At 39.9% G+C, this 238792-nt stretch overlaps 22 protein-coding genes across 32 annotated transcripts; 13 read left to right on the top strand and 9 right to left on the bottom strand.

The window, feature by feature from the left end:
• The first annotated feature begins 234 nt into the window (after positions 1–234).
• On the top strand, positions 235–3191 carry LOC119735062 (monocarboxylate transporter 3-like). Its single transcript, XM_038208753.1, has 4 exons — positions 235–343; positions 685–828; positions 995–1864; positions 2720–3191. The coding sequence occupies exons 1-4, from the start codon at positions 235–237 to the stop codon at positions 2836–2838; spliced, it is 1242 nt and encodes a 413-aa protein (XP_038064681.1). The 3' UTR covers positions 2839–3191.
• A 679-nt stretch (positions 3192–3870) lies between these two features.
• Positions 3871–14694, bottom strand: LOC119735004 (solute carrier family 43 member 3-like). 3 transcript variants are annotated; one of them, XM_038208680.1, is made up of 10 exons: positions 14647–14694; positions 11283–11533; positions 10628–10748; positions 9765–9857; positions 7044–7350; positions 6629–6895; positions 6125–6250; positions 5655–5850; positions 5095–5218; positions 3871–4457 (listed from the first exon to the last, which is right to left on the bottom strand). In XM_038208680.1, the coding sequence occupies exons 2-10, from the start codon at positions 11312–11314 to the stop codon at positions 4302–4304; spliced, it is 1422 nt and encodes a 473-aa protein (XP_038064608.1). In that variant the 5' UTR covers positions 11315–11533; positions 14647–14694; the 3' UTR covers positions 3871–4301. The 3 variants fall into 3 exon arrangements, with proteins under 3 accessions (XP_038064608.1, XP_038064606.1, XP_038064607.1); XM_038208678.1 differs by lacking the exon at positions 14647–14694 and having other exon boundaries at positions 11283–11710; XM_038208679.1 differs by lacking the exons at positions 5095–5218; positions 14647–14694 and having other exon boundaries at positions 4300–4457; positions 11283–11711.
• A 956-nt stretch (positions 14695–15650) lies between these two features.
• LOC119735001 (IQ domain-containing protein E-like) lies at positions 15651–28461 on the top strand. Of its 2 annotated transcripts, XM_038208672.1 has the most exons (21): positions 15651–15885; positions 19095–19193; positions 19645–19792; positions 20062–20187; positions 20542–20685; positions 20859–20941; positions 21148–21261; positions 21444–21491; positions 21589–21659; positions 21865–21937; positions 22118–22167; positions 22632–22846; positions 23156–23211; positions 23351–23565; positions 24049–24295; positions 24440–24466; positions 24684–24886; positions 25153–25238; positions 25609–25734; positions 25907–25923; positions 27258–28461. In XM_038208672.1, the coding sequence occupies exons 2-21, from the start codon at positions 19164–19166 to the stop codon at positions 27387–27389; spliced, it is 2211 nt and encodes a 736-aa protein (XP_038064600.1). In that variant the 5' UTR covers positions 15651–15885; positions 19095–19163; the 3' UTR covers positions 27390–28461. The 2 variants fall into 2 exon arrangements, with proteins under 2 accessions (XP_038064600.1, XP_038064601.1); XM_038208673.1 differs by lacking the exons at positions 15651–15885; positions 27258–28461 and adding an exon at positions 26385–27031 and having other exon boundaries at positions 18849–19193.
• A 420-nt stretch (positions 28462–28881) lies between these two features.
• On the bottom strand, positions 28882–37026 carry LOC119735002 (leucine carboxyl methyltransferase 1-like). Of its 2 annotated transcripts, none has more exons than XM_038208674.1 (8): positions 36804–37026; positions 32093–32181; positions 31793–31914; positions 31274–31412; positions 31020–31122; positions 30701–30923; positions 30285–30474; positions 28882–30163 (listed from the first exon to the last, which is right to left on the bottom strand). In XM_038208674.1, the coding sequence occupies exons 1-8, from the start codon at positions 36854–36856 to the stop codon at positions 30135–30137; spliced, it is 948 nt and encodes a 315-aa protein (XP_038064602.1). In that variant the 5' UTR covers positions 36857–37026; the 3' UTR covers positions 28882–30134. The 2 variants fall into 2 exon arrangements, with proteins under 2 accessions (XP_038064602.1, XP_038064603.1); XM_038208675.1 differs by lacking the exon at positions 36804–37026 and adding an exon at positions 36608–36734.
• Positions 37027–37152: 126 nt separating this feature from the next.
• On the top strand, positions 37153–60403 carry LOC119735003 (ras-related protein Rab-40C-like). The gene is made up of 6 exons (XM_038208677.1): positions 37153–37385; positions 40054–40360; positions 48493–48553; positions 52169–52307; positions 53341–53563; positions 56541–60403. Exons 2-6 carry the CDS (start codon positions 40201–40203, stop codon positions 56774–56776), a joined length of 819 nt encoding a protein of 272 aa, XP_038064605.1. The 5' UTR covers positions 37153–37385; positions 40054–40200; the 3' UTR covers positions 56777–60403.
• A 299-nt stretch (positions 60404–60702) lies between these two features.
• LOC119734922 lies at positions 60703–69268 on the top strand. The gene is made up of 10 exons (XM_038208558.1): positions 60703–61010; positions 62138–62229; positions 62725–62834; positions 63674–63796; positions 64209–64644; positions 64972–65131; positions 65722–65915; positions 66787–66978; positions 67520–67598; positions 68033–69268. Exons 1-10 carry the CDS (start codon positions 60929–60931, stop codon positions 68182–68184), a joined length of 1620 nt encoding a protein of 539 aa, XP_038064486.1. The 5' UTR covers positions 60703–60928; the 3' UTR covers positions 68185–69268.
• A 579-nt stretch (positions 69269–69847) lies between these two features.
• Positions 69848–76323, top strand: LOC119734776 (40S ribosomal protein S9-like). The gene is made up of 4 exons (XM_038208326.1): positions 69848–69934; positions 73449–73678; positions 74039–74225; positions 75694–76323. Exons 2-4 carry the CDS (start codon positions 73468–73470, stop codon positions 75869–75871), a joined length of 576 nt encoding a protein of 191 aa, XP_038064254.1. The 5' UTR covers positions 69848–69934; positions 73449–73467; the 3' UTR covers positions 75872–76323.
• Positions 76324–77293: 970 nt separating this feature from the next.
• Positions 77294–83352, top strand: LOC119734775 (glycerophosphodiester phosphodiesterase 1-like). The gene is made up of 6 exons (XM_038208324.1): positions 77294–77659; positions 78250–78425; positions 79291–79396; positions 79816–79908; positions 80762–80970; positions 82020–83352. The coding sequence occupies exons 1-6, from the start codon at positions 77369–77371 to the stop codon at positions 82150–82152; spliced, it is 1008 nt and encodes a 335-aa protein (XP_038064252.1). The 5' UTR covers positions 77294–77368; the 3' UTR covers positions 82153–83352.
• An 11-nt stretch (positions 83353–83363) lies between these two features.
• Positions 83364–88783, bottom strand: LOC119734773 (alpha-N-acetylgalactosaminide alpha-2,6-sialyltransferase 2-like). Its single transcript, XM_038208321.1, has 7 exons — positions 87980–88783; positions 87175–87337; positions 86418–86577; positions 85775–85883; positions 85218–85324; positions 84808–84917; positions 83364–84675 (listed from the first exon to the last, which is right to left on the bottom strand). Exons 1-7 carry the CDS (start codon positions 88346–88348, stop codon positions 84461–84463), a joined length of 1233 nt encoding a protein of 410 aa, XP_038064249.1. The 5' UTR covers positions 88349–88783; the 3' UTR covers positions 83364–84460.
• LOC119734774 (NF-kappa-B inhibitor-like protein 1) lies at positions 86521–97064 on the top strand. Of its 2 annotated transcripts, none has more exons than XM_038208323.1 (5): positions 86521–86539; positions 93883–94176; positions 94931–95064; positions 95190–95328; positions 95701–97064. In XM_038208323.1, the coding sequence occupies exons 2-5, from the start codon at positions 93885–93887 to the stop codon at positions 96273–96275; spliced, it is 1140 nt and encodes a 379-aa protein (XP_038064251.1). In that variant the 5' UTR covers positions 86521–86539; positions 93883–93884; the 3' UTR covers positions 96276–97064. The 2 variants fall into 2 exon arrangements, with proteins under 2 accessions (XP_038064251.1, XP_038064250.1); XM_038208322.1 differs by lacking the exon at positions 86521–86539 and adding an exon at positions 92708–92847.
• A 3185-nt stretch (positions 97065–100249) lies between these two features.
• Positions 100250–112881, bottom strand: LOC119734679 (ATP-citrate synthase-like). The gene is made up of 20 exons (XM_038208208.1): positions 112598–112881; positions 110334–110459; positions 109661–109825; positions 109307–109398; positions 108708–108787; positions 108312–108442; positions 108059–108177; positions 107182–107392; positions 106593–106719; positions 106345–106469; positions 105824–105889; positions 105542–105648; positions 105217–105272; positions 104741–104856; positions 103945–104049; positions 103535–103758; positions 103008–103089; positions 102411–102521; positions 101970–102100; positions 100250–101687 (listed from the first exon to the last, which is right to left on the bottom strand). Exons 1-20 carry the CDS (start codon positions 112778–112780, stop codon positions 101582–101584), a joined length of 2463 nt encoding a protein of 820 aa, XP_038064136.1. The 5' UTR covers positions 112781–112881; the 3' UTR covers positions 100250–101581.
• A 5517-nt stretch (positions 112882–118398) lies between these two features.
• LOC119734677 (flavin-containing monooxygenase 5-like) lies at positions 118399–122591 on the top strand. 2 transcript variants are annotated; one of them, XM_038208205.1, is made up of 7 exons: positions 118399–118574; positions 118916–119083; positions 119197–119679; positions 120005–120060; positions 120263–120659; positions 121029–121273; positions 121577–122591. In XM_038208205.1, exons 2-7 carry the CDS (start codon positions 118963–118965, stop codon positions 121889–121891), a joined length of 1617 nt encoding a protein of 538 aa, XP_038064133.1. In that variant the 5' UTR covers positions 118399–118574; positions 118916–118962; the 3' UTR covers positions 121892–122591. The 2 variants fall into 2 exon arrangements, with proteins under 2 accessions (XP_038064133.1, XP_038064134.1); XM_038208206.1 differs by lacking the exon at positions 118399–118574 and having other exon boundaries at positions 118809–119083.
• LOC119734678 lies at positions 122491–126890 on the bottom strand. The gene is made up of 3 exons (XM_038208207.1): positions 126705–126890; positions 125212–125907; positions 122491–124581 (listed from the first exon to the last, which is right to left on the bottom strand). Exons 2-3 carry the CDS (start codon positions 125856–125858, stop codon positions 124452–124454), a joined length of 777 nt encoding a protein of 258 aa, XP_038064135.1. The 5' UTR covers positions 125859–125907; positions 126705–126890; the 3' UTR covers positions 122491–124451.
• A 631-nt stretch (positions 126891–127521) lies between these two features.
• On the top strand, positions 127522–130410 carry LOC119734676. Its single transcript, XM_038208204.1, has 2 exons — positions 127522–128451; positions 128679–130410. The coding sequence occupies exons 1-2, from the start codon at positions 127772–127774 to the stop codon at positions 128767–128769; spliced, it is 771 nt and encodes a 256-aa protein (XP_038064132.1). The 5' UTR covers positions 127522–127771; the 3' UTR covers positions 128770–130410.
• Positions 130411–152050: 21640 nt separating this feature from the next.
• LOC119734692 lies at positions 152051–157886 on the top strand. 2 transcript variants are annotated; one of them, XR_005272094.1, is made up of 6 exons: positions 152051–152492; positions 154352–154510; positions 155281–155384; positions 155709–155759; positions 156015–156227; positions 156704–157886. XR_005272094.1 is itself a non-coding variant. In XM_038208222.1 (6 exons), the coding sequence occupies exons 3-6, from the start codon at positions 155328–155330 to the stop codon at positions 156892–156894; spliced, it is 468 nt and encodes a 155-aa protein (XP_038064150.1). In that variant the 5' UTR covers positions 152051–152492; positions 154352–154510; positions 155281–155327; the 3' UTR covers positions 156895–157886. The 2 variants fall into 2 exon arrangements, 1 of the variants encoding a protein (XP_038064150.1); XM_038208222.1 differs by having other exon boundaries at positions 155281–155340.
• Positions 157887–163015: 5129 nt separating this feature from the next.
• Positions 163016–164393, top strand: LOC119735061. The gene is made up of 3 exons (XM_038208752.1): positions 163016–163025; positions 163143–163476; positions 164077–164393. The coding sequence occupies exons 1-3, from the start codon at positions 163016–163018 to the stop codon at positions 164360–164362; spliced, it is 630 nt and encodes a 209-aa protein (XP_038064680.1). The 3' UTR covers positions 164363–164393.
• Positions 164394–165507: 1114 nt separating this feature from the next.
• On the bottom strand, positions 165508–172547 carry LOC119734881 (U4/U6 small nuclear ribonucleoprotein Prp31-like). Of its 3 annotated transcripts, none has more exons than XM_038208496.1 (12): positions 172491–172547; positions 171850–172058; positions 171205–171262; positions 170908–170991; positions 170294–170391; positions 169434–169592; positions 169151–169268; positions 168789–168946; positions 168473–168690; positions 167732–167933; positions 167129–167227; positions 165508–166593 (listed from the first exon to the last, which is right to left on the bottom strand). In XM_038208496.1, exons 2-12 carry the CDS (start codon positions 172024–172026, stop codon positions 166483–166485), a joined length of 1482 nt encoding a protein of 493 aa, XP_038064424.1. In that variant the 5' UTR covers positions 172027–172058; positions 172491–172547; the 3' UTR covers positions 165508–166482. The 3 variants fall into 3 exon arrangements, with proteins under 3 accessions (XP_038064424.1, XP_038064427.1, XP_038064426.1); XM_038208499.1 differs by having other exon boundaries at positions 171850–172053; XM_038208498.1 differs by having other exon boundaries at positions 171850–172048.
• A 343-nt stretch (positions 172548–172890) lies between these two features.
• Positions 172891–181784, bottom strand: LOC119734863 (eukaryotic translation initiation factor 3 subunit L-like). Its single transcript, XM_038208463.1, has 18 exons — positions 181624–181784; positions 180642–180687; positions 180226–180379; positions 179965–180044; positions 179690–179751; positions 178978–179047; positions 178757–178830; positions 178510–178590; positions 178212–178302; positions 177893–178047; positions 177264–177434; positions 176738–176871; positions 176122–176295; positions 175777–175834; positions 175468–175506; positions 175203–175295; positions 174453–174533; positions 172891–174051 (listed from the first exon to the last, which is right to left on the bottom strand). The coding sequence occupies exons 1-18, from the start codon at positions 181663–181665 to the stop codon at positions 174013–174015; spliced, it is 1644 nt and encodes a 547-aa protein (XP_038064391.1). The 5' UTR covers positions 181666–181784; the 3' UTR covers positions 172891–174012.
• Positions 181785–182264: 480 nt separating this feature from the next.
• On the top strand, positions 182265–185414 carry LOC119734864 (28 kDa heat- and acid-stable phosphoprotein-like). The gene is made up of 6 exons (XM_038208464.1): positions 182265–182425; positions 183081–183166; positions 183572–183667; positions 184152–184279; positions 184722–184873; positions 185164–185414. The coding sequence occupies exons 1-6, from the start codon at positions 182413–182415 to the stop codon at positions 185199–185201; spliced, it is 513 nt and encodes a 170-aa protein (XP_038064392.1). The 5' UTR covers positions 182265–182412; the 3' UTR covers positions 185202–185414.
• Positions 185415–185967: 553 nt separating this feature from the next.
• Positions 185968–190510, bottom strand: LOC119734902 (electron transfer flavoprotein subunit alpha, mitochondrial-like). Its single transcript, XM_038208532.1, has 9 exons — positions 190338–190510; positions 189929–190078; positions 189527–189691; positions 189077–189176; positions 188827–188937; positions 188483–188587; positions 188224–188375; positions 187945–188091; positions 185968–187281 (listed from the first exon to the last, which is right to left on the bottom strand). The coding sequence occupies exons 1-9, from the start codon at positions 190383–190385 to the stop codon at positions 187243–187245; spliced, it is 1017 nt and encodes a 338-aa protein (XP_038064460.1). The 5' UTR covers positions 190386–190510; the 3' UTR covers positions 185968–187242.
• A 1264-nt stretch (positions 190511–191774) lies between these two features.
• On the top strand, positions 191775–231471 carry LOC119734859 (dynein beta chain, ciliary-like). 2 transcript variants are annotated; one of them, XM_038208458.1, is made up of 68 exons: positions 191775–192122; positions 192637–192830; positions 193176–193365; positions 193509–193608; positions 193726–193937; positions 194164–194397; positions 194525–194692; positions 195070–195186; positions 195401–195669; positions 196272–196286; positions 197515–197583; positions 197710–197836; positions 198021–198521; positions 198756–198938; positions 199210–199356; positions 199471–199725; positions 200033–200202; positions 200487–200709; positions 200932–201048; positions 201210–201296; positions 201506–201669; positions 201868–202105; positions 202243–202488; positions 202781–203005; positions 203143–203234; positions 203606–203732; positions 203965–204117; positions 204305–204538; positions 204882–205013; positions 205153–205313; positions 205432–205588; positions 205901–206005; positions 206174–206331; positions 206536–206674; positions 206774–207139; positions 207285–207417; positions 207639–207766; positions 208012–208160; positions 208483–208616; positions 208766–208914; positions 209091–209264; positions 209382–209586; positions 209813–210081; positions 210436–210675; positions 210867–211028; positions 211574–211767; positions 211934–212096; positions 212340–212606; positions 212749–212910; positions 213638–213871; positions 213979–214239; positions 214584–214727; positions 215804–216085; positions 217064–217259; positions 217420–217532; positions 217706–218064; positions 218725–218929; positions 219223–219528; positions 219862–220032; positions 220514–220636; positions 220755–220948; positions 221175–221451; positions 221862–221999; positions 222119–222400; positions 223092–223211; positions 223423–223665; positions 224831–225013; positions 227841–231471. In XM_038208458.1, the coding sequence occupies exons 1-68, from the start codon at positions 191775–191777 to the stop codon at positions 228456–228458; spliced, it is 13401 nt and encodes a 4466-aa protein (XP_038064386.1). In that variant the 3' UTR covers positions 228459–231471. The 2 variants fall into 2 exon arrangements, with proteins under 2 accessions (XP_038064386.1, XP_038064387.1); XM_038208459.1 differs by lacking the exon at positions 196272–196286 and having other exon boundaries at positions 227841–228458.
• A 2466-nt stretch (positions 231472–233937) lies between these two features.
• LOC119735025 (monocarboxylate transporter 12-like) lies at positions 233938–236883 on the bottom strand. The gene is made up of 2 exons (XM_038208711.1): positions 236228–236883; positions 233938–234420 (listed from the first exon to the last, which is right to left on the bottom strand). The coding sequence occupies exons 1-2, from the start codon at positions 236874–236876 to the stop codon at positions 234311–234313; spliced, it is 759 nt and encodes a 252-aa protein (XP_038064639.1). The 5' UTR covers positions 236877–236883; the 3' UTR covers positions 233938–234310.
• Between the last annotated feature and the right edge of the window lie 1909 nt (positions 236884–238792).

Raw genomic sequence — 238792 nt, 5'->3', positions numbered from 1 at the left:
AAGTGCATGGTCGGCTGCGGTCTTTATTGGCTCATCTTACATTGGAAATTTTGTTGTACAGTGTCTGTTGACGCTGATCAAGTTTCAAAGTTGGTTGATCGTTATGTGTGGATTGGTGTAATAGTGTAAATACAAATGGCGAAGTGTTGGTTTGACCACTGGGAAAAGAACCGGTACGTCGGTTTACTGGCAATCCTATGTGCCTGGACAAGTGGTTTTGTTTGGAACGCTGCAATGAAGGGTCTAGCTGTGCTGTTACCAACCCTACAGGGCCAGGCGGATACGTATACCTGGGTTATCGGCTGGATGATTGTCATCATGGAAGTTACTGCTGATCTTACAGGTATAATATGTCTCAGTGTTTTTTTTTATATTGTACAAATACGGTTTTCCTTCCCTTTTTTATTTCGTTTATCATTTACTATGTTGATTTTTTTCAACGTGCATTGTGGTTTTCTTTTTACGTTTGTGCGTATGTGAACAACAGGCAGAAATTGATGTGGCAGGTTTTGATGAAGGAAATAAAGTAGAAGTAGAATAAAAATCTGCTTGGCATAGATTTCTGGCAGTTTTCTAAAAGGAACATTTCACTAAAAATTCCAGCAAAAATGATCGTCAAAATCTTAATCTAGTCCATAAATACTCACCGTAAATACATTTTTTTTTTAATGTTGTAATTTACAGGTCCAATTGCATCTCCTCTTGAAAGACGCTTTGGCATCCGGGCATGTATCATGGTGAGTGGGGTCATGATCACAGTGGCTTTCATCGTCAGTGCCGCGTCGTCTTCAGTTCTGGTTATGGCTGTTGTGCTGGCAGCGTTGGCAGGTTAGTGTCTTAGCTCTGGACCCTCTTGGAAACCCTGACCGCCTCACTGAGAACTAATTTTGAATTATGAAAAACCTTATTGATTTGAGCAAGGTTATAGTAGGCTTTAGTTGCAAACAACCCTAGGCCTATGTGTAGTGTTTCCGTATCTTTTTGTTTCTTTCAGGACCTGGAATCGGACTGTCGCATGTTTTATCAAGAGAGCTAATTGGCCGTTGTTTCCAATCAGGGGGTACCTCTACAGCTTTCTCTATCTCCCAGACCGGGACCCCTGCTGCTTACATTGCAATTCCATGGCTGTCACAGTTGTTCTTGGATACCTACGGCTATCGAGGCACATTGCTACTCCTGGGTGCCATCTTCTTTCATTTGACAGCATGCGGTGCCCTGTTACGTTTCCCCTCTGACAACGATGCGACAGTCACAAAGGAGGGTAGAGACTATATTTCCTTAGTGAGTGGTGCTGAGGAAGGAACTCAAAGCAGTACGGACTCGAACGCGTCTAGACGAAGCAGTGACCAAGAAAATCGAGCTAAGACATCAGCTTTACGATCCTTTTGGCAAAATTTGCACACCGAGCTCTTCTACGATGTGACATACTGGCTTTTGGCGATCATTTACATCATAATTCAGTTTGTATATACTGCCTGGTTGGTATATTATGTTCCTCACACTCAGGCCAAGGGGTTTTCGCTGAGTGATGTCACTATCTTTACCGCCATCTCCGGGCTGACGAGGATACTCACAGGTCTCAGTCTCGGACCTCTGTTGGATAAGATCAAGATTATTGGCAATAAAGGCTTCATGGGAATCACTTTGATATTACTAGCTCTGTATTACCTCATCGACCCGTGGCTGACGTCCTTCTGGTCGACAGCTGTCAATCAAGGCGTGTATGGATTTGCCATTGGTTTGGCATGGCTGCTGGCAGATGTCTTGTTATGTGAAGCCATCGCTGTGGATCGGTTGGGTAGCGCCTTTGGTTGGATCTCAATGAAGTCTGGCATTCTGCGTTTTTCGCTGCTGTATCTGCCAGGTGAGTTCCGTTGTGATCTTTTCCGTTATTTGAAAGTTTAACTCTTTGTAACTTACTTTAAAATTGTTTTGGTCCCTGATCAAATTTGATAACATAATTTACATAGTCATCATTTACACAGTCATCATCGTGGGGTGCTGTGGTCCAGTGGTTTAACGGTGTTTGACTCGTGTGCCGTGGTACATTGGCTTCGAATCCTGACCGTGGGAACATGGTGCTTGTGCTCTTGAGCAAGGCACTTTAATATTATTGCTTCGTCCTTCGGATGGGACGTGGGTCCCGTGTGTTGTGTAATGCACGTTAAAGAACACAGTAACACTTATTGCTAAGAGAAGGGGTTTGCCCCGGTGTTTCTGGCAGTGGCTGTAATATGCGCCGCAGCACCTTGTAAACTTATAAGGTGCTACATAATGGGTCTCATATTTCTCATAAACTTCGTTTTACCTGTCTTTAATAATAGACATAATTCCAGCGCCTTGAGGACCTAATTGTTGGTAGATACGTGCGCTATATAAGACTCCGTTATTATTATTATTATTATCATTTGTATAGGGCCTACACTCTTAAAAATCGGTCGAATCAGATCCGACTTTTCACTAAAACAACACTTTTTGGGGTCAAAGTAATAGTTTTGCCAAGATTTTCTGGTCAGAATGACCCGAAAATATCTTTACTTTAGTGGGTAGTATTTCTGAAAACTTGGCCCCTCAGTCTTTTCGTTGGTAAAACGATATAGAGCTGGCACTTTCGTCTCTCGAAAAAAAAAAATGTCACCATGGGGAAAGCTGCCCCTGGCGCCCCCATACGTCATATTAGTATTCAAATTGATTTGTTTCAATTTTTTCCATGATGCAGGTTTGATCTACGACCTAACAAGGAGCTACACCTTGACTTTCATGCTATTGGGAGGCGCTCACCTCATTGGTTTCGCTGTTTTGCTTCTTCTTGTTTGGTTGCAACGAAGAAAACAATAAACCAAGTCGTGTCGAGAAATGTTCTGATGAGGGCAGAAACATACCAGGCATGCAGCTTGAACTGTCTGTTTATAATTTTGCAAAGCGCACATTGCTGGCCAGCGAATCGCATTTTAAATTTAGTTCAAGAGAGTTGGAAGACTCATTTAAACTCAGTTAAGTACGTTTAAAACTCTCCTGTATTCATTTTACACGTCGAAAGCACATTGCACTATTTAGGGGAGTCAGGTTGGCGTAGCGGTACTTTCCTTGCCTTCCATCGATGTGATACAAGCTATGCTTTTAAGGTTTTGCCACCTCTAGTGGCCTTTAGGCCTATACATGTATTTTGTTTCAATACTAATATCATTTTTTTCATTTCTGTCATGAAGAGCAAATAATTGTGATTTGATTTGCTTTGACCCGGGTTCGAATCCCGCCTGGGCCAATATGTGGATTGTGTTTTCAGTCCCTACTTGATTCCGTGGGTTTTCCCCAGCATATTCTTCTGGGATTTTTCTCCCACCTCTAAAACTGTAACTTCTTCTCGTTGTCTTCTCTCCACAGGTTTCTTCAGGCTTGCGAGCTATAATGCCCAGGGCGCTTTTGAAGAATCCTTGGTTTCATTACCATAAATTAATAATAATAATACCAATAAATTTGTAATGTAGCACAGTAGTGTATACGGGATTCGAGATTGTATAAGTTAGTAAAATGTCCACAATTTTGTGTAGTTTGTTTTATTATCACAGCATTGATAATGAATAATCTAACAAGACAATGAATTATGAGCAAGACCCACAAGAAGTTGGTCTAAAACCGTGCCCTGGGAAACTTTTACATGTATAAAGAACTTGGTGATTGCGACAAATCCTTCTTTATTCTTAATAGCTTGTTTCTTTGATCATCTTTTGGTATTACATGTATCTATGAACAAAGACATTGTATGAAAAGAATAACGTTTATAAGGAAGATTAAAGGTTAAAGAAATAGGCCTAAATTATTATCTTATATATTTACAAAAACAAAGTTTTCTTGTGTTAAAACAATATGTAAACGAATACCAAGGTGCATATATTCCTTTTTATTTTCTCTGAAAGCTCTACATTATACACTGTTAAACACTCGTACTGAATTTCTATTAACAGTATATTTCTTCCGTCAATCGGCATTATATTCTATGGTTTGTTTCTCTGTAGCCTTTGTACTATTTCTTTCTTTTAATAGTGTATATTATTGTGTTTGTTGACTAGTTTGTTCAACTTTACAGTAATGATAATTTTAGTTATAGTTTGTCACTCGAAGTAGAATGAAATGGGTGTGTCCTGCATTGCCCGGGACCTGAGAACTTGGTGTTCAACCCCAAAAAGTTAAATTGTGTTAAAGAATATGCAATACATAATGTTCACAAAATGATACAAATATTGTATATGCAATTAGAGGCAGCAGTAAAGCCTTGGCCAAATACAGTGACAAAAACTGTTCTAAAGCGGGTTGTCTGCTAACGTCCTTTGGCCCGTTCTGTGATTGGTTGTTTGATCCCCACATTGCCAAGCTTTTTCCTTTTTTCTTGCATGAAGGAAGACGTAGATGGAAAGAGAGTAGGTCAGAAGACTAGCAGACAGCAAACCAATCTTGACCTGAAAATCACCAAAACAAAAGCAATAAAACAATAAGAATCACAAACAACCTGTCCTTTCAAAAGGCGGCAAACTTGTTTTAAATTAAAGTACGACGCTTCGTAGCGTGCGTTTAGGCATACTAATAGCCGGTTGAATGCAATGCTTTCACGCTGTATTATTGCTACGTTGGGGGATCGTTTACACTGTGGCTAAATTCCTAGTCGATAGCGCAATGCAACATCTTATATAGATTGTATTCATCAGCCATTGGGACGTGTATTTTGATATATTAATTAATAAACACTACCGGGCGCTGTGCGTATCCATGTGGAACAAAAGCACACATCTCCCAGATGGCCGCAGTACAACTATACCTTAACTACCGCTTCCGACATCCATCAGAAAAGGGCATATTGAAATGCGTTTGCTTTTGACGTAATGTGATTAAATTTAAAAAAAATTAAGAATTACAAAAGTCAATTGTTTGAGTTTTATATTTCAGGTCTTTCCAGTCAGTGAGCAGTTTGTGGCAGTTTTTATTTCCGCCACCTTGCCATGAACGGAACCCAGCGAAACAGACCTCCCCCCACCAATCCAATCGTTTTACTGTGTGAACTTGACTGTTTCACTTGGGAAATGGGAACTAACTTATTACCCAGAAGTCATTGTCGTTCAAGAGTCTCTGTGTGATGATGAAGAGCGGATACTGCAGAAGGCTGAAAACTGCCGACAGCAAGATCAGCAGACCGTAGAGTGTGCCAAAATACTCCATGGGAAAACTAGACACAATCAGAAAGTAATTAACGAGAAAAAAAAAGTGATTGCACAATGAACTCGGTAGGGAAAACCCCCTCTACGACCAAACCAAAAATAGAGTTGAAGGACACTGGAATGCCATTGTCGCCGTGTACTCACGCGCGCTCTTCTGCGAAGACGCTACGGGTTATGTCCACATTCAGGTAAAAATCGGTCGTGCGTACTTTGTTTCAAAAGCGCGCCAACCATGTACAAGTGCGCAAACGTAAACGCGCCGTGTCCTTTACTGCTTTCATGAGGAGGCAGCACAGCGCCACCTACTGTCCCTGAATGGAGTCGAAAGCTTACTACAGACTGTTTAATGACCATCGTAAAAATACTGTAGAACTGATTGAACGATGGGCTAACAATAAACAAGCTAACACAAACTGCGTCGATAGTTTAAAACAAAAATCTTACAACAGTGAAGTTCCTGAGGCTGTCAGGCTGTACACAAACGATCTGCTCATTACAGAAAGCACGAAGGTGGCATACTGGGCCTCCAGTATGGGTAATATACCACACACGCCGAAGATAAGACAAATGGTGGTACAGGTGGCGTAGGCCAGGGCGGCGTCCTTCTGATCGCTGTATGGGCCACGCCCTTCGAGTCTCTCTATGGAGAACAAAAAGTCACGTGTAACATTTGAGCGCCAATTGGAATGCTGACAAAGAAAAGGCAAGGCTACCGGGCCTAAGTCACAGGCAGAGCGAAAGAATGTCTGCTTCCAAAGATAACTTGGTTTGGCGTCAGGGTACCAAACCGGTTTCAGGCTCAAGCCCAAAGCCGAGACCGGATCGACGCCAAGGTTTGATAAACGCTATTTGGATGCCAACGTTCACTTTTCGGAAAACTTGACACGTGACCCCTCTGGACCAATGAAGCTTACCTTCTTCCTTGTCTTTATTTAAGCAGCGGTGTCTGCGTTTATTCCTGCTGACAATCAGCCCACTAAATGGAGCACACAGGATTCCTCCTAGCTGAATGAAGGCAAGTGCGTTGGTGTAGGAACTCACTGAAACCCAGGAGGGAAAAACATTCAATATGTTTAGTAAAACTAAAAATAACCAATCATCATCCAAAATTAGTATTAGTTTGGTTCGTTTGGAATAATGTTCACCATTTTCTCCGACTTTATGTATTACGTTTTGGTGTCATGACACAATACGGATGGGACTAGACACCATCTTACACTAGGACTGGAGGCGCTTTTCATGATGGCCATTCTGTATTTTGTCGGCCAACAAAAATATGACGCACTTGGTGGTTGTTGCACCCCGGTCCGTACCGTCACCTCCTCTAGCGACGCTTGTGCGCACCGCGGCGACCACACCGGATGAACTCGAAGATGATTTATGTGTTTGTAGGCCATGCGAATTGGGACTTGACTTACCGAGCTGTTCGTCATTGTCAGCAAGTTTGGTCAGCACCGGGTTCAGCGTACTGACAAAAAACAATACGTCCAGTTGCAGAATGGAAAACCACAAGTAGAAAAGGCCGAAGAGGGGCGACATGACGCACGCCCTCAACGATGGGAAATCCTTCGACAGTGGGTTGCTAGGCGACGCGAGAGTAGAGTCGCCATCTTGGTCAGCGGACTCACCGCTGACTCCATTCGGTAATCCATTGCCACACGCACCATTGTAGTATTCTGAGACTTCTTTAAATGAAACGGAAATTGATTACATTATTAGTCAATGAGCAAACTGCGAAAATGAGCTACATTGTTCAAAACCTGAAAAGCCTTTTTGTCCCATTATCTTTTTTGGTACAAAATACATATATAAATAAAACTGTTTTATACCAACCATTATTCTCAACTTTCTTGGCTTCTCTGGGGTCAGGTTCTTCAAGTGCTTCATCGTCCTCACTTTTAGGGTGATATTTTCCCTCTGTGTCCTTGATGGCGTTGCTGTACGCGTGCAGCGTCTCATCCTCATGAATATTCAACGTTTTTCCCGACCGCTGATTGGTGTAGTAATCCGGTGGGAGTGGCCATGGAATGTGCCCCTTCTTCGGCAGCAAGACGAATGTGTTCAGAGTGAAGACAAACGTGCTGCCCGCCAGAATGAAGAAAGAGGTTTGAACTTGGAAGCCGAAATTTTCGTAGAGGACCTGCGGAATTCAGGATAGGAGAAGGGAAATGAAATTAAAGATTGTTACTTCGGTAACCACCATACGTACCGAGGTGGTTCAACGCGCATTTCCGCCGGTTGTAACTTTCTATGACACGGTCGAAAATGTGTCGTACAACCTACGCGCAAAATATTGTGGGGTACCCAGCCTGTTTTCAAACTTCTCGTTGAGACAAAGTCCTAATTGAGAACATAGACTATAGTCTCGGTCAAAGGAAGACACAAGTTCAAGCATTTCCCTTGCCTGATGCACGGCGGTTCATATCCGCCGAAAGAGGGCGCTTTGGTAGCGCCCTTTACTGGCGGCTTTGAATTTTACAGGGTGCATTGGGGAAATAAAAATCCCGTCTTGAACTAAGACTATAATTTGATTTATTATAAGCCCACGTATGACACTGCGCTTTTGTAGTTGCTGAGGCTGTTTAGAATCGTGTTGCATGCATGATGAGTTCCATGATCCAACGGCCGAATTCAGACACAATATGAAATTTATCAAGTTGTCAAGTTGACGACCCGTCCTCGCCCTTGTACAGTGTGTATGGAATCACTCCAAATTCATACTCGCGCTCTGTTGCCAAAATATCAATGTGTGTTATCATGACTGACAGGTTTGTAAAGGTGTTAAGCAAACACACCCAACGGGTGCGATCAAGTGAAGCGTGAGTGTAGGTACGTGCAGAACACTAGTTATGCTGGCTGGTAAACAAGGACGCAAAAGGTGTCGCCAGCACGTCAAGTACATCATTTTAATACAGTAACAACCAATGTCTTTATTCTAGAACCACTTATATTTTGTACATGGAATCGCAATTCATATTTGCCTAGGGTCACTCCCACAACAGAACGTTTATGTGTCATGTTTGTAGAAGGGGCTGGCAATGAACTTTGGATGCCTTTTAGTTTTACTGTCTCAGCTAAGCTTCAGCTCGTACCTGACGCCGCATCTAAAGGCGCATTTGTGGAGCAAACGCAAAGGATTGGGGGTAATTGCGCAAAGACCAATACACGTGCATATGGTGCGCATGCGTATGTTGAACTAGAGCCCAGTTTTGATTAAAATATATCTAATAAGGGTCCAAAAGAAAACAGAGGTCATATAACGTGGGAGAAGGCAGTGAGTAACAAGCAAAGTGCTGCCTTTGGGCAGTCCGGGAGTGCGGATTGAGAGTTGACTAATGCCTTACTCAAATCTTGCCCAACTTTTTAGGTTAACAGTGTTAAATTCCGGAGAATGTGGGTCCATTCCGCCGCCAGTGCAGTTTATCCATAATAAGGCTTACGTTTGATACTGCACGTAAATTCTTTTTGGTTTTTACGACGAGCGATCAAGTTACAACTTGCAATTTCACTAACAATTGGTAATTGTATTACACCCAAGGAGATGCCCTTGTTGCCAAGAGAATGTACAATAAAGTTCGTTCGTTTTTGAAGAAAAAGCTTATTTGGTGTGCTGGACAATCGGGGTTTTTTTTTACACTGGAGGCTATCGTTTTGATTTTCTGAGGTCATGTGTATGTGTCATCTGACTGTGTGTTATTGACCTATTCAATTTTACCATTCAGACAATCTTTAAAACAGCACTTCAGAAACTGATAAAGTTCCATTATATAGGCCTACACTTCAAAAACAGGTTGATGGCAAACAAATAGTAAAAAGGCAAAGGTCCATTTACTGACACTGGAAATATGGTCATTGGTAAAACAGACGGAAATCGATAGAATTCGTTCAGTGAAATCAAGTTTTGGTGTGGTGGTTAAAACCATAGCTTTTTTTCAATCACGGAACTAACGATCGGTACAGAATTTGAAGAAGATTCCCACAGCTAAACCAAAGGTTTCCTGCCGCGTAACTTTCTACTTTAACACTTCGAATTAATACACTTGTTTTTCTGTCTTCCTACACGAGAGTATGATATTGTTCACCGCTTTTCTGTTCACCCCTGAATTTCTTCAGAAAGATTGCCCCGTCATGCGGTGATATATTATGGGATACTCGATGTGTATCAGACTCCCGGAGGAAATCAAACAAGTGCACAGACATAAACGTGTGCAAACATCGTTATGCCCATTCTTTTGTCATTGAGCCGCGCAAAAAGCGGGTTGATAATTTATCAAGTGGCATTGAGCTTACTGTTTGCTGAGTCGTTTGCCAAATCGTATTTCAAGTTCTGCAACTGATACCGATTGTAATAATTTATCATGTCTTATCGTAAATTGTTTTAACAAAAATAAGTTTCCGCTTTAATGTTTTGTATAATTTTGCTGTTGTTTAACTTTCTTGTGAGCATCATTAGTCAAATAAATCAGGGGAGTTTGACAAATGTTATTGTTGAAAATGGGGTTAACTACAAAGTACAATAATGACAAGTCATAAGAAAGAAATACATCAGGTTACCTTCACAACCAGAAACACCCAGGCGGATGAGTCGAAACAGCCGCAGAATATGGTCATTACTATCCATTTATTTCGTCCAAATAGATTTGAAATCTGCGGAACAAAAATATATAATATCACACATAAGTTTGTATATTTCACATTGACATTTATGGATGGAAGCTGACATGTGAATAAACCAATAATATCAAACTGTTGGACTGAGGTGCAACAATGCTTAGTAAAAAAAAATATGGAACTCTTCAAAACTCTAAGTTGTATTCATAATGTCCATGTTACAATCGATTTTAAATGACAACACAAGGTAAGAGTTTATCAAAGCTACCTTGACATGCCTAATAACTCAGTGTCAAAGATCTGGTCAGGGTTTCGACAACAACAAAGCACTTAAACACACAATAATAAGAGTTGTTCGGCTTATTAAAGTTGCATGTTATCTTTTAATATGTGGTTTGACTTTGTTTTTGGAGTGAGGAACTCAGTCACTGGGGGATCATGTTGGCGTATATAGCGTTTCTTTCCTCGCCTTTCACCGCCGTCACCCGGGTTCGAATCCCGGCCTGGGTTTTCAGTCCATGCCTGATTCTATGCATGGATTTGCCCTAGAATATCATTTTGGGAAATTGGGGTTTTCCTCCCACCATCAAAACCGCAATATCCTTCCACGTCTTGTACCAAGTCCCATCCCGTTCTGGCGCTGGCGCTGTTAGATGTTGTCGAAATAAAATAAGAAATACAAGTTGGCACAGTGGCACTTAGCTCGCATTTAACCTTTATGACCCGCGTTATAATCCAATCCATGGACTTCCAGTGAGGCGAGCCCGAGGTTGCAGGTTCAAATCCCGCCCTAAAAGAAAACTCACCTGTAGGTTTACCACGAGAAGTTGGACACCACCGGCTGATACACATACGGCTGCAGGGAAGACTAGTAAAGGATTACTGGAGCTCAGCGCGAACATCAGGCTCCCAGCCAACATCAGAACGCTAAATAAAATACCAAACAACACATGTAATTTGGAAGATTTGTTGTTGAAGAAAACTTAACCACTGGGATTTACCACCAATGTAATCAACTCTTTGATCGCTCAGAGCACGGATCCTCTATAGAGCCTTCAAATATCAAGACTGTACTGATTTTATGATCGGTACAGATGAAGCCTATAACGACAATTCAAATTATACATCTTTCGGCAATGTGTATATTGAATTGCATGGAGGATTCCTTCCTCCATGATTGAACCACTAGTTCAGTGCAAAGAACAAGATCATCAACATTCTCAAATAGAGTACATGTATACTCCCTTCATTCTCCCTGATATAGGCCTACATCTCAAAACATATTAGAAAAAAGTTAGGCCTTACTTTGTTTTGTCATTTGATAAACTGATAAAGGAAAATCTAAGACAAAACAGTAAAACGAGAAAACTGAATAGATCTTTGCCACTGATAATGTTCATGTACGACCTCTCGTGATATATAATGAAAGTAGAATGTAATTTTCCAACTTGTGCTACTCACCTTATTATTATTCTCATGAAAAGAGTTCCCATTTTGTCGAATAGCAGTCCGAGTGGCAGCGAGGCACCGGAAACGCAGAAGTTAGCTACCGTGAAAACGAGTTGAAGCTCGGCGTCCTGATCGGCACAGCCCGCTAGTCCCGGCACGGTGGTCGGTTGGCTCGCGTTGGCCGTGGAACCGCTTGACGGTACGGTACTGCGAGGGTCAGCTGTGGTTCCCTCGGTCCAGCATTTATCCGCGAAGTAGCCTTCCTGTTTCAGGACAAAAACCAGTGAGGCCCATCCGAAGATCCACCCACCAAAGCACAGACACTCTAGCGACCCAAGAACTAGGAGACTGACTTTATGCACCTTACGAGTTAACATCTTTGAAAACCAGTGGTCTGTCACATAACACGACTGCGATACAATTGCCAGTGTAGGTAAAACTGTGTCTTTTTATCGACAACCTGAATCAGTGTTTATTCGAGGACTTAGTGGCAACTCACTGGCCTTCGGACTTGCCACAAGTTAGACAGAAAAGAGCGGCTTCTGTACGGTTGTAAGGTTCAAGTTAAATATTAATGGACTTGATACACTGAACATAATTATCATTATTGCGCATGATGTGGAGCACGTCAGCGAGACAAACCTGACAACACCTTTCTGAAAATGGACTTACCCAAAACTAACGATTTTAACCAGACCACTGCACTTGAACCGTGACGGGGACGGATGCGAATTAACGTGCAAAACTTAATGTTTTTTGGTGTGTGTGCGCTAGTGCGTGCGAGAGGATTCGTATTATAGAGAACAGCATTTGGTATTAATTCTGCATCAGTGATAATGATAATAGAGCATAAAAGTATAAGGTCACGCAGCGAGCTTCTAAAACCCTCGCGCGGCCGGCCCGCCTATGGGCATTTTACACAGGTTGCCCTTTCTCTTGCTTTATTTTTTGACAGAACTTAAGGATTTCTAACAGTAATCACCCCTAGAAACATTCATGTTGTAATTTTACCTCGGTATTCATCACGAAAAATGATGAGAAGTTGGAGATGGATAAAAGCAAGAGAACGACGCTAAGATTTACCTACAGCACAGCCGATGGGTTCTAGATATCGTGCTGGCTTGAATACAGTCCTTATCAGCGGTCATTTCAGAATTTATTTTAATGCTAATGAGTCCTTCAAGTTTATTTCAAAAAAATCTATATCATAAAAGACAATCTTATAGTCTCCTTTTTAACTTTCAGTTTTCACCCGATAACCGCCCGAAAATTATTTTATAAACTTTCATATGCATACACCAAGTTCCAGTAGTACATAGTCCACATGTAATTTAGATTTTCGGAAGTGAGAGATCAGTAATTTTTGGCACGATATTTTTCTTTCACGTCGGCCGATTTTTCAGATTCCATAAATTGAGATGCTTTCACTTTTAATACAAAGGCCTTTTTTCCGAGGGTGATTTCTGTAAGAAATCAATGTACCAAAAATAATTGCAACTTTTCGAAATTTAGCGGGTCAATTTTACTGTTAAAGCTAGTTTCAGCGCGCCACCAGCAGGGATGAACTTTCAGGTGCTCTACGCGGTGGTTTGTTTGCCATGGTTCGCGTGCGTGCCTGAGTCTCTCCCTCCGACAGAAATTCGAGACCGCCTTGAACAAGGCTAGGCGCGCACTGAGCCATGAGTCATTTTAATGAAAAGTGTTCCCAACTATAGTGAAGTACATGTACTTGCATAGTCTTTTTTGTGTTCTACTGGGATTGAAGCAAAATATGCCCCACCCTCATACTTCCAGAAGCCCCACGTATGAATGGAGTATTCCAACGGTTGTATTCCACCATGCAAAGCCTCAAATCTTACTTATTCCAACGGTGTATGAAACTAATTATGACGTTGTAGGCCTATAGTTATCAAAGTTTGTGATGAATTGGTGCATTAGTGACACAACATGTGTATTATTATGTAAAAGCGGCGCCATCGAGATCGAGACGCAAGGCCAAAGGGGTCACCCTCTCCCGGAACACTAAACATGTTCCGCCATCCTAGCTGATTGATGGTGGTACAATAGATTATCCCCATGGCTCAAACATAAATCATTTTCACAAAAGGCGGTTTATGTATAATAGAATTTATTACACAGCAAGCCTGCAGCGTACGTGTCGTAGAAGCTTATAGTTTGCACTGTTAGAAAGGAACGGGAACCCAACATTAAATCAGTGATCATATTTCCGCTACCTACTGTATAGCGCATCCAGAATGCAGATTCATTGATCATTATCCATGCACAGTGGCGTCGCCAAGGGGGGGGGGGGGGGGGGGGGGGGGGGGGGGGCAGGGGGGGGCGGGGGGGGGCACGTGCCCCCCCTGGAAAACCTAGTGCCCCCCGAGTGCCCCCCCCCCTTAGACCCCTCCCCCAGGACGGCGATCCGTATCCACCTAAGTGCCCCCCCCCCCATCAAATGCTGGTGCCCCCCCCCGTGGCCCCCCCCCCAGACTGAAAAGTCTGGTGACGTCACTGTCCATGCATATAAATGATTGGTATAGGCGGGCCTAGATGTTTATATTTATGGTTTTTTTTACTCCGCGTAGGCCTACTAGCTCTAGCCTAGAGCTAGGTTGGAGGACTGGTGAACAGTATAGTGTTTAAATCCTTGTGTGTTCTCAATACATGGATAAATAAAGTTTCACATTTTTACCGATATTAATACATGTATAATAATAACAGTGGGTATTTAAAGCGCACATATCCACCATGACTGGTGTTCAAGGCGCTACATCATTATATCATCACCATAGTGCAGACTTTGCGCAATAAAGATGTAACCATGCATATTACTATGGATGTTTGAGCCGTGACTACGCCTAGTGGTGATCAAATTTGGTACTGATTTATTGGTGTTCACATATATAGCGCAAGCCTTAGTGAACACTTGTAGGGCATTGACAGGTCGAGTGTAACTGTAAAGGTTAGAGTCCGAAACCAGATTTCATATGAACCCAAATTTCATATAAGACATGAAAGTCAATGCAGCCTACGTCACTATTCAATACACAAGTAACCCTAAACATAATCAGTTTAGGCCGCTTATGCAAAAAAAAATAAATCCAAATTCACTTTGGCCTGAGTCCACTGGAACTGGAAGTTATTACTCGCAACTTTGTAAACTATAAACATTTACGACCTAGCAGTAAGGTCGTTTAACTTGTTAGAAATTCACCTTTAATTGGTGCATGCAACATTGAGAAAATTGTAACCATAAACAGTGTTATGGAAATTATGGCTAATCAACCTGCCTGTATCGTTAATGTGCGAGGCAACAAATAAGTCAGCGGCCACTGCATTAAAGAGGCCACGGAATCGAGAGAAGCTCACTTACCTTTGAAACGTCTCCTCACTCTGAGGGCATGTTTGATGTGCAACTGTTAGAGAAGAGTCGAAGACGTATGATCTTTGTCAGCTTAGACTTTTTAAAAGTTGTACGTTCGCGCCGCCGGTACTGTGCACAATATGCATACAGTCTGCGCACGCACGTATAGGGCCTACTTTTGCCGCGTATAGTCGTGTTCCCTAACGTGGCGCACTTCGAAGCTACCCGACTTTCCTCGTGTAGTGTTGCCAAACCTCTTTGTCGACAAACCTCAAATTCATGCAGTAAAATACTAGTACTTTTACCTTTGTATTGCTTGCTATTTAACCTCTGTGAACAATTTCGGTTTCATAAAATTTAATCCGAAATTCAAAAACGGTGGCGTCCGGAAATTGGGCACAAATTGGCGGAGTGTTCCCTAACGTGACGCACTTTAATAAATCTTGGAAAATTCCAAGTTAACATTTACGAATTTCTGTAAACTTGATAAATTCTGGTAAATAATTATTATCTCTACTTACATACCCAGCCAGATGTTTGTCAGAAAATTATTTTCTTCTTTTTCGGGGCATTTTCAAAGGGTTCACTTTGCACTTGAAAATTAAAATCACGCCAAATAAATTTTTCTTCTAACTTTGTTACGGGTAAATAAACTCGCGTTTTATGAACAGCAGTGTTTAGAACTCGATGAAATTCCCCTTTCTGTGAAATTTCAGTTAAAACGTTTGCTCTAGGTAGGCGTTACAGGCAAAAAATCAAAGTGCGCCACGTTGGGGGCCGCGCCATGTTAGGGTACATCAACAATATTCGTCTGTCCAAGATGGCGCCGGTAAATATGAAACAATTCCTGTTTCATTATTCAGAAAATTCATTAAAAAAAAAGCGAGCCCAAATATATAAAAGGTAGATAATTATATTTCGCAGGAAAAACCCAAACAATTTGATTAACAAAAAAATCACACCGTCTGAGGAAATTTACGACTGTGTCAAAGTGGTCAACAGAGGGCGCTACACAGCTGCAAATTCCAACAACCGACCTTGTTCGTTGTTCAGTAAACACTGCATAGAAACGCATTACTTTTCTCCCAGAAATTGCATGAAATACTATTTGAAAGAGTTTCTTTTCAGGGGAGAAGCATTTAGTTCGGGTGAACTACAAAGTACAATTCAGCAAGACGGAATCAGAACAACAGGGTTTGGCTGTGAATGTTTGTTAATTTTACCTCATAAAGTGCATGCAGACTGCAAGTACAGTCAATTGACCGGTTCCGCAATCGCAAATCGTCTGAAGCGTCTTGTGGCGAAAAAACGCACTTTCACAGGAAGCTACCTATCTAAAAAGTTGCGCAAATTACTCACCTACTTCATGATATGAATAGTTTTCTGTGATCGTTTGAAAGAGAAATTTGCCAGGACATTTTGTAGAGGTCGGTGCTTTGACCGGTTTCGCAAACGTTTTCCGGTTTCGCAAACGGCGCCCTCTGTGAGACTGAACTGAAAATATTCCTTGTTTACTGGCCAAATCTAGATCGTTTTTGCCCCGAAACCAGCCAAGAAAAGATGTGGATTATATTTCCCTGTACATGAGCCAAGGTCTGCACATTATAATGCGTCCAAATTTACAAAATGTAACTCCATGAAGTTGTCATGGTTTGTTTGATCTTTTTCTACGTTATCAGGTTATAGTTATTTGACTTGCTTCAATCTGTAACTTCTTCTCATTGTCTTCTCTCCACAGGTTTCTTCAGGCTTGCGAGCTACAGTGCCTAGGGCGCTTTTGAGGAATCCTTGGTTTCGTTACCAGAAATTATAGAATAATAATAATAATCTAATTAAATTACTTTCTTGCTATTTGTGCATTCTGTCAATCATCTTGCAATCACTAATATTTTTCTTTTTTGTTGTTGTCTTATTCTTATTTAGACACACTCTGACTTTGGATAGAACCAGACACAAACCTTGTACCGAATTGCTCCACTTGGTTGTTTTTTTTCTCACATAAACACAGACCAGCTATTTATGAATTTGAATTAATATTTTCTCCAGGATCGTTTTAATTTCTATGACACTTAAGGAAGTGACTGCATGGCTGGATGAATTGGAACTGAATCGTTGTCTGCAGGGGAGCACTGTTTATTAATATTATTTGTTTATTTAATTATTATTATTTATTTACTTTTGTTTATTCCCTCCCCCTTTTTTTCATTTTACTTTTTTTTTGGGGGGGGGGGGGGAGTGTTTCAATTTGTTCAGGGTAAAAACACAATATGCTTATTTTTGTGTGCACCAACATCCAGTAGGGGGAACCTGGGGGCCGGGAGGGGAGGGGGAACAGGCCTCAGCAGGCCAGATACATACAGGCCACATACATGTACATATTGTTTCACATTCAAATTAAATTTCACAAACAAATTAAAACAAATTGTTAAAAATGTCATAAATCCTATGGCTGTTTCATAGTAATGGCAATTTCTAATTATAATGTCGTTGGAAAGTTAAAGAGAGGGTTCAGTTACTCCTCATACGTTGTTGCACATATTAACTCTGTACGTGTATCATGCTTGGGCAACTGTATTAGCAAACCTCATCTACCGTTCGGTGATGCTCTTAAAAGAAAATGTCAACACATTCATCACGTACATCCCGATAACCCTTTCAATATATTGACATGTGATACCTGCATGTGTAAAATGTAAATGTAATACAAAACTAAAGCACTCAAGAAGCTACCCCTTTTAAATCCAAAATGATACCTGTCATATAAATAAATGGTGATGAATCACAGAAATAGACATGTTCTGTGGGTTTTTCATGCAAAGTAGCATAGTTTTTAAAACACCTCACTTCTCTTTCACATGTACTGGTTAATAAAAATGTATGTAACGCCTTTAAATTTATTGCCTTTATGACGCCTGCATGTCTGTTTAATTGTTATACACAAATAATTCAAGCACTCCAGAAGCTAGCACTATTCAAAAAAAGAACTTGTCACATAAATAAATTAATTCAAAGGAATGGTGATGAAGACACATGGCTACATGTACTTTCACTATAATATTCAACTTCTTCTTGACCTTCACAGGTAAAACTGAAAAAGATGTGCAGATGGCCTCTTATGGCCCATCAAGAGGCTGGCGTAATCTTCTTCTTTGTCTTTAGCATTGTCTGTATGAAACAGAAATTTTATATAAATCATTTAGTTTATGACCAAGTTGAGACAAAAATTGAGAAATGGTTTATAGTTTTTGACAAATTTTGTGCTCCAAGAAAAAAATCAAAATTTGTGTCTCTGTACTGACGAGAGACTGGTCTTCATTATGAAATATTAGTGAACCTATTTTTCTTTTTGTTTAAAAAGGGTAAAGAGTAAGGTTAGAACCCACCGAAAAAGGATAATTTTAAATTTACTAAATTACTGGAAATGTCCTTTGGGTTAGAAACACACCTGCGTTTTATTTTCCATATTATTATGCACTATTTTTAATTGTTCCCCACAAACCTCAACTCCTAGCCTGGGCTGACTCATGCACCCTGGATGTGGAGAGTTGTAACTCTAAAATGAATCCAAACCCCTGAGGCACATGGGGTGAATTTTGTTAGAGCAAAGGAAAAACTTTAGTGGGAATTTTGCTCACTAAGAAAGATTTTTGTATTTTAAATTTTGAAGTCCGAATTTTCTTTTATCCAAAACCTAGTGCTATCCGGAAGCTGGACAGAAACAAAATCATTTTGTTTTTAATTTTGCACTGAACACCCAGAAATGATCATCAAATTCGACATTTTTAAACAAGGATTAATAGAAATTCTCAAAAAAAGAAAAAAAAGATTCATGCCAAAATAAATAATGTGCGCCGCGCTAGGGGGCCGTCATCAACAATACTTGTCAATAGCAGCACTGGTTAATACAGTCACACCATGGCCAGTGTGTTGTATAGGCAGTATGAATGCGTTTGCGGAACCGGCCAAACGACCAGCAGTTACTCTGGTGGGTATAGAAAAAAAAATGCAAAGACTTCAAATCTTATATTTGTATGGTGGAATAATGAATAATTTCCGAACAAGTTGCATCTATCACCATGATTTAATTCCCCTGAACAATCGTGTAGCAGGCCGACAAACATGAAATCACGCTTCCGTGCGCGTTCCATTTCGGCAGTTCGTTAACGGCAAGTGACATTCGTAGGGGATTTATTTTTAAATGTAAGTGAGTATCCTAAAACTAACACCATTTTTGAAAAGTAGATTGAATAACCTTTCCATCAGTACCAAAGTTTAAGTCCTTGGCGTTTTCGTCTTCCTGAAAACGAGAGCTAGTTTTCCGAAATTGCGGAACTGGTCAAATTGCGGAACCGGTCAATTGACTGTAAGTGCAATTAGCACTGCAGTAGACTAGCTTACACAGTCCACTACATACACTGCACGTTTTACGCCAAGTTCCACAACACAACTGTTTTCAGCTTTTCAATTCAATGGAGGAGGTTGCCTAAACGGTATTGGGCGTTTGGAAGACAAGCTACCAGCGGAAAATGCCCACTATTCAAGACATAGATCCTGAGGTAGGTTTTTTCCCCACCAGAAAATGGATTATTAATTGATTAATAATTTAAGAAAAACATTAGTCAGCCCTATTTTATATGGAAAGAATGTTGCATCCTGACGCCAATTTTTTCATCATAGACCCCTATATCAACTCATTGAAGGCCAGTTGGTGCAAAAAAAGTTGCAAAGATATGAATTTGGGACTGAGAAACATTTCCAATTATGTTACAAAATACTTAGAAAATATTCTTGATGCTCCGATAGACTTTGTCAGTTTGTGCACAACTGCTGATATGGCGTCTGGATACTACATTCCTTTCAGCGCATGACTTGTCATGTCAGTCACATCAGTTGTAACTCATGGAACTGCATATTGTAATAAACTTAGCAACATAACCAACAAATTTTCCAACTACAGTTATAATCCTTTCTTCTGTTTCAAACAAATTTCAACATCTTCATTTCTAGGAATCATTTTATTCGGATGATAGTTTTTCTGATAACTCTGACGAGGAACTGCGAGTAGAATCAAGAGGGTCACGTGCAACCCCACTGTCGGTGCGCCCCAAAAGCGCCCCCAAGAGGACGCCGAGGAAAGCAGGGTCAACAAAACCACGTAAGTATTCTCATTGAACTCTGTGTAGGAATTTTACGTGGTTGTATGGACAATTCGTGAGAGCCAACAAAGGGTTTAAGGTAAATTATCTTGCCGGCATTGACTGCCCAACGAAGTAAGGTTTCCACAGATCTGATACCTGTTTCATCTAGTTGTTTCTGGCAGAATAAGCTTTAAAGATAAAATGCTCAATATTGAGGGAACATATTTACTAATCCTGCTCATTTTCCGACAATACTCTCTTTTGATTTATGATATTTTTGGTACAGCATCTCCTTACCAACAGAGGCCTTCATCAGCCAAACAAAGAGGCAAAAACGCAACATTATCTTCCAGTGGTCCTCAGAAATCATCCAGGGAATTGTGGTTGCAGAGTCTTCGTCTTGGCACCGGAAGTGAGTTAGATCTCGATGACCTTGCTCCAGAAGAAAAAAGAATCAATTCCAAAATTTGACTCAGAATTGTGTCCCCTTTTTTTTGGGCATAATCGGTCTTTGTGGTAGCTTATTGAAATTTTAAAAGTCAATATTCAGACAGCACTGGACAAATGTAAAGGTTGGCCAATTTCGATACTAGTTTAAAGATCCAGCAATTTTTCGAATTATTTTCGGACTGATTATCTAGATACAAGTACATTTGCACTGGTCCAACACCTCGAACAAAATTGGAAGATTCAGTGTTCTTGCTGCACAACTTGTAGACTAGATCCAAATCTGACTTGTTGCAAATATTCTTTCCTCTTTGTCCAGATTTAACAGGTAGCGGTCGGAGTAGCAACTACACTGGCAAAGCAGGGACAGCCAATGCAGGCCTGAACAGCTGTAGTGATTATCTCAAGGAAACAGTGTTAGGGATGACGTCCAGAAAGCATCAACGGGGTAACACAGTAGATGGTAAGTAGCAACTGTCAGGCTTTTTTTCGTGAACTTCAAAGTCAAAACTTTCGTTCCCAGTCAGTAGCCTATATTTGTGTCCATACCCATCAGTGTCAGTCATATGTCCTGGAAGAGTTCAATAATCACTGATATTCACTAAAGTATCTGTGCTTATTGTTTGTCCCTCCTAGAACCCCTGAACAGGAACTCCAAGGGTGTACCCAGCTACAAGCCCAAGGAGGATATGTATGATGACATCTTGGAACTCAAGAAGGTGAGAGGGGAAAGACATCACTGTTATTAGTAACTGTTTAAAAAAAACGAGTTGAGGACAAAAAATGTAAGTTGAGGACAAAAAATGCCATTGGGCAATTCTGGCAATTCTTTGGGAGTGAGGAATTTTTCAAAGATTTTTGGAAGCTTTCCTGAAGATTTTTAATCCTTATGACCATGATGTCATCTCATTATGTTTGTTGACAGCAAAACAACATCTTGAAGGCTGAGAGCGAGCGAATCAAAGCGCGGAACCGGCGACTGGAAGATGAGCACCTCAAGAAAGAGAGGACAATTGAGCAACTTCTTGACCCGACCAAGGTAGGATGAAATGTCAAAAGTCCTGTTATAAGACCATTTGCATCCCTCTAGAAAAAGATTCAAAATTGTATTGACCACAAAAAAAAATCCACGGAAATTATTTTCCTAAGTTGAGAGGAGAAACACTTTCACACATATATCTCTAATAGTTATTTTAAAGATTTTGTTTCCTTAATTTTCAGGGTGATGTACGAATGACATTAACGAGCAAGCAACCAGACACTGCAGCCGTAAGTAAAGATTGCCAAATGTCTCCGAAACTTATTCTTGCCAAATTTATTTCTCAGAGATTTTTTTCTTATCCAAACTGTTTCTGTTTCTCTACAGAAAATGAACAGTTTGAAGCAGAAGGTTGTCAAACTAGAGATGGTTCTAAAAGACAGGGAAACTGAACTGAGGTAAGGGTCAAAGGTCATGTCGATGCCAAAGGTCAAGTAGAATTGTAGAGGGCAAAGAACATGTTCAGAAATTTATAACATTTGAATATTAATAAATCCGCATCATTTTGTAAGCACATTTCAAAACTCAGTAACTGTTGAAACTCTGTTGCATTGTCGAAACTTTGAAGCCGATCCTTTCTTAATGTGGTCTTTGTTTCCATAGCAATTTGAAGAGTGACTTGAAAACAACAAAGATTGACGAGATGAGAGTTGGCATGGAGGCGTTCTACCAAGAGGTAATTAACAGTTTACCATAAGAATAGACCGGTTTACCACAAGACTTTAACTAGTTAACCATCAACAAGGAAACTTGAATAAAGAGATTCCTGCATCTGTTGCACAGAAATTGTTAAAACTGTCACATTCTTTAATTTTATGATGTCCTCAACTTCCTATATTATTTTCAATGTATGCAGGTTCAGAGGTTAAGGTATCTTCAGTCGCAAGGAATCCGAGAAAACGGCAGGTAATTAATTTTGATTATCAAATCATTTAATTATGACAGAAATTGACACTTGGTAAATTTTTATACAAAAGCAAAAATCAGCTGGGAACCAGTTACGAGGAATATGCATCACATGGCAACTAGGATGGTAACCGGAATTTGCTAAGCAAATAATTTATGTTCTTAATAGCAAATTTTCAAGCTTAGGCCGTGTCCTAATTACTTAGCTACGGCTTTGACACATTGACACATGTGTACTTTCAAGTCGTAGCCAAGTTAATCGGACACGGCCTTAGCACCCTGTAATTAACCCCTGGAATGAAACAGACCCAGGATATGGCTGTGTCCATGTTACTTGGCTACGACTTGCAATAACACATGTGCCTATGGAAACGGCTGCAGCCACATCCCATAAACACCGCTAGCCGTTTTGTATTTTGGCTGCAACATATTTTAAGAGAAAATCTTAATTTTTCTAATCCAAGGTCACCTTCGAGGCCAAACACAGCCGAGAAAGACCCCAACAGCACGGCTAAGCTGAAAGCCTTGAATGCAACCATCTTACGACTGACGGAGAGCAACCAGCGGCTGCAGAGCGAGAACAAACTACTCAAGCAGGACCTGGAGAGGGCGCTAGACGAGGCCATGTCGGACCTGGGCGACACGCCTCGGGCCAAGAAGCGAAGGGATAGGAAGAGAGGTGGGGCAAACCAGAAATACAAACAATCTGTCTCTACTTTGTTTCTGGAGGTTGGACGTTCAAATCCCGCTGCAGTCATTTTTTTTGTTTACCTCATATTGATTAACATAACCCTATCTCCCCTAGAATATGTGAAAAACCAAATTAGAACTGGAGATTCTGTGAGGGTTCGAAGTTAACCTTTTGATTAAAAGTGACCCTATGGACTATTGCATCCTGTTTGATATAGATCTTGTAACTTAATGACCTAAATTTGTGTATTCAAGTTACTTAAAGATGTTGTTTTCTAAAACTTTTTTTCAAATACAGACTATGAAGATATGAACAGGAAAGAGCTGCTCACTGCAGTATTGGACCTCGAAGATGTAAGTTGCAATTGTTTTTCTGTTGCTTGGTCAATTTGTTTCTTCTTGATTGAAAGACGTTTCTTAAGGTGTAAAAGCTCACAAATCCAACTTTATATTCTGTTGACATTTTTGTTCTTTTTTTTTGGCTACAATGCAGCAAGTCGCCAAACTGGAAGGCAAGACCACCTCTAACTCCTCGCGTCGCTCGGAAATGCCGGAGAAGATTGAGTTAAGCGGTACCTTGGCAGACCGGCTAGATCAGCTGGACAAACGAGAAACGGAGCTCTTGGGAGACAAGGTGAAGCTGGAGAAAGATTGCAACAGGCTGAAGGACGACAAGGCTAAACTCAGACAAAGGGTGGATGAGCTAGAGTGAGTTGTATCTTTATACAAAAGTCAAGAAGCATATCACAATTTTTAAATTTGCCATGAGATCAGTTTTATGCAGCAGGCCATAAAAAGCAATTCACGACCAGCACAATTTGGTCTCTAACATCACAGGTAGCCAGTAATGCTGCTGGTAAAGAGAGGAAATTGTAGTAAAATGTCTTGCCCAGGAACAAACATGTCTCTACCATCACAGGTACCCAGGTATACTGCTGGGTAGAGGAGAGACAAGATTGTTAAGGGTACAAGCATTACATGGATGAGAGTGGCACATCGCATAGGACAGGACCAATTGGCACCAGCTTTGGGAGGCCTTCGCCTTGCAGTGGGCAGATAACATCTGAGAATGATAATGATGATGATGAAATCAAGGAAATTGTAGTAACATGTCTTGCCCAAGAACACAAGCCCCTTCATCCTCGGTGAGATACTAACCCACACCTCTGCACATTTTTTTTCTCTTTCCAGAGACGAGATTCAAGTCCTTAAGAAGGAACTCTCTGAGTCTGCATCCAAAGACAAAGACCGACGACGTTCCTTGCAGCGACGTTCCAGTTCAGACTCCCTACACAGCTCTCGTTCCCAGAAACGCCAGCATCAGAAGCAGAGAGAAGAAGAGGAATGGATCAGGGAGCGAGACCGAAGGGTGGAAGAGTTCCGTAAGAACCGCTCGGCACGCAACATCCAGAAGAACTGGAAAGCCCATCAAAAGAGGGTTAGTATGGATTCCTTTTGGCTGAAGTTTCATTACTAGAAATCCATGTTGATAACAATCTTGTAAATAACTTGAGGGTAGCTGAGCCCAACATCATGGAGTTTTTCTTTGTAAATCTCACTGTACTTTTTATTTTTATTTCAGGCTGTGGATGAAGATGAAATGGATGATGTAAGTTGAAACTTTAATCGCAGAAAGGTCACTTTCAAACACTGTTTCTTTTTATTTAAATGCATTTCATATCAAAATAGCCGAATAAAAATGTATTCAGTATTCAATATTAAATGCATGAAAAAAAAATCAAATAAAATATTTAGCAGAATTTTACAGAGCCTTTCAATCAAAGATTGTGTGACTAACTTTTTTTGTGCTAATTTTCTCCCACCAGGCCGCCGTAATGATCCAATCAGCTGTGCGAGGCCACATGGGACGCAAGGAGCAGATGAGGCAGCAGGATACCAAGCGTCGCCGTAGCAACCGGAGCGTGTATAGCGACGACGAGGATGAGGATAGCGAGATGGATGATGCAGCGTTGACCATCCAATCAGCAGTCAGAGGTCACATGTCACGCAAGGACTACATGAAGAAAACGTCAGTAGAGTTTTTGTAATGTTAATTTTAAGAGGATAACACAAAGGGAGCCAATTTGCTTGATCACATTACTACAAAGCAAACACTACAGTCACAAATTTGCATTTGGCGGTACATCATTGGAAAAGTTGACATCCATTGGTAGATGCTGCCATTTCTGTTTTTATTATGACCTGGGTCATCTGTTACCAGTCTGGGTCACATATGAAAGTTAGGGTAGTTTTCTTTTCAATTCTGAAGAGATTTTTTATTTCTTTGGCTTCCAGGAGTGACGATTCAGCGTCGGAGAGAGAAGAGCGTCGATCATCCAGGTCACGCTCAGGGTCACGACACAGCAGATACAATGGCAATAGTAAGCTTACTAGATTACTAGATTACCAGATTGCTAATTAACTAGATTACTAGTTAACTAGATTACTAGTTTACTAGATTACTGGATTACTAGATTACTAAATAACTAAATAAATAGATTACTCAATTGCAAGTCAACCACATTGCTAAGGGACTTCATTGCTAGTCAACTAGATAGCTACTAGTTATCCGAATGCTAGATTACAATATAGCTAAATTACCAGATTACTAGATGGCTTGTTTACTTAGTTACTAGATTGCTAGATTGATGAATCCGTAAAATTACAAATTACTTGATTTTTAGGTCACAAAGTATGGACTTTAGCTCCTTCAATTTCTAAACAAGTTTCAATTTCATTTTTTCCTCTCAGTCTCTTCAAGGGCAGTGTCAGAGATTGAGGAAGACATCGTGGATTCAGACGACGACAGCATTGTGATTGGAGGAAGCACAGCCAATCTGAGGATGTCAGCCAATCAGAGCTCTCGAACTACATCAGGTAATTGTTACAATAAATGAGGGGTTATACTTAGCGAATTGTTTCTGAGGCCCAAATCTTTTCCTGTTACGTCCTTCACAAAGAGATCCTTGCTTTTTATATGGTCCTCTTCGTTATCAGTAATCTATGCTAAGTAATGTTTAATTTTATTTCTTTATTTTGTTCTCCACAGCTAGGAAAGATCGTGAGGTAAGATGGACCTGTCTTTTCTTAGAAACTCATAAAACTCATCATAAATCTCACTTATATTATCATGCCAGTGTTTATTTGTCACTCAATAGTTTGCTGTGAAAACTGGATATTTACTTCTCTTTATGGTTCAGGAAAATTAACATGCAGAAGCGCTGACCGTGTTCTTCAAATCTTTTCATTTTCCCAGTAATTTTCAGCTATTTTATCATATCTCATGAGCAGACGTTGAATAAATTTCACTGCTTAAAGCCATTGGTTTCTGGATGTGTTGTGCTCAAAACCTCACCCACCCGCCTTTGTAAAATATTGAATTCGCCACTGGTAATTAAAAGCTGTGGTGTACTAACAACACCTGTAAATCTTTCTTTCACCGCATTACCATAACTAACCATCACTCGTCCTCACTCCTTACACCTCACATCATGTGTGCGTCACCCTCGGTCATCACTGGTCACCAGCCTGCCTCTAGGGGGCGCCCTCCGACAGGCAAGTCGCGCCTCTCGCCACGCAAGGGCAGCGGGGACAGCGAAGAGGACACGAGTAGCAGGAAGGGGCGTTCAAACAAGGCTAAGAAAGGCATTTTCTTCTGAGTGGGCCATCGGGAAGTTTAAAACCTTCTAAACACTAGTTCTAGTTTTGCTCATTTAAGAAAATATCAGGAATTTCATGGGAAGTATCACAAATTGAAAAAAAGAGGAAAAATTGGACGTCTTAGGTGTTACTTTCCAGGGTTTGAGGGAGGGGAAAACAGTCCTCATAAAAAGAAATCAAACTTTGTTGGATGAATTCAGCTCAAATCTGGAAACGTTTGGTTGAAAAATTGTTTTGAAGTATCTGTAAATCTTGTTTTGCTGTGTACTGTAAATAGTCATGCCATGCCATCATGAACATACTCATCGCAGAATTTCCAAATTTCATTCTATCCTGTTATTTATTTTTTGAGAACCATGTGTGTGTGAAATAGTGGAGGGGGGATTTAATGAAGAACTCTTTATTGAAAAGTAAAAAACGTACAAGTTACGCCAACAGTACCTGCCAGTCTTTTTTAACAGGTGCCATCCAGTTCACCAAACCTAACGTAGCACCTAAGCTTTACACACAAATAAATTTTCTTGGTCATGCCACAGAATGACGTAGCATGTGCACTAAGTCCCTGGACAATCCATCACTTTGTCGTGGAGCAAGACTATTGTATTTGTCACTTCATGATGTACATTCCATGGAAAATTTAATAGTTGCAAAAATGACCGAGCGTGTGACAAGTGTCTAATTTAATCATAATGTTTTAATAATGTTTGTGTCCTAAATTGATGGTTTGTGACCCATTGCAGAGTCCCATAATGAGATTGGGAAGTCGTCATAGTAGCCGTGCAGGCAGCCGATCCAGCACACCACGGATTGCACCGAGCATTGCCAACGACGACGATGATGATAGTGATGATTTTGTAATGGGAGGCAAATAAAATCTTGAAAGATGATTTTTAAGGTTTGCTTGTGGATGGTGATATAGGATGTAAAATAAGATCTTTGTGGGATATGTCTAGAAGCCAACTCTGTAATACCAACTCTATTTTACATCACACATTGTCACAAAGTATTGTCTTTAGGGTCTTAATGACCTTATGATTGGGGGAATGTCTCATTTTAATGCAAGAGGTTTCTTAATGGGGCAGTTTGCAATACAGTGTCTCCGAGCGTTTGTCTTGAAGAGGCAATTTTTCAACTTAACTGTTGATTTGTTTTCATCTGCTATTCGTCAGTTAATCATTCACCCATTATTGTTTATGTTTATTACCACAAACACAGAAATTTAATATTCGCAGATAAAAAAATCCACCTTAAATAATCCCCGTCCCAAAAAGCTAAATATATATCTCAATAAAAAATTAATCATTTTTTAATACAATAAACACTTAACCCTCTAAGTATTTTTTTTATTAATTGTACAAAGATATTTGTTTTTGGTAAGGGTAAAAAATGGCAAATTCTTTGTTTATTTTTTCCAGAGTCTTTTGTTCAAAGATTTGTAGCGTGTGCGTGTAAATAAATCCTTCAGGGGTTAATTTGTTGACGTCTTAGAATGTTTATGCAGTGTGATGGTCAAGTAAAACACTTTTGACAACTTGTGAATATTACAAGGTATTTTTGTTTTTCGGGTAGTATTTGTATATTTCTGCAATAAACTGTGTGTTTTGGGTGATGTAGCTAGGATGATAAAACTAAGTACATGTATGTGGGATAGATAGCATCAAAAGTGTGATTTGCAAATGTGCCTTCAATCCGATTGTAAATAATTCTAAAAGTATTCCATCGAGGTGATTTTGACTTGTCATTAATATTGATGAACTTATTGAAAGGTAAAGCAATGCTTTATATGTGGATGTATTTTCACTGCCAGCCAATAGTTTTTTGTTCTAAGTATTATATATGAAGTGAATATTTCTTCATGCCTTTGGTATTCTCCACGCAGTCAAAGTAGAAAACAAAATGAGCACCAGTTTTGACCAAAATATCTTTCATTTGTTGAAGTGTACATTGTAGTAAGATTCAGTCAATCTAGGCTGTTGGCAAAATGTCTTGGATAGTAGAATAAATCAATCGTAGCTATCAATTGAAACTTGGTAAAATCCAGCTAAAACACCGTAGGCCGATTATTCAAAACCATTATGAATGTTGAGACAATTCTGTCTTTCTCAAAATGAAACAAATGTCCACTTCAGAATTCACATGTAGAACTGTCTAAGCCAGCAGCAGTTTGTTAGCGCAATTAACTTTTTCTTGTAGAAAATATGCAAGGCATACGGGTGAACTAATTTCTTTGTTTGGAATAAAAATGAATGTCTAAAAGTAAAACAGTTTGTAATTTTGTGTATTTTTGATAACTTTTAATTTTCATACCACACTTGGCAAAAATATGAAGAATCCCAACTACATCTGATTTGATAGACAGACGTCTCCAGTTTAAAACAGCATCAAACATATTTTTTTCTTTTATTAAAAGGTAAAACTTCAAGCTTAGAGCCTTCAAAGAAATCAAATAATAAATTAAAATTGCTCAACTGTATTTACAAAATCAACATCATTTTTAACAGGTTTGAAACTCTTGTGTATATTTTCTTTAACTGAAATTTGTACCATTTGGAGTTTGTGTTTTTCCAATCTGCAAACATAACCAATTATAATATGGAGAAATATAAACCCAACCTGTTGAAACTTTGGCTCCGTAGAGATGTTAAGAGCGAAGACGGAAACCTAAACACTGTCCTCACCAAACACAACTTTATGGCTTAAAGCCAGTTTATCACAGGATTACAAAATGTTTCTCTTCAAATGTTAGCTTTGGTTTGTGAATTATGAGCTCCTCAACTTTAATTATTTTTAACAACTGCAAAACTAAGAAATATCAAGAAAATGCAGGCATCTTGGCTTCAGAATTTTCACACACTTTCAAAATCTTTGGGCAGAATACCACACAAGCATGCATCAATATGCACACAAATCAAAAAGATCTTACACATTATCAGCAGATGCAGGCCACATAGCATTCCCACAGTAGCTATTATTTTAGTTTTGTGGAAATGTCTTGATTTCTTAAAACTCTAACCTACGAGGCAGGAAGGCAAGAAGTTAAACAAACTCTATCTGAATCACACTACATACACTAGTATGCCAATTTTTTTTACCAGTTCTCTTAAATGTATCTGTAGAGCAATTCCGTAAAATGATGTACATGTAGGGATTTGTTAAGATGGTGGTACTTTAGTGTGGATCTGTAATTACTTTCTACTCATTTGATGTCACATTATTAGTGATGTATCACATTCACTTTTCCAACAGCAGCTCATTAAAGTGTCTGACATGTACATCCAAATTTATGAAATTGCTCAGCAGCAGAAAAAAAAGAAACCAATACAAAAGGTTGAAGATGATTTTTTTCCTCAAAATTGGGTTGGTTCAAAGTAATCGAAAATTCCAGTGGAAGAAATAAAAAGAAATAATTGCTTGGATTGGTGATTCCTCAATGAGAAACTAAGTCATGACAAGATTTTCTAGACTGAACAAGATGGAGGGAAAAACCAACTTTTTCAAAATGAAAATTGAACGAGTTTGACTGAAATGGAGAATTATACATTTCTTTGATGCGGGCTGCCACTTGCTCACAGCAAAGCTGACGTCTTTGTAAGTTCCCAACAATGTTCATCAGAGTATCACCTATTGAAGCCGATGGACTCCAAACCTGGAAGTTACGAGATGGAAAGAATTAAAGATTTTTTAATTTTATTACATTTCTAAGATTAATTTCACTGCAAAGAAAATTTAACTAACCTGAGCACTAGCAACTTGATCACAGGTCTTACCGATTTTGTTAACATCTCGCCACGCCCACGCGATGCAGTAATGATCCATCAGCTGCTGTAACGGCTCCCTCTCATCCATAAACTCCAATCGCTCGATGCGATGAAGATCATCCGCGGGTAGACTGCGATAGACCGACATCATATCCATGGCTGCGGCGCCCTCCCAGCCGTTGCTCAGAAACCGCGCTTTCTGTAGTCAGACAAAAACAAAAAACGGTCACTGTTTATATAGCTGCGGATGTTTTTGAAATCACGGCTTCATGTCTGGCTTTGACTTCAGGAGATTTAGCCCTTGGCTTTACAGACTCTGGCTCAATATGGAAGCACAGCTTGAGAAGAAACCACAGAGTTTCAAAAACACCCTTTTAAGGCAGTGAGCAGTATTTGTATTTGTTGAGGGGATACCAAGTCCATACCTGTGTCTCTAAGCTCTGGCAAGCTTCCACGCCAGCCAAGGCGCAGGTCCTCTTCCGTAGATTCTCCACCATGACGTGACCGAAGCGATCGCCCATGTTGACTGGCTCGTAGTTAAGGAACAAGGCGGAGCTGAAGTTGGTTCCCGCCCACTTCACCAAGCTGTTGGACTTGTCCAGGGGCATGTAGACAAGCACACACTCACTCAGGAACAGAGTGGGTTTACTGGGTGGGCACAATCGGAAAAATAACACGGTTAACATTTAGGCCTAAAAGTTGGCACCCTGTATTTCCATTTTCAATACAACAATCACTACTTACTTTTTATCCAGTCCAACTTGGCCAAGTTTCTCCTCAACCTGTTTCAAGTCTCTCATGTCAGCCCACATGATGTGATAATGTGTTGAGTGCAGCTCTGCATCTTCTGTTAACAAAACATGCATATTCATAAATTAGAATCAAATTCTGTTAACTTATTACCTATTATTCTGTTAACCACAGTGTACAAGAGTTGGGTATGAAAATATTTTATAAAAGCACATTCTGTTCTACTTGATATATTTTCCACTGCTCACCAATCACCACTGGTTCCGACCCGTGACTGGCTTGAACCGGTTCCAACAGCTTGGATCTGGTTCTGATCATGTGACACTTGCGGCTGGTCACTGCCCGCATGTCCAGCTCCACAAAGACATCAGCCAACAATCCCTCATCCTACGTGCAAATAAATATAAAATCAGAATTTCATTTTAAGGGGACTACAAAAACAATCTTCATATTATACAGACATATGTGTTGTGCGATATCCAAAACTCTGAAGTGAATGGAATTATGGAAGTTGTTTTTCTTAACATCTTTGACATCTTTGACAGAGGGGGATTGTAACTTTTCAGTTTCAGAATTTTTTGGAAAAATTATTCTGAACTGGAATACTAATTCTGAATCTAAAGTCTTCTTTAATATTTGTAGCAATTTACATATTAATTTGAGAAACACAATTTCTGGCACCGTTTCTATCCATACTGCTGTGACACAAGGCAAAGTGAGACTAGCAGGGCAACAGTCACCTGAGATGGTCTACAACTACAAGTTACCTTGAGAAGCCAGAAGTTGGTGTCGAACCCGGCACCCAGGTTGACAATCTGACAGGCACAGTGCGTCAGCTTCAGAAACTGCCTCATGAGACTCCGAAGGCCCTCCGTTCTTGCATAGTAACCTGTTGGAGAGTTGGCTATTTACGTTTAAAAGCTTAAGTTCCCTGATTTTTTAGACTGGCCCCCATAGTAGTTCAAGTAGCAAGGCACTGGAACAATCAAAACTCTTCAACAGTCTAGTGAAAATCTGACTTGATGACTTAAAAAAAACAGGTAAAGTAATTGTAAATTTGTAGCTACCTCTGTTGATCTCTGGTGCTTTTCTCTCCCCAGCCTTGACAAGAAATTGGATGTACGGGTCCTTCCAGTACCCTTGTTGGACTGCAAAGCTAATTATGTTGAAAGAGTGACGGGTAGAATGTTGATTGTTGGACATAAAAAGAAAATCAAAATATAATCACAATAGTAAAAAAGGCAAGCTTTTATAATAATCCCCCACTGAAGAATGTTGGGAACTGAATCGGAAAGAATGTAGTATCCAGGGGCCACTTCAGCAGTTGTGTACAAAGTCTATGGAGAGTCAAGAAAAAAACAAAATTGAAATACTTCTCAGTCCCAGATTCATGTCTTTTCAACATTTTTTGCAATGACTGACCTTTATTAGGTGAGATGATATAATGAAGAAAAAAATGGCATCAGGTTGCAACATTCTTTGGTCGAAAGAACCATGGACTATGGAGGAAGGACCACAAAAGAACATTGCAACCTGATGGCTTAGTGATGCCACTTTTTTTTTTTTTATAATATTAATGTAGTACCAAGATTGAGAGAGGGCGCTTCAGAGAGGGAGGTCATGCACTTAACATCGGCGGCAAACTTGAGGGATAATCACTGCTTTTTACCCGAGATAGACACAAAAACGAACTTAAATATCAACATCCATCACAGGGAATGCTTACACCATCCTTTTATCTTCAAAATGCTGAAGTCTGCTTAATCAGTGGCTGGTTTTCCAGCACCAAAATACCACCCTGACGGTCGGCCTGTGACTGCCATATTGGTCAGCCATCTTGGATGATTGGTTTATGCGCATATGCATGGAGCTGATGCATGTATGTCATGCACAAACACATGATGGCCCTGCATCTGTTTTTATCAGTTGTCTCCTTGCTACTTCTATATCAACAAGTCATCCCAGAGCACAATCCAGCTATCTCCAACCCTGCAAGCAACATGACATTATTGATGGCAGGTGAAATCCATCCAAACCCGGGACCTCGTGTAAAATATTCCAGCATATACCCCTGTGGATTATGTGAGTACCCTGTCACATGGAACTGCAAAGGTGTTGCCTGTGACGACTGTAGTATCTGGTATCACCAGTCCTGCATTGATTTGTGCTCAGCTGACTTTGAATTATTAAATCATTCCAACATTCAATGGAAATGCCACAAATGTGATAGCACAAACTGTGATAGCTTTACATACCATAGTTATGAACTACACTACCCCAGCGATGACTTGAACATCGACTCGAACATCGAACTTGGCAATATACCATCATCAGAAAATTCCTTTAAACCACTGCAGACAAGTAGTCCAATAGCAAGTACCCAGACTGATGATGAAAGAACTAGGGAAAGTTACACATTGTCACAAGTATGTAGCCCAACCATGGCAACACAAATGCCCAGGGCCCACAGCTCAGTCTCATATCGGCCAGGCACACAAAATCTAAGAATAATGACAGTAAACTGCCGGAGTGTGCTGGCCAAAAGGTCAGAACTTGCCATCGCCATTGAATATATCAAACCGGACATTGTATGTGGAACCGAATCTTGGCTGACAGGAATAAAACCAGGCCGAAACCCTTCTGAGGGTTATGTGAAATCAAGTGAAATCTTCCCAGAAAAATACATTGCCTACAGGAACGATCGCTGTAGCCTAGGTGGAGGAGTCTTCGTACTTGCTCATCGAAACTTGGTCACAGTTGAGCTCCCGCAACTTGTGACAAATTGTGAACTCGAATGGGTCAAAGTAAAACTGGAAAATAATAAAGAACTGATCATTGGATCCTTTTACATGCCCCACCGAAATACTACCACATTGAATGAACTGGATAAGTCATTCAAACTTTTGACAAGCTGTGGTTTCCAAGATAAGCAAATTATCCTTGCAGGTGACTTCAATTGCCCCGACATAGATTGGGAGCACTGTATTGTTGACTCAAGGAGCAAAGACAATACAACACAACAAATGCTGCTTGACATAACTTCTCACCTCACTCAAGTCCACATGTCACCCACGCGTGAGGACAACTTACTGGACCTGGTACTTACATCAAACCCAAGCCTTGTAAAGTCCTCGGTTTCTGCACCAGGGATATCTGACCACGACATTGTGATCACCGACATAGCAACTAAACCGACTATTACTAAACAAGCACCAAAGAAATACTACCAATTCTCACAAGCCAATTGGGAGAGCTTAGCTGGAAACTTGGATGCACTCTCACAGGACATCATAAGTATGCAACAAAGCGGCTCCAACGTACACCAGATGTGGGAAAAATTCTGTTCAACGGTACTAAGCGAAATTGACAAACACATCCCCCACAAGATCAGGAAAGGTAACAACTGGTTACCCTGGCTAGACAAATCCATCGTGAAAATGATCAAAAGGAAAAGAAGACTGTACAAGCGTGCAAAGAAAAACAACAAATGGGAAGCATACCGTAGCCTCCAAAAACAATGTAGGAGGAAAATCCGAAGAGCCCACTGGAACTACATCAATAAAGTCATTCAGGAAAGCCTCGCAAACAACAACAGTAAGCCATTCTGGAGATACATCAAAAACAGACGCCAAGATAATGTCGGTGTTGCCCCACTAAAGCACAAGGGGACCTTGTACAGTAATAGCTCATCTAAGGCAAAAATACTCATCGAACAGTTCAAGTCAGTGTTTACACAGGACAAAAATCGTGATCTCCCAGAAGTAAACACAAAAGTAGATCAACCAATTCCACGTATCGTCGTCCACTCAGTCGGTGTAGCCAAACTGCTGAAGAAGATTAACATTGCAAAAGCACCTGGACCAGACAACCTACCAAACGCTGTGCTGAAAAATTGTGCTGACAACATCGCACCTGGTCTTGCAGCAATATACCAAACTTCTCTTGACTCCGGCATCCTACCTGGAGATTGGCTTAAGGCCAATGTATCCTGTGTTTTCAAGAAAGGAGACAAACACCTAGCCGAGAATTACCGTCCAATCTCCCTAACCTCAGTACTCTGTAAGCAACTGGAACATATCATTTACAAACACATCATTTCACACCTTGAATATCACCAAATCCTCACACAGTTAAACCATGGTTTCCGTCGTGGCTATTCCTGTGAAACACAACTTACAGTTACACTACATGACCTACAAAAATCTTTTGACGAGAAAAAGCAAGTTGATATTGCCATACTCGACTTCAGTAAAGCATTTGACACCATCCCACACAACAAACTCCTCCACAAGCTCCACAACTACGGCATCAGGGGCCCTCTACATCAGTGGTTAACCTGCTTTCTCACCCAACGCACAATGAGAGTGGTATTGGAAGGAGTAGCTTCTCGGGAAGTGCCGGTCGACTCTGGGGTCCCCCAAGGGACAGTGTTGGGTCCCTTGCTGTTCCTTTGCCACATCAATGACCTTCCAGCCTGTGTGACATCCAAAGTCCGTCTCTTCGCAGATGACTGCCTGCTGTACCGACAAATAGATGACCCCAGTGATCATGTCATCCTCCAACAAGACATCGAAAACCTGGAAACTTGGGCGGGAAAATGGGGAATGCGCTTCAATGCCAAAAAATGTAACATTCTCAGCATTAGGAATAAATCAACACGTTTCTACACATTAGACAACACTGTTCTTCATCAAGTACCTAGCAACCGGTATCTTGGTATACACATCTCTGAGGACCTCAAATGGAATACACACATATCCAGTATATCCAAGAAGGCTGGCTCCACTTTAGGTTTTCTTCGCAGAAACCTTAGGGGTTGCCCAGTCAACTGCAGAAGAACTGCCTACCTAGCTCTGGTACGACCAATCTTGGAATACGGAGCTACAGTGTGGGACCCTTACATAAAAGCCAATATTGACCGACTGGAACGCATCCAACATCGAGCTGTACGCTTCATCACCGGAGACTACAGATCACAGAAGCCCGGTTGCCTCACAAAAATGCTACAAAATCAACAACTACCATCTCTGCAAGACAGAAGGAAACAATTACGACTCACATTCATGTACAAAGTGGTTAAGGGGCTAGTGCCAGCCATACCATCTCAGCTCTACCTAACATCTAAAAAACCTGGGAGACAAATTCGACCAAGAACACTTTTCAACTCTGCAACAACACACTCCATTGAAATCTCCATAGCTGTCAACTCAAGGTGCTACAGAGTTCCTCGGAGCAACACAGATCAATTCAGGTACTCCTTCTTCAACAGAACTATAATTGACTGGAACCATCTAGAGGAATGCGTAGTCCAAGCCGACTCTGTTGACACCTTCAAATCCCTCATCAGCCGCGGACCTCTCTCTCAATAAGTTTCTGTACAGTGAACACCCTCTCTCTCTCCCGTTGCTCTTATGCCAGAATTGGTTTCTTGCAACATACACCTACAGATACAGATACAGACAGATACAGATACCAAGGAGAAGATTAGTGCATGTACTATAAACCACAACACAATTTGACAGGACTTTGCCACTTTCATGACTTTCGACTTCGATTTAGTTTGTACAAATTTTAATACACACTAAATCTTATTCAGGACGCCTTTTCTGTATTCTCTGACTGAGCATTGCATTCCCAAAACAGCTACACATTGTTGTACACGAGTAGTTGGGGCGCAAATTACGGGTAAACTGCATGACTGAACAGAGACTGACCAATGTAATAACGGTTAACCGTTATGCTTAGATCATACTTCATAGTCGTGAAGTTCCAAATTACCGTTTGCACATCGCAGCGTCGTCATTTGTAGCGTAAATGGCATCGTCTCCCATGTTGTTAAACAATCTAAATTGATTTCTTTAATGTCGAGTATTCGTTATTTGATAAACACTCCGAAAAAATGGAATTATTTTGCGCCGCAAACTGTCCACTAACTGTTGCACGAAATCCGTTCAATGGGGGCCGCCATGTTTTTTTTCTGCAGCACGTTAAGTTGAAATGGCGCCCTCATTTTTTTTATTTTTAATTAATTAAAAATCCATATACACAGTAAAAAACGCACGACGCCCTCAATAGTTCGAATTGTAGTGACTGGTTCCCGCCTGTGATTTGCAGGCGTTTCATAATTGTGCAGTAAACCAGTGCATATTGTGTGTCACAATTTCCCGTCCGGTCGAGTCGAAATTTACTTCGCAAAATAGTGTGCACGACGAACGCGACGACGACGATCTTTAGTCACTGTGGATTTCGACCTGAACATTATCAGATTTATCGATGTCCTTTTCAAGTATATTTGACTTCAAACTTAACTTAAGGCATGATAGACTAAGACCAGCAAGTGACGGATGGTAGTGCGAGAGGGTAAGTTACATTCATTCATTTTCGATGAGAACAAATTCAGTGATTGTAATGTGTATGATTGTTGAGCAGTCAGCTCAGAATTCTGGACCGCTTTGCTCAATGTAACTTTGCATTCAGCATTTTTTGTCCATTAATTGTGTAACTCGAAGTCAAACTCAAAACCATCACATAAAAATGAATTTGTGTGTGTGTGTATGGTTGAGTCATGCTGTTTTTGTTTACATTCATCAAGATTATTTTGATTTTTGGTGATTGTTAAATTTATGGAGAAGTTTAGTTTAGGACACCTCCCTTTTTGACTTGATTGACTGCAAATGATTGACTCAAATTTTCTAAAATAAATTTGCAGCTGTTGAGTGTTGTGCGCTTTCTTGCAAATTGCTCAATCTTTCTTGCAATTGCTCAATCTCATTCTTAAGAACGAGCACGCATTCTTAAGAATGAGCACGCAGTCTTAGGTAGACCCGTGAACGTGGCTTGTAAACTGCGCCATGCTAAGTTGTACATGTTCGAACCAAGCGAAATCGGCCTTCCGTGACAAAGACTTAACATTGCCTTACCGTGTGATAAGTATTCACATATCAAGCTCATTGATGGCAAATTTCGTTGAAATGACACATCCTGAACACGCGGACAGGCAAATTTAGATTTCTAGGTGAGTACTCAACATCCATACGAAATAATGTATGGCGGATCGATTTCGCTAGTTTCGAAAATACACAACAGCGAGGTGTTGTATACAACGATAGTTCACGGTTCTAAGTCTTAGGAATGGGCGCTCATTCTTAACATGCTTAAGATTGCGTGAGCGTTATTACGTGCGCAATTTATGAATTTTGTGCAATCTTAACAAACATTGCACGGCATATTTATGTTAAATTAAATGTATTGGGGTTAAAGGGGAAATAATTCATGTAACGAGAAAAGAAAATGATTTATACTTCTGTACTGGTTTAAATATGATAATTTGAATTAAATTAAAGCTGTTATTATAGCTTTTTTCTGCCCCCCACATGAAGTTTTGTAATAACGGAGGACTGGTAACTAGTCTTGGAAGTGCTTTGTTTAGTCTAGACAAGTTACAAGTCCCTGCATCCATACAAACCAGGGCAGTTTTTTGTTTTTTTTGCAGCATACATAATTTAACCAATCACATTACGCACCCTAACATGAATATGAATCTGTGTGGATGGAAGACACTTACTTAAGTTACTAGTTCTCGTAGTGATGCCCCTTCAATTAATTTTATCCCAACCAACAAATATTTGATGAAAATGGACATAGGTTCGAACTGACTGACCCATTCCAATAATCATGATCCATTGACAATGTGTGCCGCAGATGATAAAAACACGGCGGGCAGATCTTCAACACTGCGAACAACGCCATTGTTCCCCCCCTCCCCCCCTGCTTTTGTTATCCCAAAAATCTGAATTCTTATTTTTCCAGTACACTACATGTATGTCTCTTATTATTTCCCCCCCCCCAATACGTTTTTCCCCTAGTGACCTTGCATTGTAACAGACTATAGGCTAATTATTTAAGTATAGCCCAAGAATCGGTGAACGAGGATACAGCTAGACTCGCCAAGTGCAGCCAGTGCTCGGCATCGACAAGACCGTTCTCTCGTTGCGCATTCTTAAGAATGTGTGCCCAACCTTGAAGAATATTTTTTCTCAAAGATTGCACAAGGATTCAGTTGCGCAATCATAAGAATGTGCGTGCTCATTCTTATGATTGCGCAAATCACAAGAAAGCGCACAACACAGCTACAAATACAATACAGCCTTTTTTTTTATTGAGATCAACTCTAGGTTTTTATAATTTTGATTAGTAGGCCTACTTTGGAAGAAAATGAGACTTTCTTACCTGTTTTAGCACTTAGTTAGAGAAGTGCGAGGCACACAGCAGTCCTGGCACTTCAGGCAGTGTCAGTGTCAGTGACAGTGTCATCAATCATTTTAACCCATAACTTTCCTCATAAATAGAAAACCTACATGTACATGTTTGTACCCTCTTTCTACAAAATAAGCCTGCTGATATTCAATATGGTATTAGCGAACTAAAAAAAATGTAAAGTTACTTTTCCTGCTGGTAAACCAGGTGAGTCCCAAACAGTACTGGTCCCAAAACATTAAAATGTCTTTTTGTTCTCTTAAAATTTATATGGAACGGGGTCCTAAACTGCACAATTTCCATTTATTGATCATACCATACCACTACAGGTGCAAACACTGCGATAACAAAGAATCACTATTCTGTCACTGTTTTCGTTTCGCAGTCTGTCATGTTTCAGTTATCCAACACGCACTTGATGCATGGAGGTAGGAAACAAACATTGAAACGGCATGCACACAAAGTCGTAAACTTGCGTGGGAAAATAAATGGATAGATTTAATTTACACATGTACCGGTATGTATGTGACATCCCACGCACATCATGTAGGCCCTATGGATATGTGCAAAAAATAACAGATGACCAATTTCCTTGTTTTTATAAAATAGTTGGTTCTATTTTTTCTATCCTAGTATTTATTTTTCCCCTTTCCCCCGATGAACCATGCAAGTTGGTACACTGAACAACAAAAAGATGCCTGTCGTAGAAGTCTTTCCTATCTTTCATACTTTTGTAATGGTTTGCGTTTGTTTTAATATTCTTATTTCACAGGTGACGTCCTGAAACCAGGTATTCAGCTATTTCACCGGGGACACACGGTACCGTACATACAAAACACTCAGCACCGCTTTGCACCACACGTTTCAAGGCAGGCATTGATTGGCCAGTCAGGCCCCTCCATTCAGCAATGCCACTAACATGAACGGGTCTCCAACGCCGCGTCGGAACCGGACGGCGTACGACTACCTGCTGAAATTCCTCCTTGTCGGCGACAGCGATGTAGGAAAGGGGGAGATATTGGGTCGGCTTGATGACAGCGCCAACGACATCACGTTTGGGACTTACACCAGTGTGAATGGTAAGAACGTCTGGGTTTTCTCCCCAGCTAGTGCCAGTATGAATTCATGTATTGTGGGGGGAGAGAGGTGAGTTGGGGTAAAGTGGCTTGCTGAAGGACACAACCCATAGCCAACAACTGGCCAACAATTATTCTCTGCAAGCTGCAAGCGACCATTGTGTAACTTTACTGACATGAAAACACATGCATATAAATTTACACATGTGTGTATTATTTGATGTTCTGTATTCTGTGCATGTTGAACAAGCAGTGATTCAGCACTAAGTATTCACATCATGCAGCCCTTGCTATGTTGTCCTTGGATTTTTTTTTAAGCTTCTCAAATTAATAAGTTTGAACAAAATGCCAGTTTGAAAACAATTTCATGCATAGACCTGGGTAGCACATGATTACAGAACACGCACACAGTAGGGGAATACACCTTTCCAGTCAACAGTCCCTGTGTTGTGGCTTGTGTAGCCATTTGAAAAGGTCTTTTGTTCAACGAGAAGCAGGTGTTGATGTCAGAAATACAGAGGGAGTCCCCACGTGCTGTTGCAATGCAGGTCATAAGGTTCAAAGGATCCATAGGATGAATTTTTCTTAGGAACACATGTTGTTCAACTTTCTACAACTCTTAAATGTATGAAAACTATTTGATATTCCTTTTTGGTTAATTGAAAAGTGAATTTTTTTCAAACATTTAAGATTCGCCATTTTTTTCTGGGTGCTGTTGCTGTGATGTCATTTCAGGAAGACACTTTTCAGTTTAGGGGTTTTCTTTTCAAATTGTGAACACAAAAAAGTGTTCATTGAAAATATTTGTAAGAAAAGTTTACTCATTGACTTAGTGCCATGTGAAGACACAACAGCGAATTACAAAAGAAAAGACAATTTACAACAGCAAAATATCCAAAATTCTGGCAACTTTTGGTGCTGAAAAAGCTGTAACATTGAGGTTTCTGCCTTAATGACATCACGCATTTGCCCATGAATATGGAAACCATTGGCATAAAAACCAAAAAGGCACCAAAATACCCTTGAAAATGGCAAACAAGGAAATTGAAATATGGTTAAATGGGATACAAAGGTGCATTTTCAAGGATTGCATTAAAAAAAATACATTGCATGCCATTTAACTTGTCTTTTGTTGCATACCAAATACACTGTGCTGTTGTACAGTGTACATTTATTGTGATCTTACTTTGGTTACACAGTCATCATCACACATGACAAAGGCCTATAACCAAACTAAATGTGTGATTGTTGCAAAAATACAAAACAGGAAGTTAAGGGTCACACTTTTAAAAAGATTCAATTTGCTAAATCATGCTTACTTCATTGTAATCCATGTACATGTAGGCCTAGGCCAACAGGTTTTAGAAAATCGCATTGTGAACACGCAGTCCCATTTTTCCCACTTTGTCATTGTACTCTGTAGTGATTCGTAATTTCTATTCCCATATTTGAGCATTTGGACAACTATGGTTTAGCTCGCCTGTCATCAGTCTTGGTTTAGTTTTGATAAAGCATGCAATAAAAACATGAATCCTATGCATAGTTTCATAAAAAGAGGAAACCAAATGAAAGAAAAACACAGCCAAACAATGGTTATGAGTAATTGCACTTGTTAAAAAAAGAACAGCCCCTAAATGCATGTGAAAACCGTAGGTACATTTATTATGCACACATGGTATCGCAATAAAATATTTGCAAAATGTACAGTGCACATTTATACGATGGGCTTACATTTCAGGGACACTTAGAAATCATCTAGACGTGGGCTAGTGCTAATGCTAAGTCACAAACATTTGACCACTGTTTGACACACACACAAGTATACACGCAGTCTTCATTCAATTCCTATCATTTTGGTACAGGCTGATGTTATTTTGTGATAAATTACAAGGTACGTGAATGTGTTCACTTTTCTTTGAAACTTAAAAAAATTTCTGTTTACATGAAAAACATACATCACATATCCACTATGATTATATGAACTGGGTGTTTGTGACATGTGTGGTAATATTTGGATTGTTCCTGTGAAGTGGTGCAGTGTCCTTAATTGATGTACCATGAGTCGAAGTTGTTTTGCCAAAATCTGGTCAAAGTGCTGTTACATGTGCCACACACATGCCTGTCAAGACATGTTTTGGGTTTACTACAAGTACATGTACATGTACATGTAAGTACGATGTATCAACAACAAACTGCATGTACCATGAACATTTATTATACGTACATGCACATGTGCAAAATATCCTTGTAAAGTGCACAACTAAAGGTAGAGTTTAAATTGATTTGTTCATTAAATGAAGAAGACTCAAAATTGAATAGCATCAGATTTGTCCTTACAGCCTGCATGAAAAGAGATCAGGGCAATTTCATCACAACACAAAATGCAAAGGTCATGCGTTGTACAGCTAGGTCACAATTTATGGAAGGACAAAATTGACTATTAGAACGGTGAACTGTAAGGCTCAGTATATACAGTTCATAATTTATACAATGCATAGTCAACATACAAGATCCGTACATGTACACGTACGTGTACGTGGAGTTAAATTGTTTCACGAATATGCATTGTTTCCCCACAATTCTTTGTTTACTCCACAATTCCACACTGTAAACAAAGAATGACCTTTATTGTCAAACATGTTCTAATCTATTTTCGGGCAGGCTGTGAAAATAAATCTTGTTTTATTTGGTATTCGCCAACTTGAATTGCATTTAGAAAGATTCAATTTATGTGCATTTAGCTCATTTTTAGACTACAGTTTTTAAATGATTACAATAATTTTGGAAATGTAAAGATTTTGAATTTTACTTTTAGGCTGGCAGATAAATGTATTTGTGGATGCATAAAATTACAATAACACTGTAAATTGGTGTATTTTCCGATAGTGAATGACAATTTGTTGTCCCCATTCACTGCCTCTACATGTAGGAAGACAACATGACAATGTAGTTCAGTGAACTCCTAATGCCCTATTGTAACCGTTGCCGGTATAAACATGTTTTCCTGCCATCTGACCAACGGCGACTTGACTGCCCAACTAAGTGGCAATCGGCAAACAGTAGGAACAAAACGTAAAAGCCAAGCTCTTAAATGAAAGCTGGACGTTGCATTGACATGACCGGAAAAAAAAAAAAAATACACGTGCGATGCGTCTGCGAGACGCAGATCGCGGGATGAATCCCTACTTGGATTGAGGCAAGGGGACAGTTGGCGGCAGACAGGTTGGAACCGGTGTAATGGATACCGGTTAGATCGGACGTGTCCGTAAAGCCCCAAGGAGCCTGGAGTAGTGTCTTGAGATGAGACGGTTTGCTGTGGAGACGGGGATGTGAGGTCTGATGTCGAGTTGTAATGACTTAATGGCTTGGGTATGGCTCAGTTAACTTTTGTGACTGATGTTGACTATGCATGGACTCGTACAAATGTATTTACATCCTTTTACATGCATGGAAAATAATAATAAAACATGTAATAATACAATTACTTGTCCTAAAGTAGGACTAACCTTTAGCTTTGGAGTAGAGTGTATGAAAAATTGAGTCCTGAAAAAAAAATTGGGGAGCAAATCGTGTGGCAGGAATAACAGGATTGTGGGGTACAATAAAAATACAGGACTGTTGCAAACTGATTTTAGTGTTCTTTTTCATGTTAGTCCAAATGTTTCTAACCTTAAAAATTAAATAGCATGCTTTCAATTTTGCTCAGATGTACGTACAAATGTACTTGTACTAGTTGTAGTTGTACATTTACTCGCTCATTTGAATTTACAATGTATACTCTACCAGTACATACAACATGTATGTACGTGTACTCCCTTACAATAAATAACTGGGAAGTTTCCGTGTTGAAGAAAAATATTAAACATGTTGATGTTTTATAAAATTAATGACTTTCTGTTCTATAGTGCCAATAAAAGTACAATTTGTCCATGTGCCAAGTTACACCTGACCATGGTTATGTTCAGCAGTCGTAATTGACTACCACTTTACCCATGCATCGTTAATGAGATTTCCTGTATTGATTTTCTGCATGGCTCTAAATCTGACAGTTGGCTGCACTGCAGGTGGGCCACATGCTCCACAGCCCATTACAGACCATATTAAAAATCCATTTACATAATTAAATTTGCATTTATGTACATACTGACCCTTTATTGCTTGTGGGGCAGGTTTTTAAAAATCTGAAAATTTATATATATTGTGAATATATTAATACAGAAAACATGTGTATGAAAATTCAGTTAGCTTCTTTTCCGCTTTTAATGTGGGTGTTCACATGTAGGCAGCTAAATTTTGTTGATTTTTAAAACAAAATTGAAGGCATTTTATTTTTTATTTTCATGTAGTGCTCACACCTGTTCCCAGCCCAAATAGAAAAGGACGCCCTTCACCTGACCCCTTGGTCCTAAATTCTCACTTCCAATAACAAAATTGGGACCCAAAATGACCCTTACACCCGTTACTGTCTGCCAAACTCGCTGCCAGGGCCTATAACAAAGACGTCAGCAGATTTCACTCTGCAGCTCGGGGCAAGGAAAATTTACAAGCCTCACAGGTTCCTATCATAATAATTTAAATCCCTGTGACAGGCATGGCATGCCTCTGTATACAGAATCGCAATACTACACTGGTTCCCCGAATTGCTGGTTTTTATTCTAAACAAATAAATGTGGAAGGTTGTATTTCATACTCTGCAGGAGCCGGGGCTAATTTGTGGGGTGGGGGATGTCGGTGTGAATTGACACGATGATTGGAGTACAATTTGTTTATATTGAGGCGAGAAGGTTTTATTGCCGTGCCCAGTGAGTTCAGTTTTGCAAAGTGTATGGGTCGTAAAGGTTTTTGTGATAAATGTTTATAGTATTGGCTTAAAATTTGTATTGGAAATGATAATTGGTTTTCAGCAAAATATTTGATAATGTATGTATGTGAGGAACGAAACACCAACTTGGTCCACTCAGGGTGTTCAGTTGGCTCAGTCCTTTCCTTGCCTTCCACCTCTGAGACCCAGGTTCGAATCCCGCCCAAGCATGAGGATTTGGTTTTCAGTCCTTTATACCTGATTCTTTGGGTAGTCCCAAGAATACTTTTAATGGATTTTCCTCCCACCTCAAAGACTGAACTAGTATAGGCCTATAATTAATGTCCTTGTAACATGGTCATGTTTGTTTTTAATGTGGTGTGTACTGTCCAGAAATTCAGTAAATTAGATTTTGAAATCTAATTTGTGTTAATGGAAATTCACAGTGGTGTGCCTAATTGAGCTGTATACACGGCTGCCTGATTTGATTACTCTACCCAAATCCAAATTTATACAAACATAAAGCAAAATAAAGGAAAAGCTTTTGTTATTATTGCAAAGTCTTTGGTTGTGTAAATTCTCCAAAATATTATGAAATACTGATGTGATTGTGCTTAAATAAAAAGCCAGTCAAAATTCTGCTGTTTCCGTATGATCCACGATGTACAATGTACATGTACATGAACAATGTACGTGCACTAAAATATATTGTATTTAATTATAATTGGCACGTAAACTGGATGACATTTTATTTATTTCCTCCCGAATCTATGAATGTCAAATGCGCCAATATGACTCATAATGAGATGCACTTTCCATTGTTCCAGGCAGTGGCCATTGTATACCAAAATGCAGAGCTGCACGTGCACTTAAAATGGAACGACACGGCCTATTTTCCTCTCTGGAATATGTACGTCAATGCATGGTCCCACTAGAATATCAAACAGGTTGAACACAATGTCAATGAGATTTCTAGGTTTACAATTATACCAGTACATGTACACATACATTTAGTGTATACAGAAACAAAAATGAGTGGGTTTTTTTTTGGGGGGGGGGTAGAAATTTGAATGCTGACACATTTTTTTATTCAATATAACTGCCACAATTTTTAATTACATTTTTTCCTTTTTAAATATTTCGTTTAAATTCTGAAACCTGATTTTTTTTGCTTAAAAAAAAGTCTTTTAAATTCATTTGTAAAATTCAGTTATAAAATTCTGGCAAATTTTCTTGTGATCAACTCTGTACACACAAAAAATGCTCATTCATTGGCCCCAGAGTGAATTTAAAAATGATGACTGTTTTACATGTGGTTGCAAAAAGCCAGTACTGTTATCCTCACGAGTATATGAAATATTCCCATTCTAGGATTTTCCCTGAAAGTACACTACTTTAACTCAATTAAAAGACACAATTAGATTATATCAGGATGACCGACCCCCTACAGGAAACCCCCCTGAGGTATGATTACTCATAAACACAACGTCAACAGACCATAGGCCTTAGAAACACACTGATAATGGCTTCATACAGCTATATTATAATACAACGTGTGCCTAGGGCTGTGGTATTATGACCTAGAATGAATAATGACAGAAAAAATGTCAGAAACATTGGTACACTCATCCACTGTTCTGCCACAAAAGGGTGCTACAGGTTTATGTACAGTGTATGTAAGATTCCCAAAAAGTTGGCTTTCAGAAAATGGGCCAAACTTGATTTTAAAACCAGATGGCGCAATCATGGCTGTATTTTTTGTTACATGCATTACATTTACGTACATTCACAAAGTTGTGTATTTTGAAGTAGAGCAAGTCAAGTGAACAGTTTTTACTTGAAACCTGTTCTGCTAATTTTTTTTTTGAAATTTTGATTTTGACACTGTATTAGGGGCAGGTCAAGTTTATAATGTTTCTCTGAAAGTGAAACCTGTTAGGCTAAAACAGGTTTTGTTTTTAATTATGGGAAAATTTCATTTCTATGCGGCCCAGAATGGACGAAAGAAACTTCAGTAGTTGGACTGAAACATATTTTTTTTCTAAAGCTAAAATTACAAATTCCCTGGTTTCAGTGCTGCGTGCTGATTCATACATGTATGTGGAACTGATTTTAAGGTTAAGTACTCAAGTAATGGCCAATAATTTGAAATATGTAAAACAGAGCTAAATAAGCAGGTATGCAACTTTTCCTCGGATCCGTTGATTTCCTCGTTTTTAACCTTCATGAATGCCATTACAAATTGAAAATTACTGTACGAAGTCATGTATTGATAATAATTTCCTTGTTTTTTTTCTAAATTGCTAGTTGCATGCCTGAATATGACAGTTTGGTTTTCATCAAGTTTAGATGGGAGGTCCTTACTGTCTTTGCTGACATCTGTCTGTCATGTCTGTAAGGTTTTCCCGGAGCCAATTTCCTTGGCCGCTTGTTCTTGGAAACAGAGAATTGTGTCCAAGTGTAATTGGGTCACTGACCAGAAAACTGTTGACCTATAGGCCTATCATATTACCTGAGTGCTTGAGTTTCTAATATTTGAAATTTCGAATGTTTGGTCGTTATTGATTGCATATTCGAATATTTGAATTAAGTCATTTATAATGACAAACTTGTGTCAGTTTTTTTCATGTGCACAGTGTTTGTTTTTCCAAAAGTATCCATATATATTTACAAAATATATAAACATCATTTTCTGCTTTTAATGGGGGAAAAAAATGCTATGACACCTTTTCTTTTCAGAGTTCAACATTTTACATGACTCATAACTGAGCAATTCCAATTTTCCGGCTTAAATTTCTTTCTGACAACAATGTTTTGCAAAAACAAATTATGATTGATAGCCTGCATGATAATGACAAGGATATTAGATAAAAGGATAAACAGCTCGCTTGAAAATTGACTCGGCTGGTCGGTCAAGTATCGTAAAAAAAAAAAAATTAAAACCCTTTAAGATTCAGATTAGCGATAATTTGTTGGCGGCATCAATTTCATGCATGAGGGATGGAACAGGGCTGTTTCCCTTGTCAACTTCAATCAGCTCTGAAGGAGAAATATCAGAAGAATGATGGACTGAGTTGAGAGATTAGGGCAATGCCTTTCCTGAATTGATGCTCTTGTGGAGTAATGGAGATTAATCCGATATCAGGTTCCAAGTTTAAAGGTGTATTGCAATTTGTGCTTGTTTGTGGAGAAGTTTTCTTTGAGAGTTTCAGACCTACGTATAATTTCCAATTTCCATACATATCCCTGGTAGTAGAAAAGCAGAAGTAATTGTGGGCATACGGAATTCAAAACTACAATGAAAAAAATGTTGTTCTTTTTGTTCTCTTTGCAGGAGTTGATCACAAGATTACCACTATTCTGTTGGATGGAAAGAGAGTGAGATTAGAGCTGTGGTAAGTACAAAACTACCGGTAGTTAGGAAAAGACATCATAAATAAATTTATTCTCAAAAAAAGATTTTCAGGCCATTATGGCCCATCAGGCTGGCGTTTATCTCCGGTTTACTTGGCGTGAAACGATTGAGAATATTTCTATTCCCCCTGGATGGGATGCTAGTCCATTGCAGGTTATTCCCCAGCTGATGTCGTACCCTTTTATACTCCTGGGTGGAGAGAGGCAAGTGGAGTTAAGTGGCTTGCCCATGGACACAACATAATGACATGTTGCTGGATTCAAACCCCAGACCATAGAAGCTAGAGGTCCTATTTTTTCACTATCGTAACATTTTTTTCTCAATGGAATTTAGACCTTCCAGTAGAACACTGTACTATGACAAAGATCAAAATGACTTTGTACTTTTACGAATGTAAAGATATTAAACTGAGTTACAAAAATGTATATCATTTTATTTTAATTTTCACTGTAATATTGTGCATGTACATAATGTACATAGGGAAGAATACTGCATTAATATTATACATTAATATATCATAAAAAAAAAAATTGTTTGGAGAGTGAGTGCATGCCCACACGAAGGTCACCATGAAGCAAAGAAAGCAGTGATTATAACCTTGACCCAAGTGTGTGAGTTATAAATAGAAGTCAATGTACATGTACACCCATACAAGTGGGGACTACACATGAGTTGGCCCATGGTACTATTACTTGGGGACCAAAGATGCTGTGGGGACAGCAGAAAGTCCTTATAATTCGGTCCTAATTAACAATAAATAACTTGCCCATGTACATGTAGGCTTAACATGTGCAGTCTCCATGTCCATGTTACATTTGTACACATGTACACATGTGTAATTTGTCAGTTGTGAAAACATACATACATGTACTGTGCATTTAATTCATAATTTTAACATACATACATGTACATGTTTATATGTAAACTAAAATTATTTCACATAAAATATAGTGATGCATACATGTACAGGTTCGTGTACGTACATAAACAAACTTGAAAATGCACGTCAACAATTTATAGTTTATTATACAGTGTATGAACTTTCATTTTAATGATGACATTTTGTACAGTCTACAGAATGTTTTTGCAAAGTGCAAAATTGTACACTGTATTTCATTTGCCGTGCTTTAATTTTACAAGTAACATATTGCTGTTGGTGCTCAAACCGTTTGCGAAGAGAAAATTAATTACATTTCCAGTCATTTTTCATCTGGACAAATCGTTGCCACCTCTCAGGTAGAAGGATAAGCCATTGATTATGCCGCCTTGAGATTAATAAGTGCGTTTACCGCATTGATCCCCTTCTGTAGTCGGAAAGATAGAGGGCAGTATTGATTCTGCTTTAATGGGCATATAATCGTAGAATTATTCAGAGTTGGGTTTAAAATGAATTTTGATTTTGTACTTGAGGTTAACGATGACAAGATACGGTATAAAAATCTATTTTTTTTCTTTGAAAAAATTCTATTCTGAAAAAAATCGTTCTCGAAATGACTAATAAAACAACATGCCATGCAAAATGTTGGGGAAAAACATTGTTTGCACCACTACATAATTTCTTTAGTGTCCATGGCTATTGCATACTAGTTGAGGGAAGATTTAAGCATTCATTCAGTGGATTTAATGTTGGCAGAGTAAAAAAAAAAATGTTGAAAATATTTTTTCTTGAAGAAATCTCCTTTGGTTGAACTTGCCCTTTGAAAAGATCTGTAACACTTAAGAAATGTTGCCAAATGCTTGCCAAGTACAACATGGAGCATCGGGAAGACATTGGTAATGTAACGTCATTGGACAGCTGCAGAGGACACCGGCACCAGCTGATGGCGGGGAGCCGATGAAACCCTCGCACATTACTGGAGCGACCGATAACATACAGCCAGACGGGGCCCAAACATTCCAATTGAATTAGGGAGGAATTTCGGGCATATGAAGTATCCCGTGTCGGTCCCTTGAGGATGAATTATTTTCAGAAGGAGAGGCAATAAAAGAAATAGAGAAACGGCGGTGGAATGGAATTGGCCGGTTAACACTTAGTAGATTTTAATGGCTTGGAGGCCTCGTAGCGCCGTGGATCCCAATAAATCAGGACTTGATCGGATTGATTTATACAAATTGGAAGTTCATCAAATTTGTTTTCCAAGACAAGCCCGTTTATTTTTACCCCTGTACTGTAGGTCATGAACTAGTGTAACAAGAAATTGTAAATTTGCAGTAATTTTTTTTTAGGGTGCCTAACGATAGCGGAAAAAATTGATTTTTTATCATGACCCAGTATTTATTCAAAGTTCATAAAAATGTCTTGATATGCAGATGAAGTCTAATCTCTCTAAAGCCACGCCCCTGATGGGTTTTCATTGGCTAATGCCCCAGCCATGTTTTGCATATATGTATAATAAAATCATGAATCATTTTTGTTATCACCTTGCAAATTAGTAGCACCGGTACCTAATCTCGTTTGCACCATTCATTGAAAAAGAAATTATTCCTGCTTATAAATGGAAAAATATACTAAAGTTAGTGCACATATTTTTTTAGATCTTTAATTGTAATTTTGCAACGGGTTGGTGTAAAGTTAAGATATTACTTTTATACTTAAATACAACATTTGTGAGGCGTTCTGGCAAAATGAGACAGAACTGGGCAGAGGTCGAAATGAGGGTTTGTAGGCATTTTTAGGAAAGAGAATAAGATTCCCCTTACAATGTTTCTTGCATTTCAATCAGACTTTTCGTTGACAAGTTATGGCTGTGTCAAGTTCGCATTTTAGTGACATGTCAAAAAGTAAAATACTGAGAAAGAGAAAAAGGCCCTTAAAGTTCTGTTTGTAGTCTCAAAAATGAAAGATGTCATTTTTTTTTCCTTAAAGACACTTTTATTCCTCAGTTTTTATACTATTTCTTTGAACTATGCGTAGTAGACATATCAAAGATTACAAATATCAATAAACCCCCATTCGTTTTTTTTGGTGCTTTTTTCTCCACTACGGCACGTGCCCAGTTCCGTTTCATATTGCCAGAACGCCTCACATTTGTTCAAGTTCAATGGTAGTCCATCCCTGGTTACATGTACTCCCATAGCAGACATTGAGCCACAGAATTCTGTGTAAACACAGAATATTGTCTTCCATTTCACCAGAAAACAGTGAAGCATCCCCGTTGACATTACCTACATTTCCCAGCAACTCATGCTTTGCCCACGGCTACATTAACCTAGCTTGCATTGGGTTACAGACCTCAAGCACACTTGTACTTAACCGTGTTGGTGTGTGTTTCATATGGGATTTCAATAGGATGCTTTATCAAGTTACAGGAAGTCCTATCTGGTCACATACAGGGTACATCTGTGGATATACCAAATTATAGTATTTCAGGAAAAAACAACTACAAACTCTGGATGACAAGTGCATTCACATGTGTACATGTACTAGTACCTCATCGGGACCATTTACACTTAATGTAAAAATTTGTAAAACTCTGTGAAAAATGTTGTGTAGGGGATTCCCAAAGATATCTGATTCGGGGAAATCTTGTTTTTTATTTCATTGTGTTCAAGGTCTGTCATTTACAAGGCATTTTAATTTGTTGTTGTCTTCTAGGGATACGTCAGGCCAGGGAAGGTTTTGCACTATTCTCCGATCCTACTCCAGGGGAGCGCAGGGCATCCTGCTAGTCTATGACATCACAAGTCGATGGTCGTTTGACGGCATCGATAGATGGATCAAAGAAATTGACGAGGTACTATCATTTTCAGGGTTCTGTTACTGTGATCTCAAAAAGAGACTTTTCTTTGGAGAATCTGTTTAAACACTGATCATTGAATGCCCGGTCTGCAATAACGTAACATAGAAAAATATAAGAAGTTACAATAAATTTCAGTTTCAACAAAATATGGTCTTGAGAATTCATTATAAAGAAAATGGCCTGAGCCGCCTGATAACCTGTTATAGAAAATGGCCGTTACAATTCTTAAAAATGGCCTCTGAAATAAATCGTAGTTATTATAATTGGAGAAAGAAAGCCACCATTCAAATCCATTCAGAGTTTGCTATTCTATTAACTGACACTGTACTTTCTAGTCATTCATCCTGTGCAAACTTTTACTTCAAAGTGTGCAAGATCCTCCAAACAATTACTACAAGGTGAACAGTCGTAAATTGCCCATTAATATATATTGGATATAAGAAGGGCACTGGTCCTGTGAACACCCACCAGTCTACGAAAACCGATCGCAATCGGCAATCAATCTAAAGCCGTTTGATGATCTCGCGATAATGATGGAGCTAGAGTGATGGTGTCAGTGAGAGAGGAGGGAACCGCTTTTGAAGCGGGGAACTGACCAAGATAGGTGTGATAAGCTCCGCTAATGCATGTTGTGATTGATGCGATTAAACGCAGTGAGTGCAAGGCGATTAACGTCAGTGACCCCAGAAAATCGCCAGTGAGAGATGTGTTAAGGTTCAAGAATGGTAAACATCCATCAAAATATTATCTAAAAATGTTGGGGTTCTGATAAAGAAAAATGATATTTCTTCTTCCTTGAGTTAAATAATACTCATCAAATGTGCGCACTTTTTATCCATTTCTGAAGCATTACTCTCATACAAGTACGCACATTAAAACATTTGTCCCATTTTGACTAACGTTTTTAATACAATTTAGCGACACTAAAGGATGTCAACGATTCCAGGTAAAGCAGCAATTCTGTATTGTAAATTGCTCATATTACATGAAACTAAAGATTCTCTTCCTTTCTGTTCCTGTTCTTCAGCATGCGCCAGGCGTGCCTAAGATCCTTATAGGCAACCGGCTGCATCTAGCCTACAAGCGGCAAGTCAGCTCGGAAGAAGCCCAGATCTACGCCGTCAAGAACGACATGGTGTACTTCGAGGTCAGTCCCCTCTGTGACTTCAACGTGACCGAGTCGCTGACGGAGTTGTCGCGGGTGGTGCTGAAACGCAATGGCATGGATCGGCTCTGGAGGACAAACAAAGGTGAGCGGACAATCAAAGCAGACTACCCCAACTCTCTATTTGTAACCGGGTGAGGGGGTACCTGCGCACAGAGTGCATACCCTAAAAGAATCGCAGGGGGAACATTTTGGCCCCCTGCAAATGTTTTTCTCGATATCAACGTCATACATTATTTTCTGCTTGCCAAACCTTATAACCTTTCTATGCAAACATACATTCTGGGCTAAGTTGTCCTTTCAGTCAAAATCAATCAAGTGACTGTTTTCAACAGTTAAGATCTCCCAGCCTACATAAAGCAGGATTGACTGGCTGTGACTGTTTGTGTAACTTGATCAGCTATGCTGTGACTGTAGGTGATTGATAAGCCAGCTGTGCCTACCACTTGTCTGCTTTTGTCTGTTGACTGAATTTGACTAGTCACAGTGCTTGATTGAAATATGAACTTTCTGCTGGTGACTAGCCTGTGTATTAAAAAAGGCATGGCTGGGGAAGAGGATTTATATTTCGACTGTCTGTGACTGTTCAGACAGCAGGAGGGTCAATAAGTTTTTATGTCCAATATCGTGCACATGTTTTGGACACTAATTTAAAAGCTCCTTTTCAATAGCGTTTGTGATATGGCCATTTACAAATAAAGTTCATCCTATGAACTGGACAGTTGGATATCAACATAGTTCAGGGAGTGCACAGTTTCTAGTTACCATGCTCAGTAACTGCTAGTCATCCCATGGGTTGGGAGGACAGAGCATAGCTCACATGCTGACTTATTAATCAACGCTGGCCTAGGTTACCTCACAAGGGATTGCATGAAAGCAAACCCCTGTCCAAGCAGAAACACATCATTGATGTGACGAGAGGAACCCCCCCCCTCCCCCTTCTCCTCTGGTTGCATATCACAGGAAATGGCCTCATTCAGTAGCAAAGGTCACAGCCCCAGTTTCTGATAGTATTACCAATGGGTCTAATTTCTTAAAGGGACACCAGATTTCATGATTTAATTAATTACAGGAAATGCTCCCATTTCAGTGGAGGAGTTCAAAGCCTAACCACCGTGTGGTAGTATTACCATAACGGTCCTAAATTTGAGATTCTAATTTCTTGCCAGTTTTGTACCTCAATTTTTAGGTTACACGTATTGGTATATCACATTTGACTGCATTTAGGCCTAAGTACAGCGTTAGCTGGCAATGAAATTGGATCTAGCAAACTGTATGCGTGTTAATTTCAGCATGAGTGAAGCGGCCGTGGTTAGGGCACAGTCTTGAAGATGACATAGGATGGTGACGGTCGATGGTCTAATTCTGTCAGATTGGACCGCCTGGCTCCGCAGTTTTGGCCCGTTATTGGCCTAGGGGCATTCATTACAGCCAATGTGCATAGGGTCTCTGGATTGGTTTATAAGCATCCTGGGTCACTGACCCACTTTGTTCTGGCGTTGTCTCACCAACTATTGACATGCTTAGTCCAAGGATGGTTGTTCCATGCCTGGGTTTTTTAAAAGAGGGCCCACTATGGTTTCCTTTTGTGTCCTCCGGTGTCATCAGTGTCCACTTGGCTTCACTGAATTCTGAAATAAAACCACGATCACAATGTCCACATGAAGTTTGCTTTGTGCAGGGACATATTCAGGACGTTTAGAAAGAGGTATTCCAGAGTAAATCATTTTCAAAGATGTTAAAATGGGCTTTTTGGGGTTTAAATGAAAGAGGTTGCTTTCTAAAGTGCACTTTATATGTAAATGTATATAAAAAACTATGATTAAATTTATTTTACTCTTCACTTTTGTTAAACTTGTAAATTGTGGTTTTCACGACCCCTTGACCCCTTAGGGTAGTAATATTAACATGGTAATCCCTAGGGAGGGGGGGGGGGGGGGGGAGGGGCGTGTTCTTCCACCCTACCGCATTTGCTGCCCATAACTTCTAGGATGCATATGATATGCACTAGTAAAGTTATGATGCATACATGTACATGTATAGTATGTGCACAACATTATCAGATGTCCCCTGTGTATTTCGCATTTCATAACCTATATCACAATATTTATATACACTTATAGTACAGCTTGGAAAGATGATCAATCTGGAAAGCATTTCCAAGGTTGAAGACATTAGCACCCCAGTTCCCCTGGTATACTTCTGCTCTCAAATTAGGAATGTTGAATGCCTTCGTATGTAACTGTCATGCGTGACCTTTTAAAAAAATCATCTTTAAAATTCGGTCAAGGATGTGATGGGAGCATTATGTTATGGGGAGGGTGGGTGGGACAAACAATTGATACACCAGTGCAAGTCTTAGCAAGAAATAAGAAATTGTAAGAAATAAAGAAATATAGATATCTTTGCCTGAACAATTGGATTTCGGAATTTGAAAATGTGTAGAGGCGTCGTATTAAAAAGAATTCCTGTCTTACTTATCCATGACATCTTATTGACTTAAAACAGTTATAAAGACAATTGCATTGAATAACAAAACAATTGTTACATGTGATACAATCCATTGGTTTTTATACCTTGGAGTTAATAATATTTATGGAAATATACAAAGTACCATTAATCACATAACCTGCTCACGACACTGTTATGTATTTCGAGGTCATAGTCTGGCCTTAAGGAAAATGAGTCAGTTGCTTGCACTGCATTGAAACAAGCTTAAAAGTGCAGTTCTGTCATGAGGCCCTGTCATATATAAAATTTAACCATGACAACCGCTGCTAGGCAACACTCCTTGAAAGCTTAAGTTTTATGGACCAAATATCATAAAGTTTACAATGTTCCCCTCCCCAGTTCAGAGAAAGCATGGTCCTGATTAGGTAAAATTGAAGGTGTTTTTGAAACTGTGTCCATTATGTGGTATTACGTGGTATACATAATTTGCATACGTTTACACTGTGAGTCTGAAAGGTTACAGTGATGTGTTACATGACATTAAAAACAGTTAGGGTTTAAAGATTTTCAATATGAGACAATGATGATTTCAATTTGATCCTTTTCTGCAGTGTTGAGCTTGCAAGACTACTGTTGCCGTGTGATAGTCAACTGCACGTCCACTTACACAATCGACAAACTGCCTCTTCCGCCCCAAATGAGGTCGCGTCTCAAATCGTTCGCTGACGCCAACCACATGAACCGCTATCTGCTGCCCCCATTGGACTTGCGCTCCAAGAAGCGCAGAACTATTTTGAACGTTATGGACCCACCGTACTCGTCACGGAAAAGCTGCGTCATATCGTGATAGGATGCAATCTTGTTGTCTGCAGTATGGTCCCGTCACGTCAAGACTGTCTCCCTTGTTGTGTTTCATGCAAAACAGTTTTCAGTGGATGTACATGATGCAGATGTAGGTACATTTGTACCAAGCCAGGAGCTGAATCTCATTGGAGACCTCTTAGCCAATCAGCATTGCCCTTCATCATGATGGGTCTGCCAGGGGTCAACAGGTCAATTTCAACCATACAAAGCCATGGGAAGGAGGTTGATGAATAAGGGTCGCCATTACACATTCTGTTCAGCTAAAAAAGCTACTATGTGCATTACATGAACAAGAAATTCTGGTTGAGTGTCATACAATGCATTCAGCAGTGTTAAATGTAAAGATAATGGCTGGGATCTACTGTTATCAATTCTCCAAAATCTTCCAAACCTCTTCGTAGACTATATGATGCTTATCAATGCCTACACTGATCTAATTGTTGTGTCCGTGCAACAAGGTCGTATCTCCCAAAATGGCGTGTGACGTCATGTACATGAAACGCAAGTTTTCAATTTCAAAAGGTCGTATCTCGCTTAAAATAACCCGGATGTACACACAAAGTCAACTGACGTCGCGATACACGAGATAAGACCTTGTTACACAGAGCGTATTTGCGCTAGATACGACTTTGTTGCAGAATCGAGTTATGACCTTGTTGCACTGACGCGACGTAATATCTGTGCTTTGGGCGTAACCCCAACCTTCCAAAATCCTTCAAAATCCCCCTGGAATCTTTTGATAATTTGCAGGATTGAGGAAGTTGAACCCAACTACTCCTAATGTACATAGGCCCTGATACCCACTGAAAGTTTTGGAGTACAAAGATTTGCCATTGGGTTCTTGCATGTCAGAGAAGCCGTGCAAGGCCGAGTCTGAGTCACAAATCCTTTTGGTCGGTGGACCGGTGCTGACTCAGAACGAAACACATTCAAGAATCCACTGACTCGGCAACTTTGACTGGAGAAGAGGAAGCAGTTTCTTACTCCCTTGGGAGCAAGCAAGTTTGTCATCTTCTTAAAAGCCCTACGTGACTGATGACTTGTTACCTAAAGTTTTTGAGTTTGACTTTTTGTTGTTTAATTGGACCTTTTCTGTTGGCTGTAGTGTGAAACTCTACAGTTTAATTTTTGACTTCCTAGCCTGAAGATTTTTTTTTTTTTAATCTGAAAGGGAAACTCTTCCGTTTGATTATCTGTTAGTACGAGTCAGCAGAGTTGTACACGAGCCAATCACAAGAAGGGTCAAGAGAAAGGAGTATTTTGAGGTTTCATTCTGCCTTAAATTTCTATCATCGAGACGCTGAGAAACTACGAACTGAAATCTCTCACTGGGGATATTTTGAATGACTGGTTTCCTTTTTGTTTGATGATTAGACATACAACATACACTGATTTGATATCATTAGTTAATCGGCCTGGTTTTCTTGTATGCATCTGTGACGGCAATGTGTGCTAATTACGTTTCTTTGTATCGCACATTTTTTCATTTCCATCATTGCTGATATGTGAACTCCGTGTAGCAATTGAAGATTTTGCTACGTGACGTACTTATGAGGGCCTGTAAAGGACACACCGTAGGCGCAACTTATCAACTGATGTGCACAAACCCCATAGGTACTGCGTGTTACACAAATGCACCAAACATGGTTGCACAGGGACAGTAATTTTGTGCTCAATTGTCACTCAAAAATATAGAGGGCTCACTTCTGCACGGAGTCCATATGTCGAGCATGAGTGCATTTTGTGAGGGTAAAAGACATCTGACGTTGACAATAATATCCATGTTGCCTATTCTAATTTCACTGAAAACAATGTGGCAGACAACCAACAATTTTTATAACAAGGTGAGGCTAAAAGATGAATCAGAAAGGACATTTCATGAATTTATTTCATGATATCGCAAATGTTGTTTTTTTACGCAAAGTGTTGTAAACAAAATAATTCTGTTGTAAAGACATTTGCAATGCACTAGATGCAGTCTGCAATTTCATGGAGAAAATTTGCACCTTTTTAACAGAAAATTGCGATCTTATGAATTTTTTTTATAGAAAACAAATGTCAGCATGTTCCTTTCAGGCCACCATAAGAGGCCATTGTAAAATCCGTTCTTGTAGTTGTGCATTGATGGTAGTTTTTCAAAGCGTTTGTAAATAGACCTGTACAGATGCTGCCATTATACACAAATGGTGCGTGAACGTGTTCTGTATATAGATGAAATTGTGAATAGATTTTAAAATGTATTCAATTTGGATGAGAATTACAAATGGCAGCAATAGATTAAAGAAACGAGCAAAAAAAAAGTTATGCAAAACTTCCATGCAGGCTAAAAGATAAAATGCATGGAATTTACACAACTCGTACATATTTTGGTGCATATTTTCCTCTAAATTTCACTGTAACTTGGCTTCTTACCATTCTTCAATATTTTTGATATACTTGTTGAAAATTTCAATTAATATTCAGTTGGAAGTTCATCATAGCTACGTGGAAAGTTTTGGCAAAACAAAAAATACAAATTGCACATGTTGGTCTGTGAAGTGCTTTGGTTTAAATCAGAACCCTGGCTGAACAGGCTGAAAAATAGTGAAAAATTGTAAATGTTCACAATGTTGCCATTAACATGGAATAAATTTGCTTCCACATTATAGTCATTCTTAAGTCATTTCATGTAAAAATCTCATGATGGTATAAAAGTAAGTTTAACCCTTACTTAGATCCCCAAATAAAATGTTTTCCCTTTTTACTTCCCACCACTGAGTGTGTTGGTTTGTGCAGTTTGGCCAGGAAATATTATGGTTTTATTCCTAGTATCTCCAAATGTAGTTTTCCAACTTATTCCAGATTTCAAGAAAAGATTTGTAGACAACCCGCTTAAGGTCAGTTATTTGCAAGGTAATTTAGTTTGCCATATGTTTATTATTGAGTATATGTTCCATAAAATCAGTTGTCTATTTATACATGCACATCAACTCTGTTGTTATTAACTCATAGCTGGTATTAGTTTTGAAACTTTTCTAGAAAAAGTGGTTTGTAATTTTGTTTGAGAAATTATGTGGTCCACCTGATTTTAATTATTTAAAAGTCATTTTTGTTGAAATATCTGTTTTTATGCAAATTCTTGTGTTAAACTGCTTTCTGCATATATGCTTGAGAATGCCATGTGTTATTCATACAAAATTATGAAAAAGTTAAATAGAAAAGAAAGTGTTTTGAAATGGTTTTACAAATTTGTTAGATTTTTGTTCAGTTTTATAATTAAAAAAAAAAACCTAAAAAATCAGTTATCCAATCACACAGCGGGATGTGCTCCTGTGTTCAGCAAAGAGTGATTTTGATTGGTTGAAAGTTTTCCATGTGATTTTGCTGTACATTCAGCAATTTTTATTGGTTGACTTTATTTCTATGATTCTGTTCAATTGATTCAATTGGTTAAAGATTTAACCAGTTTTCTTGTTATTTTTATGTTTTGATGCTGTATGTGTTGCTGTCGTTATGGTGCTTGTGTTATAATGTAGGATAATTTTGACAGAATTTTGTGAATGATATGAATACTTTAAATTTATTGTGAATACAGCAGTTTGTTTGAATTAAAGCCTAATTACAAACAAGAGATAGTGTCGTAAAATGTTCATCGTGTTGTTGTTTGACTGTGGACTCATCATATCGATATTCCTTTTCAAAATACAATGAAATTAAAAGCAGAGGTAACGCCCCCTCCAGGCCCGCCTGCATTATTATAATGTTGAGGGCGCTCGACTGTTTTTTCGGCTGTCAAAATTTCAGTAGTCTGGTAATTTCTTCGATTAAAATCGTGCTCATGTTGAAAAAGGTACTAGACTACCTGCCGAAGGCTTGCATGTTTACAACTGCCTAGGTTTCTAAAAATTCGCACCATGAAGAACAGATAATGTACGGAGACAGTTGGCATCTATTCGTTGTATCGCGCAAAATATTAGGAACATAGAGGGTTCATGATATGGCAAATCATGAGTTTCGGCATGTGTAGAATGCGTAGAATGTCTAGACGAGATAGCGATGTCATCGGCACGAAAATAGCTCCAGAAAGAAGATTCGAGAGCGTGAAATAAGCGGACTTACTTGCTGAGCTCAATCACAAGGCAAGAACTAAGGAAAGATGGAACAAACCCATGCTGTGAAGTTGTACGTTTACGACTTGACGAAGGGCCTTGCCGCCCAAATGTCCATGCCACTTCTCGGTGAGTTCGGGAATTCTTGACCGCTGTATGTCTGTATGTTGACGGGGACTTCGAATTCTTTTCCCTCCATGCCCTCATTTGGGAATAGTGGCTAGCAATTTTCTAAGATGGCTTCTCAAATGATCTGATGTCGGATTGACTATGCTGTTCAAATATGGTTAAACGGTTGCCAAATAATGAGTAACAGTAGTCCTAATTGTTTTAGTAAATAAATTTGTTTTTTGTGCAGGGAAATTGTCATACACAGTTAGTCATTAGTCCGAGTAACTTGCATGACTTGGATCCAAGTTATCGCCTTTTGTTTATTACCTTTAAATAAACACACATAGACCCTATGATCCTTGTCAGGAGTTTTATTTCTTCAAGTGTTCAAAGTTTCTTCTGTTCAACTTAATCTTCTGTCCGCTCGGGCTTTACGCGCTATGTGGAGATATCGTTTTGTATACATCTCTCCTGTTGATAGTAACCAAGACTCTAGGATTGGTATAGTCAATTAACGCCTATGATAAAAATTCATTGTGTTACAAACCTCCTAATTTTGGCTACACGGAGCATCATAGTTCTAGGGGTAATTTTGGTTATAATACGGCAGTAGGCCTAGTAAAACTAAAACTATAGTACTTGTCTTTAGTAGGCTAACTAGTGAATGTTTACCTCATGCCCAAAACATTCTTGTCATGTTTGATACATTAGTGATCACAGCTTCATTAAAGTTGGGGTCTCTCTTTGATGATGCAGTCTTTTTTTCCATTGCAGTTATGATATTTCATTAGATTTGTCCAAACTGCAGCCGCTTGCACATACATGTGTATTATATTTATTTTGTTTTTTTCATAATTCATAGAGTATACCATCTCTCAAATGTTTACAGTGGAGCAATATAAAAATATCATCTGCATGCAGCTTTGTGAATCCATCCTTCATTGTTTGCATTTATTTTGGAATATTTTTACTTCAAAGAAAACAGTATTTTTTCAGGGAAAAACTTGGTCAGATAATCTGAAAAGAAGGCATCAGTAGTTAGTTAAAAAATTCACTTTACAAAACTATGTACATCTAAGAACTTATATTTACACTGTATTGTTTGAAAATGCTAATAACCGTTTTGACTTTTTTTTTCCCTGCAGGAAAGCATCTGGATGGGGTTTGGCATACAAGTGTCGTGGTCTTTGGAAGAGAGTACTTCTATGGTGGAGGTGGAATAGAAAGCTGCAAGCCAGTAAGAAAGTCGGATTCATATGTCAATACCCCAACCCTCTTATATCCTCCTAAATCCACTAGGAGATTTGGGACATCTTTGCAGGTTGAAGGAAGACAGAGCCCAGCCTCTTGTAACCCTCCTACTGTTTGATCAGTCACAGACAGTCAAAAATCTCTACCACTTCCCCTGTCATGCATTTGTGTACAGACTGGTAAAAAACAGTCAGATCACATTCGTGTTGACACTATTACTAGTCAAATTCCACCAAAAAGAGGTAACTGGATGGTAAAGCTGGCATATCAATCACCTCCAGTCAAAGCATGGTTATATTAAATTAAATAAGGAGATTCATAATGTTCAAAAAAGTATCTTGACTATAACACCCTGAACAAATGAAGTGCATTCACACAAGGTTAAACAGCTCCCTCTCTTGTTTGTGCACGGAGCCTATTGCAAGGCAATTGTTAACCTGCTAGATTTTTTCTCCCTTGTTTTTTTCGGCACTGTTTGTAGAGTGGCACCATACTTGGCCAGCCAAACCAGGTGCATGAGATGGGCACCACTCAGGTTGACTACACAATCTGGCTGGAGTACATGGGGGGACTGGGCTGCGATGAGTTCAGGTAAGGGCACCAGGGAATGATCGTTGGCTGTCAGATTAGAGATGTGTTACTTTCAGTCATGGGTACCAGTGAAAAACACTGAATCATTGACAAATTGTCTACTCTTGCCTATCCCAGGGCCGTACCCAATACCCACCGGCTGTTGGTATCAGCTCATCAGTTTCACAATATTGTGTGGAGAAAGTGCAAAACATCATACTTCTGTGACCTTCTGTGACCTATTATTGTATTAAAATAAAAAAATTAAAATGGCCTGATAGTTCAGCCTTAGCAAGGCCTTCTTCAGAGGTAAATGACAGAGGAACATTTGCCTATGTCATTTGCCTCGAAAGAAAGCCTTGCTAAGGTTGAAATATCATGCTCTTTTTTTTTTTATTTGTATATATTCCAAGTCACTCTAGTCAGTTAGCAGTTTGCAGCAGTTTAATTCATTTTCATCTATTATTGTAGGAAAGATTTCCATATACGAAGTTCACTCAACACCCTGTGTACAAACCCTATGAGATTGGACTGAAAAATTCTAAGTGTTTTCTAAGAAAATGCTTGTATTTTCTCACTGCTCAAATTGACTTTGATGACATGAAATTGCTATCTGGGGGCTTGTTAGTCAATACAGAGGAAAATTAGTGAACTTCGTATATGGAAATCTTTCCCTGAGGACTTCAGGAAATTTCATTACAAGCACCCTTGATATGGCAGTGGGTTCGAGCATTATACCTAGCGCCCCAACGAAACAGCACTGTCCTCCCCGATGCCTATATCATACAGGGGCTATTGTATGGATTCTGGCCAAAGGTTATCTATTCTTAACATTGTTTTCCTAATCTTTTTTCTTGCAGTGGTGAGCGCTACAATCTGTTTGAGCACAACTGCAACACGTTCAGCAATGAAGCCTGCCAGTTCCTGACAGGAAACAGCATCCCAACATTCATTCTGAATCTACCACACGAAGTCATGAATACGTAAGCTGATTGACAACAGACCATTAGAGTCAACTGCAAAATTGACTTAATCGGGAATCACAATTAATACTATTATTAAGGTGTACAACATTCGCGTGTAGGCTGTATCAGTTTAGTCAATTTATCTTTGGAAAAATAAGATTTGTGAAAAACAAGGTTCTTTCTGTATTTTTTTTTTAACTGTCCATACTTTTATTTTTTTCTCTTCAAATTTATCCCTTAAAAGCTAATTTCCTACTTCCAACCACTAGGTTAACTGTTAGTCCTTGAACCAGGTTGCTCCTAGTTTCACAAAGACTTCTCTGAAGGAGAGAGTTGTGAGGACAGATTCATTCCTGAAACTTTTGCAAATTGAATCTGTAATGTATGCCTCACAAGTAAAGTGACTTTGTTTGCTGTATTTCCATTTTAGCCCCATAGGCGCCATGATGAAAGGCTTGATAGAATCTCTGTCCTCCAACCCTACCGGGCGAGTAGGGGGTCCTACTCATCGACCCATCTACGACCCAGTCCCACTCCCAAACTACCCGGATCCACCCCCCGCAAAACCCTCGGAGGTAAAACCCGCTTCTGAAAGCACAGCCAAACCTGAACAAGCACAGAAGTCAGAACCTCATCCCTCGACCAGTGATGCGCAAGCCACCGCATCATCAGAAGCAGCTGCGACCAATAAGGGGGCAGACTCTGGGCATGCTCAGTCATCGGGTGCTACCGCGGATGTCGGGTCGCCGGTGAAGGACAGCTCAAGGGTCAACTTGTATTACGATTCAGACGACGAGTACATAGACTCGTTGCGCCAGTCTGCTCCACCGGAGCCCTTGCGGTTGAAGGTCTTCAGTGGAGTAGATGTGAGTAATCAGAAAAGATTCCTGTTGATTTTAAGCAATTATTTCAAATCCTGCTTTGTCAGCATTGGATCATTAAAAAAAACTTGATATTAAGTTATAGACATTGCCAGGCAGTGCCATTGGCCACTGTGATTCCATGCTCAAGTGCATACCTCTTTATGCAAAGATTCTACAAATTTGTTAACATTCTTTAAAAGTTAGTTGAGCTTACTCTGCATTATACATGTAGGAGACAACATCCCAATATCTACCATTGTTGCTAATTTGAGTCTAACGGAAAATGAATGATGCCCCTGAATTGTTTTTTAATGATTTTATTGTTAACAGGTTACAGCCTGTGTGGAAACCATCAAGAAAGAAATGCCGGAGGGGGTTCTGACGAGAGAGGAGATGGAGTTACTGATGGAACTGAAGGACTGCCTGAGGCTGGAGTTTCTTCTTGAAGAACCTCCCTCGCCAGTCAAATCAGAGACCTTCCTTGTCATTGGTAAGAGCAACGGTGATGTAGTCGAATCCATCACAAGTCCTTGCAAGTCCTCACAAGTCCCATCACAAGTCCCTCATGAGTCTGTCACAAGTCCCTCACAAGTCTCATCACAAGTCCTCACAAATTCCATCACAAGTCCATCACAAGTCCCTAACAAGTCCTCGCAAGTCCATCACAAGCCCCTCACAAGCCCCTCACAAGTCCTCACAAGTCCTCACAAGTCCATCACAAGTCCTTGCGAGTCCTCACACAAGTCCTCACAATTCCTCACAAGTCCATCACAAGTCCTCACAAGTCAAACGCAAGTCAATCACAAGTCAATACCAAGTCATCCAGTTCTCATGTCAAGTCACAAGCTATTCAAACGAACTTTTGACAAAGGCACTCCTTTGTTATTGTTCTTCCCCAGTGACTGGAATTGTAAAAGGACTTTTGATTAATACTTGGGACCAAACTTGTGATGGACTTGCGGTGGACTCAACTACAAGACTTCGCTACCTAGATTCGAGTCTGTCACGAAATTGAAATTGGAAGGATTATATTCGATGCTAATGCAAACTTTTCTCAATTTTGTTTTCTTTGATTTGCAGGGAAGCTGCTGAATCTTGCCATCGGAGGAATCCCGTCAGAGGTTCTTCATCCCCTGGTAGACCTGCTCTCCATGGCGTTCCTGAGCCAAGACGTCATACACACGCTGTGTAATAACGAAGATCAAACCGTCATGACGTTTGTCAGTAGCAGTGACTGCCATCCACTGCAAATCCAAATATCGGTCTTTAGAATGGTAGGTTTAATCTTTCACACACAATTTGAAAAATCTTACAATATAGGAATAAGTTTTGACATCGAGAATAATTCTGACTAACTTGTTGCATCCCATTGACTGACTCAACAGAGCCAAATTTAACTGTTCTACTTCCCAAAAAATGCTATGCTTATCCCTATTCTGTGCTTACAATACTAGCACATAAATGTTTTGCTCATCTTGTAAGCTTAGAATCCTCAATCCTTGGTTACCCGTGAAATATGCTAACCATTAGCAGACAATTTTGTAGTAAACAGAACCGTAAATTTTGGCCTATAATAGAAACCACGCAGTTCTCAATCAAAGAGTTCACTTCCAGCCAGACGCTATGCTATTTCCTTACGCTTTTCATGCTGCGCCCACTCAATTTCGACTTGTTGGAGACAATAAAGCTCCTAAAATATAAGAATTTTCAGTCGCACAATTTCAGACATTTTGCGCAAGTGTTCCAAATGGCTAGATCGCGGGTTTCGGAAATAAACTCTTAGACTTCAACACAGAGACAAGGGCCCACACTACATCAAACAAAACAACACGGTTGTCCTGCCCCCAGATCTGAAAAGAGGACAGTGATCCAACTTTTCAGACCCGAGTTCAAGAGGGGGTAAAATTTACAACTACTTAACTTTGAAATCGACGAAAGCTGCCCGTCATCTTCTTCACCAGCGACCGTCATCTTCTTCCTCATGGACCTGCACAGGACAGACGGACAAAAAGACAGAAAAAAAAGACTGCCAAAAATAGGCAGAACTATGTTAATACCAGTCACAAATGTACATCTTTGAAAATTCAACACATACATAAATAACAATTTTTTAATGATTTTTGTTTTACTTTTCTTCCTGCACAGCTGTGCAATATCTGCACTGCTTACAGCGGCAAGCACTGGTTGACTCAAGTCCGACATTGGACCCTTGAAGATGGCTCCCCGCAGTGCAACCGAGATATCGTGTCCCGATTGGTGGTGTCGGCCATACTGAGTGGCTCAGACGAATTATGCTGTGCTGCCTCGGCCCTTGTCTACAACCTGACCCGCTATACGGTACAGCCCATGTTGGAATGTCCCAGTTTAGAATGTCCCGGGTTGGAATGTACCAGGATAGAATGGCCCAAAATTCAACACCCCAGGTTGGAATGCTGGAGGTTAGAATGCCCCAGATTGGAATGCCCCAGGTTGGATGCCCAAGGTTGGAATGCCCACGTTGGAATCGGACCATCTTAGAATGTGCCATGGTGATTTGGACCATTTGAGAATGTGCACGTTTGAAATGAGACAGTTTTAAGTACGCCATTTCTATGTAGAAAATATTGGAAGGGATGGTCATAAAATCTGGAATGTGACAATTTAAGAATCTACACGACAACCATAGTTAAAATCCGTTACAACTGATCATGTGCATGACTCTGATAAAGTTTGATTTAACTAATCAGGCACAGTATACTTCACCTAGGTTAAATTTTGGAATGACTGATTAGGCTCAACACTTGGTTTAACTCTTGTTACAGAAATTAAAAAGATTTGGCCCTAACCCTGGTTAAACCTTGTAAAACTGATTAACATGATCAACTTTGACCATGTCTAGGTTTCTGATGATAATGCAGTTGAGTTCTCCAGTGCCTTGTTGCAGTCTCTCACATCAGAGGCCATCTCAGAAGAAACAGGTCAGTACAGTCATCTTTCTCCTTAAAAACTTTCAAATAAACCACAAAGAGAAACTAACTAGGTGCATTATAAGAAGTTTTTATGTTGAACAAAGAGATTGATTGGAGCGGGGTTTGAACCTGCGACCTCTGTATTGACGTTCCGTTGCTGTACCAACTGAGCTATTTTCTTTCTCTTTAACTCAACTTAACTCTCAATAACCTGAAAGTTAGGCTTCTAGTTTAACCCCTAACCCCAAGATTCTTCAAAAGCTACAAGGATCTTTTGAAGATATTGTAGGATTAAGGAAGGTAAAGCCCAGCCACTGTTGCTTTTCTCAGTGTCCCATGTCAGCGGTAGATTTTGAAGGATTCAGGTTGATTCCTGAATTTAGGTTTCAATTTGATGTGTACAATTTTTGTTTCATTTAAATTTTCTTTGTTCTTCCCTGCAGCCTATTACAGTCTGTTAGCCTTGTATGGTCTGATGAAATGCGGCGAGGTCATGTGTTTAGCAACAGTGATGGGTCTGGACACCGCACGATATGCCAAGATCTCGGACCGCCTTGGCAAGCTCTGTGCAGATATAGACAGCGTGATTGGTTAGTTGGTCAATTGTGACTTGGTAGTTAAGATGCTACAAGACATCAACAAACCTTGATATGAATAAGTGCAGCGTTTTGGAATCTTACCAATCTGCGTAGACAAATGGTATTGATACCTTGTACAGGTTTTTATTGTGAGAACAACAATTCATAAAAATGTGAAATGGGAATTCAAGAAATGTGACACAGGATTGAGACTTTTGATATAAGCCACGAAAGTTGTACGTGGAAACAAACACAAAGGATTTTCATAACATATTAAATAGTCTTTAGCCGCAATATTCATGCATGCCTTATGATTAAAAATGGTGTATTTATTACAATAACTTATGTTTAAGTAACTAGGTGAAAAAGTTTAATGACATTAATTTGCTTGTACAATATTACATTTCAAGGTGATTTGGAATCTAAAATTGTTTTGGTAAAAAGTACAGTGTTGTGTGAGCTTACTTGACATGTAACAAATCATTACAGTTTTTAATTTGTGTGGTTTTTAATGCAACTACTTTTAATATATGTCAATGCAAATTGCAGCTATTTGTATTTGTACATCATTTGTGATGAGTGGTAAATATGCTTTGGTTGCCACTTAAAATTTGTTTCAAGTTGACAATTCTGAAATCCCTGTTTCAATACTGGAAACTTAAGGAAGTCTATTAATGCAAAAGTGAAGTTGCCAACTCTATAATAGCAAATTTTCCTGACCAAGTATCCCGGTACATTTTGCACTTAGTGTTAGACCCCTTGACACCATCACACTTTTTTTGTGCAGTATAACTTTATATATTCAGAATATTTCTTAAAATAATATAACTAAAAAAATATTAAGGGATATAGGTCTATTTGTTTTTATTTAAATATTGAGTGATTATTATTTGGTGAATTTTATTTAAAAGTAACCAATATTTTTTATTTCCTGATATGACCACGACTTTTCAACATGATTGTAAGGCCTGTTAATTTTCAAAAAAGGTTTTAACATATCTGGTTGTGGAATAAAAATGTTATCAGAGAACCCTTCTCTTTCTCAGAAATAATCATATTTTAAAATAAATATGCGTACTATTTTGTGGTGCATTTTACAAACTGTGTATTGTGTCTGTGGTTTATTGTGTATTTTCCAAACATGTAAATAGTTTGAAGCCTTGTGAGAAGGTGGTTCTGCTCGCCCCTCCCAGTTCTCTCGATTATCCCCCCCCCCCCCCCCCCTTCAGCAAATAAAAAGGGACATTGAAAATGTGTTAATTTTTCCCCCGTATATTTACAATACTTTCGAAAAATCTATTATTCCGTAGATTTCCATAGTTTTCCTTTATTCTAGAAATATTTGAGCTTTCCAGCACTTTCCAATGTCACAGATATATTACTTGTCTCCCAAACTTTTTATCATAATCCAACACTTTATAGAGGGCGCTCTTCAAAAAACAATTCGTTCGTCAAAAAAAAGAGGGCGCTCGTCAAAAAAATATTCGTTCAATGAGTAGTAATGAGGTCGTGCAAAGTAGTGCATTATGAGTAATTTGCGCAAGATTTGAGATCAAAATATAGAACATTAAATAGACAAATACACGATTTACTAAAATGAATGTGTTTAAAATTGTCACTTGTCTTCGATGTTTGATTTTAGGGAGCATGTGATGACCGGATTACCATTGATTGGAAAATATTAATCCGAGGAATTTTAGTAGCAAATCGCAAGAGGGCGTTCTTTCTTTCCCAAGTGCGCCGCGTGTGCGAGTATTTCGTAAGCCGGTGAGTATGGAAACTGGGAAAATTCCGGATTTAATTTATAAAAATCTGAAATTGTTCCCCACTACTTCGATATATAAGGTAATGTTGTTCTACCTAGCCAGAAATCATTCAAAACATTGACTGGAAGGGTGTAAAAATAAATGATAAAGGCTGTGGAATGTGACTTGCCTACCGTCGCGTCAGCTCAGACAGACCGTGACTGAGACTGAGTTTTGTGTATAGGCACGGTAGAGGGCGCCATTTTGGCAAACTTCGCTTGACTGCATGCATACCAAGTTTACTTTTTTTGTTGTTCGCTTGTTTATGTTATGGTTGTCAAGCTTTTCATATTCCTGAATAAAAAAAGAAGAGTTTCTCGTCTGCTCTTTTTGAAAAAAATTAAGGAGGCAGGCATTTTCTTTTCTTTTTCTCCTTTTTTGCTGATAGTGATACTAGAAGGCATAGCCCCATAAATGTGGCCTATTTACTGGACTGCCTCCGTAAACATAGGCCACACATCCACATGTACAAAAATCGTGTCGACGGAGCCAAATTTTGATTTTCACATTTAGGCTTAGTTTGTAGGGTTTTTTTTGCTTTAGAAGCATACTCACCCTCTTTATAGGCTAATCAGAAAGTGCTGCCTTTTTCAGATGTATATTTTTCGTGAAATTTCCAGATTCATTTTTACACGTTTGCGTATCAAAATTTCAACATGAAATTTCACAAAAATTAGACATCTGAAAAAGGCAGCACTTTCTGATTAGCCTGTAAAGAGGGTGAGTATGCTTCTAAAGCAAAAAAACCCTACAAACTAAGCCTAAATGTGAAAATCAAAATTTGGCTCCGTCGACACGATTTTTGTACATGTGGATGTGTGGCCTATGTTTACGGAGGCAGTCCAGTAAATAGGCCACATTTATGGGGCTATAGTAGGCATAGCACTCTGGCCCAACATACAGTCTGCCGTACGCACGTAGTGACCGCGACATATGATGTAGTGCACTTTTCAAGATCGTCTCATTTTAGAGTCAATAAACCATCAAGATTATTTTTTCTTGTGTGAATAGTGTGTCATTTCTTTTATATTTGTACATTTTTAAAGTACATAATAAATAAAATGCAGCGACAATAATCGAAGTTATAAAATACACCATCATTACGCGCTACAGTCACGCAGGATCTTTTATTCCCTTCGCGCGCAGCTCAGAAACGAAGAGCAAAACCCCCTATTTTGAAATGGTCTTGGACAGGCCTTCCGCTCCTTGTTTGAGCATGAAACTTCCAAATATGGTAGACATGACCTTTGACATTATCATCACACTTCTTTCTTGGAGCTTACCCGTCAGTTTCGAAAGTTTGAAGCGTAGATTTAGTGCAAAGAAAACCCTCCCGTAAAAATTGAAGTTTCCACAATTTCGAGAAGAAAGAGGCACCGCACTATTGTGGAGAAGTTGCTCTATCACCTCATCCTTACAGATCATCAAATACTTGAGTGGAAGTCCTGTCCATTTGAGAAAAAATACAGCGAGTTTTTCCTTGCGTCAGTTTTGAAAATGACAAGAAGCGTGACCAAACGGTGTGTATACGGATGACGCTGTCGATGTCGCGGCGAGATTCTCGCATCTACTTGAGCGATTGCTGGCCAAGTTTCTGAACTAGTTTATGATTACAAATGCCCTGGTAAGAAAAAGAAGTGCTTGGTGACTTTCGTGGAGAAGATTGAATTCTATTTATTCTTAAAACGATACATTTTAGGTGACTGAAAAAGGCCAAACAAATCCTTGAAAAACACGGTCAAAGTTGAGCCGTGTGAAGGGAGGCATGAAGCATGAATGTAGCAGCCTTGGTTGAGCATTGCACGTGCGCGCACCGCGTTGTGTGTGGGCGCTCTTATCTACGACTGTTTCATGCGAGGGGCGTTCTGTTTGTGCGGTATGCGGTTGTGTTGGATTGATTCAGTTTCGTGAAATCTGCGCAGCAAACAGCACATGCATTTTGGCTAAACTGTGGCTGTTGTTATTTGCGCACTTACTCCTTGGACTAACTGAATGGATTTTATGACAGTAATTTTTTGTAATGTATTGTGAAATAAACAATTTACCCACGGTTGAGAAATCATGTAAACAAATATTTGTGTTATTTTTATTTCTTGAAACTGTGATTTATATAACAAAATGTAAAGAGGCAATACAAAAGATAAAACAAGCAAGGTTCTGTTTTGGATTAGGTTTGTAATTTTAATGAGCCGGACTGATTTTAATTACTACATACATATTTACATAACGAAGGCATTATTAAATATATTAAACAATTTGCTTAATGATGTAAATCACTTCTTTTCTCTAAATAATTGTTCCAATATTCAAACACATAGCTTGCATATATATATTTTTCATCAGAATAGGGTACTCGGAAATGAAGATACAACGTTTACGCATATTAATTAGCTGCACAAAGCTAATTTGCATAATTATGGAGGTATTTACTTCATATTGGGCTTGTAGACCCGTCATGATAGAGAAAGCCTACATACCAAATTTCATCACAATAGACCACTTAGAACTAAAGTTATAGTGTTTACGCATATTAATGAGGTGGACTTAGTCGTTTTTGCACCATTTCCAGTGTTTCCATTCTTGAAATTGGGAAAACGGGCACTTTTGACGGTCTGAGACTCAGCCATACAAAATTATATACATTCGGTTTTTGATGTACATGTAGTACATTTCCAGGTGGCCATTTTGCTAAATACTGTGTTTGAAATACTATTTGAAGTAATCTACATATTGAAAGAGCTGGTTAAAATTTTTAAAAACTCCTTTTTTGGGCTTTTATTCCATTTTTGGCAGGATTTCGCTAATTTTGGTGAACTTTAATTTACCATAACTCTGGAATGCATTGACCGATTTTCAAAAAACAAAAATAAGTATTCATCTTTCACATAGCTCTTTCAATTGGCACTGTCTGTTTACATATTGCACAATAAATAATTTTTTGTGTGCTATGCCTAATACTAGTGATGATACAAAATTGTGTCCAAGAAGCCAGGCACTACCAACGTTACATAGACTAACGTGACAAAGGCCTTGCTACAATTTTGTTGAAAACAAATAAAAAGATACTCGAATAATTCTAGGCCTATTTAATTGACAATATAGGCCCTATTTGAAATATATATTGCAAATGAATGAATTTGTAAATTAAAAAATACAAAAAAGAGGGGGTCGGTATAGGAAACAGATGGGGACGGGAAACGGGTTGATTTTTTTATTGGCCTAATAACAGTTACCAATTACTGAGCAGAAAAACCAAATTGCGTTTGTTTTCCATATCATTTCCAACCTTCAAATCCAGCTTGAAGTTCTTTCATTGGCAGATTTTTTATTTTGAGTGGAGTAAAAGAACAATTTTTCTCAAAACGATCCTGACAAAATGGAAGAAAAATGGCGAATGCAAGTGGTTCACTGCACAGTGTTTGATTTTGGCAGATGAAGGAAATTTCCTTAGCAAGAAAATATTTATTTGTTCACAGGTCCCTATAACACAACATCATGCCAAGAGTAGTGTGCAGCAAGACCAGCGTGACGCCCAGGCGTCCTTTTGAGAAGGAGCGTTTGGACCAGGAGTTGAAGCTCATCGGCGAGTACGGCCTGCGCAACAAGCGTGAGGTGTGGCGCGTCAAGTACACCCTGGCCAAAATCAGGAAGGCTGCCCGGGACCTGCTGACACGAGAAGACAAGGATGCCAAGAGGCTGTTCGAAGGTAGCCATTTCATCACAATTTCAATACCAGACAAATTGTCTATCCCTCACCCCTTCTAAATTTGTCTTCTCGTGGAAACAGTGACGATCCTGTTCAATGCAATTTAGAGACCAACTTAAACTTTTATCCCAACTCTCCAAAATCCTTCCAAATCCACCAGGAGCTTTTGGAGGATTTGGAAGCTTGAGTAAGGTGAAGCTCGTCCGCTGATACTGTACATACGGCTTGGATACGATAACAAAGAATTTGCAGTTGTTTCCAGCACGTTGGCGAATATTGGGTGAAAGTTCCAATCAAAATTTGGAAGTGTAAGAGTAAATTGTAAAGCAACTTTTTTATTTTCTTTGTTTCTGTATCCAGGTAATGCCCTTCTGCGTCGTCTGGTCCGTGTTGGAGTGCTGGACGAGACCAAGATGAAGCTTGATTACGTCTTGGGTCTGCGAGTGGAGGACTTCTTGGAGCGTCGTCTGCAGACACAGGTCTTCAAGTCTGGTTTGGCCAAGAGCATTCATCACGCCCGAGTCCTCATTCGCCAGCGTCACATCCGGTAGGTATTGGACAAAACTTGTCCCCATGAACTCAACTGAAATGTTTACCATAGTTCAGTTGGGTTCCTGCACAGTAAAGGATTTTGTAAAAAGAAGATTCCTTGCCCAAATCCTTTGGATGAGTGGGCTAGTGGAAGTGACAGAAACTATTACTTTGTGGGGGGGGTCACTGTACAATTTTATAGTGCTGATACTGGTGCATTTCTGTTAAAGGAATTGTTTGGTTTTGGCGCAGTTATGAACAGCAAGCAATCCAAGTTTTAACTACATGCTTCATCATAACTAGACAGTTTTTACCTTGCTTCATTTACCTTCCCCTGGCTTATAGACAGCTCCTGTGCTAGTTGTCGCTAGTTGTCTGAGCAAGACCACTGAAACATGGCGAAAACCTCTAGCCTCTCACAGCCAACATTCTCGGCAAGACCACTTGGGCATGGAAGGCCCTACGTCTTTGTCCGTCCACGCACTGGACGCTTGCTGCCAGTAATCTGCATTGTTTCTATGAGGCCACTTGGGCACAGAATGTCCTATGCCTCACCGCTGTGTATTTTCACTGAGATTACATTTCCCCAAGGCCAATGAAGTAGGATCAAGATCCTAGCTTTATGTCTTGGTCCAGTGAGAAAGACAATGTCATCAAGTCTTTAAGGCAGGTATGGAACTCCTACTTGCTTAGCGTCGAACTGCAATTTTGTTGTCATAGAACTTCATGATTGTCTTGCCAACTCTGTATGCCAGTCAACATTTCTTCTTTTTTTGGGGGGGGGGGGGAGGGGGGTTGTTGACATTTCTTCTTGCCTGTTTAAATGAAACATTCCATTTGAATAAACGTATCCATGCCTCTGCAATGATTTGATGGCTTTTTGCACTGATGTCTTCCTATGACCAAGTGTAGTGTACTTCACACTGAATTGATAGCCTCAATCCTTGCTCTTTGAGATCCTATACAAATTCACAAGGAGTTTTGAAAGATTGGTTAGGATTGAGGAAGGTATAGCCAATGTAGGATTTTATAGAATTTCAAGAAGGAGCCCATCAGAAGTACCTGTATCTTTAGTTCAGTAGCTGTCATTAATCCTAACCCTCCAGGGTATTTTGGTTAGAAACCCTTCTGAACACAGCAACATGCAACACTTGTCCAAATGACAAGCCTGCTCAGTGCAGCAAGATCCATTAGGTCAAAAGTCTCAAGGCCAAACTGTCTCTGAGAGTCTGTGGTCACCAAATGCAGCAGGATACAACTCTGGCATTGTTCAATGGGACTAGCCGTCATTGTTGCAGAATTGGCCGTTTATGCACTGGTGTTGATGGCTCAATGCAGCAAGGTCCCACAGACTTTTACACCTGATACACTGTGTTGGGTCTGGCAGGGCAGGCAGCTGCTTTTTAGAAGTTTGTGTTCAGTACAAGGTGGTCACTCAAGATTTTCTTTTCTCCTTCCCTTTTACCTGTCCCCTTCGCTTGCAGCGTCCGGAAGCAGGTGGTGAACATCCCCTCCTTCATCGTTCGTCTGGACTCCCAGAAGCACATTGACTTCTCCCTGAGGTCTCCGCTGGGCGGTGGACGCCCGGGCCGCGTCAAGCGCAGGAACATGCGCAGAGCCCAGGGCGGGGCTGGTGATGAAGCTGAAGAAGATGAGGATTAAACGGGATGCTGCAAAGGGAGGACTGGTGTCTAGAGAGAAACCACCCATGGAATAGACTCGTTAAACACCCTTCTTTTGAAGACTGCTCTATCTTTGGTCATTCCAAGATGGACATAGCGATAGCTTGGTTGATTCTGGTCCAAAGGATTCAGGTGTACCAAGAAGAACTAGTAATTAAATAACGTTGAGCAACTTGAGCTTTTCACCCATTGAGTAGTTAATCGTGATGTCCACAAATTACTGCACTTCATCACACAACATTGCTTGTGAATTTTGCCAATTCATTGCTTGATAAAAAAAAAAAGAATATCCGTTTCCTTGTGGACATGGAGGTTTGTGAAGTTTCCCTGAGACACCTTAAAAACATCTTGTTCTTCCTTTTAGCAAAAATGAAAAGCAGCAGAATAAAAAGCCCTTTATGTTGGGCTAAAATGAAAAATGACAGTAAAAGATGACTCGATGCTGTTTGTTCTTTTCTGTTTGTATCTGCCTTTATCCCCAGTTAACTTTGAAATTCTGGTTATTACTTGAACCTTGCATTGTATCCCCGTACTTGTGTAGTGATCACATTCTGTCATCAACATATGTCTCTGTTCGGACCATCCCTTGTGAAGGGGAAGGGGGGGGGGGAGACTTGTAAGGATGTCCAGTTTCTACCTTGATGTTAAAATCACACCATTCCATTAATCCTCTAAATTTTGTGAAATATTTAGAATTTTGCTGTTTTATATTTGTTTGGCTGTTCCCCTTGTTCACCGACTTTAAAAGGCATCGGTGTTTTAAGAAGAGGAGTGGTCTGTGATGAAATTGTGGAACTTCCTTTTTAATTTTAATCTCAACATCAATCACAGAGAACAAAAATCAACATTGAAAAAACTTTCAGTTAGCCTCGAGGATGGGGGGGTGTTAATCTTTGAGAATATTGAAATTGACTTGAGTTTTGTTTAGAGAAAAAAAATTATGTATTTTCACTCGGCTTGCTGTTTTTGTACAATAAGCCTATTTGATGTATGACAGACACAATAGGAGGGCGCTGTTTGATTTGGATAAAGTCTTTTGTATTTACCCAAACCAAATAAAAAAATGGGGTTGTCAACCTTGTGATGTCCAAAAGTTTTCTGGGTGAAGGTGGACACAAGAAACCCGTATTTTGGAGTGGGAACATTTTGGGTTAATCACAGAGGTAGAAAAATGGGTTAATACTAAAGAGTTTACCCAATTCTACAATTCTAAAGCGCCCCCTACTTTCATCAACTATAAAGCTAGGACTCTAGCTCTTGTCTATGCATCATCAACCATATCCTAGGAGGCAAATATATATATTTGTGTATGAATTCAATAATTTATTTCTGGGCGTTTTTATGCACTTCTCTATTTTCGTCTCGTGAGGGCGCTATAAACTTAGAATAGCGGCGCGGCAGCAGCACTCGACGTAAACACATTTGGTAAACCCCCCTCGATACAGCCGGCCGGCCGGCGACTAATTCCAGACAGAAAATGGCCTCGCACGTCTTTCTTACTATTTTCGTTCATGTCTTTGCGGCATTTTCCCTCGTCTTTTGCCCGTTGATTCTGTCATTAGGCTGGCTGTTGCCTGTGGAATGGTGTTTTTGGATTGCCGTCACTCTGTTGTCGGCATCGGTTTCCGCTCTGTGGATGTATCGTCTGCAGCAACCGAACGACAGTCAACTCGACGCCTTCTTTGGAGATAGCTGGCCCAACCGCGCCGTTTGCCATAGAGGCGCTGCAGGAGATGCACCCGAAAACACTCTGGTTGCCTTCAGAGAGGTAAGCCAGGCGTCTACATTGGCTAGGCAGAATTTGTTAGGAAAATATGATGCATCCTGACGCCACTTTTTTCATCTTATTTTATGATCTCAAGTCAAGTCAATGAAGCATAACTTACCATGGAGGAAGGAAACACGGTAACACAGCCTTAGGCATAGGGCGGCTAGTCATTGTTTTATTTCTCCATGGTCATTGCAATGTTGAACAGACATAATTCTGGGACTGACAAACATTTGAAATTTTGTTAGGAAATACTTTGAAAATGTCCTGGACTCTCCATAAACTTTGTACACAACTGCTGAAGTGGTGTCTGAATATTACTACATTCTTTTGCGTTCGGAGGTCTTTTCATGCTGATTAAGCCAAGTAAACAAATGAATCAGTTTCATGTCCCGGTCGAACATGTAACCAATCGAGCTACTGAAGCATTCAGGTTGGACAGGTAGTTATGAATGTGATAGGCCTATAGGTTCGAAATGGTGATTTTGCAATGCCGTAACGATAGTAGGGCCGAAACGATAGCAGTTGAAAATCACGCCACGGCTGCCGTAACGATAGCCACTCCTTGTTTTTATTCATTGTCATTCCAGGCTCGCAAGAACGGCGCAACGTTTGTGGAGTTTGACGTGGCTCTGACAAAGGACAAAGCACCAGTCATATTTCACGATGACACAGTGGACCGCACCACTGATGCAACAGGGGCACTCAAGGACCTGACACTGGATGAGGTGTTGAAGCTGAATGCTGCAGCCAAAGACCCTCTCAGGTTAGTCCCATTTGGATCCCAGACGTGATCACTGAAAACCAGAAAATTAAAAGACCCGTCATGCAGTGAAGGATAATATGGAAAACACCTGGTTTGCTCAGGCATTATTTCAACATGTGTTGCTGAAGTTGTAGGGATAGTTTTACCATACAACGTTCCAAACGTTAAAAACATCTGATGTTTTTTCACAATGATTAATTTTAAATAGGTATTGTTTCCATTTATTACTTTTGGCCCCACTTGCTAGTATCATAACATTACATCCACCACTTCGTTAAATGCCAGGTAGTCAAGCTATCCGCAGGATATAACAGCAGTACAGAGGATTGTCTACTTTCTAATAACGCATTCGTGTACCTTTTATTGTGCTCAGTCATGGATGGATGGTTGGTACTGCATCAGCAAAATTTAGCAAAATGTTGGTTGTTCTAGCAAGGTCTGAATTTAAAATAAAAACGTACTTCAGATAAAATATCATCAGGATTAATTTGTGTGAAAAAAAACCATCGGACTGGTTTGCATGGCATAGAAAGCATCAGTCATTCATACAGATGCTTTTATCTCTTGACTCGGTCCAGCGATTCCATTTGAAAATTCAAGCCCTACCCTATTATGAAATGAATGGTGCTCAATCAATCATGACTTCAGGAATGCAAGTAAGGTACATGTAGTAATACATCGTATTTGGAAAGCTGGCAAGCCAGTAAGCCACCTAATTGTTACTATACCATCAGTGTTCAAATTCAATATTATCACCTATTACCTAAAGGTTAACTTTTTTTGTTACAGCTGGTAGTGAATGTATTCATTGTCCAAATTGAAAAATGGAAATAATTCTAGTCCTGTTAAATACATTTTACCACAGGGATAAATTTCCGCATGCCAGTATCCCAACCCTTGAAGAGGCCACTGTAGAGTGTCTGGGCCTTGGAATGAACATCTTCTTTGATGTCAAGGATTGGTCCACAGAGGTAATACAATGCATCCACTCATGCGTCGGCTATTTCCACAGGATCATGTTCCTCAGCATTCAGGGAATTTTTTATTGAACAATTTCTAGGATTTTCCCTTCCACAGTGTGGATGTGCGTACTTTTTTTTTTTTTTATCAAACCATCAAAAAGCTATTTGAATATTGGTTGATGATTGAACATTCTGTATATTTGGGACAGCTGTATTTCATATTCATTCATACAGTAACTTCTCTTTTACGTTCTGTTAATTTCTTTCATCAAGTTTAAATCTAAGGAAAAGACATTTGTAGGTTTTGCATCATCTACGTGCAACATACATGAATTTGGCAACACATATTTTCATATTTAAGTCTGATTTGCTATAATGGTGCAACTATGTGTGGGAACTGATAAACTTTTTTCATTTTTGACGTGTAGATGGTGAATGCCCTAACTGCGCTGTTCCAGCGGCATACTGAACTGTATCAGAAAGGAATGGTCTGCTCATTCTTCCCCATGCTGTCATACAAGGTACAAGAATTTCTAAGAATTTTAAAAAAATGTTTATTGCCATTATAATATGCAACCTTTTGGTCTGATTCATATTGGTGAAAATGATGAAGATGGCCATCGTAATGTTATACAAATAAAATCTGGACTTCTCTTTTTTCGAGAGGCAAAGCCGAGTGAAATTGAAAAGTCCAGATTTTACCGAGCGATAATATTCCTCCCATTTCACAATTTGAAGCCACTCAATATTGTTTTATATAACTGACATATAGATCCTTGTCATTTAATTTACAGTTTGAATGAACTTCTATTTCAATACAAAATTGGTGGGAAATGTATTTTTCTCTTCTAAGCAACCCCTTCAGGAAATGTTTGAACCCAACTCTGCAGCTAGCTACTGGCTCTTGTGAACAATACGCGCTACACACAACACTCAACGCGCAAACCAGCATGCAATGTACACAAATACTGCGCCATGGAACAAGGATGATCCTAACTGTTGAATAGTAAATCCCATTCACCACGGGCAAATGGGATGTTTTGAGCCCCGGCGTGAATGGGAGCAATAATGAATGTCATGTGATGTGAGTTCCACCAATCAAATGACCAGGATCTGTATGTCAGTTATATAAACATGGATGTACTCAGTGTTTGACCAGTAAATGGCATTTTGTGATCACTTTAAGAGTCCTGGTTGGATTTGACATGTGTGCGTATGGTGCAAAGTACGCACAGCTAAATTTATCCTAAATGTGCACAAACTCAAAGCGGTTTTCGCAAGCATCAGGCGTCGTCAGTAATTCGTTCAAATGTCCCTCCCCAGTGTCCCCCCACTTGCTTTCTAACCATTGAGAGGGTACTTGTTGTTGGTTAGATTCGTCGGCAGGACCCAGCTATCTTGACGGCCCTCACTACCTGCACTACCACGGTACAGTATGGGTTTGGTTGTGACGTGACCGGCCCAATCTGGAAACGCTACCCATGCATCTTAGCTGATTACCTACTGGTCTGGTGCCAGTCTGCTTGGCTGTGGATTCTATGTGGGAACGCGGCCACACTGCTTGACAAGAAGATAGTAACAGAGTAAGTATATCCTTAATCTCAGCACTATACATGAACCTCAAAAAGGCCTGCTCTCTTTTTCCAAATTCCATGCAGTAATCTCCTTTTAACTTTATATTTCAATCTTCATATTGCGCTTTTCAAGGTGTTTTGATGCCTTTTAGGTTTTGATGCTAATGCAATTGTCCATATTTATCAGTACTCAGTGATGTCATTCAAGGCAGACACTTCAGTGCAGCTGCTGCTTTTGCATCAAAAGTTGCCAGAATTGGGGACTATTTTTGCAGTGGTACGTTTTCTGTTTTTTGGGCGACTGATTGAATGTTTTAGTGCATGACAGTAACTCAATGACTGAAATTTTCTCACAAACATTTTCATTGAGCAATTTTTGGGTTTACTATTTGAACAGCAAACTCTGTGTGCCTTAAATGACATCACAGCAACAGCCCCCTCAGTTGTCAGAAAAAGCATGGAACATTTGAGACCCGCTCTGCAAAAATGAGTCTGATGTCGCATAGCTTGAATTCCAGCTTTTACCACTTTTAAATGGAAACAGTGAAAATTTGCTCAAAATTTGGATTTTTTTGTTTTTGTTTTATTTTGGTTGTTTGATTGTTTTAGTTCAGATATCTTACACAGAAATTTAAATATTGTAAGAAAAAGACTAACAAATTTATGATTTTTGGTGCTTTTCTTGGTTAGTTACTGTGTATTTGTAATTTTTAAACCCTTTTTTCTTCATTGAGACATTTCTTGCTTTGCAAAAACTTGACAGAATTAAAAAAGGCACAACAGTGCTACCAAACGTCCTGGAGAGGTCTGTGATATACCAAATGAAAGCTTACTTCATTCCCATTTTATTAATGTAGTTAACTCAAAATTTCAGTTTTGCCACAACAGACTCATTTTTGTGGAGCGGGTCACATTTTTCTTTTTGTTGTTGTTGGTAAACTCGGCAAAGATTCTTCATTTTACAGTGAGCAGAGACATTAGATTGGGCCGGGATTTGTTCCAGTTTAGGATGACTGGTAAGTGCTAAACCTTCTCTCTTTTTTGGCATTTTTTTGTAGAGGTACTGTGGACTATTGGGCTCAGCGGGGCATTAAAACTGTGGTATGGACTGTGAATGATAACACAGAGAAGGAGTACTTCCACAAATGCCTCAAGTGTGGTATTATCACAGACAACGTGAAGTCGTCTTAACTTTTTCGTACCAAAGAGGAATGATTTTTAAGCAATTGCAGTTTGATTGAATTTGTCTTACTAATATGAGATTAAATTAATCCTTTTGAACATTTTGTGATTTGACGTTTCCCGAATCTTCCAAAATCCAACATCGGTGTTGGAAATCCATTGGAATATTCTTTGTAGTAAAACTAAACTTCAAAGGGTATCCAACCAAATGTGGGGTTAATACTGGTCTCTACCGCCCTGCTCCTTTTATGCTGTAAAGTTGCCAAAAACTATCTGATGGATTCTGAATAATCTAGGAAGATTGAGGTTTCATAAATGCACAAAAAGTTTATTACTAAATATTATTTATTTAATTCTTGCAACTGAAAATATGTTATCAAATATAATACACTTAAATATATTAATAGATTATTAAACATTTCACAAATTCTTCATAACATTTATCAAACGAATTTAATATGCTGCAGCAAAATTACTTGAATGCCATTTTTGGCTTAATATAATCGATCAATCCATTGTGTTTTTAGTTACATATAATGGATGATGACTGTAAAACAAAACAAAACTAAACAATTGAACTATCAAAAAAATGCAATAATAAACCCTCCATAAACCTGTGTCATCTTTAAGTTTACAGGTTTTGTGGAAAAAAAATCATCAATTTCTATTAAAAATACTGCCATTGATTGACACGAGAATTGAAAAATGAAAATTCCCGATTGTCCTTGGCCAAAAGAACCAAGCGATACAGAAAAAAAGTAAATGTGAACTGGACACTAAACGTACATTTAAATAATTGAATCAAAATAAATAAGCGCATATTTTCAAACGGGCGATTTCAGTGAGAAGTAAATAAATGTTTACTGAATCAAATTGTTTCATTAGAAAGATTCCTTAATGAACAGACAATCTTTGACTATGACGTTGACTCTTGGTTGACTTTTTAAAATATTTTAACCAATAATTCACAATATACTTGAACTGAATGGTAGCAAAACTAAACGCCACAACAAAAAACTGATGTGTTTTAAATAAATTCCAGTTGTTCGTGATGCAACAGGTAGTTAGTGATTTTTTTTTCAGGTAACATGCCAGGAATCTCAATAAAAAAATGTCTAATCCAAATTTCAATGCAAAGATTTTATTGAAATGTTTAAGAGATTATTAAAATGTATACTTTGTTGGGTATTGTAAAAAAAAAAATGAAATGCATTATTAATGGAATTTACATTTTGAATACATGTAGTTATTTGGACTTTCTGCTGCCTTATTTAGATTTTAGTAAATATGAAAAACAATGCAATTTTAAATACTAGATTTATTATGGGCATGTTTTACACTTTGGCATTATTGCTGTTAGTGTCACAAATACTTCAGCTACTTCCATGTTAGAAGTAGCTTTTAATGTACATGTATATTAATGTATGTATTTAATTAAAAGTGTTCCATTGAATGGACATCTACTTAACCTGTTGATGTTGTGTATAATTCTAGAGTAATATTGATACATTTTGATTGAGAGTTGATTCTTTAATCCTTGTTCAAGTTACCTTTGCATGCTGCTTTTATACAATCATAAAGTTTTGTTTTACTGAATAAAAATATGCACAAAATACACACAAGTTGTGATGGAATCTTTCTTTCTTAAGTAAGTAATCATCAAGTATCCCTTGTTGGACCAATCATGCCACTTGGGAAGGAGGACCATCACAACCTCGTTCCCAGGATGTCGAGCAGTTCGCTCCCACCACTACCTGCAATAAAGTAGGCCCTGGGGGCGAGGTTGGAACAGTCACGGCTGATAACCAATCCAAGTTCGGACGCTTCCAAAAGTGCAGAATGTTTTGAGGCTTCTTCCTCAGTGTCATCTCTTTTCTTCTCTAATTCAGCAAAGAAGCTAAACTACGTAAAGATGTGTGCCGCACTTTTTTGTCCAGGTTGTACCACGCCACATTTGTGTACAAAATTGCAAATGGTGGTCACGTGACACTGACTTGCACTGCGCAGAAGCGAACCGTTTACTTCAGCGCACTTGTCACTTGATATGGGCGGCTCCCAAAAGAAGTTGACCACACACTGGACACTGTACAGTCAAATCGATTTTTAAATATAAACAAGAAAGACACTTGGGTGGATTTACCTGTCAGCAACCGATACACATGACGTCACTACAAAGGTGTGCGCATGCGCCGTGTACTGGTGTCCATCACTCACTGGCTACCGTGATTAGTCCAAGCAGCCTACGTGTCGGCCTATACATATACATGTACTGTTTTTGCATGAAATAAGTCAAAGTCTTCCCAAGCGCTAACTTTCGTCACAAATCCCTTTTGAACAGTCTGATAACACCTTCGTCGTGCAGTTTCATCCACAGTTTGCGCTCGTTGTCGACGTTGTGCGAGGCGGTCGACTTTTGCGTATGCTTGATGAACTTGGAATCATAGTAGTGCATGGTGAAGCGGGGATCGTACCCGAAGCCATAAATAGTTACCTCGTCACAAATGTGCAGGGACATGATCACAACTATCGACCCTGTTGGAAACGAGGATGAAAATAATGTCAACTTTTATGCTACTTTTTGCAACAGTGTTCAGAGGCAACACCTGTGGAAAAAATAGGAAAACCTCCACCAAACTGATTGGAACCTTTTAACAATAGGCCTACCTGTTGTCGGTCGAGCTTTTCTCATCAAATACACTTGGGAAACGTAGTTGAAGAATGCAGGATGAATAATCTTTAATTTGGATGCCTCTAAGCCGGGTCTTTTCATCCCCCTACGAAGAAAAAAATATGAATCTTTCACAAAGTGTGCATCATGGTCCTATACCATTCATTATTTATTACTTAATGAAGAACAATGGGTCATTTCGGTAAACGAATGACTCTTAAAACAATCCAAATAATAATTTGTGGTAAAACATCTTTTCTACATCTCGATTATCTTCAGTGACTGATTTTGTTTTAGCTAATACCGGTGTCATAAGTGCGTATGTTTTTTTAAAGCTAATGTATACCAATCACCATTTGAAATCACGTGCGTTGAATCGAATCTCGCATGGTACCACGAGACTTACCTGGATGTCGCTGTGATATTATATCTTGGTGATTTGTCCCCTTGGATCAGTTTCTTGGCGTAAGCGACATCGTAGGCTTTAAACATGGCATAGAAGGCGATCATGCTCTGTCATAAGATAGCAATTCAACAACAGTAATGTGGGTTTTCTCTCGACTTGACAACATACTCCATCTTATCATTTACTGAGTCATATCGCTCAATAGATCTCCTTAAAGGCGACCGGCAGTTTCTGAGCGAAACGTTGACTGCAAAATTTGGGAGGGATTTGTGAAGGCTATACACTATGTTATCTACACAATACAATTTTGAATGCAATCAAAGCTAAATTTCCTTTCGACAAAATAAATCCATGACCGAAGACAACATTGGTATACTGCGTGCCATATGGTCCCTTATATTCAAAAGCTTATAAAGTTTGCTGCAAAAACAGATGGCACTGGCTCCTTATGTTTAGGCCAAGTGGCAATGGGAGAAATCTCTTGTGTCCGTCTATTGTGGTTAATTTGTCGTAAGACAGATTTTGCTCATGTCCCATCATTTCCCCCTTTTCCTCACCTTATCTTCAACATTTCCGATTCCTTGCGACTCGGGGAAAAAAGTGTAGAACGTTGTGCGTCTCCCAACGTCTGTAGCAAATCGTCCTCTCGACAACGCCCGATTGACCCTGCAAGTTGGTAATTGAAGGAGCATGAACTGATGTCAAATTTGGTGTAAGACATCGCATGGAAACTGACTTACAGTAATTTAGTCACAACCAATTAGGTAGCTCAACAGCAGTGTTTATCTAGTGGTAGCCAGGGGCTATCGTAGTTAGTAAATGAGCAGGCACCGAGACGTTAACTGGGGCGGATGCACATTGCGCCTGCTAAGCACCAGACTGAGCACATGCAGTTTTGAGCGCGAGTGCAGTGCGCGCGAACTTTGCGGAGTAGCCTAAGTCAGCAGTTGCAACGAGTTACAACAATTTCAGGTAAAGTTCCAATTTTCGTATAGTTTGTGCCTATTGGCTCAAAATTCTGACAGGGAAGATCCTCCATCCTGTTAACGATGTTGAGAGAGCAGGGAACACCAACCACGTTGGTACTATTCATCCATTGTCATGCCTGTAAAGCATTAAAGTAAAATACTAAGTCTTGCTTGAGTTCCATGAAGTGTTTGTGTCATTTGTGTGACAAATAATTCTTGTTTAATTATTCACCTGAAGACGTAGTCGTGACCGTCTATTTCCGCGCCTGCTCCGGAGCCATTCAGGATACCACCGCTACCGACCACAGCACAACGGATGCAGCCCGCCTTGCGATGTGCGCCGTGGATCGAAGGGTTAGTGAAATTCGGGTTCTTTAAAACTAGGTCGAATTCTGAGGGGAAAGAATAGTGTTAAAAATAAAATTGTACTTTTCATACTCGGCTGTTTCTTATGAAGACTCTGCAAATAGAAGACCTAATGCGAGTGAGTACATTCCCAACTTGATGGTCTCAAAATGCATTTTGATTTTAAATTAATGATTTTTGTTTTCAAATGAAATTGGGGTACAGTGTCCTCTATACTACATGGAGCTCACATTAATTATGCATCATTAAATGATCATTGTTCATCATTCCTAAACATTGCATTCAATCATTTATCATATAGACCTTGGGCCTATGTTGGGCAAAACCAATCCCATACAATTCGTTTGACTGCTAATATAACTCGCTGACTGCTGTCCACAATAACTGACTTGAGCATAAAGTTATGAGGAGATGTAAACTAAAGGTGCATATTGATAATGATGCTTGTCCATTCAACTGGCTATACTACCCCCTCAACGGTGACAGTATACCAATATTAAAGGACAATGTTCGGCAATGCGTTGACAGAGGTGTCCTTCATTGGCTTGCACCATTAAGCCAAATAGCGCCACCTATTGTTCCTGCACAGACCTCTACAATTATATTATAGTGCCTGTCCTCACCTGTGTGATTTTGACCTTTGAACCCATACGGAAGACCACGTGTTAAGTAGCTTTTGTAGTTGTTGATGTCGTTTTTGTCCAAAAAGAGCTTGACTTTCGGCTGGTATCTTCCCTGGAACCACTTGGAGTACTTGGTTAAAGATTTCAGTGTCCTGGTACATTTCTAGATGAGTGGGAAAAGGGTATATACAGTTTTGTGGTAGTGCCTTCCGATATGTTTGGGTTTCGATTTGATTTAATTTCATACATATCGTGGCCTAACGGCCATATTACATGTACATGTGTATGCTACATAATTATGTTTTGCACTGAACCTTATGCGTAGCGGCCATCTTAGAGGACATCTTCTGCTATTTTAATTCAGAAACAATGAATGTGCATAAGGTTCACTCATGCATATCCCAGCAAAAAAAAAGAAAGGCATTGCCCTCTAAGATGGCTGTTATACGCATAAGGTCTATAAGGAATATTATTTTACGACAATGTCTATAGTGCATGGGAACAATTGTATTTGGGGTGCAAAAGACGTTATCCGATTTCTTAATTTCTTAAAGTAACATTCATGAAATTTCCACGACCAATTCTCTGAAGTTGAATTCTCTTCAATCAAAAAATTGGTATTGACATTCAACATAAGCAGTGCATCTAATTCGAATTATGTGACCTGTACTAGCTCGCATCCATCACTTGCTTGTGAGAGAAGTTAACGTTGGCGCCTAAAGAGGTAAGTTGAAATGAGAGTCGATTGGTTCTGAGAAGGTGTTGACACGACGTAAAGAGCAGATAAGTTACAACAAATACTTACCAGTGGCTCTTCAGTTATTTTGTTGAGTTCCACCACTGTGTGATTTCCTTTGAGTTGCTGGGACTGATTCCCCCGACTACCCGCTGGAGACAGCGAGTTCGTGTGATTTCCAATGAGTAGCCGGGACGCATTCCCACGTCTCCCCGCTGGTGACTGCGAGTTCGCCTCGATCTCCATGGTATGTCTAAGATGTTCCTGGCGATGGGCTTGCCTGAAACCGTCTCCTTGGGCAGCCCAGGGGTAGGCCATGTGCTGCTCCTGCTTCGTGGAGGTGCTGACCAGTAAGATAACACCGTATAGGAGAACGCCTCCTGCAAGGGCGGCCTTGATGCGCCTAGAGCGGGCAATCTTGGACCTCATTGACGGCATCTCGTAATATGGAATATTCAACTGTTATCTTTGAAGATGCACACGTCACCCAATTTCCGTTATTGGAACATCCGTAGATTGTGCACTGTATTTATACAAGTGAGGCTGTGACGGAGTACACTTTTGCCAAAATGCAATTTTGTACGTAGTTTTGGTTGTCTGTTTAGGCCTATTCGCTTGTTTTGTAGGTCTATTCGTTGGTGCAATTGCCTCTTGTTTTAACGTTGTATTTTCTCCTTGCCTGGTGCGGACAAACACACATCTTATTCACCGTCATCCACAATGTCCATTTGGCTGAGACACTAACACGGTTCCGCAGGCATCGCCAATCTATATCCCATCCGCTATTATAGCCAACCTCTAGTGCTCGGCTCTCATTAAAACCGTCCTCCGTCGGAAGCATTGCACATGGGATTCAGCATCCTGCCATGCAAATGGCAGTTGTCGCTAGGCTACCAAAATGGCGTCCATCACAGCCACTACCACTTAGTAGCAATGAGCTGTTCATGAAAGAATAAAACAACCATATAATCTTGAAATGGAACAAGTCAGACAGGTCAAAAACTAAAAACCACCTCCACAATCGTACCGAATAAGAATATACCGTAATAAGAATATATTGATGCGGTCTTTTGTTTCCATGACAACGGTATCATGCGTTATAGGCCAATGTTGGAGCAATACATTGATACATTGATGGATTGTATTTTGTTATTAATTCATTAAAACAGATTGTCAAGGAATTGTTAAAAAAAAGAACATTAGTTGAGTATCTGCATAACACTGAGGCGTACTGGAAAACACGTTAAGTAATACTTCACATTAAATTTAGCGAGGCTATCTAAAAAAAAAATTAAAAATGGTCGTCTATGCTAAACAACCGAAACACAAATATCTAAGAAAGGAATACATTATCATTATCATGTAGCAACGGGGTATACCTATTGTGTTTGTCCACGCTTAAAACGTGCATATTTTGTGCAGTGTGCTAGTACTTGCACTGTGTGTGCGCGTCACAATACAATTTTCCTTGAATATTTCATAGTTGAAGGCCACACGCGAGTGCGTTTAAATATATCTCGAAGTGCTGCAACAGAAACCGTAAATTCGTCAATGCTAATAGGTCCAGCGATCGATCTTATTTCTATATTTTTGTAGTGACTCGGTGTATTGGTTATCAAGTTTTGAGGGACAGCCTTGGCTTTCGCAGATGAAGGCGGGGCATTTGCTAGAGGGAAATAGTTGGAAGGGAATTGCAAGTTTAATGAAAGAGGGGCTTTATTACTATTTAAAAGCTATCCAATTTCGTGCTTGGGAGTTTCCTGATCTTTTCGGAAAATATTCGGAAGCCTGAGGCCGAGAAAAAATGCGTTAACGGTAAAAAAAAAACTTACCCGGGTAGGTAGGTGGGAAAATAATGTTTTATTTTGTAACTGTTTTATGTTTGTCCGTGTTTTACACTTACTATGGTATTCTGTTTATTTGAGATGTTATTTTTTTTAATATATATATTAACCTAACAACACACATAACAATTGCACAGAGAAGATATTTTTAAATTCCAAAATTTACTTTCTTTGAAATGTTTGGCTAAATGTGACAATAACAAGTTTGAGGTGATGGGCGATTTGGCCGCAAAAAGTCCAGGTATATAGGTCGGGTTATCATAAACACAATTTTTGGTATGGTTTGATGAGAAACAACATTTAGAAATGAACGAATTTGTACCTTTTTATAATGTGCGTTAATAATAGACGTAATATCCGGGTCCGTTTGTTTGCTGTATTATGTCTGTATTGGGCGTTTTCTGAAGCCTAGAGGCATTTGGTTTTCCTAGTATGGAAAATTAGCATTGCTGCTTCAAACATTTCAGATCAATACGATCTGGCTGTTCTGGCAATAGAACAGAAATGGTTAGGCAAAACAATTATGGTGAAAGTCTTAGTGATATGATCAAGATGTATGCTTGAAGACGAAATTAAGTTGATAAGAGAAACGATTCAATGTTCACGTTCCTATAATCGACCAAAATAACATGTATAATATATAATTTGCAATTAAATACTACGAGCTTTATGCTTTAATTCATTATATAGAAATTTCCCCTTCCCGCAATTTGGTTACTGAAGGGGCTGTGGGTCCTAAATTCGAAATTGTCGCTAAGGAAATAACTTTCTGCCCTTGCTTAACCGGCCATCGAAATAGCAAGGTCAATCCTTTTTATTCTAGACACTGACTTGTTTTATATATGGACATGCACCGCCTCGTTCTATGTAGAAACTGCCTTGAATCGGGAATGCCCGCCATTGTTAATTCATTATTACCTTCACCAAGGAGGTTATGTTCTTTTTCATCGGATTTTGTTGGTTGGTTGGTTAGCTGATTGGTTTGTCTGTTAACAAGATAACTCAAAAACTTATGGACGGATTTGCAGGATTTTTTTTGGGGGGGGGAGACTGGTCCTTGGTAAGTATACACACCGATTAGATTTTGGAAGTGATCCGGATCTGGGTCTGGGTCCACGATTTTGTAAGGATTCTTCACCATTTATGCGTGTATTTTTTTATTTGGGGGGGGGGTGTACTGACAATATGGCGGACAATTGTTCAGCCTTGGTTGAGGTTTGTGCTCTCTGAGTGCTTTAGTTCAATAATTATAGTAAGCAAATGGCTTTTTGTTACTTTGATTACAAGATGTCCGCCCTTGCGCGAGCAATATTTCAATCGTGGCACTATTTCTTAGCAATCTTTCCATGTATTAGTGCTTACGGTCTTCATGCACATGGAACGCGTTAAGTTTCCATAAACAGAACAATTATGCTTGGCATAGCCTGAAAAATTGATAACCTTTTTGATAACCTTTTATTGCAAACTTTGTCGAGGCTTTGTGTGTATTCATTAACATGACTATTTGACATGTGTTACTTATTCTTATTCAATTTTCCATGTAAAGCCTTCCCATTATGTTCTTAAAATCGTTAAAATAAATATTTAAACCTGCTTGAAATAAGTGATACGTAACGGATAGGCGAATTATTTTAAGCCATGAATACAATTTGAAGCAGGTTTGTTTAAAGTCATCAGCAGAAAATTCCCGATGTGGTTATCATGTCGCTGCCGTTCCTGTTGAAAAAAATGACAATTTCACTCGATTTTGTTTACTTCAAAATTGATCCTTAAAATATCTACAAACTTACCTGTTTAAGTGGTAGGAAAGTGGATAAAATGATCACTAATTTCTCGAGAAAAACGACCGCCGTTGTGTTGAATGAATATCCAGGAAATTGAATATGGAGTTTCGGAACTACTCCTTCGCTCACAAGCGCGATTTAACCACAGGCTTGCTTGCTTATACGTGTACGTATACAGCGACCGTGCGAAGTTCAGCTACAGTTTGCACAATGCATTTTGCAGACACAAAGGAGTTTCGGTAGTGCAAACAAAATTCACCATTGACACGGTAGGTTGCCAAAATACGGCGCATGCAAATCTCGATTTCCCCTCTTTCCACTTCACCGGTACCAATTTGACCCCACTAAATTTTTTTATTGTTGGTGACAAAAATCACATGTGACGTCACTGGGCGGGACAAAGCTCCGTGTGATTCTATGGCATTGACCTTCCTGGGTGGTAACTTGCTCAAGTTTAAAAAACAGAAGAAGAAAAAAATATGGTTGATCCAATTAACAAAAAAGGACCGATCATAGTTATCATACAATAGTTACAGTTTGTTAGTGAGTTTTTATGCCCACGGTAAAACGTGATTTATCACACTATAAACCCGTTTGAGTTTTGCTAGGCAACATTGTTTTTGTAAAGCGCCCACTCAGCTGTTGGCTAATCTGAATTTTTATTTTAATTAAGGGCATAATCTGTACATATACATTCGAAACTCTGCATCTGTCAAGTATAAAGAGATAGAAATCAAATGTCCGCCGCTAAACCGAAAAGGTCGGACCCGTATATTAACTATTATAGGCTATATACACAAAATGAACTTTGAAAAAAAAAATTCTTTCAAAAGTACAACCGATAACGATATTTAATTATTGTTCATGTTACACAAATCAAAATTTCCAGGACCTTTGATTCACATCTTATTTAGTCTGATTTGAACTTTTGGACATAGGGAGCAGCTATCTATATTGTCGTTTTCTACTGACCTCCCCCCCCCCCCCCCCCCCGCTCGAAAAGGGGTACAACTTTACGGCATTACTGGTGATATAAATTAGACAAATGCCTGCAGTTCGACTTCCATATCGGGCCTTAAACTGATGGATCGACAAATATTGGCAGATATTTTGGGGTGGCCATAATGTGTTATTTTAAAATAACTTGGTGCGCCACCAAGTAAATAACTTAGTGCGCCACCAAGTGGTAGCTTCATTCAATATGGCCGCGCGTATGGGACGTTTTTCAACTAAGTTGTAACAGTGATCTTGATTCAGTTGTTTATGTTTTTCATCGGCAACTAGCAACCTTAGGTTTTCGCTCAATGCAGTAAGTATAGGGGGGAAATGCAGTGGAATAGTTTGGTAACGGAACCGAGATTGCTCAAAACAAAAATTAATTACAACTTCCGTGAGTTTTTACTGAATCGATCGAGTTCGACTCTCTATCGTTGTGCGCACGTATATGGCAGTCGAATCGGTTCCCTGACCTGATAGTATTCTACATCCTGATCTTTGGCTCTTGGAACCAGATTTAAAACCGAATGGTTCTCAAATTTTATTTCCCTTTAAAAATTCCTCTGAAGCCAATGGTTACTAATGCTACTGAAATCAGAAAGGGTTCCATAGCACCTGGATCACTTGACACCCTGTGCACAAAACCCAATGAGTGAGACTGGTCTGAAAAACATTTCCAATGTTTTCTCAATAAATTTATTCTTCATTATTTTCCCTGCTAAATATGACTTTTTAGGACATGTTATCGCTTTCTGATCGTGCTGATGGCTGAATTCACTGCAGGGAAAATGAGTGATTCCTATGTATGAAATTCTTTCCCTAATAATATAATATGTACTTCAATAAAAAGCAGTAGGATTTGATTTTAAAAAAATATATAGGGAAGCTACTAAAAGAACAAAATACAACAAACAAATTCTTGCAGGGCGCGCAGCAGATTCGATCCTGGCCGGGACCTTTGTCATTGGTACTTAGGCCTACTGGTTGTCCATTGTTAAACATGTTTGTTCAATTGAGCTATCAAAGCGCTCTGGTTGCATAGGCAGCTATAAATGTCATAGATTTGCAAAAGCCAATGGTGTTTTGCAATGCCGTAATGATAGCAGTTGCCAATCGCATTACGGCTGCCGTAACAAAAGCCACTACATTTTTAGTGATCCAATTCTTGTTCAATTCAAACGTGCACAAACATTTCCTTTGGAAAAGAGGCATCTTTTAAGGAGCAGATCAATTATTTTATTAAGATCAAGATCAAAGATCACAAAGATCTAAAAAATGTGTAAACAGATGTCCAATTCAGCAATTATCCAAAATTGATTATGTATTTTTATTGATATTTTCTAATTAGATATGGGTAGAAGCAAAGCAGAGAAGCTGTTTGACTACGTCAGCCAGAGGGACGTACTCAAGGTGAAATCCTTCCTGAAGAAACATCACCATGACTATCGACTGGATGTGAATGCCACGCTGCCAGGCAGAGTTCATCGACAGAGAACCCCGCTGCATGTGGCCTGCGCCTGTGGGGATGACGCCATGTTACGGGTGCTAATGAAGTACGGAGCCAGGGCGGATGTACCGGACAGTCATGGTGACACACCACTACACCTAGCTCTGCAGAGAGCACTGCATGGACACAAACATGGTAGGAATGTTTGCTTAATTTTAAGCAAGCTTGCCATATATTTTCTGATAAGCCTTCACACAACATTTAGTGTAAAGACTAAGAGGCATAGGCCATCAGCCTCGATCCAAAATTTTGGCCACCGGTATCAAATGAGGGGAATAATCGTCATAACAATTTTTGGCAAGGTATACACCTCCAGAGTTCGAAAATATGTGATAGCACTGCAGCGGTGGCAGCTTTTTGGGTGCTATCACCCTTTTTTTCAAAATGTCCATCAAAATGCTTGTTACCACTCTAGGGGCGGTATACCTTGCGCATGCGCACTATAGTCATTTATGCCCTGATTTGATGCTGGCCAAACCCCCAGGCTGATGGCCTAGCAAGTGCTTCTAAAAAGTTAATATATTGATGAAATATAACTGAGCAAATTCCATAGAAAATCAAAGTAAGGCATCCAAACCTTGGTCCAAAAAAAAGTTCTGTTTCTGGTTTCCCTGCCTATCCTACTATACTCACAGCCCCTACCCTCATTTTTATATGGGAAAAATGAGAAAAAAACACCAAAAACCATCATTTTCTACCTTTTACCCTTTACTACACGCAGACGCCACCATACGATCGTACACAAACAAAATTGGCACAAAAAAAAATTACCTACCTACCTACCCTATTTTCGCATGCCATGTAATCAGAAGCAGAACTTGTTGGGGGCCTTTGCATATATTTATTGGTTTGTTATTATATTTTACTATTTTGTTTTTTAAATGCACAGCTTTCAAGGACCTTGTTCTGCCCATCCTAGAAAAGAGCTGTCCGTCAATCATCCTGGACATTGCCAACAAGCGAGGGCGCACTCCAAGACAGCTGTTGAAGGAGTTCGAGCAGGTGGAGCAGGAGAGAGTTCAGGTGAGTGCTCAGGAGCAACTGTAGAGGGAGCCCTATGATATGTTCACAAAATCCAAGATAAAAAAAAGGACATTTTGTGTGCACACACTGGTGCCTCATTTTTCTTCTTGATTTCTTCAAAACAGCGATTGAGGAGAGAATATGAGGAGAAAGCAGCTGACGAGGCGAGACAGAGGGAGGAGGCAGAATGGCAGTCCAGATTGCAGGATGAATGGGCAGCAGACATGGCTGGGATGTCTGACCACGCCCTGTGGCATGACACAGGTAGGCTAAGCAATTTTACTGATGCTAGCTTTGGGAAACAGGGTAAAGCAATCATATTTCATTTTCCATAAGTGCAACTGAGTAAGCATTTAAAAAATAAAAATAAATAAGGAGTTGATGGAGTTTTTTTCAAATAAAGTTTGTATAAAGAGAATATAAGGAGCTTGTCATGAAGTCTAAATATCATCTTCTTTGGCTGGTAATCGAACCAAGGCCCTGCTGCCTAGTAGTGCAGATGCCTTAGGAACTGAGCATCAAACTTTCCTTGGTTGTTAAATAAAGTCTCACTGTAACATTTGATGTTTGGAATGCCTCGGATATGTTACAGATATTTGTATTTTCAAAATTGTCTTTTTGATGTAATTTGTTCAGGTTACACTGGGTTAAATCAGGAGTCATTCGATGACTGGGCGACCAGAATAGCAGCGGAGCAGAGACAGAAACAGCAGCAGCGATACCAGGGGCATCAGCCATCACGTAGCAGTCACAGCAGAGAGGATGCCCAAGACAGAGAACGGAGGCAAGAGGAGAAACGCAACTTCCAAAGGAAACTGGAAGAAGAGCACGCGAGGTATCAGAGGAGACACTCAGAACGACTCCGGCAGAAACTCCTGAGGCAGAAGGCTGAGCATCTACAGCGATGTGCCGAGGTGTTCAGTGCAGAGAGTCAGGAGTTGAGTCAGCTGGGATTGGAGGATGTGCCCTGGCCGGGTCACCATGGCAACCCGGACAAGATGATCCAGGTGCTGACATGTGACATTAACCGCGAGGATGCTGCAGAGCTGAGGAGGTTTGTACGCTCCCAGCAGCTGCTGTGGCATCCGGACAAATTCCTGCAGAAATGTGGCAGCAGGTTGGTGGAGAGAGACAGGGATAAGATCATGGAGAGGGTCACCCAGCTATCACAGGCACTCAACCAGTTAGGAGAGGAGGAGAAATCGGATTGATCCCACCTTGAATCAAACCGTGTGCAATTCAGACTGTAGTACCTTTCTACCAGTGCAATCAATGTGGTTTGGGCCATGGACCGAGACCTTGTCTTGATCCCAAGCTTCTGCTTTTGATACTTGCTCCAGGATTTCAGGTGCCTGTTTTTGGACATTAGGGGCTCCATTTCCCCTTGAACATCAATTGGAGCCCAATTTGTGGTGTTTCACTGCTTGAAACATCAACCCCTTTAAAGAGACTTTTTGTACACTCTCAGAGGAATGGATTGACTGGTTGCATTGTAAGACTTTCTTGGTGAACATGGCTTTTGTTAAATGTTTGCTGCACATAATAGGCCCAACTTTGAATGAAGGACTTGTCAGCCTTTTTGAGATACGGCGGACACAATTTGAGGGCGCTATTTGGAGCCTGTGAGTTTGGGTAAAGGTTAATGAGTGTACTCCCTCAGAATAGCGCCCTCATAATCTCAAGAAGGCTAACTGTAGTCAATTATATTGTACAAAAGACGCTGATGGAAAAAAAACTACATACTTCTCCAAGATACCTTCACTAAATCAAAGCCAGAATTTAAGTTTAAACATCCACCTCTTTGTTTCCAGGAGCACAATAATTCACTCCTTTGTGACATTTTTATCAAAAAATTTATCTATAACAGTTTTATGCAAAAGAAAATATGCAAGTTGATTCAAAAGTCATCTAATGCCGTCAGTGCTCCATTATGTTTGAATTACACTAACATTGTAGATAAATTATGAAAAGAATAAATGTCTGATAAAAATGCATTGTAATGGAACGTTCTTTGTGTCATTTTCACTTTGTTGGTTCGTCTCAAGTTTAATATGATATTTGTGAATGTAGCATATCCATTTCAAATTATTATGAGCATTAAAAATGAAATAAAAACAGTTTGGGAAGTGGTTGTAGCTCTGTACTTGATGAAGCCACATGGACAATTTTTTTTTCAGTTGTGCACAAATGTAGGCACTTTTTTACTACATAAATAATGGGTTTTTTTTTCAAAAGCAGCCACGAGCTGTCGTTTCTAAAAGACCACTCCTTTATTTTCAAGAAAACAACTCCATCGCCCCCAGCGGTACGCGCAGTAATATTTACCGCTAGGGGCGACAAGAAAGGTCGCCCCTAGCGGAAGTTCCTCTGGGGGCGACAATAACGGTCGCCCCCAGCCGTACAAGCATTAATATATACCGCTATGGGCGACAATATCGGTCGCCCCCAGCGGTATACCGCTAGGGGCGACAATAATGGTCGCCCCCAGCAGTACGCGCGTTAATATATACCGCTAGGGGCGACAAGAAAGGTCGCCCCTAGCGGAATTTCCTCTGGGAGCGACAATAACGGTCGCCCCCAGCCGTACAAGCGTTAATATAAACCGCTAGGGGCGACAATAATGGTCGCCCCCAGCGGTATATCGCTAGGGGCGACAATAATGGTCGCCCCCAGCGGTACGCGCGTTAATATATACCACTAGGGGCGACAAGAAAGGTCGCCCCTAGCGGAATTTCCTCTGGGGGCGACAATAATGGTCGCCCCCAGCGGTACGCGCGTTAATATATACCGCTAGGGGCGACAAGAAAGGTCGCCCCTAGCGGAATTTCCTCTGGGGGCGACAATAACGGTCGCCCCCAGCCGTACAAGCGTTAATATAAACCGCTAGGGGCGACAATAGTGGTCGCCCCCAGCGGGCCGCGGTACGCGCGTTAATATATACAGCGCCACCATCGATTTAAACGGGTAAAACGTTAGTTTGCTTCGAAATCTAAATATTCATTTATTCAAATTGGTGCTGAAAAGGCCAAGCCCTGGGACTGCAAAAGCTGAATGAAATGGCGTCTCCAGCTAATACCACACACCACGTGCTTCTTACGCCGGGTACTAGGCTTGTTTACAGGCGTTTTGCCTATCTCCTTGCGAAGCGCACGTGCATAGACTAAGCTAACAAAACAAGAACACCGGTTCGACGGATGCAAGAAAGTCTATTTTCTTTGTTAATTTTCTTTGTTGAATCTGGCGTTAACAATAAAATGATTCCATTGAGGCGAAAGGATTAAACGCCGCTATCTTTTTCCACGCTTGAGTGCATCTGAATGGGTGTTTTTCAAGCGGAAAATCACGAAATACAGCTCTTATACAGCATTTCAACCTACAAAATGATACTTTTTGCAGAGGAAATTGAATACTGAACAAAACTGTAGTTTCAGAATGTAAAAATTCGCCGTATTAAGGAAATCGATGTCGAATTTTTTGGTTGTGCCAAGCAAAAACTTTCCGATCTCCAACGTAGGTGGCGCTATATATATTTCATCGACAGTGCTGTCACTGAGCCAAACAAGTTATACACCCACAAATTAGTTGAGGAGGGACACTGTCTTTTTTATGGAGGGGGAGGGGGGGGGAGGGGAAGGGGTTAAACACCAGATATAATACAGACATCAATTCATAAATTATTTGTTTCTGAAGCAACCATGACCCCATATTGATCAAGAGTCTCACTAGTTATTCAGGATCTACAATATTCTGAATTGGTAATGAGGCCGCGTTTTTTCAAACACCTCTATGATGCACGTGTAGTATAATATGCCGAATACTGCAGTTTGCTTCATAAATAGGCTACATAATTGAATGCACTTAATTTCTATTTTATATATATCCCCCTCATACCCACCCCCCCCCCCCTCCGTCCAAACAAAATACAGTTTTGTAACCCCCCCCCCCCTCCCTCCCACTTATCAACTCCGCCATACCGTGATCACGGGTCGCCGGTCCCAAGCCAACCCACATGTTCCCTTACGCGCGCACAAAACTGATAAAATAACTATCAATAATAATAGTGTTACATTAATTCTCAAACAATATTTCTGTAATGCCAATAGGTCTGTCACGGTACTCTCAATACGTCTGTACCCTTCCCCCCTTCCCCCCAAAGAACCCGCCGACCCCGCCCCTTCCCGAGGTAAAAGTATGCTGTGGCAATTGCCAGTTTGATTTTCTCTGACACACGTGTGAATGAAAAATGTTTAGCGCCACCTACGTTGGAAAGTGGAAAGTTTTTGCTTGGCACAACCAAAAAATTCGACATCGATTTGCTTAATACGGCGAATTTTTGCATTTTGAAACTACAGTTTTGTTCAGAATGCAATTTCCTCTGCAAAAAGTATCGTTCTGTAGGTTAAAATGCTGTATAAGAGCTGTATTTCGTGATTTTCCGCTTGAAAAACACCCATTCAGATGCACTCAAGCGTGGAAAAAGATAGCGGCGTTTAATCCTTTCGCCTCAATGGAAACATTTTATTGTTAACGCCAAATTCAACAAAGGAAATTAACAAAAGAAATGGCCTTCCTTGCATCCGTTGAACGCGTGTGCTTAATACCAAAAACCAAGGATTGTACCAGATTGAGTTCATTTCTTTCCACATTTTCGCTTCAATTTGCGCTTTTTACTCTTTCCCAATCAAATTGTAGTCGCCAAAAATAAGCAATATTTCCTACAATCTCTAAATCAAATGCATAATTGTATCGTCAAACTTGAGTTTGCGTCTACGCCCACGTGGGTTCCACGTGTAAAGCCCACACGTTTCTTTCTTTACCTTAAAGCCAAATAAAAAGCACTTGAAAATGTCGGAATCACTTGTAGCTTTGCGGTAAGGCGCGGGGACACGTGATCCAGGGGCCGGGGTTCGATTCCCATTGATGCATTTAATAAGTGGTTTTTTTTATTATTACTTCTACAATACAGATAAAGGAACTGAAAATTCGAACCTCATTATTCATACAAGAAATTTTGTTCATAAGATATTATTGGAATTACCGAATAAAGGGGATCTCATATTCAATTTTGTCAACATAAGTGGAATATTCTAATCCATTATTTTGGTCAGGTTAAGACTGAGCAGGAAAGAATAAGTTATATTAGATTTTAACTCAACTCGATAAAGAATTGACCGTACACTCAGAATGCACTACACAAGTTTTCTGTTTTATTACAAATTAAAGGTCCAAGAAAGAATCTTTTAAATATTCTGGTTTTATCTTTGTTAAAACTATCAAAATTCGAACCTCACTGAAAATTCAAATCTCAAAACTATCAAAAGCTAAAAGTTAAGATCTTCAGTTCACTTTGTTCATTTTTGAGACTGAAATAGTACTGCATTAAGTCACCAAAAGGAACATAAAATAGTTTTCTTTCATGTGCACAATTTTCTGTTGATTTAGTACATCTACATGTACATGTACAATATCTTTAGTATAGAGGTTATATCAATAGTTTAAAGGCCTGAACACCAAAACTAATTTAAATTCTTTAAATGGTAACAATTTATTAAATATTTACATCTGTGAATGGTTTTTAGATTATGCATTAGGAAAATAGAGTTTATTTTCTATATCATAATTTCTTTACAAATATTATTAAATCATTTGAAATATATTGATGAATTGAAAGACAATGTGCAGTACGACATACAAAAAAGTAACAAAAACAGTGGCCCATACAATATTTCATTCACATTCTGTTACAAACCTAAGACTGAACCACTATCCCCAAGTAAATCTGAACCGAGTGATGCCAATCAGTAGTAATTTTTGTAATTACACTTTTAGAACTTGAATCTTAACTTGTGACCTGTTAATAAAACAGATGAACTAAGAATCAACTTTTTCTTGTCACTTCACCACAGGAATTCCACAATCCAAATTAACCTTAATAACCAATACTTTGGAATTTCAGTATAAGTACATAATGTGACAGATCAATGATATCACTTTCTGTCTCTTCGGTTTCAGTTTTTTTCAGCTGGAATATTTCATGTGATATCCAAAAATGCCCAATTTCAGTACTATCAACTACGACAATGTATGTAATACTTTGAAAAAAATATATATTTCAAGAAAAGGGATATTTCAAGTGAAAATTAAAATGGGTTAGAATAGCATAAAATTGCAGATGATCACTTAAGGACAGTTTTTTTCAGATGTTGGAAAAGAAAATGAAGGAGTGGGGGATATTTCAATTAACCGTTTAGCCCTTGTACCGCCCCAAACTGCCCTGCCTGTTACTCCTCAAACCGCCCCAAACCGCCCAGCACTCTATGGTTGTATGGATTCATGCAGTATATACAATGTAATACAATTGTTAAAGGGTTAAGTGCTAATGGGGTGAAATGGTCTAATAATACAATTAATGACTTTAGGACGTTTTTGTTTATGATTTTGGAAAAGTAAAGAAAAGGTAGGGGAGAAGGGAGGGGGCTGGAGGGGGGGTGGGGATGGGTATGGTCTTGAATCCTGCCTACTTCTTGCCTTTCCTTGGCTTCATATTGGCTGGTATGCTCGGCACCGGTGGTTCTGGCTTGGGTACCAGTTGACCCTTAGCTATCAGGCTAGCGTATACCTCTCTGCACACAAACAAAACAAGATTGAGAGTTGAATAGCTATGACATACAAAAGTCATCAGAAATATCTCACTTTATAAAGTCAAACAGTTAAAAAAAAAAGTATCTCTATTAAATATCTCTTAAATAATTGCCACACTGTAAGACTTTTAAGTTAGCTACCTGCATTTGTTGAGCAATTTTTGTATTTGCTTGGCGCATTCTATGCAACTTTTTGTGTGGATTGTAATGGATTTAGGGCAGTAAGGGTCGATGCTTAACAGGCACAACATATTACGTACTTACCGGAGTTTTTCACCAATTTCGTCAAATGTTTTCGGCACGACAGCCCCAGCTTCTGCAAGAGCTTGGTTTTTAGCAGCAGCTGTTTCCAAGGCAACATCGTTGCCTGCTCCTGAGTGGCCAAAATAACCCGGCTGGAAAAAAAAAATCAAATATAAAAATAGTTAAACAATTTTTGGAACATCTACCCCCCCCCCCACACAAAAAAAATCCTAAGTTTCGTTGCAAAATGTGCAATTCCATTTCATCCATGCTTGTATTCTCTGAAGATCTTTAAACAAATTTTATCACGAGAAAATATAAAGAAATTACTGGTTACAACTACAACTCAAAAACATCTGTATAAAACAGCAATTTTTGGATCACATTTTAGGCACCACATAGCTCTTTGTTAGATGAGCAAAGAGAAACATCCTGGGTTGAAACTGTATTATTGTGACTTACTTCTGATTTGAACATGTCGGCACACTCGCCAATGCAGAAGGCAACCATTGGTTTACTGAGTTTGCCGCTACATAGAGCTTCACATATGTCATACTCCTCACTTCCACCAAACTATTAGAACCAAACACAACAAATGACAAAGTAAGAAAATAATCAACACGGATGGGATGGTTGAGTTGGGAAAAAACTAGTTAGGAAAATATGGCAACTCTGTGAAAAGGATCTGTTAAGGCTTAAAAGTGGAGGACGTATCAAACAAATAGTATCCAGTTTTAAAAATCAATCACAAGACAATCTCAAGTCAAGTGGCATGCTATTCAGCTGTGACAAATGCATTCCTTTGTCTTTGTTTACACCTGTTATTTGTGATGTGACCTGTGACCTGACATGTGACAAGTCAGGTGACAAGTCAGGTGACCTGACTTGTGACCTGACTTGTCACCACAGACTTGTGACCGGACTTGTGACCTGACCTGTGATCTGAATTGTCACTGGACTTGTCACCTGATTTGTAACCTGACTTGTCACCTGACTTGTCACCTGACTTGTCAGTGATTGGATTACAACTCTGAAATGATAAAACATGAGAAAGCACACCTCTCCAAGCAGCAGCAAGATCTTGACGTCTGGGTTTGCCTGCATAGACATCAAATGATCCATGAACGAGGAACCAGTGCACCTACAAACAACAAGACAAAAAAATCTTAGACACTTTCTCCCCTGGCACAAGAATGTATACTAAAGTTGTTGTAAATTGGTGTTGAAATAATCTCCATCACTTTAATATGACACAATATACGCTTCCCCCACCATTCTGATCACACGACTTTACTTCAATGTGTGATAAAGTCTGTGCCATACTGTGTCATAATGTGGCAACAGTGTCATGGAGGTGATGACATTTTCCAAGCACAAACAATATCTGCTTAACCAACACAGGGTACTAACCAAAAAGTAATGTGATGCATATTGCTTTTAACTGCTTCTTGACCGATTGCCGACATAAATTTGTTAAGCAATGTATTCTTCCTAGCGGCTTCGGTGTCAATGTGGCCCAGGTCATTATATGGACTACATCACCAAACCAGTGTCACAGGGAAAACTGTTCACGGTTGCCAACTTACTTTCCGCCACCCAGCGACACGCCCTGATACAGCCCATCTGTGTTCCTAGCGATGTAGATGATCAGCTCCATACTCAGCCCACCAGACCGTGTCACCACGCCCACACTGCCAGGCCGATACAGCCGCAATGAGACCAGGTCATCTAACGAACCACCGATGGTACCAAACTTGTTGCAGCGGAAACTGCCGGGCTTGATGAAGTTAACTTGCATGAGGTGTACGGGCTGTAAGGGGAAAAAAGGTAGCAGGGACAAATTACTTGCTGGATAGACAATTTTGAGTTAGGTTTGGAAGAATCTAAGTGTTGTTTAGAAGAGTGATTTGTCTTTAAGAGGTATTTTGGATGGATTGATTTTCTCAAAAAAAGAAAGAAACATCTTCTTCTAATTCCCATTTCCTGACAGGCTTACCGTGCAGGGTCCAACGATCAAGACTCCGTTGTTGTGGGCCATCTGAACTAAAGTTCTTGTTTGTCGGTCTGGGATGTGGCCTGCTATCATCAGAATGCAACGAATCTGACAACAAATGGATAGTATAAAGTTAAAGATGATTTGTGAATTTGTGAACGATTAAACAAATTTGGGCCGAGAGTGAGGAGGGCAATTGACAGGGAGAAGGCAAAAGGAGGAAAGAGAAGTGGTGGTGGGGGAGCGGTTGAGGGGGGGGGGGGACAAGCACTCACAAATATATTACCCCTGACCATCAAGCTTATTTTTCTTTTCTGAAATTATCACAGCACCTAATTTCAAATGTGGAACCAATGACTGTGATAGTTTGTGATTACCTTCAAAAAATGAGAGAATCCCAAAATTCCAATGATATTATCAATCTCCACTGATTTATCTTTGAAAGAGTGATCAATCCTGGTAAACTATCCAGCTAATGGACACACGCATTGTCACTACTGACTGGAGAACTGTCTTCACACATACGTTAGGACAGGCAAAGCTTGTATTAATTGTTATAAGCCTTGATATTTCTACTTTCCCTACAGTCTGATGGGCCTTATTCTCAAGCACACGGGATTAACTCAATGCACAAGGGAATCACCAAGCTCAACATAAAGCAATCCAAGCTGAGACTGAACCTTCCCAATCTTACAAAACCCTCCAAAACCTGGTGGATTATGAAGGATATGGACGATTAGAATCAAGGCTAGAAACGTGGACCATATATGAATGAACTGAGTTGTATATAGGAACTTACATGTCTACACTTGACAGCCAGCATAGCACAGTGATACGCATCTCTGCCTGGGGCACCATTGACCACTACGGTAGCATCGGTGTGATTACTCATTGCTGTCTCTAAGCTGCTGTACACTGTCCATCAAAAATACATTGAAAAAACTTCAATTTTTGAGACGTTTTAAAGTTGAACAAAGAAATTGACTGGAGCGGGGTTTGAACCTACGACCTCCAGATTGCCGTTCCAGTGCTCTACCAACTGAGCTATCCAGCCCTATGTTGGCGGTTCTCTTTTTAGTAGTTTATTTAAAAATACAAGCCTCAAGGTTCAACTTGCTGCACGATGCTTTCTGCAGTGCTTTTAATTTTTATGAATGGTAAACTTTGGAAGGATAGTAACGAAATCAGAAAATCAGAAACTGAGAAAAAGTTGCAGTCTTGCCACTGAGATAACCCATCAAATTTGAAAACTAAAGAATTTAACATTTGATCTACCTTGAATGTTGACTTGACCTTCGGCCCACAAGAAACTTTCTTCCTTGTCTTCGCTCCTAGGAAAAACAAAATAATGTTAACAAATAATTTGAAAGTAATTGATGAAGTTAGTCAATCTTGAAAATATTTCTCGCTTGTGGTGGTGACTCTGTGGTGTGGGAATTTCAATGAATGAACTACACGACAGATTTGATCAAGGTGAAGCAGATTTTTGTTGGCACTATATTTGAATGGAAATGACATTTAAAATAACAATGATTCAAACACTGTCATTTCTGGAATGCAAAATCAAGGGCTATAAACAATAAATTTGTGATGTACTTACCCCCCTGGATTCACGATGGCAGCAACTGACGGTGTTTTCCGACCGCAGACGAAGTCAAAGTCCAGCATGGCCTGTACAGCCTGAGTCATTAGCCCAACGACTATTACCTGTATCAAAAAAAAAATGCAAAATCATCGATCGTCCTGAGATTGAAATCGTGGTCTGCCCAGCATGATTCTACGATTCAAACAGCCCCTGCTCCCCTCATACAGAGCAGCTTAAAACATAACGAACTTGATACCCCTCGTTAAGGTCAATCAATCAAACTATAGTTGTACATACCTTTGTGTCTCCATTGAAGATTTCATCAAGGTTGTTCTTGGCAATGACTTCATGGGATTCTGCTTGCTGTTGTGAAATAAATAAATGAAAATCATCAAGCACAACTGATATAACATGGTTGAATGTGCAAGATAACCACTAAATGATCAAATTTCTTATTCCACAATCTTAAAACTTGGGACAACTACTGCCCTGGGAATGACAAATGGATATGAAATTGAGATGCCTCAGAATTTGTAGTTATGCTTAGATCAACAGCTGCCACAATGCTGTAGATATAACAGGTGTCTCATGAGAGTGCAATAAACTAATTAAAAGGGCATCAAAAAAGTACTTTTTTTTCCAAGAGCTATATCAGACAAACTTGAAATTCCCTGATGAGGTTCAGCATTCAAAGGCATATAACATAAGATACAGACATCAACACAACAAACAGACAACTTGAAAGAGAGACAAACTGAGAGACAGAGAATTCAAATTGAGGACAGCTCAGATGAATCAAGAATGACATCCAAACTGACCTGGTTCATTGGTTGGCATATCTTATCTGTATCATCGACGCCAGTCTCGACATCACGCAGCCCGAGTGCACACTGTATGAGGTGTGTCATGGGTACCGCAATGGAGAAGATATGGACAGGCAGGCCTAGGAGTCAGGAAACAAGACAAGTGCAGTTCGTTATTAGTGAACAAACAAAATGAGAAAAATGACAGACTGTGTAGGCTGAGGTGGGACAGTAACTGAAGAAAGAACAGTGTACCGACTCACCAAGTTCAGTTAGAGCTGATGGTATCTGTCCCTTAGGCACTGTTGCTAACGTAGCCCGACGCATTAACAGGGAGATTTTGTGGGTTTTGAGTTTCTCTTTGCACTCCTGCAGAGCTCTCATTAGTCCCTAGAGAAAGCAGAAAGAGGGGGAAACATAAGAATGGACTGTAAACAGAAACAGAATTGAGGAAAGTAGACTCGACTACAAAGGACACATTTACACTGAGCTATATCTAACATTGCAATCTATAAGGTTTGTGTTGGAAAAATTAGGCTGATAATTTCTGCAACAATTTCTTTAGAAAATCACATAAGGCAGGCAAAAAAGCAAAGTCTGATCAATGTGTGAGGGACAAAGGTTAAAAATGTTACGACTATGAACTCTGCTGTGTAAGAACGGTCGAGTATGCTAGTTATGCAAAGCAAATGAAAATGGGAAAATGAGTAAAAAAAAAAAAAAAAGCTATTGCTAGCTACAGCTCTGTACATACAAAAGTTTATATCATGCTGACCACACCCCTTTTTTCTGGGGGGGGGGGGGGGGGGGGGAGAGAAGGGGACAATGGATTCAATTTAATAAATGCCTCACCTGCATGGGTCCAACCTTGAGTTTGATCATCATGATCATATCAGCGACGTTGCTGCTCAGGATGAACGTCTTGCCCTCAGGGTGTGGCACTTCCACCATCAAATCGATCAACGTCTTGGTGAATTCGTACATCTGGTCTGCGGATGGGCGGCCAGAAAACTGGGTGTAGCAGGCTACCTCGTCTCGCACACCTAGCTCTGCTGCTGTGTCACTGAGGAGGAACGGCCAAATGAAGGAAGTATCAGGATTAACACTAGTGAGTTTTGCAAGTTCCTTTACCCAAAGTCAAGACACTTTTTCAAGAAACCTTCCTCAACCCTAAAAAATCCTCCACTGTTCAGGAACCAAATGCAACATTCTTTGTACTTCAACTTTTAAGGGGTACCACGCCCCAGGTAAAGCAATAGAGGACGAGCTCTACCGTCCTCAATCCCACAAAATCCTCCAAAACCTCCTGATGGATTTCTAATGATCTAGTTGGGTTCGGTTTAATGGGAGACATTTGAGACTTTTTGCAATTGTATGCATGATGTTTAAGCTAATATCCGCACATTCAAAATGATGAAAACAATAGAAAAGGACCGTTGTGTTTGCTGCCACCATTCTCAAAAGTCTCCCGTTCTCATGACGTTGGGAAGTTACTTATGCTGGCTTGGCATAAATTTTCTGTGAAACATTTACTTCTCAAACTTTCCATTGTGAGGAAAAAACAAGGTGTAAATTATATTGGAAATCGCAAAAAAAATACTAAGGTTTACCGCTGAAGAAAAATTCTGTTTCAAAAGGTCAGTTTAATTAATTTGATTTGTGATACACTAAAATGGGAAATCCTAGGTCTGTGATAGGCAAACAGGTGGGTAGATTGTGGTTGATTTACCTCATGACCAGAGAGGTCCCACCACCGGCTATCAGACTCCAGATTCTACCAGCTTTGTTAAGAATTGTCAGATTCATAGAGCATGGTGTGCCGGCAGCAAGTTGGGCAATACGCAGCTCCTAAAATCACAACAAAAGAAAACAGCATATCAAATGTGCAGCTTGACAAATATAATAATCCAAAACTCAACACAAAGTATGGAAAACTATCTTCAATTTCTTGAAATAAAATCAGAAACGTAAAGAGTACACACCTCAGGATGCAGGTCTCGGCACAGCGACGGCGCAAATTGAATTCCGTCCCATAATTCCTTGCACAGGGGCGCGGCCTTGGAGTCCACTTTGGCTGCGACGTCCAGGATGTGGATTTCAGAATCTGTGACCACTGTGTGCAAAATAAGGTGCAAGACAACTACTGTCAATAGCTTGTAGTGCTTTCTCTGCTGGGGTTAGTCTAATAGTAGCAAGCCAAAAGTGGAATTTTTGTGGCACGGTTGGAAATTTTGAGAAAGAGCTTGAATTTTCCGTGTGAAGAATTTTCTGGATGGAACTGGAACCAAACTTTCTAAATTTCAGGAAAAAGGCCATTCAGAAGAAGACTACATTTCACAAAGGTTGACTTCTGGCTGATTGTGGACTACTGTACATACCCAATGGATTGAGCTCCAGATATGTAAAGTGTAAATCTCTGAAACACTTGATGAGAGACTGGATGAAACTGCACAACATCCTTAAATGCAGGAAAACACAAAATTGTTTTCAAGATTAGAACAAGCGGTGTATTACTACCTATTACCTCGAAATGAAATAAGATCTTGCAAAACATAAATGAATACCTACATGAATTGTGGGGGCTAAACATAACTACACTTGCATATAAGGGAGGATAATTCTTTGATTACTTGAAATGTTCGGACTGATAACATCTCGATCTCGCTAAGAGTATCTCTTGGCTGTGAAATTTTGGCATCAATAGTAATCTGCATTAAGTTTTTGTACTCTATAAGAAATAACCATACAAAAGCTCAGAAAGAGACACAGACCTAAGTTTATTCAAATTTGCATCCCTCTCCTAATGAGAGAAAGAAAATATGACAACAGTTTACAATATCAACTGAAAGACGATTCACATTGGCTGTTTTGCGGCTAGGACTATACTGTTGAGTCAAGGAATATCTGTAGCTGAAAAAAACCCAATTCTAAACAAGCCACACTGTCTTTGAGACAATAAGTTCCTTAGTTTACTCACTGTGTCTTTGTGTTTTGAACATTCTTCAGCAGTGTTTCTTGAATTGTCTGTTGCTGGGGCATTTCCTCCAATCCCACATACAAATGGTCAGCCTATCATTATAAGAGAACAACAAAAAACACACCATAGTTAGCTTTTCAAAACTTTGTTGGGGTTGAGATCAAGTACTGTATTCCACCCAGGCCAACATGTGGATAACGCTTTTACGTCCTTACTTGACTCCGTTGGTTGCCCTGGAATTTTGTTTCGGGATTTTCTCCCATTTCAAAAGTAGATCTTCTCCATCTAATCAATCGATGTGCAATTTTTGGAAAACCTAGCTTTATTACCTGAAGAAATTAAGTAATAAAATACCTCCTCATCCACATTTCCCACATCCACCCCTCCTTTGGAATGGAACAGCACAGCATCATGGGATTCTGTGTGACAGTAGATGCACAGGTAGGACTCTTCATTTTCTTGATGGGGGAGGTAAGGCTCAATCAGAAATTGCTTGAGGGTGCCCTCAACGCCATCCACCTATAAACAGAGGTCAGGAAAATGCAAGTAGAAAACCACGGAAAACAACAAATGCACGAGTCGGAAGTTAAAACTACACTGTCGCGAATAGAACAAATCCAGAATGCTGCAGGTGTTTTGTTTAAGTAAGCACATTTCAAGGTAATGTTTTGTATTATTTATGGCAAGGATCAACATTCTTAACGATGATTCAATTGTAAGTAAACCATTTGGACTCCAATTTTTTCATTTCTCAAAACATGTCCACACCTTTAATCAGAAAATGTAAGGGGAAAAGCTTTCTTTAAAACGGAATGAAGTTTCCTTGAATGGGACTCGAAACTTGACTAGTGAAATACTCAGGGTCTCAACTTTGCATCCAAGTAAATGTTGGAAAAGAAATAAAGAGTCAATAAAGTTGGTTTGATTTTGTCCCCCACCTTTTTCTTCATTTGAAGTGTTGGGCACTATCCCTAACTTCCACCTCTAGACTAGAGCGATCAATCTTACTACTTGAGGACTTTCTTACCTTCACCTTGGATCCCAATTTCTCCTGGATCCAGAGTTTTGCCGTGTCAAAGTCCACATTGAGCTGGATCAGGCCCAAGTGTTTTCTTCGCTTGATGGATTGATCAGGCTTGACTACCAAACCAGACTGCAATGAATCAAGACAGAAACTGTGATCACAATGGAGCCGTGCACAAGTTGCTCCTCACTCAGTCAAACTGTTGGAGGGACTTGAATGCGTTTCCACTGTAAGCCTGATCCTCATTTCACGGCTCTGCTTAATGTATAGTGAAATGTTTGTTACTGTAGCAGACAATTCTGTGCTTACGGTTGGCACTTGTCACAGGTTATCGAGGAATTTAGACTTGTGGGCGCATGAGTACGGTAACAGGGTTAGTGCAGATATTTTCTGCTGGTGCTGTTTTTAGCCACAGAATGGTTTTCGTAAGCACAGAATTCTGTTGCAAATGTAGGGGGAGCCGGGAGGTGCAAACTTTACCCTAGTTCAAAAATTTGGGACTCTCATTCTAAATTTCACAACTTCACCCAAGCTATTTTTTCTAGCCATGCTAGCTTTTGCTCTAGATGGCAAATTGATCATGATGATGATCAACTTCAGCACGGACTTTGTCTATGGATTAGAATGCTTTCTAAACTTCAATACCGTCATGACGGTAGAACTATGTCTGTGTTCACGTACAATAATTTTGTTTCAATTTTTTTGGCCCCAAGCCCTAGCTGGAGTTTACCCAGGGAAAGATTCCCATATCTGGCCATCACTTGTCAAAATTTTTAAGTGTTTTCTCAGTAAAAATTGAAAATTTGTCACTGCTAATTTTGACTTTTTAGGATTATCACTTTCTGATCTGCTGATGGCTGTGATAGGTCATTTAACATGTTTAACTAAGGGAAAAATTACTGATGGCCAGATATGGGAATCTTTCCTTAGGCCTACCGAGCCCTAAATTTTATCATTGGGTTGTCAATTAGGAATGACAACCCAATGATTAAAATTTAGGGCTGGGTAACTCCAGCTACCCAAGCCCGCCAGACCATGTCCGAATGTTAAAAAGGCGATAAGTTGGGCCAAGTTACTCGGATTACCCTAGCCCCACTAGTGTGGCCGTCGGTATGCTGCGCTTCAGCGCAGCATACCGACGGCCACACTAGTGGGGCTAGGATTACCCAAGCACCAAGCCCCGAATGTAGGCCTAGCCTACTCCCTTTTTTAAATTTTTTTTTTATAGACTTTTTACCAAACAATTTTACAACGAAGTAGCACATTTTTTTTCTTAATTGTGTCAGCTTACCAATACTGCCCAATCTAACGTGTCCAAGGCTACAGATATAGCAAAAACTTTTGTTTTATTTCCACAAAATTTTCGCGTATTCTTTCAGTTCACTTCAGTTTCACTTCAATGTCAAGTTGACTGGTTGGGGACAAGTGAGGGCGCTATACACAATCCATCTGCGCGCTCGCCCTCTTCGTATTTATAGACCGCTTGCAGACGCGTTCGATAATTGACGCGCTAAGGTGAGCGACGCCATGTTATGGGACAAAATGTGCGTGAATTGATATACGCCTGTCCCACAACACGGCGTCGTGCGCCTTCGCGCGTCGATTATCGAACGCGTCTGCAAGCGGTCTATACCGGAAGCGACGTCCACTTTCGATAAAAAAAAAAAAAACCTAGCGAGGAGATGGGCGTGTCCCGAATCCCCCCTTTTAGCTGTGTTACTTTGTTCACCAGACTTTTTACAGCACGATATGGTTTGAAGATGGACAGATTATTGGAGTTTGGAATGATATCGATTTCGCAATTATGTTACTTCCGAGGTCGAGGCTGATAATCAAAGTTGACAATTTTTACATGTATTTCTTTATGCTTGCATTTTCTTCCAACACGTTTCAATTCCAGCTCCTCTGGCTGACCCCGCCACTGAAACATAAAGTTGTCCAAAAAGTATTTCTCAGTTTTCATTCAGAAGTAATTTGCATCGTATTTTGATTTAAACAAAAAAGAATACTTCAAACTGTGGAAGATCGTGAATGTCCATTGAACCAAATGTAGAAGGACCTGACTACAATTACATTCATGCGTAAAGCACAAGAAATAAATGCTACAAGCTTGCCGTTTAAATATCATGACCTTTTTTTTCCCATGGACTAACTCTGTTTATATTCCTTAAAAAACTAATACCGGTACATTATTTTGCCGAGCAATATTTTGTCTGCTGTGTTAAGACGTTGATGACCTGGATAATATGGTACATGTATCTATATACCTGTGTCCGTAGCCATGTGTTCTGCTTACAAAGTTCGTCCCAGTCCGTCCTTCCGTCTACTGTCACACATTTAGCGCCGTCTGCTCGCTTCTGGACGCGGCGGCGTAACAGCCGCTTTCCGCTCACTTCACTGATGACTTTCTCGCTACAAACCGCCGACCGGGACTGGGTACCACTCTGCATTATGTACTCAAATTAATGCACTTTCTGGCAGTAAAGTAATTAAATCGCAGGGAATTGATCTCCTTTCACCTCTTGTGAGCTTCGAATTGTGGGAGATTTTGAAGTCGCTTAACCTGGATGTTCTTATTTATATATCTCATGACGTGCCAAAGTGATGTGATAAGCATCGTGTGGTGGCTATATTTAGATGATCCCCTGCCTGCCCTGGACCGTACCCCGTCGCGCTCCGTGCGTTTAGCTATAGGCACGGTATCCTGGTACCCAAGGACGGTTTTCAAAACCTAGTTCCGGGTTCATTTAGGGGCCGTTCACAATTATTATCAACATTTTCACAAGTGTACAAAGAGTACACTTTTTCAAGACCCGCCCCCCTCCCCCCTAAAAGTGTACGAAAAAAAGTTGATTTTTTTTTCCACACAAGTCTATACATAGACACTTGCATGTGATTTAAAGGGTTTTTGTAACTTTTGTAGATCAAGTTTTTGTACTATACATGTACATGTACATACAGTAGATTTTCATGTACAATGCCGCGCATGCTGTACACAATACGTTCATGGGATGCAATGCGGGGCCTGGCGCGGAGCGCGACCGGCTCGGCAAGTGCTCGATCGGTTGTCGGTTGTCGGTTGTCGGTTGTCGGTTGTCGGTTGTCGGTTGTCGGTTGTCGGTTGTCGGTTGTCGGTTGTCGGTTGTCGGTTGTCGGCTGTCGGCTGTCGGCTGTCGGCTGTCGGCTGTCGGCTGTCGGCTGTCGGCTGTCGGCTGTCGGCTGTCGGCTGTGGCGACGGGCGAGAAAACAGATCGACATTTAAAAAAAAAAAAGCGTTAGGCGGGCATTAACGGGCGAGAAAACATATCGACATTTAAAAAAAAAAAAAAGCGTACGTGGCGGCCATTAACCCCCTCCCCCCCCCCCCCCCCCCCCCAGCGTACGGTTTGTACGCTCGTGAAAATGTTGATAATTGTGAACGGCCCCTTAGGGAGGTCAGTTTCAAGTGTTTACAGGTCACATCCGGGTCTTTAGTTGGTTATTAATATTAGGCTACAGCCTCTAGAGCTTGGACTTGGACCCCAGCACCATGACGTTGCTTAGCAACACTCTAGCACTCAATGTGATAGCGCATACAGGGTGAGTAAATTCAAAGGAAGCCCAAATGGCAAGACCAATTATTTAATGAACTTCTGGGACATGTAGCACTTTCAAAATCTAGGATTACGAAAGCCCAATTATAATAAGCTTTCTCTTAGTACATAAATAATTCAATCGTAATTATATGTATACTTGTCAAGTTTACGAAATTGTGAACACAAACACCGTTTTCAAGTTCTGTCCACGGATCACCAAAAAGGTAAGTGTTCTTTCAGCAAAACGAAAACAATTCACATGTATGTGAATTGAATTGTTTTCGTTTTGCTGAGAGAACTCACACCTTTTTTATGATCCGTGCACAGAACTTTAAAAACGTAACCCTAAGGCAAAAAGAAAAAGTCTCCGGTTTCTGGTATGGAGCTTGCCCAAAAAGTGGTGCGGCGACGCGGCTTTTTTTTTTTTTACCTGTTTTTTTTTGCTTCAAATGTCGGCTGATGACTGCAAATGGTGCCCGACTAAACTTAGTGCAAATATTATGGGAGACCAGAGAGGCCACATAATTAGCTTATTCTCGATCATAACCACATCTTAAAACACGTTCAAATTGTGCAGCAGCAGGATTCCAGTTAAACCAGTGAGTTTGGCGGTTTTGAGACATCATCTTTCATTGAAAAAAAAAACCTTTTTCATTTTGCCGACACGCATGGCTACGGCGACGCGCGCGCATACCAGAAACCGGAGACTTTTTGGGGGGGCCTAACCCTCTGTTTTGGTCCGAAACAGTGGAGAATTATATCTCTTTAAAAATGAAGCTCCTATTTCTATATTCATTACGAAAAACTTGTTTATTAGAAGAGCTACTTCAGCTTGTGAGGTCCGTCTTGCCATTTCATGACAAAAGTATGCGACCTATCCGCTTTACTTTGAAGAGGTTTTTTTCGGCCATTGTCCGTCAAATAATACCTTTCTTGGTATATAGGCGATTTTTGTCTGAATACAAAACCTTGAAATGGTTGCGGGCTCAATGGGCCCTTTCGGCCTTCGGGGTTTCCTTTTCTCAATCCCGACCCTTATAATGTCCGCTAAAGTACACAGGATATTATTATCAGGACACTTATTGAAACAGTTAAACAAAGGAAGTCCTGTTTGGGGGCAAAGTTTGGGCACAACAATCTTATCTCATACAGTCTACAGAAAACCATGTTCTGATTTGAGTTTTGGTTTGTTATTACCGGGTATAGTGACACAATAAAATTTGCTGTCCGGTTTACTGTAAGACTTGGGCAAGTCTACAAATAGTTCCCATTGTGTCTGGTAATTGTTTCCTTGATTTCTTAGTAACGGAAGTAGTAGTGTGGCTATCAGGAATGTGACGGGTTAGGTTCCTGAAAATTGCATTGTGAACATCATTATATAATAATATTGCAAAACTACACGTTTTGTTTAGTTTTTTTGACAACACATTGGTATAAACTGAAGTCGAAAATTGCTGAACGTTATTATTATTTGGGGTGGGTTTTTCGGGGGTGGGGTGGGGGGGGGGGTTAGGTAATACAATTGATATTACCTTCCGAAATAGGGAACGCCGAGCCCAAATTTAAAGGGCCGCCGAGCATACGACGCCTTAGCTGCGATATCGCGATTTGTAGCAACGAGCAAAAATGATATTATATAAGAAGTGAAAGGATTCTGATAATATAGTTTTGGTTTTGGATGTCATATAAAGTGACCCAGGCATCCGTATAAATATCACAAGTTAAGTTTTGTGAGAAAATAAAAGTCTTTAGGGTATGCACCGGGGGTTCAGTGGATTCTTGGGGAACTGGAGTAGAAATCCATCGTATAGTTTGGCGTGAACTGGAAATAGAATTAAATTTACATCAAAATTAAGTGCATATTCTGCTCAACTGTTAATAACACTATAAGAACCTTCAGAGTTTCTGAAGTGACTCGAAAAGTTTCTGCTCATAGCGTGGATTGCGTGGTTCCGATTGCATGGTATGCCAGCTGGTTACGACATAGAGCAAGGAACAGATCAGAATATGTCGAGGGAAAGTGAAGAAATCTCTTCCGGGAGGAAAATCCACCGGCCAGCTGTGTCAAGTGTCACTGGCGGGGAAATCCCTCTCACCATGGAGCTATTAAATGCTCTCACGCACGTTCTGCCAGATGTCAAGGCCGTTTACACAGCAGACACTGGGTGTTAGCATGCTCCATGGTGTTAGACACTAAATTTATAGCCGGCGCATAGGCACTAAATAACATCAGCGAACGGAACAACATACATCGCAGCCATGATCGCAGGTATACGAAAAGATCTCATTAAAACTCTACATAATAGGTTCAAATCTCACTCCAATCTCTGCGTGTAACCCGATGTCGGTCGGAGGACAGGTGTCCTTTAAAGTTTATTAATTATGATGACGACCACAGATTTCGCAAAATAAATAATAATAATAATAGTACCCTCTCAAGTCAAGTTGGTTAAAACTTTAACCTACAATGCGTAAATTTTTCCAATTTGACCAAAATAATGTTGGGTATATTTTACCCAACGCTGGGTAATGTGTACCCAACATTGGTCAAATAATATACACATTGTTGGTATTTTTACCAACTTTTTTTGACCACAACCAAATTTCAATTCGTGTTTTGAGAGCGTAGTTAATGACGTACATGCAGCTGTAGCGTTGAGTGTGAATTATGTGCTGCATTACGGCAGACAACGCGATAACCCCCACCGAGTTGACCGGAATAATTGCTTCATAATGTCGTGTAGGGAAATCCCCTAAAATGTACGCTGTACTATGGTTAGTACCGTACCACCCCATAGTAGTGCATTGCTTACTCAGCACTTCGAGATAAGGTGGTTGGGTTCTGCCCGGACGGCCTTGTCTTGAACACACACAGTTAGCAATGATATTTGACAATAAAATGGATGAAATATGAATTTAGGATAGGATAACTTGATTGTGTGGACGTATGATCTTCGGTCGAATAATAAAGTAACCCGAAATTATACGCTAGTCAGTTTAAGCACGGATCCTAGACACCAGGATAAACGACTGTTCTGAGCTCTAGTACAAAATGCACTCAGTGGACTTACGCGTGATAACGGGCATTAATAACCGTTGGCGCGTAATCGCGAATTTTCCAGATGTGCCATTGTGTTGGGTTATCGCACGACATCTAAAACGGAAATATTCATAAAGCTGCAAGTAAAACTGCTTCTTAATCTTATTTAAGATATAATTGTTCCAAATTATTAAAAAAATAAATACTTCAGGATATAACAAATGGTATTGTACAGTTTTTGTCGTCATAGATGAAGTATTTACCCGGGAAATTAACATCAATTTTCGAGGAGAACACCGTTTACCCAAATTTCGTTTTTAATTAGGCTTTTATTAAAAAGTTTTAGAGAGATAGGATGCCGAACCGATGAAACAAAAGCGACATTTCATTGTTCATCTTAAAGCTAAAGATATTGTGCTCGGCGTTACCATGGTTATGTAGTTATCACTTATCAGAATTCAATAATAAAGACCAAAAACGTAGACTCATGAATATTCAAAAATATAATTCGCTGGCTTGACAGACTTCGAGGCCAGATCGGGCGAAGAGCCTTGCAAATCTGAAAGCCACCGCGCGCAGTGGTCTTTGTTGGAAAGTATTCATGATATTTGCCACCAGTACAGGCCGTTATCACGCGTCTAACCAGGAGTTGGGCGAGTCGTTAATCCTTGTGTGTAGGATCCGTGGTTGTGTTTTTTTTGTGCTGTTCTAGATGACTGAGCATGTTTTCATACAAAAAGGCTGAAACCCTCTTTTGTCAAGTTAGAAGGATGCAAATTCCTTTGTTTTCGCCCACAGAGTTCCTGATAACACTACACAGCGTACATTTTTAGGGGATTTCCCTGCACGGCATTATGAATAATAATTAAGTAACCCGAAATTATACGCTAGTCAGTTTAAGTGTCAGAGTTTTTCAGAAAAATTGTGGTTTTTGTATACATGTATTTTTATCTGTGCTGTTCTAGATGACTGAGCATGTTTTCTTACAAAAAGGTTGAAACCCTCTTTTGTCAAGTTAGACTGATGCTTTACGGTTGACCCGGATGCAGATTCCTTTGTTTTTGCCCAGAGTTCCCGATAACACTACCTGGATGTGACCTCTATTAATATGACGGCTGGACGAGTAAGACGTATCACCTTTCAATATCTAACAATATAGCGAGACGGATGTGGTGTGCCCATGCAGTTCCATTATTTGAAATAATACACGACTTGAAGCAACGAGTTTGTTTCGAATTTTTCAAGGATTCCATGTCATTATCTTCTCTCCCGCAACAAAATGGAGTGTAGCCCACAAGAATTCGGCGTGATAAGGATGTTGTTGTTACTATTATGCAGATATATTTTGAAAAGATTTCTGGCTTAAAGTTTTATTTAAATGAATTGTGATTGACATCCGCCCCGCCCTCAGTTTAAAAAAAACCACCTGCTTGTGATCGTATATAACAACTCTTAAAAATACTTTTAAACAGCGCCATTATGAGTCCTCCCTTTATCCAATCTGTCTTTAAATTAGTTTTAATTTTATTCCGACATAGTTTACAACACTTCCAGACCATAAAGACAAATTTCAGCATCATTTTGAACGTTTAAAGTGTATAGATCCTTTAAAGAACTGTCGGAAGTAAAGTAAAAAACATCGGCTAATTTTGTTTCTTTTGAATAGCTAATCACATTTTTACATTCTTGTAAAGAGAAAGCAGACGGTCGGAAAAAAGTTAATATCCTTTCTTATTTCGGTTATCCGTTTTCACTTATAGGACAAAGTTCGATCAAGTTAGGCAATGATCACTGATTCATCGAGAACATGCATTTAGTATAGTTTGTAAATATCTTTTATGATTTTTTTTTTGGGGGGGGGGGGGGTTATCCACGATTCGGAAAAAAGGCCAAAATACGTTTATCGATGCTGCTGATTCCTTTGACGTACCATGGACGTACAGATTGCTTATAATATTTATTTTCTGCAGGAAATAGTAGTAGTAGGCCTACATGGTGTTTCGTTACGTAACGGAGGATGGCGATACCAGTGAAGCGAGTAGCGGTGATCGGGGCGGGAGTGTCGGGGCTAATGTCCGTCAAGTCGTGCCTTGAGGCTGGGCTAGAACCCGTCTGCTTCGAGAAAAATGAACAACTCGGTGAGTTTACGGCCATGGATGTGTAAACCACTATTAATATTAAATTAATGTGTTACTTCAAGTATCAGCCAGTATTCTGTCTAAACTTCTACTTCATAACTTGTTTCTCCCAGGCGGGGTATGGCAGACCCAGGAGCTGGACAATTTGGACGGTATCTCTGGAGGCACCATCTATCAATGTCTGATGAGTAACTCTAGCAAAGAGATGATGGCTGTCAGTGACTTTCCATTTCCTAAGGAATACCCTCCCTATCTCACCCCACAACATCTCCTCACGTACTACCGCGATTATGCCGAACACTTCAATCTGGACCAGCACATCCGGTTAGGCATCGAGGTGATGAAGGTGGCACCGAGCGCGGACCACGAGGCTACGGGGAGATGGGAGGTGTGTTCCCGGCCAAGATGCCGTAGCGGCACGCTGGATGGACCCACCGCCTCGGAGATATTCGATGCGGTGATCGTCTCCACCGGCTTGTTCAACACGGCCTTCGTGCCTAGCTACCCCGGGCAGGGGGAGTTTCGTGGACAGATCCTGCACAGCAACCGATTCCGGAGCGGAGAACAGTTTGCCGGGAAAACCGTTCTTGTTGTTGGTAAAAAAAGAAGAAGTTTTTTTCTCTGTCTAATTACTAATCGTCAACACTTACCCGTTGTTGGTCTCTTTTTACTGCAGTTCACATCTTGTCATACCAAGTTACTTTGGCTACATATAAAAGTGAGAATTAGAAGACAAGTGTTGGTACCGGTAAAAGTTGGGTTCCTTCCCGTGAAACGGAAACCTATACCTCTGCAAATAAAATGGAGATGTCGCACGGATTTTTGGTTTTATTCTCTTCCGCGCAGAGTGCAGATTAAGCACTTTTCATTGATATTCAGTAAAACTATAATGCGTGTATTTAAATCTTTTTTAATCAATAGGCAGTTCGCATTCTGCTGGTGATGTAGCTGTGGATGCCAGCCGTCATGCAAATCAGGTAACCAGACACACGAAGATGGCATCAAGAACACCTCCGACACCCGTTGTATATTAAGGCGGGCGTTCCGGTTTTAAGAAATGATTATGTATATTAAGAAATGGCGTGAAACCATGCTCTTAAAGCATCTGGGCTGCAATACAGTACGGCAAGGTGTATAATCTATCTTTAACCCCCCCCCCACCTTTTCTCTGTTGTTCAGGTTTACCTGAGCATGCGAGATGGAGCCTGGGTGATCGGCCGGTTTGGCCCGGGCGGCATGCCCATCGACGCCTACTCCAACAGCCGCTGGAAGGCCAAGCTCCCGGAGGTCATCAGACGTCTGGCCGCTCGACCGATGTTCGAGGGCCGCTTCGATCTAGATAACCTAGGCTTGCGGTGTAAGAGGCGGCTGTTTGAAGGCTACATCATGGTGAACGATGAGATCCATTGCCGTATTATCTGCGGGGCCCTGCAGTGCAAGCCGGGCATCGAGAGGTTCACACGGGACGGTGTGGTGTTTGAGGACGGGACTCGGGTTGATGGGCTGGATGTGGTAGTCTTCGCTACAGGCTACAATCTCAACTTTCCGTTCTTTGAGGATAACTCCATCATTGCAGGTGAAAAGAGACTTAAAGCTCGAAAAAGAGTTTCACATCTTGAAACGTGCGACCTGCGACGCAAAAAGAGTATATACAAGAAGTGAATCAGTGTAAAAGCCAATTATTCGGATTCTTAGCAATGTTCAAAACTCTAATAAAATATAATATTGGAGATGATGTATTCCTCTCAGGCCAGATGTTTTCTTTGAAGAATTGTAGATTCTCTTACCAATTTTATAATAGATTTCAAAGCACAATGTCGCTGACAAAATGCAGAGATCAGCTCAGAATGCTGTGTCATTTGAATCGGCCAATCACAAATAGAGCAAGAGTTATTGCTGTGTAGGAAAGTTAGTGGGTCATTTTTTTTTCTTGCATGAAATACAGATAATTTTGCGGACTTGGAGTTGTACATGCACGTCTGGCCGGCACGCCGTACCCACCCAACGCTGGCTGCCGTGGGCTACGTGTCTACTCTGGGAGCCCAGACCCCGCTATTCGAGCTCCAATCACGCTGGGTTGCTCAGGTGTTTCTTGGGAACGCTCGGCTGCCTGGGATAGACGAGAGGATGGAGGACGTGAAAAGACGCAAGGAGGCGTACTTTAAGAAGTTCGGGAAGCATCGTATCTTTGTGAGTCATTACACGGTACTGATTGGGAAATCCGGCTTTTCGAGGCCTCCGTATGAATCAAAATGCAAGTAATGCAAGGGGTGCACTTTACGTACCGTCACGTTCCGTTTTTCTGGTTTCGATTTGTGGGCAGGCGTGGGGTCGGTGGGGAATTGTATGTATGTTGTCTTCTTTGTTTAGGCCTATGGCAAGTTTTTTTATTTTTTTTTATTTGGGAACAGATGAAAATTGAAAGAAATGGTCATCCCATGATAATAATGAGCCACTTGTTGAAATGAGTTTCTTTGAAAATTCTGTACCCAGTTCCCACCAATCCCATACTGCGAGGAATTGGCCGACAAGATTGGAGCACGGCCCAACTTCACCAGACTCCTCCTGACTGACCCCAAACTAGCTCTCCGTGCATTCTTGGGTCCGGCCTACCCACCCTTCTACCGGCTCAACGGGCCCCACCCATGGGCGGGGGCCAGAGACGCTATCATCAACGGCTGGGCAAATACCGTCAATCCCACCAGGACCAGGGTGGTGGAGAAGCCGTCGACTGGTGGCGCCCTCACCGTGGCCATGTTGATAGCTGTAACCGTACTTATTATTAGTTTAATCCTCGTGTTAAACTGATGCCATTCAAATTTCCCTTTAATTGATGGGAAAAAAAGGAAAAACACTCCTGTTGAAAAACGAACATGAGTCAGGTTTCCATCCTGAGACTGATGGTACAAGATAATCAATATTGCTCAGGGCATTGTTTGGCAAGTGGAGGATCGAACTGACCCAAGGCAGGCTAGGACGAACATACGCACCTTGTTCCCATACCCCCGGCCGCCCCAACCAAGAAGTGGGATTGTCACTTTTATGAGTTTTAAAGCGACACAATTTTTGCGAAAAACAGAAAGTGTTTTCTATTTTTGATTTATGTTAAGTTCAAATAGGCTAGGTAAGGATAAATTGAATCAAACAAGAACAGAGTAACCTATTAATTTGCCAGTCATCAAAAACAAAACGGATTTTCGAAATTGGATGTAGACTAAATACGAGAGTCACCATTTGGTTTAAGCCAAACAGTCGAACTGATTTTTCCCTATAAAAATAGGGCAGGGTGGGGTACAGTAATATGTCCAGACTGGATCGGGGACAAAAGCATTGGAGTTGCGACAACCAGCTGCTGTGTGGGTACACAATGGAAACAAAATCAATGCAACAAAACATCGATTCCACAATCCATAGTTTCGTTTTGTGTTAATAACAATGTACAGACAATAAAGCAGCAAAATATGACTTAATTGTTTATAAATAAATTTTAAAAAATATAGAAAGCATGGATGCATTTTCGAGAAAGTGAGCCTATAAAGAAATTCCTAAAAACAATTATCCCCACTAAGATAGACGAGAAAGAATACACAATGCTAAATACCAACATATAGAAACACAGCATCGAGATAGAAACAAACGGATCAAACATTAAAATACTGCATATTGTGAAGAATTTTGTGTAAACTAAAAAGATAATAGCTACAGGTCGCACTCAAGTGGAGAATTGTTCCTTTGAAACAGCGTTCAACTTGATCATGGAAGATTGGACAGATAAACTTTTAAGTATTATTTCACCCAGCGTTGACTACATCTCCGAAAATTGGACCAAACATCGAAAGTTACCAATGTAGCTCATATTTCAATATTGATCGAAGTAAAAAAAAATTTAAAAAAATTACAATGTAATATGATTGATGAATTAATTACAAATTGACAAGATGTATACATTTGAGTTCTATGGCAGCACCAGAAATATGTTCTTAGGGAAGTCACTTTGAAAATACAGTAAGATGTATGAACTATAATGACTGCTTTGCATGCTTTAATTTATGAACTTGCGAACATGCAAATGTATATACAATGTAAATATAATTTAGGAATTGCTAAAAAAAAAAAAACTTTCGAATATTTACTGACATGCTACGACCGTCTGAAACGAAAATTTGTTTTATTATTACCAAGCAATTACATCGGACTTAAAAAAAAAATAATCAAATTAATTTTACATGACACAATTTTCACTTGCACGAAAGACTGTATGACCTCTGAAACCAATTTCTCTCACGCAAACTTATGGACACCACCTCCTTGAGTAAAATTTTAAATATAAAAAAATATTTCAAGATTGAGAAGCCTAGGTAAAGACCTGTCGTGTCATGAACACCTTAACGAACTCTCCTCTTTTCTTAATAGGAATTCTAGGGAGTGTCTAACACCTTATTTTTACAGTTGTTTTGTGGTATTTTAGTTGAGGTATAAAAAAATATACAAACGTTGGATAAAAAATAAAACGAGAGAAATTGGACACAAAATATAAAAATGTTCTTTTGCAATATATATGCAGAAAACAAAAACAACTCCGCTATACACAAACACATTAGTAGCCGACTTGTGTTCGCTTAGTTGTCATTTGTCAGGAGCTGACACATTTCATTATGAATATATGGCAAAATGAATATTTTGGAGAATTATTGAAATTTTAAAAAACAATTAAAAAATCAAGATTTTAATAATTCATAATAATTTATAATATAATGTCCTTTTTATTTCCACAACGGCAACAATCCAGCCACTTTTCATCAGAATCAATGATGACAGACCCCTCCCCCCAAAAAGAATGTTTTACACAAACTTTGTCTTTGATACGGAAACTTTTAATTCATACAACCCCAAATTCCATCAAAATCCAATAGCTCCATTATGCACCGTTTGGATGGATTCAGGATTATACAAGCCAGCCACTGTAGCTTCACATGGGCTTGTCCCTATTTCATATGAGTACTTTGAATGTTGAACTGTTTTCTGCAATTTTGAGAAACTCAACAAAGTAGCCATCATAATTGGCCAAGGAGTTCAGCATCTAATATTTGTACATAAATTTAAAAAGGCATGTGTCTACATATGAGGTTATGTGACTTCATGCTCTTCTTTCTTGTTACAAGCCCAAATGGCTAATCTTAATTATGCGTAGATGCAGAACACTGTGTGCGTTATTACGTGAGTTGACCTCATGTCAGAGTTCATCATGGAGGAAAGCTGCCTTAATGACCTTGCCCATCTCTGACTCTATGTCTGAGAGGATGAGGAAGTGTTCAGACTGAGACAAGGTCACAACGTTAAACGACCTTGGACCAAATTTAAATGCTAGTTATACCATTGCTGGGCCACTATTGTCCTTTTCAGGTATGCTTTCTGAGTTGACGGCGTCCTCATAGGTCGGTGGAGGTGCAGTTGAATCAGTTGAGGGGTAGGGTTTGGGTGTCATAGCAGAAGGATCCCTTCAAAAGAAAAAAAACAAATCAGGTTGAGAAGAGACTTTACAAGAGGATTTGAACCTACGAGCTGCAACCTCCAAAAAATTGTAGGGTACTCAACCGACCGAGCTATAAAGCCCTACGTTGAAAATCTCCTAACTGTCACTTTGTTATTGATAAGGCACTAGTCATGCAGAAAATGAGATTTCTTTATTCTTTTGAGGTATCCTCCCCACACCTCGTCTATGTTCCTTGATATACATGTACATTACACACAAGATGAGGAATAACCGACTGCAAAATGTTTACAATTTCCGCATTGTCTCTTTTCCACATTTTTCTTAAAGAAATGCTTCCTAGGGAGTGTGAAAAAAAGTGATGTCATAAATTTTAGACCTTTTATCTTCTTCAGCCTGTAAATGCGTTGTTTTGTTTTAAAGTCATATTTGACACATTTGTATTATATAGTACTTTTTCAGCTGCTGTTTCGTCTTTTTGGCCATGCACAGCAAGAATACCATGTGACTTGCTGTCAGCCAATCAAAAACAGACCCTGTGGGGAGGTGTTATAAATTAACAAGCTTCCTTATCTTGGTTACCAACTAACTGGTAACAACTCCAGAAATAATTATTCAGTTTTAAAACACAACTTACTGTTGTGGATAGGGAATGGTCGCTGGATATTGTTGAGGTGGTGGATGGATGCCGGGCTGGAGCTGTGGTTGATAGGCCACTTGTCCCCCTGGTCCATACATGATTGTTGCCCCTGGACCTTGTGGTTGGATGATAGGTGGTGCCCCAGGTTGTACTGGCTGGACTATTTGTGGCTGTGCCCCAGGCTGGCCGTATACCAACGTGGTCACCCCTTGCTGATTCAGTGCGATTTGCTGCTGTTGTTGCATACGTCCCCTCCGACAAAACACAACGCAAGCCATCATCAAGGATAGGCCCAGAATGAAAAAGATGCAACCGACAATTCCCAAGCCCATGGCGAAGTTGAACCCAAACGACATCATCATAATTCCACTGAAGAGAAAGAAAAAGCCGAACGTTCCGAGGCAGGCTCCCAAACCAACTACACTACCCATTGGTGTCCCGACCCGGCCCCCGACCACGTGTGCACCCATTGGTGTGCCCACGGACGAGACGTGGGTATGGTGGTGAACATTGTGGTGGCGATGACGATTGTGGTGAGCGTGGTGATGGTGGTGAGCAGCATGATGGTGTCCATGGTGCCTAGGCATTGTGGGTCTTGTGTCGGCAGCCTTGTCCCTCGGTCTCTGGAAGAGGGCAGGGTACATCCAACGAAGGTGCTGCTTCAATAAGTCTCTCTGTCCAATTTGTTTTGTCCTAGGACAAAATATTTAATAGTGCGAACTATTAAATTGAATTACAACTTCCTTCCATGGCAGTAGTTTTGAATAAATTTTGGTGAGAACAATAATTTGAATGAATGACAAATAAGACTGACTCCATTTGGTAGTTGTTGTATACCAGGTTCATGTGTACCTCCTAGGCCGAGTAACTAGGACTCTACGAATTGCCTTAACACTTGGACATGGCCGGGCGCTATTGCCTGACCATATCCAAATGTTAAAAAAGGTGATTCGAAGAGTCCTAGTTACTCAGACTATGTACCTCCAGACTCTGTGTTCTACATCTAGACCTATCTAATGGAACGATTCCCATATCTGGCCATCACTAATTTGTCCCTTCAGTCACCTATCAGCCACCAGGAAGTAATATGTCCTAAAAAGTAAAATTTAGCAGGGAAAATATTGATGCATTTACTGAGAAAACACTTCAGACCTGTCTCATAGGGGTTGTGCATGCAGAGGTTGACAAGTCACACTCACAGTGCAGTGCTGGCTGGCCAGATATGGGAATCTTTCCTACCACAATAGTAATGACATTGAGTAAGTATACTTAAGTATACTTACAGTATGTCAATAGTTACAAACCTTAAAGTAAGATCAATATTTAACTTGTTGCTGTGTCAGTGTCAAAAACTGTCAATTTTGTTGACTCTCGTCACGAAATTAAATGTTCGGCCCCCCGGCCCCCATTTTTTATTTATCTTCAAATGGGTTCAATTCAAATCCCTGAAATGTCAAACAAAATGGGAAATTAATCACAATTTTGCTCACCAAGATCACAGGAAACGTTACTCAACTATCTAGGACACGTTATAGGCCTATTGTACCACGAAAAAGGAACTTGCACTAGTGTCAGTAGTGATGAATTGGGCAAAATCAAAAGGTGTGGTCGACATTCATGTAATTGTCACGTAAATCTACCGACAGCGAAATTTATGACATTGCTTTGCGGCAAACAACGCCCTCTCGTGGCAGATAAAAAAAAGATCAAAAATAACAAATTAATATTAAACTAGTAGTCTCCGCCCTCATAAACAACTGAACTGCACGAAAAAGTTTAATCATTAACGTCATTGTCAATAGTTATGGTTGATAAGGAGTATATATGTATTATGCGTCATGTCCATGAACGAGAAGGTACAGGCATAGTACGGTCAGGGCCGCATCACTTTTTCCATTAGACTCAGTCGTTTTAATACTGCTGGCCCTCGGATAGCCGAAGCGACCAACTTCTGCAGATTTTATGTTCGCCGGTGAAGTTAGAAATTTAAATTTGCTTGGTAAACGTGACGAGCACGAAGAGTACAGTACACATATGGTAAATAACATGTAAATTACATTGCTCTGGTATTATTCTAGTGTACAATGTAGGTCCAGTTTTGCATTACGATTTGTAGTGTTCCGATTTTTTAGCGACTAAGAACCATTCCCGCTACCCCATCTTAGTGCAGCAACACGGAGGCCACACAAGTGGAGCTGCCCTGGCATTTCTTATCACCCCCCCCCCAAAAAAATTGGCAAGTCTTCCACATCATGAATTGTGTTTTGTTAAGACGATTCCAACCATAAGTCGCGATCGTCTGAACTCTAAGACCATCCGTCCCAACTGGCCTACTAGCAAGGGACGATGCTATTTGGGCATAACCTTCTTACAAGAGGTAACTTGAACTTGATGGATTGAATTTGATCTATTTTGTGTCTTTGACATTATTTTTTTGTGCAGGTGAAGATTGAACAATTTGAACTTGAAGCAACTTGGATGTAACTGGGCCCTGCCCTCTCCTAAGTTCCAGACCCAGAAACCAAGAGACAAAAGTGTCGTCAAAAAACCTGGCACCATGAACCATGACCATGATTTTCACCATGATGTTGGTGCCCACCATCATGACATTCACCACGATATTCACCACCATGGCATAGGACACGATCACCACGGCATTCACCATGATTTTCACCACCATGGCATAGGAAACCATCACCACGACATTCATCACCACGATATTCACCACCATGGCATAGGAAACCATCACCACGTCGTTCACCACGACATTCATCACCACCCTCATGTTTCGTCAGGCGCCACCGTGGGTGTCCAAAGGGTGGGCAGGCCAGCTGGTGGTGCAATGGTCGTGGCGGTCTGCTTTGGAATGTTTGGCGTTTTCTTCCTGATCGGCGGAGTCATGATGGTGGCGTTCGGTTTCAACTTCTTCTCTGGTGTTGGGATTGTTGGAGCCATCATGCTGTCAGTGGGCGTGGCCATGTTGATTGCTTGTATTGTGTGTTGCTGTAAGGGCTGCCTGCAGCAACAGCAGCAGCAGCAGCAGCAAGCATTTGTGCTCCAGCCGGCCGGTGTCATGCAACCCCCTCCCCCTGGGGCACCACCCATCATTCAACCACAAGGTCCAGGGCCAAGTATCCTGTATGGACCAGGGGGACAAGTGGCCTATCAACCCCAGATCCAGCCCGGCATCCAACCACCACCTCAACAGTATCCAGCAGCAATGCCCTATCCTCAACAGTAAGTCAATCAACTGAGTATCCAGAGGTCCAAAGTATTCAAATCAATACAGAGTGTCACACTACATGTACAACAGAGATTACTGAGATTCAAATCAGGCAAATAATATCCTTGTTATCATGAAAGTCGATATTATTTTGTGGCAGCATTTTCTTTGTCAACTCCCTGGGGAATAACAACGTATATATATTCCTAAAGTTTGTGGTTTCTTTTTTTTTCTTTTGAAGGGTTCCTGATGTTCCATCTGCGCCTCCTCCATCCTATGAGGATATAGTCAAACCAGCAGGCGGACCTGAGGAACATGAGCAGATGGTATAACCTGGGAATATAAAAAAAAAACACGCCTCAATCTCTCTGATATTGAGTCAGAGATACTGACCAATGCACTCTTTACATAATGAACTCTGACAGCGACAAGGAAGGAACCATTTTTACATTACCTCCTGAAGTAAGGTATCCAGTCTACCTGAGTCGAAGTTCAGTGACGTATATGAAGGGCAGACATTTTATGCTTACTAAATTGTAAGGATTTCTTGTGTAGGATGTTGCAAAAACCCAAATCTATGCTGTAAACATAGCTATAGGCACATCAGGTTTTCTCGAATGTCTTTCCTCTAAAGCACAAGCTACATTTGCATTTATAGTAGCTAGGTACTGCAGTCATGATTTATGTGAAACTCTGCGAAACCGTGTGATGGATTTGTTAGAATGGTAAGAAAAAGTTGTAGAAAATCCACTCATTCTAGAGTAATGTTGACATCAAAATATTAAGGGAGATTTTCATTTGTTGTGAAGGCCTGAATTATGGTCAAAATTATGATACGTTTTATTGGTGACCTTTTAGCTAGCATTTGAAATTTGTCAAAGTTTTTGAAAGTTTAAAAACGGGGGTCACACTCCCAAAGCTACCAAGCATGTTTCTCTTGACTGTGACACGAGAAAATACAGTTCATAACAATTAAAGAATCACTATTAAATACACTGATAGAGTTCCCAACATGCACATCCTATAATCAGTTAAACACAAACCGACATGCAGTACGATGTCATGCCCAAATTAATATCACATCAAATGCGTACCTAATTAATATTTCTGAGGCAATGTTCTGTGATCATTATGATTTTCTGGTCTACTGCCTTAGCGTTACATTTTTTTTCGGGACCTGGTTGCTGTCTTTATACAAAATGGCTTTTAAAAAATTTAATTTATTCCTTTATTTTCCTAATATTAAACAGTACTGTTTGTGATATTCTGAAATATTTCAAAAATACTACAACATTAACAGATAAAGAAAATCTATTTGTGTATAATAGGCCTAAAAGTATTATTGTACAACGGTACTATAGGACAGTTAAGTTTGTATTTCAGTTTCAATCGAGATAATTTTAACAGTAAACTATTTGTGTAATTATAAAAATTAAAATCTTTAATACAGACCTTGTTGAATTCAGTCATATTAAATTTGTACAATATATATATGAAATAAGTATGTGAAGAAATATAGTCCTTCATCAGTACTTCAGTTACTATGCTGTAATTTTAATAAATATTGATAATATGCGATCAACATCAATAAATGATCAGCGGTTATATATAACTTGAATGCTTTGTATAGCGATGCATGCCACATCTTTTCGTTGTATTTGCATACCATATAATGACCCTTGTGAGGTGAGCCATTGTGTGTCCATTTGGAGGGATAGTTATCCACTATAATCCAACATGTATGTGCCCTATAATGTTGTTTTTCTACACATGACTTGGGCAAAGCAAAAACTATTAGAAAACCAAACTGTCATTCTTTGACTGCGCAGTTGTGTACAGCTACAGGTCTTTAGACTCTAGTGTCTGTGGCCAGTTGATGATTTTTGCAGTGTAAACGTAAGCGATATTTTCTGCTTATTTCAAGGTTCCATCAAATTAAATAAATGATTATTGGACTCACCTAAAAAATAGCTGTGAGGGAATCCTTTTGAATATCATCAAAATTATTTTGTGGAAAGGCGGCAGGTAGGGTTTTGAACCGAAGTTTCAGGGATAGCTAGCACGCATGACTAAGTACTGCTAGCTATAGACGTAAAATGGCGACGATAGTACCGAACGCTTTTGAAGCACGTCGCGGATAGGCTGATAATTTTGACATTTACAACAACTCTTATAAGATATTATACGAATATGCAAACTGTGTACTTTCAACATTACAATATCTGCACAAAGCCGACAGAAAGTAGCGAACACGGGAACAATGATTGTATTTTTGTCTTAGTTGTCATTTCTATAACCCCACTTTTTTACCCCCCCCCCCAAAAAATAGTATAGTTCTTTCAGCCGGGAGTTGCCGGGGAGGGGGAGGGGGAGGGGGAGGGGAGGAGTGGGATTTAGGGGGGGGGGGGCACGTTCTCACACCCCCAAGGACCCCCACCCACACACACACTACAAAACAAAGAGATCAGAAAAAGGGAATGAAGGCCCCCTATATAGCGTCAACTGAGTTCCAGCCCCCCTTCTAACGGGGCCGTATCATAAGTCCGACGCCTCATAGGTCCGACGCCTCATAAGTCCGAAATTTCGGACTTATGAGGCGTCGGACTTATGAGGCATAACATTTATTTATTCCGCCTCATAGGTCCGACGCCTCATAAGTCCGACGCCTTATAAGTCCGACAACAGAAAAACGAGGCGTTTAATTTATCGGACTTACGAGGCGTCGGAGCTATGAGACGTCGGACCTATGCGGCGTCGGACTTATGAGGCGTCGGACCTATGAGGCGTCGGACTTATGAGCGGACCCCCTTCTAACTTGGGCACATTTTGTTGTTGATCCGCCCTTGGTGTAGTACTATTATGCGCGAACAGATTTGCTGATTAATTAGGCAAGACCCCGCCTCTTGACTTCCTAGATTTTCACCAATCAACAGGCGCTTTCTATAGGTCTATCGGGTCTTCGGTCATTCACCCGTTGCACGTCATAGACATGGATTAAAAAAAAATGTCACCGCGCGCGGCGCTCGGTATCATGTTACGCGAATGCGCACCCGGCTGTTGTTGTATTACAAAAACGCTGCATTCGAATTGACCAATCACAGCGTTAGTCCTGATTTTGGGATGAAATGACGTCACGATTTAGTAAAGTCGACTCCGGTGGCTGGCGCGCGGCTTGCATAAATCTGCATGCTTTGACATATCAGACGTTAGACAGGAGATGGCTCCTTGGATAACGGGTGATACTCAGACTACCCTTGGTGCCCCCGCACATAAAATGCTGGTCCCCCCCCCCCAACTAAACAAATGTCTTTCCTCTGATCCTGACAACGGATCATGAATCATTAACGATGATTACTAACACTGTTGGTGCCCGGCAGAAAATTTTAAATTTATAATATTATATTATAATTTATGTTTAACATCATTGATTGCAAGTTATTTAAAATCGCACATGGTAGGGACGTAGACATGTTATTAATAGAACTAAACGCACGCAACTCACACGGAGGTACAGGTGCCTTCTTCAATTTCTTAGTTGTAGAGTTTTGGTGTGATTATTGGTGGCGCTGTTCATCGTGGAGGTAGGTTGGTGTCGTACCAACCTCGTCCCCAGTGCTTACTTTATTTCCAACGTTGTTTCCAATAGTAAACCCTGGAGAGGAAACTTTCTTCATGTATCCACCGCAATTGGCTAGTAATGGATTTTTATCGTGTACTTGGTGCTATTATTCACAACGTGCAGTGCGTGTTTTCGCGATCATTCGTCCACGCCTTCTCGAAAATACTTATTTCCTTTCCAATTTGCTCATATTAATATAAAATATGATACTGCATGTTGTCTCGATAAGATCGTAACTGTTTGATTTCAAAAATCGTGTTTTCGTAACTCACGCCGTGCTCGCGCTGCTACAAATTGACTCTGTTTTTACCCCAGACACCGCATACAAAAACAAACGCTAATGTGTAACGCATATCCAGGCACCAGACTGTTCCACATTTGCATACGTGTGCAAAAATCTTGCACGTGCAAATGATCCAATACCAGGGTGAGAGAGCAGGTAGTGATGGGCGCGTACTGCTCGACACCCTGGGTACGAGGTTGGGGTCGTACCATAGGTTCTTTATGTCTATGGGTCGTACGCATAGAGACGGCGTGACAGACGCGGAGGTCACCGCGCACGGCATTTGTCGTTCGGGAATTCGCGCGGGAAGTTGCCAGCGGTATCTCAAGTGCACAGGATTCAACGCTGGCTCCGTGAAACCCCATCATCTCCAGAGTTAACTCTTCAAGATAACTGTGGTAAGTCAGAATTTGCTCTCCGATAACATAATAGAGTATTCCTTAATGTGTCGAAGAAGTGACAACGAAAGCCATCAAAAGATTGGAATATCGGATGGCATTGCGTAATTATACTAAATGTGTCTGTCCTTTTAAGTTTTAATCAAGAACCTCTTAAACACGTTATAAGTTACAGCATGTTTTAATTCCTACATGGTTACAGCATGGTTGCAGTTAGTAGTACAATGCAATAGGGGAAACAATGCGAAGAAAACCAATTCCAATATGTTCTGACTATTCGTAAATAAGTAACTTCCATATATTTCCTAAATCTAAATCATTTCTAAAATATCATCATAGAAATTGTTATTAAAGCCGTACAACAATTACAGCCGGCCATATCGATAAAACCTAGACAAGCATGCTCGTATCGCGTAATATAAGAGTGCGTGACCACAGCCTTTGTTGCTGTGTATAAGTGTTTTGAATATTTCAATGACCGAATACCCCATACTGAAGCGCCTGCTGATTGGTCAAAATCTACAGGTCAGGAGGCGGTTGTCTTGCATAATTAATAAGCGAATTTGCTCACATATAATAGACCATGGCGAAATAGAGTAACCCATATTCGGATCCCTTCCAAAATCTAATCGATTAGTACTTTTACCGAGGACCAGCCCTAATTCTTTTTTCATTGAAATCCGTCCATAACTTTTTGAGTTATCTTGTTAACAAACAAAGCAACCAAGAAACCAAGCAACCAACCAACCAACTAACCAACCAACACCGATGAAAACATAACCTCCTTATAGCGGAGGTAACAAACAGTAGAAAAGCTTTAAATGCACAATTTTGATATAAGCTAACGCGTGGGCTCTCAAGTTTGCATAAGATGTACAGTTCGTATCATCACATATTCTCTCCATCATTGACAAAGGCCATAAAAGAAAGGCTCTTTGGATGTTGAAATAGGGAAATCCCTAACAAAATAGACTAAAATAGGTGCTACATCAGTGTGCGTATTCGAAACCTTGTTCAATTGTTGAATATAAACGATAACAGTGTTTCGAATAGGGCCATAATTACGGTGCCAATGTGTACATATCCGAACTTGAAGCAAGTCATATTTGGACTGAAGGCTATAGACATATTTTCCGCATAAAACACCGTGTCCATGAGGAAATAGCTCGCAAAATATTTAATCTCTGTAGTCACTCATTTGTTTTCATTCGGCAAGTTTGAGTGAACGTGTCACGATCGAGGAGTTTTTTTTTACTTGTACATGCATTTCAATACATGGTTACAGCATGGTTGCAGCTAGTAGTACAATGCAATAGGGGAAACAATGCGAAGAAAACCAATTCCAATATGTTCTGACTATTCGTAAATAAGTAACTTCCATATATTTCCTAAATCTAAATCATTTCTAAAATATCATCATAGAAATTGTTATTAAAGCCGTACAACAATTACAGCCGGCCATATCGATAAAACCTAGACAAGCATGCTCGTATCGCGTAATATAAGAGTGCGTGACCACAGCCTTTGTTGCTGTGTATAAGTGTTTTGAATATTTCAATGACCGAATACCCCATACTGAAGCGCCTGCTGATTGGTCAAAATCTACAGGTCAGGAGGCGGTTGTCTTGCATAATTAATAAGCGAATTTGCTCACATATAATAGACCATGGCGAAATAGAGTAACCCATATTCGGATCCCTTCCAAAATCTAATCGATTAGTACTTTTACCGAGGACCAGCCCTAATTCTTTTTTCATTGAAATCCGTCCATAACTTTTTGAGTTATCTTGTTAACAAACAAAGCAACCAAGAAACCAAGCAACCAACCAACCAACTAACCAACCAACACCGATGAAAACATAACCTCCTTATAGCGGAGGTAACAAACAGTAGAAAAGCTTTAAATGCACAATTTTGATATAAGCTAACGCGTGGGCTCTCAAGTTTGCATAAGATGTACAGTTCGTATCATCACATATTCTCTCCATCATTGACAAAGGCCATAAAAGAAAGGCTCTTTGGATGTTGAAATAGGGAAATCCCTAACAAAATAGACTAAAATAGGTGCTACATCAGTGTGCGTATTCGAAACCTTGTTCAATTGTTGAATATAAACGATAACAGTGTTTCGAATAGGGCCATAATTACGGTGCCAATGTGTACATATCCGAACTTGAAGCAAGTCATATTTGGACTGAAGGCTATAGACATATTTTCCGCATAAAACACCGTGTCCATGAGGAAATAGCTCGCAAAATATTTAATCTCTGTAGTCACTCATTTGTTTTCATTCGGCAAGTTTGAGTGAACGTGTCACGATCGAGGAGTTTTTTTTTACTTGTACATGCATTTCAATACATGGTTACAGCATGGTTGCAGCTAGTAGTACAATGCAATAGGGGAAACAATGCGAAGAAAACCAATTCCAATATGTTCTGACTATTCGTAAATAAGTAACTTCCATATATTTCCTAAATCTAAATCATTTCTAAAATATCATCATAGAAATTGTTATTAAAGCCGTCATTCTTTTCATTAGATTAAACAGGTTTACATGGGTAATCTTTACATGTACATATTGCCTCATGATGATTTTAAAATAATTAAATCATTCATTGTGCTCTTAAGCAGGAAATACTGAAAACTTTACATTCATTTCATGTAAATTATAACAGTTTTTCAATGATTTTAGGCTTGTTTATCGAAGCATGCTACCCATTTCATTTCCGTCATCATTGTGTCTAGTCAAGTGAAGTATCCATTCATCTGTATTTCATGAACTGTATTTTCTTTTTGATCAGTACTGTATAAATTACTGGCTATCCAGATTAATTGGTAAAGATTTGGAGCGAGAATGTGATCATTTCAAAAGAAACAGCCCATCTTGAAGCCATGTTTTTTTTTTCTCCAAAGGCATGTTGATCGACTCTCGATCTCTAGTACATGGGTGGCGGCGGTACTATAATACAATCAAAATTTTATCTGAGAAATACAGACAAAATATTCGGTGCCAGATTCATGTACGGAACAACGATTTTCCGCACACGGGATTTCCCCAGACACGGGATTTCCGGTCCGTGTACATACCGTCCAATCAGTTACCGTTTGAAAATTGTCAAAAGAAAAATGAAAAACGAACCCTTTACCGTTTACCCTATTACAATCTTGGTACAGAAACAGAAAAAGGAAATCGTTTACCAGTTTCCGTTTATCCGTCTAAAAACGAAAACAGAAAAACAAAAAAGTTTTACCTTTTACCATTTTGGAAAATGTAAACAGAAAAATGAAAAAGCAAACCCTTTTCCAATTTTTGGTTTTGAATTTTTGAACAGAAAAATGAAAAAAGCAAACCCTTTTCCAATTTTTGGTTTTTGATTTTTGAACAGAAAAATGAAAAAGCAAACCCTTAACCAATTTTTGGTTTTGAATTTTTAAAAAGAAAAATGAAAAAGCCAACCCTTTACCAATTTCCGTTTTGGAATTTTTGAAAAAATAAAACAAAAAGCAACTCCTTTACCAGTTTTTGTTTTGAAATTTGTGAACCAAAAAAAGGAAAAGCAAACTCTTTACCCGTTTTGTTTTTAAATTTTTGAATCAAAAAGAGGAAAGCAAACCCTTTACCCTTTTTTGCTTTTGAATATGTGGAAAGAAAAAAGAAAAAGGGAACCCTTTACCAGTCGATATTTTTAATTTTTTCAAAAGAAAAATGAAAAAGCCAACCCTTTACCAATTTCCGTTTTGGAATTTTTGAAAAAACAAAACAAAAAGCAACTCCTTTACCAGTTTTTGTTTTGAAATTTGTGAACCAAAAAAAGGAAAAGCAAACTCTTTACCCGTTTTGTTTTTAAATTTTTGAATCAAAAAGAGGAAAGCAAACCCTTTACCCTTTTTTGCTTTTGAATATGTGGAAAGAAAAAAGAAAAAGGGAACCCTTTACCAGTCGATATTTTTAATTTTTTCAAAAGAAAAAGGAAAAAGCAAATCCTTTACCCGTATTTGTTTTGAAATTTTTGAACCAAAAAAAGGGAAAGCAAACCCTTTGCCCGTTTTTGCTTTTGAATTTTTGAAACGAAAAAAGAAAAAGTAAACCCTTTACCAGTTACCGTTATTGATTTTTTTAAAAGAAAAAAGAACAAGCAAACCCTTTACCAGTTACCGTTTTTTAATAATTTTAATAAGAAAAAAAAGGAAAAGCAAACCCTCTACTGTACACCGTTTTGGAGTCTGTGTTCAGAAAAGGGGACAACGCATCGAGTTACAGCATTCCGTTTTTGATGCGTATAAAACAAAATCATCAATCCTTTTCCTTTGTATACAGTTAACATTATGTAAATAAACGCAGCACACTCATATCTGTTTCATTTTGTTTCACTGAAACACAAACAACTAAAAACTAAGACAACATTTTCTTTGCCAAAACAAAAACGGAAAAAGGGTAACAGGAAAAGGAAAAACGAAACCTGTTACCAGGCTAAGCCCAACGAAACCCGAGTGCGGCCGAGCTCGTCAGAAAGGGTCTCGCGGCTGTTTCCTGTGAAAAAAACCTGTCCACTGATGCGCGACCATGGATTATGACGGGCATGCACATGTTTACTGTACTTGCTGTAATTGCTATCTTTAGGCCCCCTACTTTGTCTTATTATAGTAACTTTTGTGCTGTTTTTGTGTGTGTGAAGAATTGTTTGGAATTGACAACTTTGTGCAGATTTGTATATTTTTTTATTTTTCATGAATTGCTATAGTAAAAAAAAAATCAAGACAGAGCTGTGGGTGGGGGTGACCTCTAATCCCCCCTCTGGATCCGCGCCTGGGAAGGGAGGGGGCCTTAAAGGTTCTCCTTTATACACATGTATAATATTATTATTTTAATCAATTCCAGAAAAGGTGAACCCCAAATTTATAGGCATCATGGAAAATAAAATCCCCCAGCGGCTTAGTAAGATTTTTTCAGTGGGGAGGGGGATTGGTAGGCTATGGTGGAGGGCAGGGAGAACAAGCATTTTATGAAGGGACACATAAGACACCTCCTTTTTTGTTGGGGGCGGACACCTGGTGGTGCTGGAAGTTTATGAGGGGCATGTATGTGTCCAACCAGGCCCCCGGGCTATATCACTGCTGTCCCCTTTCACTTGAAATGGTATATTTAACATGTCAAAAAAATATATTTTGACATTTTTAGGCCTAGGTACAACCAAACAAATTATTTTGTTATTATTAGGCCTAGGTTACCGCATTAGAAAATATGTAAGGGCGCTTTTCTTTTGCAGACCGTATAGTCTGAAAAGAAAATTGTCATTAAAATTTGGATTTTTGTTTTGTCCACATTGATACTGCTCAATTTATGTTCAAATATCACATTTTGAAATCATAATTGCCACATGCCTTGATTGAAATAATGACAAATGCAAAAGATTTTGACAAATGTGACTTGACAGCATTTTAATCATATCAGTTCTGCCCTTTTTGGGTATGTAAAAATAATCACACTTAAACTAAAGCGAATACATTTCACTCACGGAAATCGCTCCTCGAACGTAGGGGGGGGGGTGGGGGGGGGGGACAGGTTTTGTTTTCTTTTCTATTCGTGTTTTTTTCCAGCTCTCAGTTCTTCACAGAGAAAAAACAGATTTCCTGCAAGTAGCCTTAATAAAAGGATGTCAGTCTAAATGTTGTTTATTAGGTCGTAAATGCATGCACGCAACCTCGATTTCTTCTGGATGAGAGAGTCCTCATGAGTATGACATTACAAACAAAATGTGATTGCAAGGTTTTGGAAAATGCTGAATATTTGTTTCACATAGCAACCGACCACCATAAAATTACAATTGATATCCACGCACATCAAATCAGTATGTGAACAGAGAACACATTGAGACAGTTCACTGTACAAATTTATTATTTGGTCCAATAACTAATTGTCTTACGAGGAAAGACTAAAACATCTCAACCAACCAACCTTGTGGCTTATCGGCGCATACGAGGAGATATGACAGAGATGTATATAATTTATATTAGTGGCATAAAAAAAGAGGAAAGAGCACTTGTAAACTTTAGCATTATTTAAACATTACCCAACTAAAGCATTATTTCCACAGAACCCAAAAACCCTCTTGAAGCATGTCACCCTCAAAAACACAGCTTTATTGCTTGCAACTGTTATTCAAAGTTTAGAGTTTGCAAACAAGAAACAAGACACAATGTTTGAAAAAACAGCAATAAATTTGCCCCAAACCAACTCGGGTTGTAATTGTGTGCCACCATAAACCAAAGTTTACTTGTAAAAAGGCCGGATTGATCCCGACACCAGGGTGTGAGGTTTCATTTAGTTTACAGTGGTGCAAATAACAAAAGAGATAAGGAGTACCATGCAGATAATAAAACAGACAGAAATGTTTGATAAATAAAAAAACCTAGCAATTTTTAAGTTTATGGTCCCAAGTACACTTGAGCTTTTATGGAATGAAACGTGTTGTAAATCTTTTGCTTTGTGAATCAATCACACACAAGGTATAGGACAAAATTTCAATGTAGCAAAAACAGTTAACAATTAACAAATCAGGCCAGGGTGCTATAATGGAAATGAAAAAATAAACTTGAAAATGTCATTACAGGTATTTGCCTCATACACATACACTGCATAAAACTTTTGTAGGCCTACGTACGTATAGGCATACCGTACCACTGTGAAACAATGACACCCAAAGAATATGTGAACTTGGACAACCAATAGATATTCAGACGAAAAAAAGAATGGAATACCAGAAACTTACCATACACTTTCATGCCTTGTGGGTTAAAATGTGATATGTATATACAATACATACATTATTATGCAGACATAATCAGCTTTAAATCATAATTGAAATCAAACTAACATTGGAATTAAGATAATTAATAAACCACGTATAATTAATAAATTAATCAAAGGAAGAGCGTTATTTAGGCGTGCTAGTATCCATGTGCCGAATTAGTGTTGTGAACAAGATCACAGTTAGTTTTTCTATATTTTAACATAACAGAAAGCAGTGCTGACTCGGCATTTTTTTGAAATCGAATAAACTCCCCTATTCAGTTGAGCAAAAGTTTTTCGATGGATATTTTTCTGAAATGTTAGGTCTTATAATAATCAGACATCCTTGAATGCTATTCAGAATTTAAAATGTCAGATTTTTGTGGAAATTTACTACGACTATATGCCATATAACACACAACTTGACCTTTAACCTTGGCCTGACCTTGACCTAGCCCCCCAAAATTAGGCACCCCCTTCTAGAATGACTTCTTTGGACTTACACAGTCAGTGTTCTAAATTTGGCGCTTTAATCCGGCGTGTCACGATGTTTTCCTTATGCCACTGGACTAGTTTGCAGGGCGGGGTTACGAGCGAATACAAAAGTCGAGCGTACTTCGCGTGCGAACTAAGGTGCGCACATGCGGTGTTCCGTCCAAGGAGCATTCAGAAGTGTTTAAAGCACACCCTCTTTTGTTATAGCGCACGGAGCCCATTGAGATGTAACCGCACATTTAAGAAAACGACCAGTCAAGTATCATGATTTAAACCTCTGCAGGGCTGTGCCTACGTTTGTAGGCAGATTGAAATACCAAGACCTCTGCTATCCAGATGTCCATTGACCTGAATGAGAGCTGCCTTCTCGATCACCTTGGCTAGGAAACTAATATTGGACACCGGTCTGAAGTTTGTGAGATCAGTACTGTCAAAGGATGGTTTCTTTATAGCTCGCCTCAAAGCAGTAGGGAAAATACCACTTAAAAGTGATTTCTGAACGATATCTTTGATGCGCGGTGCCACAGCATCCAACATTCCTTTGAAGGAAATACATCCAGCTGATCATGACTTGCTGGTACAACTCATCACAATATTGTGTACTTCGTCACTCTCAGGTTCCCTGAATGAGCATAAAGCATTTAAACTTTGATTTTGATTTTGCACCTGGTTAGAGCTGGACAAAGTGTGTTGTTTATGCTGGGCCTCAAAACTATTTTAAACTTATTTAAAAAAAAAATTCACCCAGCCAAAATGCAAAATAATATCACAAAATCAACTATATCATTACACATGTATCGTCCTTGCCCTTACCTGAGAAAAAATAATGTTTTTAATGTTGCCCTTATGCTATTTTTGGAACATGCGTTAAAACATGTTTATAGAGCTTGCAAAAATGTAATTTTTACCCTATTTTGTCCCTCAATAAGTCCACTCCCCAGGGTGTCACAATATTTCCTTTTGGAATTGATTAGCCAACAATAGTTTTTCTACATCTGGTGAGAACTGTTTGGGGGATTGTATCGTCCTTAGGCAGTAATTTCAAAACAAAAACTGGTGAAGGGGTGGCTTTTTCTTTTCAAACATTCAAAAACAAAAATTGGTTAAGGGTTTGCTTTTTTTATTTTCTTGTTCAAAAATTCAAAACCAAAAATTGATAAAGGGTTTGCTTTTTCATTTTTCTGTTCAAAAATTCAAAACCCAAAAATTGGAAAAGGGTTCGCTTTTTTATTTTTCTGTTTTAAAAATCCAAAACCAAAAATTGGAAAAGGGTTCGCTTTTTCATTTTTCTGTTCAAAAATTCAAAACCAAAAATTGGAAAAGGGTTTGCTTTTTCATTTTTCTGTTCAAAAATTCAAAACCAAAATTTGGCAAAGGGTTTGCTTTTTCATTTTTCTGTTCAAAAATCCAAAACCAAAAGTTGGAAACGGGTTTGCTTTTTTATTTTTCTGTTTACAATTTCAAAAATGGTAAACGGTTAAACACTTTTGTTCATCTGTTTTCGTTTTTTAGACGCATAAACGGAAACTGGTAAACGATGTTCTTTTTCTGTTTCTGTACCAAGATTGTAATAGGGTAAACGGTAAAGAGTTCGTTTTTGATTTTTTTTCTCATGCATCTCTTGGCTTGCTGCGGTTTGGTGCGGCACACTATCTATATATATAAGAGAGAGTTTAACTCAGCCTCCGAGACGATGTTTGCTTATGAAAGGATCCGAGACCGCGGGCTCCCGCGGCGCCAAAATCGCTCCACGTCCGTGGAAAAATGCGGAGGGTGTCTTCCGCCGGGTCGGACACTTCAGGTCGTCCTGATTTTCCCGTACGGACCGGCGATCTGTTTCGTCGATTTTTCGTGACTGCGTTTTGCGCAGGAATTTGCCGTCGTGTGCGCTTTCACGTTGACTGCCTGGCCGCCCCCTGTGCTGGCTTTTCTGCGAGTTTAGACTGTACGAGGTCAGCGAGGTCAACGTAGGGGTTTCGTTAACGTGTTCTACTCGGCCGTTCTGCAAAAGTGTTCACCAAATGGTAGTATGGGGTGACCTTGGCAAAATATGTTTTCTCCATGGTACGTGGCAACCAAGTGTCCCTATTGTTTCCTGCGCTTTGCTTGCCGCCCCTGCGCCGAGTGCAACGAATACTCAGAAGGACTACACATTAGTATGCCTTGCGCGGTCTGACCAATCGAAAGTCTACACTGCGTAGTATTTCCGGGCTATGCAAAACTGTCGATGGCAACGCGTACTGCAGCCTGCTCCACACCCTGGAAACGAGGTTGGGTCTACGGTGCTCGCTATTTGAAGCGCAAGCATGTGACGTCGCGTGATTGAGTGCTGTTGCTTCCATAATGTGTTTACAGCTCCATATGCTTCCACCACCAAGGCTGAGCGTTGTGAGTTCGCTGCCCGCCACGTATAATTCAGTGTCGCATTATAATTTCGGGGGCCTGTTTGGGGTCAACGAAGGATCGATGCATTGTTTCAAATATCGCGATCTTAAACGAAGTCACAAAAAAATCGACGAAAAAGTGTCCGACCCGGCGGAAGACACCCACATTTTTCCACGGACGTGGAGCCATTTTGGTGTCGCGGGAGACCGCGGTCTCGGATCCTTTCAGGAGCAAACATTTCTCGGAGGCCGAGTAAAACTTGCTCTTATGTAGATGGTTGAACCAACTTGAATCACTTAAAGTTAAATCGACTTTTTCCTCGCAGACGGTCTCGCAAATTGTAAGAAGTTCAAGTTTACGTTTTTTGAAGAGTCCAATACTGAAACTTAATTATGACCTTCCTCCATGATTCAGACCGTTTGTAATTTTATGGTAACACTCAACATTTTCATTTCAAATGACACCTTCACGTTTTATTGCATTATGATTTATTGTCAAAACTGTACAATCAGCCTTCGCCTGTGTACTACGGTAACCTAGCTTTTCACTGGGTTTTCCAAATGCGACTGCCTCACAAAATGCCAATTTAACAGACCAACGGGAACATTTACAGACAGTTGCCATATGGTACATAATTATCATGTGCGTAAATCGACGGGGGACAGGGGGAACCCCCCCCCCCCATTTTAAAGCGGGGGACATTGTTTGGTCCCCCCCCCCCACACACACACACTTTTTCTTCCCGAATAAAAATGGTAGCCTACAACAATGATTCTATTGCTCAGAATACATGACATAGCTGATTCAATTACTCCAAACTCAAAACTTTAAAAGATGATCTTTTCCTGAAATTGGTTTTAGTGGTCAGAAATTGCCTCAGATCCCACCACAGAAATTGCTTTTCTATAACTGCATGTCTCCTTAACTATATCCCCATTTACATTTAACTCCCCACATTTTCATCCCCAACACTACGCCCTACCCGATCTATGATCGGGTAAATCAGCTTGTTTGATATAAGGACTACTGGTTTTTTTGTATTAACAGGGATCCCCGCAGAACACTTTTTTCCCCGAACATAGCAACTTAATATTAGGATGGAGAAAGGTTTAGTACCCGCACCTCCCGCTCCCGCCAGAGATGGCCCGGCAGTTGGCGGCGATTGGAGATTTTTCATCAGGGATCTTGCCATAAGAATAAGTAAGTTAATCCATTCGTGTCCGAATTTACTCTTACTCGGGTGTTTTGATTCTATCATTTCTTTCTCTCTATTATCCGTGCTACATGTATACAGAAAAAAAAAACATTTATTTTTCCTGCATCATTTTTGTTCATCTTTTCAGTAGATTTCCTTTGGGGGAACAGAGGTATCATAGTGCGAGGTATCGCACGATTGGCGCGTCGCGGTTACGGTAAGAGCACCCGAATCTCTGTTTTTGCAGTTGACTTCGAAATGTTGAAAGTGTTATATATGAATATGGCTTGATTGAAATGTGAAAGCATATTGTAATCCCCAGTGACTTTTTCCAAAGTGTGATTTAGGATGTTTATTTCATTGTGTGAACATGATTTTTTTTGTTGTTGTAAAATTTGTCAGAGCGACTCAGGGGAGTATTTCCAGTACCTTATGAGGATCAAGTGGACGGCCCGGTGCAACAAGAAGGTATCTTTACATTTGGAAATGACAGTTTCGACTGTAATTATTTCTGTGAAAGTTGATGGATAGTTTGCTGATTGTGTATTTGGATGTGGAAGAATACATCAGCATGCTAGATGTATTTAAGTTGCAGCTTGTGCTTAATGGTAAGCAGTTTTTAAGTAATTTGTTAAATGAGCCATGATAGAAAGACCGCGTAAAAGTAATTAAACCATGAAGGAAGTTAGACTACCAATAAAAAAATTCGTGTTGAACTTAAAAAAACCCCAAAAACAAAGAGAGGAAGTTTTGGAGTACCAGTACGCCAAAAGTAGAGCTGTGCGAGAACTATCAATAACATTTTTTTGGTGGCTTTTATATCAGAAAATCCCGTTCAGCCCAACCGTCGAGACGCCGGAGGCCCGGGTGCAGAAGGAGTTGTCAGAAGGGATGAGACGGGTAAGAATATACGAAGACAGACTAGGAAAGCATTTTGGCATGAAAAATTATACAATTAAAAAAAGATTACCGGTCAATGTCTTGAGCAGTATTTTGTGTGACTTTTCATTCCAGACGCCCCCGTACAGCCCCGCAATCGAGGGCCGAATGCCGCAAGGGGAGCCATGGGAAATGAGCCATCAGGTATATGTTTTACTTCCAAGAGCCATGTTCGGAGAAATAAAGCCCCCGATTATACTGAATGTTGGAATTTCTAATAATAGTTGTTGTTATCAATTGGGTCATGAGTGGTGCAAATACTATGTGGAGACATCTTCCCTGTGCCAGTGACCACCTAAGAACTGTCAAGTCTTTGTTTTTCGCTTGAAAAGAAGGTTAATAAATAAACTCATGTTTGTGAAGATGGGTATGAGAAAATCATATTATGGACCGCCGCCGGATTCATTGGAAACATTAATTTAATGAACCATATTAAGTCACACAGACCCATCGAGCTTTAACTCAACTTTAATGTGAACTAACTTAAATCTTTGCATAAAAAGGTACAGATCGGCCTGATACTGACACTTCCTACCAGGGTGGTCCGGCAGCAGGTGCAGGGAAAACAGTTCATTACAAGAAAATTACGAAAACTGGAAATAATTGCCCCACTGTGATGGGAGCTCGGAATTTGGCCGTGACCTATGGCCAAGGAAGTGAACAGGGACACGAAACCCATGGCCAGCCAAGTAAGTGAAACTGACCAAGAATCGGATCAATTGAAGCTTGCAAGGTACTGGTGCTCAGAACTGCCAAAATAAATTAGCGACTTTCAACATCCAAAACTTATAAACGCCCTAAACTATCCGAATTACATTCTTATATAGTGAGATAGAAAAATGTATAGGGTTGTGAGACATGATATCACTGACGATAATTGTTCTTTACCTTTTACCTTCCAAACAGGACCACTGGCGTCTTTTGCTGCTGAAGCCGACAGAACTGAAATAGATGAGATTAACTTTACGGGCGACAATTCCCCATTTATGTTCAATGCGTCTGACACTACAATTAATTACCGTAAATAAATAGTAACGCTGCTCGGAAAACAATTATTGACCATTTGGCATATCAGACTAGTTTTCCTATATACAAATTAACACGAAATTGTTCATTTCAAACTTTTCTACAGAAATGTTGACTAAAAACATTCAACATGCAGATGAATATCGAATATAAAACAATTATTGAAATACAAAATAAATGACAAAAACAACAGGGGCAAAATTTGGCAGAATCGATGCAATAAACAAACAGCCCGCAACCAAACTCCAAACAAACAAACAAACAAACAAACAAACAAACAAACAAACAAACAAACAAACAAACAAACAAACACCCCAACAAACACCCCAACAAACAAACAAACAAACAAACAAACAAACAAACAAACAAACACCCCAACAAACACCCCAACACCCCAACACCCCAACAAACAAACAAACAAACAAACAAACAAACAAACAAACAAACAAACAAACAAACAAACAAACAAACAAACAAACAAACAAACAAACAAACAAACAAACAAACAAACACCCCCAACACCCCAACAAAAACAAACACACGAAAAAAAACCTTCAGAAGTTCAGAATATCAGGTTCGGTGTAATTCTGAGAACACTCTGAGTGCATGTGTGGCAGGGCCAAATTTAACGTGTGGTTTTTACTGTATTTTTTGTAGTGTTTTAGGATAGGAGTAGACCCCCTGAATAAATCACCCCTTTTTTTTAAGTTTCTCCTTTCCCTTTCATAAAAGTGTGTCTGCCACCCTGTAAGTCCACAGACCCTTCACTTAGCAGACCAGCGGCATTGAAGAGAGTTGTGTTTTATTCGTGAGTTATTTCCTCTCTTTCCTCTTTTCTTGGGAGCGCCTGCCCTGTGTGGTTTTTGATCTGCTACAGTCATCTGGTGAGTTTTAATTAGCTGTTCCCAATTTCAATTGGGAACAGCTTTTTGTGAAATTGTTGTTCTTTTTTTACTTTTATATTGTATAATCATGTTTTGAGTTCTAGTGCAGTTTTAGGAAGGTTTTTACTTAGCTATGGTCTAAAGTGTGTTCTTTGTGTTTGGAAAGTTTTTGTGAAAGTAGAAGTTTGAAGCATTGAGATTTTACTGTTCCATGATGGGTCATGATTTGGATTCTTTTCAATTGATTTCTTTCTTACCGTTTTTGAGTAAGGACGAGTATTGTTTTTTATAGGAATTAAGTTTCTGTGATTAGTTTTACAGGTTGGAAGAATGTTTTTCATGAGTTTGCATTTATCAAGTTTTGTTTTATAAGTTTTGGTTCCTCTTTGAAAGATGACATGATTTGCTTGGAGAATAGATTTTTGTTGAGAAAGACTCATATTTTACCACTGGAACATGTAGATTGAATGACTTTTTTAGTGTATCTCTAATATTATTTACGCTAGGAGGTTTGACTTTCCCACAGATCTAAAAACCCAAGTGTATACTATAAATTCCTTTCTTAGAAGATCACAAAATGTTTATATTAGACCTGTCTTAGTCCCACTTCCTTCACTGCATTTTCCTTCATGTTAAACTCCACTTTTACCACCTGTTTGTAACCTTGAGGCTTTAGTGTGATTGTCTTAGACTGGGTAAAGTCTAATGGAAAGTTCTGTGAAACTGATAAGGAACATGGATTAGTACTCATTAGATATTCAGCCAGAAACTTGTGTTGCCATGCATTGTGTATGTTGGTCATTAGTGACCATGTGTAACATGCTGTAGTTAGATATAACCAATTTACATGATTTAACTTTCTTTTGATATATTTCTTAATTGTATTCTTACTTTTCTTGTCGTTTCTTTATTTTTAGGAGTCAGTGAGAGTGCATTAAAGGTCCATTATTTTGACCATGTTTTGACGCTCTGTGTTGGTTATAGCATGGAGGAACCATGTCTTTCAACGTATACAAGTTAATATTATCCCGAAGACACTGCGTTTACAATTACACGTGCTCTCTGTACGTACACATAGCCATGATGCAAGAGTTGTCAAAACGGAAATGTTAATTGTAATTGTGACATAATAATGATCAACCATGATAGAGCTTTAGTTAAATACTACTCTAGTTAAATGCCGCTAAAACAACACTAATATTAGAGATGTAGGCCTAGGCATAAACACTATATTTAAGAATATAGACCCAATCAAACGAAAGAAATTGTAGAAGCAAGCATTATTAATAGACGAAATTCAGTTTGATACTTTTTGGCATTAACTTACGCACACTCACAAATCCAATAATCGTTTCATTGGATCTGGTCATAGTTTAGTGAGAGTAAATACTTTAAATAAATTTGAAATTGCCAAAACTATTTTTCTGAAATATTACCAGTTTGCTGCAACATGCTGGATTTATTTTCTTAACTTTATGCATGCAGAAGAATGAGCAGAAAAATAGGAAATAACTGCTTGACATTTTTAAAAAGCAATCTGGTGAAATCAGAAATGCTGCATAAATTTTGGAGATAAATGTTTGTACTATCTTGATCTTTGCTTCTTAAGCTAGCTTTTAGATTTTCTTCGTAGTTCATAAAAAAAGTACTTGTGGGCCTAATTATCAATGTTGAAAAAAGTATTTTTCGATTAATATCGTTTTTTTCCAATCAAAACAATGTGACCTCTTCAAACGTTGAGCATTTTTTTCAAATTCTAATGTGTAGTGGTACGGTGTCTTTAGAGTACTGCATGAAAACGTTGTTAACATAATAGAACATTAAAATTTGCAATTTTTAAAACCATGTGTGTCTTAGATCGATCAGCTCTTATTTAAGAAAGGCAATCTCTTAATATCCCATCTATTCTGCGAAGCTTTTGTTGATATCTTTAAATGTGTTTGAATCTTATGCCTAAAATGACGCTTGTTGCAAAAATAAATGAAAAGGGCACAACAAAATAAAATAAAACACACCAAAAGGCGTTTCCAGGCTACATGTTCGAAACATGCGTCTAGGCTACATGTGTATAGGCAGACACGCACATAGTTGAAAAGCAAGTTCACATATTTTGTAAATTTCAAATTGTGATTTTGCACTTAATACCAAAAAATGAAGACCCTGCAATACTGGTATCGATTGCCGTGAAAAAAAAAATCAAATCTGTAGCACTCGCTTTTATATTTTTCAAAGATTAAATCTAGAAATCTTTCATTGCTTGTAATATGATACTTAATGACGTCAATGTGACGTCATTACCAGAAAGTTCAAGTGCTCAGTTGTTAACTTTGCTAAATCGTGATTATATCTCTCACGTTTTAATATCTCTTATGTTTTTCTTTATGCTAAATTTCATTGTTATACATGTAGGTGTCAATTTCAATTTTTTTATATATCGAATACAGGATTGCAATGAAAAATCAAACTCTAACTCTTCATTTTAAGAAGTGGAAATTTACATTCTAATTCCAATATTAATTGTGTAATTATAACATTTGCTTGCCACTTTACTTAACCCTTCTCCATGGCTTCTCTCTTTTAATAAGTGTTGTTTTTACTATAAGTATTTCTCCTAATTATTGCTTTTGCAAATCGATAAAATATAGAAGGAAAAAATTATAACTCAGCCCCAGTGGTTATTTCTCAAACACCGGTCTCAGATTGTTTGGATCCAGGCTGGGTCAATGTTGTGCACAAGGAACAAAGGAACATCCTTTGAAATCAGGCTAGAGAGCTTTTATTTGGTTGGTGCATTATATACAGTGCAATATCACAGTGCCGAAATCATAGAAGCTGTGGTTTGGAAAATTCTTTGATGTTATTTCAAGTGCAGTGATGTAATAAGAAGCGCGCATAAGTACAGGTATACATGCACATAGAAGCTTGTAAATCGTCTGCTTATTAAACTGTTAAAAATAACGGTGTCCTGCACTCACAGTTTACTGTTAAGAAAATCCCTAAAATCACAGCGAAGACTCTGTTAAACGTTGACATATTCAGTTATATCGTGATCTATTTACACATTGATTCCATGTCTTTCAATGTACATACTTTATAAAATCCCGACAGTTAATCTTCGCATAGCAATAAGCCATTGCAATAACAGAAATGTTAATCAATATTGGATGAGTCAGTGTCAAAACAGAAGTGTTCATCTTAATTGTGACGTAATTAAAAAAGCTTTATTAGTAGTTAAAGGCGACTAAAGTGCAAATAATATATGAGATGTAGCCTTAGGCATGGACACAATATTTAAAGGGGCACTACCGCACTAGGTCCTGAAATCCCCGAAAATGTCATGTTTTTTATTCTTTACTTATCCTATTGCAAACATCTGGTCGAAAGGAAACCAACCATTGTAAAGCGCATTGCGAGCTCCGGCGGTCCTGTTTTATTATTATTATTATTATTAACCTAATGTCTTACCGTTCCCGAGAAAAAAAACCCCGAACAAACCCGGTTGTTTACATCGGACACGACGGAATACGAATACGTTTTTCCTGTCGTTTTCAGACAATGCACGATATACACGTTGTGTCTATACAGTACCGTGCTCGCGAGCACCCAAACAGCTCGACTTTTTTGGGTCACAAAATTGGACCCCGAAAGTCGTTCTCGCACGCACTGCAGGAATAACACAAAACGCCCACTTTTTAAAGGATAGTTGTGTGGATGTTATATATCCCGCTCCTTTTAAATGTTCTTTCCGATTAACATCATTTCGTTCAAAGCGCGTTTTGTAGCCCAATTGGGCTGTTCCAGGACGCAATGTCCCTTAAAGCATTGATGGTGACCCAATCAAATGAAAGAAATTGTAGAAGCAACATTATTAAAAGACGAAATTCAGTTTGATACTCTTTGGCATTACGCACACTCACAAATCCAATAATCATTTCATTGGATCTGGTCAGTTTCACCCTTAAGTCCTAATATAATGATCGCTGTTTTTTAAAAAGGGCTTATAATGATCAATATTGAGAAAAAAAGTCTATTGTGATTCATATCGGTATAGCTTTTTCATGAACAAACGTGACCACTTCAATTTTTTTACACATTTTTATTTTGTGTCATTTCTAATGTGTAGTGATATGGTGTCTTTAGAGTACTGTATGAAAAAGCTGTTAACATTCAAAATCTGTTAAAAGTTTCCCTTTTTAAAATTGTGTTTGTCTTAGATCGATCAGCTCTTAATGACAACCTCACACTCACAAATCTTGGGGTGATCGATCATTTTCTCACGCAGGTCCTCATCTTTGGAACAAACTACCCCTCGCCATTCGCAACATCTCATCGCTTTCTGAATTTAAAGTTGCCCTAAAGACCTATTTGTTTCAGACCACTCAGAATATTCTTGTTTAGTTAAATTCAATTGTTTTGTTATTTCTGATTTGATATAATTTTTGTTTGCGCCATGAGCGTCATTTATGGCGGATAATGGCGCGGTATAAATTTCCGTTATTATTATTATTATTATTAGCCACTTAACAGCCCATCAATCCTATGAAACTTTTGAAATGTGTTTGAACCTCATGCATAAATGGTGCTTGCTGCAAAAAAAATGAAAAGGGCACAATCAAATACATGTAGGCCTATAACAAAACAAAAGGTGTTTCCATGCTAGATGCAAAGGAAAATAATGCACTCACAATAAGATCCTAATTGTGTAAAAAGTGCATGTATTTGACAGAAGCATGCACCTATCTGAACCGTAATTTACTCCTAAAAGTTAATTGAACTTGTCAGACTCCGACAGAATATAAACATGTCGGATCATTACTAAAAAGTAAAGTGCACTTCAATTATTTGTTATTGGACTCAAATAGCTGTGAGGGTATCCTTTTGATATCAGCAAAATTAGTTTGTTGAAACTTTGCCATTTACAACTCAAACTCTGATGGTTGAAAGTCGTCGTAAAGAAATAGGGCCTACAATATTTTGCGAAATTGGCAAACATCATTGACACGGCATTATGCATGGCACGGCGGCTGTTGCTCATGTACGGTATCGTTCAGCATTGTGCATAAAAACCAACTGCAGTGGTACGGTTTGACCCACTGATCTCCATGTAGTGTGTAAACACAAATGCAATGTTCCTGCGCGCTCGCGCGCAACTTTCCGCGTTGCATGATGGTTGTTTTTTTATTTCACCGTACCGACGCACGGTGTCACGGTCTCACTTCTCCGGCGTGCTAGCTTCTCCGGGTGGATTCGGCGGATAATTGAGCACGTTACAGTGCACGTTACATGAGCACGATACATGCTCATGTGTCCGCTGTGCTTACTTTTCCTCGGGCTGTGTTCTGAAGTCTACCAAGCCCATTAATAACACAGTGAGGGACATCCAAGAATGTGTTATGTAACACTTCCTGATGGGTCAATTAAGTCATTCCATGGTCTTGCAAGCATTCTGATTCGTGTTCCCAGCGTCATGCATGTGTGTGTGTGTTCATGGAGGAATAATTAAGAACGAACTCCTTGATCCGTGTTCTTGCTCGTTCGTGGTCAATATTGTCTTTATTATTGCAACCATGGCTTAAAATAAATGTGCATTTAAATCTTTTTTGTTATTGGGAGTTAATAGTGCGTGCCACGAAAATTCTGGATTGGACTGGTACCCTGTAACCATTAATACAAATAAGATCCTACGTGCACAAGTACAACCCCGAATAACTCGGCACACTAATACAGTGACGAAAATGTACACTACTGCGCAATTTTGTGCATGCGTGTTGAAGCGAAATTTCCCTTTAGGAGAAGCTAGCACGCCGGAGAAGTGAGACCGTGACAACGGTACCTGTCGATGATGTTGCCGCGCCGGATGCGATGACGGCGAACTCCGAAACACGTGACGTGCACGGCGGGTCTGCACATATGGGTCTTCTGCACCTATCATTCACTTCCGCGCTCTATGCCTAGGCCTGCATGGTTTGGACTGATAATTGACGCGGCCATTTTCATCTCTATTTTTGAGGGGCCGACGCGTGCTTGCGATTTTTTTCCCGGTGAGTATAGTACGGTACATTTCAGTGGAGCATAATTATCATCAGGTAAATTATAGCGCTGTTTTAAGCGTTAATTGGAATCTTGGTGTATTGAGCTATAAATAAAATCAACTTGGGTAATGTATTGATTAACGTTAGTATATATCTTTATGACGACGTTAATTCTTTGATATACATCTGTACTCACTGACAGTGATGCTTGACCTGTACAGGTACAAGTAGGCATGCTCACGTTCAATGTTTGGTGAATACCGAGAAAATGGTCAAATACAACTCATGGGGGGGGGGGGGCTGTGTTAAGAATTTGACTGGCTTAACGTGAAGGGTAGGAACTAGTACTACATGTGCACGACATCTACGTGCTCACCATGGGATTCCACAATCAACTCGTACAGACCAGAGTTGCTGACTCGAGTCATGTGACTTGGACTCGAGTCGGACTCGAGTCGCTATTTTTGTAACTTGTGACTTGACTTGTAAATACCAGCTTTGACTTGTGACTTGACTTGGACTTGCAAACAATGACTTGTGACTTGACCTGGGATTACAAACAATGACTTGTGACTTTACTTGGGATTGCAAAAAATGACTTGTTACCAACCCAAGTCAGACGCTACTCGAGCGACCCAATACACTTTAATTAAGCTATTATACTTTTAACTAGCTTTTTCATTCCAGAAAATAGACCTCAGTGACTGAATCCAGTAAAATGAATAGTTCCCACTAGTTTAAAAAGTGTTCAATAAGACTGTCACAACAAACTACAGTTTTCAATGACCAATTGTCTTTTGCTTAATGTATTGGTTGAACAAACTTTGAAAGGAACCTTTCATGAAAAGAAAGAAGGCCTTTGTCAATTGCATGTAAAATACCGGATAGCCTAACCCATTGGTAGGCGTTTAGTATATATGAAAATTGAACAATAAGGTGTTAGTATACTACATGTAATCGAGTGAGGAAGTCTTTTTTTCACGGTCATCTCAACATTTATTTCTACAATGTAAAGTAAATTGATTAAAGTATACAAAGGGCTAATATCCGACAGATATGTGATAAACGACAAGAATTAGTAATTGCAACACATTGAAAAAGGGGAATTAAGGAGGCATGTTCAAAATAACTCGTAAGTTCACGCCAGGTTAATTCTTTTAGCTTATTACAGCTGGACAAAATACTGTGCAACTTGACGTGTTCTCGGACAAAGATACTTGTGACTTGACTTGTTTTTAGACCAAATGACTTGTGACTTGACTTGTGACTGGACCTAATGACTTGTGACTTGACTTGTGACTGGACCTAATGACTTGTGACTTGACTTGGACTTGCAAATAATGACTTGTGACTTGACTTGGACTTGCAAATAATGACTTGCTGCCACCTTTGGTACAGACATGGGTAAATCAACTTGTCCCGCAGTCTGGCATTTTTCACTCTTTGAATAAACATTTAACATAAAGCACGGTAAACTTCTTACCAGATGAATTGATTTGCAGTTGCCTGGCAGAAACAGAATGGATACAACAATATAGGCGAAATATTGCCATCGTTATTTATTTTTCCACCGTCCTACTCCTATTGTAACCTGGCCCCAGAAAAATTAACATCTGCATACTTTTGGAACTGGAATTCTTACGATCCGAATTTGTATCCGTTGTTTGTAATCGTTGAACCTTCAGTCAAAGAGTATTTTAGGACCTTTTCGATTTTAAGCAGTATTCAGTGAATGTGCATACATTTGAATTGTAGTGCCTATATATTAGTTAAAATTACTCATTACGACAATTACTCGCCCTGATGTTCATAAAAGCAATTCAAAATAGCCAAGCATGTCCGTATCTTGTTATTTGTCTGTGGTTCAGGTGCACCTAATGAACGAAGGAAAGGCCTCATTCGACTCAGTGAATAATATAGTACAGCTCCAAATCCATTCACTACAGCTGCAAGCAAGCAATTGGATGCAGGGTTGATAGCTCTCTTCACACTAATTGGACTATTCCTGACCTTGGTGGTTGCTATATGTAAGTGATATTTTATATTTTGGATGATCAATAATGCTTGCATTAGATAATTACGATTGCTGATACGAGGGTCGATTTTGTGTCTTTGTTTTTAAAGAAATTTGGGGAATTAAATTTTATTCATCACTGAGGAATTCGCCACATAAATTCTCTGTGCAAACATTTGGCTTATTTTTAAGTCCTTGATCCATGTCATTTATCCACATTCACGTGACTACACACCATGATCATGATACGCCTACTTCCTCCGTGTGCTATACCAGAATTATTTTGTCACAACACGTCGTCAGTGAACCATACATCTAGCTAGTTAATTAATAAAACTTAAACATACATTCCAAAAACCCAGAACCAAAGCCAAAGGATGCCCCGACACGATCATGGCCGAAAAGTTTGAAATTGAAGCTGAAAATTAATAGCTAAATTGTAAGCTACATGAAGGCGTAGGCCTACACAAAAATAATTAATAATACTATGAGGATTCGATCCTCAAAACATTTCAAGCTCGGCCAACTAAAAGGGATCGAGTTTTACATGCATTCCTAGAGGATATTAAGTCGTATCATTTATCAGCCTCAGCTACCCTGTTTTTAGCTGTTTGTGACGTGTGATGGAGCATTCTGATCACAATTATATGATTATACGTTTATATTGGTTTTTTTTTGGGGGGGGGGGGCCGCGGGAAGGGGTAGGTATTGGTATTGCCGATGGGATAAGACTCCCTTTGCCAAACGTCATAGTTAAACTGTGCCCTTATATCCTGTTTTCAGTGGTGTTTCTGTTCGGCACCGCCGTGGTTGGTAAATGCCGGAAACTGATGCAACCTGAAGGTGAGGCACTGTCTTGGAATTGTGATCAATTCTATGGCAATAAGGTACTTTTTCCCTTCATTTTCCTAACTTTACCCCCTGTTACTTATCTTAACAAAATTAATATATAATATGAATTTGCACAAAATTCGTTCTTTGGGGATAAAAAGGAAACACCCATCACATCACCTATAAAATGTGTCCAAAACCTAAAAAAAATCATTTAAAATGAAATCCTTCCGTCCGATCGACTAGATCAACTGTTATTTCATGAGAGCAGGGAAAACCAGCACATACAAACCAACCAGATTTGGGGAGGGGATAGAACTTAACGCTTGATTTGATCATAAATAGTATGACTTTAAAGGGTTTCCACCTTTACTTTCCAGAGCAAACGCATACTGGGAATCACACCTCTTTGGAGATGGAGCAACCAAATGGTAATTGAAAATGTTTGTTTTACAACTGAATCAAAGCGCATAATTGACGACTATTTAGAGTTGAGGCTCTTTGAAACAATGTCTGTTTTTTTCGGGAATAGCCTTTCAGAAAACAATCTTATACGTTTTCCAGAAAGCTAAGGTTTCGTTTTTGTTACAGTCTCTATATTTACTTTGTATCTGCAGGTCAGAAGACAAGTCTTGAAATACTCTATGGACTGCGAATGACTTTCACATATTTATTTTTCTCATCAGCCGAGTCTCATGGCGCTCATAGCGATCAGCCGGACGCGAGTGCTGGAGGGGGGTCGTCTGCTAACGAGCCAGGCCGTGGCGCTGGGAGATCGGTACACATTGAAAAACTTAACATCACTGGGGAAGACTGCCCATTCATTGGCGAAATTAAAAGCAGCAAGATCAAGTTTAAGGGACAGCAAAGGAGTGCAAGACAAAATGAAACCGACTCAAGTATGTACAGTATTTCTTTAAACCTCATTATTCACGACAAAACATTGTACGTGTAGGGTCTGTAGTTGCTGTAAATCAATTCAAATTGTGAAAAAGCGTTTTTGCAATTTGTTTTTGATACAATACCAAATTTCTGCAACAGCTTAATCCAAAATTCAGATTCATATTTAAAAGTTAGTTAATTCAGATTCAGTGAAGACTAAACGACGCCACATTTTACCAGGATCAAACAAGAATGCATGGTCCTAAGAAAGTCTTCTCAATCGCCCTTTAAGAAAGGTTGTAGTTTGGCACAGTTTTGCACGTTTTAATTACTTTGAATTATACGCTGCCGATATAATGTTATTCTGATCAGAATTTTTCCCAGTTTTTCTTTCAACTTGAACAGTTAAAAAATTCTCCCGAAGTTATCAAAGCTAAAATATAAGCAATCTCCTAACCATTCGACAATGGATCATCCTTTGTATCATATACAGCAGTAGGAGGTCAGGAACCCGACACGATGGAACAGCCTAACCCACCTGGTGCGCCCGTTGGCGGCGGTAGACCTATGGGAAGCAGTGGGGGCTTCAGTGGTGGGACGGAATTCAGAATTGAGAATTTAAATGTTGGAGGGTCTGGCAATCCTGTTATTGGTGTGGTAGAACATTCTGACATTACATTTTAAAATAGCTTTTACTTAAACGGTCCCACAAAACACGACAGTCGCAGTCAAAAATCTGCAATGCCTCATTATTACATTATTAAAGTATAACATTATTTGGAATTTCAAGTTGGTTACACCAATCCATTCAGAAGCAATTATTGCAAAATCTCGAATGAGTTGCACTGAAAACTTTTTGTTTCATTTCTGAGTTTTGGTTCGTATGAAATTATGAAAAACAACAAGGCTTAACATTCCAATTATCGTTTGCCTTTCTCGATGCAATTGTCGTTTAATCAACTAGAAAAAAATAGAGCGCCGTTAATTGAATGCTTGATTTGGCATTGATGTATACTATGTCTAGTGCACCTTGACACTCACATAAGAAGGCAGGCCTAGCCTAAGCATATAGACACAGAATTTAGGATTTCTTGGGACCAATCAAACTAAACACATTGTAGTAACAAGTCCATAAACTAATGCGAAGATTCACTTCATTGGGCCCATATTAAATTTTTGTGAGTATTCATTTAATAAACTTGGAATAGCCAAATGTATTTTTTCTGAAATATTACCAATTTGATGACACTAGCTGTGTTTATTTTCTTACATTTATGCAGAAGAATGAGCAGAAAGATAACCGACATATTAAAAAAAAAACCAATCTAGTGAAATCAAAAATGCTGCATACAATTTGGGGATATGCATTTCACCACTAGGTCTATAATGATCCCTGCATGCTTCTTAAAAAAGCTAGCTTTTAGATTTTCTTCGCATTTCATAAAAAAAGTACCGCACTTATAATTATCAAAATTGAAAGAAGTCTATTTTGATATATATCGGTTTATTTTTTCAATCAAATGTGACCTCTTCAAATTTTTAACACTTGCTTTTTAAAATCAGATACTGGCTAATGTGCAAAGATCTGGTGTTTTTAGAGTACTGCACAAAAAGCTGTTTACGCATGGAATGAATGTACTAGAATTTGCAATAAAAAAATCGTTTGTCTTACAGTTTGTTAATTTTTGCAGGTTCAATCAATTCTTGCTTAAAGCCCCTGTTAGCTCAGCTGTCCTGTAAAACTTATTTTTTTTTTAATCTTTAGATGTATTTATCTCACCCTGCAATGGTGCTTGTTGCAAAATAAAAAAAGGGGCACAACAAAATAAAATAAAACACAACAAAGTTAAGTTGTGTCCAGGCTACATGTTAAGGAAAATAATGCACTTGCAAGGGCGGATCCAGAACAGATTTTTTTTTTTGGGGGGGGGGCTTAAAAACAAATTTGGTCCCCCCAAATAGTGGGGTAAAAAATTACGGTGTGGGGTTCGGGGCCTCTATGGTGCGATCTGAGGCAATTTCTGACAACTTTGACCATTTTTTTTTGGAGGTGGTGGTGTACGTATGCCTGCCTTTATAGCGACGTCACTTAAAAAATCCACCCTTGTGCACTTGCAATGAGATCTGAACTGCGTGCGTAAAAGTGCATATTTGACAAAAGCTTGTACTTGAACATTCTTTACTCCTAAACGTTGAACTTGTCGGACTCTGACAGAATATCAACAGGATCTCAGATCATTATAAAAAGACACTTCCATTATTTGTTATTTGGACTCAGCTGTGAGGGTATTTTGAATAGCAGAAAACGTTTTGTGGAAAGGTGGCAGGCACGGTTTGAACTGAGATTTCAGTGCTAAAGGTGCAAAGTCTACGGGGTGCTTGACGAAGTAATGCTGGACGTATGAAGATGACGACGATCGTACCGAATGGTTTGGAAGCATGTCGCTGATAGGCTGACGAAACGTTGCACATTTACACCCTAAACTCTGATTGGTTGAAAGTAGTATTAGGAATAGAATATAATAAGGCGAAGTAAAAAAAACCCGTTTTTCGTCCCCGCCCGCTTCCTTTTTGCAGGTCGCTTGGATTTTTTTATTATTTTTTATTTTTGAAAAATGCAGTAAAAAAACACCAAAAAGTCCACAAATTCATCGCAAAATAAGTACTTGCGAAATATGTGACCAATACAACACTAAATGACACTGTAAAAATGTTCGGTTCTCTTGTCCAACTTTTCTTTCATTTTAAAAGTGTCTTTGAACGGTGGAAACACCAACGGTTGCAGGAAATTTTAAAATGGCGGCCATCTTAAAAAAAAATAATAAAAATAAAAAATAAAAAGCCCCTCTTCCTCCTTTTTTTCTCAAAAACCCGGACGAGAAAGTTCTTTCGGCCTAATACAATGATTATAATTAAATAAACGAAACAGGCAAGTTGTGCACGTGCAAGATTTGCAAACAGCGGGCAAAAATTGGGGACCGATCGATCGAGGGAGAAATAATTTTATTTTTGTCTAAATTATGATTTCTTTTGCAATATACGATGACACACAGCGTTGCACATTTTTTTCGTTCACCATTATGCATTGCCAACTAAACTGCACTCGGCATGTATTAAACACAGCTAGCTGCGTGCTGGTTGTTTTTTTTTTCACCGTACGGTGTCGAAGTTCACGGATGCATTATATACATAGTGACAATGAATTGACATCCGAACTCCGACCGTGGATCGATCATGTCACTTCCACGCTAACTCACAGTGCAGTGAGTTAGAATTGACTGGATAGAATTGGCACTACATGTATTTTCATCTGGGCATGCAGTGCTAGTGACTTTGTTTTCCGGTGAGTAGGGTGCATTTAAGTAGAGCATACTAATATTAATCATTACATGTAAACACAGTGCTGTTTAAGGCGCTGTGTGGAGCTAAACAAAATCAGTGGTTTAATTAATCAACAGTAATATCGATATAGGGCCTAAAGATTAGTTTTCCGGTCTCTGATGCGAGACTATGCAATGCGAGACCAAAATACTCTGTTCTTGGTGGGTTTTTTTTGGGGGGGGGGGGTGCTGATGTACAATGTACCAAGTGTGTGGTCGGCTATAATGTGTAGAAACCAGGACATGGGATTCCCCGAAGGTTTCTAACCAATTATATTATAGGCCTATACTAGGCAGATTATATTGTGATCATCATGAAGGAATTTCTTAAATCCTCATTTATTTTGTATTTATACAACACCTGAATAAATCCCCGTCATCTGATTGGTGAATTGTAGATCACGTGACATATTATTATTCGGTATAATGCACGGTGCGACCATGCGTTATACCCATGCGTTATACCGTTTCACTTTGCGCTTGTTCCATGACGCGGTATTTTGTGTGCAAAATGCATGCTGGTGTGCGCGTTCAGCGTAGCGCGTATTGTTCCAAAGAGCCAGCGCTACAGCGTTGGGTTCAAACATTTTCGTGAAGGGGTAGTTCAACATCTTTAAAATCAAAATAAATTGTAGTTTATAATTTACCAATCAAATGACGAGAATTTATTCAGGTGTTGTATAAAACAAATAACGAATGTTTTACGTTCGTGCGATGGAAAGAATAATTTCATTCGGTGACAGATTGAATGTTCTATTCCACTCGGCTTCGCCTCGTAGAATAGAACATTCAATCTGTCACCTCATGAAATTATTCTTACCATCACACTCACAAACATTCGTTATTTGTATACTGTCAGTCATTTGCTTTTACTCGTTGAACCTTCAGTCAAAGAGTGTTCAGGACCTTTTTGATTTGTAAGCAGTGCATTCAATTTGCATGCATTTTAATTTTAGGCATTATTATAGCGTTGTTTGGGTTAAAATGACTTATTACTAGTCCTAGATTTTATAAAATCAATTCAAAACAGATCATAGTAACCGTATCTTTTTATTTTTCTGTGGTTCAGGAGCCCTACTGAACGAAGGGGAGGCCTTAGTTTGACTTGAATAATATTTATTATTATAACACCTCACCCACAGATTCTGTGTCTTGATTGGCCGGGAGCGAGTCACATGTTACTTTCTAATTTTGCTATCTTTCTGTGCACGGCCAAAAGTACTATGCGCATAGCAACCAAAGTACTATACCATTAGCAACCAAAGTACTATTTTCACGGCGCGGTATTTGTGTGCAAATGCATGCTGGTGTGCGCGTTGCGCGTTGCGCGTTGTGAGTAGCGCGTATTATTCCAAAGAGAGCGCGCCGCAGACTTGGGTTCAAACATTTCGTGAAGGGGTAGTTTTTAAGAGAGAAATACATTTTCCACCAATTTTGTATCGAAATTGAAGTTTATTTCAGCTGTGTTCAGATTTAAATAATTTAAAATATTAAAATCAAGCAGAATCTATGGGTGAAGTGTTATAAAACAAATATTAAATGCTTTATCTCGTGGTGAAGTAAAACTAGCCTCCCTCGGTGATGGATCACCTCGGGAGGCTAGTTTTACTACACCACTCGAAGCATTCAATATTTGTATATTAGGCCTATACTCACTACAGCAGCAAGCACTAAGGCATTGGTGCAAGATTGATACTAGCTGTCCTAACAATAGTTCTACTATATTCCTTAGGTCGATCTTTTAAGGGCCTAAAAGTAAAAGATTTTTAATTTTTTGTAGAATCAATAGCTTGTATTAAATAAATTTTATTGTTCTTTAGTCATGTTCCCTAACGTGGCGCACTTCGACATAATTCCTCCAACTTAATGTCCTCATGCAGTGTTGCCAAATTTCTTTGTTGACAAACTTCAAATTCATTCAGTGAAATACCGGTGCTTTTACCTTATTAATGCTTGCTATTTAACCTCTGTGAACAATTTCGGTGTCATGAAATTTAATCTGAAATTCAACAACAGTGGCGTCAGGAAATTGGGCACAACATTGGCCGAGTGTTCCCTAACGTGGCGCACTTGAATAAAACTCGGAAAATTTCACATTAACATTTAAGAATTTCTGTAAAGTTGACAAATTCTGATAAACCATCATTATCTTTACTTACATACCCAACTAGAAGTTTGCCAGAAAATTATTTTTTTTGTTTAAGGACATTTTCAAAGAGTTCATTGTGCACTTCGAAATAATCAAATAAAATCGTAAAATCACGAAGAGGTAACTTTTTCTTCTAAATTTGTAACGCGTAGTAAACTCGTGATTTATGAATGGGAGTGTTTAGAACTCGATGAAATATCACTTTTTGTGAAATGTCAGTCAAAACTTGCTTTTGCTCTAGCTAGGCGCCACAGCAAACAATCAAAGCGCGCCATGTTATGGCCCAGCCTCAATAACAATAAGAATTACGATTGTTGAGGCCCGAGGGTCGATTTTGAGTCCTTGTTTTTAAAGGAATTTGGGGAATTAAATTTAATATTTCAATAAGAAATTCACCTCATTAGATTTCTGTGCAACTACACACCATAAAGCAGTATTCTCCGGATATACATGCACTATGTATCGTATACGCGCTACTCGCAACACGTTCTCCAGCCCCCAAAACCACAGCGCCCCAGAGGGCGCCCCTATGTATACACGATATATATGGACGTGAACGACGCGAAGAATCCCACAAGCTTTTGACGTTTCCCGGATGGTTAATGCTCACAAAACTGCACCTCAAGTGTCAGAACACATAGCTGAATACTCTCAAACATATCAATTTAAAAACCGAGCACTTCAGGAGCTGAAATTAAGCAAAACGAGACTTACCGACAGGAGAGGCTTCAGCTGCTGGTCGGTGCGAAGTTGCAAGATGCCGTATTACCGATCAAGGCTAAAATATTCGTCAGCCTAATAAGTAATTTCTTTTCAAAAAATAATTGATATAAAATCTCTTTACACATTTGTCTTCAAAGCCAGTCTACAATGTTTTACACAAATTACAAAATGAGTTGACACACCAGACACAAAATAATTTAGGCCTCGTGAGCTTGTTTCTATTTTCCATCGGCGCATTAACACCATAAAAAATCAATAAAAGCATGGTGCAATAACATCGTGCATTTCTCATCCATTTTTTTTTCATAAGCGACTTGGGAGACCAGCTAGTGCATGAGAGTAAAATATACGAATGAAAGATAGAACGTTACGATAATAATACCCACTGTGGCACGCCATGATGTCAATTTTCCTTTCTTTTCCAGGTCAAACACAGGCTGCAGTTTACAGCTTTCTAGGGATGGAACAAAGCGGTATTTGTATATTTCATTTCAGAATAATTAAATCAATTTGAATTTGTCTGTCAAGATGAACATGTAGCCTTAAAACAAGTATGTACATAAGTGTGACGCTGTATGTTTTGTTGATTTCTCTTTTTTTCTGTTCGTCACAATTTTTTTTTTATCTCAGTTTGGAGGGGGAAAAAGCTAACTTCAAATTCTTATCATTTTGTTTATTAGCAAGCATTCAGCAGCCTTCAACCGATGAAACAGATGCGACCCCAGTCAGGGATCCGTCAGGCGCTCCTAGTGGGGACGTCGGTGCCGGAGGGCCAGCAACCCAGGCTGGCGCCGATGCAAGCAGCGGTGCTGGCCCAGGGGGAAGGTCGTCAGCTCCTCAGGCTACTGCAGCCCGCAGCGCTGGTGGACCAATGATTGGTGAAATGTTAATCACAGGGGAGCAGTGCCCATTCATCGGTCATGCAGAAGACACCGAGTTTGAGTTTCATTCGGTGAAAGCGACAGGAGGACAAGCGGGACCAATGCCAAATGAAAGTGACCCAAGTATGTTAAAGTGATAATTGTGCACGGCCTTGCAGTTTTTCCAAAATTAAATAAATACCTTGAAATATGTACCTGGATGCCCCATTTATCTTTACTTTCACTCATTGTATTGTTAGTTCGAAGATACATCAAGGTCTTTTTGATGAGGGTTTCATGTTAATACAAATTTCCATAGACCAGTGACCATTATGTAGGGCCTACTCATCCTGGATAAATACATAAAAAAACATTCAGTGACAGTGGATAACATTCTGTACAACTGCCGATAGAGAAAACTTATGGTATCAAAAAGGACAGATTAAACCTTTCAAATGGTGGAACTAATTTTAAGGGGCTCCCCCGAACCAACAAAGATTTAAAAAAAAAAAATCAAATAACAAGATTTGTTTAAAACTCATTAGTGTGCCTCCTCCAGAAAATGGGGCCTCCAAAAAAGCTCAAAGTGCTGTCCTGGAATTTACACCTGTCCACTCATTCTTAATTGCAGTTCGCGACCTTGAAATTAACTTCATTTTTTTTCACGGAAAGTCGAACACAGTACTTTTCTCTACTAAAGCTAAAATATTAAGTTCTCTTCCGACTATCCATCTTCGATCTAAAACAAATTCAGGGATTGTTATTGTCTGTTTTCTGAGTTTGGTTTACGTTTTTGGTATCTTTTATGTATAGCAGGTCGACAGGCAACAGAAAGCATGAGGCAGACCAACCCACCAGATGTGGTACATATACAAGGTAGCAGCAGTGTTTACAGTGGTGGGGCTGGTGTCGGCAGCGGGTCAGTGGATGGAAGTGGGCCCAGAATTGGCAAACTGACAATATCTGGATCAAATAATCCGGTCATTTTGGATGCTACAAGGACCAAGTTTACCTTTATAAGTACTTCACATAAAAAGTGAATGTGTCAACTGTAATCACTATAACAAATCACAAAAAATGATCAGTGTCAATTGTCAATCGGTCTTTACGGTATTACATTTGTACCATCTTGCCAAACAAAAAAATTGACATTAAAGAAAAAAAGCAATTGCAGGAATGATTGCAAAACTCCTCGATAATGAGTTGCCAGATGAAACAAATTTTCATCAACTCATATGGAATGATTTAGATGTACGTTATTGCCGTTAAAATATTTGTCCTCTTAAATCATTGTGTGACTTAGACGACCAAAAAAAAAGTAGCGTAGGCATAGATGCAGTACTAATTACGTGGCAACGTATGTCACCACATGAAACCTAACGAGTATGTGGAGCAAAGAAGTTAAAATCAAAATGCAACAGCTTATTTTTGGCACTTTCCTATATACAACCCCTAATTAACCAATAACACTAAAATTAAAACAAATGCACATCATCCACACTGGTCCAAAAAGTAATGTGATATTTATGATATTAATGTATATTAACTGAATTGAAAAGGATTATGCAAATGTAATTGTTTTGTCTGAAATATGCCATGAACTGATTTTTTTTTTATTATTTACGCTGAATTGGCAATACTTTTTTTCGGCCATGCTGCACAAAATGTATGATCTCTTCAAGTACTTTGTGAAAAATCACTATTGAATAATATCAATTTGATTGTAAGTGGTAGATATAATTTCCAATCAAATTGGATTTTCTTAAAACTATTTTTCTACTGTTTATGAACAAACTGTGTCTGCCTGTAAATGTGTTGCCATTTGAAAAATAAACGTTTTAAAATCTGTAATTGTAAAGCTCTTTCTAGTCCTACATCTGGTTTATTCTTGCAGGATCAACCCGTTGTCCAGCACACACTCTGTTCAGTATTCAAGTCAAGCTCTTGTAAACTTAACCGACTGGACCGAGGAAGCTTTTGTCAACTGAATTATTATGACTTTTCTTTCATGCATCTGCTGAATCTGCCAATTTTTTTTATATCCTACCAAAAATGGCAAAATGGCAAAAACGGTGAAGTACAGTGTGTGCCCCCCCCCCAAAAAAAAGCAGGGCACAGCGTAAGGGTTAACATATCTAGGAGCTGGATTCAAAGCAAAAATCACAATTGACATCAGAAGGATACATGACATGTTCCAGAGAGGTCTAGTCCTTAATATTCTTTATTTCACAAATGTGAGTCATCAGACTCAAACAAAACATAAAAGGAGCTTAAATGAAATAAACAAAATACACAAACTAAAAAAAAAAAAATCAAAATTGCCTCCAAAATTACATTTTAAGAATGTTATAAGTCCCAGTATAGATGTGTCTGGAATAAAGCATAATACATGTAAAAAAAAAACAGGGCCAACTGTTCTCCTAGTATTTACACTTTTCATAGGAAAACATCTCTTAATGGGTGGGCACTACAACATCCTCAAAAGTGTTGAATCCTCAAAAAAGTATTGAATTGTGTGCCGCAGAGATGCAAATGTTAACGTAGTGCTGTGCTTGTCAATGCCGGTGATGGGCACAATCAAATTTCTTATTCGTGGGTCTTTTAACTATTAACTGACGTAATCAGTGGCAACTGTTTAATGTAATAGATGAGAATGTTAGAATTTGAATCACTACAGCAGCTTTCTATCTCTCACGGCCTCGAAAGAAGACCTAAATTGAGGGCGCTATACATCTTATCAACAACTGTCTTGACAAGGCACTTAGGATACAAGGTAGCCTTGTATCCTTGTTTCTGAAGATCCTTTCTGTACGTCACTGTCGTCACGTCACCCAACAAGGGTGTATTAAAAAAAATTATGTTGTCATGATTCTGGAATTCAAAGACTACTTCCCAAATGTGTCCAAACAACCATACGCAAGTTGGGAGTCAAGTCCGATGTCATCATGATGTCAACAGAGCATGATGGCTGTCATCATTGGCTTCCATAAACGATCAATCTTACTGCAGGTCCTTTGCTCACTTTCCTGGTACTCCGTTATGGAACCAGCCAAGGTATATGCACATAAAATATCACCCACCGTGAAATACAAAGCTGCCAGTTGCTATGGCAATGACCTTCTGACCTTCAAGTGATGTCATCAGGTGGGTTCTTCTCGGATCACTTGGCACCAGAGAGCACTCTCTTGAAGCCGGAAGTCGTTGAGAAATATCCGGCATTTGCCTCCGAGGCTTTTTTCTCAGCTGCCTGGGGGTTGACAATCTCCAAACCCTGCCGAGGAAAAATAGTAGATAAGTCTTGTATACAAATCTTTATAGCATTGTTAGACGCCATTGTCATCCAAATTGGGCATGTTCTTGATCAGGCAGTGACAATTCTCTCCAAATCGGCAAACAGAAATAATTCTAAATTCGTAAACATTTCTTTAACTCTAAGGACTTTCAGTTGTGTTGAAAAAAAAATAGACCAGCTCTTTGAGAATTTATCACAAGTTGATGTGTTGATAATTTTTATACAGGAACAATTATTTCTCAACAAAACAACAATAAAACTTCATTTAAAATTAAAGGTTTTCATCTTTCAAAGTTACTTTGCTGTAATTCACCTACTAATAACTCTTGTTTACCTATTACAACCCACATATGTAAAAAGTAAGAAGTTGACAGCATAATGCATCAAACCTTCTCATGGTCCTTTTTTCTTATTTAATTAAGACAGTTTTGTTAAATGTTGCAAATTTTACAATATGGATCACACATCCGAATGAAACAAATGATGAATTAAACAGAATCCATTGAAATCCTACCTGGAGGGGTGTAAAGGCAACACTTGAAGCTGTGCCTGACGTCTCCCTCCCTCTTACTGTGGATCGACCGCCGTGGGTCTGCTGGCGCTGTAACTGACGCTGTGAGCAACAAGAAGACAAACAACAGACGAGAAAATACAATGTAATTAGCAAAACTATAGGTCACAGCCACAATGTCTTGCAAGGTGTACTGACTTGAATGGTCCTCAGCTGCTTCCTTGCTTAAAAAAACATATCAGTTTGCTTTGAAACTTAATGGAATTGGGCCCAAAGTTAAATTTCATTGCTCTGCTACCGTTACCGAAAATTCCCCGCTTACCGCAGCAGAAAATTCTGTGCCTGCGGTTCACTTATTTCATGGGTTGGCAAGGCATTTTGGCTTCTGGGCATGCATGCATCCCGTAACTAAGGATTTTGTGCTTACAGGAGTAATTCACTACGGCATGGTGATCGTAAGCGCGAAATTCTGTGCTTAGCAGAGTCATGAAATTGGGCTCAGGTTGCTTGCCAAAATCTCTGGCAATGTGTTTGGTAGGAATTGGCAGAAACGAGAAACTGGTTGTTTTTTTTGACTTGGCCTTACCTGGTCCCTAGTCTACCCACCTGTAAGCTCTTGGATAGCTTGACCTGTGTCTTGTTATCAACCTGCGGCCCTCGTATCCGGCCCGTCCCTCCCTTGCCCACCTGACCCAAAGAGAAGCCAAGATCGTCTTGGTAGGCATCATCCTCAATCTCCCCAAATGTCATCCGATTGGCTGCCTTGCGCATGCTGGTCATGCCCAACTTCTCTTTCATCTTGCGGACTCTGAGTGGTTGGATGAAGACACACAAGAGGGCTCATATTAGTCTGGTTGTCTAAAGTAGTACCATCGATGAGTTCATCACAATTTCATCACAAGTCTGGTCCGAAGTAAATGATCGGTCCTTTTATAAGTCCAGCCACAAGTAACAGGGGATAAACACTATTCAAAGGAGTGGTTTGTCGTAGATCGTTTGAAAACCTTGTGACTCGAAATGAGGCTGGAGAACGTACAAAGGACTTGTGAGGACTTTTGAGGACTTGTGAAGATTTGGGAGGATTTGTGAGGACTTGTGAGGACCTGTTAGGGACTTGTGAGGACTTGTGACAACATGTGATGGCTTGTGAGGACTTGTGAGGACTTGTGATAACATGTGAGGACTTGTGAGGTTTTATGAGGACTTGTGAGGTTTTATGCGGACCTGTAAGGACTTGTGAGAACTTGTGAGGATGTGTGAGGACCTTTTGAACATTTTGATGGTCTCAGCTACAACACTGCTCACAACCTTTAAGAGGATTTCTTGATGTGTTAGCTTAGTTTTTACCTTCGTCCACCTCGTTTCTTCCTGCTGACGTCGATGGGAGCCGGTAGAGCCTTCGCCTGTTTAGGAGGAGGTGGCTCTTGTAGCTTGGACAACCGACGTTCTATCTCCTCTCTAAAGTTCAAACCAATCGTAGCATTGGTGCTCTCATGGAAGCTGTCTACCCTGGCTGCAAGGGTGCATTTGCCTGACACGAGACGTGCCGCTTTCTTCCTTAAATCCTGGCGGTTGTAAGGAAAAACAAATTATAAGGGTAGCATATTTAATGACGCATTGGCATGGAACTCGGTTCTGGTATACGAGAGGTTAGCACACTTACTGGATTAGTTGCCTGGACAAGGTCACTGTAGTAGATGTAGCCTGTGTGAGGGTTTGTTGCCACACTGGAGAAACCTGAGAGTGTCTTCCGCTGTGCTCCTAGGAGCAGGATGTTACAAGATGGCATCTTAGAGAGGTTGGTTAAGCCTCCTGCTGCTCCTACAAGTAGGAATTGTAACAATCATTCAAAAGACTTGTCGTCAGTGGATACTGCATCAAGAGGCATAGCAATTAGAACGACAACTTGAATTTCAATTCATGACTAGTCGTGTTGTCACAAATTACCATTTGCTTTTGGCACCATTTATGAACTTGCATAAATTTACACTGTAAAACATTTAAGGATTTTTGACAATGTCTTACCCATGATCTTGGCAGCCGTTGATGAGCCGACTATGATGGATAGGTTGGGTGCAATGAATGACATACGGGACTCCACGTAAGCTTGGATTTGTGACTTGGCTTCGTTCAAATCAAAGGCCTGCAACAGATGAAGATTATGGAAATACTCAATGGCTACGACTGGCAGAAACACACGTCAATGAGAAGTGGCTGCAGCCGCTTCCAAAGCCGCATGAGTAATTTCAAGCCGTAGCCATGTCATTCAGATGCGGCTCATGTGTCAAGATTTAACGCTCTTACGTACCATGTCGCAAGCCTCATAGACGGTAGCCAGTTCTTCGTCTGTCAGCTCTGTCCCCTGGGTGGTGGAGGCTGACACACTCACCACCATTATCACCGCATTTGTCAGGATGTCTTGCAGCTGCTCATTGGTCTTTGTGTTGTCGAGAGTGTTGCCCAACTCCTGTAAACAACAAAATGACGAGGGCTATTTCTTTTGGATTCAAATTTTGTTTACCCTATCTTTCTCAGATCCTTCATACATCATAACATTTTAGGCAGATTTTGCAGGATTCAGTTAAGTACATCCCAGTAGCTATGACGTTAAAGAGGCCGACACTCAAAAAAATCAATTGACTGATCCACACAAGCTCAAGTGGTCAAGACATCTGCACTAGTAAGCAGGAGGTCATGGGTTCAAGTCCCACTCAAGCCAGTCTTCGCGTAGGTTCTGAGATAGCACTAAGAATATAATGCTAACAAACTAATCAGGGGTGTGAGTGACCACTGATCAAAATAGCTGAAAACAGCTGGAAAAGGTGTAAAAAAGCTGAACTTTGGAAATCTCCTGTACTTTTGTACACAGCAGTGAGGGAGAAAAGTGAGGGAGAAAAGCTGAAATCTAAAACAACAAAAAAGCTGAAATCAGCTCTATAGCTGAGAATTCACACCCCTGCTAATGTTGGTAACAGAATCCAATACTGAAAAATTACAAATCACGAACACAAAAGTAGAAGGTTCTGAAGGATTCGGTGAGGTTCTAACTTATTGGCAAAATAAATTAAGGGAGTTTGGGTCAAATGTACAAAATACTTTACAAGAAGTCCGTATTGAAATAATGTATTAGTGGAATCATAACTGGTGACACTGCGTAGCTGCACAAACCTTGACTGTTTGCAGGTACTCTTGGGGTGTGGGGACCAGTGATTCTAGCTCAGGGAAGCGTTTCTGGTAGTGATCTCGTACAAACTTGTGAATGATGTCTGTAAAGAAAACAAACACCAAATAGTGCAGAGAACAATCGGTCCAAACACTTTTTAATAAACTGCACAATTTAATTGGTTAATATCAGTTACACTGTTTATTGAAACATTTTGTGTATAACTCTTTAAGTGCGGTGGTAGAAATACACAAGTAATGTTCACCAGGACGTGAACGTGTTAATGCAAACATGTTCATGTCAACATAAAAAGACATCAAAAATAGAACCTACAGACTGCTTTACAGCAAAAACATCAATAATATTTTCTTACATTTTTTCAAAGGGGGACGATCCCCCTTTTGGATGTCAGACCAGTTGGGGAGGGGGGGGGGGGGTTTGACAATCCAAAGGGAGGGGGGGGGGGGGCTGTTACGGTCCAAAAGGGAGGGGGGAGGGAAGGACCTCTAGCAGCATGTGGCACCCTAGACATTACCTTGGGGCCATTTGCACACTCGAATGTTAAACAAAAATACACGGACCACTCCAAAATGGTCAGAACCAATAAAATGTATCTTACTGATTTCATTGTCAATCTCCACACTCAGGTTGTTGGCTTGGACGATAAGTTGATATTCTGGATCTGCCTCCACTGGGCCAACCACTGAAATAATAATCAGTAATCAAAAGAGAAAAGCAATTAATCAAACAAAAAAGCAAGAAACCATCAAAAGAGGAATCCAGCAACATTATGAAACAATTGAGGGAGCACGACAATTCAGGTTACTGCGATGCGTAGAAATCCAGACAACGGGATTTTCATCCTGATGTCTTCATTCTGGTTTGATGAAATTGATGAAATTGGCCCAAATATTACCTTCTTCCTTCCTTGGATTTTCTTGGAAATATTCGATCTGTGCCATCACATTTTTCAACTGTCAAGAAAAATAATATTTAAAAAGCTGGTTATATTTCTATTCAATTAATAAAAAGGTTGTCAACATGTCAAAAATATTGTTTCAAAGCCTTTGATCTTATGAAAATGTGAACTTAACTACAAGGCCGCTCTTCGTTTGAGCGAGACTAATTACAGAAGGGAAAAGCACCTTCTAAATTGTCAAAATAATGAAAACCACATCAACGACACAAGATTTCTAGCACCTCAACCTCACCAGAAGCTGTGAGTGCAACATGTGTATGTCTGGTGGTGAGACTGACATTTAAGAGGTGGCATTTAAAAGCGATGTTTTTTCCCCTGTAAATTGGAGGGTGATTTGTTCAATAATTAAATGCACTGTGCTGAAATTCAGGCACTTGAAAATAATCAGAAATGAATTAACTGCATTGGGATTTGAAACTCAAGACAAAATCCTTTTCATGTCATGTGCTGCTCAGCTGCTGATGTCAATAAAACAGCTATCAGTACCCATTTCATGATAAAACAATGCATATTGAAATAATGAAGTCCTAACTGGGGGGGGGGGGGGAGGAGAGATTGAGGGAAAGGAAATGTTATTGTTACCTCTTTACTATGTCTTAGTTTAGCGATGGACGTGATGGAATCTGCCTTTGTATCCACATCCATCCCAATCTCATCCACATCTTGGATGTCTTCATCTTCATCGTTGACAGCCTCGGCTTCAACTCCTTCCTCCGCAATCTCCTCCAAGTCTGCCAGAAGCTCATCAGCTAAAGACATGGCTACACCTCATGCAAACTGGCTTCAGTTCACTATAAAAAAAAAGGAAATAATTGGGACTTCATTGTCAGCTTCATATCATGCCCATGAGTAGTTGGAAAAACCATGTAGAGCACGCCGCTTTGGTGGCGTATGGGGAGTAGTGGAAGTTTAAAGTGTGCCAATTTTTTACCAATTCGAAATCTTCTGCAGTTTCACAATCACATTTTTAACACATATTTAATACTTAATAGGCCTACTTATGACAATAACGATAAAATAAGTTGAATAACAAAAATAACAAACAATACAATTACAAACATCAAAATGCCCCCCCCCCCAATAAAAAAAACAAGCAAATCTTAACATGCTTAATGTCCGGAAACTGGACTCGCTGCAAATCTGACTTTGAAAACAATTAATAAGTCTTACAAAACCCAATAAGTACTTGAAAACAAACCAAAATGTGAATTTGTGCACTTTACCTCTAAATTGATTGTTGTTAGCCGTGAAATGCAGAGCCTGTTGACAACGCGATGCCGAGTATTAAAAAATAAAAGCAACCAGCTGAACCAAATTGTGGAAATTTCGTTTCAGTGCACGAGTTTTGAAGGGCGCCCTCCTTTGATCAGTCGCCGAGCCCACCGCAACTTTATTAGAAAATTTCACTTTTTAATAATTAACACAAAAAAATGATTACATGTACTAACATTTAAGGGGATATTAGAAACTAGCGACTATGTATGGGGCAAACGCATGGAAAAATAGGTTGGGCGAATTAATGCAGCCCCAAAATGATCTTTTTTGGGGGTGTAATTTTACTCATATACAAAGCACCACAACATGAAAAATTGCACGAAGAATCACAAACAACAAAACGAATCATACATGTTATCACACTCAATACATTTTATTCATCCATGATGGCGCCTAAGCTAATAAGCACAAAACGACTGTCTGCTTTTTGTTGATGATGCAGAGAAAACAAGACTTAAACTGCATCAAATCTAACCCTGTATATATCAGCATGACTGTTGGTAAACGTGTGGGGAGGGAGCAAAGAATTAGATTCAATTCTTCATTCACAAATTAACTTTTCCTTGGTTAAAGGTAGGGAAGATCATTTGTCATTTGTTTTGTTTGCAACGACAAAAGTTCTCAAAATCTAAAGACGGGTGCCTAACCTGATAACTTTTAGCTCTGTGAATACTGTGTATTCTGAGAAAACAATTTCAGGATTTTGATTTCAATTCAAAAATTGCAGAGTTGTATTTTGAATTGCGCCAGAAATCTGTATCCGGAACAAAACACGTTCTCATTCAGCCAAAGACTGAACCAACAAACAATAGCAACCGTGTCAACGTGTCAATGCTTGCGCACACCCATTCAAGGATTTGCCCAATTACAAACCAACTACTAACGGAAATTTCCAAAAATGCGTCACTTGACTCATCTTTGGAAATGACCTTCTTTTATTGTTTTCTTCAAAAGGACATTAATTATGCCAGAAAATAATTTCATGGGGAGTTCAGTGCCATTACTGTCTTTAAACCAAGCAAGGTTTTTGATAATAATTTGGTCAGTTACTTTTTGGATAGCTGCAAACGATCTACTCCACCTTTAAACTGTATTGACATACCATAAAATAAAGTACACAAGTTGAGCCCTATTTTATGGATAAATTTGATGTGTAAAGTGTGAAAAAATGTGTAGCGAGATGTCAAAGCAAACTGCAAAAAATTTGCTCAAAATGTTAAAATTGTATGAATTTCTGTGAAGGCTTTTCCATGATACACATTTTGAATTTTGAATATTTAAAAACAAAACTTTCACAATTCTCTTTAAACCTCTGGACATCGAGAACAGAAAGCCATATTAGTAAAAGTTGACATAATTTTGTTGAAATGAAATATACTTCAGTGTTCGATTAGTTAAAAATGTTTGGAGGAGTGGGGAAACTATGACATTTAAACAATGTCAATTTGTTGATCAAGCTTTCATACGGCATTATAGGGGTCCAATGGGCTTCTTCATAGAGCGGTTAAACTGTGACAAAAAGAAGGGAAAAAAAACGTTACTAATGACCGTGTTTGAAACATAATGTGCATGCATCTATAGCAGTGCTAAGCACACAATATATTTCTGTTGAGATCAGAAGAAACAGCAGAAAACACAGTGAAGAGTGGGCTAACTTAAGAGACAGAAATTTCTTAGTTATATGCACTGAGAAATGTCCCAGTAAGTACAGGCACTGGTATGTCCACACTGCAAATGCACTTCATGTTATCATGTTCGTGCCAAACTAAGCACATAATATTCCTATTATCTGGCAAGGATTTCAAAGAACATAATATAAATGTACAAACATTCCATTTTTACCAACTGAAAAACACATCCACGATCGCTGAATTGTACCTTGAATACTCAGGATTCTATTCTCTACTCACCTCGTCAAATTTATGGATCTGGCGGATGAAGAAATCGCCATAGCGACGAGCCACCTTGGTGTCTGCAATGTGAATCATGTCCTGTGCAAAAACAAAACAAAAATGAAAAACTTAAAACTGTAAGGCCAAAAAAAACAATAAGTCGGTCTCTGGTCAGCGCGCGCGTCGATTTTAATCATGCGCGTCAATCTTTTTTTTTCCCAAAACGTTCCGCGGTAGCTCCAACAGCGCCCTCTATTGCCGCACCTCCTCAATTTTTTTTACCAAAGAGCACCAAGGAATGGGAAATTGCACCAAGGCAAATGATCGAGCGCACCAAGGCAAATTATGGAGGACACCAATGTACATGAGGACACAAAAAAAGCAAAATAGTACCCACCTTGTCTATACAATCCAAGCTTGAAGAAAAAAAAAAAAGAAGCCGCGTCCCCGCGTCAATTCCGGAACTTTGGTCTGACCAGAGACCGAATATTTTTTTTTGGGCCTGAAACTACTTTAGTTGATAGTGAATACATCTGTAACTTGTAACATTTGTAACATCTGTCTGCCTTAAACAATAACTATTAACCTTAACTCTCAAAGGAATTTTGCTAATAAACTACCCGACTCTCTGGAAGTTTTGAAGATATTTGACTTCCTAAGGTGGCCCTGACAGGACACGCACATTCACTGTTATTTTCAAATCGCAACAGCATATTTCGATTCTTGACAATGGATGTCTGTCAAGGGCCACCGTTCTTTTCAACTCACCTGATCGATGTAGAAGTCAACCTCGGATGCAGACTGAAACTCCCCAGCCAAACCACTGGTGCCCTTGGTCCACACCAGGTTCTTCATCTTATGCTGCAGGGAACCATTGAAAACATCCAGTAATTACTACCACAGACAATGTGCATGATACTTGTTTATGAATCCATACAGTGTGATCACATGATTCCAATTTCAAACTTGTGTGTGTTGTCATTTTAACCAGCCCATGGAGAACGGTTGTCAACAATTTTGCCCAAACACTTACCTTGAAGCACAGCAGGTGAGTTCTGAAGTCTTCCTCTGACTGTAAACAAAAATAAAGGTACGGAAAAATGTCACATTTTGCTTTTAAATGTGATTAAAGGAACAACAAATACTTTTTTTTCCTTGCAAAGTATAGTTGCAAGGAAGTGTTAACATTGCCAATGGCAGCATTTTGTACTGTGAATTGCTAATATTGGAGACTGAAATCTGAAATTCAAAAATACAATTCTGCGATATAATGTAGTGGACTCTGATATCATTAGGAGTGTCTGCAAATGGCAAAAAGGAAATTTTGAAGAAGAAAACTCACCATTTCCAGAAACACAGCCAGCTTGGAGATTGGCATAGTGGTGTAGAGCTTCAAGAAACTTCAAAAAGGAACACAGAAACAATTGCTATAAAAGCAAAGAATTGTATACATTATCTCTACTTCTCAAGAAAACTTTATAACTCCCTTGGCATTTAAGCCTGAAACTTTCCTGAATCCTCCAAAATCTGAGGAACCAATTAACTTTAAAGTGACATCAAGCCCCATGTAAAGTAAAAATGGCTGGTCTCTACCTTCCTCAATCCTACAAAATCCTCCAAAGACCACCTTACAGATTTTGAAGGATCTGAGAGTGATAGGAATCGATTGGAGAGTGTATCCCGTTACCTCCGGATGGTGGGTATAGCCAACTGCTGCTGGATCTCCTCACGAAAGACTTTCATCTGAAGTGAGAAAGGCTCGCGATGGAAGTTGCCCTGAAGGACCTCGTAGTTGGGAGGCACCGGAGACAAGAAACGAGGACAGGAGAAACTGAAGGCATCCTCAAAGGCTTGCATCTCACTAAAGGGGGGGGGGTTGAGAAAAAATAAAATTGTGAGTACACTTCTTGTGCACATTTTTTTTTGCAAGCAACTTCTACTGGGGCCTTTTTATTTCTGACAGGGTTGTAGACTTAATTGAGTCAGTCACAAGTGAAATTACAGGCCAAATCACAAGTCACATTGAAAGTCAATTCACAAGTCAAGTCACAAGTAATCACAAGCCAGGTGACAAGTAATAAAGGAAGAACAATAACAAAGGAATGGTTTTCCACAGTTCAATTTAACAGCTTGTGACTTGACTGGAGGCTGCATGACTTGTGATTGCTGATTTGTGATTGATTTGATAACAACTCCTACTTCTGATGTCATAAAGTAGGGTCCAGGGAGGGGGAGGTTCTTTGGGGTGGGGCTGGAGCTGGGGCCTAAGTGGAGGTGAGGTGATGGGGGTATTCTTGACTCACCCTCGCTGCATCTTGGCCAATTTATCTCCCATCTTCTCCTTCAGTTGCATATGGACGCTCTCATCAATGCGCATGGGATGAAGGGTCAGCGCGATCCCCAGCAACGTGTAGATCTGCTCGTTGATCTTCTTAATCTGTACAGATCATTACCAATGCAAGGTCAGTCATTCAAGTCATCACATCTCATGCATATTTATATTAGTCGTCCCATCTCATGCATATTTATAACATTAGAGTCATCACATCTCATAAAAAATTTTGACAGTGGAGTCATCACATCTCATGCAAGTTTATGACATTAGAGTCATCACATCTCATGCACATTTATGACATTAGAGTCATAACATCTCATGCATATTTATGAAATTAGAATCATCACATCTGTTGCATATTTATGACATTAGAGTCATCACATCTCATGTACATTTATTACATTAGGTCAATCACATTTGCATATTTACAAGTAGGATGAAATACCTAATTGACCTTTGACACACCCACCCACTTTTTGACCCCGCCCACTTACCAAATCCACTTGGTAGGAGCCCGGTGGCATCATGCGGCTGGTGCGCTGGATGTACAGCAAGATGTTAGTGAAGCTACGTATGGCGTCCTGATACCTCCGCATCATGAGGTAGGCAAAGCCCACATAGTAATAGGTGGTGACCTGACAGGCTGTCACCCTCGAGTAGAGAGTCTGGGGAGCAAGGAACCAGTCTATATTAAACCCTCCTTCACTGGTACACTGCTTTGCACTACAATATACCACAGAGTTAACTCTTATGGTTTGTCTATACGGCGTGTGTGACATTTTGCAACTTTTTTACATGTCGTAAATGTTACTCAATAACATGACTATAAACTGATGATTCCCAGGTTTTTTGGAAGGTTTGGGTATTTCAGACATATTCAACTCAATTAATACAGATTTTTTTTAAACTCCAATTAGCTTTGCTATATGACATCTCACTACTTTCTTTACTGTTTGTAGGTATTTTAAGTCTTTGTATGACAGCCATCTCTGAACAAACAGCTGTGAACACAACTCCCCGTTCATGCAGTACTTTGTATTTAGGTGTTTCAAATTGAGTTTATTGTTTTACTTTTAAAGAAATTTGCCCAGTGAAATTGCTGACTAGTTGAGGTTTGCCTTACTTGCTTGTTGAGTTCGATGTTTTCCAGGACTTTGATCGCTTGGTAGTAGTCACCCAGCAGAGAGTGAAGTCGTAGCAGGCCGATCAGACTGAAGTAGCCAAGCATCTTGTATAACGGATGACGACCAAAGTCTCCCGCGACACTGTCTGGATCGCCTATAATAAACAAACAAACAAACAACATGTAAACAGGTTTCCGATACGACCTCAGTAAGGTCATGTTTGACGGAGAAGTGTCTCTTAAGTTAACCCAGTACTTCTCCCCTCGACCCCTAAGTTTTGATGTTTCAAGTGAGCTGATTTCTCATGTTGCAACTAACCTGCGCTGGCGTAGACCTCTAGTTGCTTGTTGATGTTGGACTTGTCCACCAGGGAATGCAGAACGTTCAGCACGCTATGCACATTCCAGATCTAGGAAAGACGAGAAAATAATGACTTCTAACCCAAGACCATTGACCAACTACTTACTGTAAGCAGTCTACTTATTAAAGATTCTTCTCGCTATATAACAAACATTGCAAAAAATGACAACTCTGAAAAAATTCCAAGTTTGGTAGGACCGTTTTCTAGTTTTTAATGTTCTAAAGAATAAAACTGGTAATTGACATTTTTGTCTACCTTTGGGTTTTGCTTGAGGATGGTGATTTCATCGTCCGCCTTTCCCGACAGCTTGCTACGATACTTGCTGAATTCTTGGAACTGTAAAGAAAAACAGTCAATAAGTCAAACTTCCTATAACTGATTATAAAAAAGGAAGACAATGCGCACTACGAAGAGTAGGATTTGGGTGGATTATCAAAATACCATGGGTGTTTGGGTTAAGGTAACATGAAACTTGAAATATCAAGTAATAATTTTAATTTACCTGGTAAATAAACTCATCAATAACGTCCCACAACCACTGATCTGGCAACTCCAATCTCACAGGTCCATCCGCATCTAGAGAAATAATCAAACATCAAAGGTTAAGCTCCAGAAAATCTTTTTCAAGTTTTTAAGTAACCAATGCTCTCAAGTACTTTTTAAAATGGTTAAAAAAAAACCAATATTCTTTTGGAAAACACTAAGGCAGTGATTTCTACTCACTCAGGATAAAGTTGAAGAGGTTGCAATAGTTGTAGTAAGACTCAAAACGCTGCTCCTGCGATGGACCCGACTGTCAACACAAACAGATATCTATTAAGAATTTCTTTTAACTCAAACAAGAAGAAATAGTTATTCAATTTCCAAATCATTTTACTAAAGGTCTTGGGTAACTGTTGTGGAAGTTAACTTGAAACTTGCCCAACATACCTAAGGCCAAAAAAAAAAAGTCTCCGGTTTCTGGTATGCGCGCGCGTCGCCGTAGCCATGCGCGTCGGCAAAATAAAAAAGTTTTTTTTTCAATGAAAGATGATGTCTTAAAACCGCCAAACTCACTGGTTTGACTGGAATCCTGCTGTTGCACAATTTTAACGTGTTTTTAGATGGGGTTATGATCGAGAATAAGCTTTATGTGGCCTCTCTGGACTCCCATATATTTGCACTAAGTTTAGTCGGGCACTATTTGCAGTCATCAGCCGACATTTGAAGCAAAAAAGTAAGGTAAAAAAAAAAAAAGCCGCGTCGCCGCACCACTTTTTGGACAAGCTCCATACCAGAAACCGGAGACTTTTTTTTTTTGGCCTAAGCCGACAGTATGAACAATTCTGCTCAGGGGTCACACTTTAAAGAGGGGGGTTTCTTTAAGAATTTTAATACTGAGTAGGAGGGGTTATAAGCAGTGTTAGGGTTTTTCTCCAACAATAACTTTACTCACTGTGACTCTGGCATAGATGTGACGATAGTACAGCTCCTTGTACAAGATGTTGAACACAGGATCTGAAGAAAATTGATCAAAACCAGATAATTTTCAAAACATTATTGAAACAATTAACAACATCAATCAGCATCATTTTTGTCAACATGTAGAATGGGCCAAATAAACCCCTTTTTTCATAATTAACAGCTGTAAAGTCAACAAAGTCTGTATCTACAAATCAGCTAACTAAGGTTTTGGGGAAAACATGAAGTAAATCTGGAGGATCTTTATACCATGTCCGACCACCGTCTGAATGCTCTCTGCATCCGGCCAGGAAGAATTCTTGAAGAACCTCTCAGTCAGCTTGTTGAAACTGCGAACAGAGGTAAAACAAAGAGACAAAATAAAATGAAGTTGTTTTCTTTTTTTTTATAAAGAAAATTAATGTTAGAGAACTGGGGTAACTGACCAGAGATGCCTGCATGTTTTAGCAGGAGAGGGAGTGGGTTCGAATCCCATCATTTTCGATGGAATTTGTTTACTCTATGACTTACTCTCTCTCATAGCACTGGCTGATGTCGTAGAGTTGGTTCTCCTTGATGCTCCGCTGGAAGAACATCAGGAAATTCTTGATCTCGTCAGGCAGAATGTAGGAGCTGACCGTGTTGGGAAGTTGCCTCTCATAGGCCAAGTCACGCTGCGGATCACCTGAGGAGATAATCAAGAATGAAAGGATTGGAGATGAGAAAAGAACCTGGGATTTTCTACTTTGCAGGTATAAAAGGATAAAATAAACGTTAAGTCCCTTAGGATTTTTTGCTTAAAACTTTTTCAAATCTTCCAAAATTCAACACAGTGGGGTGAAAAAACAACTCCCTTAAATAATAGAACATTCTGTTTACATAAAACTAAAACCTTTTGCTTATAAATCAAATCTCACAGTTTTCTAGGCTTTTAACTCTATACTGACCTGTGTGCATTCCGTAGCCATGACTATCATCCTGGTAATAATCCCCCTAAATTTGAATGAAAACAAAGAAAAGACAAAGGGTTTATGTAATAAAATCAGTCAAACATGCAAAATATGGTTTTGGATTGAAGTTTTGTGTCAGTGGTCTCACTACAACTTCATTAATTAACGTTATAAATATAAACATGATCATAATTTGCATAAAGGTCATGAAGGTGCAATCAACTGAATGTCAGACAAGTCGACCGTTGAGACAACTCGACTCGGGACAAGTCGACCGTTGAGACAACTCGACCGTTGAGACAAGTCGACCGTTGAGACAACTCGAATCGGGACAACTCGACCGTTGAGACAGCTAACGTGCACGGCACGTGCACGGTACGGCCACGCGGTTGACCGGAGATGCGCGCACAGGCCCGGCAAAAACGAACGATGTGCACGGACAATCACGCTGCGCTATATCGGCTCTGCTCTGTTACGTGTCATAACTCCCAAACGGCGATCAGCCGCCGTCAAAATCCCCGGTGCTATCCCCAAAACTAGGCCCAAAAACATGCGAGGCGACTTGTATCAACGGTCGACTTGTCTTTTCATTTATCGCACATACGGTCGAGTTGTCTCAACGGTCGAGTTGTCTCAACGGGCGACTTGTCCCGAGTCGAGTTGTCTCAACGGTCGACTTGTCTGACCCCCAATCAACTGATCACGCAAAACATGCGCAAATCCATTCTTGCGCAATCGGATGGTTGCTCAAACCTGTTCTTGAACAATTCAAAACTTTTTAAAAACTTTAAATTTTGTATTTTGTTAGTAAAATATGCCTGTTGGCAGTGTTGCACAAATATTCATGAATTTCAAATTCTGCATTGACTTTATACACAACCAAAAAGTAAAAATGCCCTACTGCATGTTGTTTTTCTAACGATTTTATTCAAAATTATACACTAGTGCTTGGTATTTTGCCAGTAGAAATGGTACTCACATCATCATCTCCGTAGTCTACTTCATACCTTACTCTACTCATCGTTAATTTTGAGGCAATTATTTAGCCAAATATGTCAGAAAAATGACTGTCCAATCGACCACATGCACACTTTTCGCAGCACTGGCGGTGAAGTGAAATACCGCCCTCTAGTGGAATAACGCGCACGACGCTAATCCCAGTTTCGTGCCCCAACTGTTTTTTCCTTCCCAACTGCAGTTAGGCCTTCTTCCGTGGTTGGGTAAATAAGCAACCACGCACTTTAAAGATAACTTTGTGCTATTTTCGAATTTTACCCCGCAAAAGCAAAACACAAAAGTTATCTATTTTTTTAAAGACACATCGACCGAAGCTACAACTATCATATCATATTTAAGACTAACAATTTTGATTTTTTTGGGAGGGGGGTGTATTAAAACACAACTTAAAAAATGGTTATTGTCATGCCGAATCCTTCAAATAGTTTTTGCTCTGAGTTTATCTGATTTATACAAATTCAAGTTTTGCTCAGTTAAATTATAATGATGTAGTATTTTACAATACATGTGCATGCAGCATAGTTACGGTGGAGAGAAATTTTGCGCTTTAATTTGATATTCCCGATTGAAAAACTACCCGACTGCAGTTGGGACTATGGACACATTTGGGACTGAATTTGCAAATACAACGTGTAGTTCATGCGGAAAGTCCACACTCTGCGTTTGGTTGTTTGCCATTGTGCAATCAGACAGATTTTCACTGTTTTTACCATTGTGAGAAAGTGTTTGTGAGATCAAAGAGTTTCCAAAAATGCCTAGAGGAGGTAAGTATTCCTTAGATCGGCCTATTTGTGAGGGTAGAGTGTGAAATACTTGCAAAATTAGACAATTTGGAACGTCATTGAAACTTGGTCTACTCTTCATGCTCTTTGACTTGGAAAAGTTATTTGCTATTGCACATGCACGATGCACGATACGGGCCGGGGGTTTCCCAAGCTCATGAAACATGTGAAACTCGATCATAAAACAAAATCTCAAAGGCCGAGTTTGGGCAGTTTGTTCTTGACTCTGGTGTATTGTTCGTGCAAAACACTGACGGAAAAGTGTTGTGTGATCCTGTTCCGAGTGCAGTGTTTCTAGGTCGTGTTCACGTCCGCCGTTGGCCATTCGAGCGCGAGAACAATATACCTGTGTCAAGAACAGACCGCCCGAACTTGGCCAAAGTGTTTGATTTCCTGTGAAAAGTTCCTGATCGATACTAGCTATAGTACTCAGGCCCGAGTATGACCATGATGACCTAGTCAGCAATTAATATTAGGGGTGTGCATCGGAGCCAGGTATTCGACTACCGGGTACTCGGAGCCTGTCAGGTATCTGTACCGCGTACCGGGGTAGGTTGTGCATTATTCTACTTAATCTGTTGACAAATAGCTCTGTATAATCTAATTTACATGCATAATTAATTAATTGAATTCACAGGTCGTAAGGGAGGCCACAAGGGGCGGAGCCGGAAATTCAACAATCCGGAGGAGATTGATGACCAAATGAGGGCACATGAGTGGAGGGTAGGTTGTGTCAAGAAGATGGAACAAATCTACGATGATGGTCCAAAATTTGGCGTCTGAATAATTTTGGAAAGCTTAATGTCCAAACCAAGAGGAAAGACTCTAACGCACAACTTTTAAATACATAAAGCAAAACATGGACCTAAGTTGAGCCAGAAGCTGCAAAAATCATCTGAACCTGAAACTTAATTGAGACAAAAAAACTTTAATGTGAAGATTTTAAGGGGGTACACAGAATGAGATTCTAGGAAATCCTACTGAATTAAGGTAAAGACTATAACCATATTCCACATGTGAACCCGGGTCATAGAAGGTGAAGAAACAGAAGGTGAGCAAAGAACCAGTGTGCCGGTTTGATACTTATATATTCATCTTGTCTTTGTCTTTGGTTTTGATTTGATGCAGGAACCAGCTAAAGAAGGGAGTGGAGACGAGGGGACAGCAAAACAGCCGGCAAAGACGATATCTGACACAGACTCGGACTCAGACTCCGACGAAGATGTTAGTTCATAGCTGTACTCTCTGGAGGCAGTGTAGTCAAAATAGTCACCATTATTACCCTAACCTTCCCAAATTCTCCAAAATCCTCTTTGCAAAATGGAGGATTTTGCAGGATTGAGGCTTTATGGCAAATCTGTGTGGCTGATTTTGGAGGATGCACTGTGTCAAGGTCTTTGGCCAGACCTTGTGTTGTTTATGCTCAGCCATGCATAGATTTAGGCCTACATTATACTGGAAATCCTCTGCACTGCTCCAGGATGTCACTGGCTCTGCCTCAACACATTGACAGTGATTGCGGGAGGATTTTGCAGGATTGAGGCAGTAGTCACTCCTGAAAGGACCACATCAAGAAAAAAATGAGCATTTTGCAGGATTGAGGTATCCTAGCAAAACAGTTAAAAGGGAGTAGCGTGACTTGGGCTTGAATCAAACTCTAATCACATTTTTTATAATTTTTTGTTGTTGTTTGTTTTGTTTCTTGTAGCAAGGACACAAAGGCGTCAGTCACCTCATAGCTATTGAAAACCCAAACCGAGTGGCAAACAAAATGAAGAAAGCGTCACAAGTCGATGTCAATGAATCCGGAACAGCGGCCTTATCAAGAAGAGAAAGGTTAGAATGCTTCAACCAAAAGTATTCAAAAGAATTATCTGATTTACTGATCAGCGCAGACAAGGGGAGTACGGCCTAGTGGTTAGGGTTCGTGATTCATGATCACAGGGTCAGGGGTTCGAATCCAGCTGCTGGCAATATGTTCCAGCCTTGGGCAAGCCACTTCACCCCCACTTGCCCCTCTCCACCCAGGAGTATAAAATGGGTACCGGCATTAGCTGGGGAGTAACCTGCAATGGACTAGCATCCCATCCAGGGGAATAAAATATTTTCTCTGTCGTTTCATGCTACTGATACCGGAGATAAATAGCCAGCCTGATGGGCCACATTGGCTCGTGACAGACTTTACTAATACCTCTGCGAAGACAAATATACATGGCATTCTCCACACACTGGCTCTCCTAACAATAAATAAGCAGATTTTTCTCTGATAAATTGACAGAAAAGAGATAGAGAAAGAAGAGGCCACACAGCGATATTTGAAGCTTCACAGGGAAGGCAAGACGCCTGAAGCCCAGGCAGACCTGGCAAGGCTAGCAATCATCCGCAAAGAACGGGAGGAAGCGGCCAAAAAGAGAGAACAAGAGAAAAAAGGTTAGAAGAAATCACCAGACGATAAGTTTGGCTATTTTCATGACTTTTTTTCCCCTTAGGAAATTTAAGTTTTATGCCAACCCTAAAATTTGACTGCCCTGCTGAAATTTTAACTGGCCTACAGTTTTTAACATCACCCATTTTGCATGTAATTAACAACAAAGTAGTTTTCTCAAAGAAGTTGTTTATGCTCAGTGATCAGCGCTAATAAAACAATCAGAAACGGTGAACTAACTTTAAGCTTTAACTGTAGATTATTATTAGTTTTTTTTTGTTATTCATTTTTACAGCAAAAGAGGAAGCCAAAGCTGCTGCAAGGAAAAAATGACGAAATGGAAAAAATGTAGAAGAGAAATCATCGGTGAATTATGAAATATGTATGTAAAAATGGTTCGGGATCATACACACTATTCAAACTTTTAAGGTAATATACAATGTTTGCTTTTGCTGTAATTTTAAGAAATTGATAGATTTTGGGGGTTGTTATTTTGTAGCAAAGATTGTTACATTGACCTGTTCAAAGGTTTGTGTTCATAGATGCTGGAATAACCAAGAAAAAAAATTATCTTCTTGTAGTCTGGTTCCCTGACTCTACTTCAGACGAAGAAAACAATTTATAGATGTTGGGGAATTGTCAGGTCAGGCAACCAGACTAGCTGGCTTGTCCGTTTTTCCCAACGATTGTCGGCCGACCATCGTAAATTTATACAAAAATTCCACTTTTCTTGAAAATGACAGCACACCATATGCCATGATTTCACAGGATGCTTGAGACTATTATTCACTTACAGTCAAGTAAGGTATTTCATAATTATTTGATAGTTTTGTTTTTTGATGTTTGCAAATGTTGTATATTATCTTTAAACTTGTAGCACATTTACATGTTTCTAAATTAAGTCTGAACCACCTTCAAAAAAAGTGTTGCACAAAGATTGAATATTGCAAAAAGATATTTATTTGGCCCAATTAATAAAAAAAAGAATTGTGCTTCAATTGAATGAAACAGCAAACACTTCCAAAAAGTTTCATATTATAACTGAAACGAGAGGTATCAGAATTTAATCATGACATTTTGTTTTGAATTTTTTTTTTTTGGGGGGGGGGATCAGTGAAATTGAGTCATAAACATTTACTGAAACATTGTTTACTGTGTGAAAATTTCTTTTCAAACTATTTTTCTGCAATGCACGTACTTCCAAAGCGATATTTATTTAAATAATTTTGGCGTACATGGCGATTTCGTTCCATTTTTTTTAAGTACTGATTTTGTTGAACAATAGAAACAAGTTGAGTCTGGTATCCTTTACTGCAGTGTTCGATTTGTGTTACAATTTTTGATGCCGTCTTTAAAAATGAAACACGTTTATCTCTAAATCTGTCATTTCTGCCTTTATGTGACACGATTGTAAAATGATTTTGAAGAATTTTCCTACACATTTACAGCTTAAAAACATGGCGAACCCCTTGAAGTTGGTATATAATCTACAGAATACAATATTCAGATGTCATTTCAGATTTTTATTCATTTATTTCTCCTTCAATTTGTGAAAGCTCATGTAACCCTTTAGTCATTGTACTGCCCGAAACCCGTCTGGCTATCTGGTTTGTAAGGATGACGTCATTTCAACCCAAACCACGCCCATTGCACATGGGGAATTATGGGAACTGGAAGCAGTACAAAGTGTCGTGCTTTAAGCCAATGGGTGCTAGTAATCAGTGGTGCGTGTTGGCCTATGACGCAATCACTTGCAAACCGGATTGCGTGTTCTGATCCTATACTTGCATTTGTTTTACAAACTCTCTGACCTTTTTTGGTCAAAGTTCATTTTATGTGTAAACTTATATTGTAGCATTCATACAAAGACAATAAAAGAATGGAACATTCTACTGATCTGTAATTGTGGTTCTTCTTTATTGTGTACAGTATTTATCAAATCACTAAATCACTCGTTAGCAAATAGCCATTGTTCAAACTTGTTCAGTTATTTACAATTAGTATGAAGACTTGAACAGGAAGTTGGTTTCTCGAATTAATATTTTTCTAAATTGGAAATGGCTTGAACAAAAGTAAATGTTACTGACCAAAGAGTGACATTAAGATTAAGTCTTTACTAGAAAGATAAGTATCAAACAGTTCCAGTCCCATACAATTTTTTTTGTCGCACAAAAAAATGAGCTGAGAATGTCCTTTTTAACTATCCAGTCGTGCATTTTTTTTTAAATGATAAAAATACCTACAGTAAAATCCTGTTTCATCCCACTGCATGTTTTAAGGGATCACGATTTTGAGGCAAATTCTGAGACAATTGAGGACATAACCATGAATGATGAACAGTCCATGTGCCTCAGACTCTACCATTGAAAGGTGTTCACTTTTTCTCAATAATTTCTGTCATTTCTGGGACGGCCTGAAAAAAAAAGAGAAAGAACAAATATGGTTTAAAATTTGATTAAAAGATAAAATTTGATGTCAAATACAGAATATAGAACACTATAACAGCCATGTCCAATGAGTTTTGTGGTATCAATAACGTTAGGATAATAACAAGTCAATCACAAATCGATCACAAGTCAATCGCAAGTCCTTCACAAGTCAATCGCAAGTCATCACAAGTCTATCACAAGTCATCGTAAGTCAATCACAAGTCATCACAAGCCAATCGCAAGTCCTCACAAGTCAATCACAAGTCTATCACAAGTCATTGTAAGTCGATCACAAGTCATCACAAGTCAATCACAAGTCATTACAAGTCGATCACAAGTCATCGCAAGTCAATCGCAAATCAATCACAAGTCAATCACGAGTCATTACAAGTCAATCACAAGTCGATCACAAGTCAATCTCAAACCATCACAAGTCCACCACAAGTCAGTGCAAGTCAATCACAAGTCAATCACAAGTCAATCACAAGTCATCACAAGTCCTCCAGTCTCAAGTCAAGTCACAAGCTATTTGTTATTGCTTGCCCCCTTGTCGCTTATTACCCAACTTGTGATTTGATTTGTGATCTGACTTTTGATTGACTCGACCACAACTCTTGAGGCTTAGGGTAAGTTTTTCCTTCTGTTACCTTGAAGAGATCTGCAACCAGTCCGTAGTCAGCTACTTGGAATATAGGAGCCTCAGGATCCTTGTTGATAGCAACAATCACTTTGCTGTCCTTCATACCGGCTAGATGCTGTATAGCACCGGAGATTCCCACAGCTATGTACAGTTGCTGTAAGAAGAGTTAAAAAGAAATGTTACTAAAAAATTTTTTTTCCAAGTCTTTGCCAGTCAGCTGGATGCATTATCGTTTGGGTAGAAAAGGAAATCTTAGCAAAGGTTAGCAAAAAGTTAAGCAACTTACTGGAGCGACAATTTTGCCTGTCTGTCCGACCTGCATGTCATTAGGTACGAAGCCGGCATCAACTGCTGCTCTGGATGCACCAACGGCAGCGTGCATCTTGTCGGCTAACTTGTAGAGAAGCTCAAAGTTCTCGCCGTTTTTCATACCACGGCCTGGCAAATCAAAATGCATCCCAAAGAAAAAATTATACTTGCTTGATCAATATTGTTTTCAATCTAAAACTACTGGTGTCACCGTTACTCCCTTCTGATTTACATACCTCCTGAGATGACGTTATCGGCGCTGGTCAGTTCTGGTCGGTCACTCTTGCTGAGAGATTGGCTCTCCCACGTCGACAAATCATTGGTAGCGCCAGGCTCAGGGGCTAGAGCGAAAATTAAATCAAATTTTACCTTTTTTAATTCCAGAGCTTAAGATTGTGTCAACTCTTAACATAGTCCCTACACTGCGCCAAACTGCCCTGCCTGTTACTCTCTGTACCGCCCAAAACTGGCCCGTTCAGTATAGTTTCATGTATTTCTAAGGAATTTAATACAATGTAATACAGTGTAGTGCAGGTACTAAAGAATTGATTAAATAATAATAGTTTGTTATTTTTTTTACCTTGTTCTGAAGCAGCTGAGCCACTTCCAACTTCGACTGCCTCAAACGCCGTGCCTCTCACACTGAACACCTTGACTGCATCCAAGCTACGAATGGTTGATACTGCATTGCCTGCAGAAGGAACCAGAACAGTTTTTAGCCAGTCAGCTTGTGTTAACATGAAAGCTAATTTTGTCAGTAAAACAAGAAGACAAGTCAGCATTAAGTTGCCTGGGAGGCGTGGACATGTTGATGATGTGACGGATCTTACCTGCATAGATGGTTCTGACAAACGTGTCTGGTGATTCGATTCCGATGATGTCTGAGATCGGTGACACATCCAGCTTAGCCGCCAGCCTTGGAATCAAGTTCTGTGAAACAAAAACGCAAACTCTTTTATCAATTAAGGAAGTGTGAACAACAGAATTACATTCCAGATGGAATAATTTCATATGGTGTGGTATACATACTTTTTTCAAAATATCAACTTTTCAAACAAATTTCAACAAGTCAACACTTATGCTGCCAGCACCTTCAATTCTATCTGATGGTTTTGAAGGATTTCACAGGATTGGGGATAGTATGGCCCAGCTACATGGGCCTCGCTGACAACTACAGTACTAACAAAGAATACAACTTTGGTTTCTTGTGGATTGGGGGATTCATCTAGAATGTTTTTAGCAAAAATTTAGAGGAAGTTGTAGGTTTTTAGTCTGTTCACCTTGCCAAATGCTGTTGCCCCTGATGTGATGTGAGTGAAGTTGAATTGTTTCTGTGTGGCAACTAGCAGTGGTGTCAATGCTTCTGGCAGGAATCCTTTGTAAGCTTCGTTGTCAGCCACCATGATCTTGCTGACGCCTGGTACTTTGGATAACTCCTCAACAACCTGAAGGCAAAAAAGGGGGGAAAATTACCTCAACAATTGTTCAATGAGCTTATCTATATTTTTTGGGGGACCAGTTGAGACTTTCACTACTAAATATAATTGAGGGAAATTTTGAGTTTCTTCTGAACAGAATTGTGACTCCTGTATGGAATCAGAATCCATTAAAAAAGTTAACATTTCCAAACTTTTAATTTTGATTAAACCAGCTAATCCTCTGTTAGCTGTTGACATTCTTACCTTTCCACAGCCAGTTCCAGCCACCAGACACGACACATCTCCTCCAATCTTAGAGGCGGCAGTCAATGTATTTAAGGTGATGGGCGTGACAGATTCATTGTTGTGTTCAACGATCACCAGCGTGCTATTGTGACGACTCAGCACTGAAAACTGTGTATGAATAGAAAACGGAACAATTTGTAATTATAAACGATGTATTGAAAATCCTGATTTGTTTTGTACTGTGATACAAAACTTTACAAATATAATAATTTGAAACTGTTGAGTCTTACCATAGTTTACAGTTCAACCCCCCCCATCCCCGGCCAACTACGCCCCCCCCCGGCCATTCGCAGTACACTGACAATGACTGATCAGTCCGGTTCGGAAAATTATAATCGCGAATTTCTATCCCTTTAACAAAACTTACCGATTGGCAAATCCTGCGAGAAGAATTCCTTGCAATCAAACCAAACATTTTTGTTCAAATTTCGTGAAAAACTCGTCAGAATAATGATTTTAAGAATGGATTTACGCAACCAATTTCCACGGCCGGGCACAATGTTATGTCACGATATCATAGCGCCCTCTGTAGATCTTCACACACGCGCGTTCCAATTTTTCACACCATTAATAGCGCCCTCTAGTAGTACAGTAGAACCTGTCGATCTTCTAATTTTCAGAAAATGGAGTCAACTAAACCGAGGCTAATTAAAGTTTATCACAGTCCCCTGTAAATTTAAACGATTTGAAGGGGGGGGGGGGGAGGTCGGGTCCGTGGACCAGCTCAATTCAAATCCCACACATTATTTATATTTTTAATTTTTAGGCAATAAATTAAAACGTACGTTGCATCATGGAGGAAGGAACACCTTCCTCCATGGTTGCATATAATTCCCCCCGCAAACCATCAGCTAGCTACATTATACCTTTTAGTTTTAATATTACAATGTGGCAACACTACATGTATGTATATTTAACCCCCTTCCTCTTTTTGAAAAAAAGAAATACTCGAGCCCTCTTCCCCCTCCCCCGGTTCTGGATCAGCCCCTTGAGTCTTTGACTGCCCAAAGGGAAATAATCACTTCAATTGGAAATTTCGATCGATGGTTCTTAAATAACCTTGAGCAGTATACAACATATTGTTAATTTATTTGTTATTGCATGGAGGAAGAAATGGTTATTGTAAATTTTACAAGTATACACACTCAATCGCACAATGAAAACAGTTTACATAAATATAAGTTTTGTTTCGCAACTTTCTTCTGCAAGAATAGTTCTCTATTGCGAAAATATTGAAAATAATATTTTGGGGACTACTTCCCCACCCCGAACTCCTACCCCACCATAATTTTATCAAGTTGAGTGCATTTTGTAAGAGTTAGAGCCCCCCTCCAAAAAAACAAAAAAAACCAAAAAACACCACCCCCTGCTGCGTTGACACTTTTTGATTGATTGATTGAATTAGTCTGGTTTCCCGTTGGTTAAAATATCGTGCATTTGAGTCCGAGGCAAGACCATAAACTAATTGTAAACAGAGAGTTGACGTCCCTGGCAACGGCGCAAAGAACGATCAATTTACACACAGACGCCATATTGAATCAATAATTCTGTGTACGAAGTTTGCGGCGCTGACGAAACGGGACGGTGGTGAACTTCTAAAATCAAGGAAATCGTCGGTAAATTCCATGAAGTTCAATCTAAAATACAACCAAAGGGAAGCCGTTGCTACACTGATATATTTTCCGGCCAAATTTCTCGTTGACTTGTTATGAAAGGAATGAAAAACTGAGCTTTTTGTGTGACGACTCCGCCGATTTCTCGAGCAACTGAATCTTTACGCTTGACTGCCTGATCCACATTCAACATGGGGGAAGTCTCCGATGCAAGATTTGATTTTATATCAGAGTACATTCTGAAAAGCTACAAACTGAAGCCGGACAAATGGGCCAAATGCATAGGTGTCGAAGACAACAAGCTTCTCATTCAAGAATTCCTTGAAAAAGCCGACATTCCACAGGTTGTCTTCACGGTAAATTCTGCCGGTTTGATCACGCCGTCATCCGAATTTCCAGAGACCCTGAAAAACAGCAAAGCGATCTATTTCATCAAGAAGAACAAGGAGGCCCTCGGAAAGGACAACTTCAAACAGAACTTAGTGTATGGTGATCTGTCGTATTCACCATTGGAACAGCTTTCTGCCCTTGTCGACGAGGTGAATTTTAATGTTAAAATGGGAATGTTAATTTAGGCCTATTAATGAATATGAAATGTGAGGTCAAATAAAATATTTTTTCTAACAAACAGACTTAATTATTTATTGTAAGCAAATTATGTTTAGGAGATCACTTGAACTGTATCAAGGGTAAAATTAACTTCTTTCTCATAAATTAAATAATATAATTTCAAAACGTTTAAATCTGTTTAAAATTTTAAACAAGGACATTTTGATTTTAACAATAATTTTTTTTCTTTGAAAATAGGTTTTGAAAATTTGATTGTTTAGTCTAAAATCCCCGGAAAAAACGATTTTGATTGTCCAGTATTTTAATATTTGCAGGAATGTTGGGCCAGGTCAATATTATTCAAGAGGCTCAGTTTCCAAATTTTGTTTACCAAAAAAAAATACTTAAGAAAAAACTGTGTAGGCCTAAACAAAAAAAAGACAATGTATTTAGCATTGATATGTTGATAGAGAAACCGTATTGAGTTTAAATTTTCTTACGCAGGTGCTTGTGCCTCTGTTAGCCAACCCGAGGAACCATGAACAGTGGCCTTACGTTGTATCTCAAGATGTACTGCGACACGTCCACAACCTCAAGAGCAGTGTGTATGTAGTGGCTGGCCAGGTGAAGGGCAAAACACTCCTACCACTCCCTGTGGGCTCCGAGAAAGTGGAGACCGCTGCTGAAGCAGAAGAGAAGTGAGTTTACTTACCCGATTTTCTCGCTAAGTAGAATTCAACAGGGTACCAGTCATAAGCAATACGTATTGCAGGAAATTTTGGCTGGCGACATGTTTCTGCTCAGCAGATAATTTGTTTGCTGCTGGTTGCGATCTGCTAACCACAGAAGATCTGCATAGTGATGTGAGCACAGAATCCTTAGTTGGAGGATGCTAACATTTGCAGAAGCCTATATTCGGTGTAACGTATAGCAAGGCATTAACTTCATACCATTCCACTCCAAAACCATCCCTCTCCAATCTGAAAGGATCTTTTTGTTTTTTGGTTTTTGGTTTTAATTTGTTTAACTCTTGTCCGTTGCAGGGATGATTCCTATGATCGAAGCTTGGTGCATTCCATTGAGTCTGTCATCATTGATTGGACACATCAGATCCGAGATGTGCTCAAGAGAGACTCAGCCCAGCCCCTACTGGAAGGTCTCAACCCAGGGCCTTTTGTGGAGATCCAATTCTGGAAGGCCAAGTGTGAGAATCTAGAATGCATCTTCCAACAGGTGAGCTCTTAGATTCTGTGACTGGATTCATTCAACTACTGGTTGATTCATGATGAACCTCGATGATTGTAAAGTAAAGGTGTATTTGTCCTGAATTTACGTTTAGTAAATGGGATTAACCTCAGGTTTCTTTTCTTCGACAGTTGCGTGATCCCAAGGTTCGTAAGATGAAAGAACTCCTTGAGAGAACAGAGAGCAGCTACCTGCCATCCTTCAAGAACATTGAGAGGGATGTGGAAGCGGGTAAGTATGCAGCAGGAAAACATACCCGCAGTCGCAACAAAAATCTGACCATATCTATGACTTTTGGAGATCAATCGTCATTCACACTTTTGTCTTTTTCTCCTTTTTTAACCATAGCGTTGACCGAGGCCCAGGACATCACTATGTACCTGAAACCTCTTGGAAGTCACATTGAGGGTTTTGAGGAGGTGGACTTCCCTGAGCTACTACCCAAGCTAGGCCCTCTGATGCACGTGGTCTGCCTGATCTGGAGTAACTCCGAGTACTACAACACAGCACCCAGAATCATCGTTCTACTGCAGGAGATTTGCAATTCACTCATTGACAGTGTAAGAAACCCTAACGAGTCAGAGTACAAGACATGAAATTCACTGCACAATCAGGAAATTTTTTCAAGCCTTGGCGTCATCCCCGGCTTTTACATTTGAAAACCTTTTTTAACAATTCGATACACTGAGGGAAAAAGTTTCGGTGACAACAATTTCAGGTCTTCTTATTTCTGTCACTATTCTAATTATTCAAGCAAGCATACTTTACATGTTTGTTTCCACCCAGTGTCGCAATTTCCTGTCTCCTGATGAGATCTTCAAAATGGAATGCGAGGAATCCCTGGAGAAAGTGAAGGGCGCCCTCGCTGTGCTGCGAGGTTACAAGAACCTGTATGACGACCACCGCGCTAAGCTGAAGGACTACTTCAAGGAAGGCAGGGAACCCATCCTGTGGGAGTTTGCTCCCTCCATGGTCTTTGCTCGCATGGACAAGTTCTTGGAGAGGTTGGAGATACTGGAGGTAGGTTTCTGAAGAAGTGTCTCCCTAATTCATAATTAAATCCATGATTCATGGAATTGTGTTTTTGTGTACTAGGGCTCGGACTCTGAGTTTTGCTAATTCGATTCGTCACTTTTCTGACTGACAGAAACTGTTTGAGACCAACGTCGAGTTCAGCAAGCTGGAGAAAACCGAGATGGGAGGCATGAAGGGACGGATGCTGAGCGTACAGGTGGAGAAGATCCATGAGGAATTCCTGGAGTATGTCAAGGTGTTTGCTGAGCGGAGCTATGATGGCCTAGATCCACAGTGCCAGGTGAGTGATTACTTCCTCTTCAACTCTGTCTAGGAAGAGCGTCCGTTGAAGGTTTTCATGGAATTCGAGTGAATGCTATATCTTTACTCAGATTTGCCTGAACATTTTTTTGCGGGAAGTCTTCTTGAATCATCCAAAATCAACTCATTCTGTGCTGGATCAAGTGCAAATTCTCTAAATCCTGCATAATGCTTTAAAACATCCTGGTTGATTTTAAAGAATTGAGGACGGTAAGGGTTAATTAATTAATGAGCTAATTAAGAATCATTGCAACAGCTTGTCAGTTTTGTATGTTGAAGAATTAATATGTTGTGTACATTTGTTAAAGGTTTTTGTTGTATTTGACCATTATTTCCCAATTGTATCCATCATCGTAGGAGTTTATTGATGACTATGAAGTCTTTGAGAAGCAAGTGTATGATCTAGACCGACGTCTGGGAGCCATTCTATGCCAAGGCTTTGATGACTGCGCAGGACTAGAATCTGTCTTTAAGGTCTGTATTCAGATTCTTTCTTCTTTTTGATTGTTGGAGAGGGGAAAGTTAAACAACCCTTGGTTTGCAATTTGTCTTAGAAACTGTTCCATGAATCAGCCAAGACTCTATGATTCTAAGTCAATATTCCTAACCATTAGGCCACATTCACTCCAAATTCTTAGCACGGTCTAATATTTTTAGTCTGACGATCCTCATAATTGTCCATCCACAGATGCTAGACTGCTACGGGCCGATGCTAGACCGGCCAGTCATCAAGGACGACTTTGAGCCCAAGTATCCAATCCTCCTTGCCATGTTTGATGAGGACCTAGACAAGGCTAAGGAGGTCTATGACAAACAGATGACATGCATTGACAAGATGGACGGCCGGCCGCCTCTCAATAAGAACATGCCGGAGGTAGGCGGATCACTCAAGTGGTCCAAGGAGTTAGAACATCGCATCAGTAACCCAATGGCAAGCTTCAAGCACGTAGAACACCCGTAAGTACATGATTAGGAACAACTTTTTGTATTTCGACTTAAAGGATTATTTTCTAATGAAATAAAAGATCATTGAGAACTAAGCAATGTAAATGTTACAGAAAAGTTCTTCCTTGCCAACAACTAGCGCAAAGTCAGTTTATTTTATCATTTCAGGAAATAGATATTTCTTGACAAATTCAATGTTCACATTGTGGACTGGTGAAGTCAATGCATAGATAATGAATTTCCTATAATTAAAGGTATTGCTTAAACATGTTCCATTGGTCTCAAAGTGATATTACAGCCATTTTAATAAGTCGTATCCCAATTCTTAACGTACCTTTAAAATTAATTCATTTTCGCTTTTTTAAATGGAATTTGAAACGGACACAAACTAGAAACATGCCTTCTTACCTTTACCTGTGCTGCAAAAACAATTTTAATTTCTTTTACTTCACTGTCATTATGCACTGGAATGCTGCATGGCATGGCACAAGGAATGATGTGTGTGTATTGTTATTCCAATAATCTCATATTGTAGTCAGACATTTGCATGACAAACCCTCTGATCATTTATGTTTGCGTGGTTCCCTTTTCCTTCCTTTGCTGTGGAAATGCAGAACCGGAGTCAGGAGGTAATGGACCCGACCGCTGGCTGAGCTAGCCTTCAAAGTTTCTTTCATTTTGTTGTTGTTATTTTTGATTGGTTGCTGAAATTGGTTGCTGAAATTTGGTTTGCTTAGGAGACGAACAAATTAAAATCAACAGAAATCTATTCAGTATTTCTGATTTTTTGTCAATTTTGTTTACCACATTTTCATTCAGGATAGTTAAATAAAACAAATTTAGACACCAATTTCAGCAACACGCCAAATGTGACTGGTTTGGTTTGGGTTTGGTGTGCATTTGTTTATTCTTTGCAAGTTGGATGGATTGGTGCACCACTTTCTCATTTGTTTCACATTGTATTTCCAGGTGAAAGAAGCACAAGTGGTGTTAATGTTTTTTGTTTTTGTTTTGGTTTTTCCTTTGTTTGGTTAATTTCACTTTATCTTTTCACCATATCTCATTCATTGATCAATCCGATTTTCAGGTTTCAATTTTTCACCCTATTCCTCTATTTTGTTATTTTCTGCCTAATATCACCACTCTAAGAAAACACCTCAGAGGTGCACCACTCTATGAACCTTTAAGAACAATCTGAAGAGTGTATTTTGGTTTCCTAATTCGTGACTTTTCTCAATGTATAGATACGTTTTGACATATATTTGTCGTTTTTCTATAGCTTGATATTAACTAATCTTCCTGTTGTAACTTTGGTTGTGCATTTTTTTTTTGTAGGGGATGGGTTAGTTCCTTGAAAATAATTTGGTTATTCTCAGAACCATATAGTTTTTAGGCCAAGTCACTTCACATGGCTTGCCCGTAAACTTTCTCCAAGTTGTCGTAATGTGGTGTAACAATCATACAACATGCAATATGTTGTTCAAATATGTCAACATTCATATAGGCCTACAAAGCCCCCAAAAGATGAACAGTAGCTCCTTATAAAAAAAAGGGGGGGGGGAACAAATCATCCTTTTTTGTATTCATTTGGTGTGGCATTGTTGTATTTGCATGAAAAGTTTCATTGCATGATTTGTTACAGCCATGAAATACATTTTCACAGACGCAATCATTGTGATCAAGCTGAGAAATTAGTTGTTGGAGTTCAGTTTATCCAGATTGTTTCTTAGACATGCACAGACTAACATAGAAGATTGGTTGTAAATCTAATTGTGCAAGTTATGTTTTCCAGTTGGCTATAAATCAAACAAGAATTTTGTGCAAGTTGACACATTTTTTTTGTGGGATTATTTTCAGGATTATCCAGTCTGATGAGGCAACAACAATCTTCACAAAGTATGAAGAAATGATGGACCTCTTGGGCAAGTACGTGATACACTAATATTTTCCTTTTTAAAATTTACTTAGTTTGGTTATAAATTTAAATAGATTGTGGTTTTTTTTGATGGATTTTATTACAGCCTGCATTCCATGTCTGTGTTTTGTTTCTAGATACAATGACAATGCTTACAAGGAATGGACAGCAGGCGTGGATGAGATCTGTAAAGTCAACCTGAATCAAGCGCTCATCAATCGCAACAAGGACAACGACCTTATTGCCGTCAATTTTGATCCTAAGGTAATAAAACAGACTTCTCTTTTCATTACTTTCATGTGAAAACACAGTGATTGTGAAATTTGAAAACTGTTGCTTTTGGATAAACCTAAATTGGAATTTACTTGTTACAAAACAGACTCAACGAAATGTGGAATTATGGACCGTGAATATTGTCACAGATACATTTCTGATCTACTGTCTTTAGCTTGTTGCAGTGCTTCGGGAAGTCAAATATCTCCTCATAAGAGGGCATGAGAGTATTCCAGAAAGCGCAGCCGGAATCTACAGCAAGCATGAGACGCTGCGAAAGTTCAACGCCAACTTGGACCTGACGGTGGCCTGGTACAACAAAGTACGAGAGAACGTCTTGGAAGTAGAGTTCCCGTTAGTTGAGGGTCAGTTGGTGTCGATTGACCAGCAACTGAAGCGGGCCGAGGAGACCTTGAGCTGGGAAGGCGAGGGCGTCTGGGAGTATATCCAGGAGACGCGAGACCACGTACATGACTTGGAGAAGAGAGTCCAGCGGGCCAAGGACAATGTGGACCTGATTAAGAAGATCATGGAGGAATGGTCTAAGACGCCGCTGTTTGAGCGTAAGGAGTTGAAGGACTCGGCGCTGCTTGCCCTTGATGATCGGGAAGAGAGGATGAACAAGAGATACGGGGACATCACTGCTTCCGGCGAGAGAATACATACACTTGTGAAGGTAAATTTTTAGTCTCTGTCAAGTTGGTATTTTATGGTGGCTTTGCCTTAGGTGAGAAACCACCTCACTGAACACAGACAGTACAACTTTGGATTCAGTAAATATCATGAGATTTGTAAGACGTGTGCCTTCACGCTCCCCTTGTATTTACTTTGAGTTTTTATATTGCTGTAATTTGGGTTCGAAGTAATGTAATGTTTAAGCTAATGTGTGATTTTTCTTGTGAACTTGCAGGAAAATTGTGAGCTGTTCAAGGCCGACTCAACTACAGACATCTGGAAGGCATACATCGACTACGTTGACGATATGTTGGTGGATGGGTTCTTTGCATGCATCAACTGTAGCATGACCTACATGTTGGAAAACACAGACACCAAGTGCATATCACCTCTCTTTGAGGCCAAGCTTGAACTACAGGTAATGTTTATTATAAAAGAGTTTAAGACTTTGAAATTTGATAGCATTCGTGAGTAACAGCTTCTGGTTTTCTCAGTTTGTCAAAGCGTAGCTATACAAAATTGTTGACTGGGCTTTTGTGAAGTGATAGCAGATGCTACAGTGTCGCCTACTTGTACTTTCGCACGGAGCTGTATTTTGAATCCTTGACTGTGAAACACATTTAAGTTGATGAAACATATATTAAATAAGGGTTAAACCACCCCTTTTTACCCTTTCCCGTGTACTGCAGGCTCCAGACATGGTCTTTGTGCCGTCCTTAGACTACGGTATTGCCGCCGGCTTCTATGACCTGGTTGAGATGCTTATCAGTGATATCTACAAGATGGCGTCCCTCGTCAAGAGGCTTGCAGAGCACAACGGCTCAGAACATTATCAGGTATGAAGAATCAAGTGCCATCAACAAAAATATCTAATCAAAGAAATCATCAATTAAAAATACTGTAGCTTTCCTGGAATGAGTGAGTCGTAATGTTCCGTTGCCTTTTCTCAGAGTGACTTGGAGGAGATGTTGGATCTATCCGACATGCGTCAGGAGCTGATGGACAGGGTCAACACCATCATGAACAAGGCTCAGGAATACCGTAACTCCTTTGACAACTACGCCTACCTGTGGGTGGACGATCGTAAGGAGTTCATGCGACAGTTCCTGCTGTACAACCACGTCTTGACTACGGAGGAGATTGAGGCACATGCTGAGGATGGGGTGCCTGAATGCCCGCCTACTCTGGACCAGTTTAAAGAGCAGGTAGGAAGCAAACCATGTTGTGCTTCATTGGGTTTTGCCTTTGGAATTTCATTAACACTGTCTACTTAGTGTTGCCTGAGGGCTGGCTCGAAAGAATTCGCACTCTTACTCATGTGGGACTAGGACCCATGGCCTTCTGTTGACCATGACAGAACAAAAAGTTAGAATGGATACATCATGTGTTTAATCTATAATTATAAGTCTATAATGAACTTGAAGTGTCGCCTTGATTGAAATGACTTAACTCAGGTCTGTTGGTTTTCCAACTGTACGTTTTCTTCAATATTTATTTGTGTTCCTTGTGTAGGTGGATTCCTATGAGAAGATCTACAGTGAGGTTGATGAGATCGGTGCCATCCACGTCTTTGATACCTGGTTCCGTGTGGATGGTAGACCCTTCAAACAGGCTCTGCTGAACATCATCAAGAAATGGAGCTTCATGTTCAAGCAGCACCTGATTGATCATGTGACCAACAGGTTAGACCCATATCATCTTAAGGGTTTTCAAATTCTTTGGATTCTTCTGGTGTTAGCTTCAGTAGATTAGGCTGTTGACTTGGGAGACCCTGTTAGTATGGGTCCATATTGAGGTTTAAAGGCGCATAGGATCGATCATTTACAACTACCTTGAAACGTACCTACCGATTTAAAAAAGAAAATCCTGGCTCCTGGCATAGCATGCCAGTGGAGCCTCTTTTTCAACTTAATTACGTTGCCAATTGTCCTAAGCTGTTGTTTTTCTCTCCTTCATTTCTCATTAGCCTAAGCGAGCTTCAGGACTTCATCAAGATGGCCAACACCGGCCTGACTAACCCTGTAGAAGAAGGTGACTATACCGGCCTGGTGGACTGCATGGGTCATCTGATGGCTGTCAAGGATCGGCAATCAGCTACTGATGAGATGTTTGAACCACTCAAACAGACAATTGAGCTGCTTAAGACTTACGATCAGGAGATGCCTGAGGAGGTCCATACACAGCTGCAGGTGAGATCTTGTTTGCTGCTGGATTATGATTGAATTCCTTAAAGTGGTAACAAGTCAATCAGGTATTATCACAAGTTATGTCAGTCACAAGTCAGTCACATGTCAATTACAAGTCAGTCACAAGTCTTCCTGAGTCAGGCACAAGTCCATTGCAAATTGTATCTCAAATCAAGTGCAGTGGAATTTACTTTTTCCTTCAAATTCCAATTCTGATGACTGCAGGAGTTACCCGAGCAGTGGAACAACACCAAGAAGATTGCCATTACAGTCAAGCAGCAGGTAGCACCCCTACAAGCCAATGAAGTCTCCATCATTCGCAGGAAGTGCACATCATTTGATGTAAGTCCAATTGTCCGTTTTTGGAAAGGCACACCTCTAACAAAGTTAACATTATTTATTGCTCTTAGAATTGTTATTATTTATACCTTTCTATATTGTGCCAAATTGTGTTTTAAAAGCAGCGCTAATAATTTTTCACATTTTCCCCCCGAATCTTTCAGGTTAAGCAGCATGAGTTCAGAGAAAGATTCCGCAAGGAAGCTCCATTCCTGTTTGATTTCGAAGATCCATACAGGGCTCTCGATGAGGTAAGAAAAACGGGGCGTTGATTTCAAGATTGGAGCCTAAGAGACCTAAATACATAGTAAAACCATAGACCATTTGTTTTCTTTAAAACGGTTTGTATTCCGGATTGCCAATGTAAACAACAATGCAGTGTATTTTCACTACATGTTACTGCATGGAAAGGTTTCTATTTTGATTGAGATTGGATTATTCTTTGTGAAACCCTTTCCAGTGTCACATGACCATCTTTGAGATGGAGAAGCTGATGGCAGAGCTGCAGGAATCCGCCAGTCTGTTTGAGGTCAACGTGGCTGACTACAAACAGCTCAAAGCTTGCCGCAAGGAAGTACGATTACTCAAGACACTCTGGGATATGATTGTCATCGTACGCTCCAGGTAAGCTATACTTCAATGGAAATTTGATACTCCAGTCTGTACTCAACTGCTGTTTCATGTTTCATTAACCTAACCAATTTTTTGAAACCTTGCCCAAGTAAAGCCACATGCAATATTTTCTCTTGGAAAAAAACTCAATTTATTCTGAGTAAAAACAACTCAACTGCTGTTGTATGTTTCAAATCCTTAAACTCTTAGCATTGATGACTGGAAGACCACCCTCTGGCAACAGATCAACGTGGAGCAGATGGAGATCGACTGCAAGAAGTTTGCCAAGGACATCCGTTCCTTGGACAAGGAGATGAGAGCCTGGGATGCCTACGGTGGTCTGGAGTCCACAGTCAAGAACATGCTGACGTCACTGAGAGCTGTCAGTGAGTTGCAGAACCCGGCTATCAGAGATCGCCATTGGCAGCAACTCATGCAGGCCACAAAGGTAATACTATGGGATTTATCTTTAAACATGAACTGTAGCTTGGATTTCTGCAGAGCTTGGGGGGAGAAGACTGAAGAAATGTTTATATTTTATAGGTAAAGTAGTAAAAGTCTTGTCCCCTTTTCATCTGAACCTAGGTGAAGTTCCTTATGGACGAGGAGACCACCCTATCAGACCTGCTTGCATTGAACCTGCACAACTTTGAAGACGAGGTGCGTAACATCGTAGACAAAGCGGTCAAGGAGATGAGTATGGAGAAAGTCTTGAAGGAGCTGGATACTACCTGGTCTACCATGGAGTTTGAGTACGACAAGCATCCACGCACGGGTATCCCATTGCTACGCTCCAGTGAGGAACTGATCGAAACGCTTGAAGACAACCAGGTAAGTGTTGGAATCCTTTGAACTCTACCTTTACAGGTACGCATTTATATTCCTAAACGGAGAGAGGCAATTGTTGTAAAGTGTCTTGCCCAAGAACACAAGCACCATGATCCTTTGTCGGGGTACTCAGTCAACATAGCCTTGGTGCTTGAGGCATCATTTCTACAGTACAACCTTATATTTTTGTGAATTGGGGACCTGGAAGAAAGGTCTGGCAACATCAATGTGGCTTTCAATGGTCAATAACGTTTAAAACTTACAAATCACCAGTTTCGCTTCCCTCCTTCTGTAGGTCCAACTTCAGAACCTAATGACCTCCAAGTACATCGCTCACTTCCTTGAAGAAGTCTCCGGTTGGCAGAAGAAACTCTCCATCGCTGACTCTGTCATCAGCATCTGGTTTGAGGTCCAGCGGACCTGGTCCCATCTGGAGAGCATCTTCATCGGGTCTGAGGACATCCGTAATCAGCTACCCGAGGACTCCAAGAGATTTGACGGAATCGACACGGACTTTAAGGTTAGTTTTCATTGGTCTCTTGTTGCTTGCTTTAGTCAGTAGCAAGATACATCACATAAGATGGTGGATGGCTAAAATAAAGTCCAGTTCGGGCACACTCTAATATTTCATTGCTTTTTCCAAACTTGATGTTGTAGGATCTGATGAACGATGCTGAGAAGACACCAAATGTTGTCCAGGCCACCAACAAAGACGGGCTGTTCGAGAGATTGGAATCTCTGCAAGCAAAGTAAGACACAGTATTTCAGTTTTGAAATCAAAGATGTTTTGTCGATCGGTCAGTTAAAAATTGGCTGTGCATACTCTGCAGTAAAAACAAGTGTTGCCACACGTGGTTTGTCCTTGGATCTTGTGAATGGAATCTCTGCATGAAAGAATGAGGGCGCTATGTAGCCTTACCTTATTGAGTGTGGACACACTTTTCTTCGCACACGCTGCGCATTTTGTTATATCAGGGTGCCTGGGCTAAGCGCTGCGCGGTTGTCCTTCAATATTGTGGCTCAGACTCATTTTTCCAATTGAGAGGGTACTTGACGCCCCTAATGAATCACACATATACAGACGTTACGTCACTCACGACCTTCCCTTTACTCCTGCTAGGCTGACCATCTGTGAGAAGGCATTGGCTGAGTATCTGGAGACCAAACGTCTTGCCTTCCCAAGATTCTACTTTGTGTCTTCAGCTGATCTGCTGGACATCTTATCCCAAGGCAACAACCCCACACTGGTAAAGTCAAACTCTGTTGCTTAGCTCATAAATTTGAAGAGTCCAATTAATTTCTGCTTCGCACCCCCAGTAAATGCCCAGTAAATTTTCTTCTAGTAAGCTCGTTATCATTAAATACTTAAGCTAGCAATCTGCAGCATGAGCAAAAACTACAAAAAGAAAAGTCGAAATTTTTTTTTCTCTACGTAGCAATCATTCTTATTTTCCCATTTGTCACTGTATTTTCTTGCAGGTTCAACGTCATCTTGCTAAGCTGTTTGATAACACCGCTAAGCTGAAGTTCCAGCAGGACGATGAAGGCAATGACACCAAGGAAGCACTGGGCATGTACAGCAAGGAAGGAGAGTATGTGGACTTTGATGCTCCCTGCGAGTGCTCCGGTCAGGTATGTTCATGACAGAGAGAGAACATCGATGATGTTTTGTAAAAATGTCATTTATGTAAAATCCATTGATTATGATCAAGTTGGAAGTCCTGGCTCCGACAAAGACAACCTTAAAATAAAGTTTAGTTATTTGAAACAGCTAAAAAGCTTTAATCCCGGAATTATTTTCTGTGCCTTTGATTGCCAGGTTGAGGTGTGGCTGAATCGTTTGATGGACACCTCCCGCTCCACCGTCAAAAATCTCTTCAACGAGGGAGTCAACACCTACGAGGAGAAACCCAGGGAGCAATGGCTGTATGACTTCCCTGCTCAGGTGGCTCTGGCGTCGACTCAGGTCTGGTGGTCCACTGAGGTCAGCATTGCTTTCGCTAGGCTGGAGGAAGGCCATGAGAACGCCATGAAGGAATACAACAAGAAACAGGTTAGTAGAGTGGAGATTGATGATCACTTTATGAATTGCACAACAGCATTGTCGCTTTGTGATCAGGTCTGAGAGCCCCAGTGGGTGAGACACTGCACGCGAGTAGTGGTTCGTGGGTATATTGCGCGAAGTATGTGCAACTTATTTCACCTCAATTTGCAAAAACCTATGCCATCTTTGCCTGAGCGTTGAGCGCCGTTTGCAATGCATTTGAATGTCTCTCCCAGAGGTCTCCCCCAACTTTCTCTGTGTAACCGTTCAGGGGATACTTGAAGACAGAGTCCATAGTTCTTGGTAGAAGGTGACTAGTACCTCATTATTTGTATTTTTTATCCCACCACAGGTCCAGCAGCTGAACACACTCATCAACTTACTGATTGGTGACTTGTCTAAGGGAGACAGGCAGAAGATCATGACTATCTGTACCATCGATGTGCACGCCCGTGACGTAGTCGCTAAACTGGTCTTAAACAAGGTTAGCACCTATCCTAGTCACTACACTAATTGTTCCAAGGCAAGGAAAATACCACGGTGTAAACCAAACCGTCCTCTGGACTGGGATTAATTCTTTTGAAAGGATTAACACTTCTGCTGACTTTGTCTGATTTTTACAGGTTGAGAACTCGCAGGCCTTCCAGTGGCTCAGCCAGCTCCGCCATCGCTGGGACGATGACAAGAAAGAGTGCTACGCCAACATCTGTGATGCCCAATTCCACTACTCCTATGAGTATCTGGGCAACACCCCTCGTCTTGTCATTACCCCACTCACTGATAGGTAGGTCACTAACTCTGAGGACTGTCCACACTAAAGAACGATTCCGTTCTCATTCTTTCATTTGTCACTTTTTGGAGTGACAGCAAATAATAAAACCCAATATTTGTGGTTGATTTAGATGCTACATCACCTTGACCCAGTCCCTCCATCTGATCATGAGTGGCGCTCCAGCAGGACCAGCTGGTACCGGCAAGACAGAGACTACCAAGGATCTTGGCCGGGCCTTGGGTATCATGGTCTATGTCTTCAACTGCTCCGAACAGATGGACTACAAGGTAATCGCAACAACATTTTAGCAAAATATAGCTTAACTTGTAATGTAGCATAAGGTATACAATGTGTTTACAATTGTCATTTCAAAAAATAGTTATAGTTTTCAAGGTATATCATACTGATAATTTCTTCATCTCAGTGGTGTTTCTTTAACTGTTGTGCATGAAACTGAATCCCGGAGGCACGCCACAACCTCTACAATCGAACTTGAGTGTTATATAGTTAAGAGTAATGATTTTTAAGACTAAGTACTTTCTTTTTATAGAAATGAAACCATCGTCAACATTTTATTATGTTATCTTTTCTCCTTGCAGTCCTGTGGTAATATCTACAAGGGTCTGTCTCAGACTGGTGCCTGGGGCTGCTTTGATGAGTTCAATCGTATCTCGGTGGAAGTACTGTCTGTAGTAGCAGTCCAGGTAAGTTATGCTTGTCCATAGCCTTCCAGATGTTTGCACTCACAATCACCGTTCTGTGCTTGCAGCACTAGCACAGATATTCTGCTGATTGTGCAGCTACATGAAATTGGAACCAGACCTTCAAGCAGGACCGTCTCATTCTATTTTTCCTCTCATCTTTCCCTCCAGGTCAAGTGTGTACAGGATGCCATCCGAGACAAGAAGTCCCGCTTCAACTTCCAAGGCACAGAGATCTCCATGGTGCCTACTGTGGGGATCTTCATCACCATGAATCCTGGCTACGCTGGCCGGACAGAGCTGCCCGAAAACCTCAAAGCACTCTTCAGGTGAAGTTTTGTTCTGATAAAAATGGTAACCAAAATTGAACAAGTGCATCAACACACAAGTTATAGGGATAATCTAGGACTGGAAATCAGTTTGTTTGGTTTTGTTTTAAAACTGTGTGAAGACTCATGTGTCCTTGTGTCCCTTAGCAACATACTTTATCAGTATCTTCCATGTGTCTTGTGTGATTTATTTTGGTTCTGCAGGCCCTGTGCTATGGTGGTGCCAGACTTTGAGCTGATCTGTGAGATCATGTTGGTGTCTGAGGGTTTCCTGGAGGCCCGTCTGCTTGCTCGCAAGTTTATCACGCTGTACACTCTGTGTAAAGAGCTACTGTCCAAACAGGTCAACTGAAGGTTCATTTTATGTAGAGATTCATTTACCTTCTTTGAGTGTAGCCTCAAAACTTTCTATGTAATGACTGTTGAATTCTTCTGTTCACAGGATCACTACGATTGGGGTCTGCGTGCCATCAAATCCGTCCTAGTGGTGGCCGGTTCCCTCAAACGCAGTGACAAACAGCGTCCTGAAGACCAAGTGTTGATGCGAGCTCTGCGTGACTTCAACATCCCCAAGATTGTCACGGACGACATGCCAGTCTTCATGGGCTTGATCGGGGACCTGTTCCCGTCCCTGGACGTCCCCCGTAAACGTCAGATGGACTTTGAGAAGCTGGTCAAGAAGTCCACCCTTGATCTCAAGTTGCAAGCTGAGGATAATTTCATCTTGAAGGTGGTTCAGTTGGAGGAGCTGTTGGCTGTCAGACACTCTGTGTTTGTCATTGGTAATGCTGGCACTGGCAAGAGCAAGGTAGGAGACCAGGAATAGTTTATTAGAAATCTTTAATTTTTGAATTGTAATAGTCAACCTCAGATCATTGTAGTATCGTACTTTAGACCTTTAAAGATCTTGGCAAAACCCTAACTCGTGCAACTCTCTCTGATAACGTCAACAGGTATTGAAGGTGTTGAATCGTACCTACTTCAACCAGAAGCAGAAGCCAATCATGCAGATCCTAAACCCTAAAGCTGTGACCAATGATGAGCTGTTTGGCATCATCAACCCAGCTACTAGAGAATGGAAAGACGGTGAGTGTGCGTGGTGGCCATCTTGGTCTGGTATCTGTAATACTGTTGTATAAATTGGTCAGACATTTGTCACCAGATAGTAGGTGCCAGACTTTTTATGAGACTCTTGTTCAGAGCATTTTTGCAGATGTCTACTGTAAATTGCTTCAATTTCTGCAGGAGTCTTTCCTTTTTGTTTAAAAAGTGTTACTGTTTAAACAAAATGTACTTGTTTCTTTCAGGTCTGTTTTCTGTGATCATGCGAGACATGAGTAACATCACCCACGAGTACAACAAGTGGATCGTTCTTGACGGTGACATTGATCCAATGTGGATCGAGTCACTCAATACCGTCATGGATGACAATAAGGTAAAAACCTGAATCTGGAACTATAGAGGCCACAACAAATTTAAAAATAGGTTTATTGGGCCTGGTTAATGTATAATTCCCAGGTGGCTGAGTTCTTTAAATGTGTTGAATTTCTTAATTTGGTTGTATCAGATGAATGCATTTTACTGATTTCAGAAATTGCCTATTTTTGCAATGGGGCATTCTGTATAATCACATTGAAATTTCTTAACGTGTTTCCTCTTGATTTTGTTCTGACATCCTAGGTCTTGACCCTCGCCAGTAACGAGCGTATCCCCCTGTCTCCCTCCATGCGTTTGCTGTTCGAGATCAGTCACTTGCGGACTGCCACTCCTGCCACCGTGTCTAGGGCTGGCATCCTGTACATCAACCCGTCTGATCTGGGCTGGAACCCGTAAGTATCACTACGTCTGGTACCTCAAACTTACGATCTGAGGATTCTTTGCTCACAGCTAGGGCTAGCGTAGAATAACTGCTAGAATAAAAACTTAACATGCTTTAAGGCAGAATTATGATTGTAAGTGTAGATTTCCGAGTTAAGCTGAGCCATGAAATAGGGCTGTTCGGGCTGTGCTGAGACAAAGAAGAAACGGTGTCAGAAGTGGGATTCAAACCTATATCACAGAGATGGATGGTGAGGAACGTATCTCTGCACTATACCACTAGACCTTCACAATTCAAGGAAATTAAGATTGTTCTGAATTTCTCCTGTACAGGGTTGTGACCAGCTGGATCGAGACCAGGGAAGTACAGTCTGAGCGTGCCAACCTGACCATTCTCTTTGATAAGTATCTTCCAGCTGTCCTGGACACTCTCAGGATCCGATTCAAGAAAATCATTCCCATTCCAGGTAGGTTGTCGTAGAATTTGCCAATCTGTAGAGCAAATACTAGACACAATTCAACCTTCGTTCTTAATCAGTATTGAGTAAATCATTGTTTTAAATCAAATTGATAATGTTATGTTTTCAATTTTCGCAATTGTTTTGTCTGTAAACAGAGCAAAGTATGGTCCAGATGTTGTGCTACTTGTTGGAGGTGCTTCTGACACCAGAAAACACCCCACCTGACTGTCCTAAGGAACTCTATGAACTCTACTTTGTCTTTGCTTGCGTCTGGGCCTTCGGTGGTGCCATGTTCCAAGATCAGGTTTGTGTTCCTCATTCCCCCCCCCCCTTCAAGACCCCCTACCCACTCTCCCTTGCCTTTCTAGCAGTCCTAAGAAACACTGCACAACTTTGGCATGATGTAAACACTTCTGGTCTTTTCTGAATATATCACCTTGTTGATATTTGAACACTATTATTTTGTTTCTGTCCATGCAGTTGGTTGACAACCGTGTGGAGTTCAGCAAATGGTGGGTGACTGAATTCAAGACTATCAAGTTCCCTGGCCAGGGGACCGTCTTTGATTACTACATCGACCCTAGCTCCAAGAAATTCACCCCATGGACCGAGATGGTGCCAAAGTTTGAGTTGGACCCTGAAATTCCTCTTCAGGTAAGCCGCAGAAAAACAAAATTGGGGGTATCATTTAATTTTGCAGCAGTCTGAAGATCAGTACACCAACTAACAGCACAATTTGTTTACCATCAACTGTACTTGTATATTTTGTAGGCTGTGTTGGTGCACACTGCAGAAACCACACGCGTTCGTTACTTCATGGATTTGTTGATGGCTAACGGCCGGCCAGTCATGCTGGTCAGTAACGCCGGTCTAGGCAAGAGTGTACTGGTTGGGGATAAGCTGAATGCACTGTCTGAGGACTACATGGTGGCCAACGTGCCATTCAACTACTACACCACCTCAGAGATGTTGCAAGGTAAGGTTTCCATGATCATAGAGTCCCTAAGATGCTTAGATGCAGAAATAATCTGCTCGTGTTTGAACTGTAGCCCATCTCGTCAAACTGTAGCCACTCATACGCCGTATCAAGAGAAAGGAGCTGAGCTCTACCTTCCTCAATCCTACAAACTCCTTCAAAATCCTTTGGATTTTGAGGAGTATGAGAGAGCTAGGATTAATTCCCAAGTCTCAATCTGTCTCAGGTGTCTTGGAGAAGCCCTTGGAGAAGAAAGCCGGTCGCAACTTTGGTCCTCCAGGAACCAAGACGCTCGTCTACTTCATTGACGACATGAACATGCCTGAAGTGGACACCTACGGCACCGTGCAGCCCCACACGCTGATCCGCCAACACATGGACTACAAGTGTTGGTACGATCGCACCAAGCTGTCGCTGAAGGAGATTCACAACTGCCAGTATGTGTCTTGCATGAACCCTACAGCTGGTAGCTTCACTATCAACTCCAGACTCCAGGTAAGATGTGCCTCAAAGATTGTTACTTTTATTTTAGACACTTATGGTCGTAAAATCACAGATTTATCAAAACTTCATGGCAGAATTATTCCATCACAAGTCATTAACGAGTTGAATCACAAGTCTAATCAAGTGCAATCATAAATAATTAAAGGAATACCTTGTCACAATTAATATGTTAAGCTCGAAACCTAAATTTAGACTTAATATTTTCTGGTCGACATTCAAAGACTCGTTTCAATCTCTTGAGCATCTTTGAATTTCTTCATTGTCTTATAGCACCTAGTGTCATGTTTTTCATAGATCCAAGTCCTAAAGGAATATCACCGTTATTTTGTTTTCTTGTCCCTCCAGCGCCATTTCTGTGTCTTTGCCCTGAGTTTCCCCGGTGCGGACGCCTTACAGCACATCTACAGCAGCATCCTGAGCCAGCATCTAGCTATGATCACTGCTCCACAGGTCATCCAGAAGATGGCCGTCACTGTGGTCAATGCTGCCCTAGATCTACACAAGAAGGTTGCTCAGACATTCCTGCCTACTGCCGTCAAATTCCACTACGTCTTCAACCTGAGAGATCTGTCCAACATCTTCCAGGTCAGCATCTCCTGCCTCTAAAACTCTTCTTTTTTTTTTAAATTGAAATTTGTTGCATGTGAAATATGATAATCATAACAATTTTGTTGCCATACTAAATCTTAATTATGGCAATCAGGGCAGTGAGATTTGGTTTTGGAGATTCTTTCTTGTGGTTCACATTTTGTTTTTGTTAACTTGTGTATTTGCAGGGGCTGCTCTACTCCACCCCTGACTGCTTGAAAGCGCCGGTGGATTTTGTACGGCTCTGGCAACACGAAGCCACCCGAGTCTACGGTGACAAGATGATTGATGACAAGGATATTGAGACCTTTAGCAAAACAGTGCAGGACTTCAGCAAGAAATTCTTCGAGGTAGGTCTTCAGATGTTGACTCCTAGCTCGTACCTCTTCAGATGTTGACTCCTAGCTCGTACCTCTTCAGATGTTGACTCCTAGCTCGTACCTAAATAGGTTGCCCATAACGAGCCAAATATTCACCAGTTTACAATCCACACATTTTTTTTCTGTCCATGATTGAGGATTGTTGTTGTAAATATAGAGCGGAAAAAGCAAAAGATACCCTGAGTTTAATTTTACTATTGGAAATGGATAGGGGGAGATTTTTCAAATGTAATTGTTCAAAAAAGCTTCCAAATGTGAACATCTATTGAAAGTGTCTTTTCTGATAGATGTTTATAAAATGCGAAATTGCACTGCACGACAAGTAAACTGTGGCTGTGGGAAAACTTGGGTTTTAATAATGAAAGAACTGTGGAACACACGCATCTATTGGGCAATTGTGCTTAGGAATTTCTCCTGAGACTTAACATGTACTTGCCTTGAGAACTATTTTTCACACTCTTGCCGTTCTTATCTGACCTCTTGTACCCCCTTCCTCTGCCTCCCTTAATTTTCAGGACGTGGATGAGCAAGCCATGAATGCCAAGCCTAACATCTACTGCCACTTCGCCAGTGGTATGGGTGACCCCAAGTATCTAGCCATACCTGACTGGCCTGATCTGAGCAAGCTACTGGCCGAGGCTTTGGACAGCTACAATGAGATCAATGCTGTCATGAACCTGGTGCTGTTTGAAGACGCCATGCAGCATGTGTGAGTGGACAATTCATCCCTGTGATTACAAAAAGAAATTGGCCTTTTCCCCTTGGATGGAAAAACATTCAATCAATCAGACATTGAAAATAGAGACGTAGGGCCTGGATTGATCAAATTTGTTTCAAACGCTGCACCATTTTTTTGCCTTCCCTAACACTCCTAGTTGTCGCATCAATCGTATCTTGGAGTCCCCTCGAGGCAATGCTCTCCTAGTCGGTGTGGGAGGCAGTGGCAAGCAGAGTCTGGCTCGATTAGCCGCCTACATCAGCAGCTTGGAAGTCTTCCAGATCACACTCAGGAAAGGCTACGGGATCCCAGATCTCAAGGTATGAAGGGGAAAACTCCCAGACCTAAACCCATTTGCTCACTGAGAGTGACAGGCTAGGCATTGTCTGACTCGAGGGTGTGCTGTTCACAGTACCAAAGTGTATATTTCATTTAGCTGTGTTTGATATTATTTCCGTCAGATTTACTTTTTACTTTGTTTCACCTCAAAACACTGCTCTGAGGTCTTTGGGGTGATTATTTTAACAAAATTTATTTTGTCTCTTTCTTGTTTAATTTTTTAGCTTGATCTAGCCACGACCTGCCTCAAAGCTGGTCTCAAGAATATCGGCACTGTCTTCCTGATGACTGACGCCCAGGTGGCAGACGAGAAATTCCTGGTGCTCATCAACGATCTGCTGGCCTCGGGAGAGATCCCCGGCCTACTGGCAGATGACGAAGTGGAGAACGTCATCGCGGGGGTCCGCAATGAGGTCAAGGGTCAAGGTTTGCAGGATACCAGGGACAACTGCTGGAAGTTCTACATTGACAGGCTGCGTCGCCAGCTAAAGGTGGGTCGCATTTGTATCTCGATCAACCCTGTTATAATTTGGAAAATATTGAAGTTCCGAGTAAGCAAATATTGAAGTGTCTTTGAGAGTTTGATGGATCTTATTTAGTTAAATTTGAATTTCTTTTGTGATGTTGTTGCAGGTTGTTCTGTGTTTCTCTCCCGTGGGGAACACCCTGCGTGTGCGTGGTCGTAAGTTCCCAGCCATCACTAACTGTACCAGTATTGACTGGTTCCATGAATGGCCTCAGGAAGCCTTGATGTCTGTCAGTAGCAGATTCCTGCAAGAGGTGGAACTTCTGGGGGTGAGTGGCACAAGGGTCTTTATCAAACCATGACTTCAACTCCGGGTTTGGATTCAAGAGATGTTAGGATCTTGACTTGGGAACCTTGGATCATAATTAGGTCCGTGTTTTGATTCGGAAAGTAATTCTGTGATCTGAGGTTACACATTACTCAAGTTTGTTTGAACATAGAAGGTTCTAAGTGTTTCTAAGGCCAGAGATTGAGCCGAAGCTGGTGACAATGCCAAGATTTGAAAATTGTTCCAATTTAATACACCATACCCCTTAGTGATTGATGAAATTGAAACTTTGCTATGGAATCAATGCAGATACTCTGGAAAGATTGACGTGGCTAACACTTTAACGTTCATTCGTTGAGATTAGCATTTAACTTGGTCACATAATTCTGTTGGAGCATGTGATGTAAATGCAGTGTAATCTGCATAAGTTAAACCTCAAGGGAACAGGTTCAAAATGTGACTAAAGCAGAGTTTTGAGTTAAGCAGGGTTGTATATCATTGTTATACTACTGAAGGGAATGGATTCTTTGTTTGACTTAACAGTTGTTTTGAGTTATCAGAGTTTGACTTATCGAGATTTCACTGTAATAGTATAAAAAAAGTCCACTGATCTATATTTGGTCACTTTAAGCACTTGACATAACTTTAATAACTGGACTAGTCAAATCATTTGAATGAGGTACTTCAAGACCTACGTTGATGAGCGTTGTTTGTGTTCATATTTGCAGCCTGAGTTGAAAAGCTCAGTGGCCGAGTTTATGGCCTACGTCCACACCAGCGTCAATGACATGAGTAAGATCTACCTGCAGAATGAACGTCGCTACAACTACACCACGCCTAAGAGCTTCCTGGAACAGATCAAGCTGTATCAGAACCTGCTGGGACAGAAGAGTAAAGAGCTGACAGCAAAGATGGAACGTCTAGAGAATGGTCTGACCAAACTACAGAGCACTGCTCAACAGGTGGGTAACCAATCATCTCAGTCATGGAAACTACAAGAGCAACCATCTGAGCAGGAGCTGCTTTGAAATCATCCGTTTCTTACCTCTTGGCCCTTTCTGCCTTGCAGGTCGATGATCTGAAAGCCAAGCTGGCCTCCCAGGAGGAGGAGCTCAAGCTCAAGAATGAAGACGCTGACAAACTGATCCAGATCGTCGGCGTGGAGACTGAGAAAGTCAGCAAGGAGAAAGCCATCGCTGATGAAGAGGAGAAGAAAGTAGCTGCCATCAACGAAGCTGTGTCTAAGAAGGCTAGAGAGTGCGAGGAAGACCTGGCCAAGGCTGAACCTGCCCTGAAGGCTGCTCAGGAAGCCTTGAACACTCTCAATAAGGTCAGTTCTAGTGTCTCTTTAATTTTAAACTTTGCTGATAACACCAAGGGTTCCTGAAAAGTGTACAGACTGAGAGAGAATGATGAAGAAATGTTCAGTTTTAGAGGTTTGAGGAAACAAGAAATGATGTTCTAAAGAAATTCACAGAATCAGGTAGGGACTGAAAACCCAATCCTCGTGCTGGGATTTGAACCTGGGCCACAGAGGTGAAAAGTGAGACAGGTACCACTGCAAGGGTTCACTTTTTGCATTCTTTTTTTCAATTTTGCATTACATGAGAAAAGCAAGACAGTTTTGAGGATTTCTAATTGTTTCTCGTTGGTTTGTGTCTTTCCCGTCTTCAGAATAACCTGACAGAGTTGAAGTCGTTCGGCTCCCCACCTAACCAGGTGGTCATGGTGGCCGGGGCAGTCATGGTCCTGCTAGCGCCCAACGGCAAAGTGCCCAAGGACAAGAGCTGGAAAGCCGCTAAGGTCATGATGGCCAAGGTAGGAGAGGCAACTTGAGCTGTCCATCCAGTTGGCTTCAGGCTTTGTCAAAATAGAAAAGTCTGGTGTTCAGAAATACATTGACATCGGGCAAATGACATGGCCTGATCGATGTTGATGCAGATGCAGCAACATAAGAGTGGCTTCTCAGCAAGCACCCAGAGATTCAACGTTTTTTTGTTTGTTTGTTTGGTTTCACACGCAAGAAGAAGAAGATCGGGCAAAACCTCATATACATTCCATCTTACAAATGGAAAAACCTGGTGTTGCTGTCGAGTTGTACGTAATTATAGTGTGGTGCCCGGAATCCAAGATCTTGTGGATTATTTCAATCAATCGTAGGTTCAAATTTAGCTTGTGTGATTAAGCTAAGTACTTAATAGACCGAGCAGGGGTGATAATGTTGCACCCAAAACTAAATGTTGGTTGGCTATTCAGGAGCCATGATCAGTCGTAATGGCTTCGCTTTATAACTCACAAGCTGATTTACCCGATCATAGATTGGGTAGGGCGTATTTGTGTTGGGGTTGAATATGTGGGGAGTTAAATGTAAACGGGAGATTTACTTGAGAAGACATGCAGTTTTGTAAAATGTAAATGGGGGATTTAGTTGAGAAGACATGCAATTTCTGTGGTGCGATCTGAGGCAATTTCTGACCACTATAGTAAAACCAATTGTTTCAAGCAAAATATCATCTTTTAAATACGTTTTTCGAGTTAGGAGTCATTGAATCAGCTATTCTGAGCAATAGAATCATTATAGTAGGCTACATCTTTTATTCGGGGAAGAAAAAGTGGGGTGAGGGACACCCTCCACATTTTTCCACGGACGTGGAGTGATTTTGGCGCCGCGGGAGACCGCGGTCTCGGATCCATTCAGGAGCAAACATTTCTCGGAGGCCGAGTAAAACTTGCTCTTATATATATAGATTTTGTTCTGGTTTTCCATGTTTTTTTTCTGAATTGCCAGGTCATCTGCCTGTTTGTTTTATCATTTTGGTAATTAATTCCGTACTCATAGCTATTGGATTTGAACATGAATTGGATGTTTTCATGATTGGTGTGCTGTCTTTTAGGTGGATGCCTTCTTGGATGCGCTCATCAACTATGACAAAGAACACATCCATGAGAACAGTCTGAAGGCCATCCGTCCCTACCTGGATAATCCAGAATTTGATCCAGACTTGATCCGTAGCAAGTCCATGGCCGCTGCTGGCTTGAGTTCCTGGGCCCTCAACATCGTCAAGTTCTATGAGGTGTACTGTGATGTGGAACCCAAGCGTCTTGCCTTACAGAAAGCCAACGATGAGCTCCAGGCAGCTCAGGACAAACTCTCCATCATCAAGGCCAAAATTCAGGTAAGTCTTTGACATCTGTATATTCGAGATGCAATTTCATTAATCATTAGCATTGGATGGGAATAATAGAGTCAATGTTTAAATGGAAAAAGTCATTTCCAAGCTGATCGCAATTCAATGACAATTCGGTCACAAGTTATTATTATTATTTATTTGACCTGGCCAAATCATACAAATACTTAAGAAAACAAGGCAAAACAAGCAAATAAATAAGTAAACTAACATACAAACAATCAAAGAAATGAATGAATAAGTAGTAAATAAAATAATATGTTAATTAAATAACATATTAAATAACAAACAAAATAAAGATTGAGAAATAAGAAAAATAAACAAGAAAACAAAAATGATTAAATAACAAAGTCAATCAGAAGTGAGTCACAAATCAGTAACAAGTCAATCATAAGTCAGTCACAAGGCCATCATAAGTCAGTCACAAGTCAATCATAAGTCAATCAAAGTCAATCATACTTCAGTCACAAATCAGTCACAAGTCAATCAAAGTCAGTCACAGGTCAATCATGCTTCAGTCACGGATCATTAACAAGTCAATAATAAGTCGGTCAGAAATCTATCGTGCGTCAGTGACAAGTCAATCAGAAGTCAATCAGAAATCGGTCACAAGTCAGTCAAAATCAGTCACAATTAGTCAATCATAAGTCTTTCACAAGTTAATCATAAGTCTGGTCACAAGTCAATTATAAGTCGGTCACAGATAAGTAACAAGTCAAAAATAAGTCAGTCAGAGATCAATCATACGTCAGTCACAAGTCACTCCAGACATACTAAGGGTTTGAACAGTGTCACAGTTGATTTGAAAAGCTGAGCACTTGACTTGATACCGACTGACTTAATGCCTTATGATTTACACAAGAACTTGATTACAGATCTGCCAAATGAAGTCAAGCAGAGGGTGCTTGAATTTTCATCTTTGACATTAAAATTGTTGAACGGTGTATGTGATTTCTTGACTTCTAGGAACTTGATGCCAATTTGGCCGAGCTGACCGCCAAGTTTGAGAAGGCTACAGGAGACAAGCTGAAATGCCAACAGGAGGCAGAGGCAACCACGCTGACAATCACCCTGGCCAACCGTCTGGTGGGTGGCCTAGCCTCAGAGAATGTACGTTGGGGTGAGGCAGTAGCTGCATTCAAAGAAGCTGAAAAGACCCTGCGTAAGTTGACCTATACTCTGTCAGGATTATACAGTGCTGCATCTACAGACCCAGCCGTGGTAAACTGGTCTAAAAATATGTCACTGCCATAAAATTCTGTGCACTCAGTTGTGTCGCTGCCCTCTGTTGACCAGTGCTGTACCTCATTTCTTTCTTGCAGCTGGTGATGTGTTATTGATCACTGCCTTTGTGTCGTACATGGGATGCTTCACCAAGAGCTTCCGTCTAGAGCTCATGGACAACATGTGGCTGCCTTTCATCAAATCACAGAAGGTAAAAACCTGGATTCTTTAAGAGTCACACACTTTGCTTTGACCATAAATCACTCTTAATAGATTTCACAGTCAGTAGCTGTCCATTCTAAGTTCAATCTTTTCCTGCTAGCTTGGTAGCTGCTCTTAGCTTATCAATGTATAAATCTAATTCACCCTCCTTCTTTCCACCAGACCCCAATCCCTACCACCGAGGGCCTAGATCCCCTCAGCCTTCTGACAGATGACGCCTCCATCGCCAGCTGGAACAACGAGAACCTGCCCAGTGATCGCATGTCCACCGAGAACGCAACCATCCTGTCCAGCTGTGAACGCTGGCCGCTCATGATTGATCCTCAGCTCCAAGGCGTCAAGTGGATCAAGACCAAATATGGAGAAGACCTGCGCGTGGTTCGACTGGGCCAGCGTGGGTACTTGGACGTTATTGAGCGGGCTATTTCCAACGGTGACACAGTTCTGATTGAGAATATGGAGGAATCGGTGGATCCAGTTCTAGACCCTGTACTTGGACGTAACACCATCAAGAAAGGACGGTAAGGGCTTTCTTCAGGCTTATTTTTTCAGTTAATTTTGCAGAACTGACAGAGAACAATTAAAATTACATTGACTTTTAAGTCTCTTGCTTCTAAAGAAGAACTTGTTAAGTTCGAAACGTCAGGCCGCATTTATTTGTTTAGATTTGTATACTTGAGGTCAATCCAGTCGGTAAGCAGTTTGCAGCAGTCCTATTCATTTTCATGACTTTGAAGTTGGATTTTTTTGTTAGGAAGTTCTATTTTACTTCAAGTTATAGTCAGTATGGGCTCCGTGCGCCAACAAAAGAGGGCGCATTTTTGCCTCTTTTGAGAGCTCCGTGAAAGGGATATACAGTGTGCACGTACTGTACTGTACTGCTTTGCGTGCGAAGTACGCACGACTTCCTGAATGTGTGCAAAAGTTATAGCCACCGCGTCTTCGCGTGAGCATCAGGCGTCGTCGGCGCGCGAATTCATTCGAATTCAACTTGCGATGGTCTCCGAGACTAATCCCCGCCTCCAATAACTTTGAATACATTTGAAATACGTAGTGGATGGATCGGGAACCAGTCTAGGTCACCCCCAACTCTCTTTTTCTGGCTGTTGATGGGGTACTTGTGCACAGAGCCCATACGGCATTTGGAGTTATTCACGTTAACTTGTCTTACCTTTCTACAGATACATCAAGATTGGTGAGAAGGAAGTGGAGTACAATCCGCTCTTCCGTTTGATCCTTCACACCAAGCTGGCTAATCCTCACTACAAACCTGAGATGCAGGCTCAGACCACGCTCATCAACTTCACTGTCACCCGCGACGGTCTGGAAGACCAGCTATTGGCTAACGTGGTGGCCCAGGAAAGACCCGACCTGGAAAAACTCAAGGTACCAGACTTGATGTCCGAGGATTACCATCTTGGATTTCTTACAGAAACTGTTGGTTCAGAGTGAGGCTAAGTTAAAAAAGTCTGGTGCCTACCTGGAAAAGGCCAAGGTATTGGTATCTTGGGCTCAGAGTGAGACTGAGGTTGAAAATAGACTGGTGCCAAGTAGGCTTAACACCTGGGCCGAATTTCATTAAGTTGGGTACCAGAAAATATTGCATTAGTATGTGTTAAGCAAAATTCGGTGTAGCAACACTAATTGTGACCAGCAAATCACTCACATTTTTATTTCAGTCGGACCTGACTAAGCAACAGAACGACTTCAAGATTATCCTTAAGGAGCTAGAAGACAACCTCCTCTCTCGTCTGTCCTCCGCTGAAGGAAACTTCCTGGGTGACACGGCCTTGGTGGAGAACCTAGAGACCACCAAGCGAACGGCCGCTGAGATTGAGGTCAAAGTTGAAGAGGCAAAAATCACGGAGGTCAAGATCAATGAGGCTAGGGAGCTGTACCGACCTGCTGCTGCCAGAGCCTCGCTGCTGTACTTCATCCTGAATGACTTGAACAAGATCAATCCTATCTATCAGTTCTCTCTCAAGGTAAACAGGCAGTTCCCCTCAATCTTTTGCTTTCTTGAAGTACACTGTTCACTAATCCAACATTGTGGTTGGCCATTTTGTTCATTAATGTCCCTCAATGTCAATTTTTTTTGTCGTCTTCACCATTGAGGGGAACTAGTACGTAGGGTCCATAAACTCTTTGAGATATGGTCGTTACTTCACAGAACCTAAACCTTTTTCAGATCAGAATTGTGAGGAAATTTCCCAACCCAGTGTTTTAAATTTGTTTGATACCAAGTTTATTTGATGTACAGCATGCTATGTCTCATATAAAATCACTCTTATTACAATCAGAATTTTTGTTCATCATAGGCGTTCAACGTAGTCTTTTCCAAGGCCATCGAGAAAGCGGAACCAGCCGAAGACGTCAAGGAACGCGTCATGAACCTGATTGATTTCATCACTTACTCTGTCTTCATCTACACCACCAGGGGTCTGTTTGAGCAAGACAAGCTCATCTTCACCACGCAGGTTGCCCTTCAGGTTAGTGCGTTAATGCTGCAAATGATAACGATAGAGGGCGCTATGGTGCCTACTCACGAGAGCCAATAGAGGGCACAGAATGTACGTGCGTCTGTTAATTCAAATATCGAAAGCAAGCTGAACAAGAATGGCACACATTACATGTGGCTTATTTTCAAACGATCATGCCGACAAATTTTCATAGTTGTGTTCTTCACTGACTTGTTTTGATAAGCATTGCATACTAAGCACTACCTGGTTCATAGGTGACTGCGTCATACACACGCATGCACCACTGATTACCAGCACCCATTGGCTAAATATGCCACTTGGCCCTACTTCCAGTTCCAGTGGTCCCAATGCTACTCAGTGTGTGGTGGGCGTGGTTTAAGTAGAAATGACGCAACACTTACAAACCAGATATGAGGGTTTAAATTAGGCCCTGTACATTTCTGTTGTTTTTACTGAAACATATTGTTAATTTGTTTTCTTGGCACCACAGATTCTCCTTATGAAAAAAGAAATCAACCCAGTTGAGCTGGAGTTTCTGCTGCGTTTCCCCTCTCAAGTCAACGTCACCAGTCCTGTGGATTTCTTGTCCAACCCTGCCTGGGGTGCCATCAAGGTAAAGCATGCTTCGTGATGAAAGCTGTATCTGGACTGAGAAGACAAAAACAGATCCACTCCATGTTTAATGCTTTGATATTTCATTGCATTCTTTATCGTGTCTTTTGTTTATCCAGTCCCTTGCGGCCATGGAGGAGTTCCGCAATCTGGACCGTGACATCGAAGGCTCGGCCAAACGCTGGAAGAAGTTTGTGGAGAGCGAGTGCCCTGAGAAGGAGAAGTTCCCCCAGGAATGGAAGAACAAATCTTCCCTGCAGAAACTCTGCATGATGCGTGCCTTACGCTCAGACAGAATGTCCTATGCAGTCAGGTAGGGGAGATGGTCAACATGCAAGACGTCATATCAAGTCATATCAGGCCAAACTTTGGAGTATTTCTTTTCAGGTTCCAATTCTTGATCTCAAGATCAGGCCAAAGAAAAAATCAAGTTTTAAAAACAAAGGCTTCAGTTTACACAGGCATAAAAGTAGAATATCCATCATGAAAAACAGCCATTGATTATTAAAAATAACATGTAAAAATGTGTCTTCATGCAGAAATTTCATCGAGGAGAAGTTGGGCACCAAGTACGTGGAGAACCGTTCCATAGACTTTTCCAAATCCTTTGAGGAGACAGGACCAGCTACCCCAGTCTTCTTCATCTTGTCGCCGGGCGTGGACCCCCTGAAGGACGTAGAGGCCCTGGGCAAGAAGATTGGCTGGACGTTTGACAACAAGAACTTCCATAATGTGTCCTTGGGCCAAGGCCAGGAGATTGTAGCTGAACAGTGTATGGATCTGGCTGCCAAGGAGGGACATTGGGTCATCCTACAGGTCAGTCATATGGTATTCTTGTAGTCTCACAGTCAACCGATTCAAACAATTTGTCACCCTCATTAGTGTCAGCGCTACAGGGGGGCAGGGCCCCTCCCCCCCCCTCCCCCCCCCCCCCCAATTGTCTTCCTTCCAGTTTGCCCCCAAGAAAGTCAAACCAAAGAGAAAAAGGAAAAAAAGAGCCATTAAGTAAAGCATGGTGACATTGTCATCAAAGTATATCCAATTTTTGAAGTTTATCATTGTCAAATAAAAAATGCACATTGTCACTTTTGAAAATCCACCAATCGAAAATTGATTTCATACACAAAGTAAGGTATATTGTCCTTGTCATTGACATCCACCAATTTATTTACATCTTGTCACTGATTATCATTCAAGAAACTTTTTATTGTCATTGTCATTTGTAGAACATCCACTTGGTAGCCAAGTGGCTGAGCACCCTTGAGAAGAAACTGGAATCAACCGGCGAGGGAAGTCATCCTGACTATCGTGTCTTCATGAGCGCTGAACCTGCTGGCACACCAGACAACCACATCATACCACAGGTACACAAGAACTTGTGCTATTACCTTCAATTGAATACATGCCTTGCCTTTTTCTTTATTTCCCCGAGAATTGCCCAAGGTAATTGATAATGAGCAAGTTTTGCCCTCCTCCTCCCCAGGGTGTCCTTCAAGCCTCCATCAAGATCACCAACGAGCCCCCTACCGGCATGTTTGCCAACCTCCACAAGGCCTTATATAACTTTGACCAGGACACGTTGGAGATGTGCGCCCGGGAGGCTGAATTCAAGGCTATCCTCTTCTCTCTCTGCTACTTCCACGCCGTGGTGGCCGAACGTCGTAAGTTTGGTCCCCAAGGCTGGAACCGAGTCTACCCATTCAACACCGGGGACTTGACTATCTCTGTCAATGTGTTGTACAACTACTTGGAGGCAAATTCTAAGGTAGGAGCAAGTTCCATCAAGAATTACGGTTACACATATTTTGATTAAAATTGATCAAAATACAGTGATTGTTTGAAGCATAATGTGTCGTAATGTAAATCTCTTGCAAAGAAGTCTGTCAATTTGCAAAAGCAATTGTAACGATAGCCAAATAAGTTTCTTTGATTTCTACAAAAACAAATTAAAAATTGGCATTAATTTTCTTTAATAAGCCCACTTTAAAATTATTTTAGGGTTATAATAAATGTTATTTCTTGTACAGAAACACACCACACCACGCATACTGAAATTTGCATCCTTGTGGAGACATTTCTTTGTTCTCGTGTAGTAAAGTTTTCAAGTTTGAAAATGTAGTATCAAAATGCTCTTATTTTAACCAGAATTAATTTCCTTGGCTGAAATTCGGACTTTCATTTTCTAAAACTCGTCCATTGGTGACAGATCAACGCACCTTGGAAATTCCTAGTTTTTAAGTAAAATCCATATATCTTTTTCGTCAAAACGTTGTGGAGACGTATTCATCTATAGAAATTGCCCTGTGGAGACGTATACAATCATTTGCTCCCTATTGTGTGCATGTCTCCAGAGGGCACGGTGTATCAGATCACAGAAGTTACAAGTGTTTATAAAGCAGAGTCATTCAGTCAAGATTCAGATTCCTGATTGTCTTGTCTTTGTTTGAATCTCTTAGGTACCATGGGAGGATCTGCGGTATTTGTTTGGTGAGATCATGTACGGTGGTCACATCACTGATGACTGGGATCGACGTCTGTGTAGGACATACCTGGAGGAATACATGCAGCCTGATATGGTAAGCCCAAAGATGCTCAAACTCTGAATGGTATAGACCATTCTAGCAAAGGCCACAGCTGCGGTCAAGCCATGCTTTCGTGAATGCCAAAGATTTACTTTGATTTAAGTTACCTTAGTTTAAGGTACATGTGTATTTTGAAAACCCTATTGTTCATAGGAGTAATTGTTGTATTTTTAATGTTTTTCTGTTTTCTTTTTCTAATTTTCAGCTTGATGGTGAGGTATACCTTGCGCCAGGTTTCCCCATCCCTCCCAACTCGGATTACGTCGGCTACCATCAGTACATTGATGAGATCCTACCCCCAGAGAGCCCCTACTTGTACGGCTTACACCCCAACGCCGAGATTGGCTTCCTGACTACCACCTCCGACAATCTCTTCAAGGTGGTACTGGAAATGCAGCCACGAGACAGTGGGGCCGGGGCAGGGGCTGGCTCCAGCAGAGAGGAGAAGGTTTGTACCACTTGTTATTGCCCTCAAAACATAAAATCTAGATTCAAAATATGTCAGTCCAGGCAAAATACAAAGAAATCAGAGTACAGAAAAGCTGTCGCGGGCCGTTTTGCAAAGTGGGTCATGGTGCACTAGGCGAAGTAAAAAAAAAAACATGTTTAGCGTCCCCGCCCGCTTCCTTTTTAGAGGCCGCCTCCTTTTTTTTTTTTTTTTTTTTTTTTTTTAAAAGACAAAAATTGATAAATTTTAACGATCTCTGACCAATGAAATCATATTTTTAGACTTTTATACCGTGTATAAAGCTGTGGAAATAGTCCATGAGTCCAAGTGGCGGCCATTTTGAAAAAAGCTGGTAACCATCTTGAAAAATAGCCCGCCCGCGTTGTCTTGAAAAATGTGTCGGGCGGCCATTTTGAAAAGAAAAAAAAAAAAAAAAGGGCCTCCTCCTTCCTTTTTGTCAAAGAGGCAGGACGCTAAACATGTTTTTTTTTTTATTTTGCCCTAGGGCAAGGATGCAGCAGTTTTCACAGCTTTTTGACAACATGCTTTGCTCTGGATTTTTGTGTGAATGACCAGTTTGCTTTATGAGTCTGTTGCATAGATTTTGTATTGTGTGGTTTCATGTCAGCAGTGAAGCGCGGAAAGTATACCACACAATGCAGAAATCGAACAGTGAAGTTGTAAAGTGCTCTCTTAAAGGCCCAAGCACTAGACCGTCACGATAACGTACACAATGGGCTTTAAAAAAAAAGGCATTCTGAATACTGACCAGAATTTTAAACAAAGTTTTCTGCAAAAACTGGCGATGAGAGCATATAGCACCATTGAAATAGATTGCTTCCTTATTGGAGACCAAGGCCTGCTTATTAGAAACTATTGCTTGGCAAATTTATAAACCTAGCGGAATACCAACGCTAAAACCTGTCACTAATAGTTGTGTATTTATTTATTTATTTATTTATTACATTTCTTTACCCAGGGTATGCCCAAAACAGTTAAAACCTGGTTTCTGCTGGGACCCTGTTCAGATATATATGGCATAAACTTTTGGCTTTATGAGATGAAAGCCAGTGCTTTATCACTGTGTGGCCTTCAAGGTACCAGACCAAGATGGCTGTAGATTTGTCCCCGTGTCTGATTATATTCTGTGATTTGTCACACACAGATCAAGGCCTTACTGGATGAGATTGTGGAGAAATTACCGGATGAATTCAACATGCTGGAAATCATGGGGAAAGTGGAGGAGCGGACGCCGTACATCGTGGTGGCCTTCCAGGAATGTGAACGCATGAACACGCTGACTTCAGAAATCAGACGTTCTCTCAAGGAATTGGACCTTGGACTGAAGGTCAGTACTCAATTGTCGTTTTTGTCTTTCGTATTGCCACCTTTACAGACTCAATTGAAGGGGACGTTGAACCCATACGATTTCAACTTAAAAGATCTTATAAGATTCTTATAAACGGGTCCGAATCTTTTAAGATTCTTATAAGAATACACAGCAAGTAAGAGAAGGATAACAATTATTATAAGATTAATGAAGTTCTTACTTGAGTTAGAAATTGCGTGGATTTCTTATAAGATTGCTTTCCCACTGTGCCATTGCAATTGCATTTTCAGATTATTTCACGATGCATAATGGAAACATGAACCGGTACTTAAGATAATGACACTGTAAAACTCCAGAACCAGATATTTTGGGGAAAAAGGACTCTTTTACCATTCATTGAATTGATTTAATTTAACGTGCACATTGAACAATTGGATAGCTGAAATTTGTTTGAAGCGTTGAGTGCTTTGCTACGATTTATTTACAATATCAGTGAATGTAATGCAACTGTACACATGTAGTACTTCATGCAGAACTTGTAAGTACCACTGATACATCGATATGACTCAATTGTTGGATATTATTCTCATATATTAGCTCACAGGAGACAGATGGTCCAAAACTTTTGATCAAAGTTTGTCAAAAAGAAAAAGCACATTAACCTGTTCATCATATTTGTATATTCTCCCAGTTCCAACCCAGTTTAATTTTTAAAAAAGGCAACGTTCAAACTTCAGATTCATTTTGCAAAGAGTCGGTTTTGGAGTAAGCCTGTTTTGTAGACAAAGTGGCGTCTAGATGACAGTGATTGATCAGGCTAATGTTACAGCCCATCAATGCACATCATGCAGGCCCATTCCCTGATCCCAGACTGGGGGGGGGGGGGGTCTTCAAATCCCAAAGTGGACCTTTTTTATATGGGCTAATTAATGGGCCAATTAGATATGGATGTTGCATATAAAAAAATATGAGTAAGTGTTTTCTTTAGTTTTTTCCTAAACCTTGCTGAAGTTGAAAGTGACTAGGACAAGAAAATACAAGAGATGATACCTTTTTTATTTGAGAAAATAAACATGTCTTTTTTCTGTGTTATACGTACGTAACATGGACAGACAGACACACTGCAGCAAGGAAAAGGGTGCTGAGGACAAATTCAGATTCTTATAGGGACTTTCATTTGACATTATCAACCCATTTTACTTTGCTTTCAAGCGAAAAATATAACAGCTTTTGCACTGGCATCAAAGTTATGATGTGATTAGGGCTACGTACGAATAGGGACAGACATTTTGTGACAAATATGTAGTCTGTTCGTACGTATAAATCCTGATTATAAAATTTCAAATAATTCTTCAGATTGACTCTGAGTTTTCTAGGTTTTGACTGATGGCATTCCTCCAGGGTACATCTTCTTAAATCAGACAACATTAGGGGATCATTAAATGTTATGCCTACTTTGTGACTTTATCTGAAACGTCTGTCCTTTGTTACATACATGTATGTAACACTTTTATAAAAAATATCCACGGTATTTTCTAACATAAAAAAACCCAGTTATATCCTTTGCAGGTGAGGATATTTGTTCAAAGCTTGCACTGTTTACAACAAAAATTGAGAGACCGAGATCCTAGTTTTATTTCAAAACTGAAAAGGTCTTCTCATGGTCTTCTTAAATGTCACACTTTTGGGCCCATTAGTGTGGAATTGCCAATTGGGCCTGTCATGTCATCAAGCACAACTCGCAGATCCCCTTTTAATGTGGCAGTGAATCAATGTATACTATGGCACAGGGACACTGGTATACCCCTCGGTCTCGAACCATGCACAGTATATCCTGCTAAACGCAGCAATTAACACACAGCACTTGTCAACATGACAAGCCTGGTGTAGCAAGATCAATGATGTCAAAAATCCCAAGGCCAAACAAGGTTAGGTTTAGGGTCAATGGTGACTAAATGCAACAGAAAACAACTGTGGCATTGTGCCTTGGATGATACAAGCATGGAATTTGGCATAGAGACAGAGACCTTTTGTTTTTCAAAGGACAAATCTGCGATGGCCCTATCTTCAGGGATAGGGATTGGCCCTATAGCCTATGGCTCTCATTGTCTCCGAATTGGCTGTTTATGCACTGGTGTTGATGGCTCAGTGAAGGAGGACAAGGGTCCACTGACCTTTACACCCCCACCACTGCATTGGTCTGACAGGGTTAGGGTTATATAAAGAACTTTGATTCAACCAGTAACAATGGATTACTTTATTTACTAGCATGTGGCCGTATTTAATAGGGGGTAACTTTTTTATTGACAGGGCTTCCAAAAGTTGACCTTCCTGTGCTTCAAAAATAAAAATTCAAACAAAATTGTTAATGTTTTTTTCCCTGACAAATTTGTAACCAAATATTTAAATAAAAAAATTGAATTAGTAAAAAAAAACCTTTTTTTTCTATTATGGACACAGCAACCCTCTGAAAAGGTTTTATGTAAGGGTTGTTTTGTGTCTCTTATGCACAAAAAGGTGATCACGAATTATCAGGCTTCAAATAATTGATTTTTAAATGTCATTGTTTGATAGTTTTTTTATCGTCACATTCAAAAGAGACTAGTATTTGTATACATTGTATTGCTCAAAAATAGATTCCGCAAATCTATTAAATTTAGATAAACATTTTTGAAATCTAAGCATGAACATGGGTTCTGCAGAACTCTGCACACAGTCTGCAGACTTTCATTGAAGCTCTTCCTTAACTGATATGTGCCACTTTTGAAAGACCGACGTGATTGGTACAGGACTTCATTTATTGATTGATTGATTGATTGATTGATTGATTGATTTGTGAAACCAGGGCGAGCTTACCATCACATCAGACATGGAGGATTTGAGCAATGCCCTATTCCTGGATCAAGTGCCAGAGTCTTGGAACAAGCGTGCCTACCCCAGCATGCTTGGCTTGGCAGGCTGGTACGCAGACCTTCTACTCCGCATCAAGGAACTAGAGAGCTGGACAGCCGACTTTGCCTTACCCACGGTGGTCTGGCTGGGTGGGTTCTTCAACCCTCAGAGCTTCTTGACGGCTATCATGCAGTCCATGGCACGTAAGAATGAATGGCCTCTGGACAAGATGTGCTTGCAGTGTGACGTGACCAAGAAGAACAAGGAGGATTTCAGCAGCGCTCCTCGTGAAGGGGCGTACGTCCATGGCCTATTCATGGAAGGAGCTCGCTGGGACACCCAGACAGGAATGATCGCTGACGCTCGCTTGAAGGAACTGACTCCATCGATGCCAGTTACCTTCATCCGTGGTATCTCAGTGGACAAGCAAGAAACACGTAACATCTATGAGTGTCCGGTCTACAAGACAAAGCAGCGTGGTCCGACGTTTGTCTGGACCTTCAATCTCAAGTCCAAGGAGAAGGCTGCTAAGTGGACACTGGCTGGAGTGGCTCTACTTCTCCAAGTCTAAAAGGTAACCTTCTGAAGTACAAAGTCTAAGAATGCTGAAGGCTATTCCCACACTAAGGCCATTTTCATTTAAGTACTTGGATTACGGATTTTTCAGGTCCCGAGGTTGGGCGGGTAGCCAAAATGTTTTCCAAAATACACCAAACATGTGGGGGCGCCCTTTACAACGCGCACATAATAGTACGCCCTGTATTACGACGCAATCTTCAATTCTGAAAGTGTTCAACCGATGTTCCATTTAAGTGCACAACAAATTATCAACATTTTATATATCATTCCAAACAATTGCTTGGAATCTGTTTTTAAAATATTTCATTGCCAATGTTTGAAAAGCGCTTGTGTATCGATGCAGCTGGTTTCCGTTCATTCTGCTAATTCTTAGAACAGTTTTGGTGACGGGAAGCAGTATACCCACTGCGCGTCACAAATGCAGATGAACATGCAAGAACATACGATCAATCAACAAGCTTATAGTAAATCGGTACATAATGTACGATTATTCCTTTCTCAATTTTTGGTCTGACGCCACGATTGCTTGGTTAAAAGTAAATCAAAAGATTGTGTTTGCTACTCAAAAGGTGTGATATTTCTTTTTTCCATTATTAGTTTTTTTAAATCAAATTTTTGTGACGGTGACTCTGTAATCCATGTTATTAAAAAAAAATGGCCTTACTATCTCTTGTTCTTTAACAGTTAGTTTTAAGCGTCAAGCATTCTGCAACCTCTTTTTCCGCATGTTGCAGCCACCTTGGTCTAGATCCCAGACCTACATGGAGATTGCTGTGAAGCTATCACAACACCATATAGGCACCAGGCTAATCTCTGGCTGATAGAAAATCAAATACCAAGGTTTAAAGAGAGGGTTTAGTGTAACAGTTGTTTTACAGCATTATTTACAGTTTTAAATTTGGGGGTTAAAAAGGGGACCATTTCAACTTAAGTTTAAATCATTCAAATTTCAGTGCATTCCAATTCTAAATGTTAGCCCAAAAGGTTGCGTGTTGCATTTTTTTTGAAAGAAACCAAATGTACATAGAATCAGTTGATGTAAATATTTCAAACATCTGATATTCATAACATATTGTGTATTTTTGCAGTTCTAGTCAAAGGTTTGTTTCAGTTCTTCCATAGATGTCATAACATACAAACGATTCTCATGAGGAGTTTTTAAAAATCTGAAGGCCCATTTGCCATCATGTGTTATTCATGTTTAATATGGCTTTGGAAATTTTAGCTGTTCCTAATTTCATAGCATTCACTACTAATATTTGAGGCCAGTTTTGGGATTTTTGTTTGCCATAATTGATTGCAATCGTCATTCACCAGTTTCCTTCTCATAACTTATTTACAGAAAAATAATTAATAAGATGGAATTATTTCTGTTCAATAGTGGGTTTTGCCCTTGACCAACTCAATATTACGTCAGTATTTGTTATGCCCTCGCAGACAAAAAATACTAGAGAAAGTACAAGGAGTTTGCTAATTAAACATCCTGGCGACGCCCACGTTCACGGTGGGCGAAGTTTAAGTGCTACATATAAATATGCAAAGTATTTGTAAGCATTGACTGTATTACTCAATGCCTCAGTGCCGTCCATTTAGTTACCATTTATTGCTTTGATTTTTATTACCTTCCACCGACTGATGCTTTGAATTGATACATTACAGACCACCTGCACTTTTTAATATTGCCACTCAAATACAAGTATTTATATCTTCAAATTTTATATGCCACTGCAGTCCGTCCACAATTTTAAAATAAAATAATTATATTTGTGTCTGTTATTGAAAATTTTTTTGGATTTGAATTAAGCAGAAGCTGTGCTGGTTGTTCAATATGATGTATTAAAGTCTCTCTATGTGTAGTATTTGCAGTGATAGATTTGAATTCACAGAAGAGTGATGCAAGTTTTGAAGTATTCTGCCACCATTGTGAACAGGACCAAAATTATAATATAAGGTTAAAGGGTCCATACGAGGAATTGTTCTTAGGGACACATTTTGTGCAACTTTCTACTTCTCTTAAATGTATGAACACCTACTGCACAGTCCTCTTTTGGTTAGTCTGATTGAAAGTGCACTTCTTTAAACCTTTAAAATTGTCTTTGTTTTTCCTGACTACTGAGGGCGCTGCTGCTGTGATGTCATTGTAGGAAGACACTGTTCAGTGTAGGGGTTTAAGTTCTGTTCAAATTGTGAAGCCACAATTTGCTCATTGAAAACATTTGTAAGAAGGAGTTGCTCATTGGCTTACTCCCATGTTCTTACCAGTGTTGGAGTACTTGTACTTGTACTCGAGTACTCATACTCTAGTACACCCAAGTGCTCAGCCCGTACTTGACTATCAGTACTCAAAAATTATTTGCACTCAGCCCGTACTCGATTCTTTGTACTCAAATTTTGCATGGACTAGATGGTTTGGTACTCGATCGGTACTTGACTCCAGTACTCGGGAGTACAAATCGAGTACATTTCTTTTTAATCGATTCTATAGCTCGTCCTGGAACGCAACGCCAGCGCAGTTCAGTCTGTATTACGGTCATATATTAAAACAAAACATAAAAGACTAGATCGGCAGCGCGTGCTTACGCCCTCTTCACTGTGCGATAAATGTGTGCCATTTTTGTGGTCTATCATGGACGTGCAAAATATTAACATAAAGTCATACAACAAAATGTATCTGTCGTCCAGCACCGAGTTGGTATGCATTGCGCACACACGTGCCGCTTTCTGTTTCGGTTTCAATAATTATGTTTTCTGCAAACTTATAAACCTGTAAACCTTTACATTGTGTAGGCCAACTACTCAAGAGCAAATGGTTTTCAGTAAAAGCATTCGCTTAATTTTTATTCATACAGTTGCGAGTAAATGCTTACAAATTGGTAGTAAATGCAAATGCAACTTTTCATTCATACGAACTATGGTATTATTTTGTACTTTATAAATTTTTTATATTAATCTTTCGCAATTAACATTAATAAATGCACTAAGTTTTGACAAGTAAATATTTAAAATCTGAAGCATTTACTCCTTTTTTATAGTAAAGTAAACGATTATTAAATTATTTATTGATTTCTGGTAATGAAACTAAGGATTCCTTAAAAGTGCATGCCCTAGGCACTGTAGCTCGCAAGCCTGAAGAAACTTGTAGAGAGAAGACAATGAGCAGAAATTACAGTTTTAGAGGTGGGAGGAAAACCCCAGAAGAATAGTCTGGGGAAAACCCACGGAATCAGGTAAGGACTGAAAACCCAATCCACATGTAGACCAGGGTGCCGATGCACAGCGCATTGTGCGCGTAAACGGCATTGCGTTCGTCACGTTTGGCGCGCGTTTTTTGTATCTGTCCTCCAGCACGTGACCCTCCTGGTAAGGCCGCACGTATGCACGCGCTGCCGATCTAGTCTTTTTATTTGATATCTTTGATTATAACACCTCACCCACAGATTCTGTGTCTTGATTGGCCGAGAGCGAGTCACATGTTACTTTCTAATTTTGCTATCTTTCTGTGCACGGCCAAAAGTACTATGCGCATAGCAACCAAAGTACTATACCATTAGCAACCAAAGTACTATTTCCACAGCGCGGTATTTGTGTGCAAATGCATGCTGGTGTGCGCGTTGCGCGTTGTGCGTAGCGCGTATTATTCCAAAGAGAGCGCGCCGCAGACTTGGGTTCAAACATTTCGTGAAGGGGTAGTTTTTAAGAGAGAAATACATTTTCCACCAATTTTGTATTGAAATTGAAGTCTATTTCAACTGTGTTCAGATTTAAATAATTTAAAATATTAAAATTAAGCAGAATCTGTGGGTGAAGTGTTATAAAACAAATATTGAATGCTTTATCTCGTGGTGAAGTAAAATAAGCCTCCCTCGGTGATCCATGGACCATTCTGGTCCATGGATCACCTCGGGAGGCTAGTTTTACTACACCACTCGAAGCATTCAATATTTGTATACTACGGCCTGGTCTAGTTCAAGTCATAGCACTGAGGATATCGTGAATTGGGAGCCAGTCAAGTCCACGCATCTTGTGTTCACTCACCGCTTCACGGTTACCATCTTGGGATTTTGCCCAAGCATAATCCTTGTCCCAGCAACATGTATTGTCCGTTGCCTAGGGAAATCTCAGGAATTTTACAGAAATTATATTTTGAGTGATCGCAAAGCCTTTCCATGTAGGCCTACACGTCGACTACAATTGCATATATCACATGTGCCACATCATTGCAATTTTTTTCTTAGCTTTATGGTTGTATGTTCTCGGATTCCAGGACTCGACTCCAACACTGGTACATGTACTTACACCACAAGGAATCACCAAAGAACAGAAAATTTACTACAGCAAAATTTCCAAAATTCTACCAATTGTTTGTGCTGAAATAGCTGTTATTGAAGTTTCTGCCTGGAATGACATCACAGTTTTGTCATGAATATGGAAATTCGCATTGACATAAAACATAAAACCAAAAAAGCACCAAAACACTCTGTAAAACGGCAAAACAAAATTGAAAATAAGATTAAAGTTAAACAGGGAATAATTTGGAGAAAATACAAGTGAAGAGATATTGTTTACTTGTGCATTTTCAGATTGATGGGAGTTTATGGACATTCCGTTAAAATTGTCTTCAGAACATTTGATGTGGTTTTAAAATACACTGCTTTGTATTCTTTTCTGTTCTTAATTTGTGCCTTTTATCAATAAATGCATTTAATGACAAGTGAACCAATGGAGTTCTTTGTTTCATCGTTCTGTTCCTAATGAGTGAAATCTATTTATTGTTATGTATTTAATAGTTTTTATGTTTAACCCCAATACAACCATCAAATTGATTGTTACATGAAGGATGTAACAAACATTGAGCAAAATAAGAGAAGAGTTGTTAAAAATGCGTTATAAATTATGCACTTCATCTGTAAGAAAACAATATTTTGAAGTCTAAAACTTTGACATATGAAGTTAAAAATGGCAATGTTATAAAGTTAATGATAAAGTTAATGTAACTTCGATGATTACAATAGCAAGAAAAAAGTGACAAACCCCAACTCAGTTATAGGGTGACCTATCCCCCTCCCCCCCCCCCCCCCCCCCCGCCTTACAGCTTTCCACATTTGCATTAGAAATCCAGCAACACAAGATAGTAAGCTGGTCCGTAAGCACAATAAATTCTGAGTCAATTGATTCACAATGGCTATTCAATGGTCTACACAATAGGCCCGATTTAACCCATTCATTGGCATTACTGGGTAAACCTGTACAATAGCACTGCCCAGCTCACAACTGATAGTCGGTCAGTCAATCAGTCAGTGACCCTAACAAAAAATGGGTTAAGATACCTGGTTTTATACAATTGGACAAAGTCCTGTGAAGGTATAAACAAGTGGTAAATAAGTTATGGCGGATGCTTATTTGCATATTATGCATAAAATACACACATTATCATTGTAAAATGGCTTTAATGAATTCTTTCACCGTAAGACATATGGGTTTAGATTCCTCGTTTTAATTTATACGATTGGACAAACTCTTGCGGAGATATAGATGGAAATTAAATAATGGAGGATGCTGATTTGCATATTATGCATAAAATACATAAATTAGTCATTAGAAAATGGCTTAAATGAATTTGTTTACCCCCAAACATGTTCTGGACACCTCGATTGATAAGTTTGGGCAAAATCCTGCATAGATAGAAAACTCATATTTTCCTTATGGCGGGAACTATTAAAAAATGCTCAAGTGTGCCAAGGTGGCACCCTATAGCTATCGGAATATTGCCCTACAAGGTCCAAATGACAAGATAATGCAAAAACATTTTGTGCGGACCCTAAGCTTCCGTGGACAAGCCTCGGACTATCTTTGACGCCATGCCAGCGCCAGTAGAGCAGGCAAGGCTAACGCGTTGATCACAGCCAACATAATAAAAGCCAGAGTGAAGCTGCCGTAGATATCGTAAATCAGTCCTGCGGGCAAAACAAAACAAATTGAAGCTTTAACGGAAAACGAGGTAACATGAAAAGAAAGACAGTTATTACAAGTGATTGCAAGAGGCTGCAGTTTTAAATTAAACGGGTTTTACAAAAATAGTCAATTTTAGGTATTTCTAATAAAAAAAGTCACCATCCGTTTCAACAGTCTTTAGGCCTATTTAGATTTCTGCTTCTGACGTTAAATAAATGTTTAAAATTGATGGTAAATGTCTGCTAATTTAAGAAGACGCAAAGGGTTTGTGTCATATCAGTGTGGTTAGCCTTGGCAAATTGTACACCGACTAGGAAAAGTTGGCGCTGTTTTTGTGAAGTAGTCTGGTTCCCTTACAAGACTATTTCATCATGATAAATCTGAAATGTCGGGTCAGGGATCCAGAAATGTGGACCGACATGTCTTTGGTGTGCACGTGCGCCGCGCAACTTGAGTGCAGGCTCACTTTGGCAAAGTGTCCTTCAAACTCTCTGTTTCGATGTTGGGCTGATAGCTTGATATGAGCCCTTTTTTAGACAGTGCAGAATGGTTCCTGATAATCTCCAGGTTTCTTCAAGTTTTGAATCTATGAGATAGACGGGAGCAGTGTGTCATGCCTCGGTACTACAGCTGCACGGGCCCTCAAAGACAGTACATATACACGCACGTGCGGGACTGCGCGGCGTGATGATAATGACGAGTTGGATACCATCGTTTTTCAAGATACCGGCCTCATCTGTTGTCTGGTAAGTATATTTTTTTTCATATTTTCACCGTGAGTACTTTTTGGTCTGTATGCAGCCATTCTGTAATGTCACAACAGGTCCATGATGTCGCCAACATTCACCAAAGTCTATACGTCCGTCTGTCCACAATAACTAGGTCAGTCCCCCCCCCCCAAAAAACATTAGTGTGTTACCTGCAGTTGATTGTTGCATGCACGCAAGGGCGGATCCAGGGGGGGGGGGGCCAAAGGGGGCCATGCCCCCCCCCCCCAAAAAAAAAACGAAATAATTTTTTAATTTTTGTTTATGTGACATCGCAATAAAGGCAGGCAATGAGTACACCACCATCTTTTCCTCAAAAAAACATTGGTTAAAGTGGTCAGAAATTGCCTCAGATCACACCACAGAGCATCTAGAATTCAAAAAATTTTCGGGGCCCTAATAAGCGGGCCCCGAACCCCACGCCGTAATTTTTGACCCACTTTTTGGGGGGGACCAAATTTTTTTGGGCCCCCCCAAAATTGTGTTCTGGATCCGCCCTTGCATGCACGTACCCTTTTGAATGCCATATCGGATGAGCGCTCATATACTCAACTTGGACTTATTATATTATTTGTCCATTTTGTATACGTATTCGTTCACTGTGGTCCACAATTGAAGGGATTGTGTCCAGCACAAGTGCCATCCACTGTCAAATTTGTGTCCTGACACCCCCCCCCCCTTCGCTTTCGAATTCCCAAATTTCAGAATTAACCGTTTCCCGATAACATATGAGTATATTAATAGTAATTGTATGCCCATAAGCGTTTGTCTGAGTGTCAGCTAAGACTAGAGATGTAACAGAAATCTCTGCGTCATGATTTGAGCTAAAATTATTTAGGCCAAAGCGAATTGTGACTATTATATTCAATTGTCGACATGTGACACGTACTGACACTTTTTTTTTAATCGTCGGACTTCTAGTCTGCCTTTAACAACAAAATGACCCTCGACCCACAGTAAACCTACAGCGTTTTCATTTACTGATGGCATGTATTTTGTTCACATTCAATATGCGTAAAAACACCTTTCAAATTGACCCTACCTGGAAAGAAGACAAATAATGCCCTGACGAGGCCCGCCTTTAAACCGATCCATCCTAGAGCACTCCCCAGCCGTTCCGCGCCAACAGATTTCTTGGTTAGAACATCCAAAAGAGTATACGTGCAGGAATGGAAACAGCCGTAGATAAAGGCATACACCATGATGGGCCAATACGAGTTTAAGAGCGGATCAATCAAGAAACACGCACAACTACCAATGACTGCCAGTCCCATCCATGCATTTGTGCTGACAACTTGACAACTGTCGAAGAAACAAGCGGCTAGGTTTCCGACTATCTTGCCCACACCGAATATTGATACAAAGATGGCAGCATCGGCTAAAGAGAAGTCTTTGGATTGGTTAACGTTCGGTGCGAAATACACAACCCACGCTGTGGCTGTGACTGTCGTGAAGATTGATACCAGAACTACGAGCCAATAGTCTGGCGAAGTGAACATGTCAGTCTTGAACAGATCCTTGATGGATGTTAAGATGCATCGACATCCATAATCTACTGGACTCGTCTCATCCGCTGAAACATCCTCACTGATTATCTCGTAATCATTAATTTGTATGTTTAGTTTCTTGTTCGGTCTGAGCAATGCTCCACAAACTACAAGATGTAACAACAAGGCACCCAGCAGCATCATGGTCCCTCGCCATCCGTACAATTCTAGAAAACATTGCGTCAAAGGCGCGAAGACAACAAATGCCACCGAGGCGCCGCTTGCGCCAATCCCGAAGGCCCTTGTATGGTTCTCAGTGAAACATTGACCAATCAAATCCCTTGTTACAATGTTGGACACGCCTATTGCAGGTGCTGTATGCAATAAAGAAAATGAAACAAAATACTATAATTTCAAACTGCTGAATCGGCGCGTGTTACTGCCGGTCGATAGCCAAGATGATATTCAGATGCACCCTTACCTGCCAACAGTGCCAGAGCCAAGGTCATGCCAACCAAGTTGGACACTAACGAAGAAACGACGAAAGAAACACCAACAAACAAACCGCTCACCATGACAACCGTCCTCACACCAAATCGTCTTTGTATTGGCGATGCCAGGGGGCCTTTAAAGAAGGAAAAACGCAAGTGGTCAATTGCAAGCATACGGATTTTGATATAACGTATGGTGTTCTAAAACGGACAGGCAAACGTCGTGTGCGGGAGCAAAAGTCGTGTGCGTGAGTGTGAAACGTCGTGTGGGTGTTTAAACGTGTGTGTGAGCTTCCGTCGTGTGTGTGACTTGATCTGGTACACGGTACCCTCTGGAGACATGTGCACAATAGGAACAAAAGATTGTATACGTCTCCACAGAGCAATTTGTATAGGTGAATATACACAAGGTTATCACGAAATAGATATATGGATTTTACTCAAAAACTAGGAATTTCCTAGGTGTGTTGATTTGCCGCAAATTGAAGTATTTTATTTTGTATTCTTTGTAACTGCGTTCTAATTAGCAAACATACCGAAATTTGTGGAAAAAGGACAAGGGAATATTGGGTATGGCACATTTAAGTTTGAAAATTGTTGTGCACAAGTCTATGGGAAAGTCTCGCTAATGACCATTACCGGTAATAATAGCGTTCTTTCGTTTTGGACGGTTCGTCATGACAGCTCGTCATGACGGTCGTCCTGTCAAATCACATTCCTCGCTGAAACGAAGGGGCGAGATCAATGGATCTTGGCCAATCAACTGGCTCCTCTGTAGTCTGTACGGTAACCTTTGTCGTTCGTAATTCTATGAAAAAAACTTTTGATTATTATTCAAATAATTATGGAACACACACACACACACACAGACTTGTTTCACATACCTAGTGTGGACTTTCCTTTCTTTTCGTGTAGTTAAGGAACACCAGTGGAAAAACTCATTTTTCTCAAACTGTGAAAACTCTTACAACCCATTTTTTTTTCAATGATTCCCTTTAGTGTTTCTCTTCATTCTGCTACAGATAAACCTAACCCAAAAATGCCTCTAAACCTGTTTTCCAGAAATGGGGAAACACTGTGTGGACGTGGGCAAGTCCACACTTCGTCGCTGCTACCTACATTATGTGGACGTCTTTTGTTCGGAAGTCCACACTGCGTATGTAAGACAAGCTCACACCCCCACACCCATTCTGGAATTTGTATTCCTGTGGAGACATTTCTTACACATACCCGCCAGGGACTGCCACGTCGAATGCCATGGGCGTCGCCAGGATTTTTTCTAGAGGGGGGCAAAGCACATTCTCCCCCCCCCCCAAAAAAAAAATACCTGTACTTTTGCCAGCATATTCTCAATTTATCCTCTTTTCGAGGGTGGGCAGGGGGCATTTACCCACCACTTTTTATATGATGGAAAGTAGTAATTAAAGGGAAAATACAACATTTGCAAACATCAAAAAATAAAACTACCAAATCATTTTGAAATACCTTGCTGGACTGTGTTAGTGAATGACAGTGTAAAGCATCCTGTAAAATCATGGCACCTGGTATACTGTCATTTTCAAGAAAAGTGGTATTTTTGTATCAATTTCCAACGCTGATCGGCCGATCAGCGTTGGAAAAAACTGGCTT

This window comes from Patiria miniata, unplaced genomic scaffold (assembly GCF_015706575.1).
Source record: "Patiria miniata isolate m_02_andy unplaced genomic scaffold, ASM1570657v1 HiC_scaffold_28, whole genome shotgun sequence".
In the NCBI taxonomy this organism is placed as follows: Eukaryota; Metazoa; Echinodermata; class Asteroidea; order Valvatida; family Asterinidae; genus Patiria; species Patiria miniata.
This window is presented reverse-complemented; position numbering and strand designations above follow the sequence as displayed.

Bases quoted from the DNA above. Each gene is read 5' to 3' on its own strand.
- LOC119735062 (XM_038208753.1), top strand. From the start codon at position 235: ATGAAGGGTCTAGCTGTGCTGTTACCAACCCTACAGGGCCAGGCGGAT. The intron at 829-994 runs GTTAGTGTCTTA...TGTTTCTTTCAG, and splicing joins TGTGCTGGCAGCGTTGGCAG to GACCTGGAATCGGACTGTCG. The intron at 1,865-2,719 runs GTGAGTTCCGTT...TCCATGATGCAG, and splicing joins TTCGCTGCTGTATCTGCCAG to GTTTGATCTACGACCTAACA.
- LOC119735004 (XM_038208678.1), bottom strand. From the start codon at position 11,647: ATGTTAACTCGTAAGGTGCATAAAGTCAGTCTCCTAGTTCTTGGGTCG. The intron at 6,896-7,043 runs GTTGGTATAAAA...TTTCATTTAAAG, and splicing joins CAAGAAAGTTGAGAATAATG to AAGTCTCAGAATACTACAAT. The intron at 4,458-5,094 runs GTAATAAGTTAG...GGTGATTTTCAG, and splicing joins TGAACGACAATGACTTCTGG to GTCAAGATTGGTTTGCTGTC.
- LOC119735001 (XM_038208672.1), top strand. From the start codon at position 19,164: ATGCCCACTATTCAAGACATAGATCCTGAG. The intron at 20,686-20,858 runs GTAAGTAGCAAC...TGTCCCTCCTAG, and splicing joins ACGGGGTAACACAGTAGATG to AACCCCTGAACAGGAACTCC. The intron at 23,212-23,350 runs GTAAGTTGCAAT...GCTACAATGCAG, and splicing joins CAGTATTGGACCTCGAAGAT to CAAGTCGCCAAACTGGAAGG.
- LOC119735002 (XM_038208674.1), bottom strand. From the start codon at position 36,856: ATGGGAGACGATGCCATTTACGCTACAAATGACGACGCTGCGATGTGC. The intron at 31,915-32,092 runs GTAGCTACAAAT...ACTCTCCAACAG, and splicing joins AGCACCAGAGATCAACAGAG to GTTACTATGCAAGAACGGAG. The intron at 30,924-31,019 runs GTAAGTAGTGAT...GTGCCCACCCAG, and splicing joins CAAGTTGGACTGGATAAAAA to TAAACCCACTCTGTTCCTGA.
- LOC119735003 (XM_038208677.1), top strand. From the start codon at position 40,201: ATGAACGGGTCTCCAACGCCGCGTCGGAACCGGACGGCGTACGACTAC. The intron at 48,554-52,168 runs GTAAGTACAAAA...GTTGTCTTCTAG, and splicing joins AGAGTGAGATTAGAGCTGTG to GGATACGTCAGGCCAGGGAA. The intron at 53,564-56,540 runs GTGAGCGGACAA...CCTTTTCTGCAG, and splicing joins GCTCTGGAGGACAAACAAAG to TGTTGAGCTTGCAAGACTAC.
- LOC119734922 (XM_038208558.1), top strand. From the start codon at position 60,929: ATGGAACAAACCCATGCTGTGAAGTTGTACGTTTACGACTTGACGAAG. The intron at 62,230-62,724 runs GTAAGAAAGTCG...CACTGTTTGTAG, and splicing joins GAATAGAAAGCTGCAAGCCA to AGTGGCACCATACTTGGCCA. The intron at 63,797-64,208 runs GTAAGCTGATTG...TTTCCATTTTAG, and splicing joins CCACACGAAGTCATGAATAC to CCCCATAGGCGCCATGATGA.
- LOC119734776 (XM_038208326.1), top strand. From the start codon at position 73,468: ATGCCAAGAGTAGTGTGCAGCAAGACCAGCGTGACGCCCAGGCGTCCT. The intron at 73,679-74,038 runs GTAGCCATTTCA...TTCTGTATCCAG, and splicing joins TGCCAAGAGGCTGTTCGAAG to GTAATGCCCTTCTGCGTCGT. The intron at 74,226-75,693 runs GTAGGTATTGGA...CTTCGCTTGCAG, and splicing joins ATTCGCCAGCGTCACATCCG to CGTCCGGAAGCAGGTGGTGA.
- LOC119734775 (XM_038208324.1), top strand. From the start codon at position 77,369: ATGGCCTCGCACGTCTTTCTTACTATTTTCGTTCATGTCTTTGCGGCA. The intron at 77,660-78,249 runs GTAAGCCAGGCG...TTGTCATTCCAG, and splicing joins CTCTGGTTGCCTTCAGAGAG to GCTCGCAAGAACGGCGCAAC. The intron at 80,971-82,019 runs GTAAGTATATCC...ATTTTTTTGTAG, and splicing joins GACAAGAAGATAGTAACAGA to AGGTACTGTGGACTATTGGG.
- LOC119734773 (XM_038208321.1), bottom strand. From the start codon at position 88,348: ATGCCGTCAATGAGGTCCAAGATTGCCCGCTCTAGGCGCATCAAGGCC. The intron at 87,338-87,979 runs GTAAGTATTTGT...CCACTCATCTAG, and splicing joins AAATAACTGAAGAGCCACTG to AAATGTACCAGGACACTGAA. The intron at 84,676-84,807 runs GTAGGCCTATTG...CGTTTCCAACAG, and splicing joins AAAAGCTCGACCGACAACAG to GGTCGATAGTTGTGATCATG.
- LOC119734774 (XM_038208323.1), top strand. From the start codon at position 93,885: ATGGGTAGAAGCAAAGCAGAGAAGCTGTTTGACTACGTCAGCCAGAGG. The intron at 94,177-94,930 runs GTAGGAATGTTT...TTAAATGCACAG, and splicing joins ACTGCATGGACACAAACATG to CTTTCAAGGACCTTGTTCTG. The intron at 95,329-95,700 runs GTAGGCTAAGCA...TAATTTGTTCAG, and splicing joins CGCCCTGTGGCATGACACAG to GTTACACTGGGTTAAATCAG.
- LOC119734679 (XM_038208208.1), bottom strand. From the start codon at position 112,780: ATGCAGAGTGGTACCCAGTCCCGGTCGGCGGTTTGTAGCGAGAAAGTC. The intron at 102,522-103,007 runs GTGTGCTTTCTC...TGGTTCTAATAG, and splicing joins TCTTGCTGCTGCTTGGAGAG to TTTGGTGGAAGTGAGGAGTA. The intron at 101,688-101,969 runs GTAAGTACGTAA...GTTTGTGTGCAG, and splicing joins GAAATTGGTGAAAAACTCCG to AGAGGTATACGCTAGCCTGA.
- LOC119734677 (XM_038208205.1), top strand. From the start codon at position 118,963: ATGGCGATACCAGTGAAGCGAGTAGCGGTGATCGGGGCGGGAGTGTCG. The intron at 119,680-120,004 runs GTAAAAAAAGAA...TTTAATCAATAG, and splicing joins GAAAACCGTTCTTGTTGTTG to GCAGTTCGCATTCTGCTGGT. The intron at 120,660-121,028 runs GTGAAAAGAGAC...CATGAAATACAG, and splicing joins GGATAACTCCATCATTGCAG to ATAATTTTGCGGACTTGGAG.
- LOC119734678 (XM_038208207.1), bottom strand. From the start codon at position 125,858: ATGTACCCTGCCCTCTTCCAGAGACCGAGGGACAAGGCTGCCGACACA. The intron at 124,582-125,211 runs GTAAGTTGTGTT...TTTCTTTTGAAG, and splicing joins ACCATTCCCTATCCACAACA to GGATCCTTCTGCTATGACAC.
- LOC119734676 (XM_038208204.1), top strand. From the start codon at position 127,772: ATGAACCATGACCATGATTTTCACCATGATGTTGGTGCCCACCATCAT. The intron at 128,452-128,678 runs GTAAGTCAATCA...TTTCTTTTGAAG, and splicing joins GCAATGCCCTATCCTCAACA to GGTTCCTGATGTTCCATCTG.
- LOC119734692 (XM_038208222.1), top strand. The intron at 155,760-156,014 runs GTAATTGAAAAT...TTTTCTCATCAG, and splicing joins GGAGATGGAGCAACCAAATG to CCGAGTCTCATGGCGCTCAT. The intron at 156,228-156,703 runs GTATGTACAGTA...TATCATATACAG, and splicing joins ACAAAATGAAACCGACTCAA to CAGTAGGAGGTCAGGAACCC.
- LOC119735061 (XM_038208752.1), top strand. The intron at 163,477-164,076 runs GTGATAATTGTG...AAACAAATTCAG, and splicing joins AGTGACCCAAGTATGTTAAA to GGATTGTTATTGTCTGTTTT.
- LOC119734881 (XM_038208496.1), bottom strand. From the start codon at position 172,026: ATGTCTTTAGCTGATGAGCTTCTGGCAGACTTGGAGGAGATTGCGGAG. The intron at 170,392-170,907 runs GTAAGATACATT...TTTTCTTTACAG, and splicing joins GGAGATTGACAATGAAATCA to ACATCATTCACAAGTTTGTA. The intron at 168,947-169,150 runs GTAAGACATTGT...TCCTACTTGTAG, and splicing joins AACGGCTGCCAAGATCATGG to GAGCAGCAGGAGGCTTAACC.
- LOC119734863 (XM_038208463.1), bottom strand. From the start codon at position 181,665: ATGAGTAGAGTAAGGTATGAAGTAGACTACGGAGATGATGAT. The intron at 178,303-178,509 runs GTAGACAAAAAT...CGTCTTTCCTAG, and splicing joins TCCTCAAGCAAAACCCAAAG to ATCTGGAATGTGCATAGCGT. The intron at 174,534-175,202 runs GTGAGTTGAAAA...GTTTTTGCACAG, and splicing joins TTGACTTCTACATCGATCAG to GACATGATTCACATTGCAGA.
- LOC119734864 (XM_038208464.1), top strand. The intron at 183,668-184,151 runs GTTAGTTCATAG...TGTTTCTTGTAG, and splicing joins ACTCAGACTCCGACGAAGAT to CAAGGACACAAAGGCGTCAG. The intron at 184,280-184,721 runs GTTAGAATGCTT...ATAAATTGACAG, and splicing joins GCCTTATCAAGAAGAGAAAG to AAAAGAGATAGAGAAAGAAG.
- LOC119734902 (XM_038208532.1), bottom strand. From the start codon at position 190,385: ATGTTTGGTTTGATTGCAAGGAATTCTTCTCGCAGGATTTGCCAATCG. The intron at 188,938-189,076 runs GTAAGATCCGTC...TTCCTTCTGCAG, and splicing joins TGTCAGAACCATCTATGCAG to GCAATGCAGTATCAACCATT. The intron at 188,588-188,826 runs GTAAAAAAAATA...TTTTCGCTCTAG, and splicing joins CTCAGCTGCTTCAGAACAAG to CCCCTGAGCCTGGCGCTACC.
- LOC119734859 (XM_038208458.1), top strand. From the start codon at position 191,775: ATGGGGGAAGTCTCCGATGCAAGATTTGATTTTATATCAGAGTACATT. The intron at 219,529-219,861 runs GTAAACAGGCAG...TGTTCATCATAG, and splicing joins TCTATCAGTTCTCTCTCAAG to GCGTTCAACGTAGTCTTTTC. The intron at 225,014-227,840 runs GTCAGTACTCAA...TTGTGAAACCAG, and splicing joins AATTGGACCTTGGACTGAAG to GGCGAGCTTACCATCACATC.
- LOC119735025 (XM_038208711.1), bottom strand. From the start codon at position 236,876: ATGATGCTGCTGGGTGCCTTGTTGTTACATCTTGTAGTTTGTGGAGCA. The intron at 234,421-236,227 runs GTAGGGTCAATT...TTTTGCCCGCAG, and splicing joins ATTATTTGTCTTCTTTCCAG to GACTGATTTACGATATCTAC.